Source organism: Delphinapterus leucas, chromosome 18 (genome assembly GCF_059928025.1).
Source record: "Delphinapterus leucas isolate spDelLeu-1000000601 "Yukka" chromosome 18, BTC_Dleu_Yukka2, whole genome shotgun sequence".
NCBI lineage: Eukaryota > Metazoa > Chordata > Mammalia > Artiodactyla > Monodontidae > Delphinapterus > Delphinapterus leucas.
In genome coordinates, this window is record NC_143146.1 from 57615414 (window position 1) to 57897976 (window position 282563).

General features: G+C 41.2%; 3 protein-coding genes, 2 non-coding genes and 1 pseudogene across 5 annotated transcripts; 1 reads left to right on the plus strand and 5 right to left on the minus strand.

Annotated features, from left to right (window-relative positions):
* The first annotated feature begins 27732 nt into the window (after positions 1 to 27732).
* Positions 27733 to 178827, plus strand: GTF2F2 (general transcription factor IIF subunit 2). Its single transcript, XM_022574878.3, has 8 exons — positions 27733 to 28028; positions 42189 to 42262; positions 52534 to 52552; positions 53773 to 53917; positions 107797 to 107878; positions 147788 to 147887; positions 162156 to 162299; positions 176077 to 178827. Exons 1-8 carry the CDS (start codon positions 27963 to 27965, stop codon positions 176194 to 176196), a joined length of 750 nt encoding a protein of 249 aa, XP_022430586.1. The 5' UTR covers positions 27733 to 27962; the 3' UTR covers positions 176197 to 178827.
* On the minus strand, positions 86120 to 88100 carry KCTD4 (potassium channel tetramerization domain containing 4). Its single transcript, XM_022574877.3, has one exon. It carries the CDS (start codon positions 87489 to 87491, stop codon positions 86712 to 86714), a length of 780 nt encoding a protein of 259 aa, XP_022430585.1. The 5' UTR covers positions 87492 to 88100; the 3' UTR covers positions 86120 to 86711.
* A 24170-nt stretch (positions 178828 to 202997) lies between the features above and the next one.
* On the minus strand, positions 202998 to 205124 carry LOC149746859 (cyclic AMP-dependent transcription factor ATF-4 pseudogene; annotated as a pseudogene).
* A 23853-nt stretch (positions 205125 to 228977) lies between these two features.
* Positions 228978 to 229102, minus strand: LOC115803201 (small nucleolar RNA SNORA31). The gene has a single exon (XR_004023867.1). It is a non-coding gene; the product is annotated as a small nucleolar RNA SNORA31 (small nucleolar RNA).
* An 802-nt stretch (positions 229103 to 229904) lies between these two features.
* Positions 229905 to 233670, minus strand: TPT1 (tumor protein, translationally-controlled 1). The gene is made up of 6 exons (XM_022574876.3): positions 233515 to 233670; positions 233175 to 233248; positions 232454 to 232644; positions 231948 to 232053; positions 231024 to 231140; positions 229905 to 230117 (listed from the first exon to the last, which is right to left on the minus strand). The coding sequence occupies exons 1-6, from the start codon at positions 233540 to 233542 to the stop codon at positions 230115 to 230117; spliced, it is 519 nt and encodes a 172-aa protein (XP_022430584.1). The 5' UTR covers positions 233543 to 233670; the 3' UTR covers positions 229905 to 230114.
* LOC115803200 (small nucleolar RNA SNORA31) lies at positions 230185 to 230312 on the minus strand. The gene has a single exon (XR_004023866.1). It is a non-coding gene; the product is annotated as a small nucleolar RNA SNORA31 (small nucleolar RNA).
* Positions 233671 to 282563: the final 48893 nt, after the last annotated feature.

Consider the following 282563-nt stretch of genomic DNA (forward strand, 5'->3'; position numbering starts at 1 on the left):
GGATTGGGTTGTTTGTTTTTTAAATATTGAGCTGCATAAGCTGTTTATATATTTTGGAGATTAATGCTTTGTCTGTTGATTCATTTGCAAATATTTTCTCCCATTCTGAGGGTTGTCTTTTCATCTTGTTTATGGTTTCCTTTGCTTTGCAAAAGCTTTTAAGTTTCATTAGGTCCCATTTGTTTATTTCTGTTTTTATTTCCATTACTCTAGGAGGTGGATCAAAAAAGATCTTGCTGTGATTTATGTCAGAGTGTTCTTCCTATGTTTTCCTCTAAGAGTTTTATAGTGTCCAGTCTTATATTTAGGTCTCTAATCCATTTTGAGTTTATTTTTGTGTATGGTGTTAGGGAGTGTTCTAATTTCATTCTTTTACATGTAGCTGTCCAGTTTTCCCAGCACCACTTATTGAAGAGACTGCCTTTTCTCCACTGTACATCCTTGCCTCCTTTGTCATAGATTTGAATCTGAATGAGGTCCTTGCCGGGTCGAGTCATCTTGGTTGTAGGTTCTTCCCTTTCATCACTTTAAATATATCACACCACTCCTTTCTGGCTTGTAGAGTTTCTACTGAGAAATCAGCTGTTAACCTTATTGGAGTTCCCTTGTATGTTATTTGTCGTTTTTCCCTTGTTACTTTCAATAATTTTTCTTTGTCTTTAATTTTTGTCAATTTGATTACTATGTGTCTTGGTGTGTTTCTCCTTGGGTTTATCCTGCCTGAGACTCTCTGTGCTTCCTGGACTTGGGTGGCTATTTCCTTTCCCATGTTAGGGAAGTTTTTGACTGTAATAGCTTCAAATATTTTCTCAGGTACTTTCTCTCTCTCTTCTCCTTCTGGAACCCCTATAATGTGAATGTGTCTGCGTTTAATGTTGTCCCAGAGGTCTCTTAGGCTGTCTTCATTTCTTTTCATTCTTTTTTCTTTATTCTGTTCCATGGCAGTGAATTCCACCATTCTGTCTTCCAGGTCCCTTATCCGTTCTTCTGCCTCAGTTATTCTGCTATTGATTCCTTCTAGTGTATCTTTCATTTCGGTTACTGTATTGTTCACCTCTGTTTGTTCTTTAATTCTTCTAGATGTTTGTTCTTTAATTCTTCTAGGTCTTTGTTAAACATTTCCTGCATCTTCTTGATCTTTGCCTCCATTCTTTTTCCGAGGTCCTGGATCATCTTCACTATCATTATTCTGAATTCTTTTTCTGGAAGGTTGCCTATCTCCACTTCATTTAGTTGTTTTTCTGGGGATTTTTCTTGTTCCCTCATCTGGTACAAAGTCCTCTGCCTTTTCATTTTGTCTATCTTTCTTTGTATGTGGTTTTCCTTCCACAGGGTGCAGAATTGTAGTTCTTCTTGCTTCTGCTGTCTGCCCTCTCCCTACATGTATTTCTAAGGGAATTTTATTCTTCTAGATTAATCACATTCTGTCTTAATATCCTGTAATCTGTGGACTAAATTAAAATTTAACTAGAACCAAAACACATAAAATAATAAGGAAAACTGGTTAAGGGAGAAGGAGTGAGGCAGGGCAGGGGAGGAAAAACCATGTTAATGCATATAAAAATAAATACCTAACAGATAGAGTTAACAGATACACAAATTGGATGAATGCTTAGTGGCCAAACATTAAAACAAATACTTTGACAAAGGTCAGACCAAAGCTAAACATTACCATCATAGGGCTTCTGGGATTTAACAAGAAACCTCAAATATTATCAAAATGTTTAAATTAGTATTATAAATTTTAGAGGCCCTACTTAAAAGTTTTAAAATTTTGTATTGGAGTATAGTTGCTTTACAATAATGTGTTAGTTTCTACTGTACAGCAAAGTGAATCAGCTATATATATACATATATCCCCTCTTTTTTGGATTTCCTTCCCATTTACGTCACCAGAGAGCACTGAACAGAGTTCCCAGTGCTATACAGTAGGTTTTCATTAGTTATCTATTGTATACATAGTATCAATTGTGTATATATGTCAATCCCAATCTCCCAATTCATCCAACCCCTCCCCCAAAGTTTTTATAGTGCAGAACGTCCTCAGCCACTGGCCTACTCTTGTGGTCACCATACTGCCCGTTAGGAATACTAAATCATCGCTTGCTTTCAACTGAAGTTGGAAGAGTAGCAAGACTTTTGTTTCTAGCTCTGCCAACAGTCTTTGGCTGGTGGGGATGGTACCACTACAGTATAAAGCTTTCCTTCTTCTCTAATCATAACTGACTAAAGTAAAGACTCATTTTCAACTCCTGGCCTTGAAGATTGGTAAATCATGACAATGCACTTTCTCTGAAGCACCTCACACACTGAAGCCCTGTGCACTGCTTGGAAGTGCTTTCTGCATATTTTCAGAGATAGACATAAGATTGGAGTAGTGATTTGTGCTCTTCCATTTCTAGCATTTTAGCGTGATTTTCAGCTTCAGACAATCACTTATGAAAATTCTGTCCTCAAATCTTGAAAGTAGAAATTTTTCAGGGAACAATATGATTCATTCGACTAGAGAGAACAAAACATGTTTTGGAGACTTTAGTGTTCTCCACCCACTTTCTTCTCTTCTTCATACCTTTTCTATTCTTCATCACGCCTGGATCACAGATTATTGTCATGATCCACGTGATTTTGGAGGGTTTTTTTGCCCATGAAATGTTGAGGTGGCAGAGTTGATATTCTACTTTAAAATTAAAATTCAGCATCACGAAATATGAAGAAATCTCTAATAGGACTTAAAAACAAACAAACAAACAGAAAACCCTAAGGCCTAAACTTCATTAATATTGGGTTGGCCAAAAAGTTAGTTCGGGTTTGTCTGTAAGATCGGACCCCAAAACCCGAACGCACTTTTTGGCCAACCCAATACCAAAAAAATTACTGTGTTACTGGCCAGAGCCAGAACCGAATTCAGGTTTGGCTGCTTGCCACTCAGAAGGCCAATACTTGAGAGACAAGTGTTGGTTAAAAAGGAAAAGGTGTTTTATTCAGGAAGATGACAAACTAGTGTTCCCAAAACCATCTCCTTTGTTAGAGGACAAAGGTTTTAAATGGGAGTTTCAGTGGTGTACAGGCAGGGGGGCTACCTGTAGAACAGCACAGTTAGCTCTGGTAATCATCTCAAAACTAGTTGTGTGGTGGTCTGGTTAGTGTCATGTTGATGGCTTTATGCACAATTAATCTTCTACTCCAGGGTCAGTTTGCTCCCATTTCCTTTAAGCCAGTTCCTGGAATTGTGCAAGCCACAGATTCAGTACTGCTCAAGATGGAACAGCTTATGTCATGGCTCCAGTCTGGTCATCATACAGTTAGCTTTTTCCCTCTGGTGGCAATTTTAGTATCTGCAAGACAACCCAGGAATGTGCATCAGACACTGTTATCTATGTCCTTTAGGGAGAAACTAAAGATTCTGTGACAGCTATATGGCTGATCTGTTGTTTACATTGTTACCAGTTCTCCTGGCCCAACTGCTATCTTTTGTTACTGTATGTTCACATTCTTCCAGTCCTTAACTCTTGAGCTGGCCTTTTGTGACTCATGAGAGGCCTGGGAGACTAAAGCTTTTCTACAAACAAGAGGCAGGCAGAGGATATGGCAGTGGAGGGGGGTGGGGGCAGGTCTGTCTGGGGAAGTCTCCATAGGGTCCTGCTCCGTTACAATGTAAATTCTTGGGGACGTCCCTGGTGGTCCAGTGGCTAAGACTCTGTGCTTCCAATGCGGGGGGCCCGGATTCAATCCATGGTCAGGGAACTAGGTCCCATATGCCGCAACTAAGAGGTCGCATGCCACAACTAAAAGATCCAGCATGCTGCAACTAAGACCCAGCACAGCCAAATAAATAAATAAATCAAACAAATAAATATTAAAAAAATATTCTTAAAGGAAACACATTTGCCTACTATTATGCTTCAGCCCATTGTAGAAGAGGAACATAAGAAAAAGGGAGTAAAGAACACAGCCAGAAGACAGAAGACAATGAGGCAGACACGGGAGTGGTAGCTGGTCAAACATCCATCCCTGGGGAACTAGATTTGGGGAAGCACGAGGTGCTGAGCTTGCACTTGAGAGTAAGTGCATACTTAAATTTTGAGCCCTGAGTACCTTGTTTACCTGACCCTAGATTGGTACTTCTGAGTTTCCATTAGTATGCAGGCAGCAAGGATGCAAGTTGTGAGACAGTGGTCTTCTATGGGTCTTGTTGCAGTGGGGCAAGATGACCCTACAGCAGAGGCTGCAGATGTATTACTGAAAAAGGAAGTGGAGTAAAGGACAGAGATTCAGGGAACAGGAAGGGCTATTGAGACAATGTTCCCAAGAGCATTCTTTTTTTTTTTTGGATTCTTCGCTGTAGCAGCCCTCCATCCTCCTGCTCCAATAAGGACTAGTCTCCCAAGCCAGATGTAGAGATGTCATTGTGTCTTTCAACACCTTCTCTCCTGTGTTGTGTCCCCTCTTACTGGTGTATTACTAGACAATTTTGGAGACTATCCTCCACTAGCTTCCTGCAAAAAGGTGCATGGGAGTTTACTTTTTGAAACTTTACATGGCTGAAACATTTTTTATTTCATCATCAAATCCCATTGATAATTTGGCTGGGAATAGAACTATGCATTGAAAATTATGTTCTTACAGAATGTTGAAAGCAACACTCCATTATCTTCTGTTTCCCATACAGTTTGAGAAACCAGAGAACATGTTTATTTCTTATGTTTTATTGTGTCCTGTTCCCCACCTCTTGCCCTGTCCCCAAATCTCTTAGAATTTTTTTTGTTTTTTTTAGGAATTTACTCTTGGTATATAACTTTCTATATTTATTTTGCTGGGTAATCTGAGAGTATTCACGAAAATACTTAAAGTTTTCTCTTAAATTCCTTTTTTTAAAAAATTATTTGTTTAGGTCTCTGTCTTTCATGTTGAAGATCTTAGTAAAATACTTAGTGATCCCAGGCTGCACATTCGTGATAAAAAGTGAGGCACTAAATATCTGATTGGCTTTCTCTGTTTCTGGCCACAGTGGAATAACAATGACCAGATTTATTTCTTCTATTTGAAACAAAACAAAACAAAAAACAGAAAGATGTATAAAACAATGGTTTTCAGACAGTCAGCAACAGGCAGCATGGGACAATGATTTCTGAGAACAGGAAAAATACATAACATAAGCCCTGCAAATGTCCCAGCTTACTGGGTTTAGTACGATTGCAGAATATAAATTCAATACCAAAAAAACCGAATTGTATTTGTACACACTAGCTTACACAGAAGTTGAAATTTTAAAACAATACAATTTATGGCCATGTCACAAATGTGAAATATTTAGGAATAAATTTGTCAATGGATGTGCAAGACCTGTATATTGAAAACTCAAAACATGGGTGAGAGAAATTAAAGCCATAAATAAATGGAGAAATATACTGTGTTTGTTGATCAGAAGACTCAATGTTATCAAGAAGGCAATTCCTTTCAAATTGATCTGTAGAGTCAGTGAAATCTCAATCAAAATCCCGGCAGGTAGTTTTGCAGAAATTGGCAAGCTGTTTCTAAATTTCAGCTGGAAATGCAAAAAGACTAGGATAGCCAAAGCAATTCTGTAAAAGAACAAAGTTGGAGGACTCACAGTACCTGATCTCAAGCTTTATAATAAACTATGGTTATCAAGACAGTGAGCTATTAAAGTAAAGATAAACATATAGGTCAATGGAACAGAAGAGAGATATGGTCATATATGACATATACAGTCAGTTGATTTTTGACAAAGGTATCAAGGCAATTCAATGAGCAATAGATAATCTCAGTTAATTATCCTGGGACAACTGGATTGTCATATGCCAAAAAAAAAAAAGAAGAACTTTTATCCTTACCCTTACCTAATACCATAAATAAAAATTGACTAAAAATTAACCACATACCTAATGTAGGGTTAAAACTATAAAGTTTCTAAAAGAAAACATAAGAGAAACTCTTAGTAGCCTTGCATAGGCAAAGATTTCCTAAGAGACAAAAAGTATGAATTCTAAGAGAAAAATTTGTTAAACTGGACTTCATCTAAATTAATGACTTTCACTCTTTAAAAGACACTGTCAAGAAAATGAAAAAGCAAGCTATAGAGTGAAAGATAATATTCACAAAACTCGTATCTGACAAAGGATTTGTATCCAGAATATACCAAGAACTCTCACAACTCAATAACACAAGACAAACAACCCAATTTAAAAAATGGGCAAAATATATGAACAGATACTTAACCAAAGAAGATATGTGGATGGAGAATAAGTACATGGAAAGATGCTCAGCGCTCTTAGTCATTAGGAAAATGCAAATTAAAACCACAATGAAATACCACTACATACCCACTAGAATGGCTTAAGGTAAAAGACTGTCATACCAAATGTTGCAAGGATGCAGATCAACTGGAATTCTCAAACAATGTTGGAAGGAATATAAAATAAAACAATCACTTTGAAAAACAGTTTAACAATTTCTTAAAAAGTTAAGCATACACCTATGTTATGGCCCAGCTATTCCAATCCTGATATTTACCCAAAGAAATGAATGCATATGTTCGCCCAAAGACTTGTACATGAATGTTCATAGCACTTTATTTCTAATATTCCGAATGTCCATCAATCAGTGAACGGCTAAACAAATTGTGGTATATCTATATAACAGAACACTACTCAGCTATATAACAGTGAATTATTAATATATGCAACAACATGGCAGAATCTCAAAATTATTATGGTGGATAAAAGAGGTGAAACAAAAAAAAGTACATACTGTGTGATTCCACATATATAAAATTCTAGAAAGTACAAATTGATCTGTAGGACAGAAAGACTAATTTTGCCTGGACACTGGGGGGAAGTGGTGGGTCAGGGAGAACCAGATCACAAAGGAACAAGAGGAAACATTTCAGAATGATCAAAATGTTTATTGTCCTGATTTTATAAGTGTAGACATAGGAAAAAATCAAATTGTACATATGAATATATGCAGTGTATTGTATGTTAATACACCTCAATAAAACTTGGGAGGGAACTCCCTGGTGGTCCAGTGGTTAGGACTCTGTGCTTTCACTGCCGAGGGCCCCGGTTCAATCCCTGGTGGGGGAACTAAGATCCCGAAAGCGGCGTGGTGTGACCAAAAAATAAATAAATAAAATAAAACGGGAAAAAAACATTGATTGGCTTCTTTGTGTGTGCAGATTGATTCAAAAGCTCACTGTGTTGAACTGTCTCTAGGGTTTTCTCTGCTGGAGAGGAATACTCACTGTTACTTGTACTCAGTCTAATCCCAAATTTATTAGTATTTCAGTAAGTAATGTTCCTTTAAGTATGCACAAACTACTTACACAGCTAATAAATCAAAGTCATAATTTTTTAAACGAGTTTTCTCCGAGCATTCAAACATCAATTGCAAATTTAGTCAGTTAAATTCTTTGCAAGTCTAATGCCTTAGATTCCTTTAAATGCAGTAATTACTTTAAAGGCAAGGAAAACATTTATATAATAGTTCAATGATTACAAAAGTGATTGGAATACTGATAATAAACATGATGAAAGAGTAAGTACTGTTTGTTTAAGGGCCCAGCAGTAAGGAATTGGAGAAACACGAAACGGTAGCCAACACTCAATGCACGAATTACTCTGTTTATTGGACGCAGCACCCAACACATGTTAGTCAAAGTAGGGAAAAGGGTGTAATGAACCACTCCAGGGAGAAGCGCGGGGAAGAGGCATCTCAGCATGAGCAGTGGTCTGGCAACGGGTTTCCCGACAAGCATGAATGGGAAGTCACCTTCTGCTCCAGCAAGACCCCAGGCAGTGTCCGTCTGGAACAGCTCTCAGCAGCATGGAGTCCGGTCCTCGAGCGAAGGGGCTTCAAGTCACTAAGTCTAGTGGTCTCTTGTTACGGAGTAACAGTTACCTCTAGGGAAGAGATCTTGACACCATCAGTTGCTCCTTGTGTTCCAGTAATGGGCATTGCCCATCAAACTTCTTATCAAAAGTAATACTCTTTATTTTATTTTATTTATTTATTTTTGGCTACGTTGGGTCTCCGTTGCTGCACGCGGGCTTTCTCTAGTTGCGGTGAGCGGGGGCTACTCTTCATTGCGGTGCGTGGGCTTCTCATTGCGGTGGCTTCTCTTGTTGCGGAGCATGGGCTGTAGGTGCACAGTCTTCAGTAATACTTTTTTTTTTTTTTTTTTGGCCCTGCCACACGGCTTGTGAAATTTTAGTTCCTGACCAGGGATTTAACCCGGGCCTCGGCAGTGAGAGCACAGAGTCCTAACCAATGGACCACCGAGGAATTCCCTCAAAAGTAATAATCTTAGTTTACCACTCTAAGACACTCGAACTCTTCCAGCAGATGTTTCAAAATCACTAATATGGAAGTTCACATTGGCCACCGTGATTCCATTTTGAACTACTTAACATGGCTTAACACAACTTAAATACTATACGTTTCACACAAGACTAGTAGGAACCATAACACAAAAGAAATCACATCACAAGTACTAAAACTATAGATTTAAATTTATTTTTTCATTATATTGGTGTTTATCCTTCCCCTACCTTTGGCCTATTTCTTATTTCTATTTCTTCCCAGGGGCACAGTTTTAATGAAACCCAGAGAAGCCATATTTATTCTCAGACAGGGCAAGCTGGTGGATTCAGGTGGACCATTGACATTTCAGGACAGGAAACAAGTTGCCTGGGAGGCTCTCCCAGGATGATTCGCCCTCAGTCCATCACCCAAACCGCTAGGTCCCTTATAGGCCATTACATCAGGAAAATGTACAATGATCCATCCTGACCAAACAGAAAGAGTCTGATTTCTTCAACCCTTGTTGTGTTTTTTTTGGAAGTGCTTGTCCTGAACAGCTCCAGAACACAGACCAAATAGCATATTTCACGACTCCTTGTTTTGAAACATGGCCTGATACGGTTTGCTTAACCTTAAGCTTTTGGTCAAGCTGTTTCACCAAAACTCATAGAAGCAGGAAGTAGAATGGTCATTGCCTGGCACTGTGGGGAAAGAGAAGCAGGGAGCTGTTGTTTAATGGATGGCAAGTTTCAGTCCTGCGTGGTGAAAAAGTTCTGGAGATCTGTAGTGCAACAACGTGCATGTAGTTAATAATACGGCACTGGGCTCTTAAAATTTTGCTGAGAGGGTAGATTTAAAAATTTGTTAGAGGGACTTCCCTGGCAGTCCAGTGGTTAGGACTCTGGGCTTCTACTGCAGGGGGCCCGGGTTCAATCCCTGGCTGGGGAACTAAGATTCCACATCCCACATGCCACGTGGCGTGGCTAAAAAAAATTTTTAATTAAAAAAAAATTTGTTAGAGAGCATGTGTTTTTCACCACAATTTTTTTTTCTTGTTGGCTATTTATTTTAAATATAGCAGTGTGTACATGTCAATCCCAAACTCCCTAACTATCCCTTCCCCCAACCCTTCCCCTCGGTAACCATAAGTTAGTTCTCTAAATCTGAGTTTTGTAAATAAGTGCATTTGTATCATTTTTTTTTTTAGATTCTGCATATAAGCGATATCATATGATATTTCTCTTTCTCTGGCTGACTTATTTCACTCAGTATGACAATCTCTAGGTCCATCCATGTTGCTTTTCACCACAATTTAAAAGCAAAACAAAACAAAACTTTTCTTTTACATTAACACTAAGACAAAAATGACAGTGACAAGAAGTATCAGGAGGTCTGTTCTCTGAGGATTTTCCCTTTTTCCAGAAAGGGAACCTTTGGACTCCTGCCTGGATGCTACACAGATGCTAGCATTCCAGGAGCAAGGCAGCCTCCTTGGAGTTTCACCGTTCCACATGCAAACTTCCCCTGAATCCCCTTCTTTCTGTCTGGATCTTCACTCTTGCCTTCTGCTAAGCCTAGTGTCCTCTGATCCAGAGCCTCTCTTCCTTCAGTTTCTTTAGGGAATAGGTCCTGTCTCCATAAGGGAGAGAGGGGGCAAGGTTGAGTGCTGGCAGGATGGGTGTAGGAGACAATCCACAGAGGTGTCCACCTGGATTAGCAACAGGTTTTCAACACATTTCAAGGATTTCAGCTTGCTTTTCGTTCCTTCCACAGGACCTGATGCCTTTTAGGCAAATCACTCATCTTTCGTGAGTATATATGGCCAAGCCTATCAGATACCTACTTGATATCTAGTTCCTCCTTGTGCTCTGCTAACGGGATATCAGTTACCTTTAAGACACAGGTGCCCAGCCTCAGGCAAGGTACTTACTTACCCAGCCTCCCTGTGTAGCCACAGAGACCAAATATAACCACTTTTGTTGTAGGCAGCAGTCTGCTGGAGAGACTTATAAAAATGTTTGTTTTCCCAATAGAAAGGGATGGATGTGACTGTCATGAGGCTTCTCCTTTACCCATTCTTTCTTCGATGCAGACATGATACCGATGGATGTGACTGTCATGAGGCTTCTCCTTTACCCATTCTTTCTTCGATGCAGACATGATACCTGGAGCTGCAGGGAGCAACTTGTGACCATGAGGCAAACAAAAGTCAACTAGCTAAGGATTGCTGAGCAGAAAGATAGAACCCGGCATAGGTGAATAGCTGAACTAATGCTGGAAACCACTTTCCTCTGGACCTCTTCTGATATGAGAAAAGTAAACCCTGGATATTGAAGCCTCTGCTTGTTACATATTCCATTACATGCAGCTGAACACATCCCTAACTGACATCTCTTTCCCCAGGCACTTAGATTGTACCTTTCTCCATGCTGCTGTCAGTCTTCATTCTTCCATCTATTTTCTACCTTCCCAAATGGGGCTTAACTCTTTCCTCATTTGCTGTTATTCTATTCTTAAAAATATATATTTAGGGGCTTCCCTGGTGGCGCAGTGGTTGAGAGTCCGCCTGCCGATGCAGGGCACACGGGTTCGTGCCCCGGTCCGGGAAGATCCCACGTGCCGCAGAGCAGCTGGGCCCGTGAGCCATGGCCGCTGAGCCTGCGCGTCCGGAGCCTGTGCTCCACAACGGGAGAAGCCACAACAGTGAGAGGCCCGCGTACCGCAAAAAAAAAAAATTTTTTAATAAATAAAAATATATTTAAAGGTAACATCCTTTTAGTGGGAATTTGAGGGAAGACAAAATAGGAAATAAATCTGTAGTTAACACTTCCAGTGTTTGACTGCAAGTCCTTCTACCACCCCCCTGCTCCTAGGCTTCCCCACTCAGTCCACATTCTGGTTTGGGAAATCTTTCTAAATTGCAAGTTTTACCATGGTGTTCATCTGCTTAAATCCATTTGTTTTTGTTACATAAGAGTAACAATGAGTTGGCCCAAGACTTGATAGTAAGAGTTATACTCCACCCGGAATGGATGTGATTAGTTATTTTTTCCTAAGATCCTAATATATTGCCCTGAGAGGAAGAATGAGCCCATATCCCACCGTTCCCACCTGGGGAAAATCACAGGCTACCATTGCTAATTGGTGCGTGTTGTATCCCTGGATGCAGTACAAATGAAAAGGTAATTGAGACCCGCTATTTAAAAAGATTTTGTGCAAAAGAGGTGAGGAGTGGAGCCAGTAGAGATGAATAAATGAAAGGTGAAGTCAGTAATGAGCTTGTTATTACTGCCTGACATAAACTAGCTGCACAGAATGGGGTTTCTTGTTAGGGAGGAGAGAGAAATAATAACAGTGATTGCGTGTCCACTGTGATGTGTACCCACAGACGGCCTTCAGCTAATCAGCCCCTTCAGGGATTACCTGAACTGTGTAGACAGAAGTCAAGCCCCTTCCTGGGGCAGCCCACATCCAATAACTGATTGACAGAGGGTGTCTGAGTCAGCTCGGGCTGTTGTAACAAATGCTACAGACGGGGTCGCTTAAACAACACATTTATTTTCTTGCTGTTCTGTAAGCTGGAAGTCCAAGATCAGGGTGCCATCACAGTCAGGTTCTTGGTGAGAGCTCTCTTCCTGACTTGCAGATGGCCACCTTCTCACTGTGTTCTCACACAGTGGGGAGAGAAAGAGCTCTGGGACACACTAATCCCATCACAGGGTGCCACCCTCATAATCACAGTTCAATTTAATAACCTTCCCAATGCCTCACCTCCATATACCATCACATGGGGGTTAAGGCTTTGACTATGAATTTGGGAAGGATGCAAACATTCAGTTCATAACAGAGGGGAAAGAAGGCCTGGCCATATTAGCCCTATTTGGGACAATCCTGAAGGGTCATTCTAGTTTCAGAGCTAATCTGGATTTGTGCAAAATTTACTGTCCCCAGGAATAGTAATTTACACATGCTTTGCAATTTACAAGTAGCTTTGGACCTCATGTTCTCAGTACCTTCTTTAATCCCCATGAACAACATTGTGAGGGATCACTATTTTTCTGCCTTTAAGGATAAGAGAACTGAAGGTCAGAGAGGGTACTTGCCCAGGACCTTATGGCTTGTTAAAAATAAGATTGGAACTGACCTTTAAGGAGGGTGAGTAGAACTGAAAAAACAAAAAAAGAAACAAAAAACAAACCAGGCCTGTGCTATAGGCTGGGTTGGAGAATTTGGTACCCACAGCCAGACCACTCATGCTTCTATTTTCTATAGCAAGGCTGCACTGTCATTTCTGAGAGTGTTCTCATTTAGACGCCAACATGTTCACAAGTTATACTCCAAGGCCAGAGGCACTCAAAACATCAAAGAGACCAGCAGAATTTTAAAATGTTGGCTGTCTTAATGAGTTTTCAGGTTTTCTCTCCGGGAAAGTAACAGGCGAAACTGCTGTAATTCTTTCCAAGCAATATGGCACCTAGGACACAGAGATGCCAATAGTCTCCTTAGCAACCACCCAAAATTGAGTTGCTAGAAGGTGAAATCCTGATCTCTATTCGTACAACAGATCACATGGGGCCAGGCACTGTTTATCTCTCTGGCAGAAACCACAAGTCACTGGGATTTTAACGGCATCCTTCAGATCAGTAAGAAAAGAAGTAAACAGGAGAAATGAGGGCAGTTACTAACAAGCATGCAGTGAACATAAAACATTCAGCTAGCTCCTTTGAAGCGTAGTTTTGTAAAGTGTGCTTCAGAAGTCATTGCTTACGCGCGCACACACACACACACACACACACACACACACACAGTCTTTAGGGCTTCAAACACTGCCTTCTCTTCATTATAATTCTAAACCCACAAACCAAGCTCATTTGTGAATGTTTGGTTTGGGAGGATTTTTCGGTTACATAGTCGTTTGACCATTATATGTTTGCCTCATCCAGCATTGCTTTTAACAGTCTTGCTTCCCCAAAGACCTAAATATTGAGCAATCCTGGAGTCAAACTGAAACCAAAGAGTATAAATCAATGTTATCCCTTTTCATTAAAATAGCCTTGCTGTGGTAACAGGCGGTGACTGGTCATGTAACCAGCTGCTGAGTCCTTGACAGATGGGGGTCTAAATTATTTTTTCTGTTGTCTTTCGGAACTCTGCTTCAGTTATTTATTTAACAAATATCTATTGATATGTTCTTGATATTAATATATGTCAGGCGCTCATTAAAATTTTAAAGGACCGTTAAACAGTGGTATAATTATTATGACAAAAATTTCCCCCAGGGGCTTCCCTGGTGGCGCAGTGGTTGAGAGTCCGCCTGCCGATGCAGGGGACACGGGTTCGTGCCCCGGTCCGGGAAGATCCCACATGCCGCCGAGCGGCTGGGCCCGTGAGCCATGGCCGCTGAGCCTGCGCGTCCGGAGCCTGTGCTCCGCAACAGGAGAGGCCACAACAGTGAGAGGCCTGCGTACCGCAAAAAAAAAAAAAAAAAAATTTCCCCCAACAAATAATCTGAACCATGTTGTTTAATCACATTTGTATAGATTTACAGGACCAAAGATGTTACAGCCAAATAGCACCCTGCTTCTCATATGCATAAAAAGCGGAAAACACTTTGCAAGGGTTAAGAAAGAAGCGATCTTATAAAATCCACAAAGTATTTTGTGTTAAAAATCAATTTTTTTCCTTCAGCCTTTAAGAAGAGTCGTCTTGTAAATCTGTCCACTGAGGGAAAGGAAATGACTTTTTAAAAGAATAGTTTTATGGGATAGGGAGGGTGGGAGGGAGTGAGACGCAAGAGGGAAGAGATATGGGAACATATGTATATGTATAACTGATTCACTTTGTTATAAAGCAGAAACTAACACACCATTGTAAAGCAATTATACCCCAATAAAGATGTTTAAAAAAATAAATAAATAAAATAAAATAATAGCTTTAGGGCTTCCCTGGTGGTGCAGTGGTTGGGAGTCCGCCTGCCAATGCAGGGAACGCGGGTTCGTGCCCCGGTCCTGGAGGATCCCACATGCCGCGGAGCGGCTGGGCCCGTGAGCCGTGGCCGCTGGGCCTGCGCGTCCGGAGCCTGTGCTCCGCAACGGGAGGGGCCGCGGCGGTGAGAGGCCCGCGTACCGCAAAAAAAAAAGTTATAATATAATAGCTTTACCTTTTTCTTCATGACTGCTAAATGAAGGCGTTAGACCATAGGCAGGCAGCCGGGGGCACCTGGGACCAGGGAATAGGAATGGAGGTCAGTTCTGATGTACTGTACTTCTTTTTCATCTTTCTTTTTCTTTTTTCTGTCCGTTTATTCTCCTCCCCATTTTCTTTTTTTTTACTGCCTAAAGGCCTATTCATGAAATTTAAAAGATAAAAGATGTTTCTAGACCTGTGGCTAGTGGCAAATAGCAAGTTTTGGCTTTGTTGTTATAGGTGGACCTCTGCCATGTTTTCTAGCACCATGGCTTAGCATTAGAGATGTAACTTTGCAAGACACAACAGTGGATGCCTGACATGATGTCAGAATCTCACTGTTTCCAAAATACTGTGAACTTTCACAGCGATTTGTGGAGCAATTTTGAAATTCGAGTCAGAGAACCTTGGAATCCTTAAGGAGACAATTTGTAGCAAGCTGTCAGCGGCAGCAGTGGGTGTTTTAACGTATATGCTCATACTTCTACTCCAGTTTTAGGGTAGAGTTATAATCTTGAAGGAATTTCCACACACACCCCACCCCGCTTTCTCTGGCACCTGTTTTTCTATTCAGAGTTTCATGGTACTGTCACCATGTGATGGTAGGAGAAAAGCTAGAGAAAAATAATTCTACCTGTCAAAGAATTAGATTTCAAAAATGTAAAGCTTTAGAGCTGGAAGAGAACTGAAAGTTTCTGACTTGCTTTGTTCACTGCTCTATCCCCAGTGCAATGAATATTTATTGAATAATGAGTATATGAATTAACCGGCCCCCATCCCACCTCCATTCTCAAAGTTTCAAGTGCATATGAATCACCTGGGGATGTTTAAAATGCAGATTCTGATTCAGTAGGTCTAGGGTAGGGCTTTAAATTCTGCATTTCTCACAAAGCTCTGAAGTGATACGATATTGTTAGTCTGGGGACCACACTTTGAATAATGAGGCTCTAAACCATAAATTTTAAACTTCCCATTAGTATTTTCATCTTAAAACATACACAGCTGAATTTTCCTATGGTAGTGGCTATTTTGTTTTATTCATTAGAGTAGAGATTTTTAAATTGGATTGTGTTATAATTGTTGCGTTTACAAATGAGCATTTGGGGACCATATGCATACTAAATAAACTGACTCATCTAGTTGCTGAGAGAAAGAGAGAAAGGAACAGGTGGAAAGCTAGCCTTGTTATCCTAGCCGTGGAAATCATATAATTTCACTTTCATAGCATTCTTTTTGTTTGAAGTGAGTCACTGTATCAAGGGGTAGGGGTCCTAGGCTTCACATTTTGAAGGAAGGACTATCAAAGAACTGAGATATATTTTATTTTATTTTTCAATTTTAATATTATTTGATTGAAATTCAGTTGATTTTCAATGTTGTGTTAATTTCTGCTTTATAGCAAAGTGATTCAGTTACACATATATACACATTCTTTTTAAAATATTCTGTTCCATGTGGTTTATCATAGGATGTTGAATGTAGTTCTCTGTGCTCTACAGTAGAACCTTGTTTTTTTTACCTATTCTCTATATAAAAGCTGACATCTGCCAACCCCAAACTCCCACTCCATCCCTCCCCCAGCCCCCTCCCCCTCGGCAACCACCAGCCTGTTCTCTATGTCCGTGATTCTGTTTCTGTTTCATAGATAGGTTCATTTGTGCCATTTTTTTTCTTTTTAATTTAATTTAATTTATTTTTTTATTGTAGTATAGTTGATTTACAGTGCTGTGCCAATCTCTGCTGTACAGCAAAGTGACTCAGTTATACACACACAGACATTCTTTTTTTTACTATTCTTTTCCATTATGGTTTATCACAGGACATTGAATATAGTTCCCTGTGCTGTACTGTAGGACCTTATTGTTTATCCATCCTGTATATAATAGTTTACATCTGCTAATCCCACACTCCCAGTCCTTCCCTTCCCCACCCCCTCCCCCTTGGCAACCACAAGTCTGTTCTCTGTCTGTGAGTCTGTTTCTGTTTTGTAGATAGGTTCGTTTGTGCTGTATTTTAGATTCCACATGTAAGTGATATCATATGGTATTTGGCTTCCTGACTTACTTCACTTAGTATGATAATCTGTAGTTGCATTCACATTGCTGCAAATGGCATTATTTCATTCTTTTTTATGGCTGAGTAGTATTCCATTGTATATATGTACCACATCTTCTTTATCCATTCATCTATCAATGGACATTTAGGTTGTTTCCATGTTTTGGCTATTGTGAATAGTGCTGCTATGAACATTGGGGTGCGTGTATCTTTTTGAATTATAGTTTTGTCTGGGTACATGCCCAGGAGTGGGATTGCTGGATCATATGGTAATTCTATTTTTACTTTTCTGAGGAACCTCCATACTATTTTCCACAGTGGCTGCACCAACTTACGTTCCCACCAACAGTGTGGGAGGGTTCCCCTTTCTCCACACCCTCTCCAGCATTTGTTATTTGTAGACTTTTTAATGATGGCCATTCTGACTGGTGTGGGGTGATAGCTCATTGTAGCTTTGATTTGCATTTCTCTAATAATTAACGATGTCGAGCATCTTTTCATGTGCCTATTGGCCATCTGTATTTCTTCTTCGGAGAAATGTCTATTTAGGTCTTCTGCCCATTTTTCGATTGGGTTGTTTGTTTTTTTGTTGTTGAGTTGTATGAGCTGTTTTTATATTTTGGAAATTAAGCCCTTGTCGGTCACATCGTTTGCAAATATTTTCTCCCATTCTGTAGGTTTTTTCATTTTGTTTTTGGTTTCCTTTGCTGTGCAAAAGCTTGTAAGTTTGATTAGGTTGGGATATATTTTAAAACCACTCCACAGTCATAGCCAATGGCAGCAATAGGGGTTGCCCAGGAAGATTGGCAGTAACTCCCGTCCAATAGTAGCTTGCTCTGGCATTCTCTCAATAGAAGTATTATAGTTTTCCTTTTTCTCGCCTGGTGGAATTTAAATAGTACATAGAAAGTTCATCTAAATTCAAATAGTAACATAGCAGGTGCAGCATACTTGCTCTAGTCTGCCTCGTCACACAAGAGGATATTGGTTAAATCTGTCTGGATATGGACAGGAATTTTTATCCTGGCATTTGTCTCTCTACCACCAGCCAACCCCACCACTACAACCAATACGGAAAATCAGGACTGTTAAGTTCACTTTGTAAATCATCAGTGACCCAAGAAAAGACAGAGAGATGGGGGCGGGGGGTGGGAGAGAGAGAGAGAGAGAGATGTTTTAGTCATTGAGGGAAGAGATTCTTGGAAAGAATTCTCATACAATAAATGAATAATCTAAGTCTAAAGATTCACAGTAATTATTTTATTTAGACATGATAGAAGAGAAAAAAATCCATTGAAAACAAATCTGCATTAGAGCTAAGTAAAAAAATGCTCAATTATAATATTTGTAAGACTAATGGTCAATTCTTCATCTGGGTTCTTAGTGAGTATTGGATTCCTGATTTACAAAGAGCGTATTTGACCCCAGGGAAAGCAATTAACACCCTTTTCACAAGAAAGCATTCATGGCTCAAGGTCTCTGCAAGCTGGAAGGAATTGCAAAAGAATCAATATAACAAAATCAATTTTAAAGTGTGATTTACATAATGCTCTTTGGCTTCAGGAAATAGGCAAATTCTCATTATCTTATTAATGAGGAGTACATAGGAACAAAAGGATATAAAATAATAAGTAATTGCTAAGGGCTTTCTCTCCTGCTAGAGTTGAATCTGAGCCTTGAAGCCAGAAAAATAAAATAGCAGTGGAACAGAAATATTACTGACTCCTCTCAGGAGTCATTCCGTCTTGATCAGTTCTGTCCTCCCAGAGGACAGTAAACAAATAGCTTGTTTACTGGTCCTGAGACATTGCAGAGATGTGTCCACGTGAGGCAGCTACTTACAGAGCAGACTTGTGACCCAGCCTAGTTTATCCCCACGCAGAGCCGAACTTTTGTGCAAATTGAATGGAATTACTCCGCACTTGATTCTCTTAGTTTAGCAAAGACAGTGCTTTTCTTTCTGCATGCTTGAGAGGCAAATGCTGTAGAAATCTATTATGTGTAGAAACAAAAACAATTAGGCAATCAGCCAGTAGCAAATTTGGGAGCTCCAATTTTAATAGGCCATGGAAGCTCTTCTTGGTGGGTGATCAAAGGATGTTGCAGGAAAATAAAACAGAAAAGGCTATGGTTTTGGGGTTGAAGGATGAAGAGGATGCAAGACTGGGCATCAGAGTACTACAGGTGGATTGGGAGCTGAACCCCCCGGAGTACTCCTCCAGCCTAAAAGTGTCTCTGTTAATGTAGGTTAAAATGTTTAATGTAGTACCTAAGAGATAGTCCATCCAAATAAACCCATACACAGTAACCTTGAGTCACTGTGTCAATGAATCCACATGGGGAGCCTAAGCCAGTGGTGGGTGGGTTGGTGGTTAATGTGCCTCAACCCCTCAGCCCTGGTCCCCACTGGCTCCTCTGGGACAGCCTCTGTCTCAGGACAGCAGCGACTCAGCCCAGCACCTGGAATATAACAATTTTGCAATCCCTAATGAATTGTTGGGTCTAAGCCATACTCATCGATGGTTGCCAACATCGCAAGAAGGAAAGAAAGCTAGATGTGATCTCTCTGTGGCTGGAAGTGCACAAGAGCCCACAGGAAGGAAATCATCTTCACCTCCACCAAAATCAAGCCCGAGTCTGATCATGCCTCAAGATCTAACTAGCAGTTTGTAGGAAATAAAAGGGAAGGAGAAACATCATAAATGATACCCTCAGATGCAATGAGTAAAATACAGAATGTAGAAAAGTGTGTAGTTAAAGAACTATATCTAAGAAACTAGTTTCTTTAACAACGAGACTGAGACAGAGAGAGAAAGACAGAGAGAGACTGAGAACTAAGAGACATTTCAACCAGTCACAACATATGGCCCTTATTTGGATCCCAATTCAGACTACAATTTTTTTTTTTAATTTTAGGTGTTTGTAAAAATTGTGGTACAATATACAGCACATTTACCATCTTATCCATTCAGTGGCATTAAGTTCATTCACATTTTTGTGCAACCATCACCATCATCCAGCTCCAAAATTCTCGCATCTTGCAAGACTGAAACTCTGTACTCATTAAACTACAACTCCCATTCCCCTCTTCTAGCCCCTGGCAACCTCTATTCTACCTTTTTTTCTGCCATGTTTTTATGAGTTTGACTACTCTAGGTACCTCTTGTCGTGGAATCACACATACTCATCTTTCTGTGACCGGCTTATTTCACCTAGAATAATGTCATTGAGGTTCATCCATGTTGCAGCAGGTGACAGAATTTCATTCCTTTTCTAACGCTGAATAATACCCCATTGTATGTATAGGCCGCATTTTGTTTATCCATTCATCTGTTCTTGGATACTTGAGTTGCTTCCACCTCTTGGCTCTTGTGAATAATGCTGCCATGAAAAAAATATATTTTGAAGCTCTGGCCAAAGTGATGTATAATTCTTTTCCCCTTTTCCTTCTCCTGCTGGTTGGAAGATGCAGACTTTGTGGTCCATCATGCAGAGGAGGACAACACCCCAGAGATGACGAAATAATAAGATGGAAGAACCCTAGGTTCCCAGCAAGTACATGGAGCAGAGCCATCATCATCTCAGTTGTTACATGAGAGAGAAGTAAAAAATGCATTGACAAAGCTATTGCAAGAGCTCTACTTATAGAAAGGAGCCTTAAACTGAACTTTCGACTTTACCCATTGATGGGTAGGCACATCCTTGCTTTAGCTAATATTTTCACCTCACCTTGCATGTGAAAACTATTCCTGTCCCTGATGTTTGTGTATTTGGGTGGAAAGTCAGATCCAGCAATAAGGAAGGGCCTCGCTTTTGCTCTTAGCAGGAATATGGACATAATTCCTCATTGATATTCAGCACACATGGCCTCCCTGGCTTTGAAATCTGAACACTAGTGAGGATCCATCTGTTTAATATGATATTTTAGGACTTACTGTTATTTGTGATTTTTATCTGGGCACTTTGATCAAGGGTTTCAGTGCTGTTTCCTAACTATAATTTTATTTAATATATAAAGTATGATATAAATGTTTTGGTAAATCATATATGAAAACAAATTGGACTTCATTACAGCAATGACAAATTAAATTTTCTCATGCTTTATTTAACACTTTATTCCCAGAGTAATCCCTAATGGGCAATTAAACTGACTTACTGAGACTGAGGGCTTTTAGCAGGCCACAGTAACCATATGTTACATCAGACATAAGACACTTAACAAAAGCAATTCAACTGAATTGTGTTATCCATCAGGGAAAATACATGCAGAGTCTTGTCTCATCTCCCAGAAGGAGCAAAGCTCTGTGTGTTTATGTGTGTGTCTTTTGTTCTATTTTCTTGTACTGAGTTATCACTTGGTACATGGTCCTATTTTTTTTTCATTGAAGTATAGTTGATTTACAAAATTTCATTAGTTTCAGATGTATAATGCAGTGATTCAATATTTTTATAGATTATACCCCATTTAAAGTTATTACAAAATAATGTCTATATTTCCCTGTACTATACAATATATCCTTGATGTTTATTTTATACATAATAGTTTGTATCCCCTTAATCCCCTCGCTCCCCCCTCCCCTCTCCCCACCAGTAACCACTAGTTTGTTCTCTATATCTGTGAGTCTTTTTCTGTTTTGTTATATTCATTTGTTTGTTTTATTTTTTAGATTCCACTTGTAAGTGATAACATACAGTATTTGTCTTTCTCTGTCTGGATTATTTCATTACACATAATACGTTCTAGATCTAGAACATTGTTGCAAATGGCGGAATTTCATTCTTTTATATGGCTGAGTAGTATTCCATTATATATATATATATATATATATATATATATATATATCTCACATCTTTACCCATTCATCTGTTGATGGACACTTAGTTTTCTTCCATATCTTGGCTACTGTAAATAATGCTGCTATGAACATTGGGGCACATGTATCTTTTTGAATTAGTATTTTTGTTTTCTTCAAATATATACCCAAGAGGGGAATTGCTGGATCATATATGGTAATTCTATTTTTAGGTTTGTTTTTTTTTAGATTTATTTATTATTTATTTATTTATTTGGCTGCATGGGGTCTTAGTTGTGGCACGTGGGATCTTCGTCGAGGCATGCGGGCTTCTCTCTAGTTGTGGTGTGCGGGTTTTCTCTCTCTAGCTGTGGCGCGCAGGCTCCAGAGTGCATAGGCTCTGTAGTTTGTGTCACGCAGGCTCTCTGGTTGAGGCATGCGAGCTCAGTAGTTGTGGTGCACGGGCTTAGTTGCCCCATGGCATGTGGGATCTTAGTTCCCCGATCAGGGATTGAACCCGCGTCCCCTGCATTGTAAGGCAGATTCTTTACCACTGAACCACCAGGGAAGTCCCTATTTTTGGGCTTTTTTTAATTTTTAAAAATATTTAATTAATTTATTTATTTGGCTGCGCCAGGTCTTAGTTGCAGCACACAGGATCTTTGCTGTGGCACATGGATCTCTTAGTTGCGGCATGCTGACTCCTAGTTGTGGCATGCATGTGGAATCCAGTTCCCCAACCAGGGGTTGAACCCAGGTCCCCTGCATTGGGAATGTGGAGTCCCAGCCACTGGACCACAGGGAAGTCCCTATTTTTAGTTTTTTGAAGAACCTCTGTTCTGTTTTCCATAGTGGCTGCCCCAATTTACATTCCCACCCACGGCATATAGTCCCTTTCCTCTATATCCTTGCCAGCGTTTTTTATTTGTAGCCCTTTTGATGATAACCATTCTGACAGGTGTGAAGTGACATCTCACTGTGCTTTTGATTTTGCATTTCTCTGATGATTAGTGATGTTGAGCATCTTTTCATGTGCCCATTTTCCATCTGTATGTCTTCTTTGGAAAAATATCTATTCAGGTCTTCTGCCCAGTAAATGGTCCTATTTTGCTACACAGCAAGGAATCACAAAGCCTTGTCAATTCGACCTCCTAAATCTGTCTATATGTTTCCAGTTCATCTACTTCTTTTTATCTCCACTTTCCTCATGCAAACCACTGCTCCTTCCAACGTGGATTAGTGCAGTAATGTCTGAACTGGTCTCTTGGTTTCCATTCTGGCCCCTAACTATCCACTTTTTTTTCCCACAGTAGCTAAAGAGATCTTTTTTAAAATGTAAATTTGGGGCTTCCCTGGTGGCGCGGTGGTTGAGAGTCCCCCTGCCGATGCAGGGGATGCGGGTTCGTACCCCGGTCCGGGAGGATCCCACACGCCGCAGAGCGGCTGGGCCCGTGAGCCATGGCCGCTGAGCCTGCGCGTCCGGAGCCTGTGCTGCGCAACGGGAGAGGCCGCAGCAGTGAGAGGCCCGCGTACCGCAAAAAAAAAAAAAAAAAGCAAATCTGATAATTTTATACTCAGGCTTAAAACTCTTCTTCAGGGAATGCCCTGGCAGTCCAGCGGGTAGGACTCCACGCTTTCACTACTGAGGGCCTGGGCTGATCTCTGGTCAGGGAACTAAGATACCGCAAGCCGCGCGGCGCAGCCAAAAAAAAAAACCTGCTTCTTCAAGTTTATATTTGATCTGAACAAGGCCTGCAAGGCCTTGCATGGGCTGACCTCCCATTCCCTCTCCAGCTGGTGGCATTATCACTGCTTTGTCACCCACTCACTGTGCCCTGCCTGCTGGCATCCCCCCGCTCCACAGGCACCAACACATAGGTCCCTTTGGGGTTTGCAGATGCTACTCCCTTTTTTTTTTAAAAATGGGGTATAGTTGTTTTATAATGTTGTGTTAGCTTCTGCTGTACAGCAAAGTGGAGTTCCCTATGCTATACAGCAGGTTCTCATGCTACTCCCTTTTCTCCAGAACACTAATGATTAAATAAATTATACTGAACACCAAGATAATAAAACCAAAAACTCATCACTTCTCAATTATTTTACTGTATTTTACGATTGTCTATGTGCTCTATTTCCATCTAATGTAGCCATTGGGTGAAAATACTATACGATGCCATGCTAATATGCATCTCATCCAACTTCACACTGCAAATCAGGCAAACAGGGACTTCCCTGGAGGTCCAGTGGTTAGGACTCTGCGGTTCTACTGCAGGGGGCCCAGATTCGATCCCTGGTCAGGGAACTAAGCCACGAGGTGTGGCCAAAAAAAAAAATTTTTTTTTTAATAAATAAATAAACTGGATCCTCAAAAAGAAAAATCAGGCAAACATTACAAACCAGGGCTTTTTCTGGGGGTTAGAAAAAGCCAGTTGTTAAACATGTACCAGCACACCACTGCCTATAATAAATTTTTTGTGTTTCCTTTCAATTATTTGACCCAATATAATTAATGCAGTTACCACATAGTTTTCACATTGTAGTGTTAAGTCTTTTTTTTTTTTTTTTTTTTTTTTTTTTGCAGTACGCGGGCCTCTCTCACTGTTGTGGCCTCTCCCGTTGCAGAGCACAGGCTCCGGACGCGCAGGCTCAGCGGCCATGGCTCACGGGCCCAGCCGCTCCGCAGCATGTGGGATCTTCCCGGACCGGGGCACGAACCCGTGTCCCCTGCATCGGCAGGCAGACTCTCAACCACTGCGCCACCAGGGAAGCCCAAGTCTTTTTTATTTATTTTCACATTTAATCATGTCAGAACTCTACAAGGTAGGTATAATAATCCCATTTTATAAGCTAGGAATTAGGTGCCGAGATGAAGAAATAATTAAGGTAGTAGGCAGCAATACTATAACTTGAAGCCATGACTCCACAGCTCATGCTCAACAATTTGCTCGTGCTAACAACATGGAAACTATTTCAGGGAGTATTTCTTTTTGTTTGTGGATGACTGGGGAAGAAAGGACTCTGCCGGGGAAGGCAGGTATTCTGTGAAAGAGAGAACTGAGAGGTCAAAGGGAGAGGCAGGGAGAATTTACAGATGGGATCATATAGCCGTGGTGTGATATCAAAGCAAAATTATCGATCTATACCATCACTAGTATAGGGGAAATCTAATTAATGACCACATTGCCACATTCATTTGTAATTTTTTGGTTTTTTTTTGCGGTACGCAGGCCTCTCACTGTTGTGGCCTCTCCCGTTGCGGAGCACAGGCTCGGGACACGCAGGCTCAGCGGCCGTAGCTCACAGGCCTAGAGGTTTAGGACTATGGGAGGCTTAAGCTGCGGAGGCTTCTTTATTGTACTTTGGTTCTGCCCTTTTTTTTTTTGAAGGTTTTCATTTATATCTGGGGTATCAGAAAAAACATTTCAACAAAGTGTCTTGTTGGAAATTAATATCCCCGGCCATCATCTGATGACTTTATTTCTTATCCCATTCATAATTAAAAGTTACTAATTTGAAATTTTATACGTTTATTTTACATTCAAAGTCTTTGGTAAAGTCACATGTTAAGGATGACTGAAATAATTCCAGAGGAGCTCTGTTGAAGGAACTGTAGAGAAATGCATTTGAACTAATGTGGTATAAAACTGTAATAAAATGGAAATTTCTTGTATTTGCCAAAATTCTGAGTTTGTAAAATTACCTTCATTTCTTTGGCATCACATACTTACATTAATAATAATAAGATAAGGTACTGACATTTTCCATTAAAAAAAAACTTGACTATTCAATCATCTGGGAGAGTAAAGAATTTGTGAGTTTCCTTTTTGTGTGGTGACCTCTGTATCTGTCTGTGATGGTTAATTTTATGTGCCAACCTGACTGGGCCTCAGTTTGTCCAGATATTTGGTCCAATGTTATTGTGGGTGTGTCTGTGAGGGTATTTCTGGATGAATTAACGTTTGAATCAGTAGAGTGAGTAAAGCAGATTGTCCTCCCCAATATGGGTGAGCTTCACCCAATCAGTTGAAGGCCAAAGTAGAAAAAAAGGTTCAGTAAGGGAGAATGCACTCTCTCTGCCTGTCTTCAAGCTGGGACATTAAATCATCTCCTGCCTTCAGATTTGGACTGGAACTTACACCATCATCTCTCCTGCCTCTCAGGCCTTTGAACTCAGACTAGAAGCATACCTTTGGCTCTTCTGGTCTTCAGCTTGCCAAATGCAGATCTTAGGACTTCTCAGCCTCCATAATCATGTGAGCCAATTCCTATACAGTAAATGCCTATCTGTCTATCTATCTATCTATCTATCTATCATGTGTTTCTCTGGAGAACCCTGCCTAATACTTATTTGGTACTGAGAGTGATCCTAGAGGAACATGGTGTTAAGGATAGGTTTTCCTAAATTGGTTCTGGGTTTTTGGAACTGGCTGTCTAATCTAATTAGATTTAAAGATGCTGATGACTCTATTTCAAGTAGTAAAGAGAACACTAATGGTCTCTGGCATGATTGGGCAATAGAGATACCTAAAATATCTGTACTGGGTATGCCTAATTGACCACAGCAGAAATCCATAGAACCTGTGTGGGAATGGATATTAAGGGCATGGGATCATGGTGGAAAGAACATAAAGCTGGATTGGGCCAAAATTATCGATGTCTGGCATATAATAGGCCCTTAGGAGGGTGAAGGATCTAGCTGTAATATATGCTACCCTGCTGGTCTCCAAAGTAAATCTGTGAATCTGCTTCATGGAGCCCGCATCCTCCTTTCCTCTCACAGCTCATAAGCATCCTCTTCAAGCTGGAAGGAAATTTGAAAAGGACAGATAGAAGAAGTCTGTTCTTTATTCAGCAATGTAGGAGGATGAGGTGCTCAGTAAGTTTTTTTCTTCTTCTTCTTCCTTATATAATCATTTAAAAATATTCACTTTTTCCTTTCTTCTTTAGGCATTTCTTCTTCTTTAGCTATTTGTTCTCCCCCAATCCCTGTAAACACACACACACACACACACACACACACACACACACACACACACATTTTTAGGCTTCCCATAAGCCACAGATCAAGGCCAAGGTTCTAATCCTTTACTCTAAAGGTCATTACTAGGGTCATCCAGACTACATTAAGTCTCTTCTCTTATGGTCTCATATTTTAATTTATTCCTTCTATTTGATCAAAGCTTAAAGCAGCTCTCTTTATCCACTTGTCCTTTATATCTTTTAAGGCCATTTCCCAAGCTGTAACACAAGAATGCAATCTTCCTTTTTAACGCATGCCTCGTCTCCTATTTTTCCTGTTAGTTTTCCCAGCTGATCTCAGTGACCTGACAGCTTTTTCTAGCCTTATGCTGCACAGACATGGAATTTCTTCAATTATGTGTACGGTTCTGATGCAGGATTCAATACATTACTTGCCATTCTTACAATATCTTACTGTCTGTTTCTCTTTCAGCAAATGTTCATTCAGCCAAAGCCTATTGAAATCTGACAGGGTGTCAAGCATTGTGCCAGATGCTGTGAATAAAAAATGAATAAAACACTATTTCTGCCTAGGAGGAGCTCATAGTCTAGAAAGCAAAGGCAGCATGTAAACATGTATATTATAATGCATCATGCTAAGTATCGCACACTGTGATGTGAAGAAAAATGAAACTTCCTCTGGGGGAGTTGATAAAAGATCTCATAGGAAGTGACATTTCCATTAGTCTTGACACCTAAGTAGGAGTCTGGCAATCAGAAGACAGAGGTGAGAATGAGGGTAAGGGAAGAATAGGGCATCTGAGTAAAGGGAATCCAGTGTGCAGAGGCTCTGAAATAATTGAGGAACATTCTGCTGTATTCAGGGAGGTCTGATGGGTTAGGTGTGGTTGGATGTGTGGTGCATTGAGTGGCAGGTATCAAACTGAGAGGGCCTGTGTGGAGAGGATTGAATTTTATTCTAGAGGCAAGAAGAGAGAGAGGAAATTCTATAAGCAGGGAAGTTTAACAATCAGATTTGTCTGTTACATGTCTATTGTCATTGACCTAATTACAGGGCTCCGGGTTTTGGAGTCTAAAGGGGTGTACTCTGCTTGTTTAATTGGAGGTGCTCAGGGTGCCTTTCAATTGAGACCACTTGTGCTAATTCACTTTATTACTCCTACCCTGTCCTCCAAATGCTGTCTCTCTCTCCTTGGCCAGGGTTGGACAGATACTGACAGCCTTTGTCTCTTTGAAGCCCATTTTTCTGTTTTGACACCTTCTTTCTTCAGTTACGCTGACCTAGTCTTTGAAAGTATTGCTGACGTTTTGGCCCATCCCACCTTATGCTCTAATCACTCGGGCACAGCCCACGGCAGTAGCCACACCCACTCAAGAAGTTGCCTGCTCAGGAAGTTTGTCTGCAGCAGTGCGCCGTACTGACGGTAGCAGCGCGCAGGCGCAGTTCCCGGCTCCCGGCGGCGTGTTCCTCTTTTCCCGGGATCCCAGAGTCCCAGCAGGTGAACCCCGGCTATTCACAGTCAGCCTCCGGCTCCGGCTCGCGCTGTGCTCCGGTCCCTCGCTCCGCAGTCCCCCAGCTTCCGGGGCCGCTGCTCTGGCCCGCACGCCTCCGCCGGCGACAGACCCATGGCCGAGCGCGGGGAACTCGATCTGACAGGCGCCAAGCAGAACACCGGAGTGTGGCTGGTCAAGGTAAGGTTTGCGCGGCTCCCGCTTGCGCTCCTCCTTAAAGTAGTTTCAGTGACTTGAGACTGTCCCACCCCGTGCGCCTTTTAAAGTTCTTTATGGCCTTCTCATTAGAGCTTCAGTTAACTTGAGAGGCAGGACTCATTGTTATGCTCGTTTGCAGACGAGAAGATTAGTTAAGGGACGCCCAGTGTTTTTCAGCCAATTAAGAGCCCGAGCCTGCCTGGCATGGATCCCCTTTCCCCACGACCTGGTTTTTCTGGGGCCCTGTCTTGGTGTCCCCCAATGTGAGCGGTGCATTTAACCCCAAGCTGAAAAATTTCTGCATCTTCTCTTGGTGAAACTGATTTTAGTTATCAGTCTGTATAAGGAAGTTGAGTGTCTGCTTCCTGTTAGAATTTTCTTAGCCAGAAAGTAGAACTGGTCTCTGCATACCCTTAAAGTGTTCTTTTAGGTTGTTGGTTCTTAAGCAGTTCTCAGGAGAGCTGAGAGCTCTGAACTCAGGAAAGGAGAGGCCGTGGGCTGGAGTGTTCTTTTAGAGCATGACCTGGTGTCGTGAAACTGTCAGCAAATGTCTTTCCTTTTGTTTTGTTTTGTAAAGACAGCAATCTTGATTAGCCCTTAGTGAGCACAGTATTTGTGCTTTACTTTAACATATTGGGGAGTGTTGTCTTTTAGGAGGGTTTTATAAGACATATGTAATGTTCAAAATGTGATTGTGACAGTACCCGAAACTCAAGTAAAATGTAGGGACCTTGGTTTGTTAGATTTTTAAAAACTTATATCACATGGCTGAGTTTTCATCAGTTAAATCTGAGAGGCCCGTCCTGTCTGCCTCTCTGAAGTAGCTCTCTTATGCTTATTCGCTAGCCAGTCGAACCTGTATTATATTCTTCAAAGCACTTGTCAGAGTCCAAAGTGATTCTGTGTTCACTGTTGGTTACCTCCTTTTCCCCAGCACACGCACAGTCACATTTCTCGAGACTAGGCTTCTTGCCTGTCACACCCCGAACTGTGTTTGGCACATGGTAATAGCTCAGATATGTGATGAATGAATGAATGAACTCTTATCCTTCATTGCTAGCCTTAGTCTCTGGTACTCATTTGACTTATCACAGCGTTATCAGTGTGATTTAAATAGTGGAGTAGAGACTCCCCTGGTGGCGCACTGGTTAAGAATCCGCCTGCCAATGCAGGGGACACGGGTTTGAACCCTGGTTTGGGAAGATCCCACATGCCACGGAGCAGCTAAGCCCCCTGCATGCGCCACAACTACTGAGCCTGCGCTCTAGGGCCCGCGAGCCACAACTGCTGAAGCCCGCGCGCCTAGAGCCCACGCTCCGCAACAAGAGAAACCACCGCATTGAGAAGCCCGCGCACCGCAACGAAGAGTAGCCCCCGCTCACCGCAACTAGAGAAAGCCTGTGTGCAGCAACATCTCTCTCCTCCTGCATGCTAAATGGAGGGGAATCATTAGGGAGGAGAGCTCCTTTACAGACTGAAAGAGCTTGAAAAGATGGTGATGCTTGAGATGATGTGTTTGTGCTTGGAGCACAGTAGATGCTCAAGAAATGTTGTTTGCCTTACAGAGAGATTTGGATGGGTGGACAGAGGCCACCCATAGTATCTCCGTAGTATACCATGGAGAGTGGAACTGAAATGCAGGAGTGAAAATGCACAGTAACATGCTGTATCCTGGAAATCAGAGAGGAGATTATTATGCCTCGAGTAGAGGCTTGGGACTGTATACTGATACTGTCACATTGTGAAATGGGGATGTTTTAACTTTAGTCTACAAGAAGTGAGGAAACTTTTGGAGGTTTTTGAGTAAGGCAGGGATGCAAATGATTCTTTTAGGGGGAAAAAAAAACTTGAGGGGAAGATAACAAAATTAGAGTCAAAATTAGAAAATTATCACAGGATCATAGGCGTTTGAATTCTGAGGAGTTAGGGAAACTTTCTCAGCAAAAGTTGTCAGGATGTGGTGACTGACTAAATGAGGATGTGAAAGAAAGCAATGAATCTAAAGTTAAGAAATTTTAGTGTTCTTTCATATATGGCCATTTGAATACATTTTATCACTTTAAAAACTTACCTCAGACTAATGATTTGTTCTGTTTTATAAAGGAGGTTATAATGTTTCAATTATTTATTGTTTGCTGTATCATTGTTTCCTTACATCAATTTGGCCTGTAGTATTTCTTCTTTTTCTAACCTTATGTATCAAAGAAAAGTAACAGGCTTGCAAATACTACATCTTTCCAGAGTGTGAAAGGACTTTTTTTTTTTTGCCAGTTCTTGTCCTCTGACAACCTTATCTCTTAAAGAGGATGAGAATTGCTATCAAATACTTTCTGTTCTAAAATCCATTCATGTTCCCTCTTTGTTTGACAACTTTTATTTCTGCTTTAGTTAAAGGAATGCTAGTAGGCAATGAGGTTTGATTTGCACACCTGTCAGATAGTTTGAATTTGTTTCATTTGCACTGGGATTAGCATCCAGTATGATTTTCATGCCCCTGTCCTAAGCATATTTGGATTTTTATCTCTGAATTATAGGAATAAATTATATGAGAACTTCAAGTTGTAATGGTTAATTTCATTTTCACTTTGCTTTGTGTGATATTAAAATATAATATGTTGTTTATAGAGTTTGTTTTCATTCTTACCCAATTAGAATTTGTGAATAGAACTACATACGACTTTAAATCTTTTCAGTACACGTTAATATTTCTTATAAATAACGCCTTGAGTTCTGATCTTTGAGGATCATTTGTTGTAGAATACATGAGTTTCTTCCTAGAGTGTTGCAAGTTCATGGGCCATTTTGTTCATATTTTATTAATTCCATCACTAGACAGGTATAGAAAAGGGTAAATACAAGTAAGGGTTATACATACAAGATCTCTGAGAGGTTTTTTTTTTGCGGTACGGGTACGCGGGCCTCTCACTGTTGTGGCCTCTCCCGTTGCGGAGCACAGGCTCCGGATGCACAGGCTCAGCGGCCATGGCTCACGGGCCCAGCCGCTCCACGGCACGTGGGATCTTCCCGGACCGGGGCACGAACCCGCGTCCCCTGCATCGGCAGGCGGACTCCCAACCACTGCGCCACCAGGGAAGCCCTCTGAGAGTTTTAAGTAGGAAAAAAGTTGTCAGGTGGGAACAGGGAAGACTTTGGGGAAGGTGACATTTAAGAAGAGCCTATGGAGTTGATTAGTTAGAAAAGACTTCCCAGCAGGGCTGGTGAGTGTGTTCAGGAAAAGGCAAATATAGTGGAAGATTGTGTACCAGAATATCCACTACCTGTAACTGTTCTGGCCTAATGAAATGCCATTTCTGGAGTTTTGAATATCTTAAATCTACAAGAGAATGATGATCTAAATAAGTTTTGATAGATAATAGACATGATTGGATTTAACTTCACAATAGATGCCACCTGCTAAGAACCATAAACAGCCGCAGTTTTTACCTGGTCAGGGAGCTAGTCCCTTGTAGTTTGCATTGCCCTATTTCTGTTGCTTAGTCTACGCCACTGTTAGGTTGCCAGCTGGTCATACTACTACTGCACACCCGGTGCGAAATCAGGATCTAAAAATGATATTTACAAAAATTTTAGCATAGTTCTTTTGTTTGGCTTCCAATATTTATTTAACATTTATTTATTTATTTTGGTCTGCATTGGGTCTTCGTTGCCGCACGCAGGCTTTTCTCTAGTTGCGGCAAGTGAGGGCTACTCTTCGTTGCGGGGCGAGGGCTTCTCATTGTGGTGTTTTCTCTTGTTGTGGAGCACGGGCTCTAGGCACGCGGGCTTCAGTAGTTGTGGCTCATTGGCTCTAGAGCACAGGCTCAGTAGTTGTGGCGCACGGGCTTTGTTCCTCCACGGCATGTGGGATCTTCCCGGACCAGGGCTCGAACCCGTGTCCCCTGCATTGGCAGGTGGATTCTCAACCACTGCGCCACCAGGGAAGCCCAGCTTCCAATATTTAGACTTCTGGAAAAAAATCATCTAGTTATGATTGGCAGGAGGGTAGGGTACCTGATGGGGAAGAGGGGGAGATAAAGTTGGCAGGGTTTTTAGGAGTGGTGGGGTTTTTGTAAGTAATGAATATCATACTGGAGCTTGAATTATAAGAAATGCTATCTTGTGAGGGAAATGGACAGGTGGAGGTATTGACAAGCGCTGCAATGGGTCCAACCAACAGCTCCCTAGCCAGCAAAAAGGTGTGTTTCAAGCCCCATCAGCCTTCCTCTTATAGGCATTTTGATTGATACTTGTTGGAGGAGAGGATCAGGACAAGAGAGATGGACACCATCCCCTGTGAATATTGGGTCCTCCATTCAACAACTCAGATGCCACCAAGCTCAACTTTTATTTTTTCACAGACAGTTAAACAGTTGGACATTGGCAGCCAGAGAGAAAGCTATGTACCAGGGAGAGATGAAACCAGAATGGGTGATACCCCGAAGTCTTGCAGGAGAAAAAGGAACTTATATTTATAATGTACCAAGTATTTTACACAGCAAACCTGTGAAGTAGGTACTAATTATATTTTTCAGATGATAAAATTGAGGCTTAGGAGGTTAATTATCTTGCCCAAGCATGGAACAGTAATTCAAATTTAGGTCTGTTTGGCTACAAAGCTTATGCCAGGAATAGGAAATGTCTTTTTTTCCCCTTGGTTCCCTTTAACGAATCATCTCCCTGGAGACCAGAGGTGAGGTGGGGGACTTTGTGTTTTTTTTGTTTTGTTTTTTGTTTTTTTTACGGTACGCGGGCCTCTCACTGTGGTGGCCCCTCCTGCTGCGGAGCACAGGCTCCGGACACGCAGGCTCAGCAGCCATGGCTCACGGGCCCAGGCGCTCCGCGGCACGTGGGATCCTCCCGGGCCGGGGCACGAACCCATGTCCCCTGCATCGGCAGGTGGACTCTCAACCACGGCGCCACCAGGGAAGCCCTGGGACTGTTTTTATGGCCTTGGGTCTTGTCAGCTCCATATGTTGACCTTCAAGTAAACGTGTGAGTAGAAGCTGCCTGTCATAGGTTGGGTTCCCAGGGAAGCTGGTTCTGAGGAGAAGGTTAGCATGCAGAGGTTTGTTATGGAGTGCTCCTGGGATCATCACCTGTGGAAGGAAAAGGACTTATGCAGGATTGGGCACAGGGTGGTTTGCCCCAGGAACAGTGGGCGATCGTGGCCAAAGGGCCTGTCTTCAGTGGAGGCAATTCCACAGAGAGCTAACAGCTGAGGGCTCTCTGTGGTCACTCCCAGCAGCTAGGGGAATGAGGCCTTCAATCCTAAACGAGGAAAAGGGTGTCACATCACTGTCTAATACAGTGTCCAATACTCTGGGAGAAACAGGGCTTTGGAGACTAGTAGTTGGGGAACTAGATATTTGATGACGCAAAGTTGGCAAACAAGCTTAGGGGAGTAACTACTGTATATATCCCCTTAGCACCTTGGATTCAAAGGCACTGTTGACCTTAAAATTGACCTGTAGCTTGAGCGAGCGGATTGATTCATCCAACAAGCTTTCAGTGATCGCCACTCATTGTTCTGGGCTCTGAGTGTGTTATGGTGAGCAAGAACAGACAGGCCTGGGCTCTGTAAACCCGGATCTGTAGTCTGTGCTGGAGAGAGACATCAGTCAAGTCCTAATGAAGGCAGTTCCAGACAGATGAGGGCCCTGAAGCAAGGAGTACTGTTGTGTGAGTGTGAATAGCAAAGGAACTTGACTTAGTCTGGGAGGTCAAGGGAGTTTCCCTGAGGAAATAATGCTTAAGTGAGTCATTTTCTGGTCTTGGGAAATCTGAGAAAACATCCCTGTACCCGTTATCTTGTCTCCATCGCATTTTCTTTAATGAATGTGTAGACAGTGGAAACAACACAGATATCTCACAAGTGACATGTTGACAAGAGTGTTTTGTGGAAATTTACTAAGAATAGAATTCAGGTGTTCTCATCCAGAAACAAAGGTAATTATGTGAGGAGACGATATGTTAATTAGCTTGACTAGCGTAATCGTTTCACTGCATATATCAAATCATCATGTTGTACACCTTAAAAATAAAATATAATGTTTTAATTAAAAATAACAGCTGTCCAGGGGCTTCCCTGGAGGCGCAGTGGATAAGAATCTGCCTACCACTGCAGGGGACATGGGTTCCATCCCTGGTCTGGGAAGATCCCACATGCCACGGGGCAACTAAGCCCGGACACCACAACTACTGAGCCTGCGCTCTAGAGCCTGTGTGCCACAACTACTGACCATGAGCCTAGGGCAACAAGAGAAGCCTGTACACCGCAACAGAGAGTAGCCCCCGCTCGCCACAACTAGAGAAAGCCTGCGTGCAGCAATGAAGACCCAACGCAGCCAAAAATAAATAAAATTAAATCTTAAAAATAAAATAAAAATAAAAATAAAAATATCAACTGTCCAAAAAAAGTATTTTGGAGCCTTGGAACCATATATACCGTTATTTTTCCTTTTCCTTCTACCTCTTTTTTCACAACCTAATGGGCTGGGACTTCTGGGAAGCCCATTTCCGTAAGCTCTTGGTGTAGAAAGTTATATATGATTGACATAGTATCCTCATTGTATTCTGTTTTTCATTACAAGGGTATAGTATTTTGGCAACCTTTTGAATTAAATAAACTGGTAGGCTTACCTGGGAACTTACTTTTTTCTTTTTTTTTTTGGCCACATTGCACGCAGCATGCCAGATCTTAGTTCCCCGACCAGGGACTGAACCCGTGCCCCCTGCAGTTGGAAGCGCAGAGTCTTAACCACTGGACCACCAGGGAAGTTCCATGGGAACTTACAGTTTTATTATAACAATGATGACAATGCAGTATGAGTTCCAAACTTGTTTTTATCAACTTCTGGGACGTAATCTTTGTTTTAGTTGGCAATTGCTTGTATTAGATACAATTATTGTACTGGATTTGATTCTTAAATTTGTTTTAGTGTATGATATATACTTACTTCACTTAGAACTATTGTCTTGTTGTTTGGTGGCCTAAATTGTAGTCTCCAGCAGTTTGATCATAGAATCTTCTGACCTGGTTAATGTATTGAAGAACAGTGGTCTCATCAAGAGCTCCAGAACATTCTTTTTTTTTTAAATTAATTAATTAATTTATTTTTGGCTGTGTTGGGTCTCCGTTGCTGCACACAGGCTTTCTCTAGTTGTGGCGAGCGGGGGCTACTCTTCGTTGTGGTGCGCAGGCTTCTCACTGCGGTGGCTTCTCTTGTGGAGCACAGGCTCTAGGCACACGGGCTTCGGTAGTTGTGGCTCACAGGCTCTAGAGTGCAGGCTCAGTAGTTGTGGCATGCGGGCTCAATAGTTGTGGCTCATGGGCTCTAGAGCACAGGCTCAGTAGTTGTGGCGCACGGGCTTAGTTGCTCCGTGGCATGTGGGATCTTCCTGGACCAGGGATCGAACCCATGTCCCCTGCGTTGGCAGGCGAATTCTTAACCACTGCACCACCAGGAAAGCCTCAAGAGCTCCAGAACATTCTTGTCTTCCCTTTATCTTAATAACATTTCAGGGAACCAGCAATGAGGGGACAGTGGCAGGTTGGAAAATGCTCCACTCTACTATTGGTGTTTTCCTCTCTTCCCCCTTATTTTAAGGTAAATCTCTGAAATAAGGTTTCCCTTTGAGAATGCAGTGAGAGTTATTAAAATTAAATTCTGTGTCCTGGATTTATCCTAATAACACCATCATTTTCATTACACTAACATTTCTTCAACAATATCCAGTCATTAAAATAATAACTCTGTTCCTACTGTGTGCCAGGCTATTCTAGATGCTAGGGATGTGGCAGTAAACAAAACACACAAAATATCTACCTCGTGCAGATTGCATTCTAATGGAGAGGGAGAATGGACAATAAACAGACATGTATATAGCAGGTGATAAGTGCTCTGAAGAAAAACAAATCAGGGTAAAAGGTGTAGAAGGTAGCTGGGGATGCTATTTTAATGGCGTGGGGAAGGGCCTCACTGATTAGGTGGTCCTTGAGCAGAGACCTGAAGGAAGTTATGGGGATGCCCTTCAGATATCTGGAGGAAGAGCATTCCGGACAGAAGTAACAACGAGTCAAAGGCCCTCGGATGGGACGGTGTTGGGAATGTTCACAAATCTGTGTGATTAGAGTCAAGTGAGTGAAGGCAGTAGGAGGGTCATGAATCCATAGATCCATGAGGCCATGGATTGCAGAGGGCTGAATCATCTAAGACATTATAGAGGATTTTTACAATGAGTGACATGGGAAGCGAGTAGCCATAGAGAGGCAGCTTGGCATGCTGACTGTGGAGCTAGACTGCCTAGGTTAGAATCCTGGCTTCCCACCGCTAGTAATTGTGAGACTTTGGACAAATGATAACTTTTTGGTGCCTTAGTTTCTTCATCTGCAAAATGGAATAATAATAGAGTTGTTATGAGGATTAAGTGAAGTAAAATTCTAAAGTGCTTAGAAAAGTACCTGGCACATGTTAAGCACTATGTAGATGTCTGTTAAATAAATTGAAAGGCTTTGAGCAGGACAGGATCATGTGACTTTGGTTTTAATATGGTCACTCTGGCTGCTGTACTGAGACTAAAGTGTGCATGGACAAGAGTGGAAGCAAGGGAATCAGGAGGCTATTACAGTAAGAGATGGCTGTTACAAGAGATGATGGTGACTTGGATTAGGCTGGTAACCCTGGAATTGGTGAGAAGGACATGGAGTCCGGATGTAATTTGAAGGTGTTGCTGACAGGCTATGTTAGTTAATTGGATGTGGAATGTGAGAAAAAAGGAGCTATTCAGGGTAACTCCACTTTCAGACTGAGTGCCTGGAAGTACGGAGTCGACTTTTACTGAGATAGGAAAATTGCAGGAGGAACAGGTTTATGAGGGAGAAATAAGAGTTCTGGTGTGGATATTTTGAGTTTGAAATGTCTAGTGAATATTCAGATGGAGAGTTTGAGTAGGCAGTTGGATATATAAGTTGGGATTTGGAGGGGAGAGCTATAAATTTGGGAGCTGTCAATATACAGAGGGTATTTAAAGTCAAGAGAGTGGATGAGATTACATAAGATTGAGTGTGGATAGAGAGGAGGAAAGGTCTGAGGACTGAAATCAGAGCCCTATGAGGTTAAGAGGTCAGGAAGATGAGAATCTAGATGTGTGGAGACCAAAAAAGGAGAGTCCAGAGAAGTAGGAGGAAAATGCAGAGAGATTGGAGTGACGTGAAGCCAAGTAAAGAAAGTGTTTGAAGAAGGAGGAAACAGTAAGTTCTCAAATATTGTTGATAGGTCTGCAAGACAAGGACTAAACATTGGCTTGGCGATATGGCGAGCTTTTGTAACCATGGGAACCAGTTTCAGCAGAGTAGTAGCGGGGAAGCCTGTTTAGAGCAGAACCAAGTGGCAGAGGAGGAACTGTAGGCAGCCAGCAGAGACGGCTCTTCCAAGAGCTTTGCTGTAGAGAGGCAGAGAGATGGGACAGTGGCTGGAAAGAACTTTAGAGCCTGTGCTTACGAGGTGTGTGATCATGAATTACTTTGCTAACCTCCCTGTGCCTCAGCTTCCTCATTTGTAAAATGGAGACAATAAAAGGATTGTGTGAGAGTTAAATGGTTAATATATTTAAAACATTTAAAAGAGTGCTTGTCACTTAATGTGTTAGTTATCTATTGCTATATAACATTATCACCACAGGCTTAGTAGCTTAAAATAGTGTGCATTTATTATTTCATAGTTTCTGTGGATCAGGAGTTCTGGTGTGGCTTACCTGGGTCCTCTGCTTCAGAGTCTCTCACAGGATGCAGTCCGGATGTCAGCCAGGGCTGGACTCTCAGCTGAAGCTGTGCCTGTGGAAAGATTGTTTCCAAGGTTCCGTGGCTGGCAGAATTCAGTTCCTCTAAGGTTGTGGGACCGAGGGCCTAGATTCCTAGTTGACTGTTGGCTGGAGCCTGCCCTTAGTTTCCTGCCACATGGGCTTCGAAGCAAGACAGAGATCACAATCTGATGTAACCTAATCACAGAAGTAACATCCCATCCATCACCTTTGCCATATTGCATTGACCAGAAGGAAGTCACAGGTCCTATTCTCACCCAAGGAGAGGCAGTTACCCAAGGGTGCGAATATCAGGAGGTGGGGATCATTGGGGGCCATCTTAGAGTCTTCTGCCACATTTAGTAAGCGCTCTGAGTGTTAGCTCTCACCATCATCATTGTTACTGCAATGGGGGAATGATTACGTAAAGGGAGTGGAGGAAAGGGTAGAATTGAAAGAAAGATGTCCTTGATTAGACTACAGGGAAAAATTCAGTGCACACCTGGAGGGATTGGCCATACATAGTTCACCTGTTAAAAGGGGAAAGCAGAGTAAAAGCCCCACCTGTGGCTAAGCGGTAGATTGATTGATTGACTGACTGATTGATTTTTTGGCCAAGCGGTATGGCATGCAGGATCTTAGTTCTCAAGGCATGTGGGGTCGAACCCGCGCCCCCTGCAGTGGAATCTCGGAGACTTATCCACTGGACTGCCAGGGAAGTCCTAAGTGGTAGATTTGGAAGTATCCTTTTGATTGTTCGTCTTTCCTCAGTGGAAGAGGAAGGAAGAAGTGTTACATATTTGAGGAGTGAAGAGAACATGTGACCTGTCTGCAGTGGCTTTCCCACTGCAGGTGAGAATTGACCAGGGAGGTCGAGAAATTGCCTGGCATCTTGAAGGGCTTACTTGATGTTAGTAGCCGTGTATTTCAAGGGAGACCGTTGAGCATGATTGTTTTTCTTCAGCTGCTCAGGTGCAAGTGTAGAGGAAGAATAGAGCACGATCAAATAAAACAATAAATAGATAAATTAATAAAATAAGTAGTAGTATAGCTTGGCTTTAATCAGGATTAGGTTCTGCCAGGCCAGCATGATGGAGGGAGTTAGGGGCAAGAGAATGGTTATAATGATGGGTTGTGAAATGTAGCTCCGTTAAAGAGAGGCGTGAGGACATAAGCAGTCAGGGGACAGTGTACAGATGTAGAGTCTATGATTTGAGGGATGGAAGAATTGTTGGAGTCGAAGTACTGAGGAAAGGGCCAGGAAGTTAGGAGGTGGTGGTCAGAATTGTTCCTTGAAATACAGTTTGCGGAGAGGGGTACTGTTACTGATAACGAGATAGTTTTACAGTATGTAAATGTAGGGCTCATTTGAATCAGTAACTTGGAATATAATGAAGAAAAGCCACCATCTATCCCCTAAAGACTTTGTTAGGGAATACAGCTTGTGATCTCTTGGTAGAGTAGGCTGCTATCTGTAGAACATAATTTTCTCTTTGTGTTAGAGTAATTGACAAGAAGGTTCCCTGGGGCTAAAAATCGAAGACAAGCAAGAAGCAAAGGCTCACTTGTTAGGCAGTATTTCAAGATTGAGGCCATGAGGGAATAATTTACATAGTTCAAGGATTCAGGGTTTTATTTGATGTTGTAATGGTATTTGTCCAGATCAGTTTCAGATCTTGTATTTAGTTCTGACAGGTAATGTTGACATTTGCTTCTTTGACTAACCAGTATCCTCTTGCTCTGACACTGTAACAGCACTTACTTAGTGCTCCCTCTTCAGTCTGTGTGATTCTAATGGGGTTGACTGTCCCTCACCAGAGGTGTCATTGACTCAGGCTGACAGTGCAAGGATCTCATCTGTGGGTTCAATAATAGGCCCAAGGAAGGACACATGACCTAGTCAAAGCCGCGAGAGACAATTACAGTTTTGCTGGGGATTTGGGGAAGGAGAACTCTTGCTCTTCAGGAGCGGCTTTCAGCCATCTTGCTACACAAGGGGGAAGGCTGTCAAAGAAGTGAGTCAGTGTGGTGAGAAGAGATGAGAGATGGTGAAAGAGGCCTGGTTACATCATTTGAGCCCTTAATCAAGCCACTTTAAAACTACCTCTGGAATTTTTAGTTACTTTTGCCAATAAATCCTCTGTATGCCTAAGTGGGTTTTCTTCTCGTTGGTAATCAAAGGAGACCTAATAGGTAGATACAGTTAGCAGAAGGAGTTTGCCAAATCCTCTAAGCATGCATGAATAAGTGGAGTGCAGTGTAGTATGTGGAATCTTCAAAACCCCTTTTCCTTTAGGATCTTTTACATACTCTTATTTAGTTGTATAACAAAGAGAGCACCTGACCGATCTGGAGGCCTCTCGTGGCTGATACTAGCTAACCATGTTATTTCAACCCCCTGAGCCTCGGTTTTCTTATCTATAGAATGAGGAGAGCGGAAGCAATTTTGCAGGGTGATTGGGAGGATTCAATGGCATAGTGGGTATAACATGTGTAGCCCTGTACCTGACACTGTTGGCTCCCTTCCCCTTCATCTTTTCTAGCATATTGTCTGACACAGTAGTTGTTCAGTACATTTCAGTGTAAAGAATGAACAAATACCATTAGGATCTTCTTTTATTCTTGAATTTTTACTATATCCAGAGCACTGCTATTTGTTTGACTAACGGTCAAGTGGTTCTTTTTGCAAAAGAAATTGTGCTAGATAGAATTTTTTTTTTCCTTTCCAACCTTGGAAGGTCTCTCTGACTCAGTTACACATTCATGTTCATGTTGTCATTCCAGGATTACTGTGGGAAATAATGATGACACCTGACACTCACTGAGTGCTTGTTTGTGTGAGGCATTATGCTTCATACTTTACATGTACATATAAAGTATGAAGCATACCTTAAAAGTATGTACTGATTCCCGAGTTCAAACTACTTGTTAGAAGAAATGAGTTAAGGTCCATAGTAGACATTCAGCGTATATTCCCTTAATCTTTTTGAGAATTAAAACCCTTCTGATTACATATATCTAATTTCAGACACAACACAGTTAAGAACATAGATGCTGGAACCACACTGCCTGGATTTGAATCCTGGCTCCTCATTTGCTAATTATATACCCTTGGCTAAATTTTATAATCCCTGGGTGCTCCAAATTCATAATCTGGAAAATGGGGATATTCCCTGGTGGTGCAGTGGTTAGGAATCCGCCTGCCAATGCAGGGGACACGGGTTCGAGCCCTGGCTTGGGAAGATTCCACACGCCATGGAGCAGCTAAGCCTGTGCGCCACAACGACTGAGCCTGTGCTCTAGAGCTCACAAGCCACAACTGCTGAGCCTGCGTGCCACAACTACTGAAACCAGCACGCCTAGAGCCTGTGCTCCGCAACAAGAAGCCACTGTAATGAGAAGCCCGCACACTGCAAAGGAGAGTAGCCCCCGCTCACCGCAACTAGAGAAAGCCCACATGCAGCAACGAAGACCCAACGCAGCCAAAAATAAAATTAATTAATTTTTTAAAAAGTTCCCTGTAGAGACGTGAGGTATAAATGTATAAAAAGTGCATATAAGTGTCAGGAAAGTACTATTATATAACTGTTAGCTGTTATATTGAATAATTTCTTTTATTTCAGCAGATCCTTCATCATATTGGTCAGTTATAATCTTATACATAATAAATATATGTAAAATATATAAAAATATAAAATATGACTTTTGAATCATCTTAAGCTCAGTAGTGTCTCTAAATAATATCATGTCAGGTGGCGCCCTGGTGGCGCAGTGGTAGAGAGTCTGTCTGCCGATGCAGGGGACGCGGGTTCGTGCCCCGGCCCGTGAGGATCCCACATGCCACGGAGCGGCTGGGCCCGTGAGCCACGGCCGCTGAGCCTGCGCGTCCGGAGCCTGTGCTCCACAACAGGAGAGGCCACAGCAGTGAGAGGCCCGCGTACCACACACACACACACACACACACACACACACACACTAATAATAATAATAATATCATGTCAGAATGTTATGCTCCTCCAAGAAGCCTCTTCTGGTAGCCTTTCTCATCTCTGAACTTTTATTGGACTTATCTGGGAACATAAGTTAGTACTTCATTGTTGTTAAGTTATATGGCCAGTTTTAGTTTTGTGTCATCACCTCGACTGACTTTAAACACTTTGAGAGCTAAAATCATTTCTTACATATCTTAGTACCTCTTTAGTGCAAAACATATAATGAGAGCTTGCTACTTAATTAGCAATTATTACAGACAGAAAGTATATATAGAAGCCATATATCACTTTATGTTTAAAAAGATTTGTTAGCATCTAAAACATAGTCTAATAGTGTCTTATTTTGTTTTAGGTTCCTAAATATTTGTCACAGCAATGGACTAAAGCCCCTGGAAGAGGTGAAGTTGGGAAACTGCGGATTGCCAAGTAAGTTATTTATGAATTTTTGACATTTTATAAAACTTTTTTGAATTTTTTTGTACAAGTGCTTTTAAATGTAATTAGAGTTCTTTTTCAAACAGAGAATTTACCTGAAAAATAAGAAGTAATGAGCATGCCAAGGCTTGTCAAGAGATTATTAGGTGCCCTGTAAGGATTCGTGTGTACACACACACACACACACACACACACACACACACACACACACATTCCTCTAATGAAAGGTGAAAATATCAAGTAAAATTTATTGGTAAAGCCTATTGGCAGTGAAGTAGCAGAGTATGTAGTTCCCTCATCCGTCTGTCCGCTCCGCATCTTTGAGGAGGTATGCTTGAGTTGGGCGTAACTGGATGCACCAAGTTAAGGACTTCAGGAGAAGGATTTTGCCATTGTGCCACCATACCTATTTATAGAGGCTTTGGAAGAGGGTGGGGAACACCTAGTAAACAATCTAAGAGTATTGTTTCCTGGTTGAGAAAATAACCTTGTTTGAAAAGGAAGCCTCCATAGCTCAGCTGGTGTCAGCCATAGGCCTTGTGTTCCCCTCTTACTGTCCATTCAGTCTTAATCCAGCTCTGATCAGATTTCCATGCCCACTACTCCATTCAAATGGCTCTTGTATACCACCAATATCCACCTCTTTATCACTGAGTTTTTGTTTCGTAACAAACCACCCCAAAGTTTAGTGGCTTAGAACAAAACCATTTTATTAGCTTATAATTCTATGGGGCCGTTCTAGACAGTTCTGGTTGAGGCTGACCTGGCTGGTCTTCCTGGCTAGAATGGCCTCATTTATGTGTCCGGTGGTTGGCTTGCTGTCAGCTGGGGCAGTTGCCACGTGTTTTTCATCTCCAGCGTGCTTCTTCACATGGTGGTGAAAGAGTTCCTAGTAGCAAGAGAGAGGGAAGCCCCACTACACAAGTGCTTTGCAAGCTGTGCTTGCATCATGTTTGCCAAATGTAAATGTAACTTGCAGTAGACTCTACCTCTTGATGGGATTTGAGGCAAATAATTTGTAGTCCTAAAATTTTTTTTTTTTTTACAATCTACCACATCCACATTCTTTTCTATTTTTTTTTTAAGTTTTTAAAAAAATTTATTTTATTTTTGGCTGTGTTGAGTCTTCGTTGCTGTGCGCGGGCTTTCTCTAGTTGCGGAGAGCAGGGGCTACTCTTCGCTGTGGTGCGCAGGCTTCTCATTGCATTGGCTTCTCTTGCTGTGGAGCACGGGCTCTAGGCGCGCGGGCTTCAGTAGTTGTGGCACGTGGGCTCAGTAGTTGTGGCACTTGGACTCTAGAGCGCGGACTCCGTAGTTGTGGCACACAGGCTTAGTTGCTCTGCGGCATGTGGGACCTTCCCAGACCAGGGCTCAAACCCATGTCGCCTGCGTTGGCAGGCGGATTCTTAACCCCTCCGTCACCAGGGAAGCCCCTACCACATCCACGTTGTTAAATCTAAGAGTCAACTAGCAGCTCTTCTCAGTTGACCTTCAACAGAATTTGACATAGTTGATCACTTCTACCCTCAAACCCTTTTTTTTCACCTCACTTCTGAGACATCACTCTCTTGCTGGCTCCTTCTCATCTTCTCCATTTCTAAATGTTATTTGGACACCCTCTGGGTTTTGTTCTTTGGAGGAGCAATCCTGTGTTCTTGGATGATGTCATGTCTTTAAAGTAAGAAGCTTTGATACTTTCATGGTTTATGCCCTAAATATCAATATTTTTGTTCTTTATCTTACTTGCATTTGTTTCAGACAGATCTTTTAATTCTTCCTTTTGTTTTCACAAGATATTTATTGGAAATGGGCATGCTTTTATATCCAAAGTTCTAATGTTAGGTAGAGAGAAGTAACATCTTCTTTTCTTAAGAAACAGCTACACGTTTCATAGCAGAACTCGGCTTAAATTCAGTCCTTTGAGTGGTAAGAAAAGTCCAACAGGTTCCAGTGCCAGCTCTGTCACTTACTGTCAGTGAGACTTTGGACAGATACTTAATCTTCTGAGTTTAGATTCGCTACCTTTCCCTACCATGAATATTGCATTCCTGAAAACCTCTGTGTGAAGAAAATACCTAGTTGAGGAATGTAAAATCTTTTGGTGTGGGGAGGAGGGAGCTGGTATGGGAAACAGAGTTAAAGGAGCCAAGCTCTAGGGAAACCTATGTAAGCGCTAAGTACTGCTTTCATCCCTAAGGTAAATATTAAAGATAGCATGCTAAATAAACAGTAGTGGGTGTGCTGTGATCACCTTTTCTTGATCACCCTTTGTTTGGAAGAAAATTTCAAGCTTGTCCTTAGTTTAAAGCAGATGTTTTACATAGTTACATCTAATATGCATAGGGAGGCCGTATCCCTAGGTCGTGACCAGTTTACATGTTTTACAGCGCTGGTTTACATATTTTTCCTGTGTAATTATTAATAGTGTCCCCTCTTTCACTCTCCAGAGTGTCCTGGTTTTGGCAATAAACTGTATGTTTGCCCTTAATATTAACAGATGTGTGTATGTGTATTTTATATGTAAATTAAAAATCTAGCAGATTTTCTACCTAACATGAAATATAATCTTGCCGTGTAGAAGAGCTATATGCTTTTAATGGTGGGAACAGATTTTTAGTAGTTGATATCCTAAGATTGCTATGGAAATGCTTGAAAACAGCTTGTTCTAGAGTAGGTCTACTGGCTATCTTATTTATGTTTCTAATTTACTTAGTTTTCATTCTTCTTACTGATTACTAGATTCACTATTAAACAAGTGTAGGATGAGCAAGGAGTGGCTTAGCAGTGCCTGTGACTAAGTTATCAATACTTTAATTTCAGCTAAATATGACTCATCAAGGTTTTGTGGCTATAAACAGAAGGCTCCATTAATAGATGATTGTTGTTTAGAATGAAGTGGGATGATAACCCCACTCTTCTTTGCCAGTGAGCTTCCAGAGCAAACACTGTGTTCAGTTTTTAGTGCTGCACTTAGAGACATGGACAAATAAGTTCATTCAGTGGAGTGAGACTAGGACAATGAGAAAACTAAAATCAATTTCCTGTGAGGAACGTTTGAAGGCATGATGGCTGTTTAATAAGAGAAGACTTAGGGCAAACCAGTGAAACTGTCTTCAAATATTTTTAAAAACTAGAAGATGTATGATCAACTATTGATCCTTAGAGGCAGATTAGCCATTTGGTGGGTTATCTGTGTGGTTGAAAAAACGTATATTTGGGTAAAAAATGAAAAATACCTAAGGTTTTAAAAAAGCAGTGTGGTATACCGATAATGAGTATGGACTCAGGAGTCAGTCAGCTCTGGGCTTTATCCGGGCCTTGTCACTTCCCAGCTATGTGACTTTGGGGAAGTTGCTTATTACCCTGTTTCCTCATCTGTGAAAAGGAGATGGTATTAATACCTCATAGGTTAAGTGCATGTAAAATACTCCGTAAGTGTTCACCTGCTGTCATGCCCCACATACCACAGAGTACAGGCAGTAGACCCTGCATCATGTCTGGCACCTCCCCTCCCCGTCAGCTCTCCCAGAGTTAAGCAGCAGCACCAGCTTGCTGTGCAGTAGGCCAGAAGCTAGGGAGAAATACATGGTGTGTACGCTGATTCCAGCAGAGACAGGCACTGTGGAGTAAAGGAATCAAGAGAGGCAGAGGGGAGGGGAACACATGCTGCTGGGAATGCAGCTCTTCCCAAATTTGGTTCTTTTAATACCTGAAAAAAGGAGAGTCCAGAATAAGATGAGAGTAACAGCTTCTTTTAACAGTTGGTAACATTTGGGCCATTTTCGTCAAGCAATTCATGCCATGTCCCTAAATCACTGTACTTGGACTATTCTTATACCTTTGGACATCCGATGTGTACTGCATTTTAATTGGTTTATAGTTTTGCTTTAGTTTGTTTAATTTTAAAACCAGCCTTTCTACATTACTACCCTGCCTCAGCAAACTTCAGTTTTCAAAATGTTTGATATGTGTCCTATTTTACTGACAGTCATACAGTTTGTGCTAATACAGCTTCTTTCAGAGATGTTTAATTTCTTGTTTTATTTCTAAACACACTTAACTTCCAAGGTCGTATCGGAGCCCACTAATAACAGAAAATATGCAAATAAAAAACATCAATGAGATAATTTTTTGTTATAAAAATTGAGTAAGTTTAGAACAGTGTTATACTGTTGATAGGAGTTTAAATCAGTACAAACTTTCTGAAGGGCAGTGTGGCAAAACATATATGTATATCAATGCACATATATATATACACACACATATACGTATATATACGTATATAATACACACACATATGTACAGATACACATTGCTGATCAAAACAAAGTAGAATAATAATCCCACTGTTTCCTCTGCTGGTTAGTTCACAGTGCAAGCATTATGTTCAGTTCTTGGTGCTGCCCTTACAGAAAGACACGGAGAGACTCAATTTATCATCATTTATTCTGATGTTCAAATTGTCCAAAGTTTAGCCAATGGAAGCTCCTTCTAGCTGGCTCTCATGATCTTTGTTTTCTTTATTGTGGTAAAGAATACATATAAAATTTACCACCTTAACCATTTTTAAGTGTACAGTTCAATAGTGTAAGTCCCATAGACTTTGGGCATGTCTTCATCATTCTTTGAGCACTTACTTTTTGTTAAGGAAAGATGTTTTAGACTCATCTTGTACATTTCTGTCTGAGCCCTAGAGTCAGTCATTTCTCCAAAGAGCTTGGTTTCCTCTAGAGGAAAATGGGATTTGGAAACTAAGCTCTGGATACCACAGGTGCTTATGGCTGCTCCCAGACCCTCTAAGTGGCTGTGTATGTACACACACATACCTCTAGGTCTGCATTTATTTTTATATTTACATGTGTTGAAGATCATGAATTTATACCAATACTCAGCTTCAGTTCAGCGCCACAGGGTGTGTTCTAGTTTCCTCCCTTTTCATATTCGTACCTCTTTTCTGAAAGTGAGAAACCTGGTTCCTGTTATTCTTAATATATTCACTTATTTGTTCAGGCCTTTGTTCTTACTTGTTCAGAGTCCCCCACTTCTCCCCGCATTGGTGATTGCCCTCCTCACCCTCCTTGCGCTATAGCAACCCTTGTTAGGCTGTTGTTAACCTTTGCTGCCCTCCACAGGGATGCTCTCCTCAGCCCTTCTAGGCTTCCACCCCCTGTTCTGAGGCTGCCCTCTCCTCAAAGGCATGCCTCCTTCCCCTGCTAGGGCTCCAATAGCCTGTTTCAGGCTGTCCTTCCATGTGGATGCCCTCGCCTCACTAGGCTCTGACCCATTTCTTGTTGAGCTGTTCCGTTATGGGGTGCCCTCCTTTACCCCATGGGCTCTGGCACCTTGCCCCGGCCTGCCCTCTCTACCCCAGGCACTTCCTTTCCACTTGGGCTATGACTGCTCTGCTCAACCCACTCTGCAGATGCCTACCTTGCTTGGCCTCCCCTATTGGTTTTTGAGCTATATTGTTCAAGAAGGGGACATATGACTAGGAATTCAAAATGAAACAAAACAAAACCCACAAAAAATCCTGTGGGAGCACAGGGTTATTATTATTATTATTTGGTTGGTTTTCTTATCCTGAAGAAGCAGGTGATTTATTGGTTATCAGTGATTAGTGAAAAGTCTGGCCCCATTGGTGTCAAATCTAAGATGTATTTTAAGAGTGTAAGAAAAAGGAAAGACATTAATTTTTTTAAAAAAGGCAAGAGGAACGAGGTTGGGGTCTAAAGAAGTATCTGTGGAGTATTGAGAAACAGACTCAGAGTAACGAGAAACATTATGAGACTTTCAGTGAAAGGGTGGGCCAGGTGTTTACTTCATCCATTTCTGAAGCCATTACTGTGTTTTACAATAGTGGATGTTTATAACTTTGACCACAGATCATCATGGGAAGGGTATATTTTAGTTGTAATGTAGAATGACAAAAGGTCATGTATACTTCATACATTCATATACCAAGACAAAGCAATACATAATCCTTTTAAAATAAATTTTAAGTTTTCAAGGGTTAATATTTATTCTAGAAAATTAACTCATCCAGAGTTGATCAATCTCTTATCATTCCAACTAAGGTGCTATTATTATACAGTTGTCCCTTGAACAATAAGAGTTTGAACTGCACAGGTCCACTGATTATATGGTTTTTTTTCAGTCAGCATATGCTACAGTTCCACACGTTTGCTGTTGGTTGAATCCATGGACATGGAACCATGAACATAGAGGGTGTCGTCTGCCCTAACCCCTGCATTGTTCAAGGGTCAACTGTATATGAAAAGGAAGTTGACCTCCCCTCCTGTGTTCCCTAATTGCATCTGGGTGATTTCTAGTCACTGACGGGAAATGGCAGCATGATCTTTAATCCATCCTTTTTCCTTTGCTGCCCACTTTCAGTCATTTCCTCTTCTATCAGTGTTTTTTTTTTTTACATCTGTATTGGAGTATAATTGCTTTACAATGGTGTGTTAGTTTCTGCTTTATAACAAAGTCAATCAGTTATACATATACATATATTCCCATATCTCTTCCTTCTTGCGTCTCCCACCCTCCCTATCCCACCCCTCTAGGCGGTCACAAAGCACCGAGCTGGTCTCCCTGTGCTATGCGGCTGCTTCCCACTAGCTATCTACCTTACTTTTGGTAGTGTATATATGTCCATGCCTCTCTCTCACTTTGTCACAGCTTACCCTTCCCCCTCCCCATATCCTCAAGTCCATTCTCTAGTAGGTCTGTGTCTTTATTCCTGTCTTACCCCTAGGTTCTTCATGACATTTTTTTCCCTTAAATTCCATATATATGTGTTAGCATACGGTATTTGTCTTTCTCTTTCTGACTTACTTCAGTCTGTATGACAGACTCTAGGTCTATCCACCTCATTACAAAAAGCTCAATTTCGTTTCTTCTTATGGCTGAGTCATATTCCATTGTATATATGTGCCACATCTTCTTTATCCATTCATCCGATGATGGCCACTTAGGTTGTTTCCATCTCTGGGCTATTGTAAATAGAGCTGCAATGAACATTTTGGTACTTGACTCTTTTTGAATTATGGTTTTCTCAGGGTATATGCCCAGTAGTGGGATTGCTGGGTCATATGGTAGTTCTATTTGTAGTTTTTTAAGGAACCTCCATACTGTTCTCCATAGTGGCTGTACCAATTCACATTCCCACCAGCAGTGCAAGAGTGTCCCTTTTCTCCACACCCACTCCAGCATTTATTGTTTCTAGATTTTTTGATGATGGCCAGACTCCTCCTTGAATTCTACAGCTGTCTGGTTCAGGCCTTCATTACTTTTTATATGCGTTTCTGCATTAACCTCAGTTCAATTCAGTAAACATTACGTGAGTGCCTTCTGTGTCTTTCCCTTTGCTTTGCCTACAGTGCCTCTCTCTTAGGGTAGCTAAATTCAGTTCCTCTAGAAGGAAAGTTCTGGAGAGATAGGGAAGGGACTGTAGTGAATTCAGTGCCTGACTGTCTGCATGTTGAGGGGATTGTTGTCGTGCCGAACTGGGAGCACATTGTTGCCAGATCTTCCGGTCCTGTAAGAGAAGCTGGAAATTCATTATTTTTATGTGAAATCTTAAACTTTTTTCACCTCTTTTCTAGGTACTTCCCCAACAAAAAGAAGATTGACATTGTATTTTAATGTATGAAAGACTGGGAATTCATACAGTAAACAAATCTCTGTAAGAATCTGGAATCCTTAGTCTGGCCTAAAAGGCACTTTACCACTTGACTCCAACCTACCGTTCACTGATGTTAGAAGGAATATGCTGGATACTTTCTCATTTCTGGTGTTTAGTTGGATTCTTCTCTTAGCCTGGAATGGCCACTTGTTGTTGATCTCATCCCCCACTCAGTTCATCTTTTCCTAGCTTTCATATCTGCATTTCCATGACAGTTTGTTATACCTCTGTCTTGAAATTATTGTCCTGTTTGTAGTTGTTCGTGGATTGGAGCTGTTTTTTTTTTCATTAGACTGGGACCTTCTTGAGGATAAAGACCTATACTCGTACTATACCATGCACTTGTCACAGTACCTAGTGGATGTATAGCAGACACTTAATGACAGTGAATGACTGAACCACTGAAGGAAGACAGGTTGGAACTCAGCCGGGTGTTATGGAGAACTAGTAGTTTTCTAACTGGTCTTCATATCCATTCTATGTATATTTTCTGATGTCAGTCTCTTGGAACATGTCTTTGTACTTGTTATACTTTGGTTCAAACAATGCTTGTAGCTCTCCATTGCCTAAAGAGTGAAGTCCATGCTCTGTGCTGTGATATTCAAGATCTTATATGGTCTGGCCCCATTTCTCCTTTATAGTTCATCTCCTACTATTCTTTATTTTGTACTTTCCCTCCCAGCCAAATCTGATCACATTTTCCTGGCTTTGCTTAGCAATTTACTTTGCTTTTTTTTTTTGGCCCTGTCACGAAGCATGCAGGATCTTAGTTTCCCCGACCTGGGATCAAACCTGCGTCCCCTGCAGTGGAAGTGCAGAGTCTTAACCACTCGACCGCCAGGAAAGTCCCACTTAGCTATTTACTGTTTTTTCTTTTTTAACATCTTTATTGGAGTATAATTGCTTTACAATGGTGTGTTAGTTTCTACTTTATAATAAAGTGAATCAGTTATCCATATACATATGTTCCCATATCTCTTCCCTCTTGCGTCTCCCTCCCTCCCACCCTAGGTATCCCACCCCTTTAGGTGGTCACAAAGCACCGAGCTGATCTCCCTGTGCTATGCGGCTGCTTCCCACTAGCTATCTGTTTTACGTTTGATACTATAGCTCAAAAGCTGCCTCTTGTTGAGCCAGTCCTCAACTCTTAAAATGGAAGAAGTGGTGTACTCCCACCTAATCCTAGCACATTGTGGCTCTCTTAATTAAAATTAAAATTTATCTCACTTTATAGTTATGGATTTAGCTTTTTTTTTTTTTTTTTGCGGTATGCGGGCCTCTCACTGTTGTGGCCTCTCCTGTTGTGGAGCACAGGCTCCGTGGTCATGGCTCACGGGCCCAGCCGCTCCGCGGCGTGTGGGATCTTCCCGGACCAGGGCGCGAACCCGTGTCTCCTGCATTGGCAGGCAGACTCTCAACCACTGCGCCACCAGGGAAGCCCCTGGATTTAGCTTTTATATCTTCTGCTGGCTGGGGATAGGGGCCTTCCACTCAGTACTTTGCAGGTATTTAATACATGATTTTTTTTAAATTAGGCTATTATTAGGGTGTACATTGATCCCATATTTATTAAAAAAAAGAAAAAGAAAAATTTTAAAATGTAATTCAAATAAATTAAAAATCGTATGGAAGGATATTTACTGGGGATAACAGTAGATGTTAACAGTAGAATCTTGGCTAATTTAAAACTTTTGGGTTGTCTGTAATAAAATTATTTCTACATGGGCATACATTATTTTTATAGCAGAGAAAATTGCTTGTAATTTAAAAATAATTTTTGATCTTTAAGATTTTGTTAGGTAAGTGAAACTTCTTCAGCTAGACAAAATAAATAGTAAAATTTGTTGAAGTTCTATATATCTGGTATTAAATATGCCATTCACATGCTGCTGAATGCTAAAAACACTCAGAGGGCTACTCTGGTGGCGCAATGGTTAAGAATCCGCCTGTGAATGCAGGGGACATGGGTTCGAGCCCTGGTCCGGGAAGATCCCACATACCGTGGAGCAGCTAAGCCCGTGCGCCACAACTCCTGAACCTGTGCTCTAGAACCCACAAGCCACAACTACTAAGCTCATGTGCCACAACTACTGAAGCCAGCATGCCTAGAGCCGTGTTCCGCAGCAAGAGAAGCCACCGCAATGAGAAGCCCGCACACCGCAACGAAGAGTAGCCCCCGCTCGCCGCAACTAGAGAAAGCCCGTGCGCAGCAACGAAGACCCAACGCAGCCAAAAATAATAAATAACTAATAAATTAAAATACTCAGAAATGAAAATAAGAATTGTAATAAGATCATTATTTGGATAAAATATTATTAGGTCAGGTTGTAATAGTGTTAAGAGACACAAACTCATAATATCTAAAACACTCATGTGGGATTAATGCGTATTTGTTTTTCCTATAGGATTACAAATAGAATAGTTTAGGAGAGCCAAGGATAAATATTAGTTAATCTCTGTAAATGTAATATTTTTATGTAAATATGAAGTAGCATTATTTCTTTTAGTTCTTAGCTTACATTTGAAAAAAATATGAAATTAAATAATTGAAAATTTTTTCTTTCCTCTCTTTCAGAAATCAAGGAAGGACCGAGGTAAGATTATTTCTATGGAAATTTTATTTAAAACATTAGATTATTTTACTATGCATTAGTAATAGTAAAGAGAGGGTAGTGTTTGCGTTCTGGAAAACTCCACATCAAGCTGGTGGCTGGTCAGGAACACATACTAGTATAAATGCCACTCTTGTGTGAATGAATAGGCTCCTTTCTAGTTGTTCATGCTTAGCATTTTTCTACTTTGACCTAAATATCCCCTCTCTGGTACTATGAAAGTATTGTTTCAGTAATACTTTAAACATTATTTCACTTTGGCAAATGCATTTGATTTGGATTTTTGAAGGCTTTAGATTTTGACCCATTAAGTCCAGGACATAATTTGCAGTACCTGTCGCATAGTAGAGAGATATTTAATAATACTTCATAATCTTTCTACATGGTTAAGAGTTCAGTATGTTAAGTTTATAAATCCCTTTGATGTAAAATTTGGGGAGATATGGTAAAAATCATTTTGAAAGAACACCTACTGTGTCTTTTGATTCTAAACCTCAATATTGAGTTATCCTTACGAATATTTAGTTGTATTTGTTGAAATATTCAAAAGTAAAACAGCACCTAGTACTCATACAGTTACTGGATCTAAAAAGAAAGACATCCTCTGCTTATGGGAATGTTTAAGCTTCCTGAGTAAATAGCTCACTTCCCCCTGCTTCAAGTACAGTCGCTTTCTTAATACTTTTAAAATGTTCAGTCATTCAGCAAACACTGTTTTCCTTCTGTGTGCCAGGCATTTTGCTAGGAGATGGATGGATGAATGGATGGATAGATCTGTCTGTCTATCTATCTATCTATCTATCTGTCAATCTATCCATCCATCCATCCACCTAATACTCATCTAATTTATTTAGGGGTATAAATATAACAAGACATGGTTTCTTCCTTGACCTCAGACACCTTAGGAAAAAAAATTTATTTCTATTTTGTAAATAGAAGTTTTTCAGCCATAGACCAGAGAAAACATTTGAAAGCTGTCTATATAATGGTAGATTAGCCCCATTATTCTGACAAAAGGGGATAGATTCTCTTATTGGGACTAATTATTAAAAATTTTTTGACGAAGTTTTTAAAAAATGCTTAATAAAATGACTGGAAAAGATTCACACTAAAAAAGTATTTGATTTATAGTTAGAATTTCTGTACAGATACTTTGAATACAAAAATCTATTGTAATAAGCTCTGGTTCATGTGTCTCCTAGGTGTCATTTACTTTGAATGAGGACCTTGCAAACATTCATGATATTGGCGGGAAACCAGCTTCAGTCAGTGCTCCTAGAGAACATCCATTTCTCTTGCAAAGTGTTGGAGGACAGACATTAACGGTGTTTACCGAGAGCTCATCAGGTAAGTGGGAAGAGAATTATTTAAATGCAATTCCTGTACATGTTGTGTAGATTTTCTCTCTCAGCGCATACTCTAAGGTCATTACCAGGGCTGTTCCACCTATTGTTCTTTCTACCTCTTATTCATATCATACTACTTCTCTGCTCTAAGTACTTTCCTGTGACTGATGAAATTTTGGCTGTTACTGGAAGGGTTTAATTTCCATTTGGGGCATGAAGAAATAGAACAAAGCAGATGGAAGAGTGTGGTGCATCAAGCTGTCTTCTAGGATGTTGAGGAAACAGTATTATGAGTTTTGACAAGATAAGGTCATCCTTGCCTGTTTTGGTAAATTAATATTCAGTAACTATAAGTTGTGTTTTAAAAAGTACTGCTGAATATTAGGGAATATTTAGTCAAAATAGAGGGAATATTTTGGCTCTTGTATGCTTTCTATACTTTTTAATGCATAGGGATTAATTTCTTTTAATCGGTATCAACTTCTAAGAAACTGTGTATAGTTTTTAATTTTGTGTGTTTGCTCTCAGATGTTTTAACAGTTCAGTAAATCAGAGCAGGTGTTTCAGTTTGTGAATTAAATATAAAGGGAACTTTTTTTGTGGCGTATGTAAGAGTATATGTTTATTTTCATTGTTTCTTGGTTTTTAAGCTTCACTGAATTTAGCATATTACTAGTAAAGCAGCAGGCCACCTCACTTTAACAGAACTAATTTCTCTTACCTGATTCAGAAAGTTTATTGGTTGTTTAAAAGAAAAACATCCATGGTTTTGTTGTATTTTCATTAAACATTACAAAGAAAGCTGTAAGATTGAGGACACGGGGAGGGGGAAGGGTAAGCTGGGACGAAGTGAGAGAGTGGCATGGACTTATATATACTACCAAATGTAAAATAGATAGCTAGTGGGAAGCAGCCGCATAGCACAGGGAGATCAGCTCGGTGCTTTGTGACCACCTAGAGGGGTGGGATGGGGGGGTGGGAGGGAGACGCAAGAGGGAGGAGATATGGGGATATATGTATATTTATAGCTGATTCACTGTTATAAAGCAGAAACTAACACACCATTGTAAAGCAATTATACTCCTATAAGATGTTAAAAAAAAAGAAAGCTGTAAGAAATTATAATATGTTAAGAACATTATTGTTTAAATAGAGTATACAGTTGATACTTGAAAAATGGGAAGGTTAAGGGCAGCAACCCTCACAGAGTTGAAAATGCGCATGTAATTTACAGTGGGCTCTCTGTATCCAAGGTTCCTCCATATCTGTGGTTCTGTGTGCTCAAACTTAACAACTGTAGATTGTGTAGTACTGTAGTATTTACCATTGAGAAAAATCCACATATAAGTAGACCTGTGCAGTTCAAACCCATGTTGTTCAGGCGTCACCTGTACTCAGATAAATTTTTTGTGGTGTCTTGGATTGCCAATAGCTGCATAAATTGATGTCAAAAAAATTAGTCATTTTTTTTCCCCTGGGACATAGAATTTAAAAAAAGATTTGTATTATTACATTATTCTGTTACCATAATAATTTGTAGTGTAATATTATGGGAAGTAGAAAATGTTAAACGTATGCATTTTCTCCTGGAGAAGATTCAACCATTCAACAAATATTTATTGTATGCTGCATTGTGCAGGGCATAGCATAGGCACATCCAAGGAATCTGAATTAGCCTTGCAACTGATGGGATTTAATAAGACCTATTGAACCTGTGAGGTTTTCTCTACTTTTGTGTTTGTCCCTGGAGTAGAAGAGGTGTTGGCACCAAGATGATAAAAAGGAAGTAGTCTGGAAAAAAGCTTGAGGTAGGGAGACTTGAGCTTCCTTGGTAGAAAAAGGTACCCTATTTCAGATTTTTTACCTCTTATCAAGTTGCTAATTTTTCCAAAGCATGATTCATTGCTGGTACGTATACGGAAGACAGTGGTTTAGAAAGCTAAGGTTTGTTGTCCTCAAAACTAATCTTTCATTTTTAATCTCGTAAATCCTTTAGTTAGCATTGTGATCTTTTTGAACATTTTGTATTCACATTTCTGGTTACAGTGTACTCCAAAGTGAACATGGTATTATAAGGATTATCTTGCCAGGAATATGGAAAAAGATCAAGATTGTCATCCTTCTTCTGGAGTTTGTACAATATGTTCTTGCTTTGTAGAACTGTGATAATACAGGTGCAGGTCTAAGTTGCTATTAGATGGTGCACACTATAAGGGAGGTCTTTGCTGCCTAATCTCAGTCATTTCTGTTTCACGTCATTGTTCCTTAACTCTCTTTGCACCTTTTTAGGCCTTAATTTCCTTATTTATGAAATACAGATAATAGTTATTTACATTAGTGCATAAATATGAATATATTTAAAACACTTTGAATAATACTTGGTATATAGTACATGCTCAGTAACTATTAGCTGTTATTACTATTATTACTATTAGATTTTACTTTTAAACACTTTAGGTTTCAAATGTATTTTAAGGTGTGTGCATGCATTTTACCTATATCTGGGTGTATATCACTTGATAAAATTCAACCAGAAGAGATTTTTATGTTCAGTGTTTTTAATTGCCTGGAGGACCAGGAAAAATGCTCTAGAATCGTTAACGGTTCATTTCCTTTTCCGAGCCTTGCGTCATTTGCTATTTCTACTCATTAAGGTACGAGTTGTACAACTGGGTTCCTTGGCTCTCTGGGAAGCCATAAATAGACAACAGGGACTCTGTGACTGCTGTGACATGTTTAAAATGCTAGCTAAGTGTATATCTGCATGTTTTTCTGCAGGACAAGACCCTAGCTTTCATTGGGGTCTCAGAGGGATCTGGGACCCAAAAAAGCTAAAGAGCCACCACTCTAGTATTAGCTTGGTTTGTCATGAACCTGCCAAAATGTAAGTGACTGAGTCATCTTACAATGAGCAAGCCATTTATTTTACATTGAAATATACATGGAGGTGGACATTATCCTGAATATTTTTCCATTTTTCTCTCAAGCGTAGAACTGTACCTTCTTATTAAAAAAATTGCTTTTCTGGGCTCTTTATTTCTTTTTACTAGTGCCCAGGTCTATAAAACAGAATTTTATAAGAAAAGATTAGACCTTCACTTAAGTTCAGTGTGTTGAGTTTAATTTTAATAGCTTTATTTTCTCAGTTAACATACTTTTGTCGGTTTTTGAGAGACCTCTTTTGAGCCAGTTTTTCTAATGGTTGAATTCTACATATTTGAGTGTCTTTGGGGTGATGGGGTTAGAGGGGGCCTGATGATATGTTTTACAATGCTTTCTCCTTAATTAAAACAATCTGCATTTTATGAGCATTTGATGAACACAATTCATTTGTTTCTAGTTGAGCATTCCTATCTCAGAGAATGGGTTTCATTTTTAAGGGCCATTTGGATTAGCCCTTCTTCCACCTCCAGATTTCTCCGTGAAATTCCAGATAATCTATTTTCTCTATTAAATATTTCCATGGGGATCTCTATTAGCTTATCTCTCTACCCTCATCTACATGGAAAAGCCTCATGTGTTTGGCCTTTTTTTTTTTTCCTTGGGTCTTCAGTTTAGTATTTTTATCTATTTTCTGGTAACCAGATAACTTCTGTTTCTTTTGTCCTTTGTACCACTACCTTTGCTCAAACTTATGTTTTCATTTTACAATTGCCAATTCTAGACTAAAAGTTGTTCAACAGATATTTTTGATGCTAGGCTCTACGCTAGAATAAGACTCGACTCTCTGAGTCCAGTTGGGCAACTGATATGTGAAAAAATAATTGCTACAGAAAGTGCTCTGTTAGAGTTACGTACAAAAAAGAGTATGTACTTTGCCTGAAGGAACTGGGAGAGGCTTCAAAAGTGGAGAAAATACTTGAGCTGGACCTCAAATACATGAATAAATGCACATCAATAGGAGGGAAGAAAGTGAAGATAAAATTTATTTCTCTCACCTTCAAGTATCCTATTCTTCACTTAGCTTTTTGCTACCTGTCATACTCTGTCATCATCTAAAATCCGTTCAATGGTCCTGGTTAGATCAAAGCGAAAAAGCTCAGTTGTAGATTTCATAGTCTAGTTTAGAGATGAAAATCTTTGTACTGGTACGGTGGCAGTGGAAAAGAGGGCTCCTGTTCTAGAGATATTAGAGGAAGTTTGACAGCTTTTGGTGATGAATTGACTGGGCAGGGACTGGAAGAGTGAGAAGTCTAGGATGGTTTCCAAGCTTCTTTGACTTGAGAATCTGGTTGAATGGTGAGACCATTACTGAGTTAGAAAGTATTGGAAGAAATGGGCAGGCTTGGAGCTGATAGAGACAAGGTGACTTTTTTGCTCAAGTTTTCATTATCTTTTTTTTTTATCTATTTATTTTAGTTATTTATTTTTGGCTGCGTTGGGTCTTCATTGCTGCATGCGGGCTTTCTCTAGTTGCGGTGAGCAGGGGCTACTCTTCGTTGCGGTGCGTGGGCTTCTTATTGCGGTGGCTCCTCTTGTGGAGCACGGGCTCTAGGCACATGGGCTTCAGTAGTTGTGGCTTGCAGGCTCAGTAGTTGTGGCTCATGGGCTCTAGAGCACAGGCTCAGTAGTTGTGGCACACGGGCTTCGTTGCTCCGCGGCATGTGGGATCTTCCTGGACCAGGGCTCGAACTCGTGTCCCCTGCATTGGCGGGCGGATTCTTAACCACTGCGCCGCCAGAGAAGCCCCAGTTTTCATTATCTTTGACCCCTTTTCAGCAGCTTGTTGTTAATTAAAAAAATTGGTATTTGTACCTAGTTTTTGCAAGCCCTCTTTTACTTAGGCCTGCGATACTTCAGTGAGCAAAATCTCAGCTTTCATAGTGCTTACATTTTAGTAAGAGGAGACAGCAACAAATAGTAAACATAATAAGTAAATTGTATTGCAGCCTAGAAGGTGGTAAGTTCTCTGGGAAAAAAGCAGGCAGTGGGATCAGGAGTACTAGGTTGAGGGTGGGGCTTGAAATTTTAAATAGCGTGGTCAGATGTGGGCTCATTGAGAAGGTGGGATTTGAACTAAGTCTTGAAAGAGGCAGAGGGTAGCCTTGTGGAGTTAGTTATCCAGCTAGGAGTTTTCAAGGCAGAGGGAACACATTTGCCCTAAGGTGGGAGCAAGCCTGGAATGTTCTAGGGGAAGCAAGGAAGTCAGTGTGGGCAGAATCGATGGGCAGGGGGGAAGAGGCCATTAGGCTGGAGAGGAAGGGGGTTGGCGGTGGCAGATCATGAAGGGATTTGTGAACCATTATAAGGGTTTTGGATTTTACTGAGTGAAATGGGGAGCCACTGGGGGGTTTTGAGCAGTGTAGTGATATACTCTGACTTACATTTTGAAGGCCCTCTCTGGCCAGTTGAGAAGAGACCATGAGGACAAGGGTAGCAGCTAGAGGCTATTGCAGTAATCCAGGGAGAGATGACAGAGACTTGGACCAGTGTGGCAGCAGTGACAAAGGTCTATTTTCTCATCTGATGTTCATCCCATCTTTAGTTGTCTTAACAGACAATCCACTTGGATTTCTTATCACCTGAAACTCGGAAGTTATGAAATCAAATTGACTTCTACATTCCTTTATTCTCTATGTATCCATATTTCTGTCAGTGATAACATCATTCTTCTGTTCTCTTGGCCATGATAGTTCTTGGCCTCCTCTAACTCTCACATTCAGTCAGTTGCCCACTTGGTCATGCCCATAGTAGACATCACACATACACATTTCTCAATACCACTTAATCCAGAATCCTCTGAAAACTTCACCCATCCTCTCTACCCTCTTCTAGTCCAATCTGCTGGAATCCCTTCTCTCACTATAGCTTCCTGGCTCTGCTGCCTCTCCTTTTCCCCTTGTTTTCCTCTGCAGGAATTTGTTTGCCTTTTACAGTCATAACCATTCTGCCCTTTATGGCTGTAGCCTTTTGATTTGATTGATTCTTCCTTCATCTGGACTTGTATGGCAGTAACGTTTGTATTACTCATTTTGTCCCGGAATTAAACCTTATGGGCAGGGGACTGTGGCTCATGCTTATCTCCAGAGTGTCTATTGTAGGACTGAGCACATAGCACATGGGCTTGTTAAAGCAAATATGTGTTGAAATAGTTTGTTTTCCTTTATTTTCTCCTAAGAATTACTAATACTCTAAAGGTACTCTTTAGCGTGTTTTTAAGTGAGATGGCTTGTTAGTGACAAAAGGATAGATTTTCTTCCTTCAAAGTTAAGTCTTTTTCTTAGGACACTTGAGGTTCAAAATTGAATATTAAATTCCTTTGTTCCCTACTTTATTTCTTGCTCATTATATTTTTATTTTGGCACAGATGATTCTTCTACTTTCTCTTTGCTAATCAGATTAGTTCAGTGCTGTGTGATGTGACACTTGGTTAACCACTGGACACATTATAATAATGCTTGGTGCATTTCTCCTGTTTGTTGAGAGTCAGTTGGTTTGAATTAAGCTTTATGTGTATCTGTGTGTGCTTTATAGCTTTCAAACTACAGCTGTTTTCTTTTTTGAATTTTTTTCTTATCACTGCTTTTACATGAATTATACTGTTGCATAAATTATCACCATCTGTATATTACTAATTGCCATTGCAGTGGGACTCTGAGATTTTTTTTTAACCGAAGTATAGTTGATTTATAATGTTGCATTAATTTCTGCTGTACAGCAAAGTGATTCAGTTATATATATATATATACATTCCTTTTAAAATTATTTTCCATTAAGGTTTATCACAGGATATTGACTATCCCTGTGCTATACAGTAGGACCTTGTTGTTTATCAATTCTATATGTAATGATTTGCATCTGCTAACCCCAAACTCCCAATCCGTCTTTCCCTCACACCCTTTCCCTTTTGGTAATCATAAATTTGTTTTCTATGTCTCTGAGTCTCTTCCTGTTTTGTAAATAAGTTCATTTGTATTATATTTTTAGATTCCACATATAAGTGATATCATATGATATCTGTCTTTCTCTGTCTCACCTACTTCACTGACTGTGATAATCTCTAAGTCCATCCATGTTGCTGCAAATGGCATTATTTCATTCTTTTTTATGGTGAGTAGTAGTATTCCATTGTATATATGTACCACATCATCTTTATCCATTCATCTGTTGATGGACATTTAGGTTGTCTCCATGTCTTAGCTATTGTGAATAGTGCTTTTGTGAACATAGGGGTGCATGTATCTTTGAATTATAGTTGGACTATATTCTTGGTTACATTTGCTGTGACACATAGTGCCTCGTTTTATATTCTCATAACTATTTGGTTTAGAAAAATTGAGGAACTTTTTACTAAGGTTTATGTCTTTCTTGTCATTAAGCAGTGATAGCTAAACAGAAGTAGGTAACCTGTTGAACACTTATTTTGTTCCCTATGTTAAGCAATTTACAGGAATTATTTATTTCACACAACAAGCCTATGAGGTAGGCACTATTGTTATTTTATTGATGAGAGAAATGGAGTTTACATAGGATATAATTTGACCAACGTACAGCTTGTAGACCTGTGCCCTTAATCATCATTCTAGTGGTTTTCAGAGTGTAGGTGCAAAATCAATTTTGTGAGTAATTGGCACCATTAAAAAAAAGAAAGCGAGAAATAGAATGGAAAAAAATTAACTTTTTATTTTGGAACATTTCAAACGTACACTGAAGTAGAATAATATAATAAACGCTGTGTACTGTCCCCACCCAGCTTTTTTAACGTGCTGTCAGTGATAAAGAACAAATTACTTTTATAAAAAGGTATTTTGCTTTTTTCATATATATATTTGCACCCCTCATTGCCCTGCTGCATTTTGTCTCCTAAGCCTCTGTAAGGCCTATCGCTGTGATTTTATCAAAATGATATATAGCTTCACTTATTCTAAACCTCAATTCCTTCATAAATTCCCTATTGGGTTTGCCCTGCAGAAACAAAAATAATCTGTCTGATCATTGTCTGTCTGCAGATTATCAATATGTTTTTAACCTGCCTCTTTCCAGGTGGGTATTTGTGTTTATGTATTATCTAGTGCAGTGGTTTCCACCTGGGGGCTGCTTTGGCAGCATCCAGAGACGTTTTTGACTGTCACACTGGCTGCATGTTCCTGGCATCTGGTGATTGGGGAGGCCACCAAACATCCTGCTGTGCACAGGGACAGCCCCTCGCAACACAGAATTACCCAGCCCAAATGTCAGTAGTGCCAAGGATGAGAAACCCTTGTCTAGTGTAAGAGAAGCTGTTATTTTTAGTGGACAAGCTATTTGGTATAACTACGGATCAGATTAAATTATAAAATAAAAATGCCTTTTTTTTTTTTGACGGAGCCAACAGGAGTGACCAGAACCTGTTCACCTCCCCAGTAGTTGGTTTTTGTTCTTCTCCTCCTGTTCTTCCCCTTCCCGTCCTCCTTCTGCCTTTTTTCTTCCTTTTGTTGTATCAGAAGAAATTTCTGTGCTTTTAGGAGACTGCTCTTGAGACAGCTTAACTTTTGGTTGGAGCATTTAATCCATTTACATTTAAGGTAATTATCGATATATATTTTCCTATTGCAATTTTCTTAATTGTTTTGGGTTTGTTTTTGTAGGTCTTTTTTCTTCCCTTACTCTTTTGTTCTCACCTCTGTGTTTCCCACCTACAGAGATTCCTTTAGCATTTGTTGTAAAGCTGGTTTGATGGTGCTGAATTGTCTTAGCTTTTGCTTGTCTGTAAAGCTTTTGATTTCTCCCTCAAATCTGAATGAGAGCCTTGCTGGGTAGAGAATTAAAGTGTTGAAAGGTTTTTCCCTTTCATCACTTTAAACTTATCATGCTACTCCCTTCTGGCCTGCAGCTTAACTTTTCATTGTGGAAAAAATTTTAAGCATATACAAAGTAGAGAAATAGTATAGTGAAACTTATGTGCCTGTCATCCAACTTCAGAGGATCAACATTTGGTCAGTCTTGCTTCAGCTGTAGCCCAGCCACTGCCCTTTGTACCTCACAAGGTTATTTTATCTCACACAGCATATCATTCCATCTTTAAATTCTTAGTACATGTCTCCATAAGGATTCCTTTCTAAAAAATACATAACCACAGTACCATTATGGTACCTAAGAAAATGAACATTAATTCCAAAATATCATCATAGATGTAGTCAGCGGAAACTATTTAATGCTCAGACTCCAATGTTTCTTGATGTTTTTTCCTCTTTACATTCTGTTTTCTGATTTGTGGTTCAACTTTGTCTGAAATCACAGTGGTTTGCAATTTAACAGCTTACAATGTCCACTTACGAAGGCACCACTGGAGAAAATACAATTCATCAAGTCATTTGTATTACTGTGAAGGCATGTAGCAGTCTTTCTGCAGAACCGTTTCAGGAATTTGGCTGGCAAAGAAGTGACAGAATAGGAAATCATTTTTAGAGCTGTACCAAGGCACTGATGTCAAATTTGTAACATTGTTGGAGAGGGAAATACTTAAACTGTGTTTACCGAATGTCATGGATTATTTTCAGATTGCAAGTTAAAGTTAACAAATAGATACATTTAGAAAGAAGAAAATGTTGTCAGCGCAACATGACCAAACTCTAAAGGCATAGAGGGCTTTTAAAATAAAAGTTAACAATAAAATAGAAGCTGTGTAAGAATTTATATGATGAATGGACTAAAAAATGTTATTTAATTCAATATAGTTACTATGAGTAGGGAAGTACTAGTTTATCTCAATATAAACAATAGGGGGGCTTCCCTGGTGGCGCAGTGGTTGAGAGTCCGCCTGCCGATGCAGGGGACACGGGTTCATGCCCTGGTCCGGGAAGATCCCACATGCCGCGGAGCGGCTGGGCCCGTGAGCCATGGCCGCTGAGCCTGCGCGTCCGGAGCCTGTGCTCCGCAACGGGAGAGGCCACAACAGTGAGAGGCCCATGTACAGCAAAACAAAAAACAAAAAAAACCAATAGGGACATATACAATTTGTGTACAGACCTCAATTTAGAATATCAGTTTCTTGGAAAATTAAAGAAATTGATCAAGAAGACTAGAGAAACCGATCTCATCTAAGTTGAGTTTAAGTTTAAAATAAACCTCTTGAAAGTTAGGTCAATCATATGTCTTTAATGCAAAATGACTTAATAAACATTTTTAAGTTCTTAAATAAAACCTTATTCTTACATGTTCTTACCAACTGTTAGACATAGACAGCTGTGGCCTGGCCAGAGGTGAAACATTGATGGAGAGCCAGAGTATTCTGAAAGACTGTGTTTGAAAAGAAATTCAGCTGAAGTCTGTTTTTTAGTTTATTGTAAGAACCATGTGTATGTGTATCAGTCCTCAGTTTCTTGCTTATATTGTATCATTAGCTATTCCAAAAGAAGAAGGGGAAAACTCTACAGACATACTGTTTTTACATTTTTTTTCTCTTCTCTTTAAAAGAGCCTTTCTGGAGAATATTTTATGATTGGAAGTTGCGGCCTTCTCTGCTCATAGAGAAAAAAAGCACACCACCCAGGGTCGTTTACAGCTTTGGTTTCTTTTATATAACTATGCAGAACTTAATAACTATGAGGATTTGGCAGATTTTTTCTTTGTAACTTGTTATGTATCATAGCTAAACAATTTCTTGAGAAGAGCACCTCTACTGTTTAGCAAAGGAAAATGTCTATTGATTTAGAGCAGTTCTCAGTCCTTTTTCTGCATCTTCTAGGTGAAGGGTGATGTTTCTTACATTTCCAAGTTAGGGACAGATTCCCCTGGTTTAGGAACTGTGACCTACATGCCCTAGATGCTCTCAGTGCCCTCCCAGAGTCCCTCAGCCCTTGCCATTTCTGTGCACACTGGCCAGCTTCTAAATCCCAGTATCTGTATCTCTGCCTGAGAGCTTTCTCTGTTGCCAGCTCCTCTGCTGGCCTGGAGGGCGGGTCAGAAATGTCAGGGTATTAACCCTCACTCTGGGAGCGGCCCTCAACCAATATCTGAAAGGAGTTGGTGGGTAAATACCCAGCTCCCTTAACCCTCAGGTGGGGTGACCCGGGGCACGTGTCCTACACTGTCTTGCAGAGTTCTGCAGCAGAACTGCAGTTCTGCAGTTGTCCACAGTGGCATGCAACTGGTACCCGTTTTCTAGACTCAGCTCTTTATTGACTTCTTTCTTCTTCCTGTCTCTTTTCCCCAATCCTCTTCCAGTGTTTCCTGGGATCACCTTACAAATAAACTACCTGAACTTTAAAACCTTGTCTCAGTCAGCTTCTGGAGGAATACAAACCAAGATAGAGATAGTAAACTATAGCCCTACCTTTATTCAGAAAGTGAAAATGATGTCTTTACAGGGATTACCTTGGCACCCGTGATCAGGATGACTGATCACGCTGCTGTTGCCTTCACTGGGCTTTTACCACCGTCTCCCCTCAGTCCCCCAGGGTAATCCTGTCTTTTTTCATCCCTGCCCCTCTCTTCATCTGGACTTCTCCAATCCCTCCATGAACTGTGGTTATGATTCCAATAAAGTTCTCTTAGAGACTGCCTCTGATCTTTTTGGATTTCAGCATCTAGTTTTTCATTTATGCAGTTTCTCTGTATTCTCCAGCTTTTTGAAATAACTACTTCAAAACCGTAGAACTTTTCCATTAGAATATAATTTACTCAGGAAGACAGTTGCAAGGGGAAAATAATACACGGTTCCTCATTAGCTGAAAAAACTATCACTTGTTGGAAACAATTTCGTTTCAAGACTATAAAATTCATGAAAAGTAATTCAAATAAATTAACTGCATCACTGCTTCAACTGACATTCACTTTCCACAAAAGTATTTACTTGCTTGAAGTCTTGTCGGAAGAAAATGTTAATAGATGTTAAGTGGGAGAAAGAAAAACTAATTGGAGCCTATGTGATAAGTTTCCCAGACTGTGTGTCTCACAAAGATAACCACAGTCTCTTCCCATTAAAAAAAGAAGAATAGATAGATAGATAGATAGATAAAATGATGGAACCATGACTCTGGTTGGTTTCTTTTTAACATGTTAGTCCTTAAGAAGTTTAATGTTTCTGATATTGCAGTATTTCTAAACAATACTGGTTGTGTCCAATAAGACCTATGCTTGAAAGATAAAAAACAATCTGTATTAGGAAGGAAACAAAGTTACTCAAGATATGTAAGCAATTAGTATAGAAAATTCAGTTTTGAATCCATGAATTCAGAAAGCACAGCTACCAGTGTTTTCTGTTTTGATATGAGTGGTGGTTACATGAATGTGTTCACTTTGTGAAAAGTCATCAAAGCTGGAAACTTATGATTTCTATACTTTTATTAAACGTAGGTTATATTTCAGTACAAATTTTATTAACAAAGCAAAGCACAAGGAGAAAACACATTTTTCTAAAAATCCAACCACATCTTTTAGTTTGTTCAAAAATTTTTAATCGCAGGTATTAAATCACATTGTATTAGTTTGCTAGGGCTGCTGTAACAAAATATCACAGACGGAGTGGCTTACCCAACAAGTTTATGTTCTCACAGTTCTGGAGGCTAGAAGTCCAAGATTAAGGTGCTGGCAGGTTTGACTTCTTCTGAGGCCTCTTTCCTTGGCGTGCCCCCTTGCTGCCTCTTCACATGGTCATCCCTCTGTGAGCATGCACCGCTGGTGTGTCTCTTTATGACCAAGGGACACCAGTCGTGTGGCATTAGGGCCCACCCTAACTGCAGATTACAGTAACTGTAGAGTTACGGTTTACTATTTTTGTCTTGATTGGATTTCTCCAGAAGCTCACCCTGTGGGTTACGATATTATGACATTTGATTGGGAACCTGAGGATGACTCTGCAGCACACGATTATGTCTGTCCCATAGTTTATGCATCGTTGGAGAATAGTATATACTTCAACCAGTGGAATCATATTGGCTGAATTTACAGAATTAGAAGGAGTGCTATTTAAATGGCAGTCTTCTCACATTATTAGTGGAGAGGGAGATGCCTTATGAACCAGACCATTTCTGAACAGGAGTTGGGTGTGCACATGTGTGTGGGGTGGTAGTGGTATTGAGATATTGGTTGGAAGAGACCTTAGTTTACGAATAAAGGTATTGTAACTCTGACATTCAAGGATGGTGGCTTTGCTGCACAGTTAAAAGGAGAGTATAGGACTTTCCTGGTGGCACAGTGGTTAAGAGTCCGCCTGCCAATGCAGGGGGCACGGGTTCGAGCCCTGGTCCGGGAAGATCCCACGTGCCGCGGAGCAGCTGAGCCCGTGCGCCACAACTGCTGAGCCCATGTGCCACAGTTACTGAAGCCCGTGCGCCAAGAGCCCGTGCTCTGCAACAGGACAAGCAACCACAATGAGAGGCCCCCACACCGCAATGAAGGGTGTCCCCTGCTCGCCGCAGCTAAAGAAAGCCCATGCGCAGCAAGGAAGACCCAAAACAGCCAAAAATTAAAATTAATTAATTAATTAAAAATAAATAAAGTATACAATTCGATTAAAAAAAAAAGAGAGTATATTGGGAGAATAAAAAGTCATAGACTGAAGGTAGAGTTTTAGTACTAGGCTAAAGATGTTTTAGGACAAGACATTCAAAGATATTGGTTCATTTTTAGAGTAAAATAGGGACCAGCAAACTCTGGCTTGTTGAAACTATCTCCCAGCCATAATGTCTTTAATTTGGAAAACATGGCTCTCATGGTCCTTTTTTTTTTTTTTTTTTGAGTTAAATTTCAAAGGTAGAAGAGGCAGTGCTTAAAGATTATCAGGATCAGCAAGGAACTCACGAATATAACTCACAAATTTATGTGTGTTATGGCTACTAAAATACTGCTGGTGTAAGAAACTGAGTCCAGCCTTCAGGTGTATTTTATTTGGCTAGCTTTCTGTTTTGTTTTTAGTGAATATTGAGATTTTTAGGCAGGACATTTCTTCTCCAGAGGGCCAGGATAGTAACCATTATTCCTTATTAACTACTCAGTTGTTTTACGTAACTCTTTTACCTGCCCCAATTTGAGACTGCCTAATTTTAGTCCAGTCTCTCTTTTTTTTTTTTTCAGTCTCTCTTTTTGAGGTAGCAGAATTGTTTTGAATGCCTTTGAGAAATAGAACTAGAGGCCAGTTTTCTTATTCTGTATCCATGTCCTTCCTGCCGTTGAAAGAATAGGAAAGAAGTGAAGAGATGAGTAAGAAGCCAAGTTGTATCTCTTTGGACACAGGACAGAATGATAATGTGCTCTGTAGTTTTTGCTTTAGGCGTCCAGACAAAACTTTGAAAGAAACAGGTTTAACTGAATTGGGGGGTCCTGCCTGACTATTCATTTTGCACCTCTGAGGCAAATAATAAACACTATAAATTTTCCTTTATACCTGAGGTTAGGGGATATTAAACTTTACTTATTTATTTAATTTAATTAATTTGGTTGCCCTGGGTCTTAGTTGTGGCATGTGAACTCTTAGGCATGCATGTGGGATCTAGTTCCCCGACCAGAGATCGAACCCAGACCCCCTGCATTGGGAGCATGCAGTCTTAACCACTGCGCCACCAGAGAAGTCCCTAGGGGAAATTAAAAGAAAAAATTCCTGGAGTGGGAATCTTAATATTCCTGAAGGTTGTCAGATTCATCTTAGGGATGGAATCGTTTAGTTTATGGTTAGGGAATTAAGAAATTCGACAGTAGAGACTAACAGGGTGTCTATATTTCCCAACTATAATTTAGGATGAAAAGCACTGTGATTCAGTGTCTAAAAGATAAGTACAGCCTATACAAACCCATCATTTGTACAGTGCTTTTACAAAATACTTTTGCAGTACTATCACGTGACCCTCAAGAATTCTGATAGGAAAAATAAATAACTCAAGGTGGGTTAAGGAGATATAATTTGACCACCTACTATGAGATCGTTATACCAAGCCCTGAGAACGAAATGTTTTGGAAAGACACACAGTTCTTGTCCTCAGAGAGTTCGCTTCTGAAATGGGGGTGGTTTACTGGGAGCAAAAGGGAGAAGCTGCAGCAGATTATCCTGGATGAGTGAGAGAAGCTTCGCTGAGAACCTAGCCGGAGTTAAGACCTGAAGTATTAGTTGGGGTTCTACTTGAGCAAGCAAAGCATGCCTGTGGCCTTCGGAAACAGCGTGTGCAGAGGTGCGAGAGCATGATGGGTTTGGAACTTTGCGAGTGTGAAGGATGAGGCGCGGAGTGAGGAGACTTGGGACTAGATGTGCATACACATCAGAGAGTGAGCTGAGCTCTGATGATGACTGCTTTCCCCTACTTTGCTGAAGGGAAATGGTAGCTCCTGGAAGTGCGTGCATCTTGCTGAAGATGCTTTGGGAGCGTTAAAGATTGGTAGGATCCTCACAATCCAGGAGGTAGGGAGGGGCTGTGGTGCAGAGCATCTCAGACTGAGCAGTGCTACTAGAATAAAGGTTTGAAGAAAGGAGGGGAAAAGAGATGTGATATTTAATGCCTGGAATTCGTCAGACATGTAATTCCAAAGGGGCTCATGAGAGACTCAGTATCATTTTGAAGTTAATTGTCATGCAGCTATAAATATTTTATATGCATTTCTATTTCATCTTCTTATTGCTCATACTGAAGAATGAGGAATGTTTTGATCATTTGGGGGTACAGTATTTTTCACAAGACAACTATTATCTTTAAGTGCCTCTTTCACGAATGGTGACTGTTTTTCAGTATTATCTCTCATTACTTTTATTCAGACAATGCACAGTACTTCTCATACTGTAGCACTTGAATATTTGTCATTCTAAAATTTAATTTGCTTTGAATACTTTTGTGAAGGATTTCACATTTTATGATCATTTGTTTCATGGCATTACCCTTCAGTGAAAAGAATTAGCTTTGCTAGTGTTTATAATTCTGTTTAAGATCCTTTTCAGTTATGTTCATCATTAGCCCTTATTTGGAGCCAGTTTTTATTTATTTATTTATTTATTAAAAATTTTATGTATTTATTTATGGCTGCTCTGGGTCTTAGCTACAACATGCGGGGATCTTTTAGTTGTGGCATTCAGGACCTTTTTTAGTTGCGGCATGAGAACTCTTAGTTGTGGCATGCAGGATCTAGTTCCCTGACCAGGGATGGAACCCAGGACCCCTGTGTTGGGAGCATGGAGTCTTAGCCATAGGACCACCAGGAAAGTTCCTGGAGCCAGTTTTTAGTTGTCTTGGTTGATATATTGTCTAACTGACTATGCAAATCGTTAGCTGGGTATAGTGATGTTTTATAAATAGTAAGAAACACATTTAATCTGCTTTAGATCTAATCAGATGATACATATTTGATATAAGTTGGTAAGAATTTCCATTTTAAAACACTCTGTCTTATTGTGGAGGATACTGTAGTGCTGTCCAAGCTGTTTAGGAAATCAGATTTATTTGAAAACCATTTCTGCAGAACCATAGATATCATTGTAAAACTGATTTTATAGTATTATTTATTTATTTATTGGCTGCCTTGGGTCTTCATTGCTGCGCGCGGGCTTTCTCTAGTTGAGGTGAGTGGGGGCTACACTTCGTTGTGTTGCACGGGCTTCTCATTGCAGTGGCTTCTCTTGTTGCAGAGCATGGGCTCTAGGCACGCAGGCTTCAGTAGTCGCGATGTGTGGGCTCAGTAGTTGTGGCACATGGGCTTAGTTGCTCTGTGGCATGTGGGATCTTCCTGGACCAGGGATCGAACCTGTGTCCCCTGCGTTGGCAGGCGGATTCTTAACCACTTCGCCACCAGGGAAGTCCCTGTACTGTTTTAAATAATTCTTTGGAAGTTTGGTGCTTAAGGTTATACTTTTAATTTTATTTATTTATTTTTCTGATATGATTAATGTATTATCATCATAAGAGTCTATCTCAAAACCTCCAGAGCTAACCATGGGGTAATTGGATATCTGTCAGTACCAGGTAGAGGGTGGGGCAAAAGCGAAAAATGTGCACCTTAATTGTATCCTCTACTGCTTCCTTTGATCTTCCCTTCTTTCCCAAGGTGTGTGGTCCAACTAAGTCTGCATTAAGTGATTTGGGGACTGTTTACCCAGCATTCATACTAATAATGGAATTGGACAGAGCTGATGTCCAAAAACAAATAGCTGGTGAAGTAAATTATGACATATTATATTAGAATATAATATAATTATTGATTTATTTTTAGAAAAATACTTTTTAGTTTTTAATGGAAAACTTCAAACATAGTAGAGAGAGTAATAAATGAATCTCAATATGCTTATTACTTAGCTTCAAAAATTGACAACAGCCAGTCCTGTTACATTTTTTATCTCCCTTTCCTACCTCCCTTATCCACTGCTAGATTACTTCAAAGCAAATTCCAGGTTTATCACCTTTTCTGTGCATATGTTAGTTTGGTCCTCAGATCCTACTCCTTCTTTAAGGATTGCTCTTATCCCTCATATTTAAGATAAAATAAAATAAAATAATAAATGGCTCCAAAATGAAAACTTGTCTGTTTTCTGCTTAAACATTGTATTATTGAATTTCTGAATTTTTCATAATTCCCTATTTCGTCTATAAGTAAACGTGATGTCATTTAGTGGTCTTGTAAATGAAAAAGTATTTGCATTATATTGCCTTTTTAAATAGAACAGCTTTATTGATATATAATTCACTTAGTAACAATTTACCCACTTAGAATGTACTACAATTCAGTGCTTTTTAGTATATTGGCAGAGATGTGCACCCAACACCACAATCGATTTTAGAACATTTTTATCACTAGAAGAAACCCCATACCTCTTAGTAGTCACTTGTTATTTTCACCCCAAACCCCCATCACATAGGCAACCACTAATCTACTTTCTGTCTCTATAGATATATCTATTCTGGGTAGTTCATGTAAATGGAATCATATAGTATTTGGTCTTTTGTAACTGGCATTTTTCACTTAGCATAATGCTTCAAGGGCTCATCCATGTTTTAGCATTAATCAGTACTTCATTCCTTTTTATTGCTGAATAATATTCTATTGTATGGATATTCCATATTTTACTTATCCATTCATCAATTGATGGATGTTTGGATTGTTTCCACTTTTGAGCTGTGATGAATAGTGCCGCTGTGAGCATTTGTGTACAAGTTTTTTGTGAACTTATGTTTTCATTTCTCTTGAGTATATACGTAGAAGTAAAGTGCTAGATCGTATGGTAACTTTCTGTTAAACCTTTTGAAGAACTGCTCAACTGTTTTCCACAGCAGCTGTACTATTCTTCATCCCGCCAGCAATAGATGAACATTCTGATTTCTCCACATCCTCATCAACACTTGTTATTGTCTGTCTGTTTCTTGTTTTTTTTGGCCGCACAGTGCAGCATGTGGAACTTCCCCAACCAGGGGTCAAACCGTGCCCCCTGGAGTGGAAGCACGGAGTCTTAACCACTGGACCACCAGGGAAGTCCTATCTGTCATTTTGATTATGGTCATCTTAGTGAGTGTGAAGTGGTCTCATTGTGGGTTTGATTTGCATTTCCCTGATAGCTAATGATGTAAATATCTTTTCATGTGTATGTTGGCCATTTGTTGTTTGTTTTGGGTTTTTTTTTTTTTTTTTGGTTTTTTGGAGAAATTTCTATTCAGATCCTTTGCCCATATTTAAACTTGGTTGTCTTTTGTTATTGAGTTGTAAGAGCTGTATACATGTGTATTATTATAGTTATATGATTGGCAAACATTTTCTCCCATTCTGTAGGTTCTCTTTTCACTTTCTTGATGGTATTCTTTAAAGCACAAAACTTTTAATTTTGAGGAAATCCAGTTTGTCTGTTTTTCCTTTTTGTTGCTTTTGTTTTTGGTGTCATATTTAAGAAGGCTTTGCCTAACTCAAGGTCATAAAGAATTGCTCCTGTGCTTTGTTCTAAGAGTTTTATAGTCTTATCTCTTACATTTCGGTTATGGTCTACTTTGAGTTAATTTTGTATTTGGTATGAAGTGAGAGTCCAACTTCATTTCTTGCATGTGGATATCCAGTTGTCCAAGCACTATTTTTTGAAAAGACTATCTTTTTTCCCCCATTGAATTGTCTTGGCACCATTGTGGAAAATCAGAAATTTTTTTACAGACTCTCAATTCTGTTCCATAGCTCTGTATATCTATCCTTATGCCAGTACCACAGTCTTGATTACTATAGTTTTGTAGTAAATTTAGAAATTGTGAAGTTGAGAGTTCTCCAGCTTAATTTCTTTTCTTTTTTTCTTTTTTTTTTTGCTGTACGCGGGCCTCTCACTGTAGCGGCCTCTCCCGTTGTGGAGCATAGGCTCCAGACGCGCAGGCTCAGCGGCCGTGGCCCACGGGCCCAGCCGCTCCGCGGCATGTGGGAATCCTCCCGGACTGGGGCATGAACCCGTGTCCCCTGCATCGGCAGGCAGACTCTCAACCACTGTGCCACCAGCGAAGCCCCTCCAACTTCATTTTACTTTTCATGATTGTTTGGCTATTCTGGGTCCTTGAATTTTCCTGTGAATTTTAGGATCAGTTTGTTAATTTCTGCAAAAATACCAACTGGGATTTTGGGAGGGATTGTGTTGAATCTGTGGATCAATTTAGAGAGTATTGTCATCTTTTTTTTTTTTTGTGGTACTTGGGCCTCTCACTGTTGTGGCCTCTCCCGTTGCAGAGCACAGGCTCCGAATGCGCAGGCCCAGTGGCCATGGCTCACGGGCCCAGCCGCTCCGCGGCATGTGGGATCCTCCCAGACCGGGGCACGAACCGGTGTCCCCTGCATCGGCAGGCGGACTCTCAACCACTGCGCCACCAGGGAAGCCCTCTTGTCTATTTTTTATTGCGTTGACTTTTTCTTTTTGAGTTGTAATTCTTTATATATTCTGGGTATAGCCCATAGTTACATGGGTTATAAATGTCTTTTATTTTGTGATTTGCCTTTTCACTCTCTTAAAGGTGTCTTTTGATAAACAGAAGTCATTGTCTTTAGTGCAGTCCAATTTATTAGTCTTGTCTTTTATGGTTTGTGCTTTTTGTGTCCCATTTAAGAAATCTTTTAGCTTCCAAGATCATAAAGGTATTCTCATATCATTTTCCAGAAGCTCTTTTGTCTTTCACATTTAGATCTACAGTCTACCTGGAATTGTTTTTTCTGTATGGTGTGAGATAGGGGTCAAATTTTATTTTTCCTCCTTATGGATGAATATCATGTACTTTTAAAAACCATCTTTTTCTCACCGTTATGCAGTGCTATCTTTGCCTTAAGTATCTATTGAAGCACCGGTCTGTTTTTAGACTTCCTATCTGTTCTGTTAATCAATTCATTTATTCTTGTGCAATACCACACTTTCTTTCCTATTCTAGCTTAATAATTCTTGATATCCAGGGCAGCAAGCCCTCCCACCTTGTTCTTCTTCAGGAGTTTCTTGGTTATTCTTGGCCCCTTTCCATTTCTATATAAATTAGAATCATCTTGAAATTTTCCACAAAGCATTTGACTGGATTTGGCTGGGGCAGGGGGTGTCTTGTATAGCAGCTTATGAAAAATTGACATCTTTTATTGACTCTTGCAATATATGTACATTTATGAAGTCTTCTTTAATTGTTCTCAGTAATGTTTATAGTTTTCTCTGTAGATTTCCTATATTTTTTAATTATAATTCCTATATATTTGATATTTTTGACACTGCTGTATAAAGTATCTTTAAAAAGATTATCCTCTCTTTGTTGCTGGCATATAGAAATACAGTTGAATTTTAACATTGATCTTATATCCAACAACCTTGCCAAACTGCCTTTATACATTCTACTCGTTTATCTATAGACTTTTAAAAAATTTTATAACTATATAATTATAAGATCTGTGAATATAATCACAGTTTTATGTCTTTCTTTCCAAATTTTATACCTGTCATTTCTTTTTCTTGCTCTGTTTTACTAGTTGGGGAAGTGATGAGGTCACTTTCTGTTTAACATTTATCTTTGTTTGCTGTAACTTTTAGTTAGTTTGCTGTTTTTGGTAGTTAGTCCTCATCGGATTAAGGAAATTCCCTTCTCTTCCTAGTTTGCTAAGCGTGTCAATGAATGGATGATGAATTTTATCAAATACCTTTTCTGTATCTATTGAGATGATTATAGGTTTATCTTATTAATGTGGAAAATTATGTTGATTTTTTTTACTGCTAATCAAACGTCTATTCTTAGAATAAGCCCAACTCAGCTTTGATTTATAATATTTTTAAATATTGCTAGATTCAGTTTGCTTATCTTTTGTTTAAGATTTTTACATTTATGTTCATGAGTAAAATTGGCCCATAATTTTCCTCTCTCCTGATGTCCTTGTTAGGTTTTGGTGTGTTGAGGTTATACTGTCTTCATGAAATGAATTGGAGAGGTGACCCCCTTTTTTGTTACCAGGAAGAACTTATGTGAGACTGGGTTTATTTCTAACTTAAATATTTAGCACAATTCACTGATTAGTCTGAGTGGGCAGGTTTTAAATTATAGCACGTTAGGAGACTTTTCCACATCCTGTTTACTCTCACCCTGTGGGTATAGTCTTTTGGGATTTTAATTTTTAAAGTAAGGAACTTCTGTTAGGCATTCCACCTTGTGCGCACTCTGGACTTTGATTTCTGTCCGCCCACACTTGTCTTGGACGTCTGTCTAAACAAAGGGTCTCATGTTCTTCGGATTGGCCCATGACCTCAGAGAGTCTTGTTTTCCCTATCTTTGGAGCTTGGTGATTACTTATTATCTTGTAGTCTTTTTAATACTTTCAAAATTTTATTCAACTGTTACAGTTGTTTTCGGTGTGAGATTTGATCTAAATAACTTAGCCCACCATTATAGGGAATAGGAAGAACTCTAGTTAATTTACTTGAATTAACAGAAGAAAGATAACAGAAAGAATTGCTGCATGTCAGATAAATGCTTCTTTTCCACAAAAACTATGAGTTCCCAAGAGCTCCTTCTAAAGTTGGGGGTTGGGGTTGTGGATGTGAGGGGAGAGAAATTAAGGGATTGGAGTCATTACGTTGTTTATTTTTTTTAACTCCAGGTTTCATTTTTTGACAATCTGTTGATTCTCTGTTATGAAAAATTAGGAAATTATTTTCCTCAAAACACAATTTCTCAAATTTCATTGGTTGTATTTTCACTTTATTAAGATTAGCATTCTGTTCTGCAGCTAATTCTCCTGTTATTTAACCTTAGTATTAATTGTATAAATAGATTTGTACTTTTCGTTTAGTCTGGTTGCAGAGCGTGGGCTCTAGGTGCGCGGGCTTCAGTAGTTGTTCCTCTCGGGCTCTAGAGCGCAGACTCAGTAGTTGTGGCGCACGGGCTTAGTTGCTCCGCAGCATGTGGGATCTTCCCAGACCAGGGCTCCAACCCGCTTCCCCTGCAATGGCAGGCAGATTCTTTTATTATTTTTTTTTTAACTTACTTTATTTTATTTATTTTATATTTGGCTGTGTTGGGTCTTTGTTGCCGTGCGGGGGCTTCTCATTGCAGTGGCTTCTCTTGTTGCGGAGCACAGGCTCTAGGCGTGTGGGCTTCAGTAGTTGTGGCACGTGGGCTCAGTAGTTGTGGCTCTCGGGCTCCAGAGTACAGGCTCAGTAGTTGTGGCGCACGGGATTAGTTGCTCTGCAGCATGTGGGATTTCCCGCACCAGGGCTCGAACCTGTGTACCCTGCATTGGCAGGCAGATTCTTAACCACTGCGCCACCAGGGAAGTCCCAATTCATAGTAGTTTTAAGGAAAGTCATTGTCATTATTTCAAAATAATAAATCAGAGTCAAAAAGCTTGGCCCAGAGAGATTTGGGGAGAATCTTCGAATGAATAGCTATAAGACTATTTAAAATGTGTCAGTTACTTACATATGTAAACATCTCTAATGTTCTTAAAAACACTTTTTTGATGAGCTGAGCACCTCACCTCTGAATCATATTTACGTTGTTTGATTTAAGTTGTTTGATGAACACTATTTTTCATAGAGGGAGGAAAAAGTCAATTTTCTACTTTTCAAAGCTAGAAGGAGAATGTAGGTTGACAGAATGTATGTGGTAGTAATTGAGAATGGGTTCTAGAAACTGACTGCTGAATTAAAACCCTGCTCAGTCTCTCATTAGGAGATCTGAAGTCTGACACACTTCTTTGCCAGACTTCAGTCTCTCCATTTGTAAATTAGTTGTAGCAATAACAATGTTTTTAGCAGAGTGCCTGGCATGATTTAATGCTCATTTTAACCTTTTATTCATCTTTATTTTAATTTAATTTTTTAATTATTATTATTATACACGTATAATATGAGCCTGTAATTGTGCAGGCTAGGATTTTGAACAGAGCTGAGCAATAAACTTAAAGGTGTAAGGGTCTTCAGCTACAAAGACAATTTTAAATAAGTGTCTGGTGTAAATATGTTTTAAAGATATGGGCCTGATTGCTTTGGCCTGTATCAGCTTACAAGAACATTTAAAAGCAGTCTGTCATCAATGTGAAGCCAAGCAGGAGATATTATTAGCAGCTTTAGTTAGGTGTATGTTCAATCCAGAAAGATGGACCACGCCCTGACGTTGGTCCTGTGCTTCTCTATTTAATTTTATAAAAGACTGGTAGGGAACTAGGGTAGCGGGCATCTTCCTTGAATGTTTTAGAATAAGAACATTTCTCTGTCTGTCCTCATCTGTTTAGTTATTTAATGCACTATAAGTGACCAGAAGCTAAAAGATGCAGGGCAACATTCGGGTCTATTTAATTGTATTGGTCTTAGTTGACATCTTTCATTTATTTGTTTACTAATTTTCGAAATACTTTTTCTTCCTGATGAACTCTTTTACGCTGTGTTCTCGTGTTTAAGTCTTCTAATGATTTATAAATAATTTGCCTCCCATGTGGCTGTGTAAAATAAGGTTTTAAGCAACAATAACTGTATTTTATCTTTTAAAGTTGTGCAATACAAAAACAAGTAGTATGTATTTAGAAGTAAATATAAAATAAATCTGCTAATATGTGCATGAGTATGTTTTGCCTCTTAAGGGATCATCGAATTTGGGTTATATAACCAGAAAAACTCACTTATCCGTGTCCTTTAGGTCACTTTTTATCTGGTTATTTTAAAAAGTATGTGAGCTTTATCATCTGTGCTCCAGTATTTTAACTTAAGTGTAAAAAAGCTAGCAGTAGCTTTTCTTGATCCTTCTGTTAACATGTTCTTGGGGAAAATGTCTAATTATTTGAGTAGTTTACTACAAGCTTATTAATTTGGAATATTGAAGGTAGTACTAGCTACTTAGGGAACAAACAGCCGCCCTGCTGGTTAAAGCCTCGGGCCCCTCTCTGTGTCTGGAGGTAGCTCCTTATGTAACTCCTCATTCATTCATCCCTTACTGTTTCTAAAAAAAATGATCATTATGTTTCCCAGCTTCCACAAGTTCAGTTTTTCAGACTGTTTCTCTTTCTCAGTTTTTTTACTTCATTCCCTCCCGGAAGACTCTAAAACAGAGCATGCAAGATGCTTTTTCATCCTAAGTATTTTAATTGCTTGATAACGCAGGGAAACAGGAGGATTATGCTCTTCTCCATTCCACCCTCACACTCCCCCTCCACCCCCAAAGCAGGGGAGGGGGTGGTAGTATAAAAGTTGACTATATCTCAGAAATCTGTGAAGTTGTTCCTGTGCCTACCTGATATATAAACACCCTTCCTCTCCTCCTATTTGCATAAAGATATTCTACTTTTTCTTAGATGTTCCCATTAAGAATTTTTAGTTCATTTTTAGAAATCAGTTGGGTGGTTATTCCCAGGTAGCTATTCTTCTGGATTTAATCCAGTAATGAATCTGTACCTGAATGAGGAAAAATCTGCCTGGCTCACAGAGGTTTCTCTCCAGGTTACACTTATTCCTGGACCTATCAGTTACCCCTTTTCCTTTCTGTGGCTGTGGCCCCGCACTTCTCATCAATGGATTCTCTGTTCTAGTGTGGTTTTTCTGTAGCAACTCACCAGGCTGACTGGATGCCCTTTTCATTAACTTTGGCGTCTTCCAGTATTTTAAGCCAGGTTTTGGCATAGTCTACTGAGTAGAGGTGCCCTCCTCCCTTCAACGTTATCCTGCCCATTTTCAAGGCTCACGTCCTCTGCTGAGTCTCCCGCTCAGTTCCTGGTGCCTGGGTGAAAGTGGTCTTACACAGTGGTTGGAGATTGCTTGCTAGCGGTGCGCCTGAGGCAAGTTGTTTAACTCTGTGGGTCTCTTTTCTCATCTGTAAAATGGGGGCTTTAATACCACCCACCTCCATCTAAAGTATCAATGACTTTATGCGTTTTTCTTCTTTGTACAGAAGTTCTGAGGTAAGAAGTGCAGGTCTGGTATGGCGGTTCCATGGTTATCAGCAACTGTCTGCCATCATTAGTTTGTGGCTTCCATTCTCAAGGTGATCCAGAATGACTGCTGTGGTTATAAACATCACATGTACATTCCAGGCAGCAAAATGGAGCAGGAGGGCAAGACAGAAAGGCTCACCCAGCTTTGTGAGAGGACCATATCCAAAAGTCACACCCTCTCAGTTTTGCTTATATTCCATTGGTCGGAACTCAATAACTTGACCTTGCAGCCACAGAATATCAGGAAATACAGGTTTTTATCTGGGTACAGTTGCCACCTCAATGGAATTAGGGTTCAGTTACTAACAAGTAAGGGAAGAATGAGTGTTGGGGAGGCAACAAGCAATCTGTGTAGCTCTACTAGAAAGGAGATAAGGCAAATAAAGTACTAAGTACTGACTGAGAAATCGTAACGCCTCAGTGAATGCCAGGCATTTTTATGACTTTTGCTAAAAGGTAATATTACCAGCATGTCCCACTTTTTCTTATTCCTTTCCACCCATTCATATACTTTTCAGGGTAGTGATCTTTTATAATACCGTAATACAATAGCTGAAACTTACAGAAACAACCATAGATGATTTCTTTGAAGGGAAGAGCTAGGTAGGTAGTGGTTGTTCCCTTGTTGGAAAACCATTGGTCTCTGTAGAAGTTTAATCTTTTTTTGCTTCATTAGCAGTTCTTAACATTGGTGGAGTTGATGTCTTTTTTTACTTTGATTGCTACATATTCTTTTTTTTTTTTAATAAAGAGAATTAATTCCACTTAAAAATGTTTTTATTACGTCCTTTAGTTAAATGGAAAGTCTTAGGGTGATACAGAATGAAGATTGGGAATGATTTTACTTAATGCTTATTAGCCTTGCTTCATTAAAACACCTCATTGTTAACTACCAAATTTTTAACTACCAATTTTTTTAAGCTTTGCTGTTTTACTATATATTCATCATGTAGTGAATTTTACAATACACAGATTTTTGTTCTATAATAGAGCTATAGTCGAGCCTTCTTTTCTTGCCTCTTATTAAGTACAATTTGCCTTATATCCAAATAATCTAAATTTTGATAAGATAGAAAAAAGAGGGAAGGGATATATAACTGGGAACCAAAATAACATTTTGATAAAGCCTGCCTCCAGGTTTCAAGGTAGCTGAATATTTTTATATTGAATCCCAATGTGTTATTTTCTGGCTGTGTTGTAACAAGTAAGCATATATGTGTCATAAGTGCCTGTGGTTGCATTGTTTTGGTTTTGTTGTTTTATAAATCAGTCACCTGTGACTTTTAGATTCTTCTGATGTTTCTCTCCAGTAATCATCAACCTTTATTAATAATTATTTCTGCACACAGCTGTATGTAGTCTTTCCTTTTTTTTTTATTAGAGTATAATTGCTTTACAATGCTGTGTTAGTTTCTGCTGTAGAACCAAGTGAATCAGCTGTACGTGTACATACATCCCCTGCCTCTTGCGCCTCCCTCCCACCCCACGCCCCACTGCGCCCTGCGTCTTTCCTTTTTCTTTCCATGGTGGTTTCTTTAAAAATATCTATACGTGGATAGAAAAGATATGCAAACCTCAAAGTAGTTTTCTTAGGATGTCTGCATGTATATTTAATTTTAATGTTTTTTTAAAATAAATCTAAATAAAAATTCATCAAATGGTATGGTACCTGAAGTAAATGCTAAATGTTGTAGTCCTTTGTAAAACCACATTAAGTCATAGAAGGTTATCAAACTCAAGCAACCATTGAGGTTAAAGTTAGTATCATTCAACAATTTTAAGAACCTTTAAAATTAGTTAATAAATCTCTTTTATAACGAGGCAAAATCAGTAGGGTGGAATTGTTTTTAAAAAAATCAGTAAATTTGCCCAATTTTACACTTTAATGATGTAGAAAAATATGTACTAAAGATTCTAGAAGGCCATAGTCAAAATTACTTCTGAAAAGTTGGCCCTTTCTTCAAAAAGAAATTTATAAAACTACCTAGATCTTTAAAAAAAAAAACTAGTAAAACTTGCTTTTAAATGTAACTGAATATTCTGGAATCCTTGGTTTGGAAAAACCTGCTGTACTGTTAGGTTAACTGTGTTATATTTTATGCTAGGGAACAGTTTTTTAAGACAGATAATAAAGAAGTACATTATAATTGTCTAAGTCTTTAATATCCAGTTCAGTATTTTTTCTAAAATAAGTAGTAATTTAGATAAATTTAGAATTGCCATATTTTACATACAGAATGCTTAATATTGTGTAGTTTTTGCATTATTGGAAAGATTTAATTAAATTATTTATAATAGCTTATAAGACTTCTATCAGTGACTTTTGTTTGATAGAAACTCTTGAACTATTGTGTATCTTTGCAAAGAGAAGAAGTAGGAATACAGTCACCTCTTTATAAATTAGGCAAATTTAAAATTTCATCTTATAATGGATAAAGAAGATGTGGCACATATATACAATGGAATATTACTCAGCCATAAAAAGAAACAAAATTGAGTTATTTGTAGTGAGGTAGATGGACCTAGAGTCTGTCAAAGAGTGAAGTTAAGTCAGAAAGAAAAACAAACACCGTATGCTAACACATATATATGGAATCTAAGAAAAAAAAAAGTTCATGAAGAACCTAGGGGCAAGATGGGAAACAGACCTACTAGAGAATGGACTTGAGGATATGGGGAGAGGACAGGGTAAGCTGTGACAAAGTGAGAGAGTGGCATGGACATATATACACTACCAAACGTAAAATAGATAGCTAGTGGGAAGCAGCTGCATGGCACAGGGAGATCAGCTGGGTGCTTTGTGACCACCTAGAGGGGTGGGATAGGGAGGGTGGGAGGGAGGGAGACGCAAGAGGGAAGAGATATGGGAACATATGTATATGGATAACTGATTCACTCTGTATAAAGCAGAAACTAACACACCATTGTAAAGCAATTATACTCCAATAAAGATGTTAAAAATAAATAAATAAAATTTCATCTTAGATATTTCCCTCTGCCCAGCACATCATCCTTTATCCCCACCCCCTTGGTGTTTATTCACAGAAGCAAATTAATTTTAATATTAGCTTAAGCAAAATATGATAAGGAAAATAAGTCTGCTACAGAAATAGCCATTGTATATTTCAAAGCTAAATACAGGGGGAGCGGGAGAGGGGGGAGGGATGGACTGGGAGTTTGGAGTTAGTAGACGCAAACTATCACGTATAGAATGCATAAACAACAAGGCCCTACTGTATAGCACAGGGAACTATATTCAGTATCATGGGATAAACCATAATGGAAAAGAATATAAAAAAGAATGTGTATAACTGAGTCACTAGGCTGTACAGCAGAAATTAACACAACATTGTAAATCAACTCGACTTAAATAAAAAATATTAAAAAGCTAAATACAAACAATTTCTAAGTTGCATGCTGTTTTGGATAGTCCATATTACATTTCTGCTTTATTTGCAAGATAATTATGATTCAGATACTCAGATTTTAACCTTGACTGACATCATTGCAATTTAAGGCATTTGATCATAATTTATTAGACAGGGATATCTTTAAGAGTATGGTATCATATATTATTGCTGACTGATTTTAAATTGCTGATAAAACAGCTGCAGTGATTATTTTCATCTTGTAGATTTTGTGCATGAAGCTAGAAGGTAAAAGTCCCAAGAAAAACTCATTATATGTATTTTTAAACTAATAAAGTTGAAAACTGCATTTGCCTGGAGCAATTTAATTTAAAGTAGATTCTTGTATCTTATAGTACTCATCACAGTAGTAAGCGTGCATTTGTCAAAAGTTCTCTGTTCTGTTCATGTCTAAGTTGAAAGCCTAATTAATGTAAATGTGCATTTTTGTGCCTGTTCTTCATGGTTATGTCATGAAGGTACCTTTACACTGGATAAGATAATAACCAGTGCTTATGGGAAGTCTGTGATGGGTGAGGCATTTTACATGTAATTTAGAATTTAAGCCTTATAAATGCTCTATCAGCTAGTCATTATTATCTCCATTTTACTGTGAGGATGTTGAAATTCAAAGAAGTTAAGTGTCTTGCTTATGGTCATGTAAGCAAATTAGTGGAAGTTAATTGAATTTGAACCCAAGTCTGACTCCAGAGCCTGTGTGTGTTTCACTGTGCCATATTTTTTTCCTATGAGGAAAAATATGTCAGTTCTGTGGACTGTGTAAGTCATAAAAAGTAACCCCCCTTTTCAGCAAACCTGACATGTGAAAATCTAGATTTGCCAATATACAAATTTGGGATATTCTTTATTCTTGTGAGATGATTCATCTCATGTTCTTTAAATGACACGACATGACATTTAAAATATTATTTGCTTTCCCAAAATTCAGCTGTTTTACTTAACATTTTAAGAATACCTGCATTGTGAAATTTTTATCAAGTGAGGCAAACCTGTATTTTGGTATTCTTTATTTAGCATGTTCTTCACGAATGCCTGTTTTAACCTGTTTAACACCAGGTTCTAGGTGCTAGAGAGATAAGTGGCCTGCAAAAGCAGACATAGTTCCTGCTGGCTCTGGAACTGGTATAGCTGGGTTTCAAATGTTGGTTCCACCTTTACCTCTCAATAACTGTATGATCTTATTAGCAGGTTCCTTAGCCCTCTTAGGCTCTTTCTTCATCTGTGAGAAGGAAAAATAATAGTACCTTTCTTAGGGTCATCGTGAGAATTAATTGAGATACGTGCATAGCATGATATCTGGCATGCAATAAAACAATAAATGTTACCTTTTTATCTTAAAAATAACACTTTAAATATAAGTAACTTTCTTTAAAAAAATTACTGAACAAGCTTAATTGGTATCATGATCTTCAGTCTGGGATGGTAGTCATCTTTTTTGTATCACTTGAAAAGTCTCATAAGTGTTTCCCTTCACTTGTTCTGCACACTGCACACATTTTAGAAATATAGTACACCATAAGCTATGTGTTTATTTTTAATATTTTAAGGGCAATGCCAGAATCACTGTGTGGTGTAATTCCAAGTACAGGTGTATATATGTTTGGCTCATGGCAAGTACAGTAACCTATTTTTTATTACCTTTCTTCTGAAAAAGATGACGAGTCACTTTGTGATTTATTCTTTGGAGCAATATTTACTTATGAGAAAAGATTTGAGGAAGAAATTCTTCATTGACTGCAAACAAAAATGTTATGACAGCTTCACTCTGACTTACAGTTGGCATTTTGTATGATTTCTTGAATTTTTTGAATGGAAAGTATTTCTAAGTTTTTTTTTTAAATAGTGAAATTTAAAAACTAGATATTTTCTGTACACTTACAATATTTAGGCACTTGAATACGTAAATACAAGTTCAGGTAGTTTTGAATTTAAAAAGGTACATTTATGAAAAGTTACACAAGAGTTATCAATCTAGCCATATTTCCTTGTAGATTCCTAAATTGTTTTAGGATATTATGATTTATCAAAAGCTTGAGGAAAAATTAAATGCATTCCAGAAACGATTTTTTAGAGATATACAAAAACACGAGTGACAAATTTCTTTAAGTAATGGTTTCCATCAATAATTTTGTTATAACAGTTAAACTTTCTTTTTGTGAACTGATGCAAAAACCTCACTTATAATACTTCTAAGGAGATTTGTTCAGCTATATTTCCTGTAAAAAGAGATGTCAGGGCTATTTTTATTATCTGTAATGAAACCCTGTTAGAGAAAATCTTGCTTTGACATTAAATCACTGCCCTTTTTTTCATTACGAAGTCTAAATGCCAAGGAAAAGTCAACTTGTAAGCTGGAGAGGTATATAAACAGTTCAATTATAGTGACTGCTAAAATAGATTTTATTATTTTTTTCTGTTTTCATAGTTCTTTTAAATCTTGATTAAGCCATTTTTAAGTACATAAGAGATAATTTGATGCTTTAATAGAAACATTTTTTTCTTATAATACAAAAAGAAGATTGCGTGGTTGATGTAGAGATTTTTGTTTTTAATGTGAATTTTTAAAGGACTTTTTTGTACAAGAGGTTTTTAAATATTTCTTTTAGTATGTACAGCCAACATTTGTATTACCTCAGATGTTGTAATGGGAAGTCATTTTTACTCCTGAGAATGAATATTAGCTTTGCTGAATTTTTATGTGTAAGCAGACTTTTGGCTTATGTGCTAACTTACGTAACCTCAGTCAAGATTTTCAGAAATACTTTGTTGAAGTTTATTAAAGTTAAGATTTAATTATCAGTTTTAATGGTTAAATTTTAAAGGAGCGAATTTAAGATGCAATTTGTTCTTAGAAGCCAAAGAAAATAAGTGGCATAGAAATAAATGATTTAGCTGTTCTTTGGGAGGAAAAAAATACACTCACATTTAAAGCTAAGTTTCTAGATTATTTAATTGAGATAGCCATATATAAAACTTAATTTCTAAAAATACCTTCCTGTTTAGTATGAAGCAAAGAAATTACCACAACTCACTGAGTCTGAGTTTTAGCATCAAAAGAGGTGCTGAGAAGAATAAAGTTCTTTCATAAGGATGTTTAGTGATGTTCATCTAATATTTTTGAGCTTGAAAAATGAATAGATAGGACGATTCTGAAAATGAACTCTTTCATTATTCTAATACCGTGTACTACTGTATTGAGACTAAATTGTCCATGCTGTGTTGGAGCTCAGCCTGCAAAGAAATGAATTGGCTGATTTTTGTCATTTGCAAGTCCAGCCAGGGTTACTGCAGCCTGCCAGTTGACCACATCAATGCATAATTTTGTGTGAAGTCGTCAAAAGGTACCATTTGTTTTAAAAGTGACACATTTAACTTTTTACTATAATTATTAATACAAGCAAAGAAGTTAGTAGTGCTTTCTTTTTTTTTTATTGTCATCAAGCCGTTTTCTAGGAATTTTCAGCAATATATCAACTCAGCTGTAATTCTAGTATGAAATACAGAAACTATGAACAAGCTTTTGGTGCCTACCATTAAAAATTAAATCCATAACTTTAATTCTTACAATCTCATTTTGTTTCACCACAGCTCTGTTTTAGTAGATCTGCATATCTGTCTTGGTCTCAATGGTTAATTTTACCAGTTCAGTTTTCTTTGTAGATTTTTGCCGTAAGTAGAAAGGATTTAAGATCTTACAGTCCCTTAAAATATTTTATTACCATTTACTTGAAAGAACGATAGATAATGTACATGCTTGTTCATTGTGCAAATACTTAAGACATTCTGATTGAAAGACAGCTTAAGGAAAAATAAACAAATAGCAAAAGCATTCAGTCTTTATTTACAATATGTAGAAGACCACTGTTTTCACTTTAAGTGTAGAGTCTGATCAGCAGGAACGCCCTAGAGAAGGACATCTTTAGCGATAGAATTTACATACCGTTAGCTCACAGTAATTGATCAGCAGCAGGTCTCTGAGTACAGAGCTAGCTGGGCACGTTATTTGGGATGCCTTTGATGCTGTGGTTTTCCGAAGCTTGCTGGCTGCATGCTTGTTGCCTTTGTTCGTGACACAGGTAATTACTTGATAAAATGAAGTGCATCGCTGTGAACAATTGACCCTTTGGAGCAATCCAGGCTGGTCAGCAGTCTAAAACCACACTTTAAGGCCATCATTATGGCCTCGAACTTAAGAGTTTCCAAGGTGCAGACAAAGGTGTTGTCTTCCTTTAGTACAAGTCGAGTGCCATTTTCAGACTTTATGAAGTATTTAAATTGAATGATGTTTGACGATATTGAAAACTCCTCTGGAAAGCCATCCAGCCTGCTTTTGGACACCAGAACAATGCGAGATTTTATTTTTGATATGAAATCAGGAGCATTACAGAAGATTCTCAGTCCTTGTGAGCGATCATGGTTATCTGTTATTTCCAGGAAAGTAGTCTCCCTGGGTGTTAGCTGTTCTTTTTCCCACCTGGACTTCACTTCCTCCGCCAGTCCCTTGAGCTGAAAGAATTCTGCTTCTTGTGCGAGAAGTTGATTTTCTCGAAACCCTTCTGGCAGTAGAAGTTCTCCGTTTCGTAGGAAGTTTAGAACATGCCTGAAGAGGAGCCCATCCCTGTCTATGAAATAATGACCATCGGCATCAAATGGGCAGAGGATTTTTCCATTTACTATACCTTCAAGGAAAGTGTCTGGGTACTTGGTCAGTGTTTGTTTCTGAGTAATGTATAGGTATCCACCAACGTTGAGGGTCATCAGGGTGGATTTGCAGTTCTTTCCCTGGTCAGCATCTTCCAGGCTGTTGTATTTCCCTTCATACTCCTTTTCTTTTTCTCTTCTGTTTATTTTACGCTCCATTTTTGAAAATGCTATTTCAGCTTGTTCTTCTTGGCGTTGAGATTTTTTAAAAAGAAACACTACCACACAAACACGCCTTTATTCAGCCCCAGCCTGGTGATGGAATGGAAATGCTGGCAGCGTTGCCTGTGCTGTCAGCTCGGTTTTGCAGTAGGTGGCGTGTCAGCTATGTATGCAGGAGCTTTCTGGAGTAAGAGGGGAAAAAGATAATTTGCATTTAACTATATCAGGGAAGGAACTCGCTGTGAAAAGGTTTTCATGTGTATTCTTTGAAGTAATGAAAGTTACTGAATAAATTGAATTTCCTACTGGCAGTTAAGCAGTTACATATGTTTAATTCTCCAGCTAATTTATTCACTTCTAAATGTCTTTTAAGTTATTAATCAGGCAGGCTTAATATTGAATAATAGTGTCACCTTTTGGAGAATAATGTATGTTGAATTAGTAGCATTTTTTAAAGTAAATCATAAGTAGGAAACCCAAAGACAAAGGACCTAGGTGTATAGAAGTGTTTCTCCTAAAAAAAGTCACACATTTCACAAGTGGTGTAGTCATTTTAGAGACACAAGTGAGAATATTTAAACCTGTTGTTTGTGACATTGTACTTGAATTTAATTGGATTTGCCTGTGATTCTGCTTTGTGGATCTTTAGCGAGTGAGAAGAAATTTTCTTCATGTCCTTTAACAAAAGTCTCTGTTATTTTTGGCTTTTTACCCTAAAGGTAAAAAATCAAATATACAGGTTTTACAGTAATCTTTTTTTTTTTTTTTTTTTGGTTAAGATTTCCTGTGGAAAATTCATAAGCTTGTTTCACCCTAAACGTGCTTCACTGCTGAACAAAGACTTGGACTGCTGTGGAAAACACTGTAACCGTGTGTCTGTGTGTTTGTGTGCACGCAGGCATGTGCTCCCTCGAGAAGATAACAGAGAGACACATTCAAAATACCTGCTGTAAAATAGTGTCATGGGCTAAGTTAGTTGGGTTTCTTTTGCCGCTGTTGGTTTTTATTCAGTGTTCACATAGGGGGAGAGAAAAGACCAAAGCCTAGCTGCCCTTTTTTTTTTTTTTTGGAGCTGGAACAGTGTGAGTGTGGTGGTTGTTTTCCCCTTTCTTTTTTTTTTCTCCTTCCGCTGTAACTTGCCTTCCAAAACATTTTAGGGATCTTGAGTCTTCGTTTCTAGAATTTAAAGACCCAGTGGTAAGAAATGTGAGCATTGTCCCCAGTGCACTATTATTTGGCTGATCTACCTGCCAAATGATTCTGAGGAGCTGCATTGTCCTCAGAATTAGACTTTAGATTTTGTTAAATTGATTTATATTTTTATTACATTAAAGGTATTTGAAATTTTTTCAACTTTGTGTTGATAGAAATATTGGTGCAGATTCTTCTAAAAATGCTTGCCTTGCATTTTCTCTAAACAATGTTAATTTTCTTCAGATATAAAAATTTTACTTTTAATTATAGCACATTTTGAATTTAGTATTTACGTATCCTTGAGCTTATCAAAATTTCATTGAAATTAAACTAGGAATCTAAGACATAACATTTTTAGGGCTGAGTTTTTGCTCTGAGACCATGAAATTGAACCAAAGGTAAGATTGAATTCTCGAGAGATTTTAGTGTTTTATGTAGAACTTTACAACTTGTTAATAGTAAGCCAACATTTTGACTAAAACTTCCTCTCAGTACTGCATCATTTAAGAAGAGTTTACTATTATATTCTAACAATTTCATATGTGTTGATTTTGTGGTTTTGGAATCAGGTCTTACCTACGGCTATGACTTTTTCTGAAATATTGAATAGATTTGGGGGGTACAACTTTAGAAATGGAATTCTTGTGTTAATAGTCAATGCACGTGAGTAGTACCATGTAATGGCAAAACCAGCAAAGGCATGCCAGTTTCATTTACAGTTATAGTCCTGTGTCAGTGAACTTCGTGGGACACCAGAATCAATAGAACATAACTGTAGTATAGTGGTGGAGACTGTGCTAGAATTTTCTTTGTACATTTAAATAAAATGATATAGTTGAATTCTATGTAAGGCTTAGTCTGCTTCCTTATACACTGTTTGGCCTGTTTATAGATGCCTTCCTGGGGGAGCCCTAAAGCTAGTGCTGCTGGAGGATTTGCTTCCATGGGGTGGGGAGGTGAGGCAGGACTGGAGGAAGCTGGACTGCTGATCCCTTCAGCCATCACCCCCAGGGCCACCTTACACTTGCAGACTTGCTCACTTCTGGTTTCTGCTTTCTGCTTTTTAAAATTCCTGGTGTTTGTTTCTGCTGGCTTGCCTTGACAGACGTGTGCCTAGACATGTGCCTCTAACCCTTGACTGCTCTTTCTCTGTAGACTTCACTCTGATGTTCTTGGCTTCTGCAGACCTGACCTGTGTGGTTTGTTTGCCGGCCGTGGCCTGGCAACAATAGTTGCCTTACAACAATAACGGAAGCCTTGTCTGACTGGAAGCTGATAAGAATCCATAGGACTTTTCTTTTATGTCCTATTGCTCCCAACTTGTGGTCTTGAGAAAGAAAAATGGTACCCAGTAGGTCCCAGCTTCTCTGCATTACTCCACTCCATCCCCATTAAAGCAAGATGATTGCAGCTTACAGAAATCACGGGGCTTTGTTGATCATTGCTGCTGTGGTGGTTCATATGCCCCTTAGGAGAAAGCCAGGTTGTCTTCTTTTTAGTCTTTTTTAAGCTTATATTTACCTGCTTTGGGGGGCTGTAGGGTGGGGAGAGTCATGTCAATCAAGTCCACACATCCCTAAAACTGTAAAAATGGTGCTTCAATAACTATTCCAAGGCAAACATCCATGGTTTATGTGACTACATTTCTCTGCCTCACTGCAGATACCAACTGGAAGTAATCAGTTCAGTGGTTTCAGCAGAAGGGCTTAACCTACACATCAAAGATTAGCTCTCGGGCTTCCCTGGTGGCGCAGTGGTTGAGAGTCCGCCTGCCGATGCAGGGGACACGGGTTCGTGCCCCGGTCCGGGAAGATCCCACATGCCGCGGAGCGGCTGGGCCCGTGGGCCATGGCCACTGAGCCTGCGTGTCTGGAGCCTGTGCTCCGCAACGGGAGAGGCCACAACAGTGAGAGGCCCGCATACCGCAAAAAAAAAAAAAAAAAAAGATTAGCTCGCTTTAGTCCACTTGACCACTAGACTTGAAGATTTCATCCGCTTTGCAGGCAGAAAGATATATTTTTTAAAAAGTGTCTCTCATAGACATCTGTAATCACACATATAAAAGAGCCCTTTAGTCAACTTTGAAGATTTATTTTCTCATATATATATATATATATATATATATATATATATATCTGTTTCTTACTTTTTTCATTCAACTTTGTTTTTTGAATTAGTTCATGCTGCTGTATATACATCTGTTTCACTACTTGTGGGTGGCACACAGTATTTCACACTTATGTACCCAATAAATGTTGTTTTGATTCCCTAGTGATGGACACCCAGGCTGCCTCAATCCCTTGCTGTGATGAACAGTTTCAAGCATGTCCTCTTATGGGTGTCTGTGGAAATTTGAGGGCTTGCTGGCCGTGTTCAGTTTCACTTAGAACTGCCAGATGACTCCCGAGATCAGCTCTATCAGTGCACTCTCCCACCAGCAGTGCCTGTGGTTTCCTGTTTCCCCACATTTTTTCCAACACTTGGTGTTATCTGCCTTTCTTTTTTTGTTTTGTTTTGTTTTATTTTTTACATTTCACATATAAGTGATATCATATAGTATTTGTCTTTTTCAGTCTGACCTCTTTCGCTTAGCATAATACCCTCCAAGTCCATCCATGTTGTGCAAATTTCATTCTTTTTTATGGCTGAGTAGTATTACTGTGTGTGTGTGTGTGTGTGTGTGTGTGTGTGTGTGTGTGTGTGTGTGTGTACCTTCTCTATCCATTCATGTGTTGATGGACACTTAGGTTGCTTTCATATCTTGGCAATTGTAAAGAATGCTGCTATGAACATTGGGTGCCTGTATCTTTTCGAATTAGAGTTTTCTCTGAATATATACCTAGGAGTGGAATTGCTGGGTCATATGGTAGCTCTGTTTTTAGTTTTTGAGAAACCTCCATACTCTTTTCCACAGTGGCTGCACCAGTTTAATTCCCATCAACAGTGTATGAGGATTCCCTTTTCTCCACATCCTCGCCAACATTTGTTATTTGTGTTCCTGTTGATGATAGCCAACTTTGAGGATGTAAACAGTGTCATTGTCAGGTTCTTGTTATGAGTATATTCATTGGTTAGGCCCAATGCCTAACCAAATTTTAGCAAAACCTTTCCACTATATGGTGATGCTAATCTTCCACTGTCTGCATTAGGCAGAATTTATTCCAGGCCAATGGGAATTCCCATCTTATCTACCAGCTCTTGATAGGAAATGAGGTCATCATCATCAACATTATTGACACAGAACATGACCATAATATGTGCTTGCTCCATTTATATGCCAGAGGTATTCTCCTGCCATGGAAGGAAGTAGAACCTTACCAAGAAGGTATCTCTCTTGGTTGGAACATAAAAGATGTGATAATTCCCCTAGACTCAACAGATCACTTTCTGAAATTCAAGCACTCCTTTCCAAGGAAAAGGGATGGTCTCAGAAGCTGCCTTTATTAAAAACACTGGGCTTCTGTTTCCTCATTCTCTGTCTCTACCAAATCTTTTTGGTTATTTTCACCTGCATACATTAATGCCTGTTTTTAAAAAAAGATTATTTCCTATTACCTTAGGAAGAAAGTAAAACCAACTGCAGAAAGAGCAGTAGCTGTCAATTTTCACTTAAAGCTGGCACTATGTCTCTGCCCTGGTCTTTTGCAGATTTTTTAAGGCTTATTGATCTGGGTCTTTCTTCTTCACTTGAATTTGATACCCATCTACTTGATTCTGCAGTGATATCTTTATCTGTTCATTTTCCAAAATCTGGCTAACCTCTGGCCATCTGACTTGCATGTCCTCTCATTCCTTTTTGCCTTGATCTTCCTATAACTTTTACAAGCTGAGTTTCTCTTTTTTAATGTGTGGCTTTCTTGTTCTTCATAGCCTCCTGTTAATAGCATTGAATGTGAGAAATATTCACTTTGATATTCAGCTGTACTCTTGTAATTTTAGCCTCTTTTTTGGTGTTAAAAAATATAAATAAATTACACAGTGTAATGTATTAACATATTTTAAGAATCAAGGATTTTTCTGTGTTAATCTAATTCTATTTGAACATCAAAACTTTAGTTTCGGGCTTCCCTGGTGGCGCAGTGATTGAGAGTCCGCCTGCCGATGCAGGGGACACGGGTTCGTGCCCCAGTCCGGGAAGATCCCACGTGCTGCAGAGCGGCTGGGCCTGTGAGCCATGGCCACTGAGCCTGCGCATCTGGAGCCTGTGCTCCGCAACAGGAGAGGCCACAACGGTGAGAGGGCCGTGTACCGCAAAAACAAAACAAAACAAAACTTTAGTTTCATTTTGAAATGTAAAATTTTTCTGCAAAATTAGATGTTGTCTTGTACTGGGCTTCCATCCCCACAAGTACTACCTCACTACCTTATGGAGCTGACTGACCACAGTATCTCATCACCTGTGCAGAGTGCTGAAGTCCTCCTAGGACACATTCAGTATAGCTTTGGCAGGAAGGTGATGTGGATGTGTAATTCCAGTCAGGTGAATAAGCTTGTAAATGTTTTGCAGTGTTGAACTGAGTCTTCAGAGAAGCCCAGGAAACTTTGCTGCATCAGCAAATTTTTAAACCTCACCTGAGGAGTGTAGAAAAGATGAAAACACTTTGTATCAAAAGGAGCACAAATAAAAATGACAGACTAAATGAGAAGTTCTGGCAAAATTCCATTCCACGTTTCTTTGCTTTTCATTACAGAGGTAATCTTGAAAACAAATTACATTAATTCATATTTTAAATGTACTTTGGGAGATGAGTATTTCAGGGAAAACTGTATTTTATAATTCTGTAGGCAGAAGTCATTTAAGTTTTTAAAAATGAGTTTGCTTTTTTTTTGAAGTGCAAACTATGCATTATTATTCACTGGAAAATTTTATTGTAACTAGATGAGCAAAGCACTTCTATGAGCCATCAAATGAACACTGAAATTATATTGTGTAGAACTCATTTTTATAGTGCTATTTGGCAAAACGGAATTTTGCCTCCTCTTTCAGAAGGAGATGTTTTAAGTTAATAGCCATTGTCTACAATCTCAAAATGAGGGACATGACTTTGAAAAGTTGTAAAGTTAATGTTGTTATGAAATCAGTAACCCAAAGAGTCTCTGCTGCTGATGCGGTGCCCTACCAGTGTCCCTCCTGTTATCATCTTGATTTTAGATCCTCTTGTGTCTTCAGTGATGACATGGTGTTGAGGAGAGAGGGGGTCCTGAACCAGCAGGACAGGATATCATGGTTCATAGGAGGAAATGGAGTTCTTCCACAGTGTAGAGTGATTGCAAATCAGGGATGGATAAGTCTGTCATATTGCACACTTTTTCACATTTAACATTTCTGAAATCAGGGTACGTCTTAAAATCATTAGCTTGTAAAATTCTCATGGTAGTATTTTGTGTTTCTTGGTGGCACATAAAATGATGGTGACTATTACAATTGATGGTATCTTAGATTTGATGAAATATTTGAGCAGTTCTGTAAGCTGTTATCCCCATACCACCAGAAAATAAAATTACCAGAGAGGCAGGAATAGGAAGAGATGTAGGGGAGAGGAGGAGAGAAGTATCAGGGCAGAAGTTCTCAACCCTGGCTGCTGCATATTAGAATTATCTAGCGAGGTGGTAAAAACACCTGTTGCCCACACAGTGCAATTACGGTAGAATCTCTGACAGTGGGCCCAGTAGTTTTTAAGAAGCTTCCCAGGTGATTCTTAGGATCAATCAGAGTTGAAGAACTACCATATACAGGAAATTGGTGAGCTCAGGAAGGGGAACTTATCCCAAAGGAGTTCTTAATGATGAGGGCATAATTTCTACTTGGTAGTTATGAGGATCACTTACCATTAAAGTGTCTTGAAAATTGTAAAGAACTAAACTAGTATGTGGTATTACTACCGTTCCTAAACATGGTGAAGAGAACAGGAGTTATTGAGGATGAAAGTAATGAAACTTGAATCATATTCAGTTGATTTAAAAATGTGTCATCAGATGGTCTATATTAATATTGTATCCCTCAACTATATTACAGGCTTTCTAAGTGCAGGGGTCTGTATTTTTCTTCCTTGTACCCCTCATCACATCTAGCACAGTGTTTGGCACTATTTAACTGTAATGAAGCACTATAGTAAAAGTCTTTTCTTTTTACTTAGCAAACTTAATCTTTCCTAGAAGGATTTGTTTTTCTGTCCATTTAATCACATTTGCTATTGTTTTTGAATTCTCTTTAATTTCAAGTGCAACAGCCAAAGCTGCATTGCACCCTTTGATGAAGGTCTAACTAAGACAAACTATCACAGTGCTCTGATTTTCCTTTTCATTTATTATTACAATGCAGCATTACTTCATTTTTTTAAATAAAACTATATTTTATTTCTGGGTTTTATTCAACCTCTTATTTTATTTTCTTTATCCATTTATCTTTTTTTTTTTTTATTTATTTTTTTTGCGGTACACGGGCCTCTCACTGTTGTGGCCTCTCCCGTTGTGAAGCACAGCCTCCGGACGCGCAGGCTCAGCGGCCATGGCTCAGGGACCCAGCCGCTCCGCGGCATGTGGGATCTTCCCGGACCGGGGCACGAACCCATGTCCCCTGCATCGGCAGGCGGACTCTCAACCACTGCGTCACCAGGGAAGCCCCCCATTTGTCTATTTTTTGTTAACCTCTTTATTGGAGTATAATTGCTTTACAATGGTGTGTAAGTTTTGCTGTATAACAAAGTGAGTCGGCTATCCGTATATCCCCATATCCCCTCCCTCTTGCGTCTCCCTCCCACCCTCCCTATCCCACCCGTCTAGGTGGTCACAGAGCACCAAGCTGATCTCCCTGTGCTATGTGGCTGCTTCCCACTAGCTATCTGTTTTACATTTGGTAGTGTATATATATCCATGCCACTCTCTCACTTCGTACCAGCTTACCCTTCCCGCTCTCTGTGTCCTCAAGTCCATTCTCTACATCTGCGTCTTTATTCCTGTTCTGTGCCTAGGTTCTTCAGAACCTTTTTTTTCTTTTTCTTTTTAGATTCCATATATATGTGTGAGCATACAGTATTTGTTTTTCTCTTTCTGACTTACTTCACCCTGTATGATAGACTCTGGGTCCATCCATCTCACTACAAATAACTCAATTTCGTTTCTTTTTATGGCTGAGTAATATTCCACTGTATATATGTGCCACATCTTCTTTATCCATTCATCTGTCGATGGACACGTAGGTTGCTTCCATGTCCTGGCTATTGTAAGTAGTCCTGCAGTGAACATTATGGTACATGACTCTTTCTGAATTATGGTTTTCTCAGGGTATATGCCCGGTACTGGGATTGCTGGGTCATATGGTAATTCTATTTTTAGTTTTTTAAGGAACCTCCATACTGTTCTCCATAGTGGCTGTATCAATTTACATTCCCATGAACAGTGCAAGAGGGTTCCCTTTTCTCCACACCCTCTCCATTATTTATTGTTTGTAGATTTTTTGATGATGGCCATTCTGACCGGTGTGAGGTGATACCTCATTGTAGTTTTTTGTTTTTTGGGTTTTCTTGCGGTATGTGGGCCTCTCCCTGTTGTGACCTCTCCCGTTGCAGAGCACAGACTCCAGATGCACAGGCTCAGCAGCCATGGCTCACGGGCCCAGCCACTCCATGGCATGTGGGATTTTCCTGGATTGGGGCACGAACCCGTGTCCCCTGCATCGGCAGGCGGACTCTCAACCACTGCGCCACCAGGGAAGCCCCTCATTGTAGTTTTGACTTGCATTTCTCTAATGATTAGTGATGTTGAGCATCCTTTCACGTGTTTGTTGGCAATCTGTATATCTTCTTTGGAGAAATGTCTGTTTGGGTCTTCTGCCCATTTTTGGATTGGGTTGTTTGTTTTTTTGATACTGAGCTGCATGAGCTGCTTGTAAATTTTGGAGATTAATCCTTTGCCAGTTGCTTTGTTTGCAAATATTTTCTCCCATTCTAAGGGTTATCTTTTCGTCTTGTTTCTGGCTTCATTTGCTGTGCAAAAGCTTTTAAGTTTCATTAGGTCCCATTTATTTATTTTTGTTTTTATTTCCGTTTCTCTAGGAGGTGGGTCAAAAAGGATCTTGCTGTGATTTATGTCATGGAGTGTTCTGCCTATGTTTTCCTCTAAGAGTTTTATAGTGTATGGCCTTACATTTAGGTCTTTAATCCATTTTGAGTTTATTTTTGTGTATGGTGTTAAGGAGTGTTCTAATTTCATTCTTTTAATGTAGCTGTCCAGTTTTCCGAGCACCACTTATTGAAGAGGCTGTCTTCTCTCCATTATATATTCTTGCCTCCTTTATCAAACATAAGGTGACCATATGTGTGTGGGTTTACCTCTGGGCTTTCTGTCCTGTTCCATTGATTTATATTTCTGTTTTTTGTGCCAGTACCATACTGTCTTGATAACTGTAGCTTTGTGGTATACTCTGAAGTCTGGGTGCCTGATTCCTCCAGCTCCGTATTTCTTTCTCAAGATGGTTTTGGCTATTCGGGGTCTTTTGTGCTTCCATACAAATTGTGCAGTTTTTTTGTTCTAGTTGTGTGAAAAATGCCAATGGTAGTTTGATAGGGATTGCATTAAATCTGTAGATTGCTTTGGGTAGTATAGTCATTTTCACAATGTTGATTCTTCCAACCCAAGAACACGATGTATCTCTCCATCTGTTTGTATCATCTTTAATTTCTTTCATCAGTGTCTTATAGTTTTCTGCATATAGGTCTTTTGTCTCCTTAGGTAGGTTTATTCCTAGGTATTTTACTCTTTTTGTTGCAATGGTAAATGGGAGTGTTTCCTTAATTTCTCTTTCAGATTTTTCATCATTAGTGTATAGGAATGCATGAGATTTCTGTGCATTAATTTTGTGTCCTGCTACTTTACCAGATTTATTGATTAGCTCTAGTAGTGTTCTGGTAGCATCTTTAGGATTCTCTATGTATAGTATAATGTCATCTGCAAACAGTGACAGTTTTACTTCTTCTCTGATTTGGATTCCTTTTATTTCTTTTTCTTCTCTGATTGCTATGGCTAAAACTTCCAGACTATGTTGAATAATAGTGGTGAGAGTGGGCAACCTTGTCTTGTTCCTGATCTTAGTAGAAATGGTTTCAGTTTTTCACTGTTGGGAATGATGTTGGCTGTGGGTTTGTCATATATGGCCTTTATTACGTTGAGGTAAGTTCCTTCTGTACCTACTTTCTGCAGGGTTTTTACCATAAATGGGTGTTGAATTTTGTCAAAAGCTTTCTCTGCATCTATTGAGATGATCATACGGTTTTTATTCTTCACTTTGTTAATATGGTTTATCACATTGATTGATTTGCGTATATTGAAGAATCCTTGCATTCCTGGGATAAATCCCACTTCATCATGTGTATGGTCCTTTTAATGTGCTGTTGGATTATGTTTGCTAGTATTTTGTTAAGTGTTTTTGCACCTATGTTCATCAGTGATGTTGGTGTATAGTTTTCTTTTTTTGTGACATCTTTGTCTGGTTTTGGTATCAGGGTGATGGTGGCCTTGTAGAATGAGTTTGGGAGTGTTCCTCCCTCTGCTGTATTTTGGAAGAGTTTGAGAAGGATGTGCGTTAGCTCTTCTCTAAATGTTTGATAGAATTCACCTGTGAAGCCATCTGTCCTGGGCTTTTGTTTGTTGGAAGATTTTTAATCACAGTTTCAATTTCAGTGCTTGTGATTGGTCTGTTTATTATTTCTGTTTCTTCCTGGTTCAGTCCAGAAGGTTGTGGTTTTCTAAGAAATTGTTCTTTTCTTCTAGGTTGTCCATTTTATTGGCATGTAGTTGCTTGTAGTAATCTCTCATGATCCTTTGTATTTCTGCAGTGTCAGTTGTTACTTCTCCTTTTTCATTTCTAATTCTATTGATCTGAGTCTTCACCCTTTTTTTTTTGATGAGTCTGCCTAATGGTTTATCAATTTTGTTTTTCTTCTCAAAGAACCATCTTTTAGTTTTATTGATCTTTGCTATCATTTCCTTCATTTCTTTTTCATTTATTTCTGATCTGATATTTATGATTTCTTTCCTTCTGCTAACTTTGGGGGTTTTTTTGCTCTTCTTACTCTCATTGCTTTAGGTGTAAGGTTAGGTTGTTTATTTGAGATTTTTCTTGTTTCTTGAGGTAGGATTGTATTGCTCTAAACTTCCTTCCTAGAACTGCTTTTGTTGCATCCTGTAGGTTTTGGGTCATTGTATTTTCATTGTGATTTTTTTCTAGGTATTTTTTGTTTTCCTCTTTGATTTCTTCAGTGCCCTCTTGGTTATTTAGTAGCATATTGTTTAGCCTCCATGTGTTTGTATTTCTTTTTCCTGTAATTGATATTCAGTCTCATAGCGTTGTGGTCTGAAAAGATACTTGATACAATTTCAGTTTTCTTAAATTTACCAAGGCTTGATTTGTGACCCAAGATATGATCTATCCTGGAGAATGTTCCATGAGCACTTGAGAAGAAAGTGTATTCTGTTGTTTTGGGATGGAATATCCTATAAATATAAATTAAATCCATCTTGTTTAATGTGTCATTTAAAGCTTGTGTTTCCTTATTTTCATTTTGGATGATCTGTCCAGTGGTGAAAGTGGGGTGTTAAAGTCCCCTACTATGAATGTGTTACTGTCGATTTCCCCTTTTATGGCTGTTAGCATTTGCCTTATGTATTGGGTGCATGAATATTTACAATTGTTATATCTTCTTCTTGGATTGATCCCTTGATCATTATGTAGTGTCCTTCTTTGTCTCTTCTAATAATCTTTATTTTAAAGTCTATTTTGTCTGATATGAGAATTGCTACTCCAGCTTTCTTTTGATTTCCATTTGCATGGAATATCTTTTTCCATCCCCTCACTTTCAGTCTGTATGTGTCCCTAGGTCTGAAGTGGGTGTCTTGTAGACAGCATATATACGGGTCTTGTTTTTGTATCCATTCATCCAGTCTATGTCTTTTCATTGGAGCATTTATTTCATTTACATTTAAGTTAATTATCGATATATATGTTCCTATTACCGTTTTCTTAATTGTTTTGGGTTGTTATTGTAGGTCTTTTCCTTCTCTTATGTTTCCTGCCTGGAGTTCTTTAGCTTTTGTCATAAAGCTGGTTTGGTGGTGCTGAATTCTCTTAGCTTTTGCTTGTCTGTAAAGGTTTTAATTTCTCCGTCGGATCTGAATGAGATCCTTTCTGGGTAGAGTAATCTTGGTTGTAGGTTTTTCCCTTTCATCCCTTGAAATATGTCCTGCCACACCCTTCTGGCTTGCATAGTTTCTGCTGAAAGATCAGCTGTTAACCTTGTGGGGATTCTCTTGTATGTTATTTGTTGCTTTTCCCTTGCTGCTTTTAATATTTTTTCTTTGTATTTAATTTTTGATAGTTTGATGAATATGTGTGTTGGCATGTTTCTTCTTGGATGTATCCTGTATGGGACTCTCTGTGCTTCCTGGACTTAATTGACTATTTCCTTTCCCATATTAAGGAAGTTTTCAACTACTCAAATATTTTCTCAGTCCCTTTCTTTTTCTCTTCTTCTTCTCGGATCTCTATAATTCAAATGTTGGTGCATTTAATGTTGTCCCAGAGGTCTCTGAGACTGTCCTCACTTCTTTTCATTCTTTTTTCTTTATTCTGCTCTGCAGTAGTTATTTCCACTATTTTATCTTCCAGGTCACTTATCCATTCTTCTGCCTCAGGTATTCTGCTATTGATTCCTTCTAGAGAATTTTTAATTTCATTTATTGTGTTGTTCATCATTGTTTGCTTCCTCTTTAGTTCTTCTAGGTCCTTGTTAAACATTTCTTGTATTGTCTCCATTCTATTTCCAAGATTTTGGATCATCTTTAGTATCATTATTCTGAATTCTTTTTCAGGTAGACTGCCTATTTCCTCTTCATTTATTTGACCTGGTGGGTTTTTACCTTGCTCCTTCATCTGCTGTGTGTTTCTCTGTCTTCGCATTTTGCTTAACTTACTGTGTTTGGGGTCTCCTTTTCGGAGGCTGAAGGTTCATAGTTCCCGTCGTTTTTGGTGTCTGCCCCCAGTGGGTAAGGTTGGTTCAGTGGGTTGTGTACGCTTCCTGGTGGAGGGGACTGGTGCCTGTGTCCTGGTGGATGAGGCTAGATCTTGTCTTTCTGATGGGCAGGACCACGTCTGGTGGTGTGTTTTGGGGTGTCTGTCAACTTATTACGATTTTAGGCAGCCTCTCTGCTAATGGGTGGGGTTGTCTTCCTGTTTTGGTAGTTGTTTGGCATGGGGTGTCCAGCACTGGAGCTTGCTGGTCGTTGAGTGGAGCTGGGTCTTAGCGTTGAGATGGAGATCTCTGGCAGAGCTCTCACCGATTGATACTACCAGGGAGGTCTGTGGTGGACCAGTGTCCCGAACTTGGCTCTCCCCCCTCAGAGGTTCACGCCTGACACCTGGCGGGAGCACCAAGACCCTGTCAGCCACACAGTATGTGTTAGGCGTTCCACCAGACTCTGGGAATACCAGCAGGGAACTGCTTCTGCCTTGCTGAAGACAGCTTTTTCTGAGACACAGCTGCCAGCAAACCAGAGGTCCTGCAGTGGGGCAGCCGTACATCTATGGGGCCAGATGCTTTTTCTGGGGGCTCAGAGTCAGAGGACTGGAAGGGCAAGAGGAGAAAGAGGAAGAGGGAATTGGGAACTAGAAAGCTGGTGTGGAGTGGTAGAGCCAACCTCTTATTCTTGAAAGCAACTTTTAGATTAGGGATTATGTCTGTTTATACAGCATTACAACATTATGCCCACATCTGTATTTGAGGATTTATATTGATTAATTATATATATTAAATTCTATATATAATTATATATAACAAGCAAAAAGGAGACTACTGTGAAGTATAGGAGGAATGATAACTTGTGAACTTGCCTTGTAAACAGTAAAACATGCAAATGTTTGTTTTAAAAATGTCGTTCTCTAAGTTATTTCTTTGACGAAAAGTTTGTTACGGCTTCTGTAGACTCATAGAGCAATCCAAACTCCTTTGTACACTTAAGGCGTCCATCTTCGATTTTGTACCTTACGTAACCACTCTTCTACTCCCGGACGGCCAGTCTTGCCATTCACAGGTACTCTTTGATGAGCATTACAACGTCCCTTGTATAGGAATGTACATAAACCTTCTTTCCCCCAGTCCACAGGGGAAAAGTTGAAGAGCAGTAGTAGGAGTGAGGAAGCCGAGATGTTTTCTAATCCGAAGTCTAGTCCTCAAATTATGGTTTCAGTATTTGGTTTAAAATTGGGAATTCCCAGCTATTTAGGCATGTTTGTAATTTGAATATCATTACAAGAAAACATATTGCATAAACAGATAATTTGGGGGAGTACTTATATGGCTGCCCATTTTGTTGCTTTTGAGGTAGTCAAATGCTGACTCTGTAGGTTTACTGAAATCTGAGCATGATCTTTTATTCCTGAAATTCCTGAGTATTAGATAGAGATCAGAACATCAATTGACAAATTTGAATACAGCAAGAAACACCTTCTTAATAACATAGGGATTGCAGCTTTGCCCAACTGGTTTGTTAAGATGCCAAGTAGCATGTATTAATAGGCCTTGCCCTGTGAACCACAGGCAGAAACTGCTAGGAAAAGATTTTAAATGAGAACAGTGGAGACTGGTAGGAGTATGAAAAATGGTTTATCTTTTAAATGCTCTTGCTCTGTTGAAATATTATTTCTTTAGTCCTTTTCCAGTGAGGGTAGACACAGGTGTGATGTAAGGAAGAATCAGGAAAGTAGCCTCAAATCTCAAGAATCAGTCCAAAATCTTGGTTCTAACCTTGTCTGTGTTTTAACTTGAGTTGGAAGTGCTCTTAAAGGCCTCCACATTGAACTGGATCGAGTGGTCTTGTGGAAATGAACGCCTGTAACTTCCTGATGCCCAACATCCTTAACACATTACTTCTCATTACTTACATGCCAGTGCTAATAGACACCCTTCCTGTTTACTTCCACTTTAACTTTTTCAAACTAGCCAGGCCCTTAACTTGTAAAAAATGCCAGTCAGTTGTTTCTCTTGGGTTCCTCAACATAGAGTATGTTGGAAGGTCCAGCTTAGAACAGAAGTCTGTATATTTTCAAGTCTTGGACAGCTTCTCAACATTTTCTCATTGTCATTCCAAGAAACAGTTCTTCTCTAATTTCTACTCAAAGAAAATTTAATTATATCTAGGTCTTATAGAAAGCATTAGGGCAAACAAAATAAATACTAATGAAATAATAAAACATCCTCAGTTGGAGGGGGAGGCCAGTTTTGTTTTGTTTATTTTAGTGAGAGAGAATTGGAGGAGATCTCAGAGATCCCAGTGACTTTATTATACATATAGATGCTGAGGCCCAGAGATGTAAAGTAATTTCTCCAAAGTAACACCGCTGTTTAGAGACAGAATCAGAACTAGAACACTTCCATTCTTGTTATAGGATGCACTTTGTGTAACTTACCCTTTAAAACTTTCTCTCAATTGTTTTCTGAAACTAGGTGACAGGATATAGACCAATAAAATACCATCACCAAAGGTATATGTTCATAGTCATGAAGATTCTTTGGGTTACAAGTAGCAGAAACCAATAAGCAAACCAATCTAGCCCCGAAAGCGAGGGAGGTGAGAAAATTTAGAAAAAGATCCTGGAATAGTTCCCAGAATCCAGAGAAGAGTTGAACGAACGGCCAAGCCTAGGGAAAGATAGGAACCAAGCCATGGCTGGGATTTTAGTAGAATGAGCCTATGTGGCTTCTCTTCAGAGTGCTGTTGTGACCATGTCCCTCTAGAGATTTCTGAGGTGGAGTGACTCTGGTATGGGTCCCTTAGTTTAAAATTCTGAGAGAGACAGAGAAACAGAGAAGAGACAAAAGCCATTGCTCATGCTGTTCCCACCACCTTCGGTGCCCTTCTGCTTCACCTCCCACTCTAAATCCTACCCATTTTTCCAGGTCCAGCACAAACATTGCTTTCTCCATCAGAGCCCTTCGTAATCCCCAGCTAGACATATTCTCTTTGTGTGTATGTGTTTTAATCCCAGTAGTCTGTGTCTCTGTCAGTAGATTATAACCCTCATAAACCATGGCAAATTCTATGTAGTACAGTAGATCCCACAGCCTTTATGGAAGGACTAGCAGTCCTTCCAGTAGTTAAATTAAAAGGTAGGGAATCATAAAAATGATAATAGTATATATTCCTACTGCCTTAAACATTTTAAGACCCACAAATGGACATTTAGTCACCAGTGTACATGCAGGACAAGGCCTATGCTTTCAGTATAGGGTGCTGACTGAGCATCTGATTTCTCTTTCCTGTGAAAAGTAAACCCATAATTTAGTTTAGATTTTCAGTTTTGGTTTCTTTAAAAATGAGCAAAAACTTAGACACTGCGAAACAATATGAATGCAGAATCCTTCTAGACTTTTATGTTTCTCTTCTAATCTCTAGTTGTCTCTCCAGTACCTAATTTGAGAGATTTTTAGCAATTTATCTTTATATCACATCTTACAAAGCATTAAACCTAGTTTTTGTAGAAACATCTCCCTCCCCCATACTCTTTTTTTTTTTTTTTTTTTTTGCTGTACACGGGCCTCTCACTGTTGTGGCCTCTCCCGTTGCGGAGCACAGGCTCCGGACGCGCAGGCTCAGCGGCCATGGCTCACGGGTCCAGCCGCTCCGCGGCATGTGGCATCTTCCCAGACTGGGGCACGAACCCGTGTCCCCTGCATCAGCAGGCGGACTCTCAACCACTGCGCCACCAGGGAAGCCCCCCCCCCATACTCTTAATTAATGAGATTATGTAATTTATAATCAAATTGCATAATTACTAACAGAGTAAAACTAGCATAAACAAGTTCTGCATAGTTTGAGCAGAAGTGTGTGGGAGTAGTAGAGATTAACCTACTACCCACTAGTGTATAGTGAGCTGTGGGCATCTGTCACCATAGTTAAGACGGGAACTGAGAGCCTTGGTAATCTAGAAGTGGGTTAAGTGGAGGTCTATCACAAGTGCTTCTCGTGTGTTAAAGTGATTTATATACCTATCTCATCATCCTACTAGACCAGAAGCTCCCAAAATGTGATCTGGAAACCACTGGGTAGAGGGGTCCTGGAGACCCTTTAAGGGGCCTGTGAAATCAAAGGTATTTTTATAATAATACCAAGCCTTTTTTTTGCCTTTTTCACTCTGATTTTGTAAACATTTTTCAGTTTTAGTTGCTAGTGTCATCGATATCAGTAGTAAACCCACATAAAAGGTTCCTCGGGGTTCCTCACCACTTTTCAGGCATATATGCCACACGTTTGTGAATGGCTGCACTAGCCTCTACTGCTTGAGGGCAAGAGCCAAGTTTCATTTATCTTTGTTATTCCTGATGTGTTTTTGTATTATCTTTTACATAAAGGCACTTAGTAAATATTTGATAAATATATGAGCAATAAAAAGATTATTTTTCAAGTATTTCCAGTCTTTCAAACTGGGCCAATGAAGTAGTCTTAAGTCACGATTCCTGTATTAATGAATATGATCTGTAATTAACAGCAGTGGTGTGCAAGTGGGTGCTTTCAAATGCCTTAAAATGGGATATTTAATAGCTTTCCCCTGAAATCTTAAGCAGTGTTTTGGAGAAGAAGAGAAGCATGGTTTCGTGGAAAGAATATGAAAACATGTTCCTGTGAGGCTTTAAAAAGTGTGTGACACCTTTAAATCTTGCTTAGGGGGCTGTATTATAAGTAAATTGGTTTTTAAAAAACGTATTTAGGAAGAGAGCGGGAACGGCAAAGAGTTAACAGAGTTGTGGGGTTATTTAAGAGCAGCCAATTGGTAGAAATTTTCATTGCTGCTGATGAAGACTTTTCCTTTCATTTGAGAAGCATTTGAAGGCTATTTTAGATTTGAAAAGGGGATGTGATGGACAGAAAATCATGGTTTGGGGAGGTGAATTTTACTGCTTTGTGTGAGTGAGCTTGATTGAAGAAGAGTGGTGAGGGGTGGCCAAGTTGAAATGGGCAGGTGCTTTGGATGATTTTAACCCTTTCAGGTATTATGTGTGGAACGTTGACAGCAGAAACCTTTAACCAGAAATTAAACTCATCCTGTCCACCAGGAGTAGGTACAGATAAATAAGTGGGGAACATTCACAGGTGGTGTTGAAAGGTAGCTTTTTAGTATTCAGCATTAGTAAACCCCTGGATATGTAACTAAATTATTTTCAGAGACAGTATTCCAGACCTATTTTGTTTTTTAAAAAGGATTAATTTATGTTTAAAAAGTGAACTTTTGGGGCTTCCCTGGTGGCACAGTGGTTGAGAGTCCGCCTGCCGATGCAGGGGACACAGGTTCGTGCCCCGGTCTGGGAAGATCCCACATGCTGCAGAGCGGCTGGACCCGTGAGCCATGGCCACTGAGCCTGCGCGTCTGGAGCCTGTGCTCCGCAACGGGAGAGGCCACAGCAGTGAGAGGCCCGTGTACTGCAAAAAAAAAAAAAAAAAGTGAACTTTTTTCATGCGTTTAAGACATTATAGATTGGAATCTTTCCCAAATCTTGTTATTGTTATGGCAAGAGTTTTTCTAGATACAACTGTCAGCTTCAGTGGAGAGGCATGCTCAAATATAATACTTGTTTTTGCTTTAAGAAAATTAAGAAAATTTAAGAAAATTTTAATCTTACTAAATTCATTAATAAGAGGAAATTACTTTTAGACATTTAAACTTAAATTTAATATAAAATAATTGCGGCCTTCTTATTATTTCCTTCCTGGCATATTTTGGTGTAAGGTAGACGTGCTTCTCATCATTGCTCTTTGCAGTCATCTGTCAGCCTCTACTTGAGGTTTGTTGCATATGTTACATTGAATTATTGAGTTACTGTGTGTATTAGTACTTAGGGGCTATAATAAGGAGTTCCTAGATTTTGGAGGCAAAATCGAGAAAGGTCACCATAAGAAAAATTTTCTAACATAAATCATGTGGGCATGGTTCTATCTGCATTCTATGTTTTGGTCAACTTATCTGTTCCTCCAGTGAACTGTATGCTTCTTGAAGACTGTACTGTATTTCAGTCATCTTCGATTCTACAATGCCTAGATGGTTCCCTTCACATCGTAGGCATTTAGTTAATGTTTGTGGAATGCATGAGGTCATTCGCCCTGAAAAGATGGATCATAAATGCATTGCTGATGAGCCAGAGGAGTTCCTGAATCTCTTCCAGAAACCTGGGTGAACTCTCCTGGAAATACAACTGAACCATAACTGTTCCTAACCATAGTCGTACATTTCCAGACTGCAGTAAAGCAGATACCATTTATGGGTCAGTCATACATGCATTATCAAATAAGATGAGGTCTTAAAGTGACTTGGTGCCTAGTAGGTATGCAGTAGGTGCTAACTTTTGTTTTCTCTTGAATTTTGTGTCAGGGTCACTATAAGAATTCTTACTAATGGTGGGAAAAATTGTCCTTCTGTTTGGACAGATATTCATAGCAGTTAAAGCTCTAGTTTAGACACATCATATTAATCATTTTGCTGGAAAATAGAATTCAGAGCAACTGGCAGGCAGAACTAGTACACAGTGTAACCCAACCAAGGACCTGCCTAGTTCCACAGTATTTTCTAAGCTAGCTGTACTAGTCACCGTGTATTCTAGAATTTTCTTTTTTGCACATATACGTGTGTGTGCCCATGCATGCATATACGTGTGTGTATGAATTTTTGATTTAGTGCCTTAGGCTAGCTGTGTTTTCAGAACTTACTTCTCTCCCAAAGATGATATAGCTGCCACACCCTTCAAATTTTTACTTGATTTTTATGCCCTTTTAAGCCACTCTCTTTAGGAAGAGCTAAGTGTATAAAAGCTGTTATTGGCAAGGGGCAGCGCAATAAATAAACCTGACAGAAGCCCAGTTTTTTACTAGCCAAGAGTAAGGTTTTTCTCTATTCTGACCAATGCTATTACTGTAAACTTAAAAATATTCCTTTTCTTTCCTTGATTTTTATTATTAACTATATTTGATTGTAATCATTGTTACCTTGGTTAGTATGTCAAAATACAGTCTTGAACATGATAAATGTTATTTCTCAATACGTTTGTTAATTTTTGTCTTTCCATTCAAGATAAGCTTTCACTGGAAGGAATAGTGGTACAAAGAGCTGAATGCCGACCTGCTGCCAGTGAAAACTACATGAGATTAAAGAGGTTGGTGTTTTTTAACTTTAAAATAATACCTGATATTTCTTTTTTGGGATTGAAATACATACATTAGATTGTCTGTAGACTGCATGAAAACTATGGTTATTGTTGAAAGTGTTTTCTTCAAAGGTTGTTTGGTTTTAAAACCAAGTAAGAACAAACTTCCAATTATAAAATAAATGTCATGAGGATGTCATGTGCAACATGGTTACTGTAGTTAATAATACTTTATTGCACATTTGAAAGTTTACTGAGGGAATACATCCCGAAAGTTCTTAACCAAGACAAAAAAAATTTTTTAACTATTACCTATGCTGGTGGAAGTTAACTAGACTTATTGTGGTGATCATTTCCCAATGTATACAGTTATTGAATTGTTTTCTTGTACACCTGAAACTAATATAATGTTGTATACAACGGGTATAATGTCAGTTATACCTCAGTTTTTTAAAAACTCAAGAGTTTCTTTGGCAAAAGAACTTTCAGAACCTGGGCTGTTAATTTGGGGTATATTAAGCTACTGTGTTAATATAACCTGGAATCAAATTTTTTAACTGTCTTTTTCTAGTTGTCCTTATAAATCTTGATTCTCCAAAGACATGTAATAAGATCTTTGTACTGTTTTATTTTCAAGGGCTATAATTTTCCCATGATGAATATGTATCTAAAATACTGTACATTAAAAAGCAAGTATAGTTAGTTGCTAGAATACCATCCTTTTCTCTTAATCTACAAAGAACTTTTTAGAAACGTATTACTTTGTTAGAGATTTTGCTTAGGGGTCCTTCCTCCCCACTTTAGTACGTGGTTAACCTTTTGTAATTAATATTTAAAGATTATGATCGTGAATTCTTGATACTTCAAACTTTGTGACTTTCAAAGAGTCAACAGTTTTTTAAACCTGGAAGAAATGTATTTATTGTACTTGCTTTATAGTTTATATTGAATGTATTTCAACCCCATGTAGTTTAGAATTACACATTTTTTCATTTACCCAGCACTTACTACGTGAAATAGTAGTGAACAAAACAAATAAAAATCTCTACCCTCATGGAACTTACATTTTAGAAGATTGTAGCTGCTCAGAACTGGTAGTTGGGAGGACACTTTCAAGTGACAGCAGCAGCCCTTATGGATATCCAAACTGGCTGAGCTGGATCAGCTCTCAGTTTCACATTTAAAAATTTTTTCCCCTTTTCTCAATTAGATTGGAAGTCTGTCTCCTGGGAATGAAGCAAAGAGACTGGCTTTGTTCAATAATTCCTCTAATTTCAGTGCCTCCCCGGGGCAAGTAAAAGGATGACAATCAAAATGAAACATTTTTTTTTGCGGTACGCGGGCCTCTCACTGTTGTGGCCTCTCCCATTGCGGAGCACAGGCTCCGGACGTGCAGGCTCAGCGGCCATGGCTCACGGGCCCAGCCGCTCCGCGGCATGTGGGATCTTCCCGGACCGGGGCACGAACCCGCGTCCCCTGCATCGGCAGGCGGACTCTCAATCACTGCGCCACCAGGGAAGCCCGTGAAAATTTTTTATAACAGTAAATAACTTTGGAACACAGGCAGATGTTTCTCTTTGTTTCTGGCCTATAAAGTTTATTATATAATACAAGCCCTTTTGAGAATTTTTCTTCAAATAACTACTGAAATTGGAAAATGCAAAATCTGATTTCTCAGCTGCTTGCCAAGATATTTTTCTGTGGTCTTAATTTTCTTTAAAAGTTTCTAAAAATTTCTGATGATGAGATCAGGCAAGTCACCTGCTGTGTTTATGAAATGGCTGTTTTTTCCTTACCAAAAAAGACATTAAAATTGTTTAGCCTTTTGGAGTATGCTAAAAGACCAGCCATTATATATTTCAGTTACTTCAGTGACTCGAGGAAACAGGGTGATTCAGGAGATGATAATTATGTGAGTTAGATGCTATATGACATAAGTCTTGAAGGCTGAGATTTTTTTTGACCAAGTGGAAAAAGACATGAGTAAGAACACTTTCTACACAGAGAGACATGTAGGTACAGAGACCCGGGGAAGGCATCAGGGACCTGTGTGTAGTTCTGCAAGCCTGGAATGCAGGGTTTATTTGGGGCAGAACAAGCAGAAGCTCCAGCCCTTTTTTGAACTGTGAACTTAAATATCCAAAAGCCTGGTTGGATGTCCAGTAGACATTTCAAATATGTCAAAACCTGAACTTCCAGTCTTGCCCCTCAAATCTGCTCCACCAGCATTCGTTCTCATCTGAGCTCATGCCAACTCTGTCCTCCCATTTTTCTCAACCCATAAACCTTGGTTGCATTCTTGACTCCTCTCTCACACCCCACATCCAGTGTGTCAGAAAAATCCTACTGACTGTACCTTCAAAATATTATACATCTGCAGTCTGACCATTTCTCACCACCCACATGATCTGCCATTGTTTCTCACCTGGATCACGGCGGCAGCCTCCTAGCAGAGTTCCTGCTTCCACCCTTGCCCTAGTGGAGTCTATTGTCAGCACAGTAGCCAGAGCAGTTCTTTTAAAACCTGTCAAGTTGTGCCATTCCTCTGGCCACATGTCACTTCCAGTGTTTCCTGTATTACTCAGAATAAAATCCAAGTCCTTATAATTGTATACAGGGACCTACATGATCTCCCTACCATTCTCTTCCCCTTCTCCCCATTCGAACCTCCTACTTCCCTCCCTCACTCACTCTGCTCCATCCACACTGATCTCGTAACAGTCCACGAGCACAGGCACGGTTCCATATGAGGGTCTTTGCACTGGATGTTCTTTCCTACCTCGAACATGTTTTCTCCAGATAGCTGCATGGCTCACCTCGCCTCTTTCAAGTCTCTTCTCAAATTCTCCTTTTTCAACAAGGCGTACCCTGACCACCTTGTTTCCTTCTATGCTTGTATTTTTTTTCAATAGCACATATCACCTAATGTAATTTATTTACTATATTTATTACCAGCTTTGCCCTAGTGCAGTTTAAGCTCCCATAGTTTGTTTTTTGTTTTGTTTTGTCTGTATGTGCACCTACTTTGTTCACTGATACACACACGCATACCCCCAAGTGTCTAGAATAGTTCATGACATGTAGCACATAGTCAGGCAATATTTGTGGTTTTTTGTGTGCTTTTTTTTGGTTTTGTTTTTAATTAATTAATGGCTGCGTTGGGTCTTCAATGCTGCGTGCAGGCTTTCTCTAGTTGCGGTGAGCGGGGGCTACTCATTGCAGTGGCTTCTCTTGTTGCGGAGCACAGGCTCTAGGCGTGCAGGTTTCCCACCAGGGAAGTCCTAGGAAATATCTGTTGAGTGAATGAATGGCAGGACAAAAGTTGAAATGTTAGTCTCATATGCTTGTTAAATTACTTATTAAAAGGTCTTACATGCTGTGGTAAGAAATTTGGACTTTGTGTGCTTTTACTATTAGGGAGGCACTGAAGGATTTTAAGCTGATGGAAAGCGAAGGGATTTGTGTGTTAGAAGAGTCATTCTGGCCATAGTACAGAGATTGAAACCAGGGAGATAAATTAGAGGCTGACGCAATAGCCCAGGTACAAAATGTCAGAATGACTAAACAAGGTGGTTAGGCAGAAGGGAGATGAGAAACTAGGTTCTGAGGATATTTGGAGGTAGAGTTTGTGCGACTTGATAAACTCATCTCAAACTTCCATGGTTGGGCTTCCCTGGTGGCGCAGTGGTTAAGAATCCGCCTGCCAATGCAGGGTACCTGGGTTCAAGCCCTGGTCCAGGAAGATCCCACATGCTGCAGAGCAACTAAACCCGAGTGCCACAACTACTGAGCCTGCGCTCTAGAGCCCGTGAGCTACAACTACTGAAGCCTGCGTGCCACAGCTACTGAAGCTCGTGTGCCTAGAGCCCGTGCTCCTCAACAAGAGAAGCCACTACAATGGGAAACCCATGCACTGCAATGAAAAGTAGCCCATGCTCTTCGCAACTAGAGAAAGCCCGCGCGCAGCAACGAAGACCCAATGCAGCCATAAATAAATAAATAGATAGATAGATAAATAATTTAATTAAAATTTCCATAGTTGTGGGACAGGGGATTTCTCTAGGACCAGACAGATGGTGGTGGCTCTTGTGTTGTGGCCTAGATACACGTCCTGCTGTGAGTCTCAGACTGGCTCCATACCATCCTGTGCAATGCACTGACGAGGTCAGAGGGATAAAGAAGTCCTTATAGTTTAATTTAAATCCTGGTTTACAATTTACGTAAAAACTTAAAGAAGCAGGAAGTACTTAAACTTCAAGAAGCGTAACAATGGGTAAATTATCAAAATAGGAAAGTAATCTAAGTCATAAGTTGTGTCTCATGTGTTTTGTTTATCATTATTCAACATTTTCCAATGTCTGCTGTGATCACTAAGGTAAGATTCAATTTTAGAAAAATCACTAGATAACTGTTCTTGCTCTAGAGAGCTTTCAGTCTTTGAACCTCAAGAAAACACACACAGAGGATTATTTTAAAATATTTATTGACAGTGTAGTGGGGGAGGAATAGAAATGTTGTGGTACTATTGATGTAAATTGGAAAGACAGATTTTCAGATGTGGGTGGGTGATCTCAAAGTGGAAGTGTTTGAGAACAGAATTGGCGATTCAATATTTCAGATATCCTGTACCTAGATATTTCATACACAGGCTCAAAGTTTTTCAGGGCCTTCTTCTTCTTTTAATTAATTTTTTGTTGTTGATTTACAGTGGTGTATTAGTTTCTGCTATACAGCAAGTGTATCAGTTATACATATACATGTATCTACTCTTTTTTAGATTCTTTTCCCATATAGGTCATTACAGAGTATTGAGTAGAGTTCTCTGTGCTATATATATATAGTAGGTCCTTATTAGTATTCTATTTTATATATAGTAGTGTGCATATGTCAATCCCAGTCTCCCAATTTATCCCTCCCTTTCCTCTTCCCCTTTGGTAACCGTAAGTTTGTTTCCTACATCTGTGACTATTTCTGTCTTGTAAATAAGCTCATGTGCACCATTTTTTTAGATTCCACATATAAGCGATATCATATGATATTTGTCTTTCTCTCACTTACTTCACTCAGTATGACAATCTCTGGGTCCATCCATGTCCCTGTAAATGGCATTATTTTGTTCTTTTTTGTGGCTGAGTAATATTCTGTTGTATATATGTACCACATCTTCTTTATCCATTCATCCATTGATGGACATTTAGGTTGCTTCCATGTCCTGGCTATTGTAAATGCAGCTGCAGTGAACATTGGCGTACATGTATCTTTTCAGATTATGGTTTTCTCCCGATATATGCCCAGGAGTGGGATTGCTGGATCATATGGTAGCTCTATTTTTAGTTTTTTAAGGAACCTCCATACTGTTCTCCATAGTGGCTGTGCCAGTTTACATTCCCACCAACAGTGTAGGGGGGTTCCCTTTTCTCCATACCCTCCCTAGCGTTTATTGGTTGTAGATTTTTTGATGATGACCATTCTGACCAGTGTGAGGTGATACCTCATTGTAGTTTTTATTTGCATTTCTCTAATAATTAGTGATGTTGAGCATCTTTTCATGTGCTTTTTGGTCATCTGTATGTTCCCTTTGGAGAAATGTCTATTTAGATCTTCCATCAGGGACTTCTTCTGACTGCCTACTCTTTAATGACATTCAGGGTCTTTTTGATAATCTGGCTCTTGTCTCACTTCCTGGCTTCATTTTCAGCTCTTCTCCTTTACATAGATGTCCGATAGTTGTATCACACTACAAGTTGTTTTCACAGATGTACTAGGCACTTGTACATCTTATGGCTGTGTGATATGTTGCATCCTTTATCTGGAAGGCCTTAACTACCTTCTGCTAAGGGCCTTTAAAACCAACACAAGTGTCGCTTACTCACAGAAACCTTCTCATATCTTCCACTCCCCACTCCAGTCAGGATCTGCCTCCCCTGCCCCTTTCCTATGTTCCCACATACTGTTCTTCTTTAATGGTATGTATAAACGTCTATGTTTTCTACTACTTAGGTGTACATAGTTGCATCTTCTACAAGATTATAAACTTCATAAGAGCAGGAACTGTGAGTTTTATTTTTCTCCCTTTCTTTTCCGTTTTTCCTTCCTCCTTTCCTTTTTGTATCTCAGCACTTGGCATAGCACATTACAAATATATAAATATCCAGAAGTATCTGTTGGGTTGAAATTGATTGAAATAGAAATGAATAGCAAAACTAGGTACAGAAACATGGAAATCAGCAGCACTCAGCTGCTTTAATTTTTTTTTTTTTTGCTCAGAGCTACACTTGAAACCTGGACTTGATTTTTCAGTTCATTTACATGTGCATGTGTGTGCACATACATACACACACACATCTTGCTTTGAGAAGAAAGTGATTGTAAAACAAATATATAAACATTTTGTCAACAACGAAAAAGTTTTTCAAAGTATAAAATAAGAATTGAATTCTTCCATTTACAGAGGACTAGAAAAGAAATCCTTTGTATCAAAGACCTTTCTTTCCTTGACTTAATTGAGTGAGGTTTTTTCCTGAAATCAGTGAGATTTTACTATATTATATTTTAGCAAATAGCAGCTGAACTATACTCTTAGTAATATAAATGGGTATATACAAAGTGTATTTTATATTTATAAATAATACTCTCTAAGAACGATGTGTTACTTTAGTGGGAATTTAATTTTAGTAGTAGATTCTTATTACAGCTCTCTGTTATTAAAATTTAGCTGATAAATTAGCCAAATGTTATGAGAATTATGACTCCCGTATTCATCAAATGTAAGTAAGATTCTGTTAGTTTGTAAGAGTCTGTCATTCATTTAAATGAAGGTGGAAATTAGTATTGCAGTAAACCCAAGAAATATGTAAACCTTTGAATCAGTGAAATTTAAGCCAAGAAAGAAATGAATCGTGTGCTATAATTTTCTTTTGTCCAAACCCATCACGTATATCAAATTTTACAAAAATCCATTTAGCCACGCAAGAAAATCTAAAAATCAAATGGGAAAATAAAAATTTCCAATGCTTCTAGTACTTTCTCTTTATCTGACATAAATTTGGATGGATCTGAATGATATTTTATTAGGAGGAACTTTATTTTGAATTGCTAAATGTAAATATATTTAAAATAGCTCATATCTGATGTATTATGTAATTAAAATTTAATTTGTATTGTTTCATTAAGTGTAACTTTACTAATCATCTTGAGTTTTTCCTTAATGGTCAAATGATAAATTATGTAATCAACCTATTTGTAATTCATATTGTACATTTTTAAATGTAAAGGGACATAAATATAAGACAATCATCCTAACGTGTTTTCGTGTAGGAAATCCTAGTAATAGGAAAATATATGGCTTTTTAACTTCTGCATGTTTTTGTCACTAAGTGATCTAAAAATATTTGTCTCAAAAATTTTTATTTTTAGTTCTTTCAGTGTTTGTGGGTTTTCTTCAAAAACCTAATAAGAAAAGCTTTTCCCTTTGGGAACAGAACATTGGCTGTAGATGGGTGGAGAAAAGAAGAAGCAGTTTTTTTTTCTATTCTAAGACACCAGACAGAGGAAGCAAGTTGTGATTCACATTCTCTCCTGGGGAGAAGTTACCTTGCTGTACCTGCCTAGATTCCTGATGCTTCATATTATGGTAAAAGATGTCTTAGAACGTCTTATTGTAAGGGAAATGGAAAGGACCCTCTCACTCAGTAGCTCTTTATGTAATTTTTGGGTGATGTGATTCATGCCCAGAGAAGTTTCTGCAAATAAAATTTTTGCTTAATGCAATAACAGCACTGAAGCGTTTTCTTTTCACCATATTTAAACTAGTTTTCGAATATATTTAGTCCTTGTAATTTTTATTTTTCTTCGTACATAAATTACATAAAGAATAATTATTTTATAAATGATATTTCTTATATATTAGGATGATTATCTTATAGCTATGTCCCTTTATATTTAAAAAAGTACAAAATGAGTTGTAAATAGGGTAACTATATAATTTATCGTTTAAAACAGGATACTTTTAAGAATGAAAGTAGGCCTAACCTGAGAGCCACACTGAGACAGCAGTGTAAACTGTCCCACATAAACTGCGATGTAAGATCACCCTTATTGTGAATAGCCTGGATATATTAAAATGCTAACTTTAAAATGAGAACTTAAAGAGTCAAATAATGTAAGTTCTGGCAATTAGGAAGCATATATCAGAAAATCTAGAATAGAAAGTGCTATGGCTGAACATAAACTGTTGTGTGAGACCCAGTAGCCACCCAAATCTGGGCATATGACAGTGCTATGTGAACGTTTAAATGTATATTTGTATAATCTTAATGTAAATTTGTAGATAAAGTTTATTAAACAGCAAAATAAATAATAAACTAAACTTAGCTTTACAGAAAATCACTTTTCTGTTAATCCTAAATAAAAGGTGAGGTTATAGAAGTAACTCAGCATTCAATAAAGATAATTTTATGACCAGGGAAATACAGTATTGGATTTTAGCTTTCTGGTGATCTTATTTGAAACAGATTTTATTGAACAGAGTTTTTGGTGAATGTTGAGGTTAATGGTTAATGTACTTGTATTAATTAGATGCTTTCATTTGTAAGTATCAGAAAACCCAGTGCAAACTGGCTTAAAAATAAAAGGAATTTGTTGACTCCCGTAAATTGAATCCAGTGGTATTGTGGGCTTTAGCCGTGGCTGTACCTAGGAGTTCTCAACGTCCTTAGTGTTCGAGCTGTTTTGAATTTTCTTGGGTCTGTCTGTCTCCAGCTTGCCTGTTTTCAGACTGGCTTTTCTCCTGGTAGCAAGAGGGCTACTTGCATACCAGGATTATCTACCTCATTCTTTATATGGGGCCTCGGGAGTTAAGTGACCTTGTCTTCAACCAGCCATTAAACAGAACCCTTCACTTCCTTCTGTGGGCCAACATGGGTTCTGAATTTATTTCAGAAACCAGTAAATGTGTTAATGAAGGTGGGAAGTGTGCACTAATGCTTAGGGCCCACCTGTAGAAATGTACAGGAGGGAGGGTCAGTCCCATCAAACAAAACATGTGGCTGCTGCTCAGTAGAGGGGGGACAGGGTGGGTGCTGGGGAGATAATCCTAAGATCAACAGCAAAACTCTTTTTACCAGAAAAGCATCTTAGGGGTAAGAAACACTCATCAGGGACATTCGTACCCTTCATTGCTTCTCTTGAGGAATGACCGTCTTCTCTCTTGAAAGAGGGTCAGAACTTTTGTTAGAAAGCAACTCTGCGAAGATGCCTTAATAATAGGGTAAGATGGTGAAGAGGTTGGGCTCTGGAGTCTCACTGCCTGGTTTCAAAGACTGGATTCCCCATTTACTGGCTCTATGATCTTGGGCAAAGTACATGGCCTTTCAGTGCCTTTGTTTCCTCATCTGTAAAATGTGGTAGTGGCATTTATCTGTGTTATGATAATGATTAAATAATACTATATAATACATGATGTGTCTGACACAGAGTAGGTACTCAATAAATATTACCCATTATGTTTATGACAGTTGCCTGAGTAAGTACTCCTGTCCTAAAACCCTCTGGAGATATTCCCAACCCAACCCGGTTTGTCTTAGTTCTCCTGATAAGAGACTTGCACACAAGGATTCTTTTTGAATTCCTGCCCTGAAGTAGATAAATTAGTTTAATCAAGTTTAAATTGGAAATAGAGCAGAAAGAGAACTAGAACTAAGAAAAAGAATCTGAAGATTTTTTTATAGAGTTCATGATAATAATCCTCTTTTCAAAACAAAAACCCTAAAGTAGTGGTTTAGAAGTTCCTAGATATTATCGAGATTCAGACCCAAGGAACTGAGTCTTCACAGTCTTTTCATCTACCCTGTTCTTGCCCTCAAGAACTCCTTAATGTGCCCACCACCATATATAGATCAGAAACCCATGGATTTTTAGTTTATAAATCTTCTACTGGATGTTCAGAATCTTTATGGAAATTGTAAAGGTTACTGATCCTGAAATTTTCCCAAGTTACCTTTGGAAACAGTCTTATTGTCCCCTCCTGCAGTGATGCTTCAGCTGATGACTCTCCTGAGGTACCCAAATGTGTGTGACTTTTAAAATGTGGGGCTGTAAATCTTCTTCATCAAAGATTTTTTTTAAAGGCCAGAGAACAGGAAGTTCTAAAGAGCTAACCCAAGAAGGCAGCTAACCTTCTTTGCCGTAAGTGTGCCCTTGTTCTCACATCCTTTCACCTTGAACTGCTCCTTTTTAACTACCATTTAAAAATGAAGCATTATGTGAAATAAGCTGGATGTCTTCATTGAAGTACAATAATTTTTAAATGTATTATAAATAGATAGCTGCAGTAAACATGCAAAACTACCAGTGGGATAAAACGACCGTGAAAAGGTAGTCATGGTGTTTTATCAAGAAGTTTTTAAAAGACAGATCTTCATGGGGAATGCTGTTTGGTGCAGGGAAGCCTTCTGTTTTTGGCTGCATTGGGTATTTGTTGCTGCGCGTGGGCTTTCTCTAGTTAGGGCGAGCGGGGGCTACTCTTTGTTGTGGTGCGCAGGCTTCTCATTGTGGTTGCTTCTCTTGTTGCGGAGCACGGGCTCTAGGCACGCGGGCTTCAGTAGTTGTGGCACGCGGGCCCAGTAGTTGTGGCACGCGGGCCCAGTAGTTGTGGCCTGCGGGCTCTAGAGCGCAGGCTCAGTAGTTGTGGTGCACGGGCTCTAGAGCGCAGGCTCAGTAGTTGTGGCGCACGGGCTTAGATGCTCCGCGGCATGTGGGATATTCCCGGACCAGGGCTCGAACCCGTGTTCTCTGCATTGGCAGGTGGTTTCTTAACCACTGCACCACCAGGTAAGTCCCAATAATGGATTTTTTTTTTTCCCCTACACCGTGAGGCTTGTGGGATTTCAGTTTCCTGACCAGGGATCGCACCCATGCCCTCGGCAGTGAGAGCACTGAGCCCTAACCACTGGATTGCCAGGGCATTCCTGGTGTAAGAAAGACTTCTTAGGGAGATTGACAGTAAAGATGTCCCTTTTCCCTCTGAAGAGCCCTAGAAGCTGTCCTCACAGCCCTTGAGCTGTCGGCTGCTCCTAAAGATTTACTATTCTGATGAAATAAGGATTTTCCAGATGATTATAAAAAGTTATCAGGAATATATTGATATATTAAAAAATTAAACCATTGGCATAATTAAACAACAAACAAAGGTTCTATGTAATCCTTCTTTCAAGTCCTCAGATATTTTTACCTTAAGATTGCAGGAGGAGAGGGATTTTTTTTCAGTATCTGGGTACCGTTGTCTCACCCTAAACACAGCTCGTCTTTGGAATTCCCCACCTCTTCTGCCCGCATCTTGGTGTTCCTGGGGCTTCTGACCCCTTCTTACTCTGCTGCCATTGCAGCTCAAGTGCGCACTAGAGCAAACCCAGTCATTATCAGTCTTCCCCATGTGCTTTCCTGTCCCACTGTCTGCTGTGCTCTTTCCTTGCTTTCCTGCTTTCCAGACTCCTGTTCGTCCTTTAAGATTCAGCTCAAATGTCAACCTGCACAACTGTTTCTCTCCACCCAAGATAAGTACCATTCCACCAAGCTCCTGCTTATACTTTTTCTAATAAACCACTAATCACATTTTGCTTTTCATTCTACTTTTATTACTTTTGTTTATATCTCTACTAGGTAGTGAGCTCCTTGAGGTCAGGGTCTGTAATCTCATTCATGTTTAATCCAACAGCTTTATGTTCAATAAGTGCTAGTGGAGTAATTGACCAAAAATCAGTAGTTTAAAGTTAAGAATTTACATTGTACCTTAATTAATGAATCTCTCCAGGATTAATACTCTTTTAAAAATGCATTTAGCTGTATTTAAGATTCAAATTATAGGTCCTGAGAAACACTATTGGCATGTGGTGGTGTTTGTACAAAGCCTCACAGCTTTGCAGGATAAAAATACCTCAATACACAATTTCTCTTTGTTCACTCACAATTGAAAATCAACAGGGCTAAACCTTAGGCAAAACTGTGAAGTATGGAAAGTTTATCTTTATTATCCCAGCATCTCCTTTTTTCATTTCTTTTCCTCTTAGTAATGCTGTCTTTACGCATCTATTTACTTTTTTTTTCTTAACATCTTTATTGGAGTATAATTGCTTTACAATGGTGTGTTAGTTTCTGCTTTATAACAAAGCGAATCAGTTATACGTATACATATGTTCCCATATCTCTTCCCTCTTGCGTCTCCCTCCCTCCCACCCTCCCTATCCCACCCCTCCAGGCGGTCACAAAGCACAGAGCTGATATCCCTGTGCCATGCGGCTGCTTCCCACTAGCTATCTACCTTACGTTTGTTAGCGTATATATGTCCATGCCTATTTACTTTTTATCCTGCTCTAATCTTTTTTATTCTATCAATTCTGAATATATTTTAAGAATGAATGGGCCTAAGTCAAACTGGGTATTTGATTTTAAACCTTTTCTTACTAAATGTGAAATAATAGCCCTCAGGTTACCTGTTCAAGGTATTTGAGTAGGCACATTTTTTTCACGAGAAAGGAAGAAAAGTCATTGAAATTATAGCATTTATAGGTTGGCCCTAAACACAGATTAAATATGCCTTTTTGTTTGTCAGGGGGACTTATCCCCAGGATAACCATCTGTGCTTCCTGGCCCAAGTGGGTAGATCTGGCCTAGCTGCATTTGTTGGAGATCTGTTCTGAGAATTTAAAACTTGCTCCTGAATGTGACCCACAGAAGTGGCCAAATGTCCTTAGGCAGGATCAGGACCACCACTAGTCTGTATTGTACAAATTTTTAAAGGTGATCCTTCCTCAAGTGTTTTTATTTGTATCTGTCAGAAAATCATAGTAATTTACATATTTTATTAAATAAGACATTACTACCATCTGCCAGAAAATTGTCATAATAATTACACAAATCTTTGCTGTCTCTGATGCGAATGTGCCCCTTCATGTGGCACCACTGTACACGCTAAACAGAGAAACCCGGGAAGGAGCTCTACTCTCTGGTTTGCTGCAGGCCTTCAGGTCCTGTTTTCTTACCAGTTGGCTTAAAATTTAAGTTGCTTGCCCGGTCCTTGCAGGCACTGGGTTTTCATCTCTTGGTCTGTGATTCCCTGAAGCACTTGAAAACTGAGGAAAGATACCACATCTTCCTTTATTAGGGAACAAGGGTCCCATTTAGTATGTTGAATCAGTAGGAATAATGATAATCAAGCCTTTAACTTATTGCTAGGACGAACTAATTTAAACTTTGGGTTGATCAGGCTTTAAATATTCTTAGTAGTTAGTCAATCAAAGTACAAGAAAACCTGACTCATAAACATCTTATGTACTATCTCTTTTGCTTGAGACTCTAATGCAATTGCCATGGGATGTATTTGTAAAGAAAACTAGGATTTTTTTAAAAGAATATTTCAATTTATAAGTAGAGAAAGAGAAGATATTGTTTACAGATTTTAAAAGACTGTTTTGGGGAACTGATTTTAGGGGTCACACACTCTTAAATGGCTTCATATTTATATTAATTAGATGTTTATTTTAGTTACTGTTTTTTTTAGTCTTATTTCCATTTTCACAAATGATCATAGAGTCATAGGGAAGTTGTGATTTGCCCAAGCTCACAGTTTGTAAATGGCAAAGCTGGAATTTGAACTGAGATCTGATTGATTCCAATGTGTTAGGTGGCAGGCTGCCTCTTCTGGCCTTTGTAGTTTCAAAACGTTGCCCGGCTTATCGGTAGGCAAAGGGAAGGGAGCTTGTTCTCTTTCTCTCGTCTCTTGCACTGGATGATCATTGCCCTGATGCCCCACAACTTAAACTAATATCGTTAGGACCATAGTTCTGTTTCACTATACAACAGGATAGCATTTATGGATTTATTATATAAAATATATAATGGCTTCATTGTTTCAGTTTAGATTTTTTAAATCAAATTTCAGATTCTACAACTTAAAAATGAGCTTTGTTAGCATAACTTGCTTGAATTTCAAAGCTCCATGTATCTGTAGAAGAGAGGTAGAGTATTAAGTGATTTTATGTCTGTGAAGTTTATTGTTTTACTTTTGTGAAGTTTATGTGAAATTTGTAATACTTTGAGGTACTTTTGATGAACTAGTAGTTGTACCATTTTGAAGATCTAGTTCTCTTTAATATACCCTAGTATTACACTTGTCATATACTGTATACTGATCTGCATGTGACTTTGAAGGCCTCAGAATGTCTAAAACCCTTTTTGTGTAACATGTATTTGAGGAAAACTGAAAATATGGAATTAACAATAATCATAATGTTCAGGCAGAAACTTTTCAAACTGAAAAATAGTAAACATGTGGGAAAAACAGGGGAGAAAGATGTGGGCTTAGTAGTAAGCTTATGCAAAACAAAATATGCCAATGAACGGTATTCCCACTAAAATGCAGTTCCATGAGGGCAAGACTTCTTGTCTGCTTTGTTCACTGGTGTATCTCTAATGACTGGAAGAGTGCCTGGCGCCTAGTAGGTGCACAGTGAATATTTGTCGAATGAAGAAAGGAAGGCATGAGACTTAGGTTTTGTCTCACAGGCTGCCTAGGACTTTGATGACAATGAGTCATGCCTTTTCAAGCTGTCGCATGCCAAGTTAATTTATCTACTTCTGTCACTTCCCCATGCTTCACAGCTTCAGAGTGTCATTTATTACTCATTTGCTCAACAGATATTTATTGAGCATCTAATGTATACTAAGCAGTGTAACTAACATAAAGCAACCAGAGCTTATTCGCTTTGGGGAATGGATCATAGATGGGTCCTAAATAATAATTTAGAGTATTATATGATTATAATTTTTTATAATCATATTATTTTGAGAAAAAATTATTTTCCAAAAACTGTGTTCTTTGTACTTACGATGTGACTTGTATTACAAAGCACAAATATTCCAGAAAGCACAATTTTTGTTATTAGAAAGGACTGAACCATTTGGGTCACATCACCTTTTACATGAAGAATCACGAGTATTATATTACACAAATTTCAGGACCTACCAGGATGGATTTCCTCCTGGCTTACTCGGATGCAGAATTTCCTGTAGATCTTTGTAACAAATTAGCTGATAACTAAGGGGTTCATATCAGCCAGAATAGCTAGGCTATAGCCCAACATGATTAAAATCAAGGCCTTAAAGCAATTCACTTCTGATTTATGCTCTACGTCTAATGTTTGTTGGCAGTGTTTGTTTACCACAGTTATTCAGGGGCATGAAAGAGAGGTTGGCACAAGCAGTAAATATCAGGTTTCAGAAAATATTGACTTGGTAAAGTCAGAGAAAGGAGTCATAGTGTTTGACTAGATGAAGAGTGGGAGGGAGGGATTCTGGGTGGAACAGCACAGCATAATTTGAGATAAATCAGTAGGAGTGTTCTGGGAAACATAGTAGATCAGCCTGGCAGATTAGACAGAAGGCTGATTGTAGGGAATTTCAGTGTTAGACTGAACAGGCAGGCGAGCCAGTGAATCAACTGATTGAGCATATTTCCCTCTGAGGGAGGTCCCAGGTCTCCTTCATAGCTCTGTCCTTGGCACACTCTCCTCCCTTTGTTACTGTGGTCCTCTTTAGTTTTCCTCTTGCCTTAACAGTCTTTGTAGCTCCTGCTTCTGTCTTGATCTCTTCCCCCCCTACATTATCTCGCTGAGTGATCCCATCCCCTTTCACCATACACACACAGTAACTCCAGAATTTGTATCTCCAGCCCAGACTTCTCTCCTGACCTTCATACTCATACATGTACAACATTCCCCTTGATAACACCACTTGGATATCACACAGGCATCTTAACTTCACATGCCAGAAATTGAATTTTTGGTTTTTACCCACCCTCCCACCCCTAATGCAGTTATTCCCCCACTCTTCACCGTTTCCACTCAGTTACTTGGATAAAAAACCTGGAAGTTATCCTTGAGTCCTCTTTCCTTTTTTTTTTTTTTTTTTTTTTTTGCGATACACGGGCCTCTCATTGTTGTGGCCTCTCCCGTTGCAGAGCACGGGCTCCGGACGCGCAGGCTCAGCGGCCGTGGCTCACGGGCCCAGCCGCTCCACGGCATGTGGGATCCTCCCGGACCGGGGCACGAACCCGTGTCCCCTGCATCGGTAGGCGGACTCTCAACCACTCCGCCACCAGGGAAGCCCGAGTCCTCTTTTCTTGACAAGACACATGCAGTCCATTTTCTGGGTCTGTCAGCTGTACCAACACTACACACCCTGCTGCTACACTGTTCTGAGCTGCCTTCTTCAGCTATATTTAGGACTGACTACCTAATTTGCAGGTCCTGTTGCAAAATGGAAATATAGAGCCCCTTGTTCATAAATTATTAAGAATTTCAAAATGGTGCCAGCATTGCATTAAATCAAGCGCAAGGCCCTTCTAAGTGCAAGCTCAGTGTGACTGCATGGGACACTTGCTAGTAAAGCTGGCCTTCCCTCTGCTATAGCAGACGCCTCCTAACTAGTGGCTCCCTGCTTCCCCCTATAGACCATTCTTCACATAGCAGTCAGAGTCCTCAGAGTAGATCAGATCATACCAGTTGCCTGCTTAGAATATACAGGAATCCTCCATGCTCTGGCCTTCCAGACTGTACGTGATGTGATCCTGAAGCTTCTTCAACCTCTTCTTCTACCACACTCCTCTCTCATTCCCTAGGCAGCAGCCAAAATGGCCACTTTTTCGTCTCTCGGAACAAGAACAGTCCCATTTGAGGGCTCTTTCAGCCTAAGCACAAGTCTTTCACCAGATCTTAAAGGGTCAGCCTGCTTTCCATCATGCAGTTCTCAGGTCATATGTTACCTCCTGAGATAGGCCTTTCCTGACCGCTCCTATGAAATAGTATAGCCTCCTCCCCGATACTTGCTACACCATTACCCAGTTTTATTGTATTCTTAGCACTTAGTACTGTGTGGCACTACCTTTATTAATTATTAGTTATGACTTATTGACGGTATCCCTGTCACCTAGCATAGTGCCTGCCACAGGATAATGTTCAATAATTATTTGTTGCATGAATGAATGTTTTTCATAATATTTTTACCCTCTTATATTTTGGAAATTTATCGTAAGATCGACAGGGTTTTTTCCTTTGTTCAGTCCTAATACTTTTTTATTTGTTGAATTCTCATAAAATTGAATTCATTTATATTTAATTTACAGATATTCCAAAGTTAATTTTAAAATCTCAAAGAAATCATTTTTTCTTTAAAATGGCGTGTCTTTGGTATGACACATACTATATGTAGTGTAGCTTGGACAGGGAATTAAAGATGCTATTACGTGTTGAAATTGAAGTTAATAATATAGAATGAGTAGAGTTTTCCCCCTCAGAATCAGTATTTTACATCATAATACCAAAGGTTTCACAGCTTACGCTTCACAAGTTTATGTAAAATCATTTATTCAGTAAACATTGAGCATCTATTATGTACCAGACACTTTACTTGTCCTTGAGTTGCTCACTTTAGAAAGCTTGTGCTTTTATATGCAACATTCTGTGTAGTTTCAAAAGAAAAATACTAAATCTACTTTATGAACTACACTCTATCTTCTAGCTTTTAAAAAGCCTTACTGCTAGTCCAGAACGATGCTGCTGTATAGAAGAAACACACACACACATACACTTTATGAAGCTAACATGAATGTGAAATATTTAAAGTTAATTTACAAATCTGTTGTTTACCAGTACTGTCTGGTACACACACCAGTTTTGGAGGGGGCGGGTGTGGTGGCGGCCAAGTGCTATTGTTCACAGAATTTTCAATGCTTTTTACATAATTACATTGAATGCCATATGGCATTTTATTGCAGCTCACTAGGAGTTTATACTTCTATTTGTGTTATCTTTAGTGCATTTCAGTAGCACTATTTTTTGTAATATAAATGTAAAATATTTCTTTTTCATAAAATATCATGCTTCAAGATGAAAATAATTCATAGAATACAGAATCCTGACTTTTCCAGAGATAACTCCCACGTGGATTCTAAGTGGTGACTAAATGACAGGATATATGCTGTACAGTCCTTCAAATATGGAAAATAGGAATAACTGTTGCTGACCATGTCAACCAAGAGATAACAAATTATTTTTTTCAAGGACTATTTTTTTAAAGATATCTCATTATATATTTTTATTATTTTTTTATTTTAAATTTATTTATTTTATTTATTTACTTTGGCTGTGTTGGGTCTTCGTTGCTGCGCGCGGGCTTTCTCTAGTTGCAGTGAGCTGGGGGCTACTCTTTGTTGCGGCGCGCGGGCTTCTCATTGCAGTGGCTTCTCTTGTTGCGGAGCATGGGCTCTAGGCACGTGAGCTTCAGTAGTTGTGGCACGTGGGCTCAGTAGTTGTGGCTTGCAGGCTCTAGAGCGCAGGCTCAGTAGTTGTGGCGCACGGGCTTAGTTGCTCCGCGGCATGTGGGATCTTCCCGTACCAGGGCTTGAACCCGTGTCCCCTGCATTGGCAGGCAGATTCTCAACCACTGCGCCACCAGGGAAGTCCCTTCAAGGACTATTTTTTAAATTTATTTTTGGCTGCATTGGGTCTCAGTTGCTGCGCACGGGCTTTCTCTAGTTGCGGTGAACCGGGCTACTCTTCGTTGTGGTGCGCGGGCTTCAGTAGTTGTGGCGCGCGGGCTTCAGTAGTTGTGGCATGCGGGCTCAGTAGTTGTGGCATGCGGGCTCAGTAGTTGTGGCGCACGGGCTTAGTTGCTCTGTGGCATGTGGAATTTTCCCGGACCAGAGCTCAAACCTGTCCCCTGCCTTGACAGGTGGATTCTTAACCGCTGCGTCACCAGGGAAGCCCTTCAAGGACATTTTGTTTTGAAAATTTCCTCTGTTGGTCTGGTGCATTAGTATCTTTTTTATTCCTGGAACTCTAGAGAGATGAGTTGTTTCTAATTGTTTTCCAAATAGCTGTTACTAAACTGTTTTTGAAAGTTTGTAACTTTAACATTTTTTAAATTAGCTTCATGAATGAAAATCTTCCTAAAATATATTACACATTTTACTTGTATCCATACCTCACAAAGTTTATTGGGAACATAATTTAGCCTTCTCTTTAACTTGTTTTTTCTCATGAATGCCTATTTTTGAATTATGTGGTAGCTGCCTCCAGATACATCAAGAAGAGTGGGTTGGGCTTCCCTGGTGGTACAGTGGTTGAGAGTCTGCCTGCTGATGCAGGGGACACGGGTTCGTGCCCCGGTCCGGGAAGATCCCACATGCCGTGGAGCGGCTGGGCCCGTGAGCCATGGCCGCTGAGCCTGCGCGTCCGGAGCCTGTGCTCCGCAATGGGAGAGGCCACGACAGTGAGAGGCCCAAGTACCACAAAAAAAAAAAAAAAAGAAGAGTGGGTTATTTACCCTTTCATAAGATGGCCACAGAGTATTGTACTTTGTGAGTTCTTTTGATTATTTTATGTAGTTCTTCACTCCCCTCTTAGCAACTATCATTTTGTAATGTTGATTGTGTTACTGTCAATTGCAGCCCCTCTCTTTGTTCTGATTTAGTGTTTTTAATTTCCTGTGAGCTAGGGAACCAGTTTTAAAATTCGATTAGAATGAATAATGTGTGTAAAAGAGGACTGAATAGACTCTGATTGAAGGTCTGATGGGCTCACCTATGAGTCAAGTGCCCAGAGCTGTCATACTTGGCCTTGTGACATATGTTTTGGTTGCTGAGATGCTCTTTTTTGCTTCTTTTCTGGTACTAGTTAGGACAGATGTCACTGTGTTTAATAAATCACAAAATAGAAAATATGTAGAATTTGGAACCCTTCCTTTGGATCACTTGGTCCTTGGTACACTGTACCATCTATCTGAAATTCAGATATATAATAAAGTATTGCTAATTAAATTCCCTGACATCTTTCCAAGCGCTTTGCCATGAAACTGAGTCATACAACTTAATGATCTCTAAAAGCTGTTGATTTCCAAATTCAGATTTCTATCGTGGATGAAGTATGCAGTTTCAAAATCTGTTAAGTGTTGACAGCATATCAGGATACTCTGCAGTTAGGCCCAGTGTACGTTCAATAAACTGCCAACATATATAATGGGATACGTACTTTGTCAGGCATTATCCTAGGCAGTGTGCCTAAAATGAATAAGGAAACCAGGGTTTCTGTTTTTATAGGGCTTATGTAGTACCCAGTTGCTCTCAGACTTTTACCTGTGTATACAGATCACCTGGGGACTTTATTTAAAATGCTGATTCCAGGACCCGGCCTCCAGAGTTTTTGTCTCAGTAGGTCTTGAGCTGGGACTACAAATATGCATTGTTAACAGGCAGCCTGATGATTCTGATGTAAGTGGTCCTGACAGCACATTTTGACAAATATGTGTCTGGCTGATAAGGAATTATTAACAAGGAGGTACAGTCTTCAAATAGTATGTAGACAAGAACAATGTGTTTCTGTGTTTAACCTGATCAGTATTTCATCTATAATCTAAACTATCTCAAGAGTCTATTTTTTAAATCACTGGCTTATGTTTCTACTTTTTACCTTTATGTTGAGATAAAATTACTGGAAACTATGATTAAATCTAAGTATGGTGTTTCTTCTCTCTTGAATACCCCACCAACAAGTAGTCTTTTCCATGAGAATAACAGTGGCCTATGACAAACTGTCTCCCAAAGATAACAGTTATTAGAGCGCTAGAGTACAGGCAGAACATTTCCACCCAACAGCTTCTTTAGAAATAAAGTGTCAGTGAATGCATCTTGAAGTATATGTGAGAAATTTTGTCAGTGGTTGCCTCCAAGGAGAGGATCTAGATGTCTAGGGGAGACTTCGTTTTTTGTTTTTTGTTTAACTGAAGTATAGTTGATTTACAGTATCATTTTGGTTTCAGGTGTACAGCACAGTGATTCACATATATATATATATATATATATATATATGTATATATTCCTTTTCAGATTCTTTTCCCTTATAGGTTATTACAAAACATTGAGTATAGTTCTCTGTGCTATACAGTAGGTCCTTGTTACCTATTTTATATATAGTAGTGTTATATGTTAATCCCATCCTCCTAATTTATCCCTCCCCCCGACCCCCCTTTCCCCTTTGGTAACCGTAAGTTTGTTTTCTATGTCTGTCTCTTTCTGTTTTGTAAATAAGTTCATTTGTATCACATTTTTAGATTCCATATATAGGCAGTATCATTTGGTATTTGTCTTTCTCTATCTGACTTACTTCACTAAGTATGATAATCTCTAGGTCCATCCATGTTGCTGCAAATGGCATTTTTTTTATGGCCGAGTAATATTCCATTGTGTATATATACCACATCTACCTGATCCGTTCATCTGTTGATGGACACTTAGGTTGCTTCCATGTCTTGGCTATTGTAAATAGTGCTGCAGTGAACATAGGGGTGCATGTATCTTTTGAATTAGAGTGTTCTCTGAATATATGCCCAGGAGTGGGATTGTAGAATGATAATGGTAACTCTATTTTTTGTTTTTTAAGGAACCTCCTTACTGTTCTCCATAGTGGCTGCACCAATTTACATTCCCACCAACAGTGTAGGAGGGTTCCCTTTTCTCCACACCCTCTCCAGCATTTATTATTTGTAGACTATTTAATGATGACCACTCTGGCTAGTGTGAAGTGTTACCTCATTGTAGTTTTGATTTGCATTTCTCTAATAATTAGCGATGTTGAGCATCTTTTCATGTGCCCCTTGGCCATCTGTATTTCTTCATTGGAGAAATACCTGTTTAGATGTTCTGCCCGTTTATTGATTGGGTTGTTTAGTTTTTTGATATTAAGCTGTATGAGCTGTTAGTATATTTTAGAAATTAATCCCTTGTTCATCACATTGTTTGCAAACATATTCCCCAGTCTGTAGGTTGTCTTTTTGTTTCGTTTACGGTTTCCTTTGCTGTGCAAAAGCTTTGAAATTTAATTAGGTCCCTGAAAATGTTTTTCTTAATTCTTTTTACCTGTTCAGTCTTCCATGTCAATTTTCGAACAATTTTTTTTCCAAATTCAAAACATTCCGGTAAATTTTTATTTTAAACCTATAAAATTGTTTGGGAAGAATCAGCTTTTTAGGGTATTTAATCTTCCCATTCAGAAATACAGTTGTTTTCTCCATTTATTCAAGCCTTCTTTATATTTTTAGTAACAATGTGTAGTTTTCTTCATATAGAGTTGAACATTTTTGGTAAGCGTTGCCCTGTGTATTTAGATTTTTGTTGCTATTGTAACTGCTTTCCCTTAAAAATATTATATAGCTAGAATATAAGAAAGCTACTTTTGTATATTTGCACTGTTTCTAGTCTATCATTGTTCAGTTATTTCTTTTTTTATATAAATTTATTTTATTTATTTATTTTTGGCTGCTTTGGGTCTTGATTGCTGCGCGCGGGCTTTCTCTAGTTGCGGTGAATGGGGGCTACTCTTTGTTGTGGTGCGCTGGCTTCTCATTGTGATGGCTTCTCTTGTGAAGCACGGGCTCTAGGTGCGTAGGCTCTAGAGCGCAGGCTCAGTAGTGGTGGCTCGTGGGCTCTAGAGTGCAGGCTCAGTAGCTGTGGCGCAGGGGCTTAGTTGCTCTGCGGCATGTGGAATCTTCCCAGACCAGGGCTCACACCCGTGTCCCTTGCATTGGCAGGCGGATTCTTAACCACTGTGCCACCAGGGAAGCTCTGTTTCTCTTTTTTTAAAGTATATAGTTATATTGCCTGCAAATGTATACTGACACTTCATTGGCATATGAAATTTAGAAGAGTTTTATATAAATATATCCATAGGTATCATTCTATTAGAAGTACAAAATAAAACTTCTGTGTCCTTAAGTTCCTGAGCTTATCGATCAGAAATAGACAGTAACTTAAAAAAAAAATTCAGTTTGAGTTTATTGATTCCTCCACAGGGAATACAAAATTCAGCATGGAGGAGCCTAGGTTGTAAGGCTGGGTGGTTTTTCTGAAACAAGTATCGTATGGTTTCACAGCTATGTACGTATGTGACAACTTATCAAATTGTGCACTTTAAGTGTGTGCAGGCTATTGTATGTCAGTTACACCTCAATAAAACTGTTTTAAAAAACAGTATCACAGAACCTTTGCTTGAGTCAGGTTTCTTCCCTGATAGTCTTGCCTTCATTTGCTTTCACTGAAGATTTCTATTACAGTTTTTGCTAATGAACTTGAAAAGGAGTGCAGATCAGTAGTTACCGTGGTCCCTGACAGGTAATAGACACTCTGAGTGTATTAGGCGGAATGTAATTGAGTAACACCGGATTGCTTTTCCTTCTTTAGTACAATGCTGTCAGCGCTCGCCTCGCAGGCGCCTGTGGGAATACTGTTACCCTCCAGTATGTGAGCCATGAGTAAAGAACATGGGAGACGGAGCAGCCGCCTCCGGAGTAAGGGCTGGCTTTGCTGGAGAGGCGATGACCCAGGAAGGAGTTTGCCAGGCAGAAAAGGAGGAGTAAGAATACAAAAGAAGGTGGCAAATGCCGGCGGATCCTCAGAAGTTCTAGAGGCTGTTTTGTTTGGGTAGCAGTCCGTCTCGCCTACTCCTCCAACAGCTGGTAGCTTTTTCATATGTTTCTCCTCCAGTACCTGACACTGGGCCTAGGTTATGGTAGGTCTGCAGAACCCTCTTGAATTCAGTGTCATCTGTACACTTACTGTACTCACATGCCACTCCCTTCCACTCACTGGTACTGTGTAGCTTCCCTTCATCTCTTGTTTATTGTTCTCCCTCACACCAGTCTCTCCTTACCCTGCTTCGCTCTCCGTGTTGCTGCCAGAATTCATCTCCAGTTTACAGTGAATCCTTTGCTGTAGTTCCCGTGTTTTAACAACTGATTCCTGATAGCTCAGTTTGGCATAAAAAGGTGATTTCAAGCTAATTTGTGTGTCTTGAGCAATGCTGATGAAAAAGCCATTCAAGTAGAAAGTAAGGGCAGAGTCTGCTGTGGTGTAAGTGTGCGCGCGTCACTGGGCTAAATAGGGCGGGATTAGAAAGTCCTGATCGAAATCTGGGAGGATAAATTGAGGTATGTAGTAAGTGTGGCTTTTACACTTTGACGTTTACACCAATCAAAACAAGGATAAAAACAAGCATAGCATTGCCTAGTATCTATTAGAAATCAGCCATAAAAAAAAATGAAAATTCGCCATTTGCAGCAACTCGGAAGGACTTGGAGGGCATTATGCTAAGTGAAGTAAGTCAGATAGAGAAAGACTGTATGATATCACTTACATGTGGCAGCTAAAAATTACAACAAACTAGTGAATATAACAAAAAAGAAGCATACTTACAGATATAGAGAACAAACTAGTGGTTACTTGTGGGGAAAGGGAAAGGGAGAGGGTCAATATAGGGGTAGGAGAGTAAGAGATACAAACTATTACGTATAAAATAAGCTGCAAGGATATGTTGTACGACAAGGGGAATATACCCAGTATTTTATAATAACTATAAATGGAGTGTAGCCTTTAAAAATTGTGAATCACTGTATCGTATACCTGTAGCTTACATAATATTTTACATCAGCTATACTTCAATAAAAAAGTTTTAATTTAAAATAAAGGTCAGGATATAACTAACATTTATGTACAAACATAATATGATATATTAATATAACATATTGTTTATATCACTAGAATTTAGAAGATACTAAAATATAAACATGTCTTTAGTTAGTTCCTATATAGTGGCAGTTAAAAGTTCTTAGAGGCCTTGTAAATTCATGAGGAAAAGACAAAAACATTTGGGTTTTTTTCGTTTCCAGCCTTTGTTTTTATAAGATCAAGTAAGAGTATGTGGAATGCTGGATAATTTAAATTATTTGAGATAAATCTAATTCTAGCATTAATCTTTTATAACTGTGTTACAGAAGTTCATATCCAGCTTTTATTTTCATTCTTGAACGTAAAGTTTAAACTCTTCAAAGTTGGAAGGGTTTGAATTAATTTTCTTGATAGGGAGAAAGTGAGACCATATGGCCTGGAACCCCATTCACAATGGGAAGTCTGAAGCAGTGAGTCAATAGGGAGTCCTTCTTTCTCCCTTTGCTGTCCTAAATGATAGTCTAAGTGTCTCTCACTCTTTAATATCAGTACCACAGCAGCTGATCCTAAACAGAGCACTCTCTCTTGAACCGAACCACTCCTCTGATTCCCTCCCCCCCCCCCCCCCGGCTTCATTTGGTGCTAATTAATCTCACTTTTTAATTTTTCAAAGGTTGCTAAAACAGCATATTAAAATTTACCTCATTTTTTCAGAAATTCTCTCTGAGTTCCAGCCCACATTGATGGCCACATCCTGCCAGATATTTCCCATCTATTATTCCAGCATTTATAGTTTCATGGAGTCACTAATGAAGTAGCCATTTGCTGTATTTGCTTAGTCACCATAGCAACAGTGTCTTGGTTCATGTATGCCTGGGTAGCTTCTTACAGTTTGACATGATATGCGGCTAATATTTCTGATTTCTACTCAGAGGCAACTGGAAATTTGCAGAATGGTATTTTTAAATTTGCTGAATAGAAGTTGTTTTGATTCCACTGTTGTATTCTCTTGGCACCCATCACGTAGTCATGGGATCATAGACATTTTAATTTGGAAAAATGATTCATACTTGCAGTATATATCACAGGGACTGGCTAGAGAAGCATTGCATTTATCATCATAAGCAGCTTATTAAATCCCTAACCTAAATATTTTTAGGAGTAAAAGAAAGTGATCAGAGGTTAGCAGTTGGGGCTGCTTGATAATCTTGGATGCTTAGCTTTAAACCATTTTAAATAATTCTGGTTATAAGAATTCAAGCTACAGTATAATAAATGTGAAAATTGGAAAGTACTTCTCATCACAGTAATTTTTCCAGTCTTTTATTGTCTGATTTCTGTTAGGTCAGCTTCTTTGAACTGCATTACCTCATTCGAATATTTCCCTTCCTACACACCCACTCTAAGTTCCTTCAGTCACCACTGAAACTAAGTTACATAAATCTATTTTCATTTTTAAAATGTGTTTTCTTCAGATTTCGCATAGCGTAAACATGTACCTTGCAGAAAATACATACTCTCTAATATACATTATTTGGAGAAGACGGTGTAGCCTGTTTGTTGTGATAGAATTCACAGTTTCAAGAATCTGATCTCACCTTAAATGATAAAAAATTATTGCTGTACCATCTGTTTTAAAATATGTAAAAGCTCACTTTAAACCACCAAGTTCATTTCACACCTAAATTGCTTTTATCAAACACACTCTATACTTTAACCCCTACCTTGCGAATGAGTGAGTGAAACCCACAGGTGCCCACTTCCCTTTAGTCATCTGTAATCTCGTTTTGATCTGTATAAAAATGCAGCAAGCTCAAATCCTTACTAATTTCTTTCTTGGCTCTGAATATTGGACCTGAAGAAACATGGGCATATTTTAGAATGTGTTTATTCAAATATATATATGTACATATACATACATACATATTTTTTTCACCTTTTCCTGCCTAACTCAGTTACTGAATGGATTCACGAGGAGACCAAGGTTGTATGGTCAGTTGCTATTTGAGCATGTTACCTTGGATTGTTCCACGGACACAGATTTTGCCCTCGCCTTTAGCTAGTGACACTGGAAGGAACTGGGTGAAAGAGCTTGGTATGAAACCATTACCACAACTGGAAAAACTAATGTAGGAGTTTATGCTTTCTTACTGCTATTCAACCTCATTCAGGATGTCTACCAAAGCAACATTTACAAAGATTAATGACCCAGATCATCATATCAACACATTAGCAAAATAAAGTGGATTTTGTCCATATAAGTAGCCTGTGTAATAACTTGTAGTCATCCGTGCCTGTTGATGATGCAGGAAATGTTTTTATACGTTTGTTTGGGGCCCCTAATAGTAGTCATTCTGTGACTAACCAGAGCTACATGAAGAATAGCCTGATATCCCTAATGTTTTATAGGAGTTATAGGCTATAAAATAAGGGACTAAAAGGTAAAGGTACTTTTAAATAGAGCTAGTAATACAAGTAAAATGACACATAGAGTCCAAATCCATAAAGCATCAATACTGTTTTTGCCCACATCTTGTTTAGAAATCATTTTCCTGTATGCTAAATTTATTGTCTTTGTTCTAAGACCAGCTATAAAAATCCTAGATTTGAATTGAACCAGGTAGTGTTTTATATATTTAGAAAAAGCAGACTGAAGCATTTCTATAATGCCTTCTTCCCTCTACTAATAGCAAGAAAAATTATTTTGTTAAACTCATAAAATGATATATTCTTTTTTTTTTTTAATAAGTATTTATTTATTTATTTTTGGCTGCATTGGGTCTTCATTGTTGCGCGCAGGCTTTCTCTAGTTGCAGCGAGCGGGGACTACTCTTTTTTTTTTTTTTTTTTTTTTTTAAAGAATGGGGATACTGCTTCACATTTAGTCTTGACCAGTTCCTGCACTTCTGTTTTTCTGATAGGTTTTTTTTTTTTTTAAGATGTTGGGGGTAGGAGTTTATTAATTAATTTATTTATTTTTGGCTGTGTTGGGTCTTCGTTTCTGTGCAAGGGCTTTCTTTAGTTGTGGCAAGCGGGGGCCACTCTTCATCGCGGTGCGCGGGCCTCTCACTGTCGCAGCCTCTCTTGTTGCGGAGCACAAGCTCCAGACGCACAGACTCAGTAGTTGTGGCTCACGGGCCCAGTTGCTCCATGGCATGTGGGATCCTCCCAGACCAGGGCTCAAACCCGTGTCCCCTGCATAGGCAGGCAGATTCTCAACCACTGCGCCACCAGGGAAGCCCTGGGGGGTGGGGGGCTACTCTTTGTTGCGGTGCGCGGGCTTCTCATTGCGGTGGCTTCTCTTGTTGCGGAGCACAGGCTCTAGGTGCGCGGGCTTCAGTAGTTGTGGCACATGGGCTCAGTAGTGGCTCGCGGGCTCTAGAGCACAGGCTCAGTAGTCGTGGCGCACGGGCTTAGTTGCTCCGCGGCATGTGGGATCTTCCCGGACTAGGGCTCGAACCTGTGTTCTCTGCATTGGCAGGCGGATTCCTAACCACTGCGCCACCAGGGAAGTCCCTCAGTTCTTAATAAATCTATCCATAGACTCTATATAAGAGAAAATTTGCATGTTGGCCAGGTCATGTCAGTGTTCACAGTTCCCCACCAAATGATACCAAACCAGAAGCCTATTTATCAGTCAGTGGATAGGTTTTAGGAGCTTATAAAAGTGGGGATTGAATGTCTCTTGAGAGGGCTGGCAACAAGAACTGAGAAAATTGTGAAAATAGGAAACCTTAGTGTAATAACCGCTCTCAGCACTTTGTCAGTGTGGTGAACATTTGAGCATTAGTGTTTCTGCTATGAAACTGAGTTAATTTTATTATATTAATGGTAATTTCTAACAGTTTCTCTTTTAATTTTTAAAGAATTTTATCCACAAAGGTAGAACCTATGTGAGACTTAAGCTCTCAAAACCAAAGTCAACTTTAAATTAATGAATAAATTTCAATCCTTGATGAAAAGAAAAGGCTTTTGCATTCTGTTTATTAAACACTTGATTATTAAAGTGTTTTTAACAAGATGTGTATGATGTGATTCGAGACTCTTCAAGGGTTTGGCAACCCCCAGTACGCCATGCTGAGCTGCCACACTGACTGTTTGGCCCGCAATTCTCTCATCCCGTCGTCCTCTGAGTCACACATCCCTGTGGGCTTCTGTGGGCTCTTGTTGTTCATGGGGGCTCCACAAGGAAACAGAAGACAGGAGTCCGTTCCTGAGCTGGGCAGGAGAGTTCAGGCGGCAGCAGCCGCTAGAATTAGTACTTAGGCAACACCCACCTCCTGCTGATGAAAGTAATCTGGGAGAAGAGATGGGTGGTGAAATCTGAGTGGCATGAGTGAAACGGTGATGTCAAGAAGATCTCTGAACACCGTCTAAATGGATCTGCCTCACACAAAAGTGTACGCGGGTCAGTGTGCATAAATGTTGGATATAAAATTCTAAACTACTCCTTAGTGATTATGGGCAGAAAGGGGCCCAAGTACTATTGTTTAATGTTTCCTGCAGGCATTAGCCTCTTTGGCCGATGAGGTAAAATAATGTGTATGAAATAATCTAGAGCTATTTAGAAAACTAGAGAAAATCAAGGGGTCCTAGAGAAACCTAGAGAAAATCAAGGACTAAAAAGGTCCAGGAGGTGGAAAAATAGGGCCACTCACCTCAGTGAAATAGATATCCACAATAAAGGGAAGGAGAGGAATAAAACAGCTACTTCATTCAGTTGCACCCACTATGCAGTTTGTCTGGAGGTGACCCTGTCTCCTGGGAAGAAAAATATTTACATAACCTCCTTGAATCATGCTTTAATATGACGAGGAAGATGGGGAAAGATATTTTTGAAACTAATATTTAGTTTTAAAATGGTTGTGAGGTATCTGCATAACTTAGGAAGATGTTCTGCTCAAACGCATTTTTCTACTTTTGTTAAACTCAAACTCATGTTCTGGTCACTAATGGTTGAAGGTCATATATGAGAGATTGATTTGAGTGCCCTAAGGATTAACTCCAAAAATATTTTGACTACATCTGAAATCCAGTAAATTTTTAAAATCTGATATATGAACAGTTACCCAAAACTGTAAGCTGCCCTATTGCTGTGGTTAAATTATAATTAGTTCTAATTAGCACTTCCATGAGCATTACACATTTTACCTGCAGCTGAATGGCATTTGGAAAGAAATTTTCTTATCCTTGAAAATGTCAAAGGAGATCAAAGAAAGTGCTTTTTATCTGATGTAGCCAAATATCCCCCCCATCAGGGTAAAGGATGAACACAGATTCCATAAATCTAATCAGTGAAGCAGATTTATTAGAAGTTATGTTTATTCAAATAACTTCCATACATTTCTGTTTAGTGTGGCTACTGAAGTGATCACAGTAAGTAAAATAATAATACAATGTACTGAATGCGTCCCATGGGACAGGCCATTTATTGTCTTGTAAAGATTATCTCACTTATTTCTGTTGTTGTAATTCTCATTTTTCCCCGTGAGAGCACCAAGGTGTCGAAGAGACTGACTAACTTGACCAAGGTAACACCTAATAGTAGAACTGGACCTTAAAACTGGAGTCTGTGTTCAGACCCTACCATACCATGATATGGTACATTCTTTCTAAACGAAGCATTGTTCAGAGTTGTTCTGTGTGCCATAGGTTTGCTTAATCTCTGACTTTTTTTTTTTAATGGGAAATTATCAGCATGAATCTGAATCCAAAAGATATTTCTTTGTTGCCTTTTTGAAAACAGTCATCCCTGGGTATCCATGGGACATTGGTTCCAGGACCCCCTGCAGACACCAAAATTCACAGATGTGCAAGTTCCTTATGTAAAATGGTATAATACAGCTGGACCTTGTTATCCATGTGTTTTGCATCCTCAGATATGGAGGACCCGACTGTATTGAGTTATAAATATGGTTCCTGGTCCTTTTGATAGATAAGCTTTTACCCGCCACCCCTGGGAATCATACCAAATTATTTAGGCTTTTTACTTTTCTTGGAGTATGGAGAAGGGAAATAAAATGAAAAGTTCTTAAAAATGAAACAAGTATTTTTGTCATTCATCATCCTTTGGAGTTTAGGGTAATTTCATTTCTAGCATAAAAAGAGTAGCTACTTGGACATGTGTTGAGAAACAATAAATTGTCCCTGATTAGCTAAACTTTTTTCCTCATGTGTTTCTGCTTTTTGCCTCTACCAAAATATTGACTAGGGTATTTGATTAACAGGAAAAACATAAGCAGTAAAGGGTTTCTTACATCAAATGCTGTTGCTTCCTTCCGCCCCCCCTTCAACTGCCCCCCTTCTTTTCCCCCTTCCCTATCACACACACTCTTACACTGAAATCACAACTTTCTAAGGTAAAAAACAATTTGCTTTCATGAGATGATATAAGAAGTCATGCCTTTCTTGGACTAAAGAAAAAACACATTGCAAAGAAAAAGTTTCAAGCAACCAAAGTTTATAATTATTTGAACAAAAACTCCGGGCAGTGCAAACCTTAGATACCTTGTTGCTTCCCAGACTCCTAAGAACCAGTTGCATGTGCTGTCTTCCTGACCCGCTTCCTCCCATTCGGACATCTGTAGTACTTGCATGCAACCAGAGCACTGGTGACTGGGAAGTAATGCTACTGCTTAGGCTAAAGGGATCCACTGAAGGTGCCTTCAAGTTCAAGATATTAAGCAGATTACATAAGGAAGGACTATGAGAGAAAAGGAAACTACATAAGATAGTAAAAATGTTGTGGCCATCAGGTAAGATATTTATATTTTGGACTGTTGAGTGGAGATTGTGTTGTTTAGCTCACAGATTAGGTAAACAGATACTCTCCGGAATGTTGGTGATATATGCTTTTCCTGGAGAAGTGAAAATTGGATTGACAGTCTTACAGTGTTTTGGTGAAAAAGAAAAAAGTAGGCAAAAATTAAACCAAGACACATAAAATGTCTTCATTACACTGTCATTTATTTTACCTTACCCAACACATACCAGAAACTTGCGGATGGCTGTTGTTTCTAACAAATCTAGGAGAAAACAGGGTGCGTTGTGAATTATCATTTCCCTCGCCAGATGTAGGTCCCTTCCGAACAACTTGCTAGCTAATGTAATGGACGCGTTTTGGACATAATATATTTTCTTAAATAGCTATAAATATTTTAAATTGGGATAGTATATGTTTACCAACTTGAAAAGACATCTGGATTGCCTCATTATGTTTAAGATGTAGTGATATAAGAGCACTGGACGAGGAATCTTGAATTTTTTTCCCTTTCAGACAAGCTGTATGATCATGGGCAAGTCACCCTCACGCTGGGACTTAATTAGTGATTTGAATTATATTACTCTCATGTAAAAGAATTCAACTCAGCGTTAAGTCTTCCATTAAGAGGGAACTGTTAGGACTCACCGACCTAGAGAACAGACTTCTGGTTGCCTGTGAGGGGTGGCGGGCAGGGAGAGGATTGGGGGTTTGGGGTTAGCAGATGCCAACTAGTATATATAGGATGGATAAGCAGCAAGGTCCTGCTGGGTAGCACAGGGAACTGTATTCAATCTCCTGTGATAAAGCGTAATGGGAAAGAATCTGAAAAAGAATGTATATGTATATATATCTGTAACTGAGTCCCTTTGCTGTACAACAGAAATTAACACAACACTGTAAATCAGCTATACTTCAATAAAATTTTAAAAAAACAATCATAGGGAGGAGAAAAAGAGGGAGCTGTTAGGTTGAATCATATGAAATTGCTAGTTTTATAAAAAGCCAAAAATGATCAAAATTCTGTATTATATAGGAGATATTTTTTGACTGTTTGAGCACGAGCTAAAATGCCCTCTCCTAAGAGGAATCTGGGAGAGTCCATCAGCCAGCTCATGGATCTCAGGACGGCAGCGTGGAATTGGAGGTGCAGGGAATTGCAGGTCCTTCAACAAAATTGTGTAGTTTTGATGCCAGTGTTTATGACGCACTTGTGTCATGGCTTTCTTAGATCTAGTTATAATTCTTAGATCTTTGCTGCTGCTTTGCTTAAAACAAAAAACAGGGGCTTCCCCGGTGGCGCAGTGGTTGGGAGTCCACCTGCCGATGCAGGGGACACGGGTTAGTGTCCCGGTCCGGGAGGATCCCACATGCCGCGGAGCAGCTGGGCCCGTGAGCCATGGCCGCTGGGCCTGTGCGTCCAGAGCCTGTGCTCCACAACGGGAGAGGCCACAGCAGTGGGAGGCCCGTGTATCGCAAAAAAAAAACAACAAAAAAAAAACAACCCCCTGGGATAGAGATATATGGATCAGAGGACTGCTAACTGGAGGCCTGGTATAGCTAGTGTATGTGTTTTTTGGTTTTGAGGGGGGTTTTGTTTTGTTTTGGGGGAGGAGGATTGCCCTTTTAAAAAAATTGAATTAGTTGGCAGTGTCTAATGAATGATTTCACATAAAAATCTGCCTCTGGATTTTCTTGAATAATTAGGCAATCTGGTAATAGCAGTCTTACGCTCCTGCAGAGTAACCTGGTGCTGAGGACTAGTTGCCCACTTGGGGTGGAGCTTTTGCTCTGTTTCCAGTTCACCACAGCCCTCACCTCTCACTTTTTCTTCTTTACTTGACAGGCCCCTGTAGACATTTGCGTTGGCGATTCTCTTGCGCTCTCCAGTAGAACTTTCTGCAACGATAGAAGTGTTCTGTATCTGTATTGTCCAGTATGGTAGCCACATGTGGCTGTTGAACACTTAATGTGGCTGGTGTGCCTAAGGAACTGAGGTTTTAATTTAATTTAAAGAGTTGCATGTTGCTAGTGGCTACTGTATTGGACAGTGCAAGCAGATAATGGAGTTTTTCCCTTTATTGGGTGTTTCCTACAGAGTGAACATTAAACCTTAATATATTTTACAGTCTCTTCTCTTAGATGCCGGATCTAAATGTTAGCATATATCGCTGTAAGTCTTATGATTTTACATCCAAATTACCATCTCTGATTAAATGCAGCCTAAAACCTTTCTTCTTCTGATCCTTTTTTTCCTAACTTACCACGTTTACATTGCATGCCCATTCTAGGCCGTAGGGATATGAGCAAGGTCCCTGTTTTCATGAAGCTTACAAATAATTCACAGATATTTCTAAGAGATACTTAATTTTAATATTTACTGTCTGTAATCCTTCTAGTAGTCCTGCCAGATAAGGGTATATTTGATTACTCGTCAACTGCAAGTGCTAAAATTTTTTCAAATCCACATTCTAATAGACTAAAATGTTTTACTATTACTATTCCTCTGAGAAGCTCTCTGTCCTATTGAAGCTTCCTATAAACGTACTGTCTTAAAACTAGGCATCATCAGAACCTTTTTGTATTAGTGAATCAGCTCAGCATACACCTGGTTATTCCCTCACCTGGCCTTTCTCCCAGCCTTCTGTCCACCTGCTCCCAAGCTGGGCCTTCTTCTGAAACTTGTTTTTGTTATCTGACTTAGGGCCCAGTGGGTGTTTTCACAGGCAGTCCCAGCGCTCCGGGCTGTTCCTGCTTCTCCTTGCCCAGAGACTTTTCTCTCTCACCCGGCAAACGTCAGCTTCCTTCTCCCCCTTGGGAGGCACTGTTTACCTCCTTCACTGCTTTACTCTCTCCCTTTCAAAAATGAAATCAGCATCTTAAGAAAATTTACCTTCTTTTGTGAAACCTGTCATTTTAAAAATAGCATAAATCGCAGTCAAACGCAGCTAGAGCACAAAGGATAGATGAATGCTAAAATAGTGATATTTACATTATAAAATGACTCCTACATTGGCAGCTGCTGATGGAAACATTTGTCATTCAGTGTTTTTGTAGTTGTTTAACTCTATAGTTAATAACCAGATTAGCAAGGCAGTATTACTAAGGGTGTTTTGCTTAGGCAGGATTATAGTCTATATGTATAAAATCAGGCATTATTGGGAAATTTGTTAATATGGGATTCAGCCTTCGTGATCTAAAAAAGGTGTCCAATAAAGGTCATTTGTTCATATGCTTAGCCAATATTTTTGAGTTACTTTTACATAAGAAGCATTATATGTAGCAGGGAGGTTAAAAAAAAGATCTGTTGACTAAAATTTGTAGACTTCTCTTCCCCAGCCTGCCAACAGCTTAGAGCAGTAGAATTTGGCTTTTTTCAGTTCCTGTTAGATCTTACCAGTGTTCATACTTTAAAATATTTGGGGATGTTTATGCTACTTTTTTTAAATGAATTTTATATTTTCAAAATATACTAAACAATTTGAGAATTGAATTTCCACTGTAGTGCATAAATCTTAATAAAGTATAATGAAGATCTTTAAGTAACTTTAATAAGGGTGATTATGCACCATGATTATAGCCTAGTGACTAGTGACATTGACTTAATAGGAATATTTTTTTCAGTGTTATAAAGGAGAATGTGCTCTTCTTTCTCTCTCTCTGTGTGTGTGTGTGTGTGTGTGTGTGTGTGTGTGGAATTAGGCTAGTTGAAGGCAGGTTGATGAGCAGCAAGGAGAATTAAGTGTTTTTTGAGCTATAATTGATATACAATATTATGTAAGTTTCAGGTGTACAACAAAGTGATTCACAATTTTTAAAGGTTATATTCCATTTATAGTTATTATAAGAGAATTACTTATTTTGATCTAAATTCAATAAGCTTTTAATTAGAGATGTTATTCTATTATATGGCCTTTTAGGGACTGTATAGATTAACTGCTTGAACCTTTGGGTTAAAAAAAAAGATCTGAGTTCCAGTTCTGTTTTGCCTTCTATAAGGAAAAAGCAAGATTGAAAAGATGTAGGTAAAGCTTTTAACACAGTTTCTAGCAACATAGTAAGTGCTTTAAATGTCTGTTATTTGTTATAGTTGTCGTTTTATTAGTGTTTAAGCTCTTGGGTCACGTAGCCCTTGAGCTTTTTCTTTGATGGGAAAAAATGAGAGATAAAACTGACTCTTTAAATAATAATTCTAGAAAGACTGGTAATTCATTGAGTCCTAGTCTTCTAAGAATGTGAATGTGTATTCTAAATTGTCCTGAAATGGTGGTAGTAATTAGCAACACGTATTTTTTTTTAATGGTTTGTAAAACAGGGCCTAGCTGTGTCTAAATGATCACATAGTAATATTTTTCTATTACTTCTTGAAAATAACACCATGTTTTTAAATTTTCTGAAAAAGTTAAGACCCAGTTTTTTAAATGGTTGGGACAGCAAAACTTTTAGCTTCCTCCCAGTCCAGCATAAAACCTCTGTGTGTAGTTTGCTGTTCAGCTGTACAAACCAAATATTTCCAAATTAAATTATTTTGTACAAGCCTAGTTTTAAACCTCATTTTGACTTTGAAGGCATGTTGAGGTCAGTGATGTTTAATTTGGTGCTTTGTTCAGTGATGAAGTGGAGTTGCAAATTGTTCTGACGCTTCATGAGATAATGTTAAATGAATTATTTAATGTTAAGTAAAGAACCCTGCTAAATTATTTTAAACTATTCAGGTTAGTTAAAGTATTTTAAGATTTAGTTCTTTAAGAATATGTTATATTTTCAGTCCACAGATTAATCTTTTGAGGTGTTTTGTTTTGTTTTAATCTACTTATTTATTTATGGCCGCATTGGGTCTTCGGTGCTGCGCGTGGGCTTTCTCTAGTTGGGGTGAGCGGGGGGGGCTACTCTTTGTTGCGGTGCGTGGGCTTCTCATTGCTGTGGTTTCTCTTGTTGTAGAGCATGGGCTCTAGGCATGTGGGCTTCAGTAGTTGTGGCATGCTGGCTCAGTCGTTGTGGCTCACGGGCTCTAGAGCTCAGGCTCAGTAGTTGTGGTGCACGGGCTTAGTTGCTCTGTGGCATGTGGGATCTTCCCAGACCAGGGCTCGAACCCGTGTCCCCTGCATTGGCAGGCAGATTCTTAACCCCTGTCCCACCAGGGAAGTCCCACCTTTTGAGTTTTGAATCATAAAGATATCTTCTTTTAATTAAAACAAAACGCTTAGACTTGACTTTTTAAATGTATAATAAAAAGGTTAAATTTTAATGTGAGCTTTTTATTTTTTTAAAAGTTAATTCAGTGTTTTCCTTTATATATTTAAAAGATTAAATACTTTGAGGATAAAAATGGCATGAGTCATGACACTCTATGGATGATGAAATTGACTTTTAGAACTTTTGTATTAGAATTGAAAGGAAAGTATGCCACATGAACCTGAATCGGGATGCAGTGGCTGAAAATAAATTCTAGTGTAAGAGCATGACAAGAATAAGCTACCGTTTATAAAAATGCACTTACCTGAACAAACTGAAACCCCAAGGAATTTTCAAATTGTGAAGTAATGGGAACAATCATTTAATGTAGAAGGAAGAAGCTAGCGCATGCCTCCCTCCTTGAATGCCTTATAAGATCAAATTGTGGAGTGAGGTGATTGAATCAGGAAAGATAATTTAGTGGCAGCATAACAGGTAGATTACCATCTAGAGAGGCCAAACCCCTGAGAACTGATTGCATTAAGGGGATGGGGCTAAGGTTAGAGCATAGAGAGGTGTTCAGAGACAGGTTGCCACTTGGTTATGGGGGGGTTTTTTCCGCCCTTTTTTCAAGGAATTACACATGCTTAGTTCTACCTCTTTGTAAACATTCCTATATCTGTCTTCAATCATTCTTTTCTCTCTAAACGCTTATCTCTCAGTCACTTTGAGACATCTTCTCAGCTTGGAGGAGTGATTTCTGCCCAGTCTTTTTCGCCTCACCTCTTACAAGTTTGGATTGCCCTGCTCCAGCTTACCCTCAAGTGCACATCCTGGAGTTAATCTTTACTTCGTAGCAGCACGCAGTCAGTTGTCATAATATCAACCCCCTGTCCCTCTTCAGTCCTGCAGATAATCAGTTATAGATAAGCGTTTGTTTAATGTTTGTCTTCCACTAACCAAGTCTTTTCTTCAGAGAGAGGCACCCAGTAATCATTTGCTGGATGATTGCCTGTAAGAGGCTCCTTCTAAAGTCTGGTCATGGCACAGCTGGAGCCATGGGGATGCAGATGTGGGAGAACAGTGGATTAAGCTAGAGAGATATCAGGGACTTGATCCCATAGGGACATGCAGTCATGTAAAGGAGCTTACGTGTCACCCAAGAACAGTCAAGAGGCCACTGAAGGATTGTTAGCCCAAGTCCATCTTTGGGTGGACATCTCCCTTCTAGACCTCTAGCTAGTGCCTTCTTCCTGGTTCATAGAAAGTATATTTGGCCCATGAAAAGCAAAGTAACAAACTACATATGATTTATGGTAACATATACAGTAAGTTTCTAAAGACATTTCTAAAGTACTTTTTTTTACACTTCATAAAATAATGAATTTATGTATTTAAAGGATATATATGGGTTTATGAATAATTGGAAGGATTAAAATATTTATATTTTAATACAGAAATGGCTATACTCAATTTGGGGATCATAGTTAAAAATAAAACCTGTAGTATTTATAGCTTTCAAATTAAAAAAGCAATTGGTAGATATTTAATATCTTCTGAGGAATTTGGTATTATATCCCGAAAAATAGGCAGAAATAAACAGAGAAATAACTCCAACCAAGTAATTAAATAATAAGAATGTTATAAAAGCAGGTACCTTTTATACTGCAAGTTGTGCCTTTGAAGGAATTTTATTTTATTTTTTTAACGTCTTTATTGGACTATAATTGCTCTACAATGGTGTGTTAGTTTCTGCTTTATAACAAAGCGAATCAGCTGTACATATACATGTATCCCCGTATCCCCTCCCTCTTGCGTCTCCCTCCCACCCTCCCTATCCCACCCCAGCTTACCATTCCCACTCCCTGTGTCCTCAAGTCCATTCTCTAAGTCTGCATCTTTATTCCTGTCCTGCCCCTAGGTTCTTCAGAACCTTTTTTTTTTTTTTTAGGTTCCATATATATGTGTTAGCATACAGTATTTGTTTTTCTCTTTTGAAGGAATTTTAAATGAAAATTTTTAGTTCCTGTTGAACCAAAGAATTTAAAGTCCCATTAAAATAAAGTAATATGATGTTCAACATGTATTATTTTTAAATGACCAACATTTTTAAGGCTTTCAAACTAAGAAATGATTTTTCGTTTTCCTTTAAGAAAGTATACTTCCTTTTCTGATTATGAAAGTGATTGATGCTTATTGCAGAAAATTTAGAAAGCATATGGAAATCTTAAATGCATTCATTCTGCTCTCTTTCTTCCCATTCTTTCATGTTAAGTTCCATTTTCTTTAAAAACCCACCTTCTTTTTTTTGTCTGTATCAAGTAGGTAATTTTCTAACATGGTTCTCAGCTTCTTTGCTGTGACCATTGCATTTCACTAGTTCCTTTTGGGTTCATTTTACTTTTTGCTGAAATGAATCCTTGAGTAGTTCTCTCAGTGAGGATCTGTGAATGATAAACTTTGTTTTTGTACAAAAATACTTTTATTTCACTCTTACTCTTCAATTATAGTTTAGCTAGACATGGTTGGCAATTCTTTTTCTATAGTACTTTAAATATATTCTTGTATTCTGATATCTTGCCGATGAGAAGTCTGGGGTACAGTGGTACCTTCTGTCCTTTAAAAAATAGTCACTTTGATTAAAAAAAAAAAAGTCATTTTGAAAGCTACACCATTTTCCCCCTTAAAACATTTTTTAGATTTACTGTGCTCATATGCCAAAGAATTAATTTTTAAAATAAGAAGTAAATGGTTGAATGTGAGTCACTGGGTATGGTAATATTTAGTCCAAAACAAAATCTCCTCAGATTGCTATTTGAATATATATATTTATAATATGCTATACCTAGTGTCATAGGTTTATTTTATGGCTCTTTTTCCAAAAGTGATGTTTTTAATTATATTTTAATTTAGATGGATGGAGTCCTACAGTTGGACAACCAATGCTGTCCAATAGAAATGTCTGTGATGATGGAAATGTTATTTATATGCACTGTCCATTAAAGCAGCTACTAGCCACTAGATCCTGAGTGCTGATGTGTCATCTTTTTATCATACTTTAATCTCATCAAATGAACAGACGTTTTGGATTAATACCTTGATTAGTTTTAGACCATATAACTTAAGATAATTCATTTTTACATGCAAATTTTTCTCTAGAAATTTAAAGCTGATTAGCTTCTTTGTTTTAAAACTTAAAGTTTGACTGCAAAGTATAGGTTTAGAAGGAAGTTGTAGAATTAAATGACATGGTTTGCATGTTTAGCTTATGGTCTGGTTTCTACATTATTGTCATATTCAGTGTGTTTTTGAAGTATTAAGACTGATGTATCTTCTTTATATATTAAGTATTAGTCTTGAAGAATTATAGGAATAACTCTTCAGGTTTCACTCCAGTAAACAAGTAAGTTTGTTAATAATGCCTTCTGTTTTTCAGATTACAAATAGAAGAATCTTCCAAACCTGTGAGGCTGTCACAGCAACTAGACAAAGTTGTGACAACCAATTACAAACCTGTTGCTAATCATCAATACAATGTAAGTCTTCATGTCTTTCTTCACTGTTCTGTCTTTAATATCAGACTCTTAGCTTTTGAAAGGACCTCGGCAGTCACATACCTTGCTGTCAGGCGCTTGAGTTATCCAGACTTAGTGAGGAAGTTAACAGTTTGCCAAACATAGAAAAGATGTTCACTGTGTATCCTAAATCATACGATGAGAAGAAGGCAACCACTGTTCAAATGACTCCTGAAAAGTTTTTCAAAGAAATAAAACACTTCATTTTTAAATGTTTCTAATGTTTTAGTGTCCTTAATAAATATTAGTTTTGCTGTTTTTTCTCAATACCTTTATAACTGAGAGTTTTTAGTGTTTTGACAAAAAATTTTAAAGGTCATGAAACAATGATAATTTTTCCCATTGATTATTAAGATGGCTTTGCATAGTTTCAGCTTTTATGGGCATTTTTACGGCCTCACACTACCATTCAAAGCAAGGACTGCCTGTGTGTGTGTGTGTGTGTGTGTGTGTGTGTGTGTGTGTGTGTGTGTGTATTTAAACCTTTTTTATTGAAGTATATCATATATACTATATTTATTATATATATACACAGCATATATATACACACACACAGTATGTATTTTCTGTGTGTATAAAATATGTATACACATGTATACATATTATGTGTACTTTGTGCCAGGCACTGTTCTTACTATTGTAACTACTGCTACTATCCTTATTTTACAGATGAAGTAACTGAGGCACAGAGAGGTTAGCTTACTTTAGGTCACACAGCCAGTAATTAGCCAGTCCAGGTGTTGAATCAGATAGTCTGTTTTAAGAGTCTTACTTTTTTTTTTTAATTGAAGTAAAGGTGATTTATAATATTGCATTAGTTTCAGGTGTCCAGCAAAGTGATCTGGTTATGCACATTTTAGGTTATTACAAGATACTGAATATAGTTCTCTGTGCTATACAATAGGTCCTTGCTGTTTGTTTTATATATAGTAGTGTGTATCTGTCAATCCCATACTCCTGATTTATCCCTCCCCCTACTTCCCCTTTGGTGACCATAAGTTTGTTTTCTGTGTCTGTGAGTAGGAGCCTTGCTCTTAATGAACCACTGTGCTGTGTTGTTGCACATTATTAGCAGTGCTAAAAGGGCTAAGGGTTCTGGGTCTTGAAGTACCTGCAGTGTCAGGAGAAATGTGATGATTTTCTGAAAATAAAAGGAAGCCTAAGTTAAGTCAAGTAGCAATTAAGAGTTGATAACCTGTGTCCTCCTTTGTTGCTTAAGATTCCCCTTGATACTGAGTTTAGGAAGAAATAAACACTCTTTAAGACTGGCCTTAAGTTCCAGGCTTATTCAGTGACGCAGATGGTATCTGCCAAACCACTGCTTTATGATATTTGAATTTCTTTCAGTTATTTTATGTGAAAGGTAGCAAATGCAAGTGCCTCCAGGACCAAGCAGGCATCTCTCTGGGTGGGATGCTGAAATTTAAGAAGATAAATGGTAGAGACTGATGAACTGGAGTGTATGTGCCCCTTCTAAAGACATTCAGATATTAAAAATTGCTACACTGTGTGGATTTAGTCAAGCAAGTCACAATTCAGCTGCATGCACGCAGGCTTTCGTTTTATAGCCTCTGGTTATGTGTCAGGGGAAAAATAAACTAAAAAAGAGGATAGGCAAGATAAGTGGGGACAAACATAAGATAATCCAAGAGAGGTATTTTTATGATGTCTGTTGATTGAGACAAGTAAGTAGAAGTCTCCTTCTTTGTCCTCTTCTATTCCAGTCTTTTCTGCTCTTAGATGGGAATACATACAACCTTCTGGAGCCAAGTGGAAATAGAGAAGTAAAATAGGATAGGCCTTACTTGTCTTTGCCTCTCTTATTCATTAATATGCTTCTCCCGTAGCCCCTGACTATGCTTTTTTCTCCACTTATGGGTCAGGCTTCTGTATACCTGTTTCTACTCTTGTGTAAGTTTTTGTTGCAGTGAGGACAAGGAAGAGCACGCCTTCCATAGGCTATAAAAAAGTATATTTATAGCCTTTCTGGAGAGAAGTTTGGTAATTTGTGTCAAAAGCACTATAAAAGGATACATCCTTTGATCTAGCAGTCTTGTATCTAAGAATTTATCATAGTAAGACAAGTGGCCAAAGATGTATATGCAATAGTGTTTCTCCCTATTGCTTAGGATAGGAAAAGGTCAGAAACACTTGTCCCAAAATAAGGATTAGTTCAGTACTTTAAGTTGTTATTTTTTGATGGTAGGCTCTAGAGTGATGTTATCCTAATTTTCCTCTTTATGAAATCTTTTTTGAATTGTTGGAATTGTCACAGTGAGCATGTATTGTCTGAATTGTTACAGTGGGCAGTAAAACTTTTCTGTTGGAATGGGAAAGGGAAGAAAGCTAGGGAAGAGTGTTAGTACTTAGCCATGACAATGTCCTTCCACAGTTATCTAAGGTTTGTCTTCTGTCAACAAAAATAATATTTTTTTAATGCCTGCTTTATGCCTGAGATACCTACTCTTGGTGAACCAAATAAATAAAATTCCTGTCTTCATGGAGCTACCACTTCTTTCAATTTCTCTGGTCATGCCTTTTCAGACCCCATTTGGGGTATAATCTATATTTCCTTTGACCTAGTGAGTCCACATTTGTATATTATAGTTGTTTTTTCTTAAATTCCATTATAAGGGTCACTCTTGTTATACTACCACATACCATCATTTCTGAGGCAAAAGGAAAATCTCTCTTAGGTCAGTCAAAGCTGGCACCTTTGCTTAGTATTAAAGCTCTGACCTCTATCTAATTCATATACAGAGTGACATTGGCACTATATCTACCTGTCAGGTATAGAAGATACATTCCAAATGTCATTTTTAGAATGTTTTTCATTGCTTTCTTTCTACTGCTAAAATAAATACAAATATATTGTATATTCTAAACCACTTATTAGGATATAAAGCTATCACATCTCAAGAGGGAGGGGATATGGGGACAAGTGTACGCATATGGCTGATTCGCTTTGTTGTGCAACAGAAACTAACACGGTATTGTGAAGCAATTATACTCCAATAAAGATCTATTGAAAAAAAAGAAAAAAAAAGCCATCACATCCACTTTAAAGACTCTTTTTAACATTAAGTGACATTTCAGTTCACGGTAACAGCCTTTGTTAAGGTTGTCATAGCGTAAATGAGTCGTTAATATTAACGTAATTACAGTGATGAGTCATATAGTAATCTTTGATTAACAGAGATTGACTGTAACTTACCACATATGTTATTTGAATGTTTAGTGAATTTTTTCCATGGGATTGTATCAAAATGGGTGAAGGCACCTGCATAGCTTTTAAAAGGATATTCAGTATTATAATGCCAACTGTAAGAAGAGTATAAAACTTTTGTTATTGTCAGGAACATTAATTTTTAAGTGATTGAGAAACTTCAGTGTAGTTCATTCAACAAGAATGACTTAGAGATTATGTAATCAAGATGTTCAGTTTTATTTGTTTATTTAAAAAAATTTTTTTTAATTAATTTATTTTTGGCTGCGTTGGGTCTTTGTTGCTGCGCGCGGGCTTCCTCTAGTTGTGGTGAGCGGGGGCTACTCTTCATTGCGATGCACGGGCTTCTCGTTGCAGTGGCTTCTCTTGTTGCAGAAGACAGGCTCTAGGTGCGCGGGCTTCAGTAGTTGTGGTGCACGGGCTTAGTTGCTCCACGGCATGTGGGATCTTCCCGGACCAGGGCTCAAACCTGTGTCCCCGGCATTGGCAGGTGGATTCTTAACCACTGTACCACCAGGGAAGTACTAAGATGTTCAGTTTTTTGTGTTTTTTTTAAACATCTTTATTGGAATATAATTGCTTTACAATGGTGTGTTAGTTTCTGCTTTATACCAGAGTGAATCAGCTATACATATACATATATCCCCATATCTTCTCCCTCTTGCGTCTCCGTCCCACCCTCCCAATCCCACCCCTCTAGGTGGTCACAGACCACCGAGCTCATCTCCCTGTGCTATGCGGCTGCTTCCCACTAGCTATCTATTTTACATTTGGTAGTGTATATATGTCCATGCCACTCTCTCACTTCGTCCCAGCTTACCCTTCCCCCTCTCTGTGTCCTCAAGTCCCTTCTCTACGTCTGCGTCTTTATTCCTGTCCTGCCCCTAGGTTCTTCAGAACCTTTTTATTTTTTTTTTTAAGATTCTGTGTATATGTGTTAGCATATGGTATTTGTTTTTCTCTTTCTGACTTGCTTCACTCTGTATGACATACTCTGGGTCCATCCACCTCACTACAAATAACTCAATTTCGTTCTTCTTATGGCTGAGTAATATTCCATTGTATGTGTGTGCCACATCTTCTTTATCCATTCATCTGTTGACGGACACTTAGGTTGCTTCCATGTCCTGGCTATTGTAAATAGAGCTGCAGTGAACATTGTGGTACATGACTTTTTTTGAATTATGGTTTTCTCAGGGTATATCTGTTTAGGTCTTCTGCCCATTTTTGAACTGGGTTGTTTGTTTTTTTGACACTGAGCTGCATGAGCTGCTTGTAAATTTTGGAGATTAATCCTTTGTCAGTTGCTTCATTTGCAAATATTTTTTCCCATTCTGGGGGTTGTCTTTTCATCTTGTTTATGGTTTCCTTTGCTGTGCAAAAGCTTTTTTTTTTTTTTTTTTTTTTTTTGCAGTATGCGGGCCTCTCACTGTTGTGGCCTCTCCCGTTGCAGAGCACAGGCTCTGGACGCGCAGGCCCAGAGCTCACGGTCCTAGCCGCTCCGCGGCATGTGGGATCTTCCTGGAACGGGGCACGAACCCATGTCCCCTGCATCGGCAGGCGGACTCTCAACCACTGTGCCACCAGGGAAGCCCCTGTGCAAAAGCTTTTAAGTTTCATTAGGTCCCATTGGTTTATTTTTGTTTTTATTTCCATTTCTCTAGGAGGTGGGTCAAAAAGGATCTTGCTGTGATTTATGTCAAAGAGTGTTCTTCCTATGTTTTCCTCTAAGAGTTTTATAGTGTCTGGCCTTCCATTTAGGTCTTTAATCCATTTTGAGTTTATTTTTGTGTATGGTGCTGGGGAGTGTTCTAATTTTATTCTTTTACATGTAGCTGTCCAGTTTTCCCAGCACCGTTTATTGAAGAGGCTGTCTTTTCTCCATTGTATATTCTTGTCTCCTTTATCAAAGATAAGGTGACCTTAGGTGTGTGGGTTTATCTCTGGGCTTTCTATCCTATTCCGTTGATGTATATTTCTATTTTTGTGCCAGTACCATACTGTCTTGATTACTGTAGCTTTGTAGTATAGTCTGAAGTCTGGGAGCTTGATTCCTCCAGCTCTGTTTTTCTTTCTCAAGATTGCTTTGGCTATTCGGGGTCTTTTGGGTTTCCATACAAATTGTGAAATTTTTTGTTCTACTTCTGTGAAAAATACCATTGGTAGTTTGATAGGGATTGCATTGAATCTGTAGATTGCTCTGGGTAGTATAGTCATTTTCACAGTGTTGATTCTTCCAATCCAAGAACATGGTATATCTGTCTCTCTATCTGTTTGTATCATCTTTAATTTCTTTCATCAGTGTCTTATAGTTTTCTGCGTACAGGTCTTTTGTCTCCTTAGGTGGCTTTATGATGTTCAGTTTTAAATTCAATATGAGGTTGAAATGTTCTCAAACTTTTGCCAGGTGGAGCTATATAAACATGAAGCCCAGTATTTCATTTTAACAGTTGAGGTCCTTTTAATGCCATTTTCAGGGCAGAAATAAGGGGGAAAAAATTTGTACAAAAAATGTTAAAGGAGGTGGAAATGACATATGTATTTGTAAAAGAATATCCATACATACATTTGATCAGAAAGAAACCACTTTGCATTTACCCCCAGAAACATTTTCACTCACCTGTGACACCTAGATAAATTTACGTTTGGTATATATGATCATCTCCAAATATTTGAATTCCTACTTTGTACATAGAGCTTTTCTAAGCATTAAATTTAAATCTATCTCTTTGCTTCACAAACTATCTGGGATATGATACCTACTATTCTTGCCATTCAGAAAGCATTTTGGGAGCCAAAAAGAATGATATTAGTAGCATTATCTCTTAGAATAGTCCTTCCTTGAAAGCTTGGCCGTGAAAACTCACCCTTTAGTAGGATGTGACCTGTCAGGTTTCTCCCTTCGTGGCCTTTCCTCTGCCTTATTAGATCATCAATCATTAGATCAAAAGTTTCTGAAACTTTTTCCAGAGAAAGTTTTTTGAAACACTAATTTTATGAGAATCTCCTTGAAAAAAAGAGTTGTGTAAAAAAAATTGTGTGTTAAAAGAACTTGTAGATTCTGATTATATCCTCCCCCTTCAATATTGACACTGCATTTAATATACTAAAGTTGGGAACCTCTAGGAATTTGTTTAATCCTGCATTTTGTAAACATTTGAACATCACATTCCCCATCCCCCATCCTTTCGCGTAGCAAAAACAAACTATGAAAAATAATGGCTGTCAAAATAGGATTTACAAAAGGGCCCATTGGGGGAGGGGGAGATTTTGGAACTTATATTTTTCTTGGTTTTTACCTAATAAAGGAAAGAAATTGAGCTCTAGAAATATTTACAATGTGGATTGACCTTGGTACCCTTATGCAGTCCCTGTGCTAATCAGTCATTTTTCATTAGAGGAGTAGAAGTTGTACAGCGCAAGGACTTCCCTGGCTGTTTGGTGGTTAAGACTCCAGGCTTCCATCACAGGGGGCACAAGTTCGATCCCTGATCGGGGAACTAAGATCCCACATGCCACATGGTGTGGCCAAAAAAAAAAAGAAAGAAATTGTGCAACACAGAGGCTTTGGCATTGGTGCTTTCAGCACCTCACACTTTTGTTTTCAGCACTTTAGGTTTGGTGCTAAATTGAAGGATGTACAGGTTACAGTATCTATTATTAACTAAATTCAATCTCAAAAAGTGAATAAATGGCTTAAAAAGATTCCAACAGGGACTTCCCTGGTGGTCCAGCGGTTAAGACTTCACCTTCCAATGAAGAGGGTGTGGGTTCAATCCCTGGTCGGGCAGCTAAGATCCCACATGCCTCACGGCCAAAAAGCCAAAAAAACATAAAACAGAAGCAATATTGTGACAAATTCAATAAAGACTTCAAAAAAAAAAATATTCCAACAAAGAAACTGTAGATTAAAGATAATAGTAATGAAGCAAATATATATCAACATGAAAGTGGCAAAACTGACACTTCTCTTCTAAAACCATCTCTTGGAATTCCCTGGTGGTCCACTGTTTAAGACTCGGCACTTTCACTGTTGTGCGCCCAAGGTTCGATCCCAGGTCGGGGAGCTAAGATCCCGTGAGCCGTGTGGCATGGCAAAAAAAAAAAAAAAATCTCTTTTATTAGTCACTTTGTGAGGTAGAAACAGTGATGACGTGATCAAATCTGACAAGAACTTGGCCCTCCCGAAAAGGAAATTATCATTCTAAATATGGCTTGTGATCCCCTGTCTTTAATGATTCAGTTAGTGTCTATCATGGAAGAAGAAACAACTCCAGATGTTTCAAGCCGAAAGGGACTTAAAGTAGGAAACTGGTTACAAATGGTTTACAGAATGGAATAACAAACGTGGAAGGGCTGAGGTTGCCAGAGACGAGGAAGCTGCTGCTTCCAGAGGTGCTTCCACAACACAATAGAAGAAAACCGCCCTTCCTCCCGCTTCCTTCTTCCATCGGCAGAGCCCCAGCTGGGAACAGGCTGGCAGGGGAGTCTCGGAAGTGTGGCCTGCAGTCCCCTGATGCTGCTACCACCGCCGCCAAGGCTGGGAGCTGAAGGCTTATTGGAAATAATTTGACATAGTGACCCTTGACCTTTGTGTTGTACCATAAGTTGTATTAGCTGTTGCTGGTTCAAAGCCATCACAGTTTGCAATTCATTTAAAGACTAAGCATCCAGAACATGAAGACAGATCCACTGTATTTTGAGAGCAAAACAAAAAAAAGTGTTTTGTAATTTTGACAAATTAAATTAAAACTTATTCCTAAAATAGTTTTATTTCATCTCTTTAAATTTTTTGTTCTTGTATGCTTTATAAAGATAACTGTGCATATTAATACAGAATACATTTTTTAATAATTTACAAATATATATTCATATAGTTCATGCTTTACATTTTTTACTGATTGGGATTTCCCCAGTGGTCCAGTGGGTATGACTCAGTGCTTTCACTGCTGAGGGGCCTGGGTTCCGTTCCTGGTTAGGGAGCTAGGATCCCACAAGCTGCGTGGCGAGGGAAAAAACATATTTTTTTTACTGATAGAGTTGTATAATCAAAATATAGAGTCGGCTGTTGTGTAAGATTCCTTTCAGCTCCCTCCAGCCCTGATTGCAACTAAGGGTGCTTGTGTATGTGTGTTCTGGTTGACATTGTGGACATCATCATCCAGCCTGTGTAAATGTCACAGTATTCTTATATGTAGTCTCCATCTTATGACCTTTCTCATAAGGAATCCCTTTTCTCATAAGGATTTGTGTCTTCTCTTGTCTAGACAGTGGTTCTCAATGCTGGCTGTACACTAGAATCACCTGGGAAGCTTTTAAAAAGAAACATACCTCCAGAGATTGATTGTATTGATCTACTATGGAGGCCAACTGTCTTAAATTTTTAAGTTCCCTAGGTAATTCTAGCATTCCGCCACTGATCCACAGTTACAGGCATTTTTTATAGCTCTGTCTGCCATCTCCTGTTGGGGTGGGGAGCAGAAATGATGCCTGGGAGGAGACCAGGAAGTCTCTTTCCACTAAACCTAAGGCTTTTAAAAAGGTTTAGTATCTTCTCGTCTCTGTTATCATCAATCCCCCTCTATGCCCCACCCACCCCAGCTTGAAAAAAGATTTCTCTTTCCCTTTTTTTTCCTGGCAAGAGCTCTTAGTCTGAAAATGATAGAGAATTAGAAAAATTGAACTAGAAAACTACTGTTGGAGGTAATAGAACTATTACATAAAATCTTGAAGTAAACCCCCAGAAACTAAAAAGAAAATTTATTTTATGCATACTCTGTTTCCTTCTGTGTGGCAACCAACTGTGTTAGTCTTCAGAGCTAGGGGTGTTGGCGGTAGGGGGGGTTTTGCTTGGCTTTTTGTTTTGTTCTCAGGTATCTGTATGAATTTGGAATTTTGCTGATTAAAATGGATGCCTGCAGGACTGTATCTAAAGGCCTTTCAGCAATATTTGCCTACTGTAGTATATAGTGTAGTATAAGGATACATGCTTCGTTCATTTGAATTTGCACACCAAGGACTGATCAACTCTAAATAAATAATTTCCTCCCAAGAGATAACAACACACTAAGCAGAAACAGGAGCATTGGGGGTGGGAGGGGAGTCTTTCATAAGGATTTAAAATGCAAACCATGATATTCAAGGCTGTCATGCTCACTTTAAAAGTTAAAATACAAGCCTCCACAAAGACTTGCCTTGACAAAGCAATCAAAATATTTCTGCAAACAACAAACTAGAAATTTACAGACATCTGTATTATAATACTTTAATTGGCAGTGGGTGGCATTTATAATTTTAGTCAGTGATTATTGTTTCAGTAATGATGGTTGAACAGCTCTATACCACATCCACAGTGGATTTTCAACATTTGGTTGCGTTTTAGTCTTGAATAATTTGTTTTTCATTTTGAAAGTAGAATTGTATATGATGGATTTTTTGGATTGTAAAAATTTGTAACTAGAGATTAAATGTAACGTTCCTTCTGAATTGACGTTTATTTCTATGCAGCTGGCTACACTGTAGTCTGTGGTCATTGGGGGCAGATATAAGATCAGTGATTAAAATTCATATAATATAAAAGCTATTTCTAGTCCAGTAACTCTCCTACCAATATTTTGTGGTAGCTGCTAAAAAGTTAGAAAATATGACTGCTTTGAGTGTCATTTCCTTATAATGCCAGTACAAAACAAAATGCCCAAAGGGAAGAGAGCTAAAATGAGAAGAAATAGCATTATCGCAAAACAGTAGTCTTCTCCTAAACTAGTTCATATCATTTGTAGCTTATTTGTAGAATTAATTTTATTTGTAGTACAAAGTTGTAAGTGCAGTATTAAGATTGGCATTTCTACACTGTTTGGCTTAAAAGAGAAAAGTTACCTCAGGGATCTTAGTTTTGTCCTGAGTATGTTATTAATAACTAAATGATCATGGAAGTAATTTCAGTCCCTTTTTATAGTTACACATATATTGGAACTACCTGATACCACAGAGCAGAATTTGGGTTATGAGCCTGTCTTGGACATTATCAAAAAAGATTTAAATAATGCTGTACTGCAGAAATTTTGTTTTAAAACAGCCTTTTCTGTAGGTTATCCTATAGTACAGGCCCTGAGGGCATTAAAGAGATATATGTCTGGGTTTTCAGATTACACTTCTAAGTGTTTTTTTTTTCTTTTGCAAATATTTGATTGATTGATTGAAGTATGGTTGATTTACAATGTTGTGTTAGTTTCAGGTGCGCTTTTAAGTGTTTTTATTTCACTAGTCAAAAGTAAAGTTAGGCTGCACTGTCCCCTGGGTTATTGAGCCATTGATAGACATGGTTAACACAGAAAGACAAGCATACAAGTCTAGTCTGTTTTCTCCGCAATTTAAAGAAGGAAAGCAGCAATGTTAAATACAGTGTTTTGAGATTGAAACATGTAAACCAAGATTTTTTTAAAAATTTCTGTGTAGAATTGGTGCTTTTCTCAGTACTCATTAACATTACAAATCACAACCTAATCTGACTCTTAATCTTATCCTCAGTATTTTTTTAATATTTATTTATTTATATTATTATTTGGCGGGTCTTAGTTGTGGCACACAGGATTTTTCGTTGCAGCACACAGGCTTCTCTCTACTTGTGGCGCGAGGGCTCCAGAGCGTGTGGGCTCAGTAATTGCGGTGCATGGGCTTAGTTGCCCCGAGGCATGTGGGATCTTAGTTCCCCGACCAGGGATCAAACTGGCGTCCCCTGTGTTGCAAGACGGATTCTTAACCACTGGATCACCAGGGAAGTCCCTTATCCTCAATATTGATTTTGAAGTTTCTTTCTAATTTATTCTAAATTCTTTTCTTCAATCCTTTTGGGTCTGACATATGGCTTTAGGGTTGGGACAACTTGATAACAAACACTTAAGTTTTTCTCTCCACTGCCAGCTAGAATGTATGCCCTCTCTGAACTGGGCCATCTTGCTTTACCAGCACTTTTCTTTACTTGAAAACATTTTTGTTCATCTTCCTAGCTTCTCGAGTCTTTTTTTTTTTTTTTTTTGCAGTACACAGGCCCGTCACTATCGTGGCCTCTCCCGTTGCGGAGCACAGGCTCCAGACGCGCAGGCTCAGCGGCCATGGCTCACGGGCCCAGCCGCTCCATGGCATGTGGGATCTTCCCGGACTGGGGCACGAACCTGTGTCCCCTGCATCGGCAGGCAGACTCTCAACCACTGCGCCATCAGGGAAGCCCTCGAGTCATTTTACACAAGGAAGAGATGGCTAAAGGTGGAAGCTGAATATACCATAACTTCTGTTTCCTATTTCCTTAATTTAACTTTTTCCATCTTCTTTCAGCATAAATTAAAGCTGGGACAGAAGAGAAGACAGAATATCATACAACTGTAGCTCCATACTTAGAGTCCAAAGCCTAGCACTGGTCTTTTGCTAGGTCCCCACTTCTTTGTCTTGTTTTTCTTGAGGACCAATGGCTTTTCCCTGAATGAGATCCCACATCCCACTCAAGCCTGCGGGAAGGAAATAGGCTTTCCCCACTCCTCCTTAGTCTGATTCTATCTCCCTCTATTTTCTAGATACCAAGTTAAGTTTCTCTTAGTCCCCACTTGGTCAGAGTAAAGGGCTATAACATCTTCATCCCGTGGTCCAGACTTTCATACTCTTTTACCAGGCCCTCCTTTCTAGACTGTCCATCACAGTGGACAAAGCAAACCCTTTCAAATACAGTGCACCTGTGGAAGGGAATGTCAGGATGCAAACTAAGTACAAATGTAAGTAGGGGGAAATAATGACATATTTGAGACCTTGGTCAGCAAAGCAAGGCTTAAAGATTAATCCCTTAAGGCATTCCATGATCTCATTCTTCTTTTTAATCCAAAGACTGTTTGGATTTGTGGGTTTTGTCCTGGTCTGTCGTGATTTCTTTCTCCATCTTACAGCCACTGTCTTAGTTCTTTCTATCCTTCTTTTGACCCGAGAGAAAGAAAATTCTTCCTTGAGTGGCCCTCAGGTAGATCTCTGTTGGTCTTGGCTATCTCTGCAGCCTCCTTTCTCTCAGAATTGGGGCAGAATCTGTAATTCTGCCTTTTTCCTTAAGTGCATTTTTTTTTCATCTGTTCTTCCATCTTCCTCAAATTGAGAAGGCATGGATTTCCCTCTTGGTCATGGGTTTCTCTGGTCTCTCCCCTCTGCAGTCTTGCTTCTAGCTCTTCTAGTCACTCTGCTCTTTAGCAATTCCTTTGTAACTGCCCACAGTTGTTTTCTTTCAGGCTCTTTCCACCCAGAAAATCTTGAGACTAGCTAGATTTCATTCCTCCCCAACAATACAGTCTGTGCCATGCATTTGCACTTTTTTTCAGCATCATGATCTTGTTCTAGGTAGCTCTGTGCTGTCTATTACTACATTACTACTATTACTACATTTAAAATGCGCAAGGCCCTGTCTGTACATTTTAATACACAAGCCCTAAGAAAGGGATACCTTTTGAAGGAGAGTGTCTTATTTGCCCCATATTTTAGTGCAATACCAAGCACCTAATCTATGCGTAATCTGTTGAGGAGATGAATGGGTTTTGAGTTTTACTCCCAAGATGTACATATCATAAAAATTAAGACATTCAATTTAGTCCTTTTTCCTTGTATAGCTCCTAATTTTATCTAATTGAAGGACAGATACTTGTTGTCAGAGTTACTTCTTGCCTCTAATTTGAAAGTCTCTGATATATTATTTAGTCTTGACATCAGTAGAAATTAGACTTTATCTTTTTACATCTCTATTGTTAAAATCCAGAGAATAAGCCTAACTATATGAAGCTGGAATTTGTGCCTAATTTAGTTGTACATTTGGAAACGTATTTCACTGCCTTGGAAGCTAGTCTCTAGATTATAGAGATGCACAGAAGATTGTTCTCTTGGCAGCTTTCACCCCCCCCCCCTTCTGCTGCTGTATTTACCAGGTGGGCTGCTGCAGTTTATATACATGTCCTATAACATATAGTTCCTGAGGCTTTATCAAAATAAAGTTTTTCTTGGGCTTCCCTGGTGGCGCAGTGGTTGGGAGTCCGCCTGCAGATGCAGGGGACGCGGGTTCATGCCCCGGTCCGGGAGGATCCCACGTGCCGTGGAGCGGCTGGGCCCGTGAACCATGGCCGCTGGGCCTGCGCGTCCGGAGCCTGTGCTCCGCAACGGGAGAGGCCCCAACAGTGAGAGGCCCGCGTGCCGCAAAAATAAATAAATAAAATAAGTAAAGTTTTTCTTAAAAAAAAAAAAAATTAAAAGCTTAATCAACTGACGTGAATGCAAGTAAGTTGCACGTTTTCAATAAAAAGGTAATTTTTTTTACAAATGCACATGTCTCTGGAAGGTAACACTAGGAGAGAGTTTATACACTCTCTTCATGTCACTGCTTACTTCATCTTACAGAAGAAGCAAGTTCAAAGAGGTCACACAGTTGGGAGGAGAAAAGGCCTCCTGTCACCTCCCATGTGCTTTCCTTTTTACCAATGTTCCCCAAACTTTTCATCCTTAGAGAACCTGTTCTGTGATCTGCCTGCCCCTCAACCCTCTTGCTGCCCTGAAAAACTCCAATTTTGAAAGATGTTGCCTACCAAACTGCATGTAGCAGATAAACTGTTTTACTGAATTTCGAGTAATCAAAAACAAAGAACTGCAAGTTAGACTTTGTGATCAACATGAGCTAACTGGTGGCCACGCTGAACTGATATAATTTCGGTAAAGAAAGGCTTTTTGCGAGGAAGTGGACACATTATGTAAAGCTTTAGGGAATAATGAAAACGGGTTACAGATGGGCTTTAATACCTTCTTGGAGCCTTAAAGTTCTGAGGAGCCCTGGGAGCAGTGAGGACCCCAGGTACTGAACCACGACCCTTTGACCTGCTGTTTTGCAGCTTAAAATCTAAGCGTCACGTGGAGGACTGAAAAGAGAGTGCCTGTGTTTCAGAGTGAGCATGTTGAATTAATGCCTTCCGGTTTTTTTTGCTTTTTGCACCTAGATTGAATATGAAAGGAAAAAGAAAGAAGATGGGAAACGAGCTCGAGCTGATAAACAACACGTTTTAGACATGTTGTTTTCGGCCTTTGAGAAGCATCAATATTATAATCTTAAGGACTTGGTGGACATCACAAAACAGCCTGTGGTATGTATATGCTCACATTGATCCTTTAAATACGTCCTGCTTCATTAATACAGCTTTCCTGAAGAGAAGTGTATTGTAAATGAATAAGTTCACTTGCACCTATGCTGATGTCAGGTTTTGTTTCAACACGGAAAAGATGTCTCAGTGTAGCCTTTTTCTCCCTCCCTCCCTCCCTTCCTCCCCCTCCCTCTCTCCCTTCCTCCCCCCGCTTTCCTCCCTTCCTTCCTTCCTTCCTCCCTCCCTCCTTCCCTCCCTTCTTTCCTCCCTTCCTTCATTTTGTTTTCTTACCTCAGCTTCATTGTTTTCAATTTTAAATACATTTAATATCAGTAGTTCCATATGAAGAAAAGGTGGATTTGTCCTCCTTTTGACTGATCCTTGACTTTAAGCCTGAAGTCTCTTTGTTTATATCATTTCTAGTCTGTCTTTTGTTCTCTTACCTCCCTCCAAAAAAGCTCAACTTGAAGAGTTGTATGGGTCTTTCACGGTGAATGTTTATCCCGTTTTGTGAACTGTTCTCTGTGGATTTTTTTTTTTTTTTAATCAGAATCTATCTAGCACTAACATTAGGTCTTTTTAAACTTGAGCTGTACTGCCTCACAATGTTTGTTGAGATTATGATTGCGTTGGGCTATTCTCCATTTTCAAGGAAAATTTTAATAAATTGATGTTTTAGAAAGTTTTTGTTTGTTCTATAAGTAATCATTTTTAATCACTTCTCCATACTCTTGTGCCTATTTGCTAATAATTTGTGTTTCTAATCCATTTAAAATGTTGGTAACAAGTAAGGGATCTAAACCCTTTCTCCAGCCTTGGGTCACATTTCCTTCTATTTAACTTTCTCACACCTGAGGTTAGCAGAGTATCAAATTGAATTATATTTTAGTATTTTAAGTATTTAAATATTTTAGTATTTTAAGTATTTTACTTTACAGGTTCTTAAAAATTAGATGGAAACCCCCTTGTTTTTGTCCTCTTACCCACTTTGCTTTATTATTTTGTCCGCTTTGCCAGGATACTCAAGAATATGTTAATTCTAACTGCTCCATTTATTTGCTTCAGAATATGTAACAAGATAACTGCTTTTGTAAAATATTTTAACATAAACGGCTTGGTATAATTTTTTTCTGATTTATTCAAAGCTTTAGGAAATTATTTCTGAAACTTTAGTATTGATGGTACGGCTTCCCACTTCTGTAGAGATTTCTTTACTGTTATATTTCATCCTTTCACTTTTTCATTAAGAAAGAAATTTGAATTCCAAAAGACCTAAGTACTTTGTTGTTGTTTTTTTTTACCAGAGAGGAGGAAAGTGCTCTTGCCGGCTGTATTATCAACTCATCTTAATGACTTCGCTCCCTTCAGCATCAAAGCCTTAGAAACAGCATTCCAAGCTAGATAAAAAATTTGAAATAGAATAATTCATAAGCTAAGCTCTGTTTCTTCTGGTTTTAATGAAGTTTACCTTTGTATTTTATATATACATGAAAAGGCCATTCCAGAAATTCTAGATGCAAACAGTATATTCTCATAGAATAACACACACACACACAAAATTAGATATGGGAAAATAAGTGTTTGTAGAGGGCCATTCAGATGATACTAGGGAAAGCACTTTCTTTGCCCTTAACATGGGATGACATATTTTTAGAGTTTACTCATTTTGCATCAAAGAAAAGGTATAACTAGTATTTCTCTCAATCTTTGTTCTTCGGATAATTTTTACATGGTGGAACTCAGTGAATCTCTTATAACAGAGTTTCTTAATTCATGGTCAGTAGATGGGCTTTAGGAGATCCAGCAACCCCCTGAATATGTACAAAAATGCGTGGATTTTTCTGGGGAGCAGATTTATAGTTTATATCAGATTCTCGTAGAGAGCCTGGGAACCTCAAAGAGCTTGAGAACCACTGATATAGAAAGAATTATTTTATAATAGTTTTATTATTTAGGGACTAAATTGCCTCGGCAAGCGTAAAGTTTTTGAAGGCAGGTTTGTATATTATTCATATCCCTAAATATTCATACATTCCACAACACAAACATAGTAGCAATTCAGTAATTGATTTAAGAATCAGGAGATGGCCCATCCTCTGTATTTAAAGACCACCGTATTTTCCTCAGATGGATTTTGACAGGCCTCATGTCGTTTATGGCAGGAGCAGGGTAGAAAGAGCCATCTCAAGAAAGCATGGAATGCCAGAGCTACCGTTATCCTCGCATAGAGGGGAGGAGAGGACAGGAAGTGGTCAGCATGGATTCCAGTCCTGCCATTTACCTCAGTGGGATCTGGAGAAGTCACTTCCATTGCTAAAATTGAGGAGTTGGACTGGATAATCCTTGTGAGCCCTTCCAGCTCTCCATCTGTGATTCTTTCTTTCTCCTATTTCATCTCCTCCTCTCCACCTCCCACTCACATTTGAACTGAGTTGGCAAAGCCCCTTGACCTAAAAAGAAAGTGGCCAGAGCCCAGCTCTCCTCTGTGTAGGTAACTATCCCCTTTAAAAGGCTCACAGGGCATAAGTCAGTCTGTACTAATGGTCATGAATATACCCTTATTAATTTGATTTTAGTCTGAGCAATACCAAGAGAATAAAGGAACCCAGTGTCGCATGAAGGTCAGTGATCCAGGAAAGAGATTTCCTGGTATGATGGAAAGAGCACAGGACTGTAAGTAATAGGATCTCAGTTCAAGTCCCAGCCCTGTCATTTAGCCAAAGAGTCCTAGGTATTTAAATGCATTTAATGTTTAATACATTATATAATTTAATATTTAATTTACTTAATATATGACATTCTTAATATAAAATTTACCAATATATTCAAATTAAATGTTTATCATATTACACTTTGTAAATATGTTTTTAAAATACCTAGTTTACAGAATCCTTATAATAATTAATGTTTATGAAAGTTGCATTTGTCAACAGCAAAGTATTTTACTATTATTATTAGTGTTATTAAACAAATTTTTGAGCCCTGTGTAAAAGGGAAGAAAAGAGATCTTTGTGTTAATCAGCTCTTTAGTATATGCATTTAATGACATGCTCTTGTTTTCTTTTTTTAATTAATTAATTTATTTATTTATTTATTTTGGCTTCGTTGGGTCTTCGTTGCGGTGCACAGGTTTCTCATTGTGGTGGCTTCTCTTGTTACGGAGCATGGGCTCTAGGGGCCCATGGGCTCAGTATGTGTGGCACGTGGGCTCTAGAGTGCGTGGATTTCAGTACTTGTGGCACGTGGGCTCAGCAGTTGTGGCTCGTGGGCTCTAGAGCACAGGCTCAGCAGTTGTGGTACACCGGCTTAGTGGCTCCACGGCATGTGGGATCTTCCTGGACCAGGGCTCGAACCCGTGTCCCCTGCATTGGCAGGCAGATTCTTAACCACTGCGCCACCAGGGAAGTCCCTGCTCTCGTTTTCTGATGGCCCCCAATGCCACTTTCGATACCGAGTTTCTAACCATGAAGTGTATTGCTTTAATACATTCTCTTTGTTATCAACGCTACCACTGTATTCTTAAGTTACCATCTGCTTTCTGACCTTTAGAATGTCATTTTTGACATGCTGAGTGAATCTGAAGTATTTTCTTGTTTTTCCAGTTCCTTCCCTTCTATATTCTTCTTCCTAAAAACCTTCACTTCTACAAGCAAAATTATTGATTAGAGAAACTGCCCTGAAGGACTAGCCTTTTTCTCTCATTCGCCGGTGTGTGACTTGCATAAGCAACCGAAGAATTAAAGTTACTCATTAAGGGCAAATAAGCCAACTTTATTAATATGCCAGGCTCTGGTAACTGATAAAAAGTTGGAAACACGGTATCCATTTAAAGAAGTGTTTTTATGCAGTTTAAATTTTGACTTTTTTTTCCCCTCTCTGAAGTAAACTATCAGAGGAAGCCTATTATTTCTCTCCTGGCAGTCTTTGCTCTTTCACCTTGAATGTGTTACGTCTAGTCTTTCTTCATATTTTATTATATCTGTAAAATAGAAGCATAATATCATTTCCTTCAAAAATACAAACCAGGGCTTCCCCGGTGGTGCAGTGGTTGAGAGTCCGCCTGCCGATGCAGGGGACACGGGTTCGTGCCTTGGTCTGGGAAGATCCCACATGCCGTGGAGCGGCTGGGCCCATGAGCCATGGCCGCTGAGCCTGTGCGTCCGGAGCCTGTGCTCTGCAGCCAGAGAAGCCACAGTGGTGAGAGGCCTGCGTACCGCAAAAAAAAAAAAAAAAAAAAAAACCACTAGGAACTGTATATAATTGCTCCCTTTGAAACACCAAACTGCGAAGACCATTTTGAGCCCTAGCATACTGTTCTCTTAACACAGCACCCATTTCCCAGTGTTTCTCTAAACATCCATTTCTATTAGAAGCGTCGTCGAAAATCAGCTCTAATTATAACTGAACCTCTTCATTTCCTTATGCTCTAAATCCACTCAATTTTACGTCAAGATTCAGGGAAGTTTATCTTTAATTATTGATGACCCTTCTAAATCAGCAGCCCCAATCATGTCGATCCAGTGGACCATTTACTTTTTAATTCAGTGTATGTAATTGAACAATTTGCATGCTTTTATAAAGTAAGTTCAAATCAACAAGAAAAATGAGGCAGAGATTTGCATGGCTTTGATTGTGAAGCGGCTTGGTACCCGCACTTCAAATTGCCTAGCACTAAATAATGCTGAACAGACTTGTTTATTTGCCCAAAGTAAGCTTTTGATAAAACCGATGCAGCGATAAGGTAGTGTTAACATAATCCTCAGACTTTGTTTCCAGACAGGCGTAAATAAATGCTTGAACAGAAATAAGTGAAATTCGGCATCAGTGAGATACAAGAAGATATGCTTTTTTAAAGGATAAAATAGCTAGGGAATTTGATATACTGAGCATTTCTCCTGTCAAAAAAATAAAATTTTATTTACAAGTATATGCTCCTATAGATCTGTGAATTGGTAGGGACTCTTTCAGCTGCAAGAAAGAGAAACTCAGCTCAAACTAGCTTAAACAAAAATAGAATTTATAGGCTCCTGTAGCTGGGAAGTTCAGGAATGCATCTTGCTTTAGACATGGCTAGATCCAGCTACTAATATTATTTAGTTAGAACTGTCCCTCCCCATCTCTCCACACCTTTCCTCATCATTCTGTGTGTTGTCTTTATCCTTAGGCAGGATCTTGCCATGTGGTAACCAAAGTGGCCTCCTGAAGCACCTCACAGCTAGCAGCCTCAAAGCAGGAAGACAGTCTGTCCTGATGATTCCAGCAAAAGCTCAGGGAGGATTTGAATTGCCCTGATAGGGGTTGTATGCTTATTCCTGAGCCAAGGGTACGGAGTCCATCGGCCGAGCCTGCCGCCTCTCCCACCCGTGCGCCACACTGCTTGGCACAGAAGTGGTACCTGATGAGTCGTAGTCATTTGCTTGTTATCTCAAATTTAGTTTGTTGAAAACAGAACTCTTGATTTCTACACCCCTCCAACCCCGACCCCCCAGACTTCCCCATTGCAGTGACACCACCGTTCCCCAAGTTACTCAAGCCAGACATCTGTACTCCTGTTTCCTCTTCATGATATCTGTATTACACATTATGGTACATATATATCATATATATGCTATATATCTCTGGGTCAGGATCTTAAAAGTAATCCTAGAGATAATCTAGTCTAAGTTATAGTCCCAGAGAAGGAAGTTGCCTAGTGGCTTGAAGGCATCTCTTACCACATTGCCTCTTCTATTCAGACATGTGTATACAACCAAAGACAAGCAAAGAAAATGTTTTTCTGACAATAGGAGCCCCTTTTTAATGAGCAGGGGGGAAGCTAATTTCTCTCTCAGGCAGACTGCTTTCAAATGTCTGTGTTATTAAGAATCACCAGGCTTCCCTGGTGCAGTGGTTAAGAATCCACCTTCCAATGCAGGGGACACGGGTTCGAGCCCTGGTCTGGAAGGTCCCACATGCCGCGGAGCAACTAAGCCCGTGCGCCACAACAACTGAGCTTGCGCTCCAGAGCCCGCGAGCCACAACTGCTGAAGCCCACACGCCTAGAGCCCGTGCTCCGCAACAAGAGAAGCCCCCGCAATGAGAAGCCTGCGCACCGCAAGTAAGAGTAGCCCCTGCTCGTCCTAACTAGAGAAAGCCCACGTGCAGCAACAAAGACCCAACGCAGCCAAAAGTAAAAATTAATTGATTAATCAATTTTTAAAAATTGTATCGTTAAAAAGTTGAAACCAACTTAAAAGAATCATCATCGTTAATCTAAGCTAAGTACATAGAGAATGGAATCTAAGCTTTATCTTAGCTCATTCAGTTTCTAATCCAAAGTAAAAATGGGTTTTTAAATTTTTTTATTTTTAATTTTTTAATGAATTTATTTATTTTTATTTATTTATTTATTGCCTGTGTTGAGTCTTCTGTTGCTGCACGCGGGCTTCTCATTGCGGTGGCTTCTCTTGTTGTGGAGCACAGGCTCTAGGCGCACGGGCTTCAGTAGTTGTGGCACGTGGGCTCATTAGTTGTGGCTCGCAGGCTCTAGAGCACAGGCTGAGTAGTTGTGGCATACGGGCTTAGTTGCTCCACGGCATATGGGATCTTCCCGGACGAAGGCTGGAACCTGTGTCCCCTGCATTGGCAGGCGGATTCTTAACCACTGTGCCACCAGGGAAGTCCCCAAAATGGGTTTTTTTACGTGTTTGAAGTTTATTCCCAAATGTACTACTGAATAATGCTGTTTTTATTATAATTTCTTGTTCTGACATGTGCTTTCCCTTTTTTACATGATTCCTTTTTTTTCTTTTCCCCTGAATCTTTATCATTTCCTTTCTATTCTCTCTTCATGTCTCCTATAACTGGAAGTTTTCAGTTTTGAGTGGTACTACCAAAACTAAAAAGACCACCAATTTCCCAGCAGAGCATATTAGCTAGTGACAGCCCTCTGTGAGACTTTTTTTTTTTTTTTTTTTTGCTGCGTCAGCTCTTTGTTGCGGTGTGTGGGCTTCTCTCTAGTTGTGGTGCGCGGGCTCAGTAGTTGTGGCACGTAGGCTTAGCTGCCCCGCGGCATGTGGGGTCTTAGTTCCCCGACCAGGGCTCAAACCGACGTCCGCTGCGTTGGAAGGCAGATTCTTAACCACTGGACCACCAGGGAAGTCACGAGACTTCCATTGTAAAAAATAATTATTTGCAGCGGCTGGTTAACTTAGTTGGTTAGAAGGTGGTGCTAAAAAATAACAATTTGCTTGTGAATTTGAGCCTTAATTAAAAGCTTTAGAATATGAAATGTCATACTAAAATAAATTATTAACTATGTTGAATATAAAAGGATAAAAGTTGAGCACATTTATGAAATTTTAATGCTTTCCTTATGAGTAGAAGGTTCTAATAACTAATAGATTTACTACTAATGAGTTTATTATGAAATAGTAACGTTTTCTCTTTTAATTTATTGTACGGTTTGTTTCAGCCTTTTTACTGTTTTTTCTTTTTTACCTTATTTCTGCGTGGGGTAAAATTGGGGGTGAATTTACTAACATAACCAATTGAGTCCATATTTTACGTGAGATATTACGTAGGTAAAAGCAATATCTGACATAGGCTCCCAGTATGCAAAATTGGGCATTATTTACATACAGAATTTACATAGAGTTTTAAATTAAGCAGTAGGGCACACAATTTATGTTTATTCTGAAAAGTGTCATTATTCATAAAATCTCTTTCTCCACCCTTCCAGTCCCATTTAATTTTAAAGGGAGGGAAAAGTAAATGTTTAAGCTCATTAACTGCTTTCTCCTGATTTCTTTATTTAGTCCCTGAGCAAGCTAGAAGGAAGGACTTGTTTTAAGTTTGCCATCCTTATGGGAATTATCTTATCCATGGCTCACGGGCCTAGCCGCTCCGCGGCATGTGGGATCTTCCTGGACCGGAGCACGAACCCATGTCCCCTGCACCGGCAGGCGGACTCTCAACCACTGCGCCACCAGGGGAGCCCCATCAATCCTTTTTTAATCCTTAGCCAGCAAACCTTTTATCTACTATTGCCTTAAAGTAAAACTTTACTATCTATTCCAAATATTTTAAGGGTGAATAATGCTTCATTGTTGAGAATACTAGCTAATTTCCTAAAAATTCTTTATGGTAAAGTATATACGTATCTAAAGAGTCTCATTGCTTGCCATTTAATTTCTAGCAATATTTTCAAGTGGGCTAATAATAACTCTGCCAATTGATACCTTCTTATTTTTTGTACGTTGTAAAACTACTTGTCACACCAAATGCACTAATAGGTAGTTTCCATGGTTCTAAATGCAAGAATTCATGTTTATATTTCAATAGGAATTTTTTTCATCTTCATTAAGTTTTAGATATCTTTGTATGTTCCTAGTTAACACTTTTAACATTAACTATATGAATATATGTATGTTTTTTTCCCCCAGTTGGAAGCCGTCATATCCCAGCCTTGGAATACCTAGCAGTATTCCAAGGTTAAGTTATGTTTAGCATACAAATAAACTAATACAGTTTAGAAAGCATGTCTTTAAACATATAGTTAAAATTAAAAGTTTTGGCCCAAAGGAAGTAAACTCTATCTGAAATATGGAAGTATGTGAATCATTTGCGACTAACTGCTGGACAGATGAAGTGTTAACTAAAAGTAAGATGATTTACCAGCACATGAATATTAATGCAGTGATAAATTTCTTCTTTAGAATTTGGATTAAGCCATAAAGTAGGGCTGGGGGTGGGTAGAGTTTGTGGCTTGGCCATTTCATTACCGATCATCTCTCTGCTTCTTAAGAGTTTTACAAAGGGAGGAATGCAGCCTGTGGGACCCTGAGAGGAGGACAGGGTGGATACTAGTATAAAAACAGAGGTGAAACCAGAAGGAAAAGAGGAGAAAAGTGCTGAGATGGCCCATGTTCCAGAGATGCCCTCAGTACCATCTTCCCTCTCCTGTTCACAGTTCTCTCTGTCTAAAGGAATGAAACATAGGTTGCCTTTGTTCACAGCTTATGTATAATGTGCAGTTTGTTTATCTTTTTAATGAAAGAATTTTGTGCCTTGGAGCCACTAACATCTTCATCAGTAAGTCCTCTGTTCTGTTAACCTTGTTTAAAGGAGTCACAGTTAGTCACATGAAAATCACATAAATATGAAGTGATACTTTGAAATTATCACATAACTGATCATGAATGCCCTTGCCTCCTGGGTCACTTTATAAAACTCAGGTAGCAGTTTCCCTTTGGTGACTGTTAACCAGTGCCATCTTTGGTATTGATTTACATGATGCACATTTATTCCGACCTTTTTGGGAAGACTTTGTGATGATAAGTCTAGTAGGGTTATATCTTTAGCTTATCTAAAGCATTATTATTTGGTGATCAGCTCTCTGTCAAAGATACATGTTTTTTTTATCAACTTCTAGGAATTTAGTTATAGTTAGTCTGTCATTATGTATGTTAATGCTTAACACTCAAATGCCCGATAAAACGAAATGCAGATAAATCTTCCATTTGGCTGGCAGAGCAGTAGAGGAAAAGATGGTATGAAAAATGGCAGAGGTGGAAGCTGGTAAGGAGGGAGAAGAAGAGAGGCTAAAATAGTAGGCTGCTGTGCCCTGTGACTCTACACAGGTTTGTCTTGATCTTGGGGGGGATCAGGAATTTGATCTGTGAATTTCCAGCTTTTTGGCCACCACCATTTTGTCTTGATCCACACATGCACACCACATCCTACTCACTAGACCTCTCTGCTCCAGTATGTGCTTTGCCTTTCCCTTGCAAGGAAGGTGTAATGTTCTATCCCCTTTTTCTCTGCATTCGGGCTTGCTGTAAATACCCTCCCACACATCTCTTTGATGAAGAATTGCTGGACCTGAGCCAATTTATTATTTCAGATCTTGTTCTGCAGAACTGCCCACAGTTGGCAATGAGAAATCTTTCCAATCCTACGTGACATAAAGGTGACCTACTCAGTTCTGGAATCTGGTGTTTAAAATACAAGTGATGAGGCAAAAGATTAAATTGCAAAATCAGTGTTTAGAATTAGTAAGAGGAGAACTAGTTTCCCTTGATCCCTGCAGAGACTTGCCATTCGGTTCAAATGATCAAATGTACATCCTCACAGAACCTAACATCTTGACTCCGGCTGGGTTAGGTGCCCCTTCCAAGTGCTCCCATAATGTCCTGCGTGTTATGTCCTATTACTGTGCTTCTGTTTTAGTTTATGATTGCCTGCTTATATGCCTTTGTTTCCCCCATTTAACACCCTGATCTTAAACTGTGAACTCTGTGAGGATGACAGCAGACTGTGTGCCACTCAGCCTGATACTAGAATAAATATTAGTGTGAAGGTATACATTTTTTAAAAGGAAAGTTAGATTACCAATTAATCTTTAACCCTGCTAAAACCTTTAAAATCTCCACCTCGGACTTCCCTGGTGGTGCAGTGGTTGAGAGTCCGCCTGCCGATGCGGGGGACCCGGGTTCGTGCCCCGGTCCGGGAAGATCCCACATGCCGCAGAGCGGCTGGGCCCGTGAGCCATGGCCGCTGAGCCTGCGCGTCCGGAGCCTGTGCTCCACAATGGTAGAGGCCACAACAGTGAGAGGTCCGCGTACCGCAAAAAAAAAAAAAATCTCCACCTCAGTTGGCTTTGTCTCAAATAATATTTTAGCAGTATCATACAGATTTTAGTAGTAAATGTCATTCAGATTCAGGTAATACAGTTTAATCAATTTTTATTTCTCAAACCGGGTCATTGCCCTATATGTTAATGAGATGAAAAATGAAAACAACTAGAATTAGAGGTTTATTCCTTTGGGCCTTCTAAGTGATCTCCCCACAGCCAACCACACCGTCCAAAACCCTCTTAGCTCCTTACTCTTAAGCACACCCATTTCACTCACTGTCAGTGCGCTGCAGCTCTGATGTGCAGTCGGGCCCTGCAGTGGGAGCACAGGGTTTGATGGGAGAGATAGACATGTACACAAACAGTTATAATATAGTTGAGGGCTCTCCCTGAAGTATGTACAGTGTGAAATGTAGATCTGAGAGGTAGGACCATTAGGGAAAGTTTCTCTGAGAAAGTGACATTTGTGCTGAGTCGGAAAGGATGAGGAGTTCAGATCTGAGAGAAGGGGATGCGCATTACAGGGAAAGGGTAGGGCACATGGAAAAATCCAAGAGCATGCAGACGCAGAAATGGCAAGTGCACGTATGGGGAGGTATTAGAGAAAGAGGCCAAAGGGCAAACACAGACCTGGGTGGATGCCTGTGAAAGAATTTGGAATTTAACCTGTAGGCCAAAGGGGAAGTCAGAGAAAATTCTGAAACAGAGAAATGACATAATCTCACTGTTCTCTACCTATGTCTTTCCTTCAAGGATTTTCTGACCTTGTTTTTCTCTATTATTACTACCACTTTCTCTGCTAATGCTTTGTGCCAAGTTAATTCATTTAGTTATAGTAGAATGGTCTTAGGTTGCAGTTTGGAACATTCTCAAACTTCAGAAGTTTGCCCCTCCCTCCCCAAAAGATTTCTGTACCATGCTAGATATGGCGACCCTCATCCCATCGTGTTACCTGACAGATTGGCAGACTGTGACTGTCTCATTGCATTCCTATTGCTAGAAAAGAAAAAAGAGCAACATCTTTATAAAAAACAAATAACTCCATAACCTTATTATACTATTGATAGTTTAATAAAGTGAGGATGGGCTATACATGAAGACAACTGAATTTGTACCCTTAAGACTTTCTTAATATTTTGTGTTTAACCCTTTCTAGGCTTTTCATCTTCTGTATCCAGATTATAAATGACCCTGCTAGACTGGAAGTGAAGAGCATCTGTCAGGCAGCCACCATGTTCCTGGCGCTTGCTCTGTTCATTTTTGACCCATCACAGTGCATCCACAGTTGCATGATTGTTTGTGCCCAGGGTCTGGCCATTCTCACAATAAACCATTCTTTGGAATTTTACAAAGAAGTCATTCATGGCACCTAAACTGAAAATCAAAGCCCAACCCATCATTTTCCACTTATGAATCCTGTTTATTAGAAAGTAGTTTACGAACAGTGTCCCATTTTTTTCGATGCAATCTAAAGTAGCAGATGGCAGGCGTGCACATTACCTGGCCGTCTGAAGCTCACCTGAGTAATTCGCTTACTCATTACGGGTGGGTCCTTCGGTGAAGCCAGCTGCAGAAGGTGTGGGAGGCAAGCAGGCCTTCTCCTGGGGAAACCCAGGCCTCCTTTGGTTCATTGCTGCCACCTGCTGGGACCTGGCTGCCGGGATGGGGAGGCTGCTCCAGCGAGAGCTGAGCCATCCAGGGCTGTTTGAGGGACCCGTATGTAGTTCCAGTGCTGAACAGGTGGCCCTAAATGGAAGTACTTTATCAGCTGTAGAGCATTATACCAGTCTGTGTAAGGTGGTGTTAGGTCACGTTGATTCACGCATACTCTTCAGCGACAGTGAGGCTGAGAAAACTAAGTAATACTTCGAGGACCCAAAGGTGCCAGACTATTAGAGCCAGAAGAATCCCCTAAGCAGATGCTGAGGATTTTAGTGTAGTTAAATCAGGCTCCTGGGGGCTTGTGAAATGCATAGTCCCGTGCCTAGCCCCAGAGATTTTGATTCGCTATCTCTAAACTGGGGCTTATCTCACAGGCTCCCCATGAGGTTCTGATGCAGGTAGTCTAGCACCACACTTGAGAAAGGCACTGCCTTAAACATTATCAAGGTAAGAGCTTCTCAGCCATTTTTCTAATTAGTGCCTCATTTCAGTACATTTTAAAAATTTACATAATATTACATCTTCCATCCATGGGATGGGTCACTGTAATGTACCTGTGACTGGTTCTTTGAAGCATACACATAAAAATTATTGTTGGGTTCGTTTGTTCTGCAGTAAAAAAAGAGAAAAAAAGTCCGCTTTAAATGATTAACTTTTCTGTCTTCCCTAAGAAGGAAGTACTGTAATTTGTACTGATCAGTTTATAGTGAAATGCTTTTTCACCTTGGGCTTTGGCAAGCAACGGTGGGGTTTGATACTACATTTGTCATAGCCATCATTTTCATGACTGTAGTAAGCGTTTGGGTAATACTGAATTTTCAGGTGCCTGAAATACCATAATGCAGTGTTCTGCCTTCCATCGTCACTCACCTCTTTCCTTTGGTGGAGCCAAGCACAAGAAAGCTGCAGCCCCCAGAAGAAAAATAAGTGGCCCAATAGCAAGTTTGAGAACTCACCTTAGAACTGAGAATTCTGGGTACCTATCATGTGCTCGTTTCATAGAGTATTAATGTCCCAAAGATATATGTCATTTTTTAAATATATGCTCCTGCTTCTGAAACAACTGTTTCCAATCCAAGAATAACCCTATCTGACTGTGAACTCAGTGATGCCACTGAACTCAAGGGCAGATCACACTTGGTGTGCTGTGTAATCTTAATAAATTAAGCGGCAGCAAATTTTCTAGTGTATTTTCATCTAGACTTTTTTTTCTTCTTTTTTTTTTTTTTTTTTTTTTTTTTTAGCTCTCAAGGTTGCTGGCGTTCAGGACTTCCAACCCCTTTAATGCAAATGATCATATATTTAACGCAGTTTTCATGTATTGTATGCATGGAGTCAAAACAGCAGTTTATTGAACTTCTTTATAGAGAAATCTTGTCGAACTTTCAGGATCATAATTTTTATTACTAATAAAAGTGTGGTTTGATGTATCATTTTATTTTAAATCTTGTTTCCTGCATTCATAATCTCATCTGTCAAGGTTATTTTGTTTTTGTTTTTCAGTCGTACCTGAAGGAAATCTTAAAAGAAATTGGTATTCAAAATGTAAAAGGGATCCACAAAAACACGTGGGAGCTGAAGCCAGAGTACAGACATTATCAAGTAGAAGAAAAGAGTGATTAAGAAGACTCGAAGCCTGCCTGCTAACAGAACAACTAAAGGGTGATGCGCTAAGCAAACGGCCTTGATACGTGAAATCCTTGAGCACCATCTGTTATAGGGGGAATATGACTGGTACTTTAATTTCTCTAGGTAAATTTTTTAAACAATAATTCTTGTCAAGTTGCTTAAGTGATTTTTGAGGAAAAAGAACACATTTATTTATATACTTAATCAGATTATTCATGATGTGGTTGGGGGTTGAAGAAGGCTTTTCTTTTTAAATATTAACTTTTAAAATGTAAAATTAGGAAATGTTTTCTAAATGAGGACTCCCTGTACTTGTTTCTCTCTGAGGAGCTGAGGTAATACAGATCCAAACCGAATGGCATAGCAGGAAAAAAGTAGTCAACTACAGAAACTCTCAAAAGGAATTAAAAAGAGTTCCTTCGTCTGAAATTGTCGAAGAACAAAGCTGTCTTTATTTTTTTTAACAGGTGTCTGTGTTTCATGTTCACGCACATTAATGAAAGGATAGCATTTATGTTTGTACTAAGATAGCTGTCTTCACCATTAGCTTATTTTACCCTAGCGATAGTGACATGAGAAATGGAAAAAATCATGGTCAATTAGTCTTTCTTTCTTTCTAGCGATAGTGACATGAGAAATGGAAAAAATCATGGTCAATTAGTCTTTCTTTCTTTCTTCTTTTAAAATAATTAGAAATTGGGAATTCCCTGGCCATCCAGTGGTTAGGACTCCGCACTGTCACTGCTGAGGGCCCAGATTCGATCCCTGGTCGGGGAACTAAGATCCCACGAGCCCTGTGGTGTGGCCACAAAAAAAAGAAAAGAATAAAATCATTAGAAATTAAATACTTTTCCAGTTCAAGATATTTATCCCCCACCCAGATTATAAGTTTCTCAAAGACTGACTTTGCCCCCCGAGCTTTTCCTGCACCCTCGGCGGGTGTGCACCGACCCTTGCTGTTTACAGACTAGATGCGGGTTGTAGGGGTGAGGCTGATAGGTGCAGACAGAAAGGTTGATGCCAGTCCCTGGGGAATGAAAGTGCTCTTTTATCTTTCTCTTTAATTAATTTAAAATAAAAGCAATACAAAAAAAATAAATAAATAAAAGCAATACATGTCCATGGTTAAAGTCTTTCTAGTACAAAATGTTATATATTAGGCAATCCAAAAGCATACCCATGAACAAGACCATCAGAACCAAAGAAGCTTTAGCAAACTAAACACAATGAAAAGCGTCTCTTTTACTTGTAATTTTGTCTGCTGCAACCAGGAAGCAGCAAATGCCAAAATTTGTTAATGTTATGTAATTAAAGCAAATCAAGGAAATAATCTACCCACTGAGATAAATATTTTCCTGCATTATTTGATTTTTAGCAGCAGAGCACCAGAATGCTGAGGCTGGGTACCACTGCATTAAGAAAAATTTTGTCCTTGCATTCCCACTGTAAAATGAAATTGATTGAGGAGGGTGGTCCCATTCCCTCCCCCACCTCCAATTGTCTTATCCTGCCTTGCTGTGGCGCAGGAACCAAATGTTGTATCCCCGTTACCTTTCAATTCCTAGTTACTTAAGCCTCGGTGTCAGAAAGCAGATGGACACTGGTGTGATAAATCCGTATAGAGCTGAGAATTCGGGACACCTGTCATGCGCTTTGTTCATAGTACATACCTTCCCCCCAAACCTTGTCTTTTTGGAGGTATGGTACTGCCCTGAAACAGACCTGTGTCTCCTCTACCCCTGCCTTTTGTTTTTGTGGTGACAACACCTGCCAGATTGAACTTGCTGGCTGCTGGTAGAGTTTCCAGGGCAGAACTTGGTCTCATTTGAAGCTACGCTTTGGTATTTTCTGACCTTGTACCTCATCACACCTGATAGTATCTGCTTGTGTCTCTTCAACAACTTGTTATCTATTCAGTAGGATAGCTAATCTAGGTGGTTGACTGGTGCCGTTCCTGATTAATTTTTTTGAAATTGCTTTCTTATTTAGTACAAAAATACAGCTATTGGCCATGGAGGAGACTCTCCCTTCCACCTGGGTTCCCTTTTTTCTTTTATTCCAGGATTCTCTTGCCCTGATAAACATGGTTTTGGCAGCCAAACATCCTAAACCCTTATAACCACTGTGAGATGGAGAGAGAGGAAGGCTGATAAGGGAGATACACATCTGGTAAGATGTCACATCGTAAGAGGAGAGGAAGGCCATATTTAACAAATGAGATTGTTAAACTCAACTAGTGCACCCACTTTGGGGATATTTTAACTGACAAAATGTAATAAGATTATAGTTGCTGGGCAGTGGAAAGCTTTGAAATCACATGTTGCCACAGTAACATCTAAAGTGATATATCTTAAAAAAGTAAACAGGTTTTGCTCTATTGTAACAGAAGCAGCTCTCCTGGATTTCAGCGGAGTTGCATTTGTTCCTAATGGTCTGTGAATACATTTTCTTTGAAGCTGTTTTCATCATTGTTGGTACATATTAGTGATAATGAGAGTAAACAGTGCCTGGCCATGTGTTAAATGCTCTAAAATATTATCTCATTTAATCCTCAGAATTAGTGCTAAGACATTATTTTTTTTTAATTTAGAAGTATACCTTATATAAACACTGTTACATCAGTAATATAGTGTTTTGTCATTTTATTTTTATAACCTCTTTATAAACTAAAAATGAACACGTATTATACAGAGACATTGAAATGACATGTACAGTATTTGTTCAGTTACTCTTGCCTAAGAGATAGTCAGGTTCTTTCTAGTTTAAAATCTATTTCTATGTCTCTGAAATGAAAAGAAACTAATGATTCAACATATACTTGGATCTAATCACTAGATGCCCTTCTGCTCTACAGTAAACACCGTCAGTATCATCAAGCGGTTAGCTTGGTGAGCATAAACATATTAACTTTATTAATGTGCTTATTAACCTTATTAATATACTTGTTAACCACTCTCTCTTACAGATATTTTATGCTATTGACTAAATGCTTCTTTTTTATTATTAAAGCTTTGCTTAATTATGTAAGTAACACAGGCTCATGTAACTACGTAAACGATCTAGAGATATGTAGTGTAATGACCAGGTATTACACATAGAGAGGCACATTGCAGCAATTCAGTAATGACACACTTCAGCAGATGCAATCAGATCTCTCCCGGGTTATGAATTAGTGCTAAGTAAGAGGTAGATAATGTCCATTTTATAGAACCATTTCCTGCCCAACATAATTATCATGAGTACTGATCCCTCTTTAGGGGAATTCTACCCTTGGGGTAAAGTGAATACCAGAGTATACTTTCCCAGAAGCCCACACATGCCTCCCTCCCCCCAGTCTTACCTCCATACCAGGAAAAGGGCTAAAAAAAAAGGGCAGCCAAATTGTCTTTGGCATCCCTGCTTGAATCCAGACACCCAAACCTCCCTTACCCACAGGATGAAGATTACATTCCCTCCTTTAAAGTCAAGCTCCTTTTGCTGACATTTTAATCCCTATTACACTTCAAGTATCCAGGTAGGGTATGCAGCTTTAGAGTGGACTCTGAGACCTGCATAGGAGTTCAGGATGGCAGTGGAATGTGACAGGAGGACGGGGCACTAGCTGATGGCCAATGCATTGGCCATTTTCCCTGGCATTTGTGTGATGGTCCAGGAGGTGGTAAGCTGGGTATCTTTTTGGTTCAGTTTTCATTGCTATGTGAGTCCAGAGCAGGTTCCTAAGCCTAATACCATTTTCATAGTGTGTAAGAGGAGGGAGCAGAGGTCACTTTTTAACATTAGTTTTCTTCACATACTCTCATCCTTTCTTCTTCCTACTTCCTTCCCTTTGAGCAGGTAGCACCGTTGATTATACAATAGTATGATGTAACATCTGACAGACCAGCAGTATAAGTCTTTTAATGGTTTAATATAAGAAAATTAAAAGCAACTATACTTTTGTGTCTTAGGAATTATCAGTGGTTAATTGATAATTATCAATAATTGGTTACTGATAATTGGTTAATTATCAATGGTTAAAATTTTTTTAATTTAAAAAACAAAAAATTAACAGCTTTTATCTGATTTTGTTAGAAATCGTCTAAGTTAAAAAGGACTTTTTCAATACTCTAGCTTCCAGTTTAAACTAAATTCTGTCAAGTCATTTAGTCTTAAATTTTAGGGTTTTAAAGAATGATTTCTTGGGAATTCCCTGGTGGTCCAGTGGTTAGGGCTTCATGCTTCCACCGCAGGGGGCACCGGTTCGATCCCTGGTCGGGGAACTGAGATCCTGCATGCTGCGCAGCGTGGCCAAAAATAAAAAATAAAATAAATTTTTTTTTAAGTTTTTTTTTTTTTTTTAAAAAGAATGATTTCTTAAGGTATACCATATTTTTAAATGTTGAAATTTGTATTTAAAAGGCCTTAAGAAGATAAGAGTTTTTAACTCTTTTGTAAATGTAAGTACACCAAAAGAGTATGTTGCTGGACTAAAAACTTTAATCTGGTGGGGTTATGGAACATGGTGGCTGTTTATCTGGCAAGTATTAATTGACCGTGAATATATCCCAGGCGCTGTGGATATAAGAGTGCTAGGCATTAGAGGCATTCACAGTCTAGTTGGAAATAGAGAATGTAGACGGATTATAACACCAGGTGAGCACAGAAGTGTGAACTCAGTGTTACAGTCAATCAGGATTTTCCAGTTAATTCATGTTACCATTTATGCTCTACGTGGACTTCCAATTTCTAAAGCATCTGGATGCAGTAGTATATACTTAATTTTAAAACTCCTTTGAAAATAACCATTGATAATTCCTAAGACACAAAAGGATTTATACAGTGCCTAAGAATCGTTATTATGAACATATACAGTGGATGTCTGTAATACATCAGTCTTGTTAATAGAATACTAAAGTGCTTACTGGGCTAGTCCTCGTGACATTTAAGCGTTACTTCTTTTTGCTATTCTAATTTCTCCTTGAACAAAAGCCTACCAACCACTTTAGCCATTTATTCATTCGTTCATTCAGTGAAAACCCACTGACTGCCTATTGTATGCCAGGCGCCGGGGTAAGGGTGGTGTTTGTGATAATGTGCCTTACGTGCCACCAGTTCTCTGCCTACCTAACTAAATAAGCAGGAAGAATAGCTTGTGTTTATTGGACTCCTACTATGTGCCAGACACTGTGCTAAGCGTTCGACTCCTATAACTCATGTAATCCTAACAACCCTACAACAGCATGGGTTCTCTTATCACCCTTGTTATATAGATGTGGAATTCCAGGCACTGAGAGGTTAACAAGCCTGACCGAGGTCACACAGCAGTCAGAGGCACGGCCAGGTTCAAACCCCAGAGCAGCACTCTGCAGTGGGGGCTCTTAGTTACTGTCCTGTGTTGGTAATGGGTGCTGCGCTGCTCATTACCCAAAGCTGTAATGCACCTGCCCGTGTTTGGGAGGTTTTTGTTTGCTTTGTTCTTCTTATTATTATTGAGATATAATTGACATATAACTTGTGTTTGACTTCTAACTAATGGGCAGCAAAGTCTCTTCTGAGTTGTTTTGTCTTCAGAGATTTATTTCCAATTCTTGTTCAGGTTCTAGAGTTTCTTACTTGTGGGATGAAGTTCCTTTTTTTGCTGTAGATTCAGATGAGGTATTTCCGAGGAACGAATGCAGGTGGCCAGTGCATTTGATTTGCTTACATTCTCGACTGCCCAGTGAATGTCCAATCCCAGGCTCATGAGAAAGATGCTGACTTGGCCGGTGCCAGTTGAGGGTCTCTGCCATGTCCTAGTGAGCGCAAAGGAAGTTCCTCAGCATAAGACTGCAGGTACAGAGCTGAGCAAATAAGACAGGTCCTTGCTTTCAAAAATTCACAGTGTTGAAGAGGACTTGGAAACAAATACATGGCAATACAGTGTAGTAGGTGCAGCAGTAGAAATACATGGCAAAACGTTTTAAGAGCTGCCCGGATTCAAAGCCTGTGACTTACAGCAAGTTGTTTACCTTCTGTTCCTCAGTTTCCTCATCTGCAAAGTAGGAATATTAAGAGTATCTACTGGGCTTCCCTGGAGGCGCAGTGGTTGAGAGTCCGCCTGCCAATGCAGCGGACACGGGTTCGTGCCCCGGTCCGGGAAGATCCCACATGCCACGGAGCGGCTGGGCACGTGAGCCATGGCCGCTGAGCCTGCGCGTCCAGAGCCTGTGCTCCGCAACGGGAGAGGCCATAACAGTGAGAGGCCCACGTACCACAAAAAAAAAAAAGAGTATCTACTGAATAGAATGTGGTGAAAATTAAATGAGTCAATATATGTAAAGCACTTGGAACCCTGCATGACACATAGAAAGTACTTTATAAGTATCAACTTCGTTATACACAAAATATGTAAAGTACAGAAGTAGTATGGAGCATGAAATGATTGATTACATCTTTGAGGAATCAGGAAAGCCTTCTTAGAGGAGTTGATATCTGAAGTGGGTTTTGAAGGGTCTAGGAGTTTAATAAAAGTCAAGAGGCAGGAAATACAGAAAGAGCAAGCGTAAGGATATAAGGAGCAGCCTTTCTTCACAAGGTAGTTGGAGTGAGAACCCGCGCACCCCTTCAGTGTTCTTACAGATGTCGCTCACTAGCAGAGGAGTGTAGCTGGACGAGCTGAGTCCAGCCTCAGTCTCATGGCAGAACTTGGAGGTCAGGTAATCACACCCTGGGCCTAGGTGGAATGGATGAGGGTTTAGGCAGGGCTCACCTCCTTCGGTTGTACACACAAGCTCAAAATGATGCAGACGATGCAGTTGCTCCCTTATATGTAGCATGCTTTTCACATTGATTTATTCCTGAACACATTTCTTTAGTATGATCCCATTAAAGTAGCAGTCCAAACCAACCTTAGTGAATTATGTGTTAGAGGTTTGAGGTTCCAGTCATTTGCCCCTCACCACTGCAAACTAATCAATAAAGATAAATAGGGAGTAAGAGCTAAAGGGGTCAAATGATTCCGTTTGGAGGCCCACTAACTCCTAGCTGGACTGGAGGACCTAGCTAAGAGCTGAGGCTGAAATAGAGCTTTCTTTACCTATCCTTCTCCTCAGTTAGTGACCACTAGCCAGCCACTGGTTGTTGCTTGGCCTGACTTAACCATTTGCAGGTGAGAAATCTGGAGCAGCTGGAAGAAGACATCCAGATGGCCAACAGATACAAGAAAAAATACTCAACATCACTAATCGTCAGGGAAATGCAGATCAAAACCACAATGAGCTTTCACCTCACACCTGTTAGAATGACTGTCCTCAAGAAAGACGAGATGAGAAGTGTTGGTGAGAATGTGGAGAAAAGGGACCTCTTGTATACTGTTGGTAGAAATGTAAATTGGCTCAGCCACTATGGAAAACAATACCAAGGTTCCTGAAAAAATTAAAAATAGATCTACCGGGCTTCCCTGGTGGAGCAGTGGTTGAGGGTCCACCTGCCAATGCAGGGGACGCGGGTTTGTGCCCCGGTCCGGGAGGATCCCACATGCTGCCGAGCGGCTGGGCCCGTGAGCCATGGCCACTGAGCCTGCGCATCCAGAGCCTGTGCTCCGCAACGGGAGAGGCCACAGCAGTGAGAGGCCCGTGTACCGCAAAAAAAAAAAAAAAGAGAGAGATATGTGCACTCCCATGTTTATTGCAGCATTATTCACAATAGCTAAGATATGGAAACAGCCTAAGTGCCCATCAATGGATGAATGGATAAAGAAGACGTAGTGTATATGTATGCAATGGGATATTGTTCAACCATGAGAAAAAGGAAATCCTGCCATTTGCAACAACGTGGATGGACCTTGAGGGCATTATGCTAAATGAGATAAGTCAGAGAAGGACAAATAGTGTATGATATCACGTACATGTGAAATGTAAAAAAGCTACACTACTAAAAACAGAAAAATGGTGGTTACCAGGGGCTGTGGGGATGGGGTAGGAGAGATGCTGTTTAAGGGTACAGACTTGCAACTAGTAGTAAATAAGTCCTAGAGAGCTGCTATGAGTAAAGGCAACACTGTTGTATTAATAATCATCAAACTTGCAAAGAGACTAGATCTTAGTTATACCAGCCACAAAAAAGAAGTAATTATGTGATAGAGGAGCTAACTATCACTACAATGGCAATTATATCACAGTATATAAATTATCAAATCATGTTGTATACCTTAACACAGTGTTTTTATGTCAGACGTATTTCAGTTAAAAATAATAAAGTCCAAAAACATCCGGACTTCCCAGAGGCAAGCACAGCCTGGCATGCTCACCCCTGAGGAGTGAACATAGGGGTTCAAGAACGGGGGATGGGAACAGAGGAATACAGCGGTGTCAGAGCTGTTTGATACGCTGTTAAGGAATCTTTGTTAATTCAGTGGAAACAGAGAAGATGGGCTTTACATACGATGGAATGGTAGCTACCAAAAGAGTTCTCAAATGAGTCCCTTCCTTAAGTCAGCATACTGCCCGATTCCCCCCGGGACTCAGCTGAGACATCAGTGAGCATTCATTCAGCCATACGTTCAATTAACATTTGTCACATGTGGATCTCCGAAGAGCAGTATAGCATGAAACTGCTGATAGCACTTCAGAAATAAGTAATGATCTCTCGTCAGTGATGTTGAAAGGGAGACTTTAAAAATTCTATACAGGAGAATATATTTGTAAAATACAAATAAAAGACTTGTATCTAGACTGTATAAAGATCTCTCAGGGCTTCCCTGGTGGCACAGTGGTTGAGAGTCCACCTCCCGATGCAGGGGACACGGGTTCGTGACCCGGTCCGGGAAGATCCCACATGCCGCAGAGCGGCTGGGCCCGTGAGCCATGGCCGCTGAGCCTGCGTGTCCGGAGCCTGTGCTCCGCAACGGGAGAGGCCACAACAGTGAGAGGCCCGCGTAACGCAAAAAAAAAAAAAAAAAAAAAACTCTCAATTCAATAATAACAAAACAACCCAACTTAAAAATGGGCAATAGATGTACACATACGCCTCACCAAGAAGCTATGGATGGTCAAAGAAGCACATGAAAAGCTGCTCAACATCGTTGGTCATTAGGCAAATGCGAATTAAAACCACAACAAGGTAAGGTTACATACCTACAAAGATGGCTAAAATTTTAGAAACCTGACAGTACCAAGTGCTGATGGGCATGCAGAGCAACCAGAACTCTCACACGTGAGAATTGCTCATGGGAATGCAGAAATATACAGGTACGTTGAAAAGTAGTTTGGCATTTTTTTTTGTAAAGCTATACATAACACCATACAACCCAGCAATCCCACTCCTAGGTATTTGCCCAGGAGAAATGAACATAATACATGCACACAAACAGCTGTACACAACTGTTTAAGCAGATTTAATTCTAATTGCCAGAAACTGAAAACCACCCAAATGTCCACCAACTTGTGCCTAGATAAACTGTAGTGTAGGCATGCAGTGGAATACAACTCAGCAATGAAAGTAAAGGACCGAATGATACAGCCATTTGGATGAATCGCCAATGCCTTGTGCCAAGTGAAAGAAGCTGGACTTGTGGGGCTACATACTGTATGCTTCTGACTGTATGACATTCTGGAAACAGCAAATCTATGGGGATAAAAAACAGGTCAGTATTTGCCTGGGGTTGAGGGTGCGTGAACGGGTTTACTACAAAGAGACACAAGGGAACTTCTGCGGTAATGGAGCTCCTGATCGTGGTGGTGGTTACATGACTGTGTTTGTTAAAACATAATCTGCACATTTAAAAGGGTGAATTTTACTGCATATAAAGTATACCTCAATACACCTGGCTTTAGAAAATTAAACTGGATGAAAACTGGAAAAAATATCCATCAATAGGGAAAGGTTAAACAATGACTCATCCGTATTATGGAATGTCTGCAGCCGTTAAAAAATGAGATACAAGAATGTATACTGCCGTGGAAAGAGTTCAGTATTCTTGAGTGTAAAAAGCAAGTTTCAAATCAGTGTGAATAGTAAGGTCCCATTTCTGTTAATAAAAGCAAAACAAAGTATGTATCTCTACATGAGCACACATGTATATAAACAAGAAAAAGTCAGGAAACACACCAGTCTCTTTAACAGAGCTACCTCGAGGGAGGAGACTAGAATAGGGAGAAGGGCAAGGGGGAGGTTTCTCTTTATGTGTGTACAGTCAGCCGTCTCTATCAGTATTCATTGTACTGCGCCATTGTTTATGAGGGACTTGAGCACCTGCAGATTTTGGTACCCGAGGATGCTCTTGGAATCAATCCTCTGGATACCGAGGGATGGCTGTATTTTTATAATGAGAGTGAGTATATTCCTGACTTGAATATTTGAATATGTGTTTATATATATATATGTATGTATATATATTACACTACCTGTATTTTAAAAGGAGAGCGTGCCTTTTATGAAATAAACTAACTTACAAAGGTACACCCTACTCCATTTCTACCCCACTGGACAATAGGGTTAGAGAATACGTTAAGTCCAGCCATCAAGGAAGAACCTCTCCCTAGAGGACTAAATGTGGGAGAGAGGCTAACTGCACTTCAGACATGTATTGAATTTCACCTGCTGCGTCCTAGGTGCCACCCAGCTGCTGGGCTGGGGGAGCCGAATGGGGCTCCGTCCTCATCCTGCACTGCAAGCCCGGGGGCCTGTGGATCTCTTCCGTCAGGAAGGACACGAGAAGTGGGTCAGTACCCTTTTAGAGTGTTTGAGAGAGGCCTGCTCTGTTGCCTTGACAAATTCTCTTAGGATTAACAGAGGTCAGTTCCATCTCCGAAAAGGAAGAAAGTGCCCAGTATGTGCAACGATGAAAGCCTTGAGTTAAGTCCACTGGGAGAGGGTCCACGAAAAGTCAGCAGTGGGATGAGTCATTTATACACGCACAATAAATTTGCAAGGTGAGTGTCACTGAGGAAAGAGAAACCGCTCGCTTCTTTGATTTGCTGAATGTATGAGAAAGCAATTTTTAATAATTATTTCCTACTGTAGTAGGGGAGGTAAGAGATGTGCTGGTTTTAAAGCAGAGTAAACCAAGATATGTTCTCGAGCACGTCACCGTGGGACTGCGGAAAAGCTCAGGCTAGAACTCGAGTCAGCTTGAGCTGAAGCTCTTGCTAATGTTGCCGGCCCCACACCATCCACCTTCTCACGTCTCATGCCTCCAGGTGAGCAGCCTGATCCCTGCATGGACCCAAGGGTCTGAGAGGAGCGCGAGGGCCCCCTCGCTTCCTGGGTGCAGGCCAGCCTTGCAGTGAGCCCAGGCAAATGGACCTGTTCAGATGCAGCTTCTGAAGGTAGTGAGTCCTTATTACTCACCAAGCTTTGTATCCTCTCAGAAAATAAAACTTATTAATCGCCTTCAGACAGCATTGGCAAGTGAAACCTTAACAGCATCAGTCAGTCAGCACTGAGATTGCATTCTGTTAACCACCTACACAACGATTCATCTGAAAGCCCACAAACCTTTGCCTGCAAGCTTAGTACATTGAAATGAGGACACCTCTGCGTGTGGATGTCTCGAGTTGAATGCTGTTGCAGCTGGTTACCAAGTAATCAACTGGGAAAGGACAGGAAAGAAAAACAGCATTATTGGACTTCCCTGGTGGCGCAGTGGTTAAGAATCCGCCTGCCAATGCAGGGGACACAGGTTCGAGCCCTAGTCCAGGAAGATCCCACATGCCGTGGAGCAACTAACCCTGTGCACCACAGCTACTGAGCCTGTGCTCTAGAGCCTCCGAGCCACAACTACTGAGCCTGTGCTCTAGAGCCCGCAAGCCACAACTACTGACCCCACGTGCCGCAACTACTGAAGCCCACGCTCCTAGAGCCCATGCTCCACAACAAGAGAAGCCACCGTAATGAGAAGCCCGCGCACCGCAACGAAGAGTAGCCCCCGCTCGCCGCAACTAGAGAAAGCCCGCGTGCAGCAACGAAGACCCAACACAGCCAAAAATAAATTTATCTTAAAAAAAACCCCAGCATTATCTTAAATAACATTTTTTAAAACACTTTTCTGTTGGGCCCAAGTAGTTGATTTCCTCAAGAAAATACTGAGTATGTCAGTCGAGGCTGGGGTATCATGTGCTAAAAAAGAACAAGGAGAGAGGCCAGGAAGTTAGAATTGGGGTTTCACATTCTCCGTCATATCTAATACTTATTTTTGCCAGGTGCTTTTAGGTGGTTGCTATCACTAGTATTCTGGGACAGAGAAACTTGTGGTTTAGGGCAAGTGGCTGGAGGGAGACTGGTCAGCAGAAGAGGGCATCTGTACTTGGTGAGAAGTTGGCCAGGATGATCTCCAGCATCCTGTCTGGTTTTAGGTTTCCATATTTCTAAGCCGTGGACCTGGCCGGGCTTGCCCGTCACTCTTGCCCATCCCGAGACTGGAACGGGGTTTATTATTCTCCCTCACAGCTTCTGCACATGGTACAGCCCCAGTTACAGCACACACGCTGAGTTGTACACATCTATGTCCCGCTGTGGACAGGATGGCAGGCACTAACAGGCGTGTGTATTCTGGGAAAAGACCATTCGCTACTTGGCTTCACAGCATCACCTGCCCCCCACTGCGGGCACCCCTGCTTCTGCACGTCTTGCCCGCGCCCGGAAATACTCATCTGTCACCCAGTCCTTACTCAACTCCGTCCTACGCGGGGCTCTTCAGTTGTAAGAAAGAGAAATCCACTCAAGTTGGCTCAGAGGCAGGAAGGACAGTCCTCCGGGGGACTGGCCCTTCTTCCCTCCTGCTTAGGGGCCATGTGGTCTTTGCCGTTGGTTTGCTTCCGTCTTGCACTCATCAGGCTTCCCTGGCTCCAGAGATCCATGTTTCCCCAGAACTGCAGCACGCACTTTGCTTTATCTTCCGCTCCAGCCTCACTTCTCCATGACTTTTCAGCCCAGCTTCCCACAGCTGACTGACTCTAACTCCGGGTCCCATCTCCAACTTTCCTGCAAGAATCTGATTGCTGCCGCTCCTAATCTGACCAGTGGAGGGAAGCGTGTATCCACAGAGCCCCCGCCAGTGCGGGGACAGGAGGGCTTCCCAAGGAAGCGGTTCTGCTAGCCGAGCACCCCCAAAGGCGACCGCGGTGCCCTCCCAACAGAGTCACTCAGGAATGCACGTCTGGGGATAGAAGAATCCTGGGGTTCTGCTCCAGTGTATTGCCTCTCTGGTGAGAGTCTGTGCCTGGAGTCCCACAGCTGAAGAGAGAGGGCACTGGGGAAAGATGCACCAATGAAGCTCAGGTAACGGTGAGAATTACGAGAAAAGGGCCTTCCAGCTTTAAATTCCTGGGATTCTCCTGTAAAGATAGAAGAACAGAGACTACTCAACCGATAGAAGAGAAGGGTGACATGCTTATGTGCAGATTCAGCTAATAAAGGACCATTTCACACATACTATTAGCAAAAGTTTTAAAATATTTGATTTCCAGTTCTGAGAACGTTGAGGTGATACTTGTATTTACACACTGCTAGTGTGCACCGAAAAGGCACTTTTAACATCTCTTACAGTTTAACAGCCCTTTCTGTCCCCATTCTACAGACACAGAAAAGCACGGAGAGGTGAACCATCCCCAGCGCCATGGTCTCTGCAGCCCCAGGTCTCTTGAAGCTCCCTAGTCATAATAATCATTGTGGCGGGATGGGGCATGCAAAATGCAGAGTGCTGGGTGCCACCCAAGAACTGAAACATCCCTGGAGTGGGGCCCTGGCTCTGTATTTTAATGAGGTTCCACAGTTACTTCTTCTTTTTATTTATTTATTTATTTATTTTTGGCTGCACTGATGTTCGTTGCTGCGCCCAGGCTTTCTCTAGTTGTGGTGCACGGGTTTCTCACTGCAGTGGCCTCTCTTGCTACAGAGCATAGGCTCTAAGGCTCTAGGGCGCCCGGGCTTCAATAGTTGTGGCACGTGGGCTCAGTAGTGTGGTGCATGGGCTTAGCTGCTCCATGGCACGTGGGATCTTCCTGGATCAGTGTTCGAACCCGAGTTCCCTGCATTGGCAGGTGGGTTCTTAACCACTGCGCCGCCAGGGAAGTCCCTCCACAGTTACTTCTGACAAGCATCCAGATCTGGAAGCAGCTGCGCTCGTCAAAATTTCCAACCCCAGAACAAATAAGGGAGGTTGTGTTTTCCCGACCGTGAAGGGCTTGTAGGAGAGTTTCCAGCTTTCCTGGAAAAGTGCGTGGTATCTATTATGTATGCATCACACCCCACACAGCCTGCCCTGAGAACCTGAGGGTGAATCCACACTGACCGTATGACGTGGACACCTCGTGAGGCCTTCCTGCTCTCACCTGAAGTCCAAAGATGAGAAGACTTCCAACTGGGACTGGGGGGTTACGTAAGAGTTTGTAGCTCTTCTGTCTCGGTGTCTGCCACATGGCATATGTTCAAAAAAGTTTATTGTTGAATCTGTTTCCAGAGGTAGTGTCACTAAATGATAAGCGTAACCTGCACTTTTCATCTTTCATTTCTAGCCATTTCACAGGAAATGGTCAAAACCATTAACAGGGATGAAAAGCAGAAGACCTAGGAAATCCAATATTGGATAATGGCAATTTTTTTTAATCCAACAGGCCAAATATTAACTCCAGTTTGGGATAAAACAAAGGTAAATATTGACTGGCCCTCAAGCCTTGCTAACTGGTGTAGAACCCTGTGGGTTCAGGTGCCCCAAGACCAGGTCTCCCCTCACCTCCACTCGCCCCAGCAGGGCTACCAGAGTGGGCAAGCCAGTCTGTCCAGGCCTGGATCCCACACCTCCTGTCAGTTTTCCTATCAAGTCCCTCCTTGGCGTGAGTGTCCCAGTGTAAGCAATGGAAGGAGGAGGCACTTGTCCCCCCCGCTCCCAGTGTGCTGTGCACAAACTTACCCTCCAAAACACCAGTCGTTTGGGATTTTAGGTCCCTCGTTCCCTTCAATGTCTGCTCCGTACATCTCAGGAGATAAGAGCACTAAGAATAGATGGAGAAAATACCTCTTCATGGTCACTCCTTGGAAGGCAGGCACTTTCAGTTGTACCCTTAAGTCCTACACGCTTTGGGGTTCACAGTCGTGAAAAATAGAAAGTGTGTAACACTCGGAGTTCTCACTGGGTTGGTGCCGTCATTCGCTTTGGTGACACACAAGGAGACGTAGACACCTCTGAACAGGGGAGACCCTCACCTAGTTGGGTGACAAGGAGTCTGAACACATCTTTGTTTTGGTGCAGTGGTTGGCTTCTCACACCTTGAACGAGCTTGATATGAGGACCTATCTCCAGATCGTGTTTGTTTTAATGATGAACAAACCGTATCTTGAAAACAATTTGCTGCCTCATCGTGAACTGAGTGCACAACTCTGTTATTTATCAAAGCAGAGGCTACACCTACAGGATCTACTTTGGGTTTGAAGAGGGTGGTGATGCCACAGCTCATGAGGACTGACTTGCCAAATTAATCTAAATTGGGTTGAATAGCAATTCCAGCAGGTGGGCTGAAAACACTCGGACTGACCTCGGAGCTCGGGATGGTGGAAATGAGCGTGATACAGCCAGCAGTGGGGTCAGCTGCTGACCCCAGACAAAGGAAATTTAGAAGCTCCGTCAGGCCTGCAAGAGCCTCCTCTAGTTTTCCTGGCACCTGACACCATCCCCTCACTTGGCTGCAGAGAGACTTGATAATAGGGACAGAAATAGCTCATGCCTCTCAAGTGGGAAAGGAGAAAGGAAGTGTCCTGGCTGAGAAGTTAGCGATTCCCTTAAGGCTTTGACTAAACCTGTGTAAAGGGAAGTCTGGGGTCTCGCATTTTGCCGTTTATGTCAGGCCCCATTGTCCAGAATTTGAAAGAAATTAAAAGGACCTAAAGAAATCAGACTGTGGGAATATTCAAATTAATGATCAGTGAAGGGACTTCCCAGGTGGTTAAGACTCCGCGCTCCCAGTGCAGGGGGCCCCAGGTTCAATCCCTGGTCGGGGAACTAGATCCCACACGCCACAACTAAGAGCCCGCATGTGGCAACGAAGATCCCGCGGGCCGCAACTAAGACCCGGCGGAGGCAAAATAAATAAATATTTTTTTTAAAAAAAGCACTATCATTAAAAAAAAAAGTCAATGAAAACATAGCTCCTAATTGCACTGCTTCAGTTTATCATGTGTAAGTAATGTGAACCACACCCATCCTCAGAAAGTGTTTGAGACCACTTAAGAAACTTCCTGTACAGATGAGAGAAGGGGGTTCAATAGAAAAGAGCAGAGGCTCTGGGGCAGGAACTCTGGCTCAAATTTCAGCTGTTTGGGGACAGCCTCTGTCTCTGCATTTTCATTTTTTCCTTATAAAGGGTACAACAAAGTGCCTACCTTACGTTGTTTCCTGTAAGGGTAAAACCATAGTCTGTCAAAGAATATGTACATGTTAATTCTTTTTATTAGTGTGGGCCCTTTGAGTTACAAATGACAGAAAGTCAAACTGGCTTAAGCAAAAAATAGAATGAATTTGCCCCATGGACCCAAATATAGAGGATAGAAATGCAGCAGTGTAATAATGTAGTTTATAGGTCCGGTTTTTTTTTTTTTTTGGCCGCACTGCACGGTATGTGGGAACTTAGTTCCCCGACCAGAGATCGAACCCGTGCCCTGCAGTGGAAGCAAGCGTGGAGCCCTAACCACTGGACCACCAGGGAGTTCCCTGTAGGCCCGCTTCTTGAACACGCATTCCACGATGTTGTAATTTATTGGAGGCTCATCAATAAGGAACTAAGCTCCCTCACCCCGGCTCACCGCATTCTGAGACGGATTCAGTCCAAGTGCTGAGCTTGTCCCCTGTGTCTTCTTTCTCAAAGCTCCACGCTTTTAGAGCCCTGACCTCCTCTTCCCTGGTATCACTCTGCTGGCAAACATGCCCAAGGAGACTCAGGAGGCCGCTTCTTGCCGATGTTTTAAATCTCCTTCAAGAAATGGTTACAGAGTCACAGGTTTTAGGGAGATACGAGAAATGTCAAGTAGTGGCACTGCGGAAACTCCTAGGCCCTGCGGAGGAAATTGTGTGAACAGAACCGCTCTTGAAGCTCAGACTGCCCGGCCTGCTGGGTCAGCGGCAGGGGGAGGTGGAAGAGGGAGACCCCGGGCTGCTGGGTGAGAAGGCCACATGCGGGTCCTCCTAACAGGTTGGCATTTGGAATCAGTGTTTGACCCTTCTCTGGCACAGTGCTTGGCACACGAGACATTTCATAAAGACTTGTGAAATGGATAAAGTTGAGAACTAAGGTGGAAATGGATAAGGAGTAGAACAGAGATGTTCTGAAGAAAGAAATAACCAGTTAGTAACTTATATGGGGGATAAGGGAGAAGAAATATCCAAGATGAAATGACGATTTTGGATTTTTTTTTTTTTTGCGGTACGCGGGCCTCTCACTGTTGTGGCCTCTCCCGTTGCGGAGCACAGGCTCCGGACGCGCAGGCTCAGCGGCCATGGCTCACGGGCCCAGCCGCTCCGCGACACGTGGGATCCTCCCGGACCGGGGCATGAACCCGCGTCCCCTGCATCGGCAGGCGGACTCCCAACCACTGCGCCACCAGGGAAGCCCTGTTCACATTTTTTAAACAAGGGAATTGCATGTTTGATTTGGAGCTCTGTGTGTGTGGGCAGGACTTTCAACTAACAGACTTCACTTTGTGGTGAGCAGGTTGGGAACCTGGCCATGGTTCTGGGGATCCTGAAATGCCAGCATGTGGAGGACCTAAATATGGGACATCACACATTCCCACTGCCCTGATTTTCCCCAGAGTTTATCCAATTTTTTAAAGAGAAAAATCCTATGTAATGTCATGTTATGTTTCAGATAGGTAGATAGATAGGTAGATAACCTCACAACTAACTAGGAAAATAAATATTATCTCCATGTTTCAGAGGGATACAGTTAGCCTTAGAGAGGTTAAATAAAGCATCCAGGGTCACACAGCCAGTGCGAAGTGAAAGGAGAATTAAACTCAGGTCTCTCTAACTCCAAAGGTCATATGCTCCTAACCACAAGAGGTGGATGGTTTTGGTGGAGCTTGGCTTACCTCCCTTCCCCACTGAAGGATCTTTGTTCAGGTCTTATATAGAAATTGTAGGATCTTAGTGTTGAGAGAGTTACCTTGCTTTTAGCCTCTATTCAGCCTTATTCTTTATCCTCAAAAGAAACAGCCAGATTCCCTGGCTGTTTCTTAAGCTTGACTTTCTTAACACAAAGAAAAGTTCTTGGCTTGGCATTACCCTTTCAGGCCCTTTCCCACCAAAGCTCCTTGCAAAGGGCATTGCACTTAGGTATGTTTCTGAAGCTGAGGGCTACTCTACTGGAATTGTTGTAGCACCATATTGCGCTGGGGTCGGTGACAGAGCTGTCTGATGCCTGGGCACTGCCTCTGTTGTTGACAGAAGTGGAGGCTGTCTGCTGAGTGATTGTCAGAGCCTTTCTCCCTTAACTTTTTTTTTTGCGGTACACGGGCCCCAGAACCATGGCCAGGTTCCCAACCTGCTCACCACAAAGTGAAGTCTGGTTTTTTTGTGGTTTTTTTTGCGGTACACTGTTGTGGCCTCTCCCGTTGCAGAGCACAGGCTCCGGATGCGGAGGCTCAGCGGCCATGGCCCACAGGCCTAGCCGCTCCGCGGCATGTGGGATCTTCCCGGACTGGGGCGCGAACCCGTGTCCCCTGCATTGGCAGGCGGACTCTCAACCACTGTGCCACCAGGGAAGCCCTCTCCCTTAACTTTTTAATTTCATCCAATGTCGCTGTGAATTAGAACTGAGTTCTCAGCCATTCTCCAGTTCTGAGGTTGCTTAGAACTTCTCTGCCTTAGAGCCCTCATTTGTGAAAAGAGAACATAAGAATCATTCCAGGTACTATTCAGGGATGGCTAGTGTCATGTCATACAAGAAAAGTCTTGGGATTGTTAATTATGAAGCAAAGTGATTCAGTAACTCCCTGAATGACTTTATTGAATTTTATTGTTTAATATAACTTGTCATTTTCTAGAAAGTCTGCATGCAGAAAGCAATGAGAGCATTCCCATACAGAAAGTAGACAACTTCTCCCTAAAGCATCCGTTTTTACAGTTGTGAGACATCATATATATATATATATATATATATATATATATATATATGATAGGACACACATACACACCCAACGCACACCTCTTTAGAAATCGTTTTCTGATCCACAGAGGAGGGAGGTCTTTGTACTCATAGGAAAATAAACTTCTGGTATACATTTAAACATTTGTTTAAATACACATTTTTAAAACAGGAACAGTAACATTAAACATGTAAAATGTGCACTTGAAAAGATGTTTAAATATGCATTTTGAAAACAAAGTGAGGGGCTTCCCTGGTGGTGCAGTGGTTAAGAATCTGCCTGCCAATGCAGTGGACACGGGTTCGAGCCCTGGTCCGGGAAGATCCCACATGCCACGGAGCGACTAAGCCCATGCGCCACAACTACTGAGCCAGTGTTCTAGAGCCCGCGAGCCACAACTACTGAGCCCACGTGCCACAACTGCTGAAGCCCGTGCTCTCTAGAGCCCGTGCTCTGCAACAAGAGAAGCCACCTCAATGAGAAGCCGGCGCACCGCAACAAAGACCCAACACAACCATAAATAAATATTTTTTTAACAATTAAAGAAAAAAAAAGAAAACGGAGTGGTAGCCAGCCTCCAAGAGGCTCTCCTATGACCTCCTGGTATTCACACCCTTGGGTAGTCAGTCCCCTCCCACACTGTATAGGGCTAACTTGTGTAACCTTTAGGATGTTGAGGAAATAATGGTGTATGACTTCCAAAGTTAGGCCACAGAAGATATTGTGGCTTCTACCTTACTTTCTGTTGGATCTCACTGTGGGGGAAACCAGCTGCCTATTATGGAGACACTCAAAATAGCCCTGTGATGAGATCCACAGGTCAAGGAATTAAAGCCTCCTACCAACAGCCATGAGAGTGAGCTTCTTGGAAGTGGATCCTCAAGCCTAGTCAGACATTCGGATGATTGCAGATTCGGCTCATATCTTGACAACAACAATTTCGTGAGAGGCCCCAAGCTAAAACTATCTAGCTGTCACACCTGAATCCTTGACCTATAGAAACTGCAAGATAATGAACGTTTATTGTTTTAAAATGCTAAATTTGGGGGTTATTTGTAACACAGCAATAGATAATACAGTTAGTCACAGTAAACAAGACAAAAGAGATTCCGATATGTATTTGAAAATAAAAGGAATCCCTGTATTCATTCAAAGCTTTTAACTTTTAGAATATGACAAAGTTCTTCTGATTAGGTAGAGCTGATTTCACTCACTTTCTCCTCTGTATATGTACACATCCCCTCATTCATACCTATATATCCATTAGGCTGTAATTACACCTTTCCTGGGATTGTCGTTGTCCCCCATTGCTGTAAGTACCCTTGGAGGTAGACAAGTTGAGAGGGAGGGGAGAGAGAAATTCCTACCAAGTGGCAGCAGACCACAACTGAAAACAAGGTCCAGACTTTCTCATCCACCAATGAGCATTAGCCGAGCCATCTTCCAGTTCCTACTGATGGTCCTGAGGTTATCAGCCCTGCTTCTGCACGCCACTTTCCAGGAAGGAGACCTCTAGGTGTTGAACCTTCATGGGCTTAGTCCGTCCTTTGAAGTGCAACTTGCAGTTTTGTAGGAAGCAAGCTTGGGCGCCCTCTTCTGGCCTTTTTGTGAACTACACCACCCGTACTTTTCTGGGCCCTTTATTTTTAAGTACCTTGGCCACATACGTGTGGATTTAACCCAAGTCCGTTTTCTATACATGTATTATGGATGCAGCAGCTGGGAGTGTGATTTCCCCAGAAAGAAAACTTTTACCTACGTACCTTTTTTTTTTAACCAGTTGCAGATATTTTTCATTCCTCTCCACATTTATCTATACCTTAATGGTGCAACGAATGGGTTATGGTTATTGGCTGTACACATTTTAATAAAATCATAACAATCCCATTGTTTAATTCTAATTCTCCAGGGAAGTCTTGGAGAACTGGTTGCAAAGTTTATTAAATTTTTCTTGAGAGCTAGAATAGCAATGGTTGACTCAACTTCTCTTTTAGTTTCACGTTTGCTGGCTTCAGAAGCCCCTGGCACAAGATTTCAGGTATTAACTGTCAGTTTGTTTTCCTTCCCCAACCTGCACCCCTACCAAGTCATCATCTTTCCTGCCTTTGCCTTTTTTGAGGGGGTAGGAAAGAGCAGGAATAGGGCAAAATATAGTCACAAGATATAAAAGGGTGATAACAGATGTAGGTATGAAGAGCTTTGCATAAAGACAATTCCGTGGTGATGCACATGGGCTCTGGACAATACTTAATATCTTCGGAAAGAACAAATTCATAATAAACATGCTAACCATTTTGGCAGTCTTAGAATGCCCACACCATAAATTAAGAACAGAATTAGACTGAACTTAATGTACCAACAGCTCCATTTCGATTCATTCCCAAGGGAATGTTTGGTAGCTTTCTGCAGAGAGGTATTTGGAAGCAAAAACCACTCTCGCTCCACTTAGCCTTCAAGCATTTCAATTATGAGATGAGTGGCATCCATTTACTTTGTACCACCTGCCTTTGTAAACGTTCACCTTAATGGTTTTTATTAACCCTTTAACTTTACGTTGCTAAGCAACAGGCCAAGTCCGGGCTCTTCTCCACCAGGCTATAAAAATATCTGCTTAGTCCTGGTCCTGAAGGAGACTTGACTATATCAAAAAGATGCTCTTCATTGTGGTTTTCCTCCTGACCGTTTTTCCTTTTATTGCCCTGAACCGCTCCCAACAGGGACGTAGCGACGCTTCCATACATCTCAGAGCCGCAGCCGCGCAACAGGCGCCCCCTCCGGGCGACATCTCCCATACGCGGACTCGCGGGAGAGAGACGAGAGGCAGGGCCATTAAGCGGCTTGTGCTGCAAGCCCGACTATCTGTTAGTTCATTTTCATTCTCCCGAGCCAAAGAGATCAGCCGTTTGGCTTATACAATCCCTGCAGCTGCTATGGCCCACACTCTGTAACCAGGAGAAGCCGCTGCTCATCAGAGCCCCCGGAAAAGGGGTGGAGGAGGAGGAGAAGGTGGATAATGCTGATGATTGCCTTTTTTTCGTTTTTTTGTCTGTGTTGAGTCTTCGTTGCTGCACGCGGACTTTCTCTAGTTGAGGCGAGTGAGGGCTACTCTTGGGTGTGGTGCACGAGCTTCTCATTGCGATGGCTTCTCGTTGCGGAGCACGGGCTCTAGGCGCGTGGGCTTCAGTAGTTGTGGTGTGCTGGCTCAGTAGTTGTGGCTCGCAGGCCCAGTAGTTGTGGCGCACGGGCTTCCTTGCTCCGTGGCATGTGGGACGAGGGCTCGAACCTGTGTCCCCTGCATTGGCAGGCGGATTCTTAACCGCAGCGCCACCAGGGAAGCCCTCCACCACATAGATTCTTAAACCTTTGTAATTTGCTAAGTGATGAGAGCATTAGGCGCACCTTTTGTTCAACAGCTCCCAAAATAGCTCCAGAGGATAAAGGTGAACTGTGTTTTAGTGGTTTGTTGTTGTTGTTTTGTTTGTTCGTTTTTGGCCACCATGCGGGGCTTGGGGGACGTCAGTTCCTCGATCAGGGATTGAACCCGCACCTTCAGCAGTGAAAGTGCAGAGTCCTAACCCCTGGGCCATCAGGGAATTCTCCAACTGTGTTTTTTGTATTCATGACAAGCCCGTTTCAACCACACCTGACTTTATGTTAATGGAAATGACTTTTGTAAAGTCCCACAGGATAGGGGCTAGTTTCCAGGGGAGAAAAAAACATGCAATTAGAGGGTTGGAACTTTCAGCCTGCCCCCACGCCCCAGACCACCAGGGATAGAAGAGGGGCTGGAGGTTGAGTTCGGTCACCAGTGGCCAATGATGCAATCAATTATGCCTATGTAATGAAGCCTCCATAAAAGCCCAAAAGGACAGGGGTTCCAAAAGCTTCCAGGTTGGGAACACATCCACATGCTGGGAAGTGGTGCACCCGAAGAGGGCATGGAAGCTCTGTGCCCCTTCCCACGTACCTTGCCCTATGCATCTCTTCCATCCAGCTGTTTCCAAATTACAGTCTTCTCTCAGTATCCGTGGGAGATTGGTACCAGAATTCCCCTTGATTACCAAAATACATGGATGCTCAAGCCCCTTATATAAAATGACCTGTATTTATATATTGGTCAAAAAGTGCCTTCGGTTTTTAAGTAAAAACACACATTTTTCATTTTCACCAAGAACTTTATTGAACAACATATTGACCCTTTTGTTCCACTACCTTCTGCCATTTTTCAGGCAACTTCGTAATTCCATCTTCCCAAAACTTTTTATATTTTTGAGCAAAGAACTGTTCCAGGTGCCTTTTACAGTCTTCCAGGGAATTGAAATTGTTTCTATTAAGAGAATTTTGTAAAGACCTAAGTAAATGGAAATCCGAAGGTGCAGTGTCTGGTGAATAGGGCGGATGAATCAGAACTTCCCGGCCAAGCTGTAACAGTTTTTGTGGTCATCAAAGAAACATGCCGTCTTGCATTATCCTGATGGAAGATGATGCGTTTTCTGTTGACTAATTCTGGACACTTTTCGTCGAGTGCTGCTTTCAGTTGGCCTAACTGGGAGCAGTCTTGTTGGAATTCATCATTTGGTTTTCCAGAAGGAGCTCATAATAGAGGACTCGCAGTCCCACCATATACACAACTTGACTTTGGATGAAGATCGGCCTTTGGTGTGCTTGGTGGTGGTTCATTTCACTTGCCCCACGATCTCTTTCATTCCACATGATTGTACAGTATCCACTTTTCATCTCCCGTCACAATTTGTTTTAAAAATGTAACATTTTCATTACGTTTAAAATAGAGAATCGCATGGAGAAATACGGTCAAGAAGGTTTTTTTCGCTTAACTTACGTGGAACATGAACATCAAAGCGATTCCCATAACCAAGCTGGTGCAAATGATTTTCAGCGCTTGATTTGGATATTTTGGGTATGTCGGCTATCTCCCGTGTGGCATAACGCTGATTTTTCTCAATTAATGTCTTGATTTGACATTTGCTCCTGACCATGGAGCCTCATCCAGCGAGAAATCTCTAGTGCGAAACTTGGCAAACCACATTTGACATGTTCAATCAGTCACAGCATCTTCTCCATACACTGCACAAATTTTTTTGCGTTTCAGTTGCGTTTTTACCTTTCTTGAAATAAAGCATAATATGCCGAAAAAGTTGCTTTATTTTCTTCCATCTTCAATATTAAAATGGCTACACAAAATTTCACAAATTTTGATGTATTCTTTTAAATGCACGCTGAAATGACAGCTGTCACATACAATCTAACAAAATTGTTTTGAATGAAGTTAAAGACAACTAAGTTCTACTAGAGACATCTTACGGAAAAAAGTGAACAAACATTTTGGCCAACCCAATATAACCTACACACATCCTCCCATATACTTTATTCTTTTTAATTTAATTTTATTTATTTTTTTATACAGCAGGTTCTTATTAGTTATGCATTTTATACATATTAGTGTATATATGTCAATCCTAATCTCCCAATTCATCCCACCAACACCCCCCCTTTCCCCCTTGGTGTCCATACGTTTGTTCTCTACATCTGTGTCTCTATTTCTGCCTTGCAAACCAGTTCATCTTTACCGTTTTTCTAGGTTCCACATATATGCGTTAATATACGATATTTGTTTTTCTCTTTCTGACTTACTTCACTCTGTATGACAGTCTCTAGATCCATCCACGTCTCTACAAATGACCCAATTTCATTCCTTTTTATGGATGAGTAATATTCCATTGTATATATGTACCACATCTTCTTTATCTATTCATCTGTCGATGAGCATTTAGGTTGCTTCCATGACCTGGCTATTGTAAATAGTGCTGCAAGGAACATTGTGGTACATGTGTCTTTTTAAATTATGGTTTTATCTGGGTATATGCCCAGTAGAGGGATTGCTGGGTCATATGGTAATTCTATTTTTAGTTTTTTAAGGAGCCTCCATACTGTTCTCCATAGTGGCTGTATCAATTTACATTCCCACCAACAGTGCAAGAGGGTTCCCTTTTCTCCACACCCTCTCCAGCATTTGTTGTTTGTAGATTTTCTGATGATGCCCATTCTAACTGGTGTGAGGTGATACCTCACTGTAGTTTTGATTTGCGTTTCTCTAATAATTAGGGATGTTGAGCAGCTTTTCATGTGCTTCTTGGCCATCTGTATGTCTCCTTTGGAGAAATGTCTATTTAGGTCTTCTGCCCATTTTTTGATTGGGTTGTTTGTTTTTTTAATATTGAGCTGCATGAGCTGTTTATATATTTTGGAGATTAATCCTTTGTCTGTTGATTCGTTTGCAAATATTTTCTCCCATTCTGAGGGTTGTCTTTTCGTCTTGTTTATGGTTTCCTTTGCTGTGCAAAAGCTTTTTAAGTTTCATTAGGTCCCATTTGTTTAGTTTTGGTTTTATTTCCATTACTCTAGGAGGTGGATCAAAAAAAATCTTGCTGTGATTTATGTCAAAGAGTGTTTTTCCTATGTTTTCCTCTAAGAGTTTTATAGTGTCTCGCCTTCCATTTAGGTCTTTAATCCATTTTGAGTTTATTTTTGTGTATGGTGTTAAGGAGTGTTCTAATTTCATTCTTTTACATGTAGCTGTCCAGATTTTCCAGCACCACTTATTGAAGAGACTGTCTTTACTCCATTGTATATCCTTGCCTCCTTTGTCATAGATTAGTTGACCATAGGTACGTGGGTTTACCTCTGGGTTTTCTATCTTGTTCCATTGATCTATATTTCTGTTTTTGTGACAGTACCATACTGTCTTGATTACTGTAGCTTTGTAGTGTACTCTGAAGTCAGGGAGTCTGATTCCTCCAGTTCTGTTTTTTTCCCTCAAAACTGCTTTGGCTATTTGGGGTCTTTTGTGCTTCCATACAAATTTTAAGATTTTTTGTACAAGTTCTGTAAAACATGTCATTGGTAATTTGATGGGGATTGCACTGATTCTGTAGATGGCTTTGTGTAGTATAGTCATTTTCACAACACTGATTCTTCCAATCCAAGAACATGGTATATCTCTCCATCCGTTTGTCTCATCTTTAATTTCTTTCATCAGTGTCTTATAGTTTTCTGCATACAGGTCTTTTGTCTCCCTAGGTAGGTTTATTCCTAGGTATTTTATTCTTTTTGTTGCAATGGTAAATGGGAGTGTTTCCTTAATTTCTCTTTCAGATTTTTCATCATTAGTGTATAGAAATGCAAGAGATTTCTGTGCATTATTTTTGTATCCTGCAACTTTACCAAGTTCATTGATTAGCTCTAGTAGTCTTCTGGTGGCATCTTTAGGATTCTCTATGTATAGTATCATGTCACCTGCAAACAGTGACAGTTTTACTTCTTCTTTTCCAATTTGTATTCCTTTTATTTCTTTTTCTTCTCTGATTGCCATGGCCAGGACTTCCAAAACTATGTTGAATAATAGTGGTGAGAGTGGACATCCTTGTCTTGTTCCTGATCTTAGAGGAAATGGTTTCAGTTCTTCACCACTGAGAATGATGTTTGCTGTGGGTTTGTTGTATATGTCCTTTATTATGTTGAGGTAGGTTCCCTCTGTGCCCACTTTCTGGAGACTTTTTATCATAAATAGGTGTTGAATTTTTTCAAAAGCTTTTTCTGCATCTATTGAGATGATCATTAGGCTTTTATTCTTTAATTTGTTAATGTGATGTATCACATTAATTGGTTTGAGTATATTGAAGAATCCTTGCATCCCTGGGATAAATCCTACTTGATCATGGTGTATGATCCTTTTAATGTGTTGTTGGATTCTGTTTGCTAGTATTTTGTTGAGGATTTTTGCATCTATGTTGATCAGTGATATTGGTCTGTAATTTTCTTTTTTTTGTAGTATCTTTGTCTGGTTTTTGTATCAGGGTGATGGTGGCCTCATAGAATGAGTTTGGGAGTGTTCCTCCCTCTGCTATATTTTGGAAGAGTTTGAGAGGGATGAGGGATAGCTCTTCTCTAAATGTCTGATAGAATTCGCCTGTGAAGCCATCTGGTCCTGGACTTTTGTTTATTGGAAGATTTTAAATCACAGTTTCAATTTCATTACTTGTGATTAGTCTGTTCATATTTTCTGTTTCTTCCTGGTTCAGTCTTGGAAGGTTATACCTTTCTAAGAATTTGTCCATTTCTTCCAGGTTGTCCATTTTATTGGCATAGAGTTGCTTATAGTAGTCTCTTAGGATGCTTTGTATTTCTGCGGTGTCTGTTGTAACTTCTCCTTTTTCATTTCTAAGCTTATTGATTTAAGTCCTCTCCCTCTTTTTCCTGATGAGTCTGGCTAATGGTCTATCAATTTTGTTTATCTTCTCAAGGAACCAGCTTTTATTTTTTTTTAATTTTTTTTTTTACTTTCACCAAAAAATAATTTATTAAAACACACAGCTTCAGCACTAGCCTCCTATGTACAAGCACACACCCTCCTAACTACCCTAACTAGGGGATCCTCTTCTTCCCCCTTGCCTTGCGGACCTCTTCTTCCTGGAGTAGGGGGTCAAAGAGATCACACGTGTCATCCAATGTGGCCAAAAGCTCATCTGGCATGGTTTCCAGATCATCTATACCCAACAGAGCATTAAAATCAAACTCCTTCAGATCCATTTTCTCTACCATCCAATCTGCCCCGAGGGAAAGCATCCTCCTTGTCGTTATCTGAGGCACTGACTAACCCATCCACAGCCAGCCATTCAGAGAAGCCCGCCTTAGCCTTGTCGCCAGAGAACCCATGAGGTTTGAAGTGCTTGGCCACCTCCAGGTAGTCATCTAGGAGACCCAGGCTCTCTCCAGCCCCCAAACCCGACTGGTCAAAGGGAGACATGAACTCCCCCACCAACACCTCGCTGCTCAGGAAGCTCATCTCGGCCATGTTGCGAGGTTTTGGTGGAATCGAGGAATGTGCTTAATTCGAAGGTGTCTTTGTCGGTTACAGCAACGCTGCTGCTGAATGCCTTTGAAAAGCGCCATGGCTTAAGCCGCTGGGGGGTGCTGCTGCCGCCGCTGCAAAAGCCAATGCTGCCGCAGGCACTGCTGCCTCTAATACGCCATGGTGGCCGCGAACCCTGTGGGAGCCGAGAAAAGAAGGTACGCACTTGCACGGAGAAACCACATGTATAGGCGGAAGAAGAAAAAATGGCCCCAGCTTTTAGTTTTATTGATGTTTGCTATTGTTTTCATTGTTTCTATTTCATTTATTTCTGCTCTGATCTTTATGATTTCTTTCCTTCTGCTAACTTTAGGTTTTGTTTGTTCTTCTTTCTCTAGTTCCTTTAAGTGTAAGGTTAGATTGTTTATTTGAGATTTTTCTTGTTTCTTGAGGTAGGCTTGTATTGCTATAAACTTCCCTTTTAGAACTGCTTTTACTGCATCCCACAGGATTTGGATCGTCGTGTTTTCATTGTCATTTGTCTCTAGGTATTTTTTGATTTCCTCTTTGATTTCTTCAGTGATCTCTTGGTTATTTAGTAGTGTATTGTTTAGCCTCCATGTGTTTGTGTTTTTTACGGTTTTTTCCCTGTAATTGATTTCTAATCTCATAGTGTTGTGGTCAGAAAAGATGCTTGATATGATTTCAATTTTCTTAAATTTACTGAGGCTTGATCTGTGACCCAAGATGTGATCTATCCTGGGGAATGTTCTGTGTGCACTTGAGAAGAAAGTGTAATATGAAGTTTTTGTATGGAATGTCCTATCAATATCAATTAAATCTATCTGGTCTATTGTGTCATTTAAAGGTTGTGTTTCCTTATTAATTTTCATTTTAGATGATCTGTCCATTGGTGTGAGTGAGGTGTTAAAGTCCCCCACTATTATTGTGTTACTGTCGATTTCCTCTTTTATAGCTGTTAGCTGTTGCCTTATGTATTGAGGTGCTCCTATGTTGGGTGCATATATATTTTTAATTGTTATACCTTCTTCTTGGATTGACCCCTTGATCATTATGTAGTGTCCTTCCTTGTCTCTTATAACATTCTTTAAAGTCTATTTTATCTGATATGAGTGTTGCTACTCCAGCTTTCTTTTTTTTTTTTTAAAGAAGATGTTGGGGATAGGAGTTTTTATTAATTAATTTATTTTTGCTGTATTGGGTCTTAGTTTCTGTATGAGGGCTTTCTCTAGTTGGGGCAAGCGGGAGCCACTCTTCATCGCGGTGCATGGGCCTCTCACTATCGCAGCCTCTCTTGTTGCAGAGCACAGGCTCCAGATGCGCAGGCTCAGCAGTTGTGGCTCACGGGCCTAGTTGCTCTGCAGCATGTGGGATCTTCCCAGACCAGGGCTCGAACCCGTGTCCCCTGCATTGGCAGGCAGATTCTCAACCACTGCGCCACCAGGGAAGCCCTCCAGCTTTCTTCTGATGTCCATTTGCATGGAATATCTTTTTCCATCCCCTCACTTTCAGTCTGTATGTGTCCCTAGGTCTGAAGTGGGTCTCTTGTAGACAGCATATATATGGGTCTTTTTTTTTGTATCCATTCAGCGAGCCTGTGTCTTTTTGTTGGAGCATTTAATCCATTCGTGTTTAAGGTGATTATCAATATGTATGTTCCTATGACCATTTTCTTAATTGTTATGGGTTTGTTTTTGTAGGTCTTTTTCTTCTCTTGTGTTTCCCACTTAGAGAAGTTCCTTTAGCGTTTGTTGTAGAACTGGTTTGGTGGTGCTGAATTCTCTTAGCTTTTGCTTGTCTGTAAAGCTTTTGATTTCTCCATCGAATCTGAATGAGATCCTTGCTGGGTAGAGTAATCTTGGTTGTAGTTTCTTCCCTTTCATCACTTTAAATATATCATGCCACTCCCTTCTGGCTTGTAGAGTTTCTATTGAGAAATCAGCTGTTAGCCTTATGGGAGTTCCCTGGTATGTTATTTGTCATTTTTCCCTTGTTGCTTTCAATAATTTTTCTTTGTCTTTAATTTTTGTCAATATCATTACTATTTGTCTCGACATGTTTCTCCTTGGGTTTATCCTGCCTGGGACTCTCTGCACTTCCTGGACTTGGGTGGCTATTTCCTTTCCCACGTTAGGGAAGTTTTCGACTGTAATCTCTTCAAATATTTTCTTGGGTCCTTTCTCTCTCTCTTCTCCTTTTGGGACCCCTATAATGCGAATGTTGTTGCATTTAATGTTGTCCCAGAGGTCTCTTAGGCTGTCTTCATTTCTTTTCATTCTTTTTTCTTTATTCTGTTCCGTGGCAGTGAATTCCACCATTCTGTCTTCCAGGTCACTTATCCGTTCTTCTGCCTCAGCCATTCTGCTATTGATTCCTTCTAGTGTGTCTTTCATTTCAGTTATTGTATTGTTCATCTCTGTTTGTTTGTTCTTTAATTCTTCTAGGTGTTTGTTCTTTAATTCTTCTAGGTCTTTGTTAAACATTTCTTGCGTCTTCTCTATCTTTGCCTCCATTCTTTTTCCAAGGTCCTGGATCATCTTCACTATGATTATTCTGAATTCTTTTTCTGGAAGGTTGCCTATCTCCACTTCATTTAGTTGTTTTTCTGAGGTTTTATCTTGTTCCTTCATCTCATACAAAGTCCTCTGCCTTTTCGTGTTGTCTGTCTTTCTGTGTATGTGGTTTTCCTTCCACAGGCTGCAGAATTGTAGTTCTTCTTGCTTCCGCTGTCTGCCCGCTGGTGGATGAGGCTATCTGCTCCCATATACTTTCAGTCACTTCTAGATCACTTTTAATAACTAAAACAATGTAAAAGCCATGTAAATAGTTGCCAGCATGCTGCAAATTCAAGTTTTGCTTTTTGGAACTTTGTGGAATTTTTTTCTTTTGATCTGAAGCTGGTTTGAAAGTGTGAATGTGGAAGCTGTGGATATGGAGCAGTGACCGTATATCCTTTTCTAGCAAACTGGTAATCTAGAGAGTAAGATATTCTCCTGAGGTCTGTAAGCTGCTCCAACAAATTAATCAAACCCATGGAGGGGGTGATCGGAACCTCTGATTTATAGCCAGTCAGTAACCTGAACCTGTGATTGGCACCTGAAGTGGTGGGGGGAGCAGTCTTGTAGGATCTGATGCTCTCTCCAGGTAGATAGTGTCAGAACTGAATTGAATGGTAGGACACCCAGCGGGTGTTGCAGAACTGCTTGTAAGGGGAAAAACTTACAAATATTTCGTGACCAGGAGTGTCAGAAGTGAAGTAGAGTACTGAGTGTAAAGGAGACATACAGGAGTGCTTTTCCTTTAGATTTTTTAATTCGCTTTTCTACTAATTCACGTTTATTATATTCTACAAAGTTACCAGTTTACGACCGATTAGAAATATAAAGAAATCAGCCCTTTACCACAGATAGTTTGCGCAGCACTGGACTAGAGTCAGAACGATGCAAAACAAGATTTTTGTCTGATAGTTTACATTAGATTATTGGGGAAAGGAGAGAGGGAGAGGAAAAGAGAGAGCGTGCTCACTAATTAGAATTTGGCTTTAAGAAACTTCTGGTTCGCCCAGGGTGTGGAAATGTGGAAGGAGTGTGAGTGGCAAGGGTAAGCGGGACTTAAAATAGCCATTTAATGACAGTGCTATTGGTTTCACACTCCTGCAGTGCACCCCGAACCTTGTACTATATATTCAGATTAAAGTCTAGGCTGCTATTAAACAAATGAAGAACAAAATAAGGAGGGGGGGAATTGAAACTTTCTTCTTCTAACGCTAACTTCCTGCTATAATCTGGAAGCTTATAGCTACTTCTAAATTTTTTAAAGAAATTATTTATACATAAGGGAAATGATTTTAAGAAATGAAAGGAAAGACTAATGTAACAAGACACTGCAGGGAACCATCACTGTGTAATAACTCCCATATGGGGTAGGTGACAGGTTTTGGGCTGTGTGTCTAACAGTGCACCGTGACGTTGTACAATAAGAGACACCCTCCTCCAGGCCTCACTGCCTGGCACCACGATACACAGCTTGTGTGACTGCGCAGAGCACACTGAGAAACGGGTACAGACACATTCCCAAGGCAAAAAGACGATCAGTAAAAAACAACCAGCCCTTGGGGACTTCCCTGGTGTTAAGAAACTTGTGGTGTTTAAGAATCTGCCTTCCAATGCACGTGACGTGGGTTTGATCCCTGGTTGGGGAACTAAGATCCCACATGCTGCAGGGAGACTAAGCCCATTGCCACAACTACTGAGCCCACAAGCTCTACAGCCCATGCGCCACAACTAGAGAGAAGCCCACACTCTGCAACGAAAGATCCCGCATGCCGCAAAGAAGATCCTGTGAGCCGCAACTAAGACCCGACACAGCCAAAAAAAAAAAAAAAAAAGTCCTTTTAGCATAGGGAACAAGATTATCTTCTTGAGGACTGAAAACTGTGACTAGTTTGCCTGGGTCCTGGTCTCCTAGTTTGCCTGGGTCCAGGTTCACCACGCTTCGAGGGCAGCCAAGATTTCGAGATTTTGACCCATGTTGTGTGAAATAAATTATGTAAAAATGTGTTTCAATCCATAAACATGGTACAAATCTGAGGAAGACATTCTAGTGTCCCCTAACTGATGTTCTCATAAGCTTCTGTGTGCTTTTTTTCCCACCCGCCACCCCAGTGTTACCTGCAGACTCTCAACACCCAGCCACATGCTAACAAGGTGGCCTCTTCACATTAGAGTCCTGAACTAGAAGCAGTGAGGTATTGGTCTGTGCGGCTATCATGCCGTAGCCTCCAGACACCTTGTGTGAGAACCTCCTCGGAGGCACTGTTAGCTGTGTGACATCCAGATTACACTGAATTTCATTCCCAAGAAGCATGCCCAGGAGACCCAACATTTGAATAATAAGAAATCCAGAAAGTAAGAACTGAGAGGGTGGAAAGAAAATACTATTTTTTTTCAAGAAAATCCCTAAGAAATTAAAAACATATATCTAAGTGGAAATGACTGTCAGTCATTTACAACGACATATACCAAGGAAGTTAAGAACACCAGTAACAAAGAGAAAATCCTAAGAACTTGCAGAGACAAAAACAAGCGAGTCGGGGCTTCCCTGGTGGCGCAGTGGTTGAGAGTCCGCCTGCCGATGCGGGGGACACGGGTTCGTGCCCCGGTCCGGGAAGATCCCACATGCCGCGGAGCGGCTGGGCCCGTGAGCCATGGCCACTGAGCCTGCGCGTCCGGAGTCTGTGCTCCGCAACGGGAGAGGCCACAGCAGTGAGAAGCCCGCCTACCGCAAAAAAAAAAAAAAATTTAACCTCCCAATAAGCCGTCAGAGAGCTGCTTCACCAAGACAGAACTTCGGTGAGTAATGAAGGGAATCCAGGCTGAGGAGAGAGGTCTCCATGCGACCACAGGCAACAGGCGTGGACACCAGTGTGGACTGGAGCAGGAAGAAAACAGGCTCCACGAGGGAGCCCTCCAAGAAAATAAAAAGTGGGCCTAGTAGGTTCCTGGAGCACTTCAAGTTTTGAGAGGAAATTCACATTTCTTGCAGAGAGCTTAGGGGATGGATTAGTGATGAGTAGCTAGAAAACAAAGCAGCAGGGAATATGAGAGTTATTAACTCCAACAAAAATTATAAAACAGATGGCTCCATTTGGAAAAATACATAGTCTTGTCATGATTGTTAATTTAACTAAATTGTGAGATAATTGTATGGGAGGATGGAGAGGGAGAAGTGGCAGGGCTCGGAGGAGAGGAGAGATGGGAGTGAGGGACAGCAAGAAGGCTAAATCCTCATCTTCCAAGGAGAAGTCAAAAAATAATACCTAAACTCTGATACTGAAAAATCAAGAAATAATAGTTGAGGGAATTCCCTGGTGGTCCAGTAGTTGGGACTCGGCACTTTCTCTGCCAAGGGTGTGGGTTCAATCCCTGGTCGGGGAACTAAGATCCTTCAAGCCGTGTGGTGCAGCCTAAGAAAGAGAAAGAAAGAATAGTTGAAGCAAGTTATTTAGAAATAAGGATTTAAAAAAAGAAGAAGAAACAGTATGAGCAGAAAGTAGCGAGTAGGGAGGAATGAGGTGGAGCAAGGGACTGATTTTTTTTTGCTATAATCATTAATTAATCAACAATTTAAGCTATGCTATGAAATACTTTGACTTCTTTAAAAAGAAGCTTGTCCAGGCCACATTCAGCACAGTATGTGTAGTATATCCTGTCATTCTTTTAACCCTATGACAAACACGCACGGAGCACCTACCTGCTAAATGCCAGACACTGTTCTGAACACTCAGGATGCAGCAGTGAGCAAACTAAAATAGAGCCCAGCCAAGCTCTCTTGGTGATAAATTAGCAAGTAAGATAGATGGTGATGAGTTCTATGGAGAAAAATAAAGCAAAGAAGGGGGCTGGACATACCAGGGTGTGGGTGTAGGCTTAAGTGTGCTCGTCAGGGAAGGCCTTTCTGATTTTGACAAAATGACCTTTGAGCAGAGACTTAAAGGTGGTCAGAGATGAGCGCTGTGGCTGTATGGGAAAGCATTTGAGCAGAGGAAACCGTCAGCGCAAAGACTCAAGGGGAAGCATGCCTGGTTAAGGTTGCCAGGTAAAGTACAGGATACCCAGTTAAATTTGAATTTCAGATAAAAGAGGCACAATTTTTAGTATAAGTATGTCCCAAATTGCATTAGGGATATTTGGTGTGGGAAGAGTGTAGTAATCAAGATAGAGAAGGAGATGAGGTCATCAAGATAGTGAGGGTCCAGCTCCTGAGGGACTTCCCAGGACATTGTAAAGACTTTGGCTTTTCACTCTGAGAGAGATGTGGAGCCACTGGAGGATTCTGAGCATAGGAGAGGCATCATCTGACTTGTTCTAGAAAGATCACTCTGACGGGTGTTAAGATTAGACTGTAGGCTGGCCAGTTTGGAAGCGGGGAAGTCAGTCAGCATGCTGCTATAATAATTCAGTCAAGAGATGGTGAGGGCCCAGATCAAGGTGGTAACCATGGAAGTAGTGAAAAGTAGACAGACTCTGAATGTATTTTGAAGGTAGAGCCCATGGGATTTGCTAATAAACTGTACATAGAGTGTGAAAGAAAGAAAAGTCAAAGATGAGGCCAAGGTATCAGCCTGAACCACTGGAAAGATGGAGTTGTTATTCATTTGTTGAGATAGGGAAGGCTGTGGCCATAGGAATAAATTTGGGGGTATTATTCTTGGGTAGGTGGTTGGATATATGGGTCTGAAATTCAAGGGAGAAGATATGTCTGGTGGTATAAATGTGGGAATCATAGTTCTAATTATCGGAACCATTCCTTTGTCTTCTCCTGAAATGGTTAATTATTACCAAGATAAGGCTGCATAATAAACTAACCCAAAACTCAGTGGCTTAAAATAACTACCATTTGCTTAGTTTAAGCTTTTGTGGATCAGCAATTTAGGCCGAGCTTAGCTGGTCAGTTCTGGTCTTGTTTCATTCTGGCCAGGTTTTCTCGTGCATCTGCGTCAGCAGGCAGGTCAACTGGCTGTTCTAGGATGATCTCAGCTGGAATGACTCACCTCTACTCTGCTTGGTCTCTCATCTCCCAGCAGCTAGCCCAGGACCATTCTGGTGGAGGCAATGTTCCCAGAGAGCAGAAATGCTCAAGGTCTCTGGAAGCCTAAACTTAGGACTGTCACACTGATGCTTCTGCCACATTCTCATGGTCAAAGCCAGTCACAAGGCTGCAGGTGGAGGGGCGGGCAATAGACTTCATCTCTCTCTTTCTTTTAACAAAGAGGTTGTTTTTAAATATTTATTTTATTTTTGGCTGCGTCAGGTCTTTGTTGTGGCATGCGGGATCTTTATTGCGGCACGCGGGATCGGGTCTTTTTGTTGTTGTGGCGCGTGGGCTGTTCGTGGCAGCATGTGGGCTTCTCTCTAGTTGTGACGTGGGCTCCAGAGCACGTGGGCTCTGTAGTTGTGGCATGAGGGCTTAGTTGCCCCGAGACAGATGGGATCTTCGTTCCTCGACCAGTGATCGAACCCGAATCTCCTGCATTGACAGGTGGGTTCTTTACCACTGGACCACCAGGGAAGACCCTAGACTTCATCTCTTGATGGCAGGAGCTACTGAGTCACATTGCCAAGGGCAGGGGTCCTGCTGGGCCATTGGGGCCATCGTTCATTCAATTTACTACATGTCCCAACTCTGAAACATTTTCAACCCAGCCATATTGAAGTCTGGAGTCATCTTTTCTCTCTAAGAAGGATTATAAAAAAGATCTGCCTGTGATAGACAGGAAATAAGTGAGGTTGGTCCAATTTTTGGCTTCAGTTAGAACTTCGGGGGGAGGGAGGCAGCTTCCAAGAATATCAGGACAGAGTGAAGTGAGAACATCTATTTCGAGGACCCAAGCATGAAGAGGAAGGAAACAATACTCTGTAACCCATCATGAGGCCTGGAGAAGCCATCAACCACAGGCTGAAAGGCCACCTGTCACCGCGTGCTTTCACGCAGCACCTTGCCTCTATGAAGGGACATGTGAAAATCTTTCCAGAATGATATCCAGCTTTGCCACATTAATCATCCCATAAAACCTTGTTAGCAAGTCATGTCAGTGCCTGATAGCCTGGTGGAAGTTAGGAAATTCCTCCTTTTTCCTATCATAAATCCCTCTTTCCACAGCACTCTAAACCTGGGTCTCCTTAGATCTCAGATTCTCAGAAAGGAGAGGACAGCAGTATTTGTTGCCTTAAATGTCTTTAGCATTATCCAACTAGGTGTTCATTCTCCGTGTCGACAAAAATTAATCTGTCGATCTAAGAAAGAACTGGAAAATTTTATTCGAGCCAAATTAGAGGATTATAATCCGGAAAGAGATTCTCAGAAAGCTCTGAGAACTGTTCCGCCCATCAGAAGTCAAGATGCAGTTTATATACGCTTTTTGAGAGAGAGGGCTGTGCATCAAATGAAGTATTATTGACAGTTTGCACAATCTAGATCTATTCGCCATTTTGGTGGGTCATTACTCCCACCCCATAAGCTCAAGAAGGAATGTTATCTTTAAGAAGTCGTCAATGCTAGGAGAACATTTTTCTTTATGGTTGAGCAGGTATTTCTGCCGATGGGAGAGGTTTGGTCAATGCATACTGCAGATACAGAATGCACAGTAGGGGGAAGAGAAGAGGCCAAAGGGCAGAGAAGAATTGTTATGTTTAAATATTTCTCCTCGGGCTTCGCTGGTGGCGCAGTGGTTGAGAGTCCGCCTGCCGATACAGGGGACGTGGGTGCGTGCCCCGTTCTGGGAAGATCCCACGTGCCGCGGAGCGGCTGGGCCCGTGAGCCATGGCCGCTGAGCCTGCGCGTCCGGAGCCTGTGCTCCGCAACCGGAGAGGCCACAACAGTGAGAGGCCCGCGTATCGCAAAAAAAAAAAAAAAAAAATTTCTCCTCTTGCCACAGAATATGAATTTGATTCCATCAGTCCTTGGACACATATTTTCCATCCTCCTCCCAGTCTGGGCGTCTGCAGGAAGGGCTGTGATCCGGCGTCTCCATCCCCAGGTGCAACAGCATGTATGAGCCTTTCATGCACCTTTCCAGCACTTCTTCTAGAACCAGGCCAAGAGCAAAGGCACTAGGCTTCAAGACTGGGATCAAGTTTGCATTTTTTTTTTTTTTTTGGCTGCACTGCGCAGCTTGTGTGGTCTTAGTTCCCTGACCAGGGATCGAACCCGGGCCCCCTGCGTTGGAACCGCAAAGTCTTAACCACTGGACCACCAGGGAAGTCCCAGGCTCACCCGTTTTAAAGTGACATCTAACTTACTTGTTAACCCTGAGTGAGAATCTCGGAGTGGCTCAGACAAGTTTTAATAAAGAAGCAAAGGCTCTAAAGGCTCAGGAAGTATAAATGTATAGAAGATGGAAAGGACCTAATCATCTCATTTTGGATGATGGCTCTGTGGCCTTGAGGGTCTGGGCCAGCACCAGAGCCAGGACTCATGGCTCCCCATCCAGGGTTTACTCCACAGACCTGTGTTGCCAGCCGTCTCCCAAACCACTAAATGTGTGATGGCAAGGAGATTTTGAGTGAAAATAGGGATTGAGGGCGTGACCAGGCAGTATGCATATGAGCTAAAACAATTCTTGAAACATTTTCTCAGGGCTACATAAAAGAGAATGTGAATGGGCATCCTGTATTTTGCACCTGATTCACAGTAGAGACCAGAATTTAAGAATTTCTTATGGTAAAAAGACTCCTATGACAGCCTCCATTTGCTGAACCAGCCAACAAGGTATTAGTCTCCCTTTTCTAGATGAAGATACTAAGGCCTAGAGAAGTTAAGATGTTGCAGTTCTCACAGTTAGTAAGTGGTGGGGCTTTAATTAGAGCCCAGATTTCAAAACGTCACCACCGCACTCATCCTACACGCTTTCTTCCAGAATTTGAAGTAATGACTTTTTTCTTTTTTTTTTGACATTTTTCTTATGTTTGCCAAATGGATGCAAAATGGTATCATCTTTCATTTATTTTAGCAGAGCTAAAATGGAATTTAGAAAAAAGAATTAGGAAGGAAACCGTGTACAGCACAAATCAGATGCTGAAACATCTGGTGTGCAAAGTGAGAAAATATTATCACAATGTCAGTTCCTGCATGTGCAGCCAAAACCCAGCTGCACCCGTGTCTGTGTGGGGCATACCTGGCTTGCAGCGGCAGTCATGAAGAAAGACTTAGGAGTTTCAGCTGGTAGAAAGCTCAAAAATGAGTCACCTGTGTGATATTGTTAACCGCACCCCGCTCCAAATGTAAGTTTAGGCTTCATTAAAATATTATCGCATTAACATAGCATGTGAAAAATGAGGCCAAGCCCCCTGCAGAAATGCAAAGCTCTCAGGGCACCTTGGTCAAGATGGCTGTAGGTTGAGGGCCCTGAGCATTGGGCAGGAGCATTTGTTGACTTTTGAGACTTCTTTCCACTCTGGTGCTTTATATTTTGTTCCAGCAAGAGGGTGGGAACTGTGAGCCAGCTGTGTTGGTTGTTTCCCATTTGGTTATCTAATGAAGTCATTTCCTGCCCATAGTTCCTGCTACAGGAGTGATTCCTTAACCCCTAACTGGTGGCAGAATCTCCAGAGGGACTTTTAAAATGTAGACATTCTGATTCAGTAGGTTTGGTATGGGGCTTGGCATTGTAAAAAACTGAATTCATGGGCTTCCCTGGTGGCGCAGTGGTTGGGAGTCCACCTGCCAATGCAGGGGACACAGGTTCGTGCCCCGGTCCGGGAAGATCCCACATGCCACGGAGAGGCTGGGCCCGTGAGCCATGGCTGCTGAGCCTGTGCGTCCGGAGCCTGTGCTCCGCAACAGGAGAGGCCACAGCAGTGAGAGGCCCGCATACCTCAAAAAACTGAATTCATTTAATGAGTAGGTAGCACATTATTCAAAAATTACAAAATGTATGCCGTGAAGAGCCTCCTTTCTGGAGTGTTTCCAGTTTCCTTCCAGAGATTTTCTATCTTTGTGTATCCTTTAGAGACCTTCTATGCCCATATTAGCAAATAAGTTTTTTTTGTTTTCCTGAACACACTATTCTGCACTTTGCTTTTTCACATAAAAATATTTTTTGGTGATTATTTCACAGCAGTACACAAAGAGTTCTTCATTCTTATGGCTGCATAATATTTCAATATACAGAATATTTCAATCTACATAACACCTGCTATAGATTGAATGTTTGTGTGTCCCCAAAAATCATATGTTGAAATCCTAACCCCCAATGTGATGGTATTAGAAGTGGGCCTTTGGGAAGTGATTAGGTCATAAGGGTGGAGCCTTCATGAATGGGATTAGTGCCCTTATAAGAAGAGACCCTAGAGAGCTCTCTCACCCCTTCCACCGTGTGAAGACACAGTGAGAAGCTGGCTGTCTACAAACCAGGAAATGGGCCCTCACCAGAACCCAAATATGCTCCAGCCTCCAGAACTATAAGAAACAACTGTGTTGTTCAAGCCACCCAGTTTATGGTACTTTGTTATAGCAGCCCAAATAGACTGAGACAATACCATAATTTATTCAAACAGCCCTCCATTGCTATCACAAATTATACTTCAGAGAACAGCTTTCTGTACACATTTGTTCATTTGCAGTGATTACATAAATAGATTAAATTCCTAGAAGTGGAAGGACCTGGTCAGTAGTTACATGCATTAGTGACGTGATGTCTGGGGGTGCTTGTTTCCCTGCAGCCTCCACAACAGAGGGGTAGCAAAATGTTTTATCTTTGCAATTCGATAGATCAGAAATTATAACAGAGTGCAATTTTAACTTGTATTTCTTGTATTCTGAGTGAGATGGAGACTTTTTTCTGTGAACTCTCTGATTATACCCCTTGCCCATTTTTCTATAGGATTGCTGTTCTTTTTCTTATTGGTTTGCAATGTTGGAAAACAATTCTCCATGAATTTCTTTATTTTTAAAATTTTTTAATTTTTAACACCTTTATTGGAGTATAATTGCTTTACAATGGTGTGTTAGTTTCTGCTTTATAACAAAGTGAATTAGCCATACATATACATATATTCCCATATCTCTTCCCTCTTGCGTCTCCCTCCCTCCTACCCTCCCTATCCCGCCCCCTAGGTGGTCACAAAGCACAGAGCTGATCTCCCTTGCTATGTGGCTGCTTCCCACTAGCTATCTATTTTACGTTTGGTAGTGTATATATGTCCATGCCACTCTCTCACTTTGTCACAGCTTACCCTTCCCCCTCCCCATATCCTCAAGTCCATTCTCTAGTAGGTCTGTGTCTTTATTACCATCTAGCCCCTAGGTTCTTCATGACCTTTTTGGTTTTTTCTTAGATTCCATATATATATGTGTTAGCATACGGTATTTGTTTTTCTCTTTCTGACTTACTTCACTCTCTATGACACTCTAGGTCCGTCCACCTCACTACAAATAACCCAATTTCCTTTCATTTTATGGCTGAGTAATATTCCATTGTATATATGTGCCACATCTTCTTTATCCATTCATCTCTTGATGGACACTTAGGTTGCTTCCATGTCCTGGCTATTGTATATAGAGCTGCAATGAACATTTTGGTACAACTCTTTTTGAATTATGGTTTTCTCAGGGTATATGCCCAGTAGTGGGATTGCTGGGTCATATGGTAGTTCTATTTTTAGTTTTTTAAGGAACCTCCATACTGTTCTCCATAGTGGCTGTATCAATTTACATTCCCACCAACAGTGCAAGAGGGTTCCCTTTTCTCCACAGCCTCTCCAGCATTTATTGTTTGTAGATTTTTTGATGATGGCCATTCTGACTGGTGTGAGATGATATCTCATTGTAGTTTTGATTTGCATTTCTCTAATGATTAATGATGTCAAGCATTCGTTCATGTGTTTGTTGGCAATCTGTATATCTTCTTTGGAGAAATGTCTATTTAGGTCTTCCGCCCTTTTTTGGATTGGGTTGTTTGTTTTTTTGATATTGAGCTGCATGAGCTGCTTATAAATTTTGGAGATTAATCCTTTGTCAGTTGCTTCATTTGCAAATATTTTCTCCCATTCTGAGGGTTGTCTTTTGGTCTTGTTTATGGTTTCCTTTGCTGTGCAAAAGCTTTTAAGTTTCATTAGGTCCCATTTGTTTATTTTTATTTCCATTTCTCTAGGAGGTGTCCATGAATTTCTCATATTCCTGTATGGTCTGGGTCTTCTGACAAAAGGGCATATTTGGTGGGGTTTTTTTTTTTAATTGAAATATAGTTGATTTACAATGTTGTGTTAGTTTCAGGTGTACAGCAAAGTGATTCATATATTTTTTTTTCTTCTTTTTCATATTCTTTTCCATTATGGTTTATTACAATTACAGAATATAGTTCCCTGTGCTATACAGTAGGACCTTGTTGTTTATCTGTTTTATATATAGTAGTTTGTATCTGCTAATCCCAAACTTCTAATTTATCCCTACTCCTCCCCTTTCCCCTTTGGTAACCATCAGTTTGTTTTCTATGTCTCTGAGGCTATTTCTGTTTTGTATATAAGTTCACTTATATTAGTTTTTAGAATCCTCCTATAAATGATATCATACAATATTTGTCTTTCTCTGTCTGAATTCATTCAGTATGATAATTTCTAGGTCCATCCATGTTGCTGCAAATGGCATTATTTCATTCTTTTTTATGGCTGACTAGTATTCCAGTGTGTGTGTGTGTGTGTGTGTGTGTGTACACTGCATCTTCTTTATCCATTCATCTGTGGATGGACATTTAGGTTGTTTCCGTGTCTTGGCTATTGTATATAGTGCTGCTATGAACATTGAGTGCATGTATCTTTTCAAATTAGAGTTTTCTCTGGATATATGCCCTGGAGTGGGATTGCTGGACCATATGGTAACGTTTTTAGATTTTTAAAGAACCTCCATACTGTTCTCCATAGTAGCTGCACCAATTTTTTACATTCCCACCAGCAGTATAGGAGGGTTCTCTTTTCTCAACACCCTCTCCAGCATTTATTATTTGTAGACTTTTTTTAAAAGGTTTAAATTAGTTTTCTTATTTATTTATTTATTAACTATTATTTTTTGGCTGCATTGGGTCTTCATTGCTGCACATAGGCTTTCTCTAGTTGCAGCGAGCAGGGGCAACTCTTCGTTGTGGTGCATGGGCTTCTCATTGAGGTGGCTTCTCCTGTTGTGGAGCGCGGGCTCTAGGTGCGTGGGCTTCAGTAGTTGCGCCATGCAGGCTCAGTAGTTGTGGCGCATGGGCTTCGTTGCTCCGCAGCATGTGGGATCTTCCTGGACCAGGGCTCGAACCCGTGTCCCCTGCATTGGCAAGCAGATTATTAACCACTGCGCCACCAGGGAAGTCCCTGTAGACTTTTTGTTTTGTTTTGTTTTTGTTTTTGTTTTGTTTTGTTTTGTTGTTGTTGTTGTTGTTGTTCTTTTTTCTTTGCGGTACGCAGGCCTCTCACTGTTGTGGCCTCTCCCGTTGCGGAGCACAGGCTCTGGACGCACAGCCTCAGCGGCCATGGCTCACGGGCCTAGCCATTCCGTGGCATGTGGGATCTTCCCGGACCGGGGCATGAACCTGTGTCCCCTGCATTGGCAGGTGGACTCTCAACCACTGCGCCACCAGGGAAGCCCCCCTGTAGACTTTTTAATGATGGCCATTCTGACTGGCATCAGGTGACACATCACCATAGTTTTGATCTGCATTTCTCTAATAATCAGTGATGTTGAGCATTTTTTCATGTGCCTATTGGCCACCTCTGTGTCTTCTTTGGAGAAATGTCTATTTCAGTCTTATGCCCATTTTTTGATTGGGTTGTTTGGGTTTTTTTACTATTGAGTTATATGAGCTGTTTGTATATTTAGGAAATTAATCCCTTATCTGTTGCATAGTTTGCAAATATTTTCTCCCAGTCCATAGGCTGTCTTTGTTTATGGTTTTCTTTGCTGTGCAAAAGCTTTTAAATTTGATTAGGTCCCACTTGTTTACTTTTGCTTTTATTTCTATTGCCTTAGGAGACTGACCTAAGAAAACATTGTTACGATTTTATGCCAGAGAACGTATTGCCTATGTTCTCTTCTAGGAGTTTTATGGTGTCATGTCTTATATTTAAATCTTTAAGCCATTTTTAGTTTATTTTTGTGCGTGGTGTGTGGGAGTGTTCTAACTTCACTGATTTGCATGTGGCTGTCCAGCTTTCCCAACACTACTTGCTGAAGAGACTCTTTTCTCCATTGTATATTCTTGCCTCCTTTATCAAAGATTAATTGACCATAAGTGTGTCGGTTTATGTCTGGATATTTTATTCTGTTCCATTGATCCATGTGTTTTTGTGCCAATACCATGCTGTTTTTATTACTGTAGCTTTGTAGTATTGTCCTAAGTCTGGGAGGGTTATACCTCCAGCTTTATTCTTTTCCCACAGGATTGCTTTGGCAATTCTGGGTCTTTTATGATTCCATATAAATTTTAGGACTATATGTTCTAGTTCTGTGAAAATGTCATGGGTAATTTGATAGGGATTGCATTAAATCTGTAGATTGCCTTGGGTAGTATGGCCATTTCAGCAATATTAATTCTTCTAACCCAAGAGCATGAGATATCTTTCCATTTATTTGAATTATCTTCAAATTTGCAAAGGATATATTTAAATAACACACATCCTTGGAAGCTACAGATAAGGTATCCCTTTGAAGAGATTTAGAGATGTACCTCCTCAGAGACACCTCAGAGCAATAAACTAGAGATACCTTCCCTTTTTCCCCAGAGATTTGCCTACATTCCAGGTACATGAATAATGTGCTTATCCAGAAGGAAGGATGGGCAGATGTGTTAGCAGCCTTGTAAGCTCAAAGTTTCCTAATTTCAGGGTTCCTCTGCTATAGTGCTCCCACTGCAAGTGCAGGAAGCATCTGGCCCTCAGTATGTCACCCTGTGGGGGGTGGTGGTGGGACCCAATGCAAGATGCTGCTCTGGCTGCTGTTTTTGCTGTGAGGTTATCTCTGACCTAGAGGTCTTATGTCTTCTCATAAAAGGTATATGGAACTATGGTAAGCTAACTTGTTAGCTTGAAAATAGGATAAAATCTCAGATTCTTTACAGTTTCTAACTTAACATATAAAAACTCCTCTGTCTGTAATGTGGTGTGCAAAGAATTCCATCTGTATTTTTAAAAATCATACCAGGTAATTCTGAAGTGCGACCAGGGATGAAACAAGGGTGTTACATTTTTCCAAGACTCAGCAAAATGCCACATCTCCCACCATGGAATCGCACATCGGACATAACTTTGGAATCTAGAGTAGGATAAGAAAAAGCCCATCATGCAGTAGCAAATGCAAAGAGCATTACAGTTAACTCTAGACCCTAGAGAAAGCTAAGCATTTACAGACATGAGGTGCTCTGAAAAAGAATCATTTCACCATTAAGGCAGAAGAGAAGCATTTTGCATTCTTTGCGATTAGGTACCTCAGCCTTTGACTCAACTAGCAAACTGCCGGGACCGGTGACTCGTGCGGAAAGCACTTCAGGTAGAAGATACTGCTCTCTTTCAGACCAAACATTTTTTTTTTTTTTAACATCTTTATTGGGGTATAATTGCTTTACAATGGTGTGTTAGTTTCTGCTTTATAACAAAGTGAATCAGTTATACATATACATATGTTCCCATATCTCTTCCCTCTTGCGTCTCCCTCCCTCCCACCCTCCATATCCCACCCCTCCAGGCGGTCACAAAGCACAGAGCTGATATCCCTGTGCCATGCGGCTGCTTCCCACTAGCTATCTACCTTACGTTTGTTAGTGTGTATATGTCCATGACTCTCTTTCGCCCTGTCACAGCTCACCCTTCCCCCGCCCCATATCCTCAAGTCCGTTCTCCAGTAGGTCAGACCAAACATTCTTGTCTGGTTACCCACTTTTCCAGAATTAGAGACTGCATTTGAAAACAGGAGCGGCACAGGGAAGTGTGGTTCGTCTCGAACGCTCACGATTTACTCCATCAGCAAATCCATACGGAATGCCATCGGCAAAGAAGGAAGACTGACAAAAACCCCGCTCCTTGCTTTCAGGAATAACAGTGACGCAAAGAAAAGGAATTCAGTGACTTCAGTAAAGCGGGAGAGGGTGGATGCAGAAATCAGTAAACTCTTCCAAGATGAAACGCAGCGCAGTCCTGTAGAAAAGAACGAGACTTTCGTGCAAAGAGTCAGAGTCACGCCACCTGCGTTCCCCCTGGCAGCTGAGGGAGGATGGGAAGGAGAGGCAGGTAAGCTTGAACAGGTAAGCAAGTGGCCCAGCTATGAAAGGTTTTGTACAGAATTTCCTTAAAACTTTATGTTGAAGGAAATAGTGTGTTCCTTCAAAAACAGCTTTCCATTTGCACCTTCCCAAGTTCTACACCCAGATACAAAGTAGAAAGAGTAAATGCACAGTGGCCGGCTGGCAATTTGGATACACCCTCTTGGTGAATAACCCTATTGAAATTCCCTATTGGTTATTCCATCAAATGGGTCATTCCTGGGTTGTGTGCTCACGGGCCTTAGCCATGATTTAGCAAAATCCAAAAATCTGTGTCTGGGATGTGAAGGCCGGTAGAGTGTGCTCAACCTCTAAAACCCTCCTGTTCCTTGTAAGACTGCAGCTATTCTCACATTTCTCCCTTGGAGAAGAGGCACATGTCGAAATCCACCTAGTCAAAGCTCACATTTGCACTTTTAGTCCACAGGAACAAATTTGATTATATGTTGGTCAGCTGCCTATTATGTGCACAAGAGGACAAAATTCACTGGGGCCAACAAGCCGCCTCCATTTCTCCCGACCAGTTTACCCTGCTCCGCTTGCCACCGATTACCGGCCTCTAACAGTATACTCACCTCTCCCTTCCGCCCAGGCATGATTACAGGCAGATCGGGTGGGGGGAGTGGGAAAGAGCTTCAGACAACCTGAGGGGGTAGAAGAGAATATTCAGCAAGATTACCAGAGGATATTGACAGAGGAAGGCTAGCAGTAGCTGCAAGGGGTTTTGCACAACTCTCATCCCCATGAACCATAGGGTTTAGTAACTCCCTCCGAAAAACAAGCCTCCACGTGGCTCTTGGGATGCTAAAATCTCTGCTCTCCCACATTCACACCCAGTCCTGCCCCCGCTTGTCTGTGGAGCAGAGAACAGGTGGCACATTACTTAACCAATTTTCAAAAGCTTAGTCACTTCTGCTTTTAATAGGTGCCAGCAGTTGGTATTTACCGTCCCGCTGATATTACAGCAGCCATCAAGGGTACTGCCACCCAGCCCGTGTTCCACTTGACACAATCCATCCATGTGGAGTTAACACAATGGAGGAAGCTTAGGCAGGATGGGGTGCTTGCCCGGTGATGGAGAAAGACATTATAATGCATCACACCAAGAGCTGAGTTGACCTGGCTTCCAGTTTTATACTTGCCATCTGCTGATAAACATTATCTCACCTCCCTGAGGTAGTCAAAAGGGGCGTATGTTTTCTTTCTTTTTTTAAAAAAATTTATTTATTTATTTATCTTTGTCTGCATTGGGTCTTCATTGCTGCGCGTGGGCTTTCTCTAGTTGCGGCGAGCAGGGGCTACTCTTCGTTGGGTGCGCGGGCTTCTCATTGCAGTGGTTTCTCTTGTTGCAGAGCACGGGCTCTAGGTGCGTGGGCTTCAGTAGTTATGGCACATGGGCTCAGTAGTTGTGGCTCACGGGCTCTAGAGCGCAGGCTCAGTAGCTGTGGTGTACGGGCTTAGTTGCTCCGCAGCATGTGGGATCTTCCCGGACCAGGGCTCGAACCCGTGTGCCCTGCATTGGCAGGTGGACTCTTAACCCCTACACCACCAGGGAAGTCCCGTATGTTTTCTTTTTAACTTCATGGGCAATAATTGTCCTCCTTTCACTTGCCAGTTTTTCCCCCCGGGTTGAACATCAGTTTGGGTATTTGACTCAAACTATAAATTGGCAGTTCTTGAGGGAGACTTCCAAATTAATGTACTCAAGGAGAAGGAAATTACATGTATAGCTCTGTTTTGAATAGATGTCCACCAAATACCAACTCTCTGTGATTTGCCAAATTTCTACCAGCTGCTCAGGGAATGGAAGGTTATGAACTTGGTGGAATAATTTTATAACCCTGCACTGTAGATGAGGCCATAGCAAGCTGCGTTTGATAATGAACTAGGGTTTCCTGCTGTCTCTACACGTGAAGAAAATGGCCAAGTACACGACTGGATCTCTAGCGTCATACTAAATGTTAGAAACTCAGGACTGAATGACATCTAGTAGCTCTGTGAGGCTATTTAAAATACTATAATCTTTATCATTTTTTAAAATTAATTACTACTGGAGTATAGTTGATTTACAATGTTGTGTTAGTTTCTACTGTACAGCAAAGTGAATCAGTTATCCATATACATATATCCACTCTTTTTTAGATTCTATTCCCATATAGGTCATTACAGAGTATTAAGTAGAGTTCCCTGTGCTATACAGTAGGTCCTTACTAGTTATCTATTTTGTATGGTGTATATATGTCAATCCCAATCTCCCAATTTATCCCTCCCCCCGACTTCCCCCCTTGGTAAGCATAAATTTGTTTTCTATATCTGTGACTCTATTTCTGTTTTGCAAATAAGTTCATTTGTACCATTTCTTTTTAGATTCCATATATAAGCGATATCATATATTTGTCTTTCTCTGACTTATTTTACTCAGTATGACAATCTCTAGGTCCATCCACGTTGCTGCAAATGGCATTATTTTGTTCTTTTATGGCTGAGTAATATTCCATTGTATATATATAAATTTTAAAATTTTATTTATTTATGTTTGGCTGCATTGGGTCTTCATTGCTGTGCACAGGTTTTCTCTATTTGCAGCGAGCGTGGGCTAATCTTCGTTGTGGTGTGCGGGCTTCTCATTGTGGTGGCTTCTCTTGTTGCGGAGCACGGGCTCTAGGCACGCAGGCTTCAGTAGTTGTGGCATGTGGGCTCAGTAATTGTGGCTCGTGGGCTCTAGAGCACAGGCTCAGTAGTTGTGGCGCACGGGCTTAGTTGCTCCGTGGCATGTGGGATCTTCCCAGACCAGGGATTGAACCCGTGTCCCCTGCGTTGGCAGGCGGATTCTTAACCACTGCGCCACCAGGAAAGTCCTCCATTGTATATATGTACCACATCTTCTTTATCCATTCATCCGTTGATGGACATTTAGGTTGCTTCCATGTCTTGGCTATCGTACCGTGCTGCAATGAATATCGGGGTGCATGGATCTTTTTGAATTATGGCTTTCTCTGGATATATGCCCAGGAGTGGGATTGCTGGATCATATGGTAGCCCTATTTTTAGTTTTTCAAGGAAAATACAGTTATCTTTTGACTGTCCTCTCCCAGAGAACCCCTCAAGTGAGTCACCTGGTGTTTGAATTCTCCTTTCTCCTGAACGGTGGCTCACACATAAAGAAGCACTGCATATGGTGTCCCCCTGTCCCCCAGTCTCCTGGTCCCCACTCTACCTCAAAGCTCGGAGAAGAGCACCGTGCATTTATAAACGAAAGCAGATGTCAAGTGTATCCTGGAGTGGGGGGGGGTCAGTCATTGAGGGAATCATCGAGCAAGCAATTACTTTGGAAAGAATCCCCACCCAGGCTCATAGTTGGCAATTTTCTCACTGAATTGTGTGGACTCCTGCAAAAACCACATCCATGTGAGGCTCTCAGGGCTCAGCGTAAGGAGAAATCTTAAATGTACGAAACCACGTATAGTAGCACAAATCCGCAATGTACAAGCTCTCAAACAAACTGGAACGTGCTGGTAGTTGAAAACATGCCCGCACAGTAGTGGAAATCTGCTTTGGACAGCCAACAAGCATGCAGTCCAACGTACCACCGCTGAACTAAGGGATGGACTTGGAGGACTTCAGTGGGATAAATATAAACTACCAGCATTATTATCATTTTTAACTTTATCTGCAAACTCTAAGTTTAAAGAACCTATCCTATTTGAGATGGCTGTCATAACAGCCGACTTCAGAGGGACTTCCCTGGTGGTCCAGACTCCGTGCTTCCAATGCAGGGGGCGCGGGCTCGATCCCTGGTGGCGGAACTAAGATCCCACTTGCTGAGTGGTGCAAGGTATCTCTCCAGGTAGATAGTGTCAGAACTGAGTTGAATGGTAGGACACCCAGGTGGTGTTGCAGAGCTGCTTGGTGAGGGGAAAAACATACACACATTTGGTGACCAGAAGTGGAGTACTGAGTGTAAAGGAGACACACAGGAGTGCTTTTCCTTTATTTATTTATTTTTGGCCGTGCTGCACGTCCTGTGGGATCTGAGTTCCTAGACCAGGGATCGAACCCGCGCCCACTGCAGTGGGAGCGTGGACTCTCAACCACTGGACTGCCGGGGTAAGTCCCTCCTTTAAGATTTTTAAATTCACAGCCAAAAAAAAAAAAAAAAAAAAAAAACACTTAATTCAATGAAAGGTGTAGAGCATCCTTTACTTGTGTATGTTAAAGTATTTCAGTCAAGAACTTCTCCTTTGGAATAATGCAATATTAAATGTCAACAAAAGAACCAAATATCCAAAGAAGTAGCTCCCGTTTTTATGCAGCATCAAAAGAAAACTTTTTCAATGAAGTGATTTTTAAGTATGGTCCACAGCCCCAGAGGACCATAATCTACCCAAAAAACCAGCAAGTTGGGCCCTCAGTTTTTATGGACCAAGTCTCTGGAAACACTCACCAGTTCCTGCAAAATGAGCTTTTGCAGGAATGTTTGTGGCCCATGAGGAGGTCGTTAGCCAGACTTTTACCATAGAATTAAGAGTTGTATAGTATGACCTACTAAGTGCAAGTCACCAGTCACTAAGATGTGGTCTCTATTAGTTCAAGTCCCCCTGGCTTCAGTTCCATTTTACTGAGAGTATCCTGGCTGCTAGCCCAGGTCACAGCCCCGAGCACATGCGCACACAGATGCTCAGAACTTTACAAGGAGGTTTTGTTGTCAGGCTTTGTTCAAGTTGGTTGAGGTTTTTGCTACTCTTCTTGCAATTTTACCAGTATAGTTTGTAGTTATTGGATAAACCCTGCAGTTCAGATGGAATTTACTGTCCGTGCACTATTTACTAGTGATCTGATTAGATTTTAAGAAAAAATGTCTGATGGTTCAAATGAGTCATTTACACTGTTGCTCAAGCAGATGCACACGTATCTTGCATCTTGACGTTTCATGGGCAATATGCTCCCTGTGAGTTTGCTGTTCTCGAGCCGATCTTAATCAGGCTTTCTTCCCTACAACTCAAACCAAACACCTGTCGAGTCCACCATTCTCGGTGCTCATCTTACTTGACCTGTTCACAACAGGTAACCCTGTGGACTTGCTTGCTCCTTCCGAAAATGCTGTCCACTTGACCCCCAGGCCTCTCCCTTGGTTTTCCTACCTCAGGGGCAGTTCCCTCGTAACCACTCTGTGGGTTCATCGCGCTGACCAATCTATGTTGGAGGGCTGAGTCCATCCTGCCTAGGTGACCTCACAGTTCTAGCTTCAGATGTCATGCATTGTATCTTCCCACTTCGCTTTTACAAAAGACCTAGCTACACTAGTACTTGATCCCGCTAATCAAAAGAAATCCGAAGAGAATTTTCCCTTTTACGAAAAAAGGGCGAAAATTGAAGACGGCATTCACCATTTCTTTTGCAGTGAGGCCTCAGAGGCAGCGTGCACCCCAGGCAGCTTCCCCAGAACTAGTCAGCATCTGTATGAAGCTACCGTAGCTCTGAGCTGTGTCTGAGCATCTGTGTTTATCTCAGTTTATTTTCTGTATCCATTAGCAAGATGTGTCCCTAAGGTAATTGCTTCTTTGCTTTATACCATTTCAGCTTAAGAAAGGTTTCATAGGAAGGTTCTTTCAGATGCTGGGGAAACCTGTATCTCTTAAATTCTCTAATTCTCCTCCTGACTGCTTACCTAGTTCACTTCAGTCAAGAGTCAGCATCTCAATTTAGCTTATCCAAAACTGAACTCTTGGTTTCCTATCTTCAGTCTTCCCCGTCTCAGTGTTAACTCCTTTCTTCCAGATGCTCAGGACAAAACACTTGGCATCACCCTTAAATCCATTCTTTCACCTCATTCAACACATCAGCAAGTCCTGTTCTCTAATTTCCAACCACCTCAAGTATCACCCTAGACTAAGCCACTATCATCTCTCACCTAAAAATATTATACATCATTGTTCTCTTTGCTTTTACAGTTACCCAACAGCCAAAATGACCTTTTAGGTCAGATCATGTCACCCTTCTGTTCAAAAGCCCTCTGGTGGCTTCCCTGCCTGATCTGGTTTCCTCTTTTCCTGTGTACTTACCTCAGCTTTTCCTCTTGCCATCTTGGGCCCAGCATACTGGCCACCTTTTCAACTGAACATGTCAACCACACAACTTCAGAAACTACATTTGCTCTTTGGCCTGTAATGCTCTGCCCCCAGATATCCACATAACCTCCTTCCTTGCTTTCAGCTTCCTATTCAAGTTATCACATTACAAAAGCCTTCCTCAACAATACTGTAAGAGTCCTTTGTCCACCTGTTTTACATACATGTAGCCCAGAGCTTCAAGTCCACTAGGAACGTACCTGTTTCAAACTAGGCAGCAGTGATACAAACACATGCTTTCTGAGAAGTACTCACCGCCTGTTATTCTTGCACAAAATACCTTAACCTGGCTCTAACTGGGAGTTAACTAGACAAAGATCCAAAATAAGCATTCTTAGGCAACTACCAGAACCTGCTCCCTATATGAAGCCGCTGCATTGCTATTCCTGTTCTTCCAGTCCTTTCCACGCGAGCTCACTGAATCAGGCTGCAGCTTACCTCAAGACTTCTCCCACTACGAGATTATCCTCACCTCCACAGCACTGACCACTGCCTGAAAATTCTCTTCCGATAGTATGTTTCAGAGGCAGGCAAGTGGCCTCCTGGATCACTGGTGCTCAAAACCACCCTCAGCATGAGTGCAGTTTCCAGTAGTTGGGTATGCTTTCACCAGTCACCAGGGGGCACTACCAACCTGATGAGCATTTGTCTTAGGCTCTGAACCACACCTCCGTCTCTTGAAGTCACTGGCTGCACCCTGGGTTCACATAAAAGCATCACTGGCTTGCCTTTAGACTTAACCCTTATGCTTTTAAGAGTGGAATCAGAAGGCAAGGGTGTAGGGGAATAATTTTCCCGTATTTTTCTTGTAAACGCTTATGAATTCTTCTTTGGAATCTTGGAGGCTTTTACTGTTATTTGTGAATTGCGATTTTCTCCCTGTATCCTCCCATTCAACCTGGACTGCCACAACCGGACAGAAAGTGCAAGGACTTTTTTCTTGCATCTGTATTGGAAACCTTAGCAGACAGTAACTGCTCCAGGCATGTCAAATAGATGCATTTTCATATCCTTGTTCTGATACCCACAGCCTTTTCAGATACAATTTGACTAGTACCTGCTTTTCCTCTGCCCACCAAGTATCCCACACTCCATCTGTAATTTCATCTTTAAAACAGGGGCCAGCAAACCTTTCCTGTAAAGGGCCACATGGTTATTTTAGGGCTTGCAGGCCCTTAGATCTGTCACTAATCTCTGCTCTTGCAGTGTCAGAGCCAGCCAATACCTAAACAAATGGGCATGGCAGTGTTCCAATAAAACTAGACACAAACTGAGATTTTGTATTTTTTCACATCCCGTAAGCTATTTTGAACCACTTAAAAGTGTAAGCACCACCTTAGTCACACAAAAACAGGTGGTAGGACAAGCCAGTTTGCCAACCCTGTTCCAAGAAGTTTGACACAAGTATTCCAGGAGACGTCTAGATTTCTCTAGAACTTGGCTCTACTTGCTTTGTAAATAAGCTGAGACAATACTTTGCTTCCAACTGTGTTAAGTCTCTTTTTATTCTTTTGGTAATTTCTTCCAGAGTTAACTACTTCCATTTGTAGGTGATGAAATGTGTAAGACATCCACTTCAAATGTTGGCACTGCTATGAACATGGTCTTTCCCCTTTATTTCAACTCAATTACTGTTGATTCTTGTTTATATTCCAAGTCCCGGAAGTGGTTTTCATTGCAGAAGTTATCTGAAGATGGTCTTATGCTTTCTAGTAGTGGTCTACAACCAGGTTCTAGCTTCTCCAGGAAGGCTACACAGGATGGATTCAGATATTACATATTAAACTAAGAGGCATTCTCTCAATTGAGTTTAAATGCATTTTATTTTTAGACAACCTACATGACATGTTTTTTTTCCTCAAAAACAATGCCTCCGCTCCAAACAAATCAACATCAAAACGAAGAGCTCAAGATGACATCAGTCCCATTTGTCTAAGTCCTGGTGTTGTGTGGATGAAAAGCAGCAGCCAGCCAGTTATGATGAGCAGGTGATAGATCCAAACAGCCAAATTCGTTACTGTAAAAACAAGGAAGACCCCATTAACACCTTTCCAATATGAAAATATTTAACGTTTCTAGGCTGCAAATGTATTCCCCTATTCAATCTGGGCTGCCACAAAGACAGACAGAAAGCGCAGGGATTTTTCTTTTGCATCCTAGTGCAAACCAAAAGAACAACAGCGGATTGTTCAAGGTCTATCAGTGGATGCGGAAATGTCTCATTCTGAGAAAGTTCCACTCACTTTGTTCTAACAAAAGCCTCACACATTCTTTGAGTCCCTTTAGACATTTTTGTTCATTGCTGCCCCAATCCTGTTTAGTGTAGCCTTAAATTTATCTTACTCCTAATTACAGAAGCCCCCGAAGGCTAGGATAATGAATGCCTTCATTTCTGTATTGCCTCTAGCAATTCCTTGCATAGCAGACGTTCAATTTTAGTAAAGCAATTGGCATACTGGATCAGCAGCCAACTCTAAACTGTACTTACTAAAAGCTAGTAACATCAAGGCTTTCACGACCAGCTGCCAATTATCAGTAAATAAGGGTGAACGGTTTCTTTACAGAAAGGTTTTAATACTCATGTGTATGTGCAGCAAAACAGGAGAAAGGCAGTCTGATTTCAACAAGCCATTTCTATAGGGAAGATAAACAGAGTGTTATCTCTGATCTCTAGAGCTCAGGATTTAAGCTATGCTTTGTAATGTCACCTATAAGTTTTCTGCACATAAAGACTCTAAGCCTTTCTGTACCATAAAAATCTTTTACATGTGAAACACCCTCTTTATGCCCCTAAGAGAATTAAGACCTAGAGCCTCAGTTAAAAAGGATCCATTTTAACTATCCTAGTGGCAAAACAAGGAGGATTATGCCTAGGATATCTCCATTTTTACATTAATGATTCAACCCACTTCTTTATACTTACACATTTTTCCATTTCTAGACCATCCTTAAAGAAAATCATATACGGGGTCACACCATCCTCACGGTAGTCCAGCAGAGCAACCATGCCATCTGGATTCATGTTTTCACCAATAAAGAACTTAGGAAGCAAACAAATACTCAGAATTAGATTATGCACGGATGTGTTGTATCAAAACAATAAATCAAAGGATGATTCAGAACACCGCTATTTAAGTCAAGGGATTTCAGCAACTAAAGGCTCTGATGCCTAGGAGAAAAAATGCTCACTAATCCAACTTCAGTTCACTCAAAGTACTAATAATAACAACCAAATAAAAGTACAGAGCAATCCAGGGACACGAGGCTTTCAGGAAACTTACTCAGCCCCACACATCCATTTCCAAACCCTACAAACAAGGCTTTTTACATAGTCAAGCACAGGGAACATAAAGCTAGCAACGAGAGCATATAACGTGAGAAGTTATCTTATGGCCAGAGGATGTATGAAAACCGGAAAATTAAAAAGCCAGGTTGTGTTCATTTTTTTTCTTAGGGGTAAAGGAAAGTCACTGAAGTTTCTCAATAGGACAAGCTCAGATCAGAAAGGGCTTCAGCGGCAACAAGACACACTGGAAGTGGAAAGAGAAAACTGGAAGACCACTTGGGAGTTAACAAGCAATTCAAGAGAAAGAACTGGGAAATGTATGTTATCTGAGTACAGATAAGATTCTGGAACCAGAAGACAAGATCTGGAAACATGCTTAGGAGCAGAGAAAGCTACTTCCTACAGCCTAGACTACTGGAGTTGAATCTATGAAGTATTTAAACTGTTCAAAAGACCGAGAAAATAACCACAGCTTAATTACATCAGAGATTCATCAAGCAACTCATTTTTTGCTCAGTTAAAATTGTACAATCCTTCGGTCCAAATATTTAAGTTATTTACCTGATAGTTTTTGAAATTAGCAAGGATATGCTTGATTTGTTCTGCAGCCCCTGTCATAAAAGGTTTTACTCTTTCTGGTCTCTGTTCTTCAAGCTTCCCTTTGATTCTAAAACAACATTTTATTGATAGGTTATTCAGTTCTGAGCAAAATATATTTTCATTAAGTAAAAATTACAAACTGAAACCAGCTGTCACTGAGCAAAATAACGTGGCGCACGCAATCAAGAAATTACTAGTTCACAGGAGGGATGTTTTAATCCACAAGACTGTTTCTAACTTGGAATTTCATGTCAGCTTATCTCCACAGTACTATTCTAAAAAGGTAAAACCAACCACATGCTCCAGTATGCTCACATTATTTTACTCATAGAAAAACAACCACCCTTCTGAGCTCATTAATAAAAAGACCTCTGACAAGCACGCCTGCCGCTAAAAATCTCAGTTAGCCAACCCCTAAATCCTATAGGATTTTCAGACCTCGACTGGGGTGTGCCGGTATCACTTACGACTTCATGTAATCTTTGATGTACTTCTTGTAGGCTTCTTTTGTGAAGCTGGTTTCCTGCAAGTGATGGTTCATGACAATATCCACACCAGTGATTACCGTGCTTTCGGTACCTTCGCCCTCGGGGCCTTCAGCGGAGGCATTTCCACCAATGAGCGAGTCATCAATGTTACCCTCTGTCCTACTGACCATCTGCACTAACAAAAAGTTTAGTTGCTAACACATACTCGACTTTACCATAAACGCATCCAAAAAATCTATGCTGGCACCTCATGTACCCGTCATCCTTCCACCAAACATTTAGTTCTTGTCGAATACCATGAACACGTTATGGGGGAAAAGATTCTAAAATCGATTTCCTTCAACACCTCAGCTCAACAATTCTTTGTTGACCGTAACGGAAAGGGGGTCATTTACAACCCAGTGGAAGTTTTGCGTGGGCTGTCGGGTTGAAGAGCCAAGTAGGGATAAGGCAAACGCCGAAGGACTTGGGGCTCCCAAACCGGAGACAACCTGTCCGGGACCGCCTGGGAGGAGGATGGGCGCCGAAGCGGCGGACCTATTTCCAGGCTCAGCTCCGCCTCCACTTTTCTAGAAAAACCCGAGCCCGGAAAGAGCGTCTCCTCCGCCAGGAGGCAACGGCGAGGATTGCACAACCCCGGGCGGGGGAGCGGCGGAAACCCGAGCCTACCCGGCCCCGCGCCGCGACCCAGCCGACTCACCTTCCCCTCCACCTCCAGACACAGCCCGTCCGCGACCTCCCGGATCTTGTAGATGTCGGAGAACATCTCATCATCTGTTCGGGGACATATACCCGCCGGTCACGGTACGCCCGAGGCCCGAGCGGGCGCCATTTCCCGCGCCGGCCTGCCGCACGCGGCCCCCGCCCCTCCCCGGGCGCTCGAAACCCCGACGCGCGCCCCAAGCACCGACCCTCGTCGCTCCCAGGAAGGCGCCGGCGTCCCCCAGGCCCACGACACGGCGACGGCGGCCGCCTCCCCGCCCCCACCCACATCCCCGTCCCCCGTGCGCGGCGTTAGGGGCAGTGCAGTCCCGACTCACGGCTGATGAGGTCCCGGTAGATGATCATGATGGCGACTGGAGGGAGACAACGGTGGCACTAGCTTAGGAGCACGGAGCTCAGAGCGAGCGCGGTGCAGCCAGAGCGGCGCTCGGGGGGAGGGGGGAGCGGGCGGAAAAGGCCGACTCTGCCGCTCCCCAACCTCATATAGAGGGCACGTCCCCCTACGTCATCTCCCGCTGCGCCTCCGGAAGCGCCGCAAGCGGTGACGTGGCACGCAGAGCCACGCGGTGGGCAGGGCCACTGCGCGGGCCGAGGGGAGGACAGGCGAGCATCCGGGGACTTGGCCCCGGGATACAATGCTGCGCGTTCCGCTGGGAGCGCGGGGCGGCCGAGGGAGAGGAGGCGGGGAGGGGAAGGGAGTGGAGGAGGCAGAGGGAAAATGCCTGAGGGCTTGGCGAGGCGGGGGGGATGGAGGGGGAGGAGCGCGCGGCGGAGGGAGGAGGAAGGGGGTCCCGGGCCCTTAGTGTTGAAGCGGCGCCTGGGGCCCTGCCTGTCTCGACACTTCAGGGTGGCTCTAGAAGGTGCTGGGCTTAGGTGAGGCTTAGATGAAGTCTCCTCAGGTTTCCGCACCAGGCTTCGCCCAGCGCAAGCTCCCACCCTTTCTGGGAGCAAAAGTGTCCGCTGTTGTAAAGAACTTTTGCATTTACGGAAGGTCCCCTCGACGTCTGGAGACCGCGAGGCTGTCCACGAGGATGCGGTCAGGGGACTGGGCTTACGATCAGCCTCTGTGATCTTCGAGGGCCTCGGAGAACTTTTCAGCGTTTGCCCCCAGGGCTGCCCCACCTCGAGTTTTCTGACGCCTTGCGGGGCAGAGCCGAGTCCGAGTTGTGGGATCCAGGTCGTCCCGCCTGCCCCCTGGGAATAATCGTAGGGGGCGTAGAGTCTGTGGGAAGGGACTTGAAGAGGAAGCAAGGTGTCAGGGGAGTTTGCACAGGTTTCCCTTCTCAGTTTGGTCCCATATTTGGAAGTTTGCCGTTCCTAAGACAGCTATAAAATCTTCATGTTTCTGTTTTGCACTTGGTTTAGAATTAGGTCCTTTGTTTGAAAAAAGGGTATGTTGTCACTTTAAGGTGAAGTCGAAATTATAACCCAGGCGCTAGAGGGTTAAATATAAAAGGAAGGAGCTTCTCACCGGCCGAAATTTATTCGGGCTTTAGACCCAATTACTCGGTATAAAAAAAAAAAAGCCTGGTTTAGTCACGTCTTTGGTTTAAAGGCAAAGATATATGCCAGTATGAAACCGGAGAGCTTGTTCCGTTCCACAACTGTATTTGTGCTCTACTGTGTCCCTAGCACTGGGTTTTGCACAGAGGTCCCAATTGTGAACAAGTTAAATCCAGTCCTACCCGCACAAAAAATTTCATTCTAGTAAATCAAAAACAGGCAATTACAACACATTAACAATTTACCCCAGATCCAACAATAAAGCATTGCACACAATAAGAGAGCGCAACCCTTGTGAAAGAGCAGGGCACAAAACAGTGAATTGAGATTGATGAAGAAGTCAAAATGAAAAAGAGCCCGGAAACGGGATCCTCCCTGGAAGATGGGGTGTGGGGCTGTACTGGACACCCCAGGAGTCACCGGATGACTGGAAGGAAGCTAAAAATGGGATGAAGAGGATCTGAAAACAAATGGACGTCTTCTGAGAGATGGTCAACTAAGGATGGCTCAAACCTCTTATTTCTGGGATGTGTGAATGGAACATTATTATCCCAGGCATATCACAATTTAGTTATTTTCCTCAACTTGAACATTTTCAAATTATTCAGAAATCCTCCCATCACCCATGCAGTACCGTCAAACATTATTCCCTCGACTCCTCTCCAGTTTTATGTTCAGCTGAAAACTTTTTTTCAAGTTTTATAAGATAGGCACAGTGAAAAAGAGTACTGAAGTTAGAATCTAAGCACCCTAGGTTGAAATCTTGGCTTTATCTGGTACTAGTCCTGTGACCTTGGGAAAGTCAGCCTCCCTAAGCCTAAGTATAAAATGAAATTTTTGTGAGTTAAAAGGGTTTTGGGGAGTTAAATAAGATAACGAAAAAATGCCTAGCATCCTCAATAGGTTATCAGTAAATATTAGTTGAATTTGGGTGCATAATTCTCCCCAAATTTTAATACTTTTCAAAATATTCCTGAAACTATTCCATTAACTCTCTGTTATTTGGAAGTATTTGGAGGATTTAGTTGATAGATACTGTACTAAAGACGTTCTTCTATTTAATCACAACACTCATAGTGGATCCCTGAAAGAATTCAACTTGTTTCCTTAAAAGATTTCTGTCTCAGGTTCATATTTGATAGCTCACGATAATTCTGTGACTAGACATCCTAAAAATAAAATCTTAGGAAAATCTGATTTAAATTTCAGCGTATTTCATAAACTCCATCTTGTGGTCTAGAAAATCTGTGCTGTACCTTGAAAATATCTACTTAGAACACAAGTGATAGCAATAGCTGAGGGGACAATAGTCACTGCTTGCAAGCCACTGACAAAATTGCAAGGATTTGGCTTTTATCCAGGCTGATTGACTTTTACTTAGGAATCACTTGAATATTTTTATTACATTTCTTTCCTTACAGTCATTGATTTCTAACAAAATCTAAGATTGTCCTAGATTTTACAGCTGAACATGACTTGGTATCTCTTACAATTAAAGAGATTTCAAAGACAGTGTCTTCTGGTCTCTTCACACACAAGTCCTCACATGAGAAAAGCAACTCAGGTGGGCTCTCCATTTTATCAGTTAGGGATTGACTACATGGCTTAAACACATAAGGGTTTATTCTCCCTTATAAAAAGAAATTCAAGGGTGTCGACTGAAAAAAAATGCACCACCTAATAGTTGAGAATTAGGTTTTATTTGGCTAACAAAACTGAGGACTTAAGCCTGGGACACAGCCTCTCGGACAGCTCTGAGGGACTGCTCCGAAGATGTAGGGGAGGAGCCAGGATATAAGGAGTTTTTGCAACAAAGACCCGGGTAGATTTCTGTTAGTTAAAGAAGCCATGGATCTCAAGTTAAGGAATATAGCGCTTTTCTATGTATGGGAAGATGCAAGAGTCTGGGCTCACTGAAATCATTCCTTTGATCTGCACCTCAGCTCTCTGGGGCCAGTATCCTCAGTACCCTCTGCTTTCTCATCCTGAGTCTCCTCAGGGTGTATCACTGGGGAGGGAGAGCGGGGTTGGAGGGCTGCAGTGACTGAGAGCTTGGCAGCGGGCAGCCCGTTTGTCTCCATCCTGAGTTCCCTCTAGGCTCACCGTCCAAGGTGGCTGTAGTGGCTTGATGGCTGCAACATCCTTTGTTTACTGATGTGGCGGGCAGCATTTTTTCATTGATGGGGGATGCAGTCAGACGGAAGCTATGAAGCCGTGTGACTTCATGGGCATCGCAAACCCAGGATCTTCCTTTCTTCTCCATCATCCGTGAGATCTGTAATAGATGCTGGAATTCCAGCCATCACATCCATCTTGCAGACAGCCAGAAGAGGGGAAGGACCATAGGGGTGCATTCTATCTGTGTGTTTCCTTCTAAAGAGCTATTCTAGCAATTACAGGGACAGCAGCAAACTGTAGTCGGCTTGTTCATTGAGATAGGCTCATTACCACCCTAGTAATAAAATCAGGATCTTATTACTAGGGATGAATAGAGGCAGCTAGAAGCCCCTGTTGTACCCACAGTGCAAAGGGCCTGGCTCTCAGCCTAGAAGTGTCCACTTTGCTCACTGGGGGTCAGGTTCAAGCTCATAACAGATTGATTTGCCACCCAGAATACTGTTAATTTAGGATGAGAAATTCCTCGCTGGTTAGGTGTAGTGTAGAAAGTAGTTATGTTTCAGAAAATGTGGTTTGATCAATAAGGAATTAAGCAGAGGGGGTTGGAATGCAGCACATGGCTGTGACAGAAGGTGATTAGGAAAGAACCAGCCAAGCTGGACTGTTCTTGGTGTGTGTGGTCTGAACCCCTTCCTCTGGAGATGTGTTAATGAATTCTTATTGCTCTTTTTTCCTAGTCTTCATACTCTGCTAACAAATCATTGCTTTAGTCAAGTTACAAGGCAAGGTTCTTTGCTTTAGAGCGGAGCTGTCCAAAAGAACTTTATTGGACAAGGAAATGTTCTATATCTGCTCCATCCAACACCGTAGCCACTAGGCCACAAGTGGCTATGTGCACTTGAACTGTGGCTAGTGTGACTATAGAGCTGAATGTTTATTTCTATTTCGCTTTAATTAATTTAAATTTAGGTATCCGTGGCTAGTAACTTTACTGGGCAGCAGAGCTCTGTAATGTAAGTTCTACGAGGTCATTTGACACGAGGTCAGTGACACGAGGGATGTCATTTTGTTAACTGCTGAACCCCAGGAACCAGAACAGGGCCTGACTTAATAATTATTGATCAATGAGTGGAAGAGATGACGTTTTCTTCATTTCTCTTAATTAGATTAAGTCTAATTCCAGCTCAGTTGATTAATTGGATTTAGCATACTGTATATCCAAAACCTGGTATCACAGTGCTTTTCAAACTGAGAATTTAGTGAATAGTGACTAACTTTATTAAAAATGAAATAGGATAAAAAAGAACATAGACTCACGTGTGGTAAAGATGAGTATTGTTTCATGAAGCTTTTGTGTTAGATCTATACGTGTATATATGCACTGGATCTCAATGTAAGACGTATTTCTTCATGTGGCTCTAGGCCCAAGAGGTTTGAAATCATTGATTTAGGCAAATTTTCTCTTCAAATCTATTTCTTGGCAGCACCAGATGTTCACTTTGAGTGGAATGCGCCCCAAGATTCAGTGAACACTTATTTTTGACTTTGTTGCCCTTTTGGACAAGGTTCTTGTGGCCTTATGTTCTGTGAGATGTTTATGCTCAACAGGGGAATACCAAGGCCAGCTCCTAGCAACGTCTAGGCCTAGCTCAGAGTACAGGTTCCTATCCTCTTAAGTGAAACTAAGCAACATAACTAATGTACCTTTCATTGGTGCTTTTGATGAATGTAAAGTGATCACTAGAATCTAAGATGTTTTCAGATGTTTGAATATTTCTTTTAGCTTTGAAAAATAGGATGTTTTCTGATTATAAAAATAATAATACACATTATAGAGTATTTATAAACCATAGAAGAAGCCACCGATAACTAGTATTGACGTCTTAATATTCTCAGTTTGTAGATTTATAAAAAGGGGGTGTGTGGAATCCCGCTGATGTTAAAGCGACTTCTCCATCATAAGACTTTAGGGCATTGGTCTGTTTTGTTTTAGGCTTGCTCTAAGAGGAGAGATCTATGAACAAGCCAGTTCAAAGATCTCTTGGTTGGGGGACTTCCCTGGCCGTCCAGTGCTTAAGACTCTGCCCTTCCAATGCAGGGGGCACAGGTTCAATCCCTGGCCAGGGAACTAAGATCCCGCATGCTGTGCAGCATGCCCAAAATATAAATAAACAAATTAAAATTAAAATTAAAATTGTCCCACTTCAAAGATCTCTTCTTTGGGACTACTTTTAATTACTTTTAGACTGAAGTTTTTAATATCTCTAGTAAAAGATTATTAGGCAAATCAGTGAGCTGGGTAGGTAACTCCAGCTTTCCCATTCTAAATCTCTCTTAGGTCTATCAGAAAATTGCTCAGGTATTTTTCATTTATTATGAATATTTTCCCATATCAGTAGCTCTTCATCTAAAATGCCATATAAAGTTATTATAAATATTCCAACTGATGAATGTACTATAATTTATTTTTAAATTATACATCCAAAAATTGGGAAACAGAGATGCACAAAAATTTTTTTTAAATATATATTCAGGTACCCACCAACCACAATAAATAACTGCTAACATTTTTTCATATTTGCTTAAAGTTTGTTTTTTGTGTTTTTTTTTTGCGGTACGCAGGCCTCTCACTGTTGTAGCCTCTCCCGTTGCAGAGCACAGGACGTGCAGGCCCAGTGGCCATGGCTCACGGGCCCAGCGGCCATGGCTTACGGGCCCAGCCACTCCGCGGCATGTGGGATCCTCCCAGACCGGGGCACGAACCCGTGTCCCCTGCATCGGCAGGCGGACTCTCAACCACTGCACCACCAGGGAAGCCCCAAAGTTTTTTTTTTTTTTTATAAAGATATTACAGGGCTTCCCTGGTGGCACAGTGGTTACGAATCCACCTGCCAATGCAGGGCACATGGGTTCAATCCCTTATCCGGGAAGATCCCACATGCCGCAGAGCAACTAAGCCCGTGTGTCACAACTACTGAGCCCGTGCTCTAGAGCCCGCGAGCCACAACTACTGAAGCCCACGCGCCTAGAGCCCATGCTCCGCAACAAGAGAAGCCACTGCAATAAGAAGCCCGCGCACCGCAACGAAGAGTAGCCCCTGTTCTCCGCAACTAGAGAAAGCCCACGCGCAGCAACAAAGACCCAAGACATACAAAAATAAATTTTAAAAAATAATTACAGATAAAATTGAAGTCTACTTTATCCTCCTTTATCTCCTTCCAGAGGTCCTTCCCCCTCCCCACCAATACCCCCTTCAGGTAACCACATTCCAGTAAGAAAGGAATAAGCAGAAATCAGAGGGTCTACTCCTTCCCTTTGGGTCCTGACCCAGCAGTTGCACATATCACTCACTTCTTTTATCTTATTTCCAGAACCTAATCACAGAGCCCTCAGCTCCGAGGGTGGCTAGGAAATATATTCTTTATGCTGGTTGGAAAATGGATAGGGAGTTGGAAGAATGAGCAGTCTCAAACATAGCCATATTGGCACTTCCGTGTTCTGTGGCATACGGGAGGAGAAACAAACAGCACAGAATTAAGTCAGAGGAAAATTTAATGGTTATGAAATAGTGGCTGACTTTTCCCTCAGTTTTTCCATCTTGCGTCACAGAATTAACGTTGGCTATAGAAGTACTTTGTCATCATGAATGAATGAATGAATGAACAAATGAATAAACAAATAGTAGAGTTATTTCCATCCTTATTGCTGTCTCCCTTCCAGATCACTAACTTGTTGTCCGGCTTACTCCTCTTTTCATTACATGACCTCTCCTTTCCTGGTGCATCCTGCCTGTCTGCCCATCCCTCCCCATAATAGTCATGGAATTCAGCACATAGTAGGAACCCAATACCATTTTTTTTTAATACCATTTTAGAATATCAAAATTTGGGATTTTAAAATAAAGGGCCTGAAGGTAGTAAAATCTCATTATGAGAACAAAATAAGTTACAGAGTAGTATAAATAGTATCAGTATCCCTTTTAGGAAAAGAATATCTCTTTGCACCTGTATAAAATTTTTCAGGTGTTTCATATTAAACTATTAATAGTGATTACTATGGGAACTGTGATTGGGATTAATGTGGAGAAGAGTTAGAGTTTTATTTTTAATTTTATACCCAGTAGTACTCTTTGAATCTTTAACATGTATATGTGGTACTTTTATAATTAAATTAAAATATTATAGTGCAGTGCTTCCCAAACTTTGGGAGTTTATGTACCAATAACATTTCCAAGGGATTCCCTGGCGGTCCAGTGCCAGGACTCGGCACTTTCTCTGCCATGGCCCGGGTTCAGTCCCTGGTCAGAGAACTAATATCCCACAAGCTGCACAGCACAGCCAAAAAAAAAAATTTCCAAGAAATTTGAGTCTCCATATAAGTTTGCCAATAAAGCCATTAAAAGTATAACCACGACTGTGGTCTACAATTGCCATTTCATGAATCAAAGGGCATAGTCTCTAAGTAATGGGTAATCCTCTAAATTGAATACACTTAATTCTGTGAAAAATTCATTACGTTGTCCTTATTTTTCTCATTTTTGCTTTGGATCTTTTAAAAAAACTTTGTAGTTTGGGTTTCTTGACATTTTTATACTTGGCAGTCCTATACAGATAGGACGAGTGATTTGCCCAAGGACAAACAGCCAGTGGATAGCAGAGGGGAGGGATCCAGCTTTATGGACTTCTGGCTCCCAATGGGGTCCTTCTGGTTGAATAAACAAATGAATAAATGCTTGAATATGGCTAGACACTCTGAATTCTGACACCAGAATTCAAGCTTTTTAGAATGAATTAACTCAACACTTGTATTAGGAGAAGGGCAGCAATGAAAAAAAAGTGAAAATCCAAAACAGGATGTTTTGGAGACAGTATTTAACTGGTCTAATTCATATTTGAGATTTATCACATAGTTGAGACAAACGGGGAAGAAAACAATAGTAGACCTCTTCATTAAGCTGTCGGCATGGCAACAGTAATTTTTCAAGGCTGCCTTAGCTGGGGTCACTGGAATGTTAACAATGAAAAGAAATTAATTTTTTCTTTAGAGCTCATAGGGCACACTAAGGCATAGTAATTTATAAGTGCTTTTAGAGCAATTTAATGCTATTTGAAATATCAGATATGTAAAAATGTATTCAAAAGTCCAAGAACTAAAATTACAGAAATGTATATAGGAATATATATTATGTTAATATAATATAAATATATTTTAAATATGTAACCTAAAATGAAATATTATAAAAATAAAATAAATATATCATATATATTCCTATACATAAATTATATATACAATATAAACATATTTATAGAAATATATATGACCATGAATATATAATTCTTTATTGGCCCATTTTTGTCCTACCCTATATTGTATATCTGTTAGTATAGGTATAGAAGTTGACACCATTCTCAAAAACTGTTCCAAAAAGACGAGAATTAGATTTGTAACAAGTAATTCTATGTTGATGAGGAAATATACTTGCAAGTAGTCTTTCTCATCACAATTCTGTGAAGGTGTCTAGGGGAAAACACACTGTGTTTTCCTTTACCCTTATATACAATACTTCAGACACCAGATGTGTCGGGTTTTTCCCATACCAACCAATTCTCCAACACCAGCAGGATGTCCTACGGTTCCGTTCAATTCTGACACTAACTCTCCGGGTCCCACAAGTTAAGGGCTCAGTACCACAGGACTCAGATGCACCCCCCTTCAGATGCCAGTTGCAAGTAGTAGGGCCCCAAGCTACCCACAGCTTCTGTGCAAATTGGCTACAAATTGGAGGTTCCCATGAACCGCTCCTTGGGTTCAGTCATTGGCTAGAACAGCTCACAGAACCCAGGAGGACAGTTTACTTACTCTTGCTGATTTATTTACTCTCAAGAAAGGTGTGAAACCTAATTGTCGTCTTTATGACTCTAGAGTGCAATGAAGCACATAGTAGCTACTCAAGAAATTCTTTTGTGTGGTGATCATTTTGAAATGTATTGAAATATCAAATTACTATGTTGTGCACCAGAAACTCACATAGTGTTGTAGGTCAATTATACTTCAACAAGCAAACAAACAAACTCATAGAAAAAGAGATCAGATTTGTGGTTACCAGAGCTGAGGGTCGGGGGTGGGGGGGAGATTGGATGAAGGTGGTCAAAAGGTACAAACTTCCAGTTATAAGATAAATAGGGATGTAAAGTACAGCAGGATCAATATAATGAACACTGCTGTATGTTATATATGAAAGTTAAGAGAGTAAGTCAAAAGAGTTCTCATCCCAAGGAAAAAGTATCTTTTTTTCTTTTATTTTGTATCTGTATGAGATGATGGATGTTCATTAAACTTACCATGGCAATCATTTCATGAGGTCTGTGGGTCAAATCATTATGCTATACTCCTTAAACTTATACAGTGCTGTATGCCAATTGTATCACAATAAAATTGGAAGAAAGCAAATTCTTTTGGGATGAATTGACATTTCAGCCAAGTAATTTCCACAATAACCATTACCAGTGCAGCACTCCAGTGTCTTTTTGAGGACATTATTAAAGACGATACATATTTCAAAAAAAGATAATATATTGGTAAGCACTTTGCAAAAATGTGAAGTAATGTACAAGGAATTAAGGAATAATTAGTAGTAGGAGCAGCTGCCTGATTATAGGACATCTCCGTCTTAGTTTCTGGCTGAAGTGGCCTTCAATTGGAAACCTGTGGTCATTTGTTAAACACTAGAGCCAGTGGCCTGTAAAACAGTGGTTCTCACCCCTGGCTGTACGTTAGAATCACTTGGGGGACTTCCCTGGCGGCGCAGTGGTTAAGAATCTGCCTGCCAATGCAGGGGACACGGATTCGAGCCCTGGTCCTGGAAGATCTCACATGCCACGGAGCAGCTAAGCCCATGTGCCACAACTACTGAGCCTGCGCTCTAGAGCCCGTGAGCCACAACTACTGAGCCCGAGTGCCACAACTACTGAAGCCTGTGCTCTGCAACAAGAGAAGCCACCGCAATGAGAAGGCTGCGCACCACAGCGAAGAGTAGCCCCCGCTCACTGCAACTAGAGAAAGCCTGGGCAGCAACGAAGACCCAAAGCAGCCAAAAATAAATATAAATAAATAAATACATAAATAAATTAATTTAAAAAAAAGAATCACTTGGAAAACTTTTTTTTTAATTTACTTATTTTTTGTTTATTTTTGGCTGCATTGGATCTTCATTGCTGCATGTGGACTTTCTCTAGTTGTGGTGAGCAAGGGCTACTCTTCATTGCGGTGCACGTGCTTCTCACTGCAGTGGCTTCTCGTTGCAGAGCATGGGCTCTAGGCACACAGGCTCAGTAGTTGTGGCACACGGGCTCAGTAGTTGTGGCTTGCGGGCTCTAGAGCGCAGGCTCAGTAGTTGTGGCGCACAGGCTTAGTTGCTCCGCGGTATGTGGGATCTTCCCAGACCAGGGCTCGAACCCGTGTCCCCTGCATTGGCAGGCAGATTCTTAACCACTGCGCCACCAGGGAAGCCCTGAAAAACTTTTTAAAAATCCCGATGCCCAGGCCATTCTCCAGATCAAAGAAATTAGGTTCTCTGTGAGTGGGACACAGGCGTCAGAATTTTGTAAAGCTCTCCAGGTAATGCCAGTATGCAGCCAAGGCTGAGAACCTCTGTCTTAAGGCATTTTAATAAGAGAGTTTTTCAAAATAATGGTCAAGAGAAGCAAGTTGATATCTTTTAAAAGTACAAGTGCCTGATAAAGGAAGCCAGAAGGAGAAAACAGCTAAGTGGTTTTGGAGCTTGCTGTCTGCAGGCTGACAACAGAGTATGATCATCCTGACCCCTCAGAAGAGAATTGCTCAACAGTCAAGTTTTGGAGGGTGAGCCAACCTTGGGAGGCCTGAATGATGAGAAAGAGATTGCTGAAAATGCCTCACTTACTCCTTTTCTCTCTCGCTGAAAAAGAAGCTACTAACTAACTGTCTACACAAACTAAAGGTACAATTGGGCTGAGATTGTCACCTTCTCCACAGGCCTTCCAAAGGCCACCCTGTTTAAAATTGTAATCTCTGATCTACTCTTGGAAATCCCCATTCTTCTTTTCTCTCTAATTTTTCTCTGTAGCACTTATCAACAACCAACATACTATTTCTTTTAATTGGTTTTTATCTTCTGCCTGCCCTCAGGACACCAGAGCGATAGAGCTTGCCCTTTTTGCTCACGGATGTCTCTCCAGTGCCTAGAACAGCGTAGACACCCAGTCAATAATTGGTCAAAGAATGGATCTCAGATCAAGACTAATAATAGTAACTAATATAGGTCTAGTCTTATATTCCGGCGCAGCAGCCCTATGAGGTAGTCACATTTCTGTTATCAGCTTTTCTGAATCCCTTTATGACCTGCAATTTAGGGTTTTGGCAGCGCCATTGACAAAAGATAAAGATGGAAGAACAGCAGCTAGTGGCTAGAGGAGGCTGTTTGGATAAGTTAACCTAGAAAAGAGCTCTTCCCTTGAAGCAGGAAAAGTGCTCTAAGACATACCATTCGGGGAAAAATGCAAGCGGTAGGAGAGCAGGACATGTGCAGCAGAACGCACATTTAACACCCAGACGCACATAATATCCCCAGCACATTGCTATAGATACGTGCATGTGTTTGCAAAAGTGTAGATGACAGTCCAGGAGGATATGCAGCAAACTGATAACAGTGGCTAACTTTGGGAGGCATCGGGGTGGAGGAGAAACACGGTTAGGGGGAGCTTTGGTTCTCATTGTGTTGCTTGGATTGTAATGTACCACAAGAATGTTTTCACATATAATTTCACATTTAATTTCTAAAGCATTCTTTGTCTCCTAGATACCAAACATAATGATACATTTGTATTATTTATTTAAAGTATGGGGGAAATACTTATATTATTTATAGACAATGTATGATGAAAATGCATTACAGAAAGAAGAAGCATATGTACCTAGAAGAGCTAAGGGCTCTCTATTCCTGAATTGTGCAGCGGGAGGCAGTGCGTTTTCAGATCACTTAATAAGCATAAAGCGTGTGTCTGTGTGTCTGTGTGTGTGTGTGTGTGTGAGGGTGCGTGCGTGCGTGCATGTGCTAGCCTGATTTTGATCCAAAAAATTGACCCATAAATTACTTTGCTAAAAAACGGCAGCAAGGGGCTTCCCTGGTGGCGCAGTGGTTAAGAATCCGCCTGCCAATGCAGGGGACATAGGTTCGAGCCCAGTTCTGGGAAGATCCCACATGCCGCGGAGCAACTAAGCCTGTGTGCCACAACTACTGAGCCTGTGCTCTAGAGCCTGTGTGCCACAACTACTGAAGCCCGCGCACCTAGAGCCCGTGATCTGCAACAAGAGAAGCCACCGCAATAAGCCCATGCATCGCAACAAATAGCACCCGCCACTCGCCGCAACTAGAGAAAGCCCGTGCGCAGCAACGAAGACCCAACACAGCCAAAAACAAATAAATTAAAAAAAAAAAAAAAACCCGGCAGCAAGTACTTATTAGGGAGCAGTGAGGGAGGGGTGGGTGGAGGCTTGTCAACATGCTGCAGGAGGAAGATAGCTTATCTCTGGCTTTCCATTCTTTCAAGCCAAGAGCACACTGGCGTGGGAATTAGAGATAATATAACTTGGAGAGTAGATTCATTTCTTTTCCTTACACTTTGACCTGCTCGAAAAATTACCAGTAGCAGCTTGTAGAGTTCTGTGTAGCACACAGCATCTTTAAAAATGAATGAGGCAAGGGCTTCCCTGGTGGCCCAGTGGTTGAGAGTCCGCCTGCCGATGCAGGGGACACGGGTTCGTGCCCCGGTCCGGGAGGATCCCACATGCCACGGAGCGGCTGGATCCGTGAGCCATGGCCGCGGAGCCTGCGCGTCCGGAGCCTGTGCTCCACAATGGGAGAGGCCACAGCAGTGAGAGGCCCGCGTACCGCAAAAAAAAAAAAAAAGAAAGAAAGAATGAGGCAATAAGTGCAAACAGAAAATGAGAGTAAGACAGTAAGATGAAGCCACGGGTAAGGATGCTGTCAAACTGAGTGTCAGTCATCAAGCTCTGTACAGTCATCAGAGGTGGCCTCAAAATTTGGTCAGGAGCTTTTAGCAACCAAAAATAGGATGGAGGGAGAATCTGATTAGTTATAAGATCCACCATCATTTTTTTAAATTAATTATTTATCTATCTTTTTTTTGGCTGTGTTGAGTCTTCCTTGCTGCTCATGGGCTTTCTCTAGTTGTGGCGAGCAGGGGCTCCTCTTCGTTGCGGTGGTTTCTCTTGTTGAGGAGCATGGGCTCTAGTTGCGCAGGCTTCATTAGTTGTGGCACGTGGGCACAGTAGTTGTGGCTCACGAGCTCTAGAGCGCAGGCTCAGTAGTTGTGACGCACGGACTTTGTTGCTCCGTGGCATGTGGGATCTTCCCGGACCAGGGCTCGAACCTATGTCCCCTGCATTGGCAGACAGATTCTTAACCACTGCGCCACCAGGGAAGCCCTTCCACCATTGTTTTTGTATTAAAAAAGTCATTTTTTCTAGGAAAGGACTTTTTTTTTTTTGCGGTACGCGGGCCTCTCACTGTCGTGGCCTCTCCCATTGCGGAGCACAGGCTCTGGATGCTCAGGCTCAGCGGCCATGGCTCACGGGCCCAGCCGCTCCGCGGCATGTGGGATCTTCCCGGACCGGGGCATGAACCCGTGTCCCCTGCATCGGCAGGCGGACTCTTAACCACGGCGCCACCAGGGAAGCCCAAAACCTTTTTTTTTAAAGCGTCCAGTAATGAGACACACAAGGCATTTCTCCCATGAGTCCTCATCAGTAAATATCCCTACAGTAAATCAGTACATGTAGTAATGGGTTATTCATATGGTTTTTGTTTGTTTTATTTTTGCCACACCACGTGGCCTGCAGGATCTTAGTTCCCCAACCAGGGATCGAAACCGGCCCCGGCAGTGAAAGCGCAGAGTCGTAACCACTGGACCTCCAGGGAATTCCCTATCGCTTATTTCTTATAGCCTCCTTCAGTGCAGTCCTAATGTTCAAACTCAATTCAGTAGAAATAATTCTACTAGCAGGTGGAACAAGGGGATCCCACCTCTCAGCTTTCTGAGGTCTGGACTCATTCAAAGATAAAATTATTGTATGATCTGCAATGGACAGAATATTCTTCAAGCAACTTACCACACGTATTGTTTCTGTAACACATATGTCTGCTGGGATCCCCTGTCCCCAGGAAACCCAGATAAGGCTGGCACGTACCCTCTGAGGAAATCCAAAACCCTCCCCAAGATTTCTGGCGATGTGTATATCATCCTCATAGTCACTGGCAAAATGTAGGGGAGAAAAAGGGTGCATGACCTCCCAGCACTGCAGCTTCAGACTACGCTCTGGGGGTCTCGGTTGTTAAAATATCCTTAGCCACCCACTCCGACTTCCGTCATCCCCCAGCACAGACCAGTTCCTGGCCCTTCTCTCTTCTCCACCCCAATCCCCCACTTCCGGCATCAGAAGAGAAAAGAGAGAGAGAGAGACAAATCCCTCGTTTTCTCAGTCAGAGGCAGCTTAACTATGTCTTTCTCCTTCTTTCAATGTCCCTCACTCTTATTACAAGACGATTTGTTAAAGTCTTTTCCCAAAGGCAGTTCTTTTCCAAGAGGAAAAAAAAAAAATTATTAGCATGTGAGCTTTTGGGGAGACTCAAGTAGTATTAATTTTTTATTTGTTCATTCAGCACATGTATATGGAGCAATTACTCTGTGCATGGCAGGCAGCTACCTGCTAGATGGACCACGTGAACAGGACAGAGTCCTTGCTCTGAAGGAAAAGGGGGGCAGACAGGAGATTAAACATGCAAATTGTAATAGTGTCCTAAGCCTCACTGTAGGGGAAGGTCAGAATGCTGCTGACAGCATCTAACTCAGATAAAAGACAATCAAAATAGCAATTGGAATTCCCTGGCGGTCCAGTGGTTAGGACTCTGCGCTTTCACTGCCGAGGGTGCGGGTTCAATCCCTGGTCACGGAACTAAGATCCCGCAAGCGGGGCTTCTCTGGTGGCGCAGTGGTTAAGAATCTGCCTGCCAATGCAGGGGACACAAGTTCGAGCCCTGGTCCGGGAAGATCCCACATGCCGCGGAGCAACTAAGCCCGTGCGCCACAACTACTGAGCCTGAGCTCTAGAGCCCGTGAGCCTCAACTACTGAAGCTGGTGCGCCTAGAGCTTGTGCTCCGCAACAAGAGAAGCCATCGCAATGAGAAGCCTGCGGACCGCTATGAAGAGTAGCCCCCGCTCGCCGCAACTAGAGAAAACCCGCGCGCAGCAATGAAGACCCAACACAGCCAAAAATAAATAAATAAATTTATTTATTTAAAAAAAAATTATTTCTTTAAAGAATATCAGAACTGTCTGCAGATAACACTCAAAGCAAAGTTTATAACTTTTAGACTACGTTTAATAACTGTCTTTTAGCAGGGATCTAGAATTGCTAATATTTACCTATGTGACCATGTTGGGATCTTTGAGGGGGCACAGTGATGATGCCCTTCTACCTCATTGGGGTTCAGCATCAATTAAGATGTAAAATCAAGGAGTCAGCAAGTGGAGACCAAAATGTCACCTTTATTGCTGACAAAGGCCCAGTTGGAGGTCAGAGATTCTGTCTGTGGGAGAGAGACTTCCTAATACTTAACCCCAAAATGAGGCCAACTTGCCTATAAACCACACTACGTAGAGAAGACTGGTAGGCCAGGTCCCAAGAGGAAAAAAAAGAGGAAGGGGTTGGACCACATATGTCCAGTGTATCCTTCCAAACTCACCAAGTGGGTGAGAAGAGGGAGAGGCGGGGCAAGACGATTCCCACAGCAAACAGAGTATGCCTTTTGGTCCCTTCCAGCAGGGGTCCCCAACCCCTGGGCCGCTGCCCAGCACCAGTCCTCGGCCTGTTAGGAACGGGGCCGAGCAGCGGGTGAGCAAGCGAAGCTTCCTCTGCCATTCCGCATCGCTCCCCACCACTCCCATTACCGCCTGAACGTCACCCCACCCCCCCTCAGCCCCCCGTGGAAAAAGTGTCTTCCACCAAAGCGGTCCCTGGTGCCAAAAAGGTCAGGGCCCGCTGCCTTACAGGATGTCTGTGAAGTTAGGATAGCTAGTGCCATATCTGAAGAAATTTGACTTGCCACTTTAATTTGAATTGGTTTGAATAAGAGTGCATGTGGGCTGAGAAGGGAGCTAGTTGGTACCCATCCCTGGGCCTGTGGTCAGGGAGGAGGCCTAGGGTGACTGTGCTACATATGCTGGGAGTGGTCGGCGGGATGGATATTTTTGCTCTTGGGGACAAATCCGCTCCAGGTGGCCATGAACCTGCTAAGTGTGAGCCTGGGGTGACAGAGGTTGGAAACAAGCAGAGGTCAGCTTTTGAGATAGGGCATGGGTGGTATTAGGTCAGATCTGTGATTCTTATCCTTTATTCTTTTGGACACCTGCTTGTGTTTCCAGTTGCTTAGAGACCTTTGCTTGGCTGTAGAAGGAATGCATCCTGTTCAGAGAATATAGATCCTTTCCTTGGTGTGCTTTGGGAAGTTATAACATGGTGATGGGAGCCTCACCCACAAGCTCTCGTACAAATTCACATTTAATGCTTGCCCCATAGGCCCAGAGCCTGAAAGAAATTAGCCAGACCATGAAAAACAAGGCTCTGCACCTATGAACATTTTAATTAACATTTTAAGCATGCTATGTGTCTACCACGGTGGCTCTCAAGGTGTGGTCCCCAAGATCTTTTCAGGAGTCTAATACACCAAAACTATTTTCATAATAATGCCAAGCTGTTATTTGCTTTTTTCATTCTCATATTCTCACAATGTTCCATAGAGTTTTTCAGAGGCTACATTATGTGTGATATTGGAATAGAGTTAATGCAAAAGCAGGTATGAACTCAGCTGTTAAAGGTATTTGAAAAAAATGTAAAATAATGCCTCTTTTTTCACTAACTTCTGTTTTGGAAAATATAGTTATTATTCATAAAATGCTATTTATCTTAACATGTAATGGGCTTATTATTGTTATTTTTTTTAATATTTATTTATTTGGCTGTGCTGGGTCTTAGTTGCGGCATGCAGGATTTTTTTAGTTGCAGCATGTGGAATCTTTTAGTTGCAGCATGTGGGCTCCTAGTTGTGGCATGTGGGATCTAGTTCCATCATGTGGAATCTTTTAGTTGCAGCGTGTGGGCTCCTAGTTGTGGCATGTGGGATCTAGTTCCCTGACCAGGGATGGAACCCGGGCCCCCTGCATTGGGAGCACAGAATCTTTTTTTCTTTTTGAAATAGAAGTACCGGCACACCTTGTTTTATTGCACTTCACTTTTTTTTTTTAATAATTCTTTTTTAATATTTATTTTTTGGCTGCGTTGGGTCTTAGTTGTGACACGCAGGATCTTTCGTAGCGCATGGGCTCTGTAGTTGCGACACACGGCCTTAGTTGCCCCGCAGCTTACGGGGTCTTAATTCCCCGACCAGAGATCAAACCCATACCCCCTGCAGTGGAAGCACGGAGTCTTAACCACTGGACCACCAGGGAAGTCCTGTTATTTTAATACTTTATTTAATGTATTCTATTTAATGTATTTTATTTTAATGTATTTAATGTATTTTATTTAATATATTTTATTTAAATACATATTTTAAAGTTTCAACATCTAATATAGTAAATATCCAAAGATATAATCTGCATAAACAAAGGCATTCAGAGTCCTCAATACTTTTTTTAATCGAAGTATAGTTAATTTACAGTATCATATTACTTTCAGGTGTACAGCATAGTGATTCAGTATTTTTGCACATTATACTCCATTATAGACTAGTACAAGATAATGGCTATAATTCCCTGTGCTATACAGTATATTCTTTTTGCTTATCTATTTTATACATATTAGTTTGTACCTGTTAATCCCATACCCCTAATTTGTCCCTCCCTCCTTCCCTCTCCCCTTTGGTAACCACAGTTTGTTTTCCTCAATAATTTTTAAAAGTGTAAAGAGTTAAATTCAATGCATATTGTATCTTGGAACAGAAAAAGCACATTAGTGGGAAAACTGATGAAATCCAAACAAAATCCATAGTTTAATTAATAGTATTGGATCAATTTAATTTCTTAGCTTTGGTAAATGTATTGTGGTTACATGAGATGTTAACATTAGGGAAAGTTGGGTGAAGGTTATATGGGAACTCTTTGTACTATCTTTCTATTCTTCTGTAAATCTAGAATTATTTCAAAGTAAAAATTTTTTTTAAAAAAAGTGTAAAAGGATCTGAAGACCAAAGAATTTGAGAACCACTTACTTACCACATGCCAAGCCCTGTGCTGGGATCTGGAAATATAAAACTAAATAGGGGGACTTCCCTGGTGGTGCAGTGGTTAAGAATCCACCTGCCAATGCAGGGGACAAGTGTTTGAGCCCAGGTCCGGGGAAATCCCACATGCTGCGGAGCATCTAAGCCCATGCGCCACAACTACTGAACCTGTGCTCTAGAGCCTGTGAACCACAACTACTGAGCCCATGTGCCACAACTACTGAAGCCCGCACGCCTAGAGCCCATGTTCCGCAACAAGAGAAGCCACCGCAATGAAGAGTAGCCCCCGCTTGCTCCAACTAGAGAAAGCTCGTGTGCAGCAACGAAGACCCAACACAGCCAAGAATAAACTAATTAATTAAAAAAAATTTTAATAAAAATAAAACTAAATAGGTTACTGACTATGCACTCACTAGCTGTGCAGACAAGCAGGGTTTAATAAAAGCTGACTTGTGAGCAACTAGTCTTTTGTGTATGGACAACGTCTTACAACTGTTCCTGTTTCCCTCTTCACTTTGACTACTAGGAAGCTCAGAGCCAAATTTGGGCTTATTTCCAGCAATAGGATCTATGGGAATGCTTTTATGTTCTAACTAGTTCCTGTTCACACCCAATTTCCCTCCTTTCATTTTCCCTTTGTCCTGATTTCCTCACTTTGTATTTTGAGGATTTTTCTTGTGTGTATTGTAGTTGATGTACTACCATATGCACCTCTGTAAGCCTCTTTTGAAACAAGGCAGGACACTAAAAATAAATATTTAAGGTTACGGTCCATGGCATTTTAAATCTTTTAAAAAATGTATTTTAAAATCTTGAGGGTGTGTTAGATACCATCTCTGTCTTTGATGAGATTACAAGCTATTGCCACATATGCAAACAGCTACTAGAAACAATAGAATTTGATAGGTTACAAAGGTAGTACAAGCAAAATAGGAATTCAGGAGAAGAGAGGCCCATTCCTGTCTTTATGGGAAAGTTGTGGTCCCACTAGTCCTTGAGGTATGGGTAGGCTTTGAAAAGGTAGGAATGGTGGGCCTGTGTAGAACAGATATATATGTGCAGTGTCTATACATATATGAAATTTGAATACTCAAACATATACACATATATGGTGGAAGAAAAGCCACAGTTGGAACATAGTTTACTAGCCTTTTGGGCATTTTTGATTACTTTAAAATGAAAATGAGTTGAGCTTTCACTATCTCACTTTGTTCTTTGGGCCACTGCTATTTCTGGACTTTTATCTCCCTTTGTAAACTATTCCAGATTTACCCCTGGTTATCCAGTAAACAGTAGAAACTTTAAATGAGTACCTCAATGAATTTTAACTTTGTCTCAGAGGAAAAAGTGTTTCTAATTCTAATTTTATGAGTAGAAAACACTGTAATTGGAAAATGGCTTGAAGAGAAATTAAAAACTGCATATTATCAATACTAAGGTGATTATTTTTGTTTTGTGTTTTTTCTATTTTTTATTTTTATTCTTTGTGGGGTTTTTTGTTTGGTTGGTATTGAGGTGGGGATGGGGTTTTTGTGCCTTTTTTTTTTTTTTTTACTTTATTTTTTTTTAAATCTTTTTTGGGTGCATCTTTTTTTTAACATGTCTGATATTGAGATGCATCTTACAGTATGTCATGGTACGTGGCAGCATTTTTTTTCTTTCTAAGTGATACGTAAAATAATGATGCTTCTTATGACTGATGATGAAAGCCAGTATTAATCCAAAGTAAAAAAGGATATACTGTCGATAAATTACGTGTGGCAGGCAGGCTGAAGGGAGACCATCACCCGTTGAATGGAGAGCAGCGAGGGCCAGACTTACGGAGGAGATGAATCCCTTCAGCTTCCACTTCTGGGTTGCAACCTCCAGCTGCCTCCACCTCAAAGACTGTGCCCGGCTCAGGAACTGGGGCAGCCCTGCTAACGCTTTATCTGACTCTAGAAATATTCTCACCTCCCAGGCCACCTTGGCTTAGGGCTGAAGAAATCTCTTCCCCTTTCCTGTGCAAGGCAAAGATTGACATTTTTCAAAAGTAACTTAACAAGAAAACAAAGGAAAAACAAATACAAAGAAAACACAGCAGCGTGGGAGCATGACTTTCCAAGCAGACTTAACTTTCTTACCCTCAGGGACGTAAGGTAGAGACACAGATTTGGTACAGCTAATAGAGATTCCTGGCACCTGTCCCTTCCCCTTGAACCTGTCAGGGAAGTAAAGGTGCAGAGCGGGCTGTTGGCTAAGGTGGATTTGGGATGGCACTCGGACAGATGTGCTGGAATTCTGGGTCCTGCCCAAACCACGTGAGGTCCCCGACCGGCACTTTGCTACCTGGGTCAAGCTGTCTCCAGCCGCCTTGTTCCTGAGGCCCTGGAAGGGGAGCCAGCTCCCCGGCTGGTCCCTCAGATTCCTCCCCGGCTCCCAGCTCTGATCGTCATCCTCCCCGCAGGATCCGCCTGTAACTGCTGAAAGGCCGGTTTTCACCCATTGCCTCTTTTCCTGTGCTTCGTTCACTTGCCTGAACAAAACAAATGTGCGGTCGCGGTTTCTCCCTGTAGGCGTGGCTTAGTTTCCTCTTCGGCTCTTGTCAACTAGAATCAGGGATAACCTTACTAGTAGTCACGTGGCCTGTGGTGGCTGCTCCGTCTCCTGGAACATCTACAGGCAAGGTCAGCTCTGGGCGGGGTTAGCACATACTTCCTGGGGCAGGCAGTGCGGTCTAATGGAAAGAAAATGGGTTTTGGAACCAGCCAGGTGTGTTTTCAGATCCAGGCTCAGCCACTTACCAGTCACGTGACCCATGAAGCCTGTCTGAACTTTAGTTTCCTCGCCAGTAAAATGAGGTGTGACTTTCTGGGTGATTGTAAGGAATGAGTGCCGTCAAAGCAGGTGGAAGCATCTACCTCACACCCAACTGGATGGCTCTGCTATAATAAAAAACAACTGAAAATATGTTGGCGAAGACGTGGAGAAAAACTCTTGTGCATTGCTGGTGAGAATGTAAAATGCTGCAGCCTCTGTAGAAATCAGCGTGGTAGTTCCTCAAAAAATGAAGCATGGAATTACCATATAATTCAGCAATTCCATTTCTGGATATATATCCAAAGGAACTGAAAGCAGGGGCTTGAACAGATATTTGTACATCAATGTTCATTGCAGCATTATTCATCGTAGCCAAAAAGTGGAAACAACCCAAGTGCCCATTGACAGATGAATGGACAAACAAAATGTGATACAGACAGTTAATGGAATATTATTTAGCTTTAAGAAGGAAGGACATTCTGACACAGGATAGATACAACATGGATAAAGTTTGAAACCATTATGCTAAGTGAAATAAACCAGTTCCAAAGGATAAACTCTACATGATTCTACTTTTTTTTAGGAACCTAGCAAATTCATAGAGACAGGAAGTAGAATAGAGGTCACCAGGTGCTGGGGGTAGGAGGGAATGAGTAGCTATTATTTAATGGGTATGGAGTTTTAATTTGGGATGATGAAAAAATTCTAAAGATAGATGGGGTTGATGGTCACACAGCAATATGAATGTCCTTAATGCCACTGTACTGTACACTTAAAGATGGCTACAATGGTAAATTTTATGTTATGTATATTTTCACACACACACACACACACAGCTACACAGTGAGTGAATTTGCATCTTTGGATCATCCACTGTTTCATTTTATTGACTAGCATACAAAGGAACAGCGCACATCATCCAAAAGGTGCTTTGGTAAAGCTCATTTGTAAAGTTACAAACACTGAGGTGCCTTGAGTCTTGTACACTTTCATGTCTTTCTCCCTTTAAGTTGCTAATTCTGTCCTTTCCTTCAGTAGAACCATTTTCCAGAACATCATATCTATGGTGGAATAATGCTTCATAATTACAGAGAGGCAATTTTTTACAGGGAAGGGACATCGTCTTCTTACAGGTTACTTGTTTGACTGAGAGACAAACCTCGAGAGACTTGGTATTTCCAAAGTACTTTCTGGCCAGGGAACTGGAGCAACTGAACCAATATTCCCAGGGAACAAGAATCACCCCTTCCTTTCCAAGCAGCCTGCTTAGGCTTTAGGAATCAAGGATGGTAGTTACAGTAAATCCCATTAGGTAAATACTTCTTCCAGAGCATCTGTAATCTCAGAGTTAATAAGATCAGAACGTTTAAGGTGAAATTCCATTTAAGTGCTAGTTTTCCTTTCCATTAGGTCAATAAAAAATAGGGTGATGTATGCTTTGTGGGAATACTGGAGCCTATAGCTCAAAGATCATTATTACAACAAGCATGAGGTAGATACCCTTTCATTTACATTCTCTTCAATCTCCCCTCTTCCTCCTCCCTCCATTTCTTTTTTTTTAAATAAATTTTTAAATTTTTATTTAATTTTGGCTACGTTGGATCTTTGTTGCTGAGTGCAGGCTTTCTCTAGTTGCGGCGAGCGGGGTTTACTCTTCGTCGTGGTGCGTGGGCTTCTCATTGTGGTGGCTTCTCTTGTTGCGGAGCACGGGCTCTAGGCGCATGGGCTTCAGTAGTTATGGCTCGTGGGCTCTAGAGCTCAGGCTCAGTAGTTGTGGCACACGGGCTCAGTAGTTGTGGCTTGCGGGCTCTAGAGCGCAGGCTCAGTAGTTGTGAGCTTATTTGCTTATTTGCTCCGCGGCATGTGGGATCTTCCCGGACCAGGGCTTGAACCCGTGTCCCCTGCATTGACAGGCGGATTCTTAACCACTGCACCACTAGGGAAGCCCTCCATCTCTTCTCAGAGTGTGCTATGGGTGAGATTTCCTTCAACTCCCGTCTTGGATCCACTCATTGGAATCCGACTCAGCAGTCAGCAGCCATGGCTATTCTTGGATCCCAGGCCGTGGGCCAGGATGTGGGTGCTCCCAGGCCCAACACGTCAGAGTTGTAGTCACCACGGTCTCCCTCACCAGTCAGGAACAGGCGAGCTCATGAGTCAGGTCTAATTTCCTTTCATGGATAATTAATGAGTGGAAAGGACTGCGATTCCAGTTCTACATGTCGGTATTCATTCTTTTAATTTTAACAACCTAAATAAGGATTGGGGAATTCCCTAATGTAGAATCTTAAGAGCAGAAGCAACTTTTTTTTTTAAATAAATTTTTTTATTTTTGGCTGCGCTGGGTCTTCCCTTCTGCACGCAGGCTTTCTCTAGTTGCTGCGAGCGGGGGCTACTCTTCGCTGCGGAGTGCGGGCTTCTCATTGCGGTGGCTTCTCTTGTTGCTGGGCATGGGCTGTAAGCGCGAGGGCCTCAGTAGTTGTGGCCTGCGGGCTCAGTTGTTATGGCTCGCGGGCTTAGTTGCTCCAGGGCATGTGGGATCTTCCCAGACCAGGGCTCGAACCCATGTCCTCTGCATTGGCAGGCAGATTCTTTAACCACTGTGCCACCAGAGAAGTCCCAGAAGCGACTTTTAATTTTTTAGAAATGTTTTTGTTAACATATAATATACATGCAGAAACATGCACATTTTATAAGTGTACAACCCAATAATTTTTCAGAAATGGAGCACCCAGATCTATAAAGAGATTGTTACCAGCCCTGAAAAGCCCCCTTTGTGTTCCCAGAAGGGCCTATGAGAAGTTATTTTATACATTCACCTGTCTTTAAGTAGGCCCACGCCTAAATCCACCTACACAGATGAGCAAACACTCTACCTTTTTATTTTATTTATTTCTATGTATAAAACCACATCTAATTCATTTTAGGAAACGCATAAATGTTGCTGTATCATATGTGCTTTTTGTGTTAGCAGAATGGTTTTCTTCTTTTTCTTGGTTCTCCCCTCCCCGCTCCTCCTCCCTGTGCTATGGTAATCTCAGCAAGCTGCGCTGCGAACACCCTCCTAATCACAGGAACTAGAAGAGTTTTGAGCCACCCCAAAAGTTGCCCCTTGTGCCCCATCCCCATCATTTATCCTGCCTTTCTATAGGAATCCTACCCTGGCTAACCACATAATAGATGCGGGAAAGTGTCTTTTTATGAAAGGGTTCCAGTAAATACATTTTTTTTTAATAAATTTATTTTTGGCTGCATTGGGCCTTCGGTGCTGCGCGCGGGCTTTCTCTAGTTGCGGCAAGCGGGGGCTACTCTTCGTTGCGGTGCGCGGGCTTCTCATTGTGGCTTCTCTTGTTGTGGAGCACGGGCTCTAGGCGCGTGGGCTTCAGTAGTTGTGGCGCACGGGTTCAGTAGTTGTGGCTTGCGGGCTCTAGAGCACAGGCTCAGTAGTTGTGGTGCACGGGCTTAGTTGCTCCGTGGTATGTAGGATCTTCCTGGACCAGGGCTCGAACCCGTGTCCCCTGCATTGGCAGGCGGATTCTTAACCACTGCGCCACCAGGGAAGCCCAGTAAATACATTTTAAATAAGAAATGGTAGAGTTTCTGTTTGGGATAATACAAAAATTCAGAAATAGATAGTGGTGATGGTTGTACAGCATTGTCAATGTGGTTAATGCCACTAAATTGTACACTTAAAAATGGTTAAAATGGTGAATTTTATCTATGACTATTTTTACCAACATAAAAAAAGAAATGGTAGGATAGAAATCACCATTTTGCAGCCCTCAAATTAATCCTATCCCACCTCGCCCCTGCCTTTTCCGCAAAGTAACCACTCTGCTGATTTTGTAGTGATCACTTCCTTATAGTTTTTTATAGTTTTATCAGCCAAATGGCATGCTTACACATAGTCTTGCATTTTAAAAAGATTTGATGGGTCTTCTAAAAATTTTTTTAACCTATAAGTTCTCCTCTGTTCCTTTCTTTTTTTTTTTTTTTTTTGCGGTACGCGGGCCTCTCACTATTGTGGCCTCTCCCGTTGCAGAGCACAGGCTCCGGACGCGCAGGCTCAGCGGCCATGGCCCACGGGCCTAGCTGCTCCGCGGCATGCGGATCTTCCTGCACCGGGGCACGAACCTGTGTCCCCTGCATCAGCAGGCGGACTCTCAACCACGGAGCCACCAGGAAAGCCCTGTTCCTTTCTTTTTGTCTAACTCATCTGTTGGCAAATTCAGATCGTTTGACCTTTTTCCTTCTATAATAATTTCTCAAGTTGATCTTTCATTTTCACGAATTCTGTTCTTGGCTGCATCAATTTTATCATTTATCCCATTAATTCTGTTGTTTATTTCAATATTATACTTTTCATTCTGATTTTTTCACTTGAAGTATATGGTTTCTGGCTTTTGTTGGGGGTTGGAAGGAGGGGTAGTGAGATAAGTGAGGGCAGATACCCCTAGGGTGGAAAGTTCCAGGCACAGAGGACTACAGTCTCACTCCTGAATCAAGATCAGGGCTTTCCCTTAATCCTCCCAGGTAGAGTACTGAGGGTTTTTTTTTTTCTTTTAAAGCTTTATTTATTGATTGATTGGTTAGCTGCATCGGGTCTTAGTTGCAGCACGTGGGAGTGTGCAGGTTTTTCATTGCAGTTCACGAGCTTCTCTCTAGTTGTGGCACACGGGTTCCAGAGCACCTGGGCTCAGCAGTTGCGGTGCGTGGACTTAATTGCCCCGCAGCACGTGGACTCTTAGTTCCTCAACCAGGGATCGAGCCAGCGTCCCCTGCATTGCAAGATGGATTCTCAACCACTGGACCACCAAGCAAGTCTCTACTGAGAGCTTTAGGAAGAGGCTTCCCTTAGACTATAATCCTCCATCCTGTCCCTGGACGGGAGGGTGGAGAAGTGAATCCCTAGGTCTGATCAGTCCCACCTGTTGACACAGCGTTTCACCCACACCTGCCTCTTGCCCTGCATGGATTTTCCTCTTGAGCCTGAGGATCCCTGTGTCTAACTCACCTGATGAGGAGGCAAAGTATCAATTGTCTCAAGCAGGACAAGACTCCTTCCCCGGCCACCCTCTCCCACCTGTACTCACAGTTCCAAACCACTTCCTGCCTCCCAGGGGCTCCTTGCTGCCTGTTGTGATCTGTTACCTCTCTGGCTCTCTGGGTGACATTGAGGAGGAAGCCAGGAGTCCTGAGCTACTTCTGCGTGGAGCTACGAAGGGAAAGCAGAATGTCCCATTTGAGAAGACAAATTCACAGTTGACTTGTATTAACCTAGTTATTTTTTGTTTCTTTGCTGTATCCATGATATTCAAAAGGTGGCTTGTTTGCCAGCCACGCCAGCATCACCTGGGAGCTTGTGAGAAATGCAGCATCTCTGTGGCCACCGCAGGCCTCCCAAATCAGAAGCTGCGTTTTAACAAAATCCCCAGGTGATTCATATGCTCATTAAAGTGTGAGAAACCAATTCTACAATAAATATACATTTATAATTAAGAACACGATAGATTTTTTTTAAATGGCAGACTTCCCCAATGACTTATTTGCCCTGTTTCTGGGCTGTCAGGCTAGAAGCCGGAGACCTCTCTGCACAGAATTGCACCTCCCCGTGCGACTGTTGGGCCTTAGGGTGAAGAGTTATCTTTCTCCCTACTATGGGGACAAAAACCTCTTAAACATTTAGAGCAGCGACTCCCAAGCACCCAAAAGGGATGTGAAAGAGAAAAATTTAATCAGCATATTGATGAATGAGGAGATTATTATTACCATGGGATTATGGGGATGAAATGATTGCTAAAATCATAATGGCTTCTCGGGGGGGATATAAAAAAGCAGAAAGAGAGGTGGGTGAAATTAGGGTCAGTGGCAGGGAAAGATAAAAAAAGGAAAACCACCGCAGGAAATGACAAGACTATGACTCATAATACCTTAGTCCCACCCATCCTGAATGCTTCTCCCAAAGGTTTGTGGGCACCTGCACCTGAGCTGGCACCCTGTCCACTCCTCCGTGTATCCCTGTGAGCCCAACAGGAGACTGAGGGGTTACAGGAAAGTGTTGAGACATCTTTCTATTTCCCGGTGTACTTACTACTTCCTAGTATAGAGTGATGGATGGGCTTAGACAAGCCTATGGCGCCCTACGAGCTAGCCTAGACTTGGCACTGACCGCTCTGAGTCTGGGCCAATTCCTCCCCTTGTGTAAGGAAACAGCAAGGAGGTGTCTTCCTTTTTCAAAGGACCTAGGCTGTGAGTCCTAGGCTGCTTTTGTTTTGTAATTTCATCCTTCCAATTGGCTCTCTTTCCCTGTCTCTGTCTCTCTCCCTCTCCCACCTCACCCCCTTCTTTTCTCAGATCCAACCTCCAAACGTTGGAGTTTCTGAAAGTCTGGTCCTTGGAACTCTTCTCTCCCAGGGGAACAGCATCCATTTCTAAATAGCACCTATTAGGCTAAAGACAACACATTTCCATTTCTAGCCTAGATGTCTCCTCTGAATTTCAGAATGAGGTAAATGAAGAGTTCCCTTTTACACACATTAAGTTTGAGAGGCCTGTGATTTTTCCTACTTGACTGTTCACTTAGATGCATCACCGCCATCTCAAACGTAATGTGTGCAAAACTGAACCCTCCTCACTGTCCTAAACGTGCTCCCCCTTCCGTGTCAGTTAGTGGCCCATATTCCAGTTTACTGAGCTTGGGCACAGTCTTTCACCGCTTCCTGTCCCACGGCCCACACCTAGTCTGTCCCCAGTCCTGCCACTTCCATAGTAAGTCCTCTCCCCTATCTCCACTGCTGCCCACCTTGTCTGAGCCACCTTTGTCCCTGAAGGGGGATGACTGAACGACTGAACCTGTGTCTTCCATCTTGTCCTCCTTCTACTCTTGCCTCCCAATCATCCATTATCGATTTAGCACAATCTTGTTAAAACAAAAGAGATCGCTCAGAACCCCTGTTTAAAAGCTTACACGGAGGGCTTCGCTGCTGGCGCAATGGTTAAGAATCCGCCTGCCAATGCAGGGGATGCGAGTTCGAGCCCTGGTCCGGGAAGACCCCACATGCCGCGGAGCAACTAAGCCCGTGCGCCACAACTACTGCGCCTGCGCTCTACAGCCAGCGAGCCACAACTACTGAGCCCGTGCGCCCTAGAGCCCGTGCTCCGCAACAAGAGTAGCCGCCGCAGTGAGAAGCCCGCGCACCACCACGAAGGGTAGCCCCCGCTCAACGCAACTAGAGAAAGCCTGCGCACAGCAACGAAGACCCAACACAGCCAAAAAAAAGCTTACAAAGATGTCTCGTTATACTTAGAATAATAAAACTCAAGCTCCTTTATCAATGCACAGAGGCAGTAGAATATTGAGGCTGGGTGAAGCTGTACCGCTGTGTTTGCCGCCTACTATCTACAGAAATAGATACCTCATCTCAACTCACACCCTCACACCACGCCCTTACTCAGGATGCTCCTGGCTTCCTTTGCCTCAAATGGGAGCTCCTTAAGCCACCTGGAATCCCCTCCCTGCTTTGTGTGGCTCATTCCTTCTCAAATTTCAGATCTTAGCTTCAAGTGAGCTCCAGAGAGGACTTCCTTGACCATCCTTCCTAGAATAAGGCTCTCAAAACCTAGTTCTTTCCTTCAGATCATCCACACCATTTGTAAGTAGATATTTATGTTTGTTTATTTCCTTAATACCTGTCTCCATCACGAGACTATAAACTCCACGAGCAGGGAGTTGTTTATTTATTTATTTATGTCTTGTTTTGTGCTAGAAAAGTGCTTGGTATTTACTAGGCATTTAATACTTGTTGGGAAAGATTAATGAGTAAATGAGTCAAGTTTGGGCAACTACCAGGGAAGCAACTCTTTACCAGTGGTGCCCAAAACTACTGAATAAACCATGTATGTACCCGCCTCCCCTGTCCGCCCCCCTCCACCAAAGCATGTGGTTCTGTTCTAACTAAAAACAAATTATTAATTCATTTGTTCATTCATGAATAGAATATGATCATTATGCGTTTTCTCGGTCAGCTGGTATTAGTAGTACTCACGTCCACATGACGGTGGGGAACTGCATTACATTTTGTGATATTACAAAGGGACTGGTGAGCGCACCCGGAGCCCCTGTATACATACCCCTAGGGTAGTTGGTTGCACTTTAGATTTTTACCGCGTGTCCAGCAGAAGGCGCTGCGGAGACACAGCTGCCGCGGGCGCAGGCGCAGCCCCGAGGGAGGGGCGGGGCGAGAGTAGAATGACGTTCTAAATGACGACAGTGAGAAGCGTTAGCAAGGTCTCCGGAGGTTTTCTGAACTGCTGGGCGGCCAGTATCATGCAGCGGTTTCCGAGTCCGGCTGCGTATCACTGGTATCCGGAGAGATTTTGAAAAATATCTGATTTCTGTATGGCCCTCCCAAAAGTTTCTGGTTCAGCACGACCTGGGCGGACTCAGGACCGTCTTGAAGATGTTCCCGCTGATTTTGATGATCAAGAGATTTGGGACCCATTGGTGGGCATTCCCTGGGCCAACTCGGGGAGCCGAAGGGGTAAGGAGGAGACAAGGCCGGTTTCCACGCCCAGCCCTGTTGCTTTTTAGCTGTGACCTTTCAGAGTACTCCACCCCCCTTGTAAACTGGAGTTAATAAAGATGGAGTAATAATGCATACTTTGTAAGGTTATTTTAAGGACAAAAGGATATCCAGGTGTAAAGAATGCTAATAATAAGTGTTCAAAGTAAGGTAGTCTCTGCTCTGAGTAAAAGGCAGAAGAGGCATTCTGGTACCTCTCCTGGGTCTTTCCATCGGTAGGAAGGAGGAGACCGAGCAATTTAATCATTTGGGAACTGACTATAATATTTGGCTCTAGAACCTCCAGGCCACCTCTGTCTCTGCCTGTCTTTAGTTCATTCACTTTTCCTCCAGAAAGCAGGCAAGAACAACCTATGAGGAGATGAAGGACGATGTTTCTAGAAGTTAGAAGGGATCTTATGCAACATTTAGTGAACCCCTGTATTTCTCAGATGGGGAAACAGGTTCAGAGAGGTTGAGAGACTTAACCCAAGGTCAATAGGGTCCTTATTACTGACTTATCCAACAGATCAGATTTGCAACAAAAGAGGAATGATAGTAATAGTGATAATAACAAATGCCATTGTTAAGTTGCCTGACACCCTCCAAAAGCTTAGGCACATCATCTCATGGAATGCTCATCTTATCCTACTCATGCATTCATCAACGACTGATTAAGACTTCAAAGTGTTTCAGGCATGGGGGTACCACAACGAGCAAACAAGCTCTGGGGACCAGGGAACTGAAACTGAGCAGGACCCTGCGGGGCCCTCCCCCATACAAAAGCCCCTCTGTGTCCCTCACCCCCCTTCTTGTTTGTAGAAAAAGGCTTAAGTTTCCTAGGCCTTCTGGGAGTTCCAAAGAGCGCACTCAAGCACTTACTAATTAGAGTGAATGCAGAAACAGAGGGAAAGCGGTCAAGAAATGATAGCTCAGGGATAAAACCAAGTCCTAGTTCCTCCTCAAAGGGTATGCATAACAATCTGATACAGATCTTTGAGTTGTTTTTCAGGGACTAAGGCCCCCATCCAGGTGGAGGATGGTAACTACCTGCTGAGACCCTAGACTGGTCAGAACCAGTAGGTTCCAATTGAGATTCCCGGTCACCTCACCACCAACCCGAAGAAAGTCATGCACCCTTCAGCCCTCACCCCAAATTTTGCCTTTAAAAAGTCTTCCTTGAAGCCATTGGGGAGTGCAGGTCTTTTAAGCCCAAGCCACCTGTTCTCCTTGCTTGGACCTGCAATAAACCTTTCTCTGCTCCAAATTCCATCATCTTGGTTTATTTGGCCTCACTGTGTGTCAGGCACATGGAGTTGGGTTCAACAACAGAACCAAAGGCTTGTGGGTCCAGAAAAGCCTCTCCAAGGAGGTGACATCTGAGCAGAGCCCTGGACAATGAGAAAGAGCCTGCCACGCTAAGGTCTGGGAGGAGAGCTTGCCGGCCAGTGAACAAGGCAAGTCATCAAAAGTGGCTTGGTGTGTTCATTGACCTGGAAGGAGGCGGGTGAGCAGTAACAGAAGCCAACAACAGCTGGAGGGGAGATGCATCTGGAGAAGGTGGGGAGGGCAGCTCTGTGATGGTCCAGCCTGCCTGTCCAGCCCCTGCCCCAGGACATACCCTTAAGCAGGTAGTTACTTCCCTTCCCTTGGGAAAAATAGTGCAGGGAGGACTTTGGGGGAGGGGTAATGGGAGGCTTTTGGAAAATAGGGGCATAACTTTAAGAGGTGAGTATTATTTAACTTGTTTCACACAGGAGGCCCTGAGCCAGGGCAGGTTGAATGATGGCTTCTGTTTCCTTCCAAACCGTGCCTCTCATTTTCTCTCATCCATGCCTTTCGGTATACGAGAGGCTTACCCTCCTCTCAGCCCAATCCTGCCCCTCCCCAGCTGTCGCAGGGCCCCCCCTCCTCTTTGAGCCTCTCGGAGCTCAGAGCTGAGCTCTCAAAGGGACTCTGGTAGTCGGCCTTGTTCTCAGGTCCCTGTTCCTATTGGAATTAAAACCCACTTCCTTTCGTGTACATGTCTATCGCTAGTCTATGCCGAGGCCCTTTCTCTTCTCTGTTTATTAAGTGACACCATCTGTCTTCCAGGTTGTCTCTGGGCTCATGCTACCCCCTTGAAGGCTTCCCGAGGGGCTGCTGGGGATGAGGGAAGGGCCTCCTCACCTTCCCAGCAGCCTATATAGTGACAATAGCCAATTAGGAATGTATTTCACTCTGGATTTTACAAGTAAATGACGTCAGCTTTGGTTTCTAAAGGAAAGAAACGCAAGACACTTCCCTCTGGGACTTGGTTGATGGTCATGTCCCTCACATAGCTTCCTACTCTCAGCCTGGGAAAAGAATTCCCTCATCCAGTCATACATTTACACAAGCCCTACTACATGCCAAGCCCGGGGACTAGAATTCAGTCTTTGAACTTCATGGAGTCACAGCAGAATAATAATGTCGGGCACAGTCTATAATAATGTTCCCCTGTGTTCCTTCATTTGATGGTCATAATCACCCTTGGCGGGTGGGGTAGCTGTGGGTATGGTGGTCTCCTTCTGTGTGTTGTCCAAGGTCACAGCAGGTTCCTGCAAGAACTGGGCCCAACCCAGGCCTCTCAACTCTGTTTTTATTCCTCTGGAAGCTTAATCCTTTCGACTTCAGAATGGGTGAATTCAGGACATTGGGGGTTAGGTTTCAACATATGAATTTGGGGGAGATGAGCGTTCCGTCTACACCACCATCTCCCATCACTCCATTTCTAGCCACACTGGCCCCCTCGCTGTTCCTCAAACAACCGCAGCACACTTGCCTCAGGACCTTTGCACTTCCTGTTGCCAGTGTCTCAAATTCTTAGGTGCCTTCTTCCCTTTGCCCTTATCCCAGATGTGTGCAGCTTGTGCTCTCATTTCATTCAGTCTCCTCTCAGATGTGCCTTTGCCTGGCCATTCCATCTCCCGTGGCACCCCAGCACACCCCCACCATCATTCTCTCTCTCTCCATCCCGCTTTACTTTTCTTTGTGACATGGCTCACCTGACATTACTTCCTTGTATGTGTGTTTATTATCTGTCTCCTCCTAAGCATAGTTAAAGTCTGAGAGGGTAAGGATTTTGATTTTGCTCACTGCTCCACGCACTGTGCCTAGTATAGTACCTGGCGTATCAATAAAATTAATATGGGTCAACAGAATGGAAGAACTCACATATCATCTGTCTGAAAGAATGTATTTTTTGAAAATACAACCAAATGGATGCCTTAAAACCAGGCTGTCATCACAGGGTTTGTTGTTGTTGTTTTCCCCATTCTACATATTTAAATTGGTTTAAATCAAGAATAAGATTTTATGAGGGCTTCCCTGGTGGCGCAGTGGTTGGGAGTCTGCCTCCCGATGCAGGGGACACGGGTTCGTGCCCCGGCCCGGAAGATCCCACATGCCGCAGAGCGGCTGGGCCCGTGAGCCATGGCCGCTGAGCCTGCGCTCCGCAAAAAAAAAAAAAAAAAAAAAAAAGAAACCACAGAAAGTTATTGCTTCACAACCAGGTGGGCCTCGCCAGCACAAAAGGAAGTAGAGATTGGGTAAAATAAACATCCTGTCTAGATAAAATCAGGGCATCTGACATCCAAATTGGTCACATTATTTAGGTAATTGCCGAATGTCTATTTCATGTTGTGACAACCAGCTGAGCTCGCAAAGGCTCATTTATTCAAACAGTGAGGGCATGGGATAGAATATCTGTGCAAAATAGTGATGAATTGTAAACTTGGCCTTTTATTTAAAAAGGAAACAAGGGCCTGACACTGTCGTAGAAACTGACTGCTGAGAACTCTTTGAGAGGTGACTGGTTTGTCACAGTTGGGGGTGAATATACGTATGGGCGCAAAACGACTGTATGTGCTTTGGTCAGCTGAATAATGGACCCACAGATACCCAGATCCTAATTCCCAGAACTTGTGCTGTCAACTTATATGGCAAAAGAGACTTTGTAGATGGGATTAAGTTAAGCATCTTGAGATGGGCAAGCTACCCTGGATTATCAGGATGGACCCTAAATGTAAATCACAAGGATCCTTGTAAGAGGGAGGCAGAGGGAGATTAGACCACAGAAGAGAAGGCGGCGATGTGACGGTGGAAGCAAAGCTTGGAATGATGTGCTTTGAACATGGAGGAAGAGGCCACAAGCCAAGAAATAGAGGCCATCCCTAGAAGCTGAAGAAAGCAATGAAACAGATTCTCCTCTGAGAGCCCCCAGAAGGAACCAGCCCTGCTAACACCTTGGTTTCAGCTGGCTGGAGCTGATTGCAGACTTCTGACCTCCAGAGCTGTCAGAATAAGTTTGTGTTGTTTTAAGCCACAAAGTTTAAGACCACTTGTTACGGCGGCAATAGGAAATTTACACAAGTGCATTCTGGGAATTCTTGGCTTCGGAGGAGTGGGAACCGGAGCATCTGAATCAGAAAGGAGCTTCCTAGATGTGACATGTGCACATTGGCCGCTACGTTAGCAACAAGCAGAACCTGAGGCTTTTAGGTGTGCAAGCCCCAGGCAGTGAGGGAAGTAAAGCAAGGAAGGAGGCGTAGACTCGCTCTGAGATATGTTACCGCCTGGCCTCTGCTCTACAGTGAGCTGTGAAGAGACACAGCGGGTTGTTCAATGGCACATCAGGGTTGCAAAGAGGAGCTATTCCTCAGAGTAGTCCACAGAGAGAGGAAGGAGAGAAAATGTCTGACTGTCTTGCTCAGGTTTCTCATTCCCAGTTGGTCAAGGTTCATCCATGTCGGGGTGGAGGGTGGCGTTAATGCCCTGGAACTTGGAGTTGATTCCATCCAGCCCTCAGAGGCTGCCTAGGAAATCCTATCCTAAGCCTCAGACTCTGTTGCTTCTTTTACATCCGAAACTGAAGTTCAAGTTCACACTGTGGTTGGGTAAGGATCCAAGAGACTGAACAAAAGCTGGAAGCTTCTTGAGGCCCAGCCTCGGAACCCACACAGCACCTTTCCAGCACATTCTAACCGTCCAAGCGGCCACAGGCCAGTCCAGACTCAGCGGGTGTGGAAATGGATTCCATCTCTTGACGGGAGAAGCTGTGGAGGACCTGGCTGGCAAGAGGGGAAGGAAGGATGGGGAGTTTTTTGCAAATAACTTACCACAGGCAGTTAGCAGAGGAAAGGAGTGGAGGGGGCCGGGCGGGAAGAGCACGGAGCTTGGACACTGGGAGGCAGAGGTACCGCGGGTGTGACCAGAGCTGAGACCAGCTTAGCGGCCGTGGCGCGGAGGAAGATGGGCGGAAGCCGAGAGCCGCATCACGAAGGGCCCCGGGTGCCGAGCCCGGGCGTTCGGATTTTGTTCGGAAGGCAGCAAGGAAGCACGAAGGAGAGGGAGACCCGCAGGCTTTCCGTTCTGAAAGCTCTTCTGACTGGGACGCAGAAGGTGGGTCATCCAGGCAGGCCTAGGGGCCAGGGGCCGGCAGCACGGGAAGGAGATGACGGTGGCCTGATGGAGGGATGTGTGGAGGGGGACACAGTGGATGTGTGGCGGGCATATGGAGGAAGGAGATGCACCGGGACGTGACGGAGGCGATGGAGGTCTGGTCAACGTAAAGGAACAGGAATGAAGGCAAGATGCTGGACCGAGAAATGGGTACCACGGTCAATAGTTAAGGAAAGGAGGTAAAGAGTAGGGTATTCAGACAAGGGAAAGAGCCCCACACTGGTCCGGAATGACTGAAAGATACCCTTCCTGTTCAGCTGGATACCAGGCTGAGCGTCAGAATTTCATTATCCTGTATCATCCAGGAAAGGGAATGGGAGTGGTTATTGCCACCCACCAGCCCTCAGAAACCACTATTTTATGTTCTTGATGCTCTTGAGCACAGTCCATTTCCAAGTGTATTTGTGTGGTTCTAACAGGCCTTTGAAGAAAAGGTGGGGTGGGGTTGGAGCAGGGGCCTTTGCTGTGGCCGCCACTTCCTGCTTTGTAAAGCTTGCAAACAAACTCACAGGAGTCTGATATAGAAAACTCAGAATGTCACTTCCCGTATGTTAAGTGAAAAATACAGAGTAGATGTGAAACTTGTAGTCACTGCCCAGAACATTTTCCCCCAAAGCAAAGCTATACAGGAAGTTAAGTGATCGTCAGGGTGCTTGGTAAATCCATCTCCTGAGCCTCGATTTCTCTGTCTAGAAAATGGGGGTAATAATTCCTACTTCCCATGGGTTGTTACAAGGATTAAACAAAATAATGTGTGTCACACACAGCACATAAACATGATTTTATAAACCTTGAGCCCAAAAGTCAATTGCTGAAATAAATTTAAAAACTGACTATATATAATTTTTTAACTAATGACAATGTGAATAACCATATCCTATTAGCTAAGTGAATTCTTGGCAATCAGACCTGTTTGGTTCAGAAGTTAGAAAGATTGGACCCTTACTACAACGGACCCCAAGTCTGTGTCCCCTCAAAATTCATATGTTGAAATCCTAACCTCAGTGTGATGGTGTTAGGAGGTGTCGCCTTCGGGAAGTGATCAGGTCATGAGGGTGGATCCCTCATGAATGGGATGAGCGCCCCTATAAAAGGGACCCTACAGAGCTGTCTTGCCCTCTTTCTGCCATGTGGGGACACAGCGAGAAGACGGCAGTCTGTAACCCAGAAGATGGCTTCACCGGCACCCTCATCTCAGAGTTCCAGCCTCCAGAACTGAAAGAAATAGATGTTTATTGTTTATAAGCCACCCAGTCCATGGTATTCTGTTAGAGCAGCCCAAACTGACTAAGACGGTTACCAAGGTTAATTCTGAATTATCTAACAAAGGCCACACTTAAGATGCAGGGTGGTAAATGCTGTGTTGCACAAAACTGTCCTATAAAATCCCCCTCAAGGCAACATTTTGCTTGGTGTTATGTTCGTATTCCTGGTATCAAGCCTTTAAGACTGTATGCTTTCGCTTTGCTTTCTGGTAATTCCCTGGAAATCTTTAAAAGTATAGCCTCCGTAGATGAATTTCACTGTAGCTTTTGCACTTTACTGCCTTTGTCAGCTCCAACTATGTCCTTTATCAAGGTCACCTCCCAGTGAATAGTGTCTCATGATCCTGTTTACAGTCCAAAGTAGTTATTTGGCCTCAGGACTTTTTCAGTTTGGAAGAATTATACTCAGCTGATTTTCCTGTCACCCAGAATGTTAGCCCAGGGAATCTTAATTCCACTTAATTGCCCTCTCTGAATCCTGCTGTTTTCTCTTGAGTGTTCTGAGTTTTTCTGGAGATGAGAAATTTTACTAGAGGAAAGTATTTAAAGTCAGAGGACAAACAGGTGCAGAGTAAGGATGAGTCCAAAAGGAAATGAGGGAGAGGAAGCCCTTTGGTAAAATTCTATATTCTCTGTCAGACAACAAGTGTCATGGAGCAGCTATTATGTACAAAACACTGTGCTCATTGATGGTAAAGAGAAGCATAAAGACGTGATATCAACACTAGATTTGAGAGATGAGATTTCAACTTATGAAAAGTTAAATAATATAAGAGAGGGACTTCCCTGGTGGTCCAGTGGTTAAGACTCCACACTTCCACTGCAGGGGGCACTGGTTGGATCCCTGGTCAGGGAACTAAGATCCCGCATGCCACGCAGGGCGGCCAAAAAGAAAAATAATAATAACAATACAAGAGAAATACCAAGCTAGGCTGATGGCCGATGCAATTAATTAGTGCAGTAATAGCATCAGCAGAGTCGTTCTTTCACAACGTACTTGGTCCCAGCCACTGGGATGTAATAGGGAACAAGCCACATGGTGAGGCATCCTGGAGGACTGGCCATCCATATTCCAACTCAGTGAGGGGAGAGGGAAATGACCGTGTGAACAGAGGCACTAAAATCTGGGATGGATTTATGGGACCAGGAGTAAATCATTTGAATTATTTCTTCCAAAGCACAATAGCTGACATGAGAGAAACTTGTTAGGAGGCTTAATTTTTTTTTTAAGAGAATTTTTAAAAATTCATTTATTTATTTTATTTTTGGCTATGTTGAGCCTTCGTTGCTGTGCGCGGGCTTTCTCTGGTTGCAGTGAGCGGGGGCTACTCTTCGTTGCAGAGCGTGGGCTTCTCATTGCGGTGGCTTCTCTTGTTGCAGAGCACGGGCTCTAGGCACGCGGGCTTCAGTAGTTGTGGCACACAGGCTCAGTAGTTGTAGCTCGTGGGCTCTAGAGTGCAGGCTCAGTAGTCGTGGCGCACGGGCTTAGTTGCTCCGTGGCATGTGGGATCTTCCTGGACCAGGGCTGGAACCCGTGTTCCCTGCATTGGCAGGTGGATTCTTAACCTCTGCACCACCAGGGAAGTCCTGAGGCTTAATTTTTGATAGAGCAGCTCTGAGCTCTCCTCAAATTAGGTCAGTCACTTTCACTTTCTGGTCAGAAGAGGCCCTGTTGTGCTGGAACCTGGCATGACATGCGGGATAAAGGTCTAGGACAAGCTTGGGGCACAGTTCTGAAAGATGGGAGGAAAGTGGGAGCTGACACACCTGTGCTTGAACCCAAAAGGCCTGGGACCTGCGCCAGCGCCCTGTTACACTCCCAAACTCCCTGTGTTCTAACTCCGGGCATCAGTGGCCCTGCTGAGCTGGGGCAGCTCTTCCTGTTCTAACCAGGGGAGCAGGGACTCCAGGGTTCTCTAGGGTGGGAGACCCCTGTGAGTAGACCTGTCTCACCTACCGCAGCACCTGGTCTGATTCCATTCCCTGGGACTCAGTGGGACCCTTTGAGAAGGAACTGGAGAAAGGCTAGGACACCATTTGCATTAACAGAGTCCGTCTTAAAGGAGTAAGGAAACTTTGAGGTCGCCCAGGTTCACGTCTTTGCTGAGAGATGGTCAGACGCAGCTTGTTAGTGACGGAGCCGACCCAGAGCTCCACCACGCTTCCCGTCTTTTGTGGGAAGCGTGATGTCATTCAACTCCTGGGCTAGTGTGTCACCAGCTGTTGTAGGTAATCTCAACTCCCATGTGTGTCTGACGCTATTATTTGCCTTTTTCTTCGTCTCTGAGTCCTCTTTTTATCCTCCCTTGGTTCTTCACTTCTTTCTCAGAAGAAAAGGTAGTATCCTCCACCCCAGAGTTTATCTCATTTGTCCTTTGGTAAGTGATGGGTCGGCCATTCCTTCCCAGGGGCACTGCCCCCTCGCTGGCTCTCTGGCCCATGGCTCCATGTTGGCCTCTTTGGAGGTGGCTTCTCAACCATCGCTCATCTCACTGTCCCTGGGAGCCCACAGCCAGAGCTGTGGACTCCCGTGCTGCTTGTATAACTTCAGTTAGTCTACATTCATTTCTAGCTCCTACTTATTTCCTGAGCTCTAGAGCCGTGTAACAAATTGACTTAGACACTTCCATGTAAAGTCTCTCAGACACCTTAAACCAGCATACCTCAAACAGAAGCATCTCCTTTACCTCTAAGCTGCCCTCTTCCCCGCAGTCTCTGCCCTGAGTGGCACCACCAGACACCTTTGGACACAAGTCAGGAACCCAGGCGTCTGCCTCAACTACTTCCCCTCCACCTCCATGGTGACCAGTCAGGCTCTGTGCATTCTGCCTTGCTCACCTCCCCAGTTCCCACTATCACTGTCTTATGTAGCTCTTCAACTGGGAAACCTACACTGATTCTTCAAGACTTGGGCATCTCAAGTGTCGTCTCCCCCAGGAAGCTTTCCAAAAGCCTGTTCAGACCATTAAATAATTGTTAGGTTCTTTTTTTTTCTTTTTCATTAGACCATAAATCTCTAAAGGCAAAGTCTTTAAAGTCTTCTTTCCCCTTGTACACAACGTGGCACTTAATCAGTGATGGTTCAGTCCATGAATGCATGAGTATATAAATGACCAAGGTGAGAAAATAATTCTTATTTTCCATAGCTGCACGCAGGATTCATGGTCGAATGTGGGTGTTTCCATTTTTACCTACCACTCTCCACAGGTTTTATCAGTTTTTTTCCTAGGCATGTTTTCTCTTGTTCTATTTCATTCTCTGCTTTTTACTAAATACAAAGGGAAATAAGACTGAAGACTCAGGATACACACTAGTGGCTGGAAATTCAATTCTGCTTTCCTGGACCAGAGAATTAAGTGAATATAAATCTTCAAAGGAAGTTAAATTTGCAAACCACAGTTAGACCAAATTAGCAATCAGAAACCCCACTGTTCTACACAGGAGAATCTTTTTACATCTCTCCCAGGGGCTGGCTGTGGAAACATCACGGTTAGACAATGTACCTCCCTCCTCTTCTCGTGGGATAGTTGGCTGTTATGGTTCATTTTAAGGTAAAGTGTTGTTAGGGAGTGAGTGCAAATAATAAAATGTGAACTTGGAGACATTCATTATGGATAAGCCCTGGCGGTATTCTTGTGATATTCTCACAGAAAACGGAGGCCAGAAAACAACTGTCAGCCTGCTCTTGAGAATTTCCAGATTGGCGTCACTGATTATAATTTACCTAATACTTATTAATTAGTCACATCTTGCTGTGTATCATATAGTCACAACTGGGAAAGCCACCTGGCCATCCCACCAACATTTTTTCTTTACAGCATAAATGGAAAGCGAACAGTGAACATCACACAGAAACCATCCTTAGTTTTTATTTTTCCATGAATTCTGATTAAAGGAAACATATTTGGGGAAAGGGTCATCCTGTTTGTTTATATAGGACTTTTTTTAATTTGGGAAAGAGACGGCTGAGTCAAAGTGTGGAGGGCATTCTCTTGAACTGATCAATAGGCCTCACCTAAGGTAAGTAGGTGAAAGGGTAACAGTGGTAATGTGTGTCCTTGTCGCTCTGGCTGTAGAATTTTCTCCAGGCTGCTGGAAAATCTAAATTAAGGACAGGGGCTCCTGGTCATATATTTAGGGACTGCTATCAGTTCAGAGCCCCTGTGTGATGTTAGTGGAACAAGTCTGGCATTTGTCCACTCTGAGAGGAAGGCATGTTCATGGAAGGCATGTTCATGTGACTCGGCCCGTCAAGTGAGAACCGGCCTTGACCTGTGGGGACGGACGGTGATGATGAGAGAAACCCGACCCGACATTATCAGTTTCAACAGAAGCGTGGGGTGGAGACGTGGCTGCTGCTTGTTCCACAGAGGACTTTGTTAGTTAGCCAGCCCTGGTTGAGTGTCTGCTTGATTTAGAGTTCCTGTTATGTGGGCTGCCTAAAGGATGTGCTCTTCAACTCATAAATACAGTGAGCATTTTGAATAGACAACGTGTGTGTGGCTTGTATCTCTCTAGGAACCATCCGCTAATTATTTTATGTAGGGTTGCGTCGATTCTGTGATAGTTGTCTTTAACATAAGCAGTGATCAGGTATGCTTAACTGCGTCAATAATTCGGTTCTTCGCGTTCTTACTGCATGAAACCACGTCCAGCAGCCAACGTGAGCAGTGTCTGTGTAAGAGGCACATTCAGACATAAATTATTCCCTTTCAGATGCCTCCGCAGAGCCTAGGCACTGACCTGTGCAGAGGCTGGGTCCCCTTCGTGCATCTCCTTAGCAAAACCCAACGTGATGTTTAAAACTGGAGATTGTATAAGGAGTTGTTGGAACAATTGGATGCCTCTGTGGAATGAATAATGTGCAATTTTTAGAAGTGTACTTAAGGAAATTATAAATCTATAAGACATATTTTGTTATTAGTTTTATGTATACACTAGTATATGTGTTAGTGTTACCACATAGGAAATCTGCAAGTAATAATGCTTGCTTAAAGTGATACTTTTCTCATAGAACCAGAAGTCTGGAGGTCAGAAGCGGCAGGCATTGGCGTAGCTTCCCAACAATGCCAGTAAGGACCCTGACTGTCTTCCGGTCCTGCCCCTCTTAGCACGTGGTCTTTTGTTACCATGCTTGTCATTTTGTGATCGGCTGCCACAGCTCCGGGTACCATGTCTGTATTACAGGTGGGAGGATGGGGAAGGGCAGTGCCTGTGGCTGCTGCTCCTGGGCCTGGCCCTTTTATTAAAAAGTAAAAGCTTCCTCAGACACTCTCCCTTCCCCACAGGAGCGACACCTTTGTCTCTTTGGCCGGAACTTGTCACTTGGCCATGCTTAGCTGCAGAAGGACTGGGAAAGGAAGTATTACGTTTCCCAGCTTCTGTACTGGAGGATGACAAAGCAGAGGAGGGTTAGGGAGAAGCTGTCCTACCAATAACATCAGAGAGCAGCCCATCAGGGAAGCAGCGAGTGGCCAGAATCCTTTGGGTTGCTTCCTTTTGTGGCACTTAAATCAGATTCTACCCAGTTTCAAGTCAAGACACCTCCTTAGGTGACTTCCACTTACAGGCTCCACAGGGAGGTAAAGGAAACGGGAAGACACTGGAAGTTGTCTCAGGCTACACCGTCAGGCAGAGTAAGACGGTCCCACGTGTAGTCTTTGCTCCATTACTCCGATAGCAGCTCTGGTGACACCGTCACAACAATGCCTGGTAGGCGACTCTTCAGAATGGGGTGCTGTGGATCCGTGCCTTTGGGCTCTGCCATGATGGTGACTCAGATATTTTGCCTCTGAACCTGCTACTTCTGCCATTTCCAGCACTTTTCCTGTGTCTTCTATCAAATGTCCCAAGAGGGAATCAGCTGGACAACACTCACTATTCACTGGAGGCACCCCTATGGGGCGGGTGCTCTTTCAAGGCCACCTCAGGCCTCTGGCTGGCTTGGCAATGGCTCCCTTGGTCTACTAGTGTGACCGGGGTGAAGGATTGCTTTTCAGCTACCAGTCTTGGTCATCTCAGGGGTGACCAAGGGGACCGTGGGGGAGGGAGGCTCCCTGAGACTTTACAGGGGAGGTAATGAAACTGTGGCTGGTCCTGGACTCCTAGTTCTAGGCTATTTGCTAAGCTGTGTCAGACTGGCCTTTTGTGGGGGGTGGAGGTGGGGATTGGAGCTGTTTTACTATTTACAAAGAGTTATCTGCCTTTCTAGCTTCATTTGCTCAAAGTTAAAGCCCTAAAATTTTCTGCATTGACTACCCAGAGTATCAGAAATCTAGAATAAATAAATAAAACATCAACAACAACAAAAAACCCCTACATTGCTCTGGTAGTATGTATTCCTCCGTTTTTTTTCCATTAAAAATAATTGAGGTGAGGGACTTCCCTGGCGGTCCAGTGGTTAGGGCCCCGCACTTCCACTGCAGGGGGCGCTGGTTCGATCCCTGGTCGGGGAACTAAGATCCTGCATGACGTGCGTTGTGGCAAAAAAATAAATAAATAAAATAATTAAATTGAGGTGAAATTCACAGAAGATAGACCTAACCATTTAAAAAGTGTATTTAGTGGCATTTAGTGTATTTACAATGTTGTGCAACCATCCCTCTATCCAGACCCAAAGATACGTTTTTTTGTTTGTTTGTTTTTTAACATCTTTATTGGAGTATAATTGCTTTACAATGTTGTGTTAGTTTCTGCTTTATAACAAAGTGAATCAGCTATATGTATACATATATCACCATATCGCCTCCCTCTTGCGTCTCCCTCCCACCCTCCCTATCCCACCCCTCTAGGTGGTCACAAAGCACGGAGCTGATCTCCCTGTGCCGTGCGGCTGCTTCCCACTAGCTATCTATTTTACGTTTGGTAGTGTATATATGTCCATGCCACTCTCTCACTTCGTTCCAGCTTACCCCTCCCCCTCCCCGTGTACTCAAGTCCATTCTCTACGTCTGCATCAAAGATACGGTTTTGAACAAGTGATCACGAATGCTGAGGATGATCTGGTCCTCTGTGTTGAAAAGACTGTTGGCACTGCCCGCAGACTCACTCCAGGAGCCATGCGCTTATGGGTTCGGCATAGACTTTAATGAAAAAGCTATCTTTCTGACTGTTACCGGACATCTGTCCCAATTCTCAGAAACCTCTCACTCTCCCCCTTTCAAACATCCCTCAGCTGCAAAAGTTGCAGTGAGAAGCTGTTTGTTTGCTGAGGATTTGTTGTTTAACCACTTTATGGTGGCTTAGATAGCAGTTAATTCACAGCAAAACCAGCAAATGATGACCAAACTGAGTCAGGTTCAAGGCCATGGGTGGACTTGGTGTGACATGAAAATAGAATCTCTCCTTTGATTCACCCACTGGGAGAGGGATTTTCCAGGTTAAGTCCTTAAGATGAGTTATCGGATGGCCAAGTCACTATTCAACCTTAACAGCGTTTGTCGCAGAGCCCTTTCCCCTTCTTTGGCATACTCGCCGAGTCAGCTCGTGGGATCCTCACGGCAGTCCAATGAAGGAGGCAGGGCAGATGTTGCCATCTCGCGAGAAGAGGACCCTGTGCTCTGAGAGCATCGCCCGCAATCAGACAGTGGTTGCCTCTCTTCTAGGCACTCACCTCCTCTAACTGTAGAGATGGGAAAGGAGGGCTGCAGAGGCCCCTCTAATTACAGAATAACTCGGAGAGAGTATGATTTGATTTGACTTTTATAACCAGTATTTTTCAAACTGTGGGTTTTCCATTTAGTGGGTTATGAATAGTATGAACAAAATGAAAGAAAATAGAATAATACATATCAGAGTGCATTGTAGTCATAGTAAGTATTCTTTCCTGAAATGTTTGCCTCAGTCGCATGTGTGTGTGTGTGTGTGTGTGTGTGTGTGTGTGTATGTATGTGTACGGGGTCATGATGTACAATGTGTTTCCTAATGTGGGTTACAGTTTAACAAATTCAGATTTGAAAGCCGTGGACAGAAATGGCTGCAGTCCCTTCAGCACTGTTCAGATCTGAGCACTGCCAGCCTCAGGCCTCGCCTGCTGCCCAGACCCTCCAAATATTACCAGGATGGAAATGTCATGTGTGTGTTCAGAGTACTGTGCTCTTTATCAGGGGCAAAAATTTAGTGTGACCACCTGCCCCAAAGGCAAGTTCCAAGAACCGAGACCATGACTGTCACTGGTTATACAACTTTTTGACTTTCCAGTGGTAAAAACAGTGTCAGTCCTGGCTTTGCTGTCCCCAGTTATTTTGTGAATGTCCTCGAACATTCTAGGGCATTTCTTTTTTTTCTTTCTTTTTTTTAAATTTAATTAATTTATTTTATTTTATTTTATTTTTGGCTGCGTTGGGTCTTTGTTGCTGCATGCGGGCTTTTCTCTAGCTGTGGCTAGCGGGGACTACTCTTTGTTGCGGTGCACGGGCTTCTCATTGCGGTGGCTTCTCTTGTTGCAGAGCACGGACTTTAAGCGTGTGGGCTTTAGTAGTTGTGGCTTGTGGGCTCTAGAGCGCAGGCTCAGTAGTTGTGGCTTGCGGGCTCTAGAGCACAGGCTCAGCAGTTGTGGCTCACGGGCCCTAGAGCGCAAGCTCAGTAGTGGTGGTGCACAGACTTAGTTGCTCTGTGGCATGTGGGATCTTCCCGGACCAGCACTCGAACCAGTGTCCCCTGCATTGACAGGTAAATTCTTAACCACTGCACCACCAGGGAAGCCCTCTAGGGCATTTCTACAGTCGCTGGCGAGCGCACAGACCTCCCTCCCGGCCCCAAGAAGCACGCTGCAGGGAGCCCTGGCTAAAATTACCCTGCAGAGGCTACCTGTTAACCTCCTTTTATCCTGTGCCTCTCGGCATCAGGCGGCCCGGATCACTTACACTTCCCCAAATACTTTTTTGTGGAAAAAGCCATTTATTCTATCTACTGGAGATTTCAGTTGGCCCCTTTATTTTGCTTCTGATAAACTGAAGTCTGATAGTTTCTCAGGCAGTGTCTACGTGAGGGCACCCAGAAAGGGAGTAAAATATTTAACCAAATGATTGACTTAAAGAAATGCAGGACTTCCCTGGTGGCGCAGTGGTTAAGAATCCACCTGCCAATGCAGAGGACACGGGTTCGAGCCCTGGTCCAGGAAGATCCCACATGCCGCGGAGCAACTAAGTTTGTGCGCCACAACTACTGAGCCTGCACTCTAGAGCCCGTGAGCCACAACTACGGAAGCCCGCGCGCCTACAGCCTGTGCTCTGCAACAAGAGAAGCCACCGCAGTGAGAAGCCCGCCCATTGCAACGAAAAGTAGTCCCCACTCCCTGCAACTAGAGGAAGCCCGTGTGCAGCGACGAAGACCCAATGTAAATAAAAATAAAATAAAATAAAAGAGAAATGCAGACAGGGACTTCCCTGGCAGTCCAGTGGTTAAGACTTCGTGCTACCACTGCAGGGTGCGCGGGCTCAATCCCTGGCCCTGGTAGTGGGAACTAAGATCCCACAGGCCGCTGGGCACCGCCAAAAAAAAAAAAAAAATGTGGACAATTCTAATTAAAGCCCAGAATGATTTTGGGGGGGGGGCGCGTTGAATTGGCTAATTTTCATAGTGTTCCGAAGATATGACTTGCCATAAGAGCAAGTAAGTAGCCATTTTGGTTTCTGTTCCTATTACATTTTTGAAGCTGTATCACTCAATAAAAATTAATTGGAAGTGCTGAGTGTAAATCTCAGGACAAAACCACTAAGAAACATGAAAGACTTTAATTTTAGACTCTTACCCTGTTAGCAATACTGGTTTCACTTAAATGGAGTGGGCCTTTTTTTTTTTTTGGCCAAACAGGGATTGAAGCCAGGCCCTCGGCAGTGAGAGCGCAGAGTCCTAACCACTGGACCTCCAGGGAATTCCCAATGGAGTGGGCCTTTTGTATATAACATGAAAGAGTCATTTGGAATAATGACAATCATGATGACGGTAATTCTAACAGTGACAATAGTGATGTTGATTATATGCAAGGCACTGTGTTCACGATTTCATTTATTTCCTTCAATTCTTATAAAAATCCTCTGAAGAAAGTATGTTTATGATTTTACTTTGAAGAGAACTGAGAATTATAAAGAAGATAAATAACTTATAAAAGTTCTCCTGAGTTGGATGCCAAATCCCCTCCTTTGTGGATGCAGAGAAATTCGCCAGGCATGTGGACCCTTTGAGCCATTTTCATGGAGGTGTTTATACTTTTTTGTTCCCCCACCTACCTGACTGTTCTGCCTGTCAACTCACCAGGTGCAAAACCGGAGGGGAGGGAATTCCCTGGCGGTCCAGTGGTTGGGACTCAGCGCTCCCTGGTCGGGGACCTAAGATCCAGGCAGTGGGGGGCCGGGGGTGGGGGAGAAAGAAAAAAAAAAAAAACTGGAGGGGAAAACTTCAACACATTCCTGAGTGTTTATGGAGAGACCGGGAGAAGTGAAGGTCAGTTCGCAGGAGAGGTCCCAGAAGACCCAGGCATTGACCCGCCAGAGATCCAGATGTGCAAGGGAAGAACAGAGGTCTTGTTGGGGAGGGAGATTAGTTGCAGACCCAGCTGACATGGCAGGGAGATGAGGGTGGTCAGGGGAAGAGTCAGCGAGCATGGGTTAGCGTCCTATTGCTGCTGTGACAAATTACCACAAACTTGATGCTATAAAACAATAAACATTTATTATCTTTTGTTCTAGAGGTCAGAAGTCTGGACTGGAACTCATTAGACAAAACTCAATGGCGTTTCAGGGCTGTATTCCTTCTGGTGGCTCCAGGGGAGAATCAGTTTCCTTGACTGATGGGGCAGCTTTGGGCGCTGCCCACCTTCCTTGGTTTATGACTCTTTTCCATCTTCAGAGCCGACAATGGCAGATAGAGTTCTTCTCACATCAAATCACTCCAACCTACTTCCACAGTCATATTGTATCTCTGACTTTTCCACCTCCCTCTTTCACTTATAAGGACCCATGTGATTACATCGGACCCACTCACTGTCTCATTATCTTGGATAATCCCAAATAACCTCCCTACCTGAAGGCCAGTTGATTAGCCACCTTAATTCTACCTGTAATCTTTTTTTTTTTTTTTTTTTGTGGTACGCGGGCCTCTCAATGTTGTGGCCCCTCCCGTTGCGGAGCACAGGCTCCAGACGCGCAGGCTCAGCGGCCATGGCTCACGGGCCCAGCCGCTCCGCGGCATGTGGGATCTTCCCGGACCGGGCCACGAACCCGTGGCCTAACATAGTCACAGATTCCAGGGATTAGGACGTAGAGTTCTTTGGGGCTGTTACTGTGACTATCACAGTGGCCTCTTGGATGAAGCAACATTTGTCTTGAGACTAAAAACATGGGTAAATGTCAGGTTGTGAAAAGAGGGAGCAGGACGGTAGTATTCCAAGCAGAGGTGACAACCTGTGCAGATGAAGAAGAGCTTGGCACAGTGGAAGAACCCACGTCATGCTGGCCTCCAAGGCTGGCATAAGGATTTGGGGGCTAATGCTAAGTACAGTGGAAAGCTTTTAGGCAGCAGGAAGACTTGATCCAGGTCGCTGTGCTCTGTGGAGATGGATGAGGGAGGCAAGAGTGGACATGAGAGGCTAGCTATTATCATATACCTTCCCTCCTGGAAGTACATTCTGCCAAAGTGGGAAGAGATTCACCAGATATTCACCAAAATCCATTTTCTTTTCCTAGATATACAATTAAAGCACACTTCCCAGCATCTTGGTATTTTAGTAGGGCTTTGGGACTAATTCTTGCCTATGGATTGTGACCAGAGGCAGTAAAGAGCAGGTGGGCCTTCCCCATGCTCTTTTCTTTCTCTTTTTAAAAAATTAATTTTTGGCTGCGTTGGGTCTTTCTTGCTGCGCGTGGGCTTTCTCTAGTTGCGTTGAGCGGGGGCTACTCTTTGTTGCGGTGCACGGGCTTCTCATTGCGGTGGCTTCTCTTGTTGTAGAGCATGGGCTCTAGGCACGTGAGCTTCAGTAGTTGTGGCACGTGGGCTCAGTAGTTGTGGCTCGCGGGCTAGAGCGCAGGCACACTAGTTGTGGCACACGGGCTTAATTGCTTTGCGGCATGTGGGATCTTCCCGGACCAGGGCACGAACCGGTGTCCCCTGCATTGACAGGTGGATTCTTAACCACTGTGCCACCAGGGAAGCCCTCAGCTGTTTCTTCTGGCATTTACCTCCTTGATTTCTAATAAGCTGATTTATCTGCCATTTCCTGATTTTTCTCCTTTGATATCTATAGACTTCCTTCTTCTGAAGACAAAGATTTACGCCCATCCACACTCACTGTCACACCTACTCA

What these genes read in the sequence shown, in the direction of transcription:
- KCTD4 (XM_022574877.3), bottom strand. Translation starts at nt 87,491, where the DNA reads ATGGAGCGTAAAATAAACAGAAGAGAAAAAGAAAAGGAGTATGAAGGG.
- TPT1 (XM_022574876.3), bottom strand. Translation starts at nt 233,542, where the DNA reads ATGATCATCTACCGGGACCTCATCAGCC. An exon ending in CTACCGGGACCTCATCAGCC is followed by an intron (nt 233,249 to 233,514) that starts GTGAGTCGGGAC and finishes GTCCCCGAACAG; the next exon opens with ATGATGAGATGTTCTCCGAC. An exon ending in ATCAAAGATTACATGAAGTC is followed by an intron (nt 232,054 to 232,453) that starts GTAAGTGATACC and finishes ATGTTGTTTTAG; the next exon opens with AATCAAAGGGAAGCTTGAAG.
- GTF2F2 (XM_022574878.3), top strand. Translation starts at nt 27,963, where the DNA reads ATGGCCGAGCGCGGGGAACTCGATCTGACAGGCGCCAAGCAGAACACC. An exon ending in CCGGAGTGTGGCTGGTCAAG is followed by an intron (nt 28,029 to 42,188) that starts GTAAGGTTTGCG and finishes ATTTTGTTTTAG; the next exon opens with GTTCCTAAATATTTGTCACA. An exon ending in AACTACATGAGATTAAAGAG is followed by an intron (nt 107,879 to 147,787) that starts GTTGGTGTTTTT and finishes TCTGTTTTTCAG; the next exon opens with ATTACAAATAGAAGAATCTT.